Below are 218,382 nucleotides of genomic sequence, written 5' to 3'. Positions count from 1 at the left end.
GAACAATGTGTTATTGATATTTGACCTCGTGCACCGTACAATGGAAGGACAAAAACAACCAACCCAATGTTTGAAAATTCCAGAAGAAACAGACTTATGCTACCGTCAGACGATACAGCATACGACGATCAAGGTTTTGTACACTCATACCAGACGCAAATCAATATGAAATGTGGCAATCCAGATATCAAACGACAGTATTTTCTTGTTAAATATATTTTTCCTTTGTCTAGGAAAGGGTGTATACAGCACAGAGCACGGGAGGATAAATGACAAAGAAATTGGGATGCTAAAACGTTAAGTACAATCACAATTCGCTTCTTTTTAACTTACACAACGTGTATCAAGCAGAACTGGGAGCAACTAATGTTTCCCGTTTGCTCATTCGCTCTTTCAAACAATCGGTACTGACCAACCGGTTGATCAAGAAGATTCAACATCACAAAATTAATTTTGTTATAGATTTCACATCACACGATGCACAAAGAAGATTTGTTTTATATTTTACGGACGCATCACTTTGTTTATTAGACGTACTGTGTGTACGTGTAAGATTATTTTGTTCTGTGTATGGAATCATATTTGATTTTACTGGTGGCGCTGAATGATTTTTTCGCTCAATCCACACTATCGAGCAACGTGTCTATTTGATCGTGCGAGACCGCTTGAAGGATTGTATGTACCGCGCAACGTAGTGTTTACAAAGATGTGATAAATTTATTCTTGAAACAGAGCGATGCAGTAAAGAGCAAATGTAAGGAATAACATAGGAATAACTTCAATTGTCAGATGGCATTTTATATCCGGTCATTGCGCTTTTCATTTGTTTTTTTATTGTAATTTTTTGCCGATACGGATGTTTCTGGAGTTTGTTGCGACGCTTCGTTTGTTTATGTTACGATTTGAGCCATTTAAAACTCAAAGCTTTTTTCACATAAAATAGTATCATGGTTATCATATCTGAAGTCACCCAATATGAAAAGATATCATCTGCTTAGTTCGAATGAATTCCTCCAAGATTTGTTCACACGGGCCTTTTGTAGTAAATTTCGTTACAAACGTGCTGAACACTGCTACTCTCATATAGCATCGCATTTTCTCGATACAGTGTCGCCACAAATTCACAGAAACGTTATATTTGATGATTGAAATCGTAATTCAAATTATGCTCTAATGTCATACCGTGCAAAAGAACAAACACTAGATGACTTAATTTTGTTTTTACTGCTTCCGTTCGTGTTAGCAAGCGACTGGGTTTTTTGGCTATGACTTATCTGTACTGAAATTATTCCTGTGTTTGATTCCTTTCATTTACGCTCTCTCTCTTAAGTTGTTTAAAACAATGTTTCAATGACGAGCAACACGAGAACACGTGTTTGAGAATGCGCCAACTACTGATACTGATAGAAAGCAGAGCCCCCATTACACGAGCCTTCTTTCACGTTTATTTTATTATGTTTTTTTTTATTAGAGAAACGTTTTTTTATACATATTTCGTATCGGTTGAACCAACTGATAAGCAGTTCGGTCGGTATCCTCTTCCATTTGATTTGGTATTTTGTTTCCAAAGCAAAATAGAAAAACAAACAAAAAAAACAGAAGCACACGCGCTAAGAGAGAACTAGGAGGTTATTGCACATCACAACGTGCACATTCACACATGGTGCGTAGATTCGTTTCGCCATTCAAAACCGTACACCTTCCAATTTTCGTTCTATTTTTATTGCTATTTTAATTATTTTATTTCCTAGTGATGTAATATGTTAATTAAGGATCATACTTTTAAAAAAGCAGACGGCGATATGAGTGAAGCACAAAAGCTGTAGAAGCCAAGCAAAAACAATCGATTGTAAGCGAAAGCAACAGCATGCGATAGCATGATAGACAGGCAAGAGTATTTTAATTTCGGAAAGAAGTACATATTATTTTCTTAATGATGCTTTAGTTTTAGGCACTATTTTTATATGTATACATTTTTAAAATCTCTCCTAAGAGAACGATAGGCGCGCGCGCGTACAATTCATTGTATCAGTTTGGAAAATGTTACACATTGAAGAGGTGATGTATAAGAAAACACAAAAATGCGAGAAACAAAGAAGCAAACGTGCTAATGTCTATTGAAGTAAGAAAAGTGCAACATTATCATCCGCACAACACGCATGGTTCTGCAGCGTTTTAGAAGGAATTGTTCCATTTCCTGAGTTTTCATGGATTCATTTTGGTTCGCGCAATGCGTGCTCCTCGTGGTTTATACTGTTTCTTTTTTCCGCTATCTTTCGGTTCGTTTTCCCTAATAGTCCTTTCCGTCCTTTATCCTAACTCCTTTATATTTACCTTTTGTTAAGTTCATTGATGCAACCGAAGCCACACCACACATGTACCACATAGTCAAAGGGCGAAGGCGCGTTGTACAACGAAGCGAAAAAAAGGTCTAGGACAATTCAAAGGGAACTAGAAAATTATAGTTTCGCCTCGAGGGGAGTTTGGTGCAGCGCCAAACCAAACTCGAAGCGAATTTTTCTCTCACTCCCCCTTGAAACAATAACCGAACGAATCCCCCCAATTATTCGCGCAAATCGATATGCGAAACAATGATTCCTTGACTGTATTCCTACACTGTACGGTGCGTGAAAGTAGATAAACAATGGAGCTAAACAAAAAAGCAACAGTATAAGACAGAAGAGCGATAGAACGTGCAAGGCAAACCAAAATGCGAGAACCCCGCTCGATATATCCATGGCAAATCGCAAGAAAGGGAATCAAGAATGAAGAAAAGTCACACAAAAAAAGCTACAGCACATCAACAATCATGCAAAGATGCTGCATTATAGAAGAAGAATGTAACGAATGGTGCGAAAGAGGAGCACATGTGAATGGGGATGATAACGACAGTGATGTAATGATAATACCAGATGGCTACGTTTTAATGGAAAATTAAAAGGAAAAAATAAAAACACACAAAACGCGATTCAACAACACACACACAAACACATGGAAAAAAATGAGGAAAAATCATTACAATGTATATTATGTTATTAAAATAAATGTGCCATTTTTCCATAATAATCGCGTTTTTCGGTTCGTTTTGTTTCGTGGCACACGACAAAGTCAAGCCTATCCAACACACATCCGATGCAACAACCCCCGTGACAGGGGTCAAATTTTGTTCCGGCCAAAGGCACACCAAAGCCGTCGTGTTTTTTTTGTACGCTTTGGTTTATTCAACTACCATGTCAAATTATTAATCAACCTCCACACGGAATGGTTTGGAATTTTGTTCGTTTTTTTCATTTGCAGCCCCTTCAACACACACTCACGAAGCTCGCCTCAATGCTCAATGCTCGGCAGTGACTGGATCTTCCGGTGGGCACGCAACTTATCCTTAAACACCGGCGAACCCGCCTTAATCTCGCGGCCCTGCAACATAACGACGGCCGCCGCCGGGTGCAACTCATTCGACCGGAACGCCATCTCATCACAGAAATTGGCCGACATCGTTTTCGTGAGCAGCGGTGACTTGACTGGCTTCCGAAGGACTCGCGTGCAGGCAGGTTGTCTGCGTGTCGTGACCTGAAACAGCGAGTTTCCCGGGAACTTGTGAGGCAGAACCGCACTGAACGGATCCACAAAACCTGTCCCGCTGCTGCGCTCGCTGACGCTTTCAAAGGACGACTTGGAGTTGGTGTTTTCCGCCGTTTTAGGTTTTTCGCTCGCCCGCCGCTGCTTTTCCAGCTTGATGGTCTGGAAGTTTTTGATGAAATTTCTCGTCGACTGCGATATCATTTTGCCATCCAGCAGCACTACGTGGGTGACGAGAAGCGGAAATTAGGAAGGACCTTCACGGACACGAAGCGTGTGACTTACGAAGCTTGTGACCAGCGGCTGCCGTGACCTTCTCACGATAGTGCACATCCCGTTGGGCAGTGCATCCTTGCAGATCGAGGACACGCAACGAATACAGCGCACTGATGACGTGCGTTATGTCGTCCGTCGACTTGAAGTTGTTCTCGGAAGCGAGCAGAATCTCCAACTTCCAGAGCGGTTCCAGTGCGTCGATGTTGGCGAGCTTAAGCTTTTTCACGTTCAACACCTTCAGGTGGTTCTGAAAGGATAGCAGTCGGATGGATGTTTATTGACGCCCTTTTCCAAGACGAAACGCATCCTTCATACTTACGGCCAGCGCGCATAGACATTCCGGATCAAAGTCAAACCGTACGGCTCCGTCCAGCTGCTGGCGTTCGATGTGAAGCTGCTCGAGCTTTTTTAGATTACCCAGGTTTTCCAGGCGTGTGATTTTGTTGTAACCCAGATAGAGCTGCTTGAGGTTCTTCAGACTGTCGAGGTTCTCGATCTTACGCAAATTATTCCACTGCAGATAGAGGTGCGTCAGGTGCGCAAAAGCACTCAGCTTTTCGATCTTGCTAATTTGGTTGTTGTGTAGGTACAGCACGAGAATGTTCTTCGTCGGGTAGATGGTACTCTAGGGAAGGAAAAAGGTTCACAAGTGAAAATAGACTACTAGCATTGCAGTGCGTAATAGATTTAAGGGAAAACATTAAATGCTGAAAGGTGAACGAGTCTAAAAATAAAGCACCAACATTTCCACCAATTCCGAGCACCAAGGGTGGCCTTTAAAGAAGTGCGGTTAACTCGAAATACCTCAAAAAAGAAAGTTCAAAAGCATGAAACATTGTTTTGACACAGTGCAAAAGTGCTCTTGCTGCAAAGTCGGAGAAAGTTCCCCCGAAGTGCACAAAACTTTTCCTATGCAAGCGGATCGGTGCACCGAAAAGGACCCGCTTTCTTTCTCTCTCTCTCTCTCTCTCTTTCTCCTTCAAAAAAGCTGACCTTTTCAATCGGCTTTGCTGACAGCCGGAACGCGAAACGGACCTTGAGCGAACAACGGAGCTCCCATACATCGGTGTGTTGCCGGTGAAATGCCACCGCTCATTTCCACGCATTTCCACGGTTTGCACGAGGGTCGGTATGGTCGACTGATAACCCCATTTCGCCAATCGATTGAAAATGCGAACCGCACTAAGGATACTCACGATTTTCGTCATATTTTTATCGTTCAGATAGAGATGCGTGAGGTTGGTTTTTGCCTTTTTCGAGAACACCTTGTGCTTCGTCATTTCGTCCGGGAGGCAGGTTTGGATGAGCGCGTACAGAAGATGGCCACTCCGTTGATTGGAGCTCAACGCACTTGCCAAAGGATTCCTCCAGTCGGTATGCAACCTCGCTTTTCACTGAGCCCTAACTGAAGGTGAAACTTAATAGCTGCCGCCGGAGGTTTCCTGGATTCGGCTTCCGGTTCTAGTTCAAGAGAACACCTTCACGAAAACGTCCACGAAACACGGGTTCAGTTTGCAGACGCTACTTCATCGGAAGCGGTTCACCGAAAGACAGACTGATGCCATCCAAGCAAGCCGAAAAGTAAACAATTGTTATCGAAACCCCGCTCGCACGCTAGTAACGGTTGCTACGTCTGGCGATTCGACAGGCTTTGTTTAATTGACGCCCGCGACTCGACCCGGGGCCGGTTCGAAACGGCCGTTGGTGGAATGGGCGGCAGATGGAGGCGCCTGGTGGTTTTTTGTTTGAGCTGCCGTTATGTTTTGATTTTTGGGGTAAACGCATTTTTGGGAAACGTGAAAATGAACCAAACATGTTAAATATGGCTTGCGGTTATTTGCGGTTGATGCTAGAAGTGTTGAATTATTTTATAAATAAAAATAAGATGTATGTGTTTCGTTTTGTTTATAAAATTCTAGGTATTATGCTTAAGGGTAAGTATATCTGCTGATTGAAATGTAGAAATCGTTTCGTTTTTCGACATTATACACTAAGAATACCATCCTTGATCCGATGAAATTATCCTTCCTTTCTTTTCCCTGTTAGTTATTTGGGGCTCCTTTCCTGATTCATATTTTACAATATTTTTTTTTAACTCCATTCAAGCCACTCAGAAATTCTTAGCTCTTCTTAAAATTCTATCATTTTAATTTTCTTCATCTCCCCATTCACCCGTCATCGGCCATGATACGTCCCACCCCGTTCGAAATCTCCTTTGGATGATAAAGTTAATAAGCTTTGATATGCGTTAATTTATGTGATTCATGTGAGATAATGATCAAAAAATCCATTACTAATGAAATTACCACTGCAATCGCAGCACCGATGACGATCAGAAAAAGTAACCTTTTTTTGTCATGCGACCCCTGTAACAAATTTCGACACGAAAAAATAACAGGAGAGCATACCAGTCAGGAGGTAACAATTATCAAAATTGTAAACGCTTAAATCACGAAAAACGCTTCAAACAAATTAAACGCTTTGACTATAAATTTCACTAATAGATGGCGCTGTAAAAATTTACGTGAAATATTTCAAACATGAAAAGTTTCAAGCGGTTTTGGTAAGCGCCATCTGTGAGCGAATAGAAAAGGCACATTTTATTTTTTAGTACAGAAAGCGCCATCTGTTGTTCGGTTTTTACACTAATAATAATTTTCAAGCGTTTCAAATTAATTAAGCGTTTTGAACGGTTTAAGCGTTTTAAATTTTGTTAATTGTTACCTCCTGACTGGTATGTTCTCCTGTTATTTTTTCGTGTCGAAATTTGTAACAGGATCGCATGACAAAAAAAAGTCTACTTTTTCTGGACATCATCGGTACTGTGGTTGCAGGTAAAAATTTCTTTAGTATTGCATTTTTCGCTCTATTAACGATTGGTTTATCCGCTTTGTCACGCGATGGAATATTTGGAACATGGTAAGTAAATTTCACTGCTTAGCACGCTAAATGAGCAGCCAATTTTTTCCGTTTTTCTCTTTGAATACTGTCTTTCTTTGGGTTATACAGATCATGTTTTTTTGCGAATACATGTGTATGCGAAATCGTTTGTAGATCCCTTGTTTGAATAATTCAGGCATGCTCTTATTTTATTGTTGTTTTGTTGTGTGGTCAAGTTTATTCATATTTTGATCCTGAATAAGATGGTACGCAGTGTTACACAGTTTGTTAAGGTGCATTAAATGTATCACATGCGTATGCACATTTCAATTTGCAACGAGAAGAACAACGACGTATTAATAGTTTATTCCGAATTATTAATCACTTGCGATCTTTAGTTTAATTAAGATTTTCCCAGTAGTTAGGCAATGTTTTCTCTTCCATCCCCTTGCTAGACCAGCATTAAAAGTTTTTTTGGTCCTGCATTAATGGAAAGATGCACGAGTCGGTTTGATTTCACAGAGTTTTGACTCTGAATTTAATAAAGTTTAATTTAATACACAGATAAGGCACTCGGTATTTAAAATTTTGTAGTTTCTGTACTTAGTAAAGTCGTGGTTGAATACAAGCAGACACGAAATACCAACGTTTGTTATGAAAGGTAATGGTATTGAATTAAAAGAGAAAACCTGTTGAATTAACTCAAATGCTCATTTTAAATGTTTTATTAATTGATATATCAATTTGAATTATTGTTCAACATCCAACTAAGTGAACGGTGTTTTTTACGGATAAAAAGTTTAAAAAGTGTTCATAAAAGACTTAAATGTTTTACCGCATGTTGCTGAAGCATTCGACTTGAAAATGTGTACACGTTAAGCATTCGTTTGTACTAAAATAAAGAGTGATTAGGTATATTTTTTCGGATTTTGAGCATGTTTTGTTTATTATTTTTATTTGAATTTTGTTGAATTTTAATGCAAAATGTAATTAAATGTTTTCCTCATGCTTCAAGTGAATAATATTCCAATTTATACCTAAAACATTGGAAGCGTTTTCTATATTTCATACATTTGACGTCGGATTCGTTTCAAACTGACGTTTTCGTGTCTTAGCTTGTGATTGTTTCGGTCGGTATTTTGCTCCGTGATTTAGCAACTTTCAATTGTAATATTGTTCATACATCTTTTTACTACTAGTTGTTCTGGCTAACGGTGCAGAAAAAGCAGTATAAGCACACCATTACTTATATTTCAACTTGCGCTGTTCTTTCAGAGTGATAAATCCCATTCGCTAGGCGAGCAACAAGAAGAAGCAGTGCTTTAAACATTTGGAAAACCGCCGTTGTTGTTGGTTTTTGATACGCAAGTATTGCTGTATTAGGCGAATAATTACATCGAATTTGTATACAAGGTAAATGGTTTGAACTCCCTTTCGTTTAATACGTTTGGTTCAACATAAATAGCGGCGGTTTTATTAACTACTCGAAGCTGCTTTGTCACGTAAACATAACCTCAATGGAGCTGGTCGGTTTTCTCTGTTTTCGTAGATGTTTCTAACCCGCTCCGAGTATGACCGTGGTGTAAATACCTTCTCCCCCGAGGGACGCCTGTTCCAGGTCGAGTATGCTATTGAGGCCATCAAATTCGGATCCACTGCCATCGGAATCAGCACTCCAGAGGGTAAGCGACATCCGCTAATACTTCCGCAATAGATGACATTAACAATCGATGGTCCACACACTTCGTTCTAGGTGTTGTAATGGCGGTTGAGAAGCGAATTACCTCATCCCTGATGGAACCGTCTAAGGTGGAAAAGATCGTAGAAGTAGATCGTCACATCGGTTGCGCTACCTCGGGCCTGATGGCTGATTCGCGAACCCTGCTCGACCGGGCCCGGGTTGAATGCCAGAACCACTGGTTTGTGTACAACGAGCGCATGTCGGTGGAATCTTGTGCACAGGCCGTTTCGAATGTAGCTATTCAGTTTGGGGATGGTGATGATACGGACTCGGCAATGAGCCGACCTTTTGGCGTAGCTATTCTATTTGCCGGCATCGAGAACGGAGAGCCACAGCTCTGGCACATGGATCCTTCGGGGACGTACATACGGTTCGATGCGAAAGCGATCGGGTCCGGCAGTGAGGGAGCACAACAGAATTTGCAGGTAAGAGTCTGGGTCTAGGAAGGCGAGAACCGGTGGTTGTTGCACGTACTTTTATTAATGGCTTCATGATTCATCCTTTTCCAGGAGTACTACCTGCCCACGATGACAATTAAGGAGGCGATCAATTTAGCACTTAGTACATTGAAGCAAGTCATGGAAGAAAAGCTCAATTCGATCAATGTGGAAGTCATGACTATGACTCCAAAGAATCTGTTCCGGATGTTTAGCAAGGAAGAGGTGGAAGAATATATCAACAGCATGAGCTAAATAGATACACAAACCTGACCTGAGGCTTTCACGCGTCCATCCATGCATATTTCCACTGGTTAACTGGTATTTGAAAGAAGAACGGGATGCTTCTTGAAGCGCATTTCGACCTAACGGTCGAGGACCGGATCGCTATCACATACTTCATGGTTCATTCGCGCGTGAAATGCATCCGGAGAAGGCAAAGTAAGACTTGTACGCGGCATCAAGGGAGAATAAAATTTGGTTAAGAAGTAAACGAACTCGTTTTAGGAAGTTTTAAATTACATAAACATTCTAGCTCAGTAGTACGAATCGGCTCTCGTATCCAGCTCCGCTCGTAGTCTGGTTTTCACAATTGCGTGGTTCAGAAACTTCCTGAGCATTTTCTGGATAAAAGGTCTAACAATGTTTCGCCAGCTTTCAAATGAATCCATATCGTTTTACTTTCATTTTCATGCCTTGAATAATCGCTGAAGGTTTATTGTATTTCCATAACATTTCCAATAATTACGCTCTGAAAGAAGTGATCCTTCGGCTTCATTTAAAAATCATTTTATGGCTGTCGGAGCACACACACACACTCGCTGTTCGAGCACTTTCAGCTCATTTCGATGCCAAATTAGATTCGATCTTCACAACTTTTGTTTCAACTGCCATGGCACATCTGGGCCGAACGAATTTCGTAAAACGTAGAGCAACCGCGTGGACCGGATTTCTTGCTCAATCGAAGCTCGGAACGGTTTAACAACCGTCACGTGTGATTTCGACTCCATTCGCCAGCATCCAAGCCTTGTCTTAGCGTGAGCCGGACAAGTGTAATTGTGTCTGCGCTCGGCTCGTGGCTGCCGTAGACGTGGACATGGACTAGAAGTGGAGCAAATGTCAACCCGGTCGGATGGAAACGACTGGGAGCATTATGGACATTAGGGGTAGAGCGAAAGATCTGTTGCCCCCGTCGCTGCGCTAATACTCTCGCATGATGCCACGCAAAAATCCACCCCGGTACACTTACGTAAAACGACAAACGGCACCGACGGAATAATGTACCGTGAGAAATTACCGGCAACGATCACTGCCAGCCGTTCGGACGAGTTAGTGAAGCATGGCGAGCATGTACTGCACTTTGCCGCTTCGAAGTTGGGCCTGAAATGAGCCTCGTCGAGTGGCCGTCTCTTATGATGGTTCTGTTGCACCGGAGCGACGTACGATCTGCGCGAAAGGATCGACTTGAAGGGTTACGAGAAGCCACCGAGGGTCGTGAGGACCTACGCTTGCAAGATTTATGCTTTTACGAGGCACAATTTAGCGACAATCGATCAATACATCGACACGCCGGCCAGGGTTAAACGATCGTAAGTGCATAATGCCGGGTGTAAGTAATTTTACGTAATTATGCCAAAGAGCCGGCTTTTAGGCGGCCCATCATTATTGTGGCAATTTGCTAAATAAATCCACCCCGTAAGCAAGGGCACTCGAACGTACATCCGTTTATGAAATCGAGCAGCCACAGATGAAATAAAAAGTCCGCCCGCATGGGGGTGTTTGGGAGAGTTATTTTTTTCTCTCCCCTTGAATACTTGTCGCCCATTAGCGAAGGCATGTTAGTATGCCAATCGCCTAATCGCAGTACCGCGTGTTTGGAGTGTGATTTGCCTTGATGCGCGTATAATTTGTTGCCATAAATATTCGCCCCCGGCTGCACTCCGGCGGGCTGGTGTTGCAAATGATGCCGTCACTCATCCGTGCTCCCGGGCAACCTCTTTGTCGGCTTCCCTGATGGCCAATGGATGCAATGGTGTGGTAACGAATGAAAGCGGGAGAAAGCAACTGACTCACTCACTCTCATACAGGAGCTCAAAAGAAAGTGGCCACCGCGAAGGAACTGAAGAACAATCGAGTGGTGCACGCGATCGGATCGTACGGTGCAAAACCCTTCGAGTTGTGGTGGGGGATTTATATTGTTGCGAATGCATTCGCCTGCCGGAGAAAAACTGCATTTTGCGAGTTACGCCCGAGACAGCCAGTCAATTAGCTGCTACACTCGATCATACACGTCGGAATGACAATAATGGTGATTTATGTCGAGCGGTCGGGCACGTTGGTGTTGATGGTTGTGCGGTGCAGCGATGCATTTGCGTGCGCATTTATGCATTCTCCTGATGCAGATGTGATGTGTCGCCGCAACTGGAAGGGGGGACTGCTATTACGAAATGCAAGCTCCTGCCATCGGGTTCCGCCCGGTGGAAGTGGGGGTTCAATTTAATTATGCAAATAAAAAAAAGCACCATCTCTGATTTATGTCATTACGGTGTAAAGTGTGCATAATTTTGTAAAAACAAACCGACAAAAAATCAAAAGAAAATATCTCTAGAGATCTTTAGCTAGTCTTGCGAGGAGGTGACAAAAAAAAGAATGCTGCTGCAAGACGTAAGACGATGTGTTGTTTGCAGAAGAAAACGCCTGTTCGCTTGGCCGAGGTAGCACCGATTACAACTACTCCGTTTAATTAAGTACCGATGATGTCGTCCATAATTTCTGATTAATCACCACCCATAAAAGGAGCTAATGAGCGGTAGCATAAACCGCGCCGGCACCAACGATCGCGCCAAGGCACTAAGGACGAAGCCAAACAAACATCCTTCTCGGCCTGGGGGAGGCAAATTCGGTCGCTAAGGCGAGCAAATCATAACGGCATTTACGGGGATGGTTAAAAATGTATTAAAAGGTCACCATTTACTAATTATTAATCGTCGCACTTTCGGTGTCACCCGTTCTGTTGCAATAAAGCGTGCATTTGCATACGCCACCGCCCTTCGAAAGGACACGGGGCTTTTATGATCGTGTTTGGGTGTACTAATTTGGAAGCTTTATGGCACCGTCAGCACCGTGTGCGATTCTGGGCAGAATTCGCCTCCGGTGCAGTTTTACGGCGTGTAGTTAATTACATTTATTTGCCGCAATTAATCGACCAGGCTGCCACTTAGGCCTCCATCTTACGAGGCCTGTTTAAATCTAGTTCGAGGTAATATTTCCTTCATGAAGCGCCAACGAAAGCGCACTTACCGAACATCCGCCCGGCGTGTCGCTGAGGCGGCTTTCGATCGATCAAACGCTAGCGCATTGCATCGCAGACACAGTTGCATGGGGCAAAAATGCATTCACCGTTCGGCAGGTGCCCAAGTGGGGCAACGAAAACGGGCGTTGGTGTCCAAACCGAACCGAGCCGGGCGAAGGAAATGGCCTGGTGGTGATTAATTTACGCTTTCCATTTTCCGTTTAGTTTGGTAATTTTCTTCGATTATCCATGGCCACTTCGAGCGGTTCCCTCGCTCTTGCTCGCGGATGGATTAGCTTTCGGGTGCTTGGGTGCCCAAGGAAAGGCATGCATCTACCGTGCGCCATACCGGGGCTATGGTTTATGCTTCGGGTGGATTTATTGGAACGAGCAGATTATCGCACCGGGCGGGCTCCGTGGGTTGTGTTTTCGTGCGCTTTGCTTTCGTCCCATCGGGGAGGGGAGTTTGCTTTTAATTGTTATTATTATGGGCGACCAGGCGAGCGAATGCACCACGGTGGCAAGTGAAGCGCTGCTGAGCGAGATATTTTACGATTTATTGCAATCGTTTCATTCTCCCGCGCTCGCGCGCGCGTTCACTCATCAGCCGGGTAGTCGGGTGTAAATCAGGGGCTTTTGGATAATTATTCGACCGTTCGCTGGTTCGGGAAGAAAAAGGGGTCCCAAGTGAGCTTGGATGGGGATGATTTTTGTTGCTATTCCACCCCCAACGCTTTATGAATAGGACAAAGACCGTATTGAAAACGCCCGAAATGGGTTAGTGGCGGGAATAGCTGATTGTACGGGCACTTGTGGGACCTGCAAAATGCGTGCATTTTTGTTTAAACCACATCAGTCGAGCCTCCAAAGCTTCCCGTAAACGAAACGCGTACGTGTGGATCGTTCGCGAGCCAAAAAACAGATGATCACACGGGCTGCTAGCTACAGTCCTACAGATCTCAACGTTCGGCTTACGCCACCTAATTGTGCTTCGGTGCCATACGGCGTTGGGTTTCGCATTGCGCAAGCAATCACCTCCACTCGTCGTCGTAAGGGTGGAATCGTCCAAATCGCACCCACACGATCAGCCTTCAGGCTTTACGAGCATAATTATTTTAATTAGATTATAAGTCGCTTCGTTGGCGTCGAGCAGCGCGATTGTTCCTTCCGCCAGTGGAGAGCATAACATGAATCAACCGACCCATTCCGGAGCCCCATAAAGAACAAATCCTTGATGAATGTTCGGCGAGCTGGAAGTGGAGTGTTTTCCATTGTGGTTTTTCCTTCTCGTACAAAGGGAAAGTGCTTCCGTGTACCAACCACCTGCACGGAGAGATGTTGGTTCCATCTGCTTCACCAACGCACGGTGGCAAGGTTGGACGTTTGGAGTTCAAAAAAGCACATACCACGGTTTCGGTTAACATTTTTCGGCCAATATCCCATCGCTAGTGTTGGTTGTGGAGGCCACTGTATCGGGATTAACGCGTGGCAAAGGAAAAAGGCCCTGCACGCATGGGACGGACCGTTTAACACTTATTCGCTACAGGGATCATTTGCGTGTAAGGTTTCGTGGGGCACGAACCTTGAAAATGGTGCGCGAAAGAGAATGGTTTCGGTTCGAAAACGGATATTTCGCTGATCGATATGGTGCAAGAAGCAATAATACGCTGGTCGGCCAGTCGCTGTGTGGTTTAATTCTTAAAAGGAGGACGCAGGATTACAAAACCTACCTCTTAAATCGGTCGGAACGAAAACGCTTATGCGTCTGAGCGAAAAGTTCAATTCAACGTCGACATCCAAATAACGGCAGCTCGACTGCAGCTCGGTGATGATGCCGTGATTAAGAGCGGCACGTTTTATTATGCTCGATGCAAACCAACCTTGCACTCAGCGCGGTGATGGCCGCTTTCTATAAATCGTGAACCACCCGTGATCGGTGAGATTAGCGATCAAACGAACGCCTCGCAGTGCCAGTGCCTGAAGCTTGACGAGCTGTCGCCTTTGGTTGGGGGTTTCGTGGAAAATAAATGAAGGTGGATGTGCTTCCATCGGTCGCTTTCCCACCAGCAACTCATCTTTTCGATTTTCCTCGACCATGAGGACGAGAGAGAAAAAAAAAACCCCAAAAAATGCACGCGTTCGTGGTTGAATTAGGCTCGGAAATTTATTCGCTTTCCGTCGCTGCGAGGAGTGTCGGTTTGGAACAAAAACACCGATCACGCCCACGGTGACCTGCGGAGACGTGTCACGCCGGAGGCCACCGACCGAGAAAACCGATTAGAGTGCGAAGGGTTATTCATTATTTTTTCTCCTATTACGATTTGCAGCCTGACCTTCACACGCGTTGGACGCGCATAACCGCCGGTGGTTGGCGCGTCTGCATAGATCGGCGTAACGCCTCAGGCCACCGGGAGCCCATGGTGAGGCGAAAGTTGTGCAATCGGGTGTAAGAGCGTCATTTTTTGGGCTACGCGATGCCATCGCGGCGTAACGGTGCCTTAGCTGCTCCAACTCCGTCCGTAAAAGAGGCCCGTCTTAAAGGCGATTCACCAGCGCCGACGGATTACGCGCCGTACCGTGAAACGGTTCATCCAAAACCAAACCGCAACAGACATGCACGCACGCACGCACGCACGCACACGCTACGATAAGGTCGTTACGCTCGCAATCGAAGGGATCGTGACGAGACGCGAGACTGGCGGGGCAATTTTCGGACATTAAATCCGATCGCAATCAGGTTGTCGAACTGGAGATGCGATCGCAACCCACCGATACGACGTGACGGCGATCGTCTGTCCTAACGATGGTGCGCGAAAAGTACTTAAACGTGGAACGAACGACTTGAGCCGGCATCAAGCGACGAACCCGACGTATGACGGGAGGCCGTTTTACCTCTTTTCTTTTTCTTTTTTTTTTGCACCACGATCGCGATCGTGCCCTGCTTACCCTTCGCTACTGGTCTGGTGGAAAGTAAAAATAGGTTCACATCAATTAAGGCGAACTGGAGCACGGTACCTCCGGGGCCGGCTAACCTACAATCCCACACTCGTCATGCGCACCCGAGCTGCACTTCGAAACGCATTCTTCTCCCTTCTCTCGTGCGTTGTGACTGCATTGTGTGGCAACGGCAAGCGGCACATTTGCGCCCTGCGCGAACAGGAGAGGGATAGATCGCAGATTTGCGCTGCCGCTGAACGTTCGTCCGCATTAGGGCAATGTCCGAGATCTTCAGATCCGACACCGGACCGGGTGAGGGACGACGTAACAACTGGATTTGTTTACACCCCGTTTGCATGGTGCGGTGCTGGTGCTGGGTGCACTTGTGCATCGGCTTGGGAGCCCAACGCGACAATATTGCCAACTGCGGGGTCTGTTGCTTGATGGCGTATCGAGTGGCTCCTTGGCTGCCCGGTAGTGTCCCGGTGTTTTGCGGTATGATTGAATGGCTGGGATCATCGGCTCGGGAAGCCCGTCGATGGGAAAAAAAGCGAAGGGAGAACCGGCATAAGGGGCCGCGAAAACCCGTTCATTACGTCAGCTTCCACTGTGAGGCTGGTGCGGTCCGCAGGAGTTGCGTCGCAATTCGTCATCGGCGAGCCAATCGTTTTGCGAGTGGATCAAGCCGGCGAACATGGGTGATTGCAAGAAGGACATAAAATGTGCTCCCGGATGATAAAATAGGATAGGGATAGGGCTCAACAGGGATTCAGAATAATTCGGTGGAATATGAAAAGGTTTTTCAACATAATTGAATTTAATTTATTTGGTGCAGACAATGTTGCACTTATTACCGAATTAGCTAGACATTCCAGCATTAATTTATCAGTCCCTAATTATATCATGCATTCTTAGCGAGTGGTGATTTAATTTACGTGAAAAATATCACAACACCTTGACTGTTTTTTGCTCATTTTTGAGTCATTTTATTTTCACCATCAAATTGTTTTAATGAATTCGCGAAATGCCGATCGTTTTTCTCCTTCGAAAGGACCACTGTGCGCCTGCAGCCCTTCAGGAAAACCAACGACACCGCATTCAATTTGGCGTGCGATCAGCCCGAACGGCAGTTTCTTTGTCGATGTGTGCCAATGGTACAGGAAGAATGCAAGTGAACGTAATTCGTTGCAACCGCACACGACTCCTTACGCGAAAGTAGCGCGTGAGTGTCAATCCATCTCAGTGAAAGGCCCGCGCGCCAATTAATGAGCTAGAACTGCACACGGCAGCCCAATTTCCCAATTTTTCCACCTTCTCCCTCACCGGGCACACGCTCCCCCATTTGACACGCACACCCTCAAGCTTTCTTTCTTCGATCGGATCGCGAACAGCTGTTACCGAAGATGCATCCGCCATTCCGACAGCTCAGCTAATCTCTCGCTCGCTTTTCACCGGCCTCGTGCCTCGTAGTGTGTTGCAACAGGCAACCGTGGCTTCGACGTTACGCAACACTTTCTCTGTCTGTGGTCTCTCCCTCCCTCGTGCTCCTCGCACACTTCTCGCACCCTAGCACCACATTTGCACTACTTTCCGCTCGCCAACGCCTGGTGCTTTTGCAGCTTCTCTCGGCCACTGGTGCGGCTTGGGTGGGAGCGCACGTGCGAGCACCCGATTTGGGGAGCCACCCCAACAACCACACACATGCAGATACACATTTACACACAATATTGGCACCGATGGGGGGATAATGGGTCGCTCAGAGCCCTATGCTCGCTCAGAGCTCCCTCCCAAGTGCGGTGGATCGATAGATGAATGCATGCTGCGTTTGGGTCAATGCGCACGCCTGGCGTCTGTATGTGTGCACCGATCAGGCATGGCCGCGATGTAATGCGATGCACTCGCGGCACATCGGGGAGGATTTAATTAAAGCATGCCCGCGGCGTTCGGTTGATTGTTGTTTGACCCTACACGTAATTATCCTGTTGGTTTTAGCCAACAGGTTGCGGATTTCGCAAAAATACCGTACGGCCACCGGGCGCGTGCTGGAGTCGGGGGGAAGGCCGATAATATTAGAGCCGGTTTTATAACAATCGAGCGCTGGGGCGCCGGTTGTTACATAAACTTATGACCTAACCTAATAAGAACAATGCGCCTTTGGGTGTGTGGCGGATGCTGTGAAGTCATCAAATGTTGTAGCGAAAATGGTGCGAAATCTTGCAAGGATTTGGATGATAAAAGGTGTTAAATTTAACGGTATATTTGTCTGATAATGCAAAAGATGAACGTGGAACCGACAGGTGACTTCGATGTGGGTTGGTCCAACGGATTGATCTCTTAAATCCTTACCGGATCCAGGCAGGTAGCAGTACAACTGTTATACATCGTAGCTTTCATGTCGTGGTGGATGATAAAATGACCAAAAATGCAAGCAATTTCTTACATCCTCTAAATGCAACATTACCGGCAACACATAATTTGTCACAAATGGGAAAATTGCAACGCTTTTCGCCGTTTTACTTGATGCACCTTCAAGGCAAAAGTGGTCAGCGTAAGAAGAAAAAAACATGCAAAGGCTAGTGCCTCGCACTGTCAACACGTTTGGACGCATAATGCAGCAGTCGTGATCGGTAGGTCTCCGTATTGCCCGGCCTTTACGCTGCCATCGACCCGATTGATTCGTCATCCGCCTCGCAAAAGGTGTATTTTGATGATGGAGAGATGTTCACCTCACCGAAGCGGACCGCGCTGTGTGAGGTTGCCGATTTTTTCGATAATAACATTAGCAATTACGGCGTAAAGGCGCATTGCGCGGAGGTTGAGCTCGCTCAACGCAGGCACGAGAGCCCCGGCTGTGGTGCACCGCCCGATAAGGTTCATTAATCTAATTGCACTTTTAAATGTTATTTTTTCCTTCTCTCTCATTCACACTCTCGCGACCAACCACACTGGCACTGGCGCTCATACACACAGGTTGGTTGGTTTAGGTTCGATCGAAAGCAATGTTTACGATGCGCCGAAATGTTGGCGAATGAAAGCGTGGCTTCGTCAGCTTAGGGAGCGTTTTAAGCAGGGCTTGGCCGCGATCACCAGCGTGCCTCTGACCGTCCGGGGATTGGCCAAGTTGGGCAGCGATCGCCGATACACCGGTGCCTTCTTTCGCCACATTTCTTCGGTGGCACGTTGTAGCAACAAAACAGGAGGTGTAATGCCTGCGAACACGAAAAGCCTAGCGAAATGGACGTCAAATTGAGGCGGGCCAAGAAATTTGGCCCCAGTTGCAAGACCGTTTTTGCACTCACGGGGTTTCGAGTTATTGCTTCTAGAAAAAAGGCGGCTTTTTATCGTTTTTGATCGACGGAATGATGTTGAGTGCGCGAATAATTTGTACCTAAATCGTGCGCGTGAACATAAATGTAATTGGCGGTACGCGTTTTGCAGTATGAGTAAATACATCATATGTAAATTCATTATTGCTAGCAACAAAGGTAGCTAGGAATATATAGTTAATTGTTTTTACCATGTTTTTTAAAACAACTATAAATAATTAGGATTTTATCAAACTTCATTTAATTCATCACAATATTTATAGAACCAGTTCGGTGCATTTTAGTTCCTTTGCAAATTCAATGTGTTAATTTATTAAATACAATTTAAAAAATTAAATTTTTCCTTTATGACAAGCTTCAATTGCATATTCAATAGATCACTGATGCGTTTTTATGTTTTGGACAATCAATTTTTTCAGTTTAGATTCCATCACGTATAATCGCATTGATCGGCTAATTAATTACGATAAGTACACATTTCTCTTTTTTCTCTCATTTTCCGGTTGTGAAATAAATGAACTGTTTTCTTCCCCTGCCAAACCTTCTTAATCCATCCGATCACCGATCATCGCGGTGTGCTCGCATGCTTTCCATGTGTGTGCGCATTTCCCTCGGGCTAGGCTAATCAGTTTGCACCGGAAATTTACAGAGCGGAAATTCGCGCAACGTTGACGCCGCGATTTTGTCGATCGTTTTTTTTCCTTCTTCTTATATTTTAGCGAAAGATCGCCCGAAAGCGACTAGAAATCGATGAAAGTCGTCCGCAAGCAAGCGGCAGGTAACGGGCATAGTGCTTAATGAGATTTATTTCAACCATCCCCGACATCCATCGATCGAGTTAGGGATAGCTACGGATAGGGCTACGATCGCGAGGTTGAGAAAACCGACGGACAGCGTGACGTTGGCCACGTTTGCTCATAAAGCATAGGCACGTATCGAGAGAACATTACGCCCAGCCGATCGCGCTCGATTATGTCACACATGATCTGCCATTTCCCAGGTGGTCACTACTGAGCCGTTCCAGCACACGGCGGAGAGGATCAAGCCCTGAGGGCTTTAGAGCGCCAGCGGGAGTCCTCTAGCGCAACTCTCTAGTAGGTTCGATTCAATGGAAAATTAGCCCGCTAATGCTGTGCCTCTGTCTCTGCGATCGGTCTCATACAGAGCTTTCCCGCTTCCACGACGACGGGTAATCGAATTTCGGGGCACGATACGATTCGGGTCAAGGCTGAAGGCTCGGTGATTTTGGAAACTGGGCAGGAAAAAAGCGGCCAATCGTTCGTTGCGCATGTACGACGTGGTCGAGTTGGGAAATCTTTCCCCACTCTCGTCGTGAAACAAGGGACATGATGTTCATTCGCCGCACTGGAGGAGATCGACATGAACTCACAGGAAACGGGGCTACGGACGGCGTGACAGCGACGATTGGGTCGAAGAGAAATCCACCGGCTTAAGTTCGAGCTGCGGAAAACGGAAACTGTATACGAACAGCGACTGCATGTGCCATTCGCCACGTATGAGTGGCTCAGATCTTTATTTCTCTTCACCGGAATGGCCACTGTCGGATGACCTTGTGCGATGGTAATAGGGGGTTTGTTTGGTCGAATCGCGTCACGCGTGGGGCAGTGTGGGAGGATGTTGTTGGTGAAGATGGTCCATGGGTGGTGGATGTTTCGTTTGGGGGTTGAAAAATATCCGAAAGACGAATGAAAAAGAAACGACGCACCGGATAACGGTGGACAAGGATTCGAACCGTTAGTCCTTGGAGCAATGGAATAGAATAAATGAATTGCATTGGCAAAAAATAATAAAGGCCGCTAATAATAAATCACACATTTGTCATTTAGAAGCAGAAGGTTTTTTGTTATTTTATTAATGCGCAAAAGACTCAGCAGACTCGCTTTCTATTATGAAAGAAATTAATTGATTTTAATTATATTCGAGGCAGTAGGTGTGATTATAAAATTTGTTGTCGTTATGCAACACTATTTGATGTATTTTGCTTACTTCAGTACTCGAAAAACTTCAAAAGATGTCTTTGTTTGCTTTTGTACGTTCAATTGAATTAAATTGGTATTGACACAATTGCTGCTTACTGCTATTATGCTTACTCGCCGCCTCATGATTGAGTTTCACGCCACTGCAATAGTGTTTGGCCCAAAAATGAACTTAAGCTTACACGTCTTAAGTAAGGCCTTGATGAAACCCATTTCCTGTCATCGCGAAACATGATGGTGATGTCGTTAGCGTATGATTGAAATTAGTCGCATGTGTTTCATTTCCATCCGTCGGGTGATTTGCAAATGAAACTCCACCAGATCATTCCGCAAACCGTTCTTACCGCGCGCACGAAATGCTTATCGTGATGGAAAGCGCAGGCATCCTTTCAACCATAAAATGCTTTTACGACGCAATGACGGATTGCCAAAAGCAAAGAATAAAAAACTGCGCCCACCACCCACCGAGCTAGTATGATTTGTGGGATTTCGGAAACGAAATTAGCGCATGGTTGACGTGGACGAGAGCGTTTTTTTTTTCCTTTGCACTAGCTTAGAAGCGGCATTTTCGCGATAAAAATGCGATAACCATATGCGCGATGTTTCCGCCGTTGCTTCGCCGGAGCAATTCTATTGTTCCATCGGTACCGATCTTGTCGCAACCCAGAACCCGGCATGGTCCGTGGCTCTCGATGTTTACCAACGGCTGGGCGTTCTGGACGCACCCAAGCGAGTCCTTGCTGGTCGCTGAGCTTTTTCTTAATCGAAAACGGCACCGAGTCGAGGATCGCGATCGCCGCCGACTCATCAAAAGCGTAAAATTTAGTGCAATAATAATACGAACCTCACCATGGGGTTGTTTAGGGGGAGGGAAGGGATGACGGGGCCCCCTTATACACCCTTACACACCTCTTCCAACTGGTCGACCAGAGGCTCCATTTCGCCGTAGTAAATGCGCCGAAGAGTGCGGCAGTCAAGTAGAAGGCACACATGTACGCGTACACGTATTGCATGTGTAAGAGCGAAAGTTGCGCCTCCATGCGCTGGCCAGAGTGGCGCTTTTCAACCCCCCTTCACAACCTCGTCCCTCCTCCTCCACTTACCACCCCACCCAGCCACCCACCAGATTATTGGTTCAGTGTTCGATGGTGCAAACTTTTCTTCGTTTACGATGGGGTCTCGCTCGCTCTTGGCTCGCTCAGAGTGTGTGTGTGTGTCTTTCTCTTTCGCTCCATCGCAGGATGATGCGCCCGGTCTCGAAGGAGGGGATTTCCAGCGAGTGGCTTTTCCGACCCGGTGGGCCCGATCGCCGTGATCGCCGTTCGGTTGTACCGATCGCGGGACCCGCTGTATATATACCGGTGCGTGCGGGCTTTTCAAATCAGTACCTACTTCGGTCTCGCTTGTTCTATACACTTTTTGCTCAAAATGCGAATGGTATGTGCAGTCGGTTTTGTGGGTGGGCAAGGCATCCAGCCGAACAAGAATAACAAAAAAGGACTAACAGTTCGTCGCAAAGCGGTTTTCGGGGCTCAACAAAAACGAAATCAGTTCAGTGAATCCAACACCCGGCATGGCGGCAGTTCCTTGCAGCTGGATACGAAAAGCATAGACACAGTGTTGACACAGTGGCTGGGAAACGGTTTTCCCGAGCGTACAGAAAAGAACAAAAAAAAATCTGGAATGTTGCTTAAAAAGGATGGAGGCGTCTTCGTGGTGGTGATGATGGAAGCGCCCCAGTTCTGTGCTGAGTCGTACGAGGTGTTTGCTTTTCGTAGCCCGTGTTTGGATCGCTGGGTAGAGTGTTTTGGAGTCGGTTGGGGTTTGTGGAGACTCTCACCATCCCATCCTTCCCAGTGATGAAGTGATTTTGAGCCCGAAAACGCGTGACAGCGAGAAGTTGGAAGCCCAGCACCCGTTCTGAGTGTGTTCTGCCCATTACCCATCTTTACTTGCAGATTATTGTTCCTTGTTGTCTTGCCCTTTTTGTGGCACTAGTCGCATGCGAGGGTACTGCTGCAGAGGACACGAAGGCGGAGGAGACCCAAGTTGAGACGAAGGAATCGCAGAATGTGGAGAAGCGCGGTCTGCACTCTTCCTTTGGCGATTTCGGCCACGACTTCGGTGGACACGATGACCACCATCACCACGAGCACATCAAGACGGTGACGATCGAGAAGAAGGTCCCGGTGCCGTACACCGTCGAGAAGCACGTCCCGTACACGGTCGAGAAGAAGGTGCCGTACGAGGTGAAGGTCCCCATCCCGCAGCCCTACATCGTCGAGAAGAAGGTCCCGGTGCACGTCAAGGAAGTGGTGAAATACCCAGTCCACGTCCCGGCTCCGTACACCGTCGAGAAGAAGGTCCCGTACGAGGTGAAGTACCCAGTCGACAAGCCGTACGAAGTGAAGGTGCACGTGCCCCAGCCCTACACCGTCGAGAAGAAGGTGCCCTATGAGGTGAAGGTGCACGTCCCAGTCCCGTACACGGTCGAGAAGAAGGTCCCGTACGAGGTTAAGTATGAGGTGCCAGTCCCGAAGCCGTACACCGTCATCAAGAAGGTGCCCTATGAGGTGAAGGTCCCAGTTGACAAGCCCTACAAGGTGGAGGTCCCCAAACCGTACCCAGTTGAGGTGCCCAAACCGTACCCGGTCATCGTCGAGAAGAAGGTGCCGTACGAGGTGAAGGTCCCGGTCGACAAGCCTTACAAGGTGGAAGTGCCCAAGCCCTACAAGGTGGAGGTTAAGGTGCCCTACCCAGCTCCGTACACCGTCGAGAAGAAGGTGCCGTACACCGTCGAGAAGCCGATCCCGTACGAGGTGAAGGTCCCGATCGACAAGCCGTACCCAGTGTACAAGGAAGTCAAGGTCCCAGTCGAGAAGGAGGTCCCATACCCCGTGAAGGTCCCAGTCCATGTACCAGTCCATGTTCACAAAGAAGAACACCATGATCATTCGTATGAACACCACGATCTGCACTAAGCGCTCTATCCTCTTCCCTCACCAATCATCCCCCAAATCCCGACCGGGCGTACCGCTGCAGGTTGGAGTCACTTGTTGTTTTTAGTTAGTTGTTGATCGTTCATCACTGCCGTAGAAGAAGACGCGCATGGTTCCTGTCGTGCGGTCGCACTAGCGCGCCCCCGTCATCTCATAGTAGTCCCCCCTGTTTTCGCCTCATAATACCTAAGACCGAGATGTACGAGATGTAGACGTTCATCCGTTTTCATTTTGTCTCCCACCCCCACCGAGCTGGGGGTGGGCTTTATTGTTTTATAATTTTTTTTTTGATAATATGTTTTACGCTTTTATTACGATCGACCAGCGCAGAGTGGGTCCAGCGGCCCCAGGGTACCGCCCGATGATCCCACACGTTTTGGCGATAAATCCCGCGGTGCCGGTGCAGGACCGCTGTCCCTTCGCTCTGGACGCTGCTCCCGTGTCGTTGACTTCCTCTGTATGTCCTCTGTTTACCAAAGTCCCGCCCCGTGATGGGGCTGAATCTGTTTTTCGACTTGCAATGAAGAGAAGAAAACATCGGATTTTTGTTTACCAATGCCACTTTCGGATACGTTTCGCCGTTACAACATACCAAAAAATAGGAGCACACGCAAAAAAAAACATAAGACAGAGCCTGACTCCGTCTGCGGTGGGCTTGCGAATTGAGCTTCATGCCGCAACGCACCGCAGGGAGGATCGCGAAGACCAGACACTGAGAGTGAGAAAGAGATAGACCAGGAGCAAAAGCAAAACAACTCAAGCGAAACCAAGTGTTATCGATCGATGTGATATGTTTGAAATAAAAACAAAATGATGAAAAAAAACATCTCCTCGCATTGTTATTTTAATTAAAGCTGCCTTCTATTGGTGCGAGGCCAACAGCAAAAGCGTGAAGACGAGCCCACAGGTGGAGGCGTAGGTAATTAAATAAATAGCTAATTGAATCAGCTGCATACTCCCGCACCGGTTGCATGCTTTGGCTTTGTAATCGATGCATGCTTCATCAAAAAAGACGGCCCGATGCAATTAAAGTCGAAAAAGCGCTTTCTCGAACATTCCATTCGAGCATTCCCAACGTGTTGCACGTGTTTCTCTGTTGGTTAACTTTTTTCCAAAAACCCACTGCCGAAGGCCAACCCAACACGGAAGGCGATCACTAGCGATCGGTGGCGTGGTAGCATTAACAACAAATCAAACAACCTGCCTTAATTTGCAGCACAATCGGCGGGAAAATGAGCTTTCATAACCGCCGTTCGAGTGAGGAACGTAGAAAAAGAGCACCCACACGCGAATGGTGTAGAGTATTTTGCTTTTATTGGCGGCTAATATGGAAATGATCAAGCTGGCGATCGACAGATGGCCACCGTGTGGCTCTGTTTCGAACCGCGGAACCGTGGTATTATGTAACGCGCCAATAATGGCCCACATGGCGAAACGAGCGTGAAGCGACCACCGACCTAGTGCCGGTGGGCTTCAACCCTCTCCAGAATGGGCGGTGAATGAATCTTGGAATAAAGGCGCTCAATTTCGAACCCACAAGCGCGGAGAAAGGTTCGGTTTATCCGAGTGCACTTGCTGTCTTTGTACGTGTACGCCCGGTACTTTCAACAGGGCATGCAGACACTTCACCACCGGTCGGTTGATGGCATGTTGCAGTGGGATAGTGCCGCGATTGGGATATTGATGATTATAATAATAATAAATGGCACAATGGCGAAGCGGTGGCAAGAGGAAAAAACAAACACATAACCATGGCAACGGTCGGACGAGCGCGCCGTTGTTGCGCCCTGAATACACGGTTGCTAATGGCAACAAAACCAGACGTGCGCGAAAGAAAGCATCGCATGCGCGCGCCTTGGCGAGGGGTGTTGTAACCGCACGCGACCGGTGGAAAAGAAAAGCAAAAAGATCATTACAGCGCACAGTCTGGCTCGAGGCTTGGCCACGGGGTTATGGAGCGAGCTTTCCGGGACCGAAAACGCGAACGCGCTTTTCTTCGTGTCGAGGATGCGATAATGCACGCAAGCGAATTGGTGAAAACAGGGCGAAAGAACAGAGAGAAAGAAAGAGAGATAGTGATGTGGATGTCGTAAATGGGGGATGAGTTCAAAAGACACCCCCACAGTGCGATCGCGTGAGCAATTGAAAAGGGGATGGTGGGTCGAAAGAGGTCCTCCTTCAGGCTGAGGCTTCACCAGCATTTGGAGTGTGGATAGTTACGAATTTTTCACATAACAACGAGTGTCGCCGTAACCGGCTTGAGGCTCTTTCGTTCGGTGTGTTTGTTTATCTTTTTTTTTGTTTTATATCCAGCGAGCTTTTGTTTTCCCTAGGGCAGACGGGAAATACGGCCTGATCGTGTCCGAGTGTGTTTTCCCTTTCGTTAGGAGCGGAGATGAAGCGGAAATCCAAGGAAAATGATTAATTAACCTTATTAAGATCGTTCAGCCATACTTTCATCATCCCATTCGCTGGAATGGCACTTGGCATGTTTATTTGTTTCTGTTTTTTGTCGATTCGATTAGGTTTGATTATTGGCTTAGGGATAATAAAATGTTTTGCCCAGAGTTCGTTAGTGTGTTTTGTAACGTTATTGGATAATTTTAAGTATGTTATGTTTCATCCAGCGAAATGTGTTCGAATTGATTGATGATGGAAATTGTTATTCTTCATATTATTTAGGTACGGTCATAAAGCTTTCCATAAGGTTATTAATCAAATTACAACACTTGATGCAATTGTTGCAAAATATTATAATTGAAGTAGTACTGATATATTAAATACCTTTTAATTATACATGTTGCACATATTATGATTTGATCAACGTCCATAAACGACTAATTTAATGAAAATTCATATTACGATGTCCAACAACCGAAACGGCTACACAATTTTAGGCTCGAACAGTTCCTTTTACGATTTTTTGATTTCCTAACTTGATTGCCGGTGTTTTTCCTTGAATATCTTACGACATCTTACGACATTTATCTGCAAACACGGTTTTATCTGTGGCTCTTACATCTTGTGATGAATTAACGATTTTCCTAATGGATTATAGTGCGCTAATCAAAAAGCAAAATCCACACCTCTCCGAAACAGCCTACTGTGATCTCTCAGCCGTAGCGGCGTCGAGCCCTTCTCGACCCTTCAAATCATCATTCGTCAAATGTCGTGTTTTTTTTCGCTGTTGCAACGCAGCCCGATTTGCTTTAACGGTTTTTCTTTCCCATGCACCAGTCACTCATGCAACATGCACGTTCACCGAACATGGAAAAGGTGGAAACACGATCGTCCGCCCTCTCGTGCGAAATGGAAAGCCCCTTTGGCAGTGACTGACCGTCAGTTCTAACCATTCGTCTGGATGGGTTAAAGGCCCTTCAGAAGCCCAATCCGAGATGCAGGACAAAACGGTAGCGCGTGTTCGCGCCACGGATGGCTGACGTACGGTTGTCACCATTGCGCTCGTGTGCCGCGTGTGCGCAAACTGTTTGTTGCCACATTTCGGTTCCGCCATGCAAGCGTCCCTTGGCGCACACACGCCCTTTGGTCGGTTTATCATAATTTGGAGATCACGAGCGGGACAGTGCCGTTGGTCTGAGGCCGCAGGTACGCAAGATGCCATTAAGCTAAATTATCCCCGAACCGCTTCAGCTCCAGGGGCCTGAGACAAAAAGTCCATCGGACGAAAAAAAAGGACCACTGAAGGCAACGGTGCGATAACAGGAAAAGTTACATCAAAGCGTGTCTCCGTTGGCCCGTGCCGCAACGCCGAGGCAGGTGGTGGTCGTCCTTCCGGCACCGTCTCGGGGCATTTCTTTAGAACCGCCCTTTTGGCTTCTTTGTCTTTTCTTGCCGAAGCGCCGAACCGTTCCGGGACAATTCTCCGGTCCATCCGGGCGTAATGAAGTTGACGGAAACTTTCGTCCTTGTGTGGCTCGTCACACGGGTGGCCGGACGAGTTTTCCCAGCTGAAAAGCTAAGCCCCACGTCACTGGGCGGGATGATGATTCGCTCGTTTTAATTCGCTCATCTCCCTCCGAACCGGTATGGTATGGTTGCGAGTCTCGAAAATCGAAAATCTCATTATAATTGAGCGCAAATCCCATGTCAAGCCGAGTTTTCCACAATCACCCACACCAGCACGCCGGTTCCACAGTCCCGGCACTGATCGGTTTCATTATCAGTCAGCACCATCATTGGCCACCCCCGGACGAAGGCGGAAGACGCCATTTAGTAATTTCCAAACGATGGACCACCACCGCCCGGCGGTTTGCGGAGCGGATACGATTTTCAATTACGCCCGGAAAAGTCAACCATTTTCCAATCCCCTCGAACGGTGTATGGGGTCGGGAGCCGTTGCGGAAAGAACGTTCCGGCCGCAACGAAGAACGGCACGCTTTGGCCACACCATTGCGCGAGTTGGGGACACGAATGGGTGGGAATTTCCCGGTGGAAAGCGTTCGCCAGCGTACCACGGGCCATGGCAGCGGCGGCTTCATTTCCGAAGCATAATAGAATTCAATTATATTTCCAACATTTCCATTCATTTCGGTTGCGTTATCTGACTGGTGGCAGGATTTTCAATTAAACCGTACTGAAGCGTTTTCCACCCATTGCTCGTCCGTGCGCTCAGCGGCTCGGTTGGCTGGCTGTGATCCTGCGAGGAATTATTTCCACCGGCGCTCGCTGCGCATCGGGATGGGAACGCTTTGTGTCGCTTTATGCCCGGCACAGTGAAATGGTTGATCTTCATGGGAGAGCTGCTGCTAGCAGCGTGGTGGAGAATGGGAGGATTATATTGATGGGTGCCGGTAATCGTTTTCGCACACCGATTGCGGTGGTATTACAGTCATTTGGAAGGTGAGTTTTGTGGGGAGCAGTTTTATTTCTCTCGCCACTTGAGGGTGCCATATTTTATGAAACTTTGGTTCCTAAGGGAGTCATAGTAACAGAGTAGTTAGGCGAGTAATGAACAATTGGTTAAACATTTGAAATCACTTGTGATCGATGAGTTTTGGAGAGCAATGTTTAATCTTAAATAAATTAATTGTTTATTGTAGAAAAGTTTTTTAAAGATATTTTATTTTCATAAAAATAACATCGGATGTGTGATGTTTTTTCCAATTTTTATTCAAAGCAATTATATCAGAAATATCAAGTAACAAATTGATTTTCTAGCGGAATTGTTATTATAAGATAAAAAGGGCAGTTTAATGTATATGTCAAATTATGAACCAATGAAAGCAACTAATGACCTAAATTATAACGCTTAATTATAATCATACAACAGGGAAAGATTGGAATGTTTTATTTTATCAAATGTTAGTGTATATGTAGTTCGTTTATTTCAACAATCAATAATGATTTTGGTTTGATTGTTTAAGGATGCTGCCTCCGATCATATAAATCTGTTGAATGTTGAACCACACCTGTTTTCCCGAAAATCTAAGCCAATATCAATGGAAAACGGATCCCTCTTGTCATCGTTTCCTCACCTTGTTGTTAACGATATTGTATTTTCAGTTCCATTCGTAAGCGGTCGCATTTGTTCGCAGTTCGTTGACAACGGGTGAACAACAACCGATGATCGAACAGAGGGCGAACCAGTTCCCAGGCGACTTTCCGGAACCTTTCCGGAGTACCAGAGGTGTCCAGCCCGCCGAGGGGTTACATTCGAAAATCGTCACCTATTTTGCAACGCCACAAATGCTATTACACTGTATTAAACCCGTGTCGTTTGTGTTCCCGGGTCGGAGTCCCCTATCCTGGTTAGCCTACCCGGTAACCCCTGCTGCGCGGATTCAAGTGCCTGCTGGGTCGGTTTACCCAAACAACACCCCGGGAATCGGTGGCAAACGTTCGCGATGACTGCTTGACTGAATTTATTCGTACGGTTTGACTTTACCGTGTTCCCGATCCATGCAGGGGGTCCTATGTTGACACGCACGAGGTATCGCTTTGTGATTGTTTTCCTTTTTTTCCGCAATGAATACTTTCCACCAAATGAGCAACACCGAGAGGGTGCGACAGATCGCAGGGATGAACTGATGTGGATCATCAGATTACATCGCAAGGGTAATCCTCGCGCAGTCAACGCATTGTCCGGTGTTTCCGTGGAGGTTCCGCGTGCCGCGAAAGCGAACAGCCCTTCTGAGGAGGATCCTGGCTGTCAGGCACGCATGATGACGCGATATGACGCGCACCAGCGGGCGGACGCAAATTACATCGCTAATCCGATCCGATCCGTGGCGCGGACTTGGCGGTGTTGATGGGAGTTTTACTGACGCGCCTCGCGAAGCTGTCAACACGCAGGAGGACATCAGTTGACGTGAGAACCTTTCGACGACGGCTTAGCGTGGTTGTAAACAAATCGTCCCGCCGCATATTAGCCATCGCTTATCCATCTCACCGACGGATCGTTTCGGGTGCAGCTTGTGGTGGCAAAATTTATGGCCTGCTCGTGTCCGTTTGCGAACGGTACGACCATAAGTGTAGCTCGAGGTCATTTTTGGTTTGACGATCGCTGCGTGTATATCCTCGAGGACCACGCAACGAAGCCCGAGCAGCCCGTCAGCAGAGTCGTAAATCTTGCTTGATGCGGGTGCACCTTGCCTTGTCCGAATTGGCCGCGAGATGCAATAAAGCAGGTTTTTGGAAACACGCTGCAAAACTATCGCAGCCGATAGCCACGGTTGCGGCTGCCCGTCGCGGATAGGACCGTAAGGAAGTTGGACAAATATTGAACAAACTAGCCAACATCGCTACCACACTTGACCACACCCGGTGAGTCCCTAGTCGTGTTGATTATCCCGGTTGGTAGACTCCATTATCAGCTTCTCGATCTTAGGAAACGGAACAGACACGGCACGAGCCTGATGTCGACCGATCGAGGACCTCGGACAAGGGTCAGTGCGACATAAATTTGGAGTTTATTGAATTGTTCTTAATTTTTTCTCAGAATGGTAAGAGCTACGGTGTGTGTGTGTGTGTATATTCGTCGGCTTCGGCCAAAGGGACTGTTTTATCGGACCGAGAAATCAGTTTTCAACGCCTCCAGTTTGAGCTACGATCTGGGTTCGTTCGTTCATGATTAAGTTCGCTTGTTCTATTTTGGCCGGAGGCTTACTATTGAATCTAAACGAAAAAACGTGCCGTAGTCTTGCTGGTTGTAGCAGGTGAGACGTGTCTATATATATTTTGGAATGCTGTCGCCCTAGTTGTTTGTAGGGAATGTACAACATCTTTTTACCGTTGTAAACCATCGGTTGATTAAATTGTACAGTTTTGTGACATTTTATTGGCGATGTTGAGAGTTTTATTTGCGAATGAAGGAACCAAATATTGCTAAAAGACAATTGAATAGTCTAGATTTATTTATTTTATTTATTCTATTTAGATTAATTTATTTTCATTATTTTTTTATTTTATATTATCTGTATGTCAGTTTCATTTTCTTTAAAACATCGTACATCGTACATTCTGACTGCATGGAAAATCTAAATAAGACGTTTGTAGCTTCCATTTATACAACAAAAATCTATTTTGCACTTATGCCATTTCTCTTAAAATTGCCGAATGCAGTTTTCATTTCACAGCTGGAAAAAGGGCAATCGAATAAATAAGCCAGAACAATGACCCGGTTTTGATTGAGCTCACGCGTTGGTTCCGATGCTGAATCAAGCTGCCACACAATGTTGATCCCATTGTACGGTAACTACTTTTCACTCCATTAACAACTTCATCCACGACCGCAACAAAACCAAAGTATGTCAACAAAACTCCCGACACTCGAGAAGGGGACCGATCCGGACCGAATCCAAACAAAACCTTCGCCGAATCGGACTGTAAAAATGAACGCATATGTTCAGCCAATTATCCTGTAATATATTATCACCGCAATATGATTATTGCACCGCATCGCTCGCAAAAGGGCTTCTCGACGAAACCGGTGACACAGATGGGCGGTAAGGGCTGGGACCCATCTACGGCGGTGTAACAGCGCTCCGGAGATCCTGCCGGGTCCGGAGATCTGGCCCGCACGAACAATGTGCATTGGCGCACCGAGAAGATACACCGCTCATTGTCTGTCTAGCGTACGGGGTTCTGGTTCTACCGAGAACAAACCCCAGGGCCACCGGCAAGCGACCGAGAAAACGGCATTAATAAAGTCATCGTTTAATCCATCGTTTTGTACCGGTACCATTGGTGGTGTCATCCCTTGGGTCCTTTGGTCCAGGACAAAACGCATCGAAGTCCCGGTCGTCGCATCACCTTCACTACCACCAGCTGAATGGATGGATCAGCAATCCGAAGGGCCTCGGGTTTCCCTTTGGATTGTGTGTGCCATTTCCCTTCCTTCACTAGCCCGACAGGACCGATCGGGCCGTATCGGTGCTAGCTGCCATAAATTATCGGAAGTAATTTTTTTTTCTCTCCCGTGGCCTGCGGCGACGAGAACCGGCAGGGAGAATATTAGTCCTTTCACTGAATAATATAAACATTTATATTTAACTGCCCGTGCCGCTGCAGTCCGCGCTTCCAACCCCAAGGTAAGTGGTTGTGGTTTTTCTGTTTGACTTTTGCACATAATTGAAAGCGATCAAGGACCGCACCGGGCATAAGGGAGACGGTCCTCAACCACCGGGGTGCGACCTGCTGCGGTGTTGCTGGCAAACGGCGGAAGTTTATTATTTCCAGATTTGACATAGTGTGAACAGGAAGATTTATCGTTAATTGAGCTACTCCCGGTGTCCTGGGCACGGATGCGTTCGATGTGGCTTTCGCTCGAGAAGGACACAAACCATGATTCGCTCGGTTCCGTTTGCAGTGGTTCGTTTAGCTTTGTCCCTGCGCCCTTCGGTGTTGCCGGTGCGTGAAGCAGGCACCCTACCGGTGAGTTATGGTCGCTAGCAACGCGCAGGAATGTGTGATGGATGGTGCGTTCGTCCCGTTCGGCGTGTAGGTGAGCATTTCCGTCGTTTTTAGGTTTTTTTTTTGCATAAATCCCATCACCCCCAGCTCACACTCGAGGTGTCACGGAAAGGACCACCTCGCCAAGGATGGATGGACCGAATGAATATTGATGACCTCGACCCGCGCAGATTCGTGATGAATTATGCTATCGGAGCGCGATATCGGCGCACCATCAGCCGCACCAGTTTCGGGCGAGAATATCGCGCGGGCCAATTAGCTAACCAGCCGTGGCTGGACGAGGAATGGAAAATATCATATCGCGTCGCGAAACAGAAATCCATCATGTGGATTATGCGCACCCGGTCGCTTATCTCGATTGACGGACGTGGACGTGGACGTGCACTAGAAAAAGAGCCATTTTCCAGCCGACTGAGCGATGTCCGGGAAAAGGTGCCACATCGAACAGCGAGCCGCCGCGGTGGTAATGAAGTGAGAATTGTTGAATATTTTACGTGCCATCTGGAGGCCAGCGGGTAGAGATATCGAAACATCGCCCACAAATCATGCTGGATGTATTAATTTGTATTAAACAGGTGGGTGCAGAAATATGCCGGAATTTGTTTAAGTTCCCGCGAAGCAGGTTGATAAATTGTGCAGCCAAAATTAACGTCAGTTTTATGCAATCTTATAATGCTCAAAGGCTGAAGTGTAGCGCTTCCGTTTCATGTGGCTTCGTATTCGTAGATTCACGCAGTACAAAGCTCCACCATTAGAGACTCGGCAGGCACGCATAATGACGCATTGCATGCAATTATGCCGTGTCTTAATGGCATATGCAAAGCATGCTAAACGCTCCCATTCGAGTGGGCTGATTGTCTCCCTCGTCTTGGCCAACCGGGGCCGAGTGCCATTAAATGTAGTTTATAGGCATTTTATTTGCCCGCCAATTCGCTGGGATTTAAATTCAAGCCACTCGGTGCAAAGGACGATGCGCCAGAGAACAAAAACAAAGAGTAACGAAATGCTTGAAACACACACTCAAATTGCATCAATCAGCCGCTGCACGAGCGATGCAACTCGAGACGTATTTTGCTCCAGGGCGGCCATGGGGCGCTCGCCCAAATCCTAATCCCTGTGCGTGCTCGGTTTGTACTTAATCAAAAAGTAGTTAGTTTGCCAGCCAGCGCCGAATAAAAACCAAAACCCGAAAGCTACCACATTAAAGCCGAGCCGGGGGTCCTAATGAATAAAATTACAGCTCGGCGATGCGGGCGAATGGCGAGTCGTCCGCGCAATTATTTAGTCCCCCGATGCAGTTCTGGCCGCGCTGGAGATGCGTTTGCTTGCAACGCACAGGACCGTGCACGCAGAGGACCGCATAATGCAGCAAAGCATGCTCGCAAACAGCGAAAAAGCGATCTGGCTGTGGATTGTTCATTTATATGCTAATTATCATCCCCCGCAAAGGGCCTTGGGGTGAGAATGGGACCGTGTTGCGGTGTGTTTCGATTTGCTTCCGTAAGTGCCGGTGGAAAAGGACTGGCCAGGACGATGGTAAAAGATGCCACAACCTCCTCCGCATATTCGAGCCCGAGGGTTCGTTTGTTTTTAATGCCATAATATCGCGCCGGTTGCTGAGCTTGGAGAAGCAAATCATCGTTTGTTGGCCGTTCCTGTGGGCACGGGACAGCCAGCCTCCAACAGCCAGGAGCGCGTCTGCATGACAATTACGCCGAAACGGTCCGGTCGTTTAAGATCGGTTGGGTTAGTTTTCGTGTTTCGTGGCTCTGGTCGTTGATTTGCGACGAAGGTCCTTGGAAGGAACGCAATCAACCCCCGGCTTGGACGAGATGCTTTTGCGATTGTCTGGTGCGAGCCGCACGAAGATGGCTAGAGCAACGATTTAAATGTTCTGTGACGGAACCGATCGACGGTGAGCCCCCGGGAGTGGGCGAAAAGAAGCTTGGTTGTTCTAATTTTGAAGAATTTGCCCTGCGGGCGGTTTGCTTTGGCCGAGTCTTTTGGATGATGTTGCACCGAAGAAGTAGCTTTTACGCCGCATTCTCAATCCGGTTTATATTTTTCATCAACACAATAGTCTGCCAATCAAGGGGTTTATTAATGCTGGTACCCATTCTACAGCTCATGGTTTAATGATAAAATGTGCTTGATGAAATTGATTGCGATGAAGTTTGCATATCAGCTGTAATTTAATGCCTTTTGAAAATAATGATGTCAATTCTGGTTAACAAGTCATTCTGCTCAGAAACGGAAAGAAAAAATAGAAGCAATGTGAAGCACTAGAGATTAAATATCTATTTGAATACATTTACTTGTAGTATTTGAAAACATTTACTTGATCCTGTTGGTACTTTGAAATAATATAAACAACTTATATTTTATGCATATTGCATTTTACTTAATTTTTTTTTAAAGAATGATGAATGTGATAACTTTTTTAAATTAGTGGATTCGATTCACGTAGTTTCAGCATTTAATAAAAAAATATTCAAAATATATAATCAATCGCACATTAGGACAAATCAACCGAATTAGAAACATCGTTGAAGTGAATAGCCTACAAGAGCTTGGAAGTGGCCTACATATGTGTAGCGAATTTTCCAAAACCCTTAAACGATTAAATGATACCTTTCTGTTTCTAGAATGAACAAAATTAACCCACAATGTGTTCTGAACTTCGGAACGCAATTACGCCTGAAGCTATACCAAACACACACAAAACTTACCCCCGAGCCGTTGCATGAAAGCTCCATTCAAAGCTTTCGAATGGGCTCCATCGTTTCATCGCCTCCCCATTAACGCAACTCTTTCGCCCCTTCTACGGAAGCAGAGACAACCTTTCAGCTGCCGTGGCATTAACGAGGGATCGCAACGTGTGCCTCAACCGTTGTGATCATTATGGCTCTAAAAGTGACGTTAAGAAATACAGCACATGCCAATGTTTCCGCTTCATGTCGCTTTATGAGGGCAGCATTAGCAGCAGTGACAGCTACGAAAGCCCAACAAACCAAATTGAAAATTGCCAGAAAAAAGCGCCTCATCCCCGCTGGTTAAACAAGCCAGTCGAGGGTGTTCGATTAGCCCGCCAAACTGAAGAAACCCTGGCGTGGTGGCGAGAAGAGTGGCCCAAAGTCATCCATAAAGCATCGGTTTGTGTTCGGAGGATCGTCAGGGAAGCATCGGCCGTCGTCGCTGGTAGGCTCACTTTTGAGTACATTAGGATAATTGCTATGTTGCGGCTTGGCCGTTGATGCGCAGCCGCTCGAATGATCGTTGGGGTGGATTCAAGGAGTGCATCCCTGGATGGAGGTTGCACCCGGCATCTGACTTCCTTCGCACCTCGCACGTTCGCCGTTACTCGACGATCCTTCGGGGCTTGTTTCGTCAATCAATCAGCGGCGGCAGGTTTCCGGATTCGGTCGTTTCTCCTTCAGGTTTCCGAGTGGAAGGTTGTGCTACTTGATCGTTTCCTACCCCTAGGACGGGGTTTTGATAAATTTGGTTCCACACTCGCGACCTCGGGCGAGGAAAAAAAAAACAAATCCATCGTCCTTGGATCGGGCTTTGCGCCGAGACGTTTTTGAAATGCCGGCAATTTGTTGCTATCACCGTGTCGAATTGGAGCAACTTCCGTTCCGTTTGTATTGGGTACGTTGATGAAAACCTCGCATTAGTTATATTTTCATGCTATTTTCAAAGCGGAAATGGATTTATGAACACCCGTTCCAGCATTTTGGGTTTGTTCGAACAGGTGATGGAGCTAATGTGGGTGTATTCTTTTCATAAATATTCACAGTTGCGATTAAACCATGAATGCTTTCTTATGTACATTCGATAAGATGAAACACATGATAACTGTCCTGTTAGAATGTGTATATATCTAGCAAAAAAAGGAAAAATTAAAAAATGCATTAAAATTGGAACATAAATGAATCAATAATAAAGCATGCAGATTAAATACTTGGACATATAATCAAAATTTTACAAAAGATTATTACTGCTTTAATAATTGATAGAACTGATATAAAACCGATGATTCTTGCGATCGTAAAATTTCGTTCAATTTTAACATTGATTTACTTATGTTCATTGGAATGATAGATCGAGCAGTTAAGATAATTCCAATCAAGTATCAACTGCAGATTTTCTTTTTCTCAAAGGATTGTATACACGGAAGCTTCTGTTGAAATAAAGAGGTAACATAGAAATATCTTCATTAAACCATTTTTCGTTCTCGCAATATTTGTAGTAAATAATGAACACGAAATCATTATCCATCTTTATTTATCGTCTAGGGTTTTGTATACACGATACTGATACGGTTTTCTTTCATAAACTTTCATAAGATTTCATTGTTCCTACTAGATGAAGGCAAAGCTTTCTAAATGATAAATTGTTTGCGAAACAACATACAATGATGAACTGGCAAGCATCTTCATTTCAAGGAGCTAATGTTTGCCTAAAGGATTTAAGAGTATTTATCTTGCGAATATCTTTTGAAAAAAATATATATATGTTCTAAAATTCGTTCAATTTGTTCATTTAATTATACCAAGTTTTAGGGGGTAAAATGTTCTAAATTCTTGGTAGAAAGTCTACCTCATAATATTGCTTTAATATCAAAAGAAACATTAAAGCCATTCTATTGATTGGATCGTTCAGAAACAAATTTAATAAACCCATTTCCAAAACCAGCCTCGCAGATCCACTTGTTCAAAGGGCCACGCTAGCCATCTCCCTCTCGCGATCGTACAAAGAACCGCCAGCGTTGAGGGTCGGCATTGGCCATACATTGGTGCGTTAAACTCCGCCCTCGAAGGGATCCTACGAAGAGGTCGACTCGTTTCACTCCCACCAACAGGACGCGAGGGAAAAGCGTCCGGGACCGTTTCATTTCATCGTCCGTTTAATGCGGAGCGCAAGGACAACATAATCGACTGGAACTCTCTACGGGTGAGCGTGTCCTGAACGGAATCCCTCCAACCGTTCAGACCGTTTCAAATGCTACTTCCGTAGCCGGGACGGCCACCCCTGTGGAGTGCGACGGAAGTGACATTTATCGGGCAAACGGACGTACCCATCCGTGTTCAAGGGTTATCGTGCCGCAGCTGGAAGCGTTTCACGGGGGCAAATGTATTTGCTTGCGGCCAGAGGTGGACGATGAAGGAGTGTGACTGAGTGTGAAGGGGGCGAGAGTTGGGGACGAAATGGGTCGTGGGAATGTTTGACCCTTGGCCATGTACAATTACACCAAGCGAAGAGTGTACATGGCGCCATGGATCACGGAATAAAATATGATTAAATTACAGAATATTGGATTTGTGTGCGGAGCGTTTGTTTGAGGTCACGAATGTTCGGTTCGATCCATTTCTCTCCAACTTAATAACAAAAAGAGCCTTTCGATATCGATGTGTGAATCAATATTCGAAAGAAGCCTTTGGGTATCGATGTACGATTTACTTTTCTAAAAATATCAAACTGTAGTTTTAAAAATGTATTAGCCTATGCTGATGCTTTTATTTAAATAATCTATGAAATCTTTGCTTTAGAACAATAAAGCTCTGATTAATATGCGAATGATGACTTTTGCGAAATATGCCAATAAAAGAATACATTAGTTTCGTGGTAGGATTCGAACTCAGTGATTTTTATTCAGTTCAGTTGTATGTTCGTTGTGCATGGTAATATATCTACAGTACCAAGTCTATTTGCTGCTGAATTCTAAGATAAATCAAGAGTAAAAGGTAACGCATGTTACAGGATAATTTTTCATATTTCGTACCTTTTATCTATCTATGGTGTATTGGATGATTTCAGTATTTCAACTTGTCATACAACAATTGAATTTTATTTTAATGAGGGTATATTAAAATGCGACTTTTCAAATATGTTTCATAGGAATATTTCAGATCAATATCGTTTCTTTATAAAAAAAAATTACAATATGTTTCCTTGAAGCCACTCCAAACAATATGCCGAATATTGAAGTAAATAGCAAAAATATGACCGCACGTTTTGCATCCGTCGGATAATTCCTAACGACGCTCGCAGCCATAAAGCTAATTAACGTGGCTCGCCATCGCTGTGTCCCATAAACAATATTTTTCGGCCGAATGATACAACGCTTCCTGCAATTGCCGATCGCCGGTCGCGGTAAAATATACTTTCCTTAGCGCTCTTCGCAGCGACGCAGTCTAACCGCTCGGTCTTTCATTAGTTTAATTGCCGGGCATTGGAAAATAAAAGCTCGCGACAAGCGCGGAAGGAAGTCCCGGACCAGACCCGTCGAACGACGGCTACCATTTTGGGCCATAATTTCTGCTCCAAATAGTCATCCCAACGCGAGCCCGGCCCATCGGACGGTCGGTCGGTCAAGATTTCAATCTTTAATCTAGCGCCCGTTCGACTCCCATTCCCATGGTCAAGAAGTCCGGTCTCTATCGCGGCTTGATGCGTACGCCTCGGGAAAAACATGGCGTCCGGAGAAATGCGCCCTAGGAAGAAAGCCAACCCTCCGACTCGGGGCTGTTGGGTGCGCAAAGGGCCGGAAAACAAAACGGCCAATTTATCGAAACATCATTAAAATACGCACGCACATCGTAAACGCTTCGAGTGCGAGAGTGTGAGCGATTGGGGTGGCACGTGGGTGGGGTGGTGAAAATTGGGTGGTGTTGGGCACACGCAGGAGGTGCTGCATGTGGCCGCGGTTACGTTGCGCTTCCATTTGTTATGCTACGCCTGCCGTCTGCTCTCGATTTGTCTCTCTCTCCAGTGCGGTCGCGCTGGCGTGATCGGAACCGAAACCGGAACTGGTTCACCACGTTCTCTCGCTCGCCATGCCACGGGGGTGGAAAAATGCTACCCTTCACGAGCGATGTTGGTGCCGTCTCGCTCTGGCACCAGCGTGTGTGTGCTCGTTCACGCTAGTGGCCCGCGAGGGTTGCTTTTGTGACGACTTCAAACCCAGCGCTCAATGCGCGTGTTGGCTGGGCACCCTTCGAGAGCCAGCCCCTTGTCGGTGAAAAGGCAGATGTGGTCTCTTTCTCGCCGCTGAGCCTGGCGCGGTACGCAGGACAGAAGCTTTGCGAGGACCCATCGATGGGTCGTGTTGACGGGCCCTGACACTAGTGCCTGGAGTGCTGTTGCGAGCGGGCGCGAATCGAGACGAGATCGTGGCTCAGACCTTGGGACGTGGTTTCTGCAGTGCGTTGCGAGACGTTGCGTGGCGAATGTTGCCGGTTGGTGGTTTCTTATCCGGTTCTAGCAGCTGTTGATGGTGGCCATAGTTGGTGCGCTGGACGGTGTTGTTGGGTTCACGTTGGTTTGGTCGTGATGGGGCAGCAAGTGTTGAACGGCGCGAGTGAGTTGAAGATGCTGCTAGTTGTATAGAGAAGCGAACGGAACGGATTAAAGGATTCTGTGAGGTAGACTGGCGTGATTCTGTGGAGTGAGTTAGTGGCGTGATTTGGAAACCGAAGAGTTTAGAGCTGTAGTGTGTGGAGAAACTCAAGATCTCAAGAGCCTTCATTCGTATGCTGTACATCCCGTTGAATTCGAGCATTAGATTTTTGGAAGGTAAATTACCAATCTTTACCTACATCATTATTAATAGACAGTCTGATTGATTGAGAATGGAATGCATATCTGCATATATTATGTTCATCTGAAGCTATTCTGGAATATCTAAAAAAGTGATAAACTATACTTATTTCCTTGCTGGAAGTAGCAACAAGTCTTAGGAAATTAGGACAGATGCTTATAAGATGTGGAATAATAAATTAAGCTAGCGATCGAATAATATTAGGTAATAAATCCACCATGTGGGAGGTAAATTTTGTTTTTCATATTTTTTTTTTTAAATTTCCTTAATTTTGTGCTAGCTAATCTACTTAAATAGCAATTATTTATTCATTTACGATTATGATCTTGAAAATTTGTTAAGCAATGAACAAGCCAGACAAGACGAAGTATACAAAATGCTTGTGATTTAAATTCTGCTATTGTGTCGTTTTGCTTTTCTACCAGTTGTAATACATGTTAAGGTAACAATTGTTTCTGCAGATACGGTTTCAAATTTGTTTTTTTTTTTGCAGGTGCATTTACCAATAAAATAGCACATATAAGTATAGAACAATGTGTAGCACAATTTTATGCAAAAATGCACAGTGCTAAAGCACAAATAAAAAAAAATGCAACCCATCATAGAGCAAGATACATTTATACGATTTTATCTATTTATACAAACAACAACATCACGCTCCCTTTTATAAAACTACAACGCTTTAAGCCTTGATGACAACGTTTTGGATATTCATTAACTGTATATAAAGAAAAATTTTATGCGAAAATATGCAAGTCTACACTTTGAATTTAGCCATTAGGCCGAGAAGCGATAGATATGCATGTCTTTTGGTCAAGAAAGGATACTAGGGAACAAATAATATGCTGAAACATATTTTACGATTGGCTAATAAGGAGCAAAGGCAACCTAATATCGCACTTTGTAATAAAATAAGGTAAAAACATATTTGAAGGATGATCTGCTCATTGGTTGCTAATATATATGTTATCCTAATTAATTAGGCACCATTTACGCTCCAAATGATGATTTGATAATTATAGTGCAAACAATGCGTGCATTTATGAGCGGTTCGTTGTCGTGTTTTTCTCGGAAAATCGAGCTCAAGCTTGGCAACGTGCAAACCTACAATATCCTGCCCATGTCCCAATTAATGCGCGAAGGCTAATGGTCTGCCCTCTTAACAAGCCTCCGTTACAGAGCGCACCTCCTCGTTTTTGGCGCCTCATTCCACATCCCCAACGCACCACGCGCCCTTTCCGGATAATAAAATCTCGGGTCAAAGGCGCAACCATACACGGATCGTGTCGATTTGAGCACTTTCGACAGTACGTATCGTTATCTCAATCGCCGATCGGACTCGATAATGCCCCATGCGTTGACACTGGGCGTCCACGAGCCACCCCTTGTGGGAGCAAATACATCATCATCACCATCATCAGGCGCAGTTTTCCTCCACACTGGCGTTGGCGAAACTTTCGAACCCACGCACCAGCCCGCCAGCTATTAATACCCGTACGCAGGCAAGAACTTCCCGGCTCGCCGGACGGAGGCGCCTAAAATATTCACCTCCGCGATGAATAAAATATGAAATTATCTTAATTAAAATAATTTTACTGCCGGCACGGGGTTGCCGGATTTTCGGGGGTTGTTTTGCTGTGAATTTGAACCATTCATCGTCTCGAATGTCACACCTACTCAGTTTTCGCGCCCAGCACCAGCATGCCGGCTCGGCGCAATTGAAGCTCGTAAGCGTTGGAAATGAAAAACGAACCGAAAAGAACAACAGCGGGAAAAACGAAGAAAAACAGAATGGAATAACGAGACCCCCAGGTGGCGAGTGAAAATAACACAAAAAGCCATACAAACCATACGATAATATCTTCATAGGTAGCGTGCAAATCGGCCGTTACATTTAAATGTCTTCGCGAGGCGCTCACACTTTGTAAAGGCTCTTCCTGCCTTGTCGTTTAAATGTTGCGATTGGTGAGCAGCAGCGAGTTTTCCCCGATGTGACTTTTTTCCATTAATCGGCCGTGAGAGGGTGCAGGACTTGGGAAAAACCCCCTGATAACGTCGCCACCTTCGCCGTCGTTTGCGTGGAAAGCTCGCCCTGCTCAAGAAGCGTTATCGAATCAGGCAATCGTGATTTTAACACTTTTGTAGCTGCTTGAGTGGAACTGAACATTTAGAGCGCGACACCCGTCGGATTGTGTGTCTGTGTGTGTGTGTGTGTGTGTATGTGTGATCTTCATTTTCTTCCTTAGCTTTGGGTGTTATCCCTTGTTACCGTGCCACGGTGCGACTCAGAGCATTGCGGAGATTTAGCTTTCGGAGTTAAAAGCCCTTCATTATTACGGTGCTTTAGTTCGCGGTCGAAAATTGCTCTTTCGAGCTCGGTTTGAGCAGGAGTGACCACACCAAAATTGGTGAAAAAAAAGACCGTGCCCGCACACACACACGCACACGTAATAATCGGAAAACCGAAACGACGACTGTCGCCGCACTCCTCGAGTCAGTCAAATGCCGCCTCGAGCCAGTGCAATGCGCCAACCAGAAGAAGGACTCGTGCGATGGCTAGCAGAACGAAGCGACCTGGCGGGGTTGTGTAGTCAAAACAAAAAATTTGCATAATTACGTACGTGTAAACTACACTTGTATTATGCTAATCCGGTGGTTTATAACTTTTGCATGCGCCCGACTCTCGGGGCTTTTGGCCGCCGAAACGCGAACGGACTTCGTCATTTCGTGCGCCAAAATCATCAGAACCGCCGCTGGCCAAGCGTCCAGGCATGCAAAACAGCATACCGAATTATGGGCCGGAAAATCGGCCGTCGGTAGGCCCTCGTCCTTGACCGGCTTTATCTGTTTTCTCGCGCGCGCGGTCGCGTTCTTGGGGTCCGAAAATTTGAAGCAGAAGCGCCACAAGGTACGTCTGCACGGTTGCCGTGCGTGTCGAACGGGTGGGGCCACGCACGCACAGGAAGATCGTAAACTATCTAGAAAATTGGGCTCCCGGGTTCGGCGCGCGATTTAGCCCCGAAAAATCCCCACCGAAAAACCGTACCGTTCGCGTTCGGCCAATTAGTTTGCTCATTAGCATCCGGGGGACATTATCTGGTCTTTCGGGTGGTTCGCATCGAACCGGGCCGTGGTGTTACAGTTGGTGACGCTTTCTGGGAGGCGAATCGATCGAGCGTGATCGAGGCTTAGGCTTTCGAGGACCGGTGGGGGTGTGGTTTGGGGAGATATTGGGTGATTTTTGGTCTCGGAAACAAATTGATACGATTGACCGAGTAGCTCGTGAGATCTGGTGGGAAAAGGAACGATGAATAATATTTGGAGAATGTGTGGCTTAGCGGGACGGTGTATGAATTATGTTTGTTATGTTTCGAGATGTTATTTGGGTCAGCAAACAATGACAAAGTGTGAACATTTTGTAACAATAGCTAATAACAAAAGCAAATATATTAAAAAATTCGCATTGCATATTTGGATTTTAATAAAAAGAACTCTCTTTGTCATACAGTGTTTTTGTAAAGCTGAGATCTTTTGAATTAAGAGACCATATTTAAATCAACCGCATACATTAATTCACTTTCTCCACGTATTAAATTCCTACGCAAAATGGGGCAGACCCTTGATTGAGACCTCGCCCTGAGGAAACATACAGGGCACAACGATATTGGAAGTATGCCCTACCGAAAGTAACCGGGAGCTAATGGAAGGTGGACATTCGAACATTCCTGCGTAAATCAAATCGATCATGTACCCAATATTTACGACTTCCTGCTTGTTGGCGCCCCATAATGTCACCGGGACAGGCAATGTACGGCGTGCAAATGAAATACCACGGCTAAACGTTGCTCGTGAGGGCTCCGGGATGTATGAAGCCAACCCGCAGGAAGTTAGCCCGCGCTCAGGAGAAACAGCAAACTTTGAAGAAAGTTCAAAAGTAAAGCAAAACAACAGCCCAAAAAAGCAACCACAAAATAATAATAGGCCTACCAGAGCGATCTTTCGGAAGCCAGCTTCCCGTGGAGCGGTCGGGCTAGAAACGGAAGCTCATTTAGATGAACGCGCCTGATTTCCATTTGCTTCGCCTATCAATTTTCGCCCAACGATCTTCACACGTCCACGCGGGCTCGGGTTTCCACCCTGCAGGAGAGACAAAATCGAGGAAACATACGACCGGTAGCACCTTTCGCCCTGTGTGTTCCGTCCCATCAACCGGGAGGCTAGCTGAGCCCACCAAAGCCACAGGGATCCGCGCGTCCGAGTCCTCCGGCGGCGAATCCGGCCAGCCGATCCGATCCGATACGATCGAAGTGCGGCGGCCGGAACGCTCGCGATGAAAAATGTGCCTATGTAAATTTCCAACAAATAGTTATTATCTATTAATGAGCCGTTGACTGCCGCCGTTCATGGTCCGTGGAGGGTCGCATCGTCAGCATCTTCTTTTGATTGCACAAAGCAGAGCCCTCGGACGCGAGCCTTCGATCACGCAGCCCTTTCTCGTGGATCGTGTTTGTGGTCCGAACGAAACAGCACGAACGGAGGGGCGCCAATAAAATTTAGATAAATTTTTATGCGCCTCCGAATTTATTGATTTGAGGAAACAACATGTCAGTCCGTAAAAGATTATGACTTCACTGGAAATTTATATCAATTAGGGAGCCAGTGACCAGTGGCGTTGGGGAGGCGCAACCGAGTCCCGTCTTATCGGGTAACCGGAATCTGTCTTTCGTCAAATTAACGAAATACTAAAGAATGCGTTTTGGGTTGGCTTTCGGTGCTTCTGGATTGACCTGACCTGGGAGTCGGCTCGGAGTCGGTCGTTCTTCGGCATTGCGTACTTTTTGGCGAGTGGCCACGGCTTGAATCGCCACCTCGCACCCGACTCGGAGAAAGAAGCCTCGGGGAAGGAAAACGTCAATTAGGTCCCCGTCAAATCGGGCCAGGGTAAGCCTGCATAATCAGCGGATGATCGCGCTTCATCGGGGTACTTCTGGACGACGAGCCTGACCAAAGCCCGTGGACGTGTCATATTTTTGCCGGACGACAAGCGGACCGTACCGAAATCGAGCTCGCTCCTGGGCCTGCGAAACAAGTGCCCAGGGATTCAGCAGCCGTTACACTCCACGGGACGAGATATTATCGTAAACTACCGTGTTCGGTAGACCCCTGGGGGCAGAACGCGTCCTCACCGGTGGGTCTCGGACTACTTGGCAGCCGCATCGGTGGTCATTATAAAGTTGGGAGACAAATTTTCTGTCCCATCGCTTCGATTCGCCCCACGACACACTTGGGAAAGGACCGCCGATGGGTGGCTGATGGGCGTTGATCGTGTAAATTGCGCAAAACAAAAAAAAAAAAAAAGAACAAACAAGCGGATTTTGAATGGGTTTCGATGGTGCGTTTAAATTGGTCAGTTTTCATTCAAGAAGCGCACCAGAACGGGTGCTTCTCACCACCCTCTCCAGTGGCCTTCGGAGGGCCGCGAAAGAGGTGGAAAAAGGCACTATGGAGTCGGGTTGGGGACATTCGAACGCAACGACAGGTTGTGATGGTCGGCTCGGGGAATCCGTGCTACGATGATGCGATCGGAACGCGGGATAAACGAGCTAATGAATTGAATGTGATGAAATCAGATAAGCGTGACTGGTCGGCTGATCTCGCGCACTGAAGGAAGTTAAACGAGGCGCACTACCGAGGTCCCTTACCGGTACGGTGAGACACACGGTTGTAATGTGGGGTAGTTTACGTCGGGCCCTCCGAAATGGCGCTCCCGAATGCTGTGTGCACACCCGAAACCAGAGCGTTCTCGAGTGCTGTAAAACAGGATACCATTAAATTATACTGCCGATCGGTGGGTCGGATAAGAGGGGACTTGAGGGTGACCGGGCACGCGGAGAAATCTCGGTGTGGGAATCGGACGCGTAAGGAATCACCGCGAAGGAGCCCCAACTGGGCCGGAGCTCAATGCGAAACGCCAGCAATTAGGGGAGGATATTTATTTTTCAATTCCCAGTGCATTCTCGAGGTGCGTTCCACTGCAAGTTGAACCTTCTTTTGGGCCGTATTTCTTCTATTCTGGTTAGACCGGTCGAACTGCTGGCGTATTTAAAGGAGCATAAAATAATTTCAACGAAAATGGTTCAAAGTCGTTCATTGTTTCAGAATTAAATCCAGGATACCTTGCTCCTGATGTGCAGTTGAATTAGACAATAAGTTTTTGTTTTAAACTGATAGGTTTTCACCATTTTTCTAGAACGGACATGTATCTAATAAACATATATTTGGTTCTAAAATTAAAGGGCAATCTCACTGCAACAAAACGATATTGAGCAACGAAAACGTTTTATAATATTTTTTTTAATTATTCAAATTTAAAAATATAAAATTATTATGAATTTTAAATCAATAGTTTGACGCAACTGGTGAGCGAATAATTGTATATTGCATTAAACTATATTATGTATTCGATAAAACTATTCAACTTCACCTAACTTTAGGTGAAATTAGTCACAAAAAATCATTCACATTAATATAGAACTACCGTGCTATCACTTTTGGTGAAGGTCCGTCCGATTGCATTGTCAGCATTGGCTGTTGGTAATAAACATTCATTTAGTTACCCGTTTATTTCGCAATTTTCATATACGTTCATTTTTCCCAAGGTTCCGTTTATCACGGCCAATCGATCCCTTGTCGTCAGCCCCACACCGATAGCATAAAAAACGCAATCAATCGCTTATCAGCTGTGCTCATCAACCGAGCAAGTTGATATGGCTGTCCGGAAAAAAAACCTTCCCAAAAACAGAACAAAAAAAAAACACAACCCACCAAACGACAACCTGCCACAGCGTGAAGCATTTTCGCAGCCATAAAACAATCAAGCTACAACTCCATTCGGTGGGTTTTACTGTTTTACGATGCACCGGCTCCCGATCCGTGCGAGACGAGCCTCCATGCGAAGCCCATGCGCTAATCTGCAGCCTCGTTCGCGCGTATTATCAACGGCGCAAATGAACGACCGCAAAGAGTGCGTCCCGAGTGCTGGCGATTAATTAAACGCGCTTCTCCCGTGGCGTGGGCGTCCCGACTAACGCATAATGAGCTGCACCGGGCCGCGAAACTGCACTCGAACAAATTGGAGTCCCAACCGCGCGAAAGTAAGGCTCATCCACGCGGACACGACATTCCCATCTGACGCTCACGAGCATTCGGGAGCCTAACCGAGCCTTATCGGGTTGCATCTTGGGCCGTGTTTGGTGCTGGCCAAAGCTTAACGCCACGCGGCAGTCACGTTCAGGTCGAGCCACGGCGCACCACCGGAGTATCGAAACGCAAAACAAGTGTTTATTACAAATCACTCTTTGAATACATTAATATTTATCGAGCCTCGGGGTAGGCTCGCAGGTGCGTCTCGTCAACCAGCGCGATTCGGTGGGAACGCGGTGTTTTTTGCAGTGGACCGCGGCTCCAGCGCCTTATGATGGCCATCCTGCCGGTGGCATCACATTATGAGACCGCTCTGTATCGTGGCCCGGTTTCCCAGCAAAACGAGCGGCAGCTTCGTCGGTGTGGCCTTTCGTGATGTTGCGGCTTAGGGGTGGCTTAGGTCCTTATTTATCGTCGAAAAGACGCGGAATGCACGCTTGGGAGGTGTAACGCATGCACTGGATCGCCACGGTGTTGAAGCCACCAGCGGAGCAGAGCAAAGTCCGGGCCATTAGGGCTCATGTCGCCGGTGAGTCCGCGAGCGCGAGTTTATCGGGTGAAGTCCATCGCGGGTGTCGCGTGAGAAGTGATCCTGTCAATCGGCGACGCACCGAAAGGGTGGCTGTGTGTCGTTGGGCAAGATCGTGGCAATTAGATTGCAACGGTGTAATTGATTAAAACAGCATTGGGAGAGGGAGCCCGAGTAGTGCCCTTTTCGGGCTGACAGCTTAGCTTGAGGCGTGTGTGCGTTTTCGGTGCAAAATACGATAATGTGTATGTAAAGAATCGACCGCAGGGATGTGAAAGGGCCGGTCATTGCGCTAGAACACAAACGATATGTGGCGATTGTGGGTTTTCATCTTCATCTCGTCGACATCAACATAGTGCTTGATATAAATTTTATATGTAAGCGAAGAATATTCCTTGTCATCTAATTTGCGCTATCGTGCTGATCTGTTCTAATCAATTATATGATTTTAAGTACTTCTGTCCTATTAGGATAAGGTACATTTTTGAGGGTAATGTATGATTTAGTTATCATAGATTCATCTGATCAAACAAAAGCAATCATGAAAAAATATCCATGAAATACAGGTATACTTTTCACAGCGTATTAAATATAAAGATTTCTTTATTTTTAATATCAAAATCATAAGAATTAATATATACAACTTGCCCATTATGAGAAGTATCTAGATGAATAGAGAAGTACATGGAAGTACGAAGATAAATTTACTAATTCACAATACTTTCCTGGAATTAGTTTTACCTATAGGCTCTGTTTAATCAGGCTATTAGAAGCCACATAATGTAGAGCGATCCATGCAAGCAGTCAAATGTTAAATCTCACCATGAATCTATTGATTCGTAGAATAAGATTTCAATCTCCCATTGAATTGTCAGCGCGATCGCACGAGGCGTAAAATGGACCAACATTTAATTAAACCAACTCAACACTGGAAAACAATTCAACGACCTCGGTAATAGCGTTTAATTTTTTCGTCCACTCCCCAATGAACCTGCGAGATTAGAAATCTCAGGTGGAAACGCTTTACGCTCCGATGCTTTCCAGCTTTGCCTTGACGCGTCGAATTGACTCCGTAGAAAATGGCTCTGGAATGAGCACCCCAAGCCCGGGCAGATCCTCTCGTTGACGAACCTGCGGCATCGCGTTGTCGGTTTTGCTTTTACTGTCGTGTGTAATAAAGCCCACAGACTAGGCAATCCTTTTTTCATGCTTCCACCGCGGGACACTCTCGGCGCGTCCCATTAGATGTGCTTATAATAATTTAATTTATGTTTTTATTTTAATAACATTAAAGGATAATTAAACCGAATAACAAGCCCCGGGTACATAAACGACGTCCCGGGTATGGGCCGACCGACGATCGAGAGTGGGTTTTGGCTCGTTGCCACGTCCAGGCGGAACATCGATGCTGCCGATCGGAAACGAACCTCGATCTCTTTGTTGTTGGCCTTCTTTGAACACTCGCTGAACATGCTGCGCCATGGGCCAAGTGTTACCATCGTGATTAGTCCGAAAAGTTGTATCTTTTCCTTCGTCGCCCCGACCATCCGTTGGGCTCGCTTTTGGACACCCCGTTTTGTCCTCGCAGTGGCGACTCTCGCGAGCCCGAGGTTCCTTGTTGCCCTTTTTTTTATGCGCCCTCTCCGAACCACGGACAGGAAGAAGTCACCGCCACCACCGCCGTAGTCGACTGAGGCCGGAATCGGAAAACAGATAAACATTTACGATTTCTTACGCATTTATATCATTTTATACTGGAATCTCCATTTTCTGATGCTGTCGCGTCGACATCCTCCCGCGTGTCCCACGAGCCTCGGGGATCCGTCTCCATCAATCCGAGTCCCGAGCCTTCGGTCGGGTGCAGAAGTTTAATTGTTTTTCCGTCTCCTTGTTGGCGTTGTTTGTGGCCAGTTTATTTTCATTCATAAAATTAATGCTTTGTCTCTGTTCTGGGTAGAGCTCCGTGGCCGTGGTAGTCGCGTACGTGTCTGTGTGTGGATGATGCGATCCGTCCGCGGGTGAGTTGTCGTTCTTTTTCGTTTTCCCTTAGCTCGGGTTCTGATGAAGTGACCCTTTTTTTGTCACTCGAGAACCCGCAAGAGCGATGGGAAGCGATGCTAACCGAGTGGTAATTTGTTGATCCGACAAACTGCATCGGGTCCATTATTTAGCGCCGAATGGTGCGCTGGGTAAGCGGCTTTAACGATCGCTAGATGCTGTTCATGGCGAAATCGTTCGCGAAACAGCTGTATCAGCGGGGTAAACGGCGCGATCAATATCGTTTTATGGGCAATCGATCGATTGATTAGGACGATAGCAGGACACGAACGCGATCCCGCATTCCTGGGTCGTTAGTTGCAGCTAGCGCGTGCAGGATAGATGAGGTCACACGATCACTTGTTGCGAATGCTGGATTGCATTCGTTTTGATGAATTCAATTTGGCTCTCTTCGTGAAATATCCATTACGCGAATGGGAAGGTAAAGTTGTAAAGGTAAAGTAGATCCTTTGTTGAGCACTCGTTCATGCAAACCGCAGGTTTAACTAAGAGGCTTGGCCCTCCTAGCAGCCTACCAGTATTTTCCATTTAATTAACGCTTAATTTGGATATGGCCTAGTGTAGCACCATCAAAAGCCCACGGATCCATGAATGACGGATGCGTGAAAGCGGTCACTTCTCACCGGCTGAAAAAGCGATGCGATCGCACGCCGAACTCCAGATAATGAAGGCATCGCTTGGCCAAGAGCTCAACGAGGCAACACAAAGGACACGCAAACTGTGCAAACTGTAAAGAGCGCTCAATAAAACGAGAAATACGCGGAAAAGTTAGGCGTGTTACCGTTAGCAGCGTGTTACTCCCTCGACCAACCGGTGATCCCTCGGTTGGGTGGATTTTATGATTTTCCGTAGAAATCTCCGCGTCTATAAACATTTGGCACTGCTACCAAAGCCGGGGACGTCGAATGCGGGAAGCACATCCACATCCTGACCCGGGAGAAAGGAGCACCCGGGCTCGGAAGGAAATGAAAGGAGAATAATCACCAAATTAAACGGATGCCACTGTTTGGTTGTTAAATTTCGCGAATGAACGACTGGAAACGGTTTTATCGACAGTTTCGGCCCTCCGGCTGAGCGGGCCGTCAACGATGCTTTCTCGCGCTCGCTCGAGTAGCTGAACGAATGCGACAGCTTTTAGTGGGCAAATGATTAGCATACGCGATTTATTGCACGCGGTGTAGTTGGATTCCGCAAATTTCGGCAGCAACGGGTTTTTTGGTGAACGGGATTTTCTTTTCAACTTCAGCAAGCACTTCCGCACGAGGACGTGAGTGCGATCGAGCGGGTTTTTCGGTGGGTGTTTCGAGTGCGGTTTTCTATGATGCGAGGACCTTCCATTGGAATGAGCTGGGTCCGGAAAACGACCGAAGGCTTAATGAAAAATTACATTCCCGCAAGCCAACCGAGCGCGGGAAAACGTGCTTCGACACAAACGCACAGTCGCCGCAACGGCCGTAAAAAAGGTTTACGTTTCAGGCATCGTTTCGGGCGCAGTACCACCGTAATCAAGCTACATGGCTATCCCTTCGAAGGTGTCTACACGCAAAACGGATACGCTAGCATGGCTTAATCAGCGGCAAAGCCGTCCCCGAGGCCACCGATCCGATTGGCAGGCTTTTCCGGAACGGCACACTTTAGGGTCTAAGGTCCATGGGGCCGGCTTTCACCGGCCACGAGATGATAAATATTAATGAAGAGACAAAGTTCAACAACCATATCCTTGCCTTGGGTCGCCGCATCACCGCACCGGCAACGGTAGAGGCCACGGTTTGGCCACGGTTGCGGCCCACGCGACAAACGTGGCTCATAAACCGCGTGACGCAGGACATAAGTTGGGCACGGGATTTGCATAAACCTATCGCCATCCGCGAGGGCAGGTCCTTTGCAAGCGTTTTAGGGGCACTTTCGCTCGTGTGTTTGTTTGTTTGCGTACGTACGCGGTTAATTCCACGCGATTCGGTGTCCCTTGAGAAGCGAGTGGCCGAATCCTGCGGGTATGATTAATTAGGCAAAATCAATCATAAAACCCTGCGAGCTCGCACCGAGATGCTCGCCTGTTTTCACCGCAGCCGCAGCGTAACGATCGCGCCCCATTTTCCGAGGGGTTAGTCAGAGGGTTTTTATTTTCGGGGTCGGTGTATTTGGTTAAGATTTTTATGCCTTTTTCGTATAAACAGTCGGTTTAATTCGCACAGTGCGCCATCGGCCATGGGGCCCCGTGAATGCGTGTCCATAAAAGCTTTCCCCGGCTTTTTCACCACGTTTCCACACACCGTGGCACCGTGAAAGGATGTTGGAGTCCTTTAGGGGTCCTTGCGGCGTTTCGGTTACACGTGGGGTGGTGTTTGTTTTTCTCTCGCTCCCCTCTTTCTAATTAAACACCAACGGAACGCGTGAAAGCGTGCCCAATTTGCGATAACGCGCGAATTTGTTTATATTTTCCGCGAACGGGTCGTCGTCACCGTCGTCGTTACCGGGCCGGGTAGGCTTTTTGGTAGGCGTTGCGGAAAATAGCGATTGTATTAATGAGCTACTAAAATGTGTAAGCCCTTACCGTAGCGAGCGGTTGTCGGTTGGTGCTGAGAAGCATTCCACCGGAGGACCTCCGACGACTGGAACGACTCCGCATGACGGGACGATAAAATTATTCGCCAAATCAAGCCCACCGGTGCCGACGGCTGCGACGGATTGGGCGCCGTGTGACAACGGAGGTAATTATTAGTCTGAAGAAAGTGGACAAAAAAGGCACCTTGAATCGTGAGCGTGAATCCGAGCGAAATGAACTGCTCAACTTTCGATGGCCGATTGTAAGTTTGAAACCTGATTTAATAGGCATCCTTCCACCATGCAATCAACAACAATTCCATCATTTTCCATTTCCCACAGCACTTGTTTTGGGGTTCCCTGCTTCACAGGAACCATCGGCGTTGGTCTATTTCCACTTCACTTAGTCATAGTTCACCCGGTTTTATCGAAACGGATCCTGCAGAGAAACGACAGCAAACTGGAACGGTTTTCCACTTCTCACCGACGGGTGGCGAGAACGATTGCCTTTTTTCCGAGGTCCCCTTTTTCCCAACGACGTTTACGACCGTCCGCCCGTGCATAGGCCTTCGAGTGGGATATTAATACCCGGGCGCCCTCAGGAATGGCATTTGGGGCTTTTGTTTTCATAGTTTTCCACCACCGGGAATCAAGGGCGGGCATTAAAGCGTGCACTTTCGTCGCCTTTCGGTGCGTTATGCTAATTTATGCCTCTTAAAAGGCGTTAATTAATGAAATTACAATATTTTCACAGTATAAATCCGGCCCAGCCGGGTCACCGGTGTCGATGTCGACGTCCGGTTGACGTGCGCTTGAACATTTCTCCCTGCGGGTCTTTTGGGAGCGAGCTCACCGGTTGTTTCTTATCCCTTCGCTTGGGAGGTCCTTAACACGGGTTGTTTTTTGTTGCTGCTGCTTCACCTCAAAACACCCGGGTCGCCAGTGTGGTCGATTGTTGATTCACCTGACTCGAGAAAGCGCCCGTAGTCGGAAGAGCCCACCCGAATGCGCGAGCACATGAAAAAACGAGCGACTTTTGGCCCACCACACCGCAAGGTCCGAGGTCACGACGGTGAAGCTCGTAACGCGTGGGCTTTAGCGCAAATTAAAACAACTCACCCTCATGCTCATGGTGGTTGCAGTCATCGTAAAAAAAAATTAAATCGCATTTTCCCTGCTTCCGTTACAGGTTGGAGCAGCCGCCGAGGAGTTTCATCTCGCAACCAAAGCAGCTCACTGCCAACAGCATCTCGGTCGAGGTACCCCGACGCGGGTCAAACCGACAGGACCTGGCTAAAATATCTGATTTCAAGACGGCAATCAACGCGCCGCCCGGTACCGTCGAAATGCCCCATACTGGTAAGTGGAAACGATCATTAGATTACGGCCATAATTTTCTTAGATTAAGTCCCGATTAAGACCGCGACCGCAACTGGCCGCGACTGGCGCTCGGACGCTCCATATTGCTGCCCCTCAGGGGCTGTAGGCGAGTCGTCATCGTCGGCTGTTCGAGAGCTACCGGATCGAGCAGACCTCAGACCTTCGTCCAAATCTGCTCATGCGACAGCTCGCGATGCAACCGTTTCGGTGCACTTTGCAACGGTACTCAGCGTGGCGCGTGAATGCGCGTGATCGCGGCGTGCTGCGACGATGCGTATCGGTTTGCGGAATGCATTTAGCAGGTATTATTGGAAAATGATCACCTACCACACGCGGCCCCAGTCGAGGTTGGTCGCCGGTTTCGTGATCGAGTCGCGCAGGTTACCTTTTGCGATGGAACACACCGACGACCGGTTGCATTAAAAAGCCATCGCTTTTCGTTCTGGATGAAATTACTGGTCTAATTGAAAAATAATACACTCGCTTCGGCTAAAGCGCGGCGTTTTGCGTACGAGCGGCTGCTGCGGTCGCGTATAAAGTTTGATTATAACGATTGCCGAGAGAAAGAGCATCAAGAATCAATTTAGTGAAAAGCGGGCTTAAGTAGGCATTACGCTCAAGAACAACGAGCATGCGAGCTTCGGACAATGTGTCGGAAGGGATAGCGATCGGACGCGAGGTGTAATGAATTCGGATTTAAAATGATTGTGCCGCATAGCTTTTTTCCGGTTAGTTCTTTTGAAATCGGTGCACGGATAAATGCAATGACGGTGATAGCAGAGCCGCGAGGTGATCTAAACCATGAATTTATCTGTCGATCGATCGTTTGATAACAGCGCGTACTTTGATGTCCTTTTTTGGTTGATTTTAAAAATCAACTGCACATAATATTGTGCTTGCTACAACTTTTCCATAACTCAACTGGTTTTACTAGTGCGTTGCATCTTTCAAATACCTGCAGGATTACCTAATGAGGGAATAAATTTTCCCTACTTCTTTGAAGTTTCTTAGTAAAAAAACAGCTATAATTAAATGCTCATAACTCTTACTCATATCATTCTTTTGCTCCTGCCCGTGAGAGATTTTTCGAACAAAAACCCACGTGTGTCCTTTTTAGCTTTCAAGCAAGCGTGACACCATATTACCAATCAATCATTTTCAATCGCGATATAGCGAGAAAAATCATTCGCAATTATCACCTGCTGCAGAAAAATAAGTCATTATTTATCGGTTGGCAAAATCGCTTAATAAAGCGGTACAAATTAATTCAAAGCATTCTTCTTCCACTGCAAACACGCCGGTACAGCACGGTCCGGTTTTGGGTGGAGAAATGATTTTCCGCCTGCACCTATGCCGTGAATGTGGCCGTCGTAGCGGCTTGAAAAGGTTCGTCCCCGGGTCCATGGATCCTCGAAAGGACACAATGCCATGGTTAACCAACGACGGCGACATGCACTCGGTTCTGGAACGCTTCTCAAAACTGCAACACTTTTGCCGAGCCGCCGCCCAGCCAATATTAATATTCTTCCCATTCGAATGTTGGTCCTGGATGCTGATGGCGTGTTTTTTCTACTCGCTCTCTCTCTCTCTCTCTCTCTTCTGCACGTCCCAAAACGTCTGAAATCACGGAACATCGGCAACATTTTTGCAGCAGTCCCGAAACGTTTCGAAGCAGATGAGCGCAGCATTTGGAGCGATTCATCCGCAGCCGTTTTGTGAACTGCTACTGTGCTGTGCATAAATTTGTGTGGTTTTTTTTTTTTGCAAACACGCTCACAAACGTGTGCAACGACGAGGACGACGAAGCAGGCGATGACGGCGACGGTCTGGGCGCAGAAAAAGCGCACAGAATTCTGCAACCTTTGCAGCGAAACACAGTGAAGCGAAACGGACTCGCCGGAGTGGCGTATCTGTTGGTGATGGGAGATTTTTTCCTCCTTCTCGCAAACGTCCGCGTGTTCGGGCTGGAATTCCTTCCAGTCAATCGGCGCATCGGCCAGTTGGTTGCCGGTCCAGTCGATCGTCAACCGGTAGCGATCCCATCAGCACCGATCGGGACCAAGGTGTAGACGAGTGTGATGTTGTTCTCGCCGATTTTCTCCGCCTTTCGTCACTTCGCGGACCGCGGGCCGTGTCGTGCCGTTGCCGACGCGGAACGGGATAAAATATAAAAATTATATTTACAGATTAGTTAATTTTTTATCTGTCTCATAATACAAGTTGTAATAATTTGAAGAATTTTATGCGCTGAACGAATTCGCCATGGGTTCGGATTCCTCGTGTCGGCAGTGTCGTCGTTTTCGCCGGACCGGTGCGCGTCCGGTATGCCGGTGGTTGGTTAGTGATACGTTTGATACGGGCACGGTTTTGATATGGCCACTATTTTCTCGGACAGTGAGATAGGACGTGTGTGGAGAGTGGGCATATTTTGGTAAAGCAGTTTGAAGCCTTTTTTTCTTCATAGGAAAAGTCTCTTCTTTGGTTTTGAGATCGTTTTGGTTGCATGATTCCATTTGATAAACAATTTTGGATTGGATCAATCCTTGGATTTTGCTTAGATGCTTAGAAGCTTTTTAAGTGTCGGATACTTGAGCATGGAGATATTTAGTGCACGAAAATATTCGCTTGGCTTTCACCAATTTGAATGCAATTATTCCATAATTTTCACAGTCATCGGAGCACATGTTTTGGTCGGAGGCAAACGGAATTCGAATCCACCATGCGTAATCCCAACATTGTCCTCTGGGAACTCACCCGTGTGCACCAAAGCCGGTGACAGACGAGTTGATCGAATCCGCTATCCCCAATCGACGGACAGTGCGTCGCGTGAGAGTGATTTCCCATCACTTTAAATTGGATGCACTTTTTGTGTGTGCGCGCGCGCGCACCGTACGCAATGCACACTGCACGCAACCGGGCGACATTATTCATTCCGATAGAGCTCGCGATATAAATCAAGCGCTGTGCGCGTTGACTGGAAAGGATCGGGTTTTTGCTTTTTCCCATCGCCCATTGCTCTGCGGGTTTTGCGCGACAGTTTTCTTTAGCGCACGACGCAACCGCGCAAGGACATGTCGCAAGGCGCGCAAAAGCGCAAATGATTTGGTATCGTCTCCCGGTGTCGGGTGGGGCGATTGGGTGCGGGATATATGTTTTTTTTTGCTCACTCGGGTGCGTTTTCCGTCGCGTTTTTCGCGTCCCAACAGGCACGGGTGGTCGGTTGAGGCGCGTTTCGGGGGCTTCGGTAACACCGTACGCGCTACGCTACGGCTACGCAGAGGTTTGACAATTAATTGACTCGAGCGCATAGATTTATGCAACCCTTGCTTGCGCGAGAAGCGAGAAAATGACGAATGGTGGAGCATATCCGTGGCAGGAGCACGGTCGGGAACATGGAAGGACACTTTACGGCCCCCGATCGGGTGCTACTGGGCTGAGGAGGTGCAAGAGAAGAAGAAAAAAATGGGCGCTCATCAAATGATATGGTGCCGGTGTGGTTTTGTCAGTTTATGTCCAGCGGTGATTGAAGTGGAATTAATTCATTCTCCAACACCCGGTCGGTCCGGGCCGGAACTGTTCCCGTGTTCCCGTTGGCTCGGATGCCCTTAGCTCTCTCTCAGGGCAACAGATCAGAAAAGCTCGACCTAAAGTAGCCTGAAGGGCGAGTGAACACGCCGAGACACTGAAGCACCCTAGCGGCAGGAATTAATTGGCCCCGGCGCGTACTAACGAACTCCAGAAGTCCCCGGGAGTCGATCGTTAAGTAGACGGTTGCCCTTCGACGCCTACGAGTGCTCGGTTGAATGCCGGCAATGGCGGATCGTCTCGTTTCGTTTCCAAAACGCTTGTACCATGATTTATGCTTCACCCGGACGGTTGGATTGCGTTGTGGTGGAAAAACGCGAACAGCGCCTCTTGCAAGTAGGCTTAGCTTTTTATTCCACCCAGGTCTTTGCTAACTGCGCACTTGTTTTACTGCTTCATTTGCCACATCACCATGGCGACGCGGCGCATGGATCCGATGCATGGAGAAACTTCCTCGGTTTCGGTTCACGGTTCCATCGTCGCCTCCACAGCCCATCGAGCCAAAGGCAAAGCAAAGTGATGTTTTCAGGTGTTTTTACCATTTTATTTTCCTAATTAAGACGAACCGTGTGTGCCATGTCCGGGTCCCCGGCGGATTAATGGCCGGTGGAGCCTTCGCTTCGCTTCGGTTTCGTTTCGGCGGCCCAACGGGATTAGGTTTCCTGGAAGCAGTGCGTCAAACGTTACGCATTCCGAATGGCGATCCGCTGCCGTGCCGAGGGATGTTTGACCTCCACGGTCAAAGGGTTTGCCGAGGGTGGCCAAGGCGTTGTTAGTCGCGAGCGCGGGAGACCCGGCTTAATCACTTCCCGCGAAGCTGTAACTCGTGGCTGGTCGAGAGATGTAATGGGTGCGATCAAATAGGGGCAAGGAAGTAGCTGCATGCCGGCAACTACCGTGCGGATGAGCTAGAGTTTTGGAGATGATGTCCGACCTAAGGTTTTTATGGGCGTCTCCATTTCCGGTGCGAGCTGCGAAGAAGATTAATCTTATTTTGTAGCAGAAGGCGCCCAATTTGTTGGAGGCGATCGATGATGGTATGTGGGGAGATGTAAAGTTGTGTGCTTAATGCTGCATACAGTCTGGATTATTTGTTAAGTGTTTGTTTGATAATTGATATAAACTCAGCAAATGATAATATTGCATTGTAAGATTTTAAATGATGTAAAAGCTTTGGATTTCCATTCTGGACATCTTTTGTTTTAATTTTTGAATGTTTGGGATTATGCGTGTCTCAGTAATGCATAAATTAGATTGAGTATGTTAGGGCAACAAAATAAAACCTTTTACACTTCTTATAAGATCATTGAACATAGCAGATACTTGAATACTCGGAACGTAGAAATACACTCACTGTCTAGTCTAGTCAAACTTTCTTTAATCACCCGCGCTTGCAAACTATTATGCTATTTTGTTAATCAGCTGCGCGCATATTAAAATTAATTCGAATGAATATGATGCATATTTACGCTAGAAGAACTTATTCAGCATATTATCTCTCTGAGTATGATATTTTAGGCACCCTATTTCAGATTGATCATGTGCTTAAATTTAGACTAATCTTAAATAACTGAACCGCGAAGGTGAATTAAATTTGGCTGCGCTTATTAAATGCCACAGATATTTAGCTCGATAACGATGAATTTTATGCCGATGTCAATAACGCCAATTACGTTGGATAGCGTCCGCAACTGGTTTGAAAAGCATATTACGTTTTAACGAGAAGCTGGCGCGTGCAATTCACGTTCGAGCTCGAACCGTTCCGATTTTAATAAAATGGCTCGCTGCAGCAATTTGCCGTAATGAAGCCTCAATAGCTCCTCATCAAACTAAATAAACTTTCTAATGATAACAATTACCGCCGAATTATTGATCGTTTTCATCAAACAAACATCGAAACGTAGCCTGCTGCACTTATCCGAGCGGAAATCCTTGCCGATGGCAGCTTTTGAGCGCATCACAGAGCGTTTGCAACAGTGTCTCCGGACGCATGGAGCCGCGTTGCGATTAGAACCCAACAAGGCAGATGCGATCGAAGGACCTTTCGAGGGAGCCTTTTCGCGCGCGTCTAATGCATGCTTAGAACGAACCAGTCCCATCACACGCCGCAGGCCCAACACCGAACATTTCAGCAGCTCGGGCGTCGGGAGATGCATTTGCCGGGAAATATAATCAAAATAATTGATTGCTGTTTGACGGAAACCGATCGAGAACTTTTGCCGACAGATTGCCACCCTGCGATACGGTTTCCGCGTGCTCCCGCGCGTGTACCAGTGGCTTTTGGCGCAGCTCGCAAGCAAAAAAGGCCCCACCACTGATTAGCGATGCACCGGAATCGGTGACGGTGCATTTAGACGGCCGAAACCGTAGATCCGCCCGTTCGGGTTGCGGGATGCAGAAATTATAGCGTTTGTTTGCGTGTAATCGACGAACGAAAGGCGCAGGATAATCATAGGGTCGTGGAGGAGACGGTCCCTTGGGTAGGTTGGGCTGCCCTCGGGGGTGCCCGCACGTCCTCTCGGCGTCTAATGTCGCCCGGGCGGCTGTGAGCCGGCCAAATAATGACTAAAATTGAAGATTGTGCCATCACGACCGGTATCACGGTGTCTATCGGCGTGAGATTCCTTTGAGTCCCGGGCCGCTAGAATTAGGAACGTGGCTATGCGCTGCTTCAAGGGCCTTTTTGAGGCGCTTTTTTAGTGCACGTCCATGCTCGATGTGGCGGGTATTCGTTCCAGATAACTCCTGCGAGCCGTTTTTCCCGTCCCAGAACGATGGCGCGCCAGCCAAATGACGGTACACCGCTTTAACGATCGTTGATGATTTCGGAACGTTTCGGCTTCTGAATTCTCGCCGACCCTTTTCGGCAGCCCGGCGTATGCAGATCCGCGTGTGAGTATCCTTTAATGGGGACCCTCGATTGGGGCTTCATTTTTAATTGCCCCGCTCGGTGCCGCGGCGTCGCAGGTTGTGCGACTAATTAAACCGCTAAATTCCGCCAATTTGGCGATGGCCGGCCATGGGTTCCGGCGGTTTCAGAGGATCCTCGATAGCAACAGAAAAAAAACAGCTCTGCGCTGGTTTTTCGGCACACAAAAACCGGCAGCCTCGCGAATTCACGACACCCAAAAGCCACCGCCTCCCGGGGACCGGCTTTTCGCAGCCAATCAGAAACGGATCGGGTCGGGCCGCGCCAAGGCGAAAGGGATCGGTCATAAAAATCTCCGTGGCCGGCGTGGTTCGCTTGGGTGCTGTTTGTTTTATTTAATTTCCCGTGCCCTTTTTCGCGGGCGTGCACACATCGCAAGGGGTCGGACATAAATTTATAATGGCAAGCGTAAAAGTTGCCTTCGCCGGTGCTTGCCGAGGTTGGCGGTTGGCGAATTGAACGGGAAAAATGACAAACGGCTCCCAAACGCTCGCCAGCAACCGTATAAACACACGTTCCGAGGATCAGGTTTATGCGCCAAGCCGGTGCCACCGATGAAGACCCCGGTGAAGATGGCGGCTGGGTGCGGGCTTTTTCAGACCGTTTCTCTCTCTCTCTCTCTCTCTCTCTCTCTCACTCTCAAGCTCTCTCTGGGCACCGTGAGGCTGTAATGGTGGTTGGAAGGGATACCGCGTAGTCGTCGGTAGGCTCCATCACAGCCTCGACCGGTCGCCGCCACGTCGGTCAGCTATAAACGGAGAGTTTTATACGAAATGAATGTTAATTTCTTACCATTTCGAACGAACTGCCTAGCCCAGTGGCCGCGGTCTGGCTCCGGACGGTGGCGCTTTACGAGAGCACTCACATCTCGCGGCCATCGCCATTAGCATCGCCATCTGCAGGGTTCCGTTGGGCTCCCGGGTTCCCGGGCTCTCGGGTGACCATAATAATTAACCGGCCCTGGTCCGGTGGCTCATCGTGAGGCCACGTTACGTTAAGCGCTGCGACCGCAAATGGTAGCGCAAATGGTGCTTTTTTGCATTTGCGTAACGCATACGGGGAGGATCTGCCCGTCTGGCTCGGGGGAGAATCGGCATTTCGATGGCTTGTTTTGAAATCGATACCGCGATAATCGCACTTACCGATTGCAGTCTCGCTTGCATTGTGGGTTCTAGCGAGTGCGCGAAATGTCGTAAAGAGTCGCATTAAACGGAAGCACACAGCCTATTAGTGATGGTGCAGGTATTTGCTGCTGGATAGCAAGTGTTTGAGCGAGGGATTTTGTCGTTTATCCGAGGGTAGAAGCTGTACAGGGATCTTAATAAGCGGGACGGTTTGATTATCGTAATAGTGAAGGGATTTAATTTCGATTTAGTGCTGCAGATCGATACGATAACCATGGATCTTTTGCCTTAATCAGAAAGATTATGTTTGAGCTGATTATTTTACTCTAAGGGCGTCATATATCAGTAGTTTACTGTTCATTGCACCAATGCTGACGATTATGACAATACATTTCTTAAGTTTTAATTAAGAATTAGTAGTTTTATTTTCATCAAGTTACAGAAATGCTAAATTACTGAGTTAGAAAGACATTATTATTAGTTAAAAAGTGCATGAGCTTTCCATTCTAATCATTTGAGTATAATTGTCTTATAAACCAATACCAACTCCTTTAAATAGCTCAACATTTAAAGCACATTGGTGCATTTTTTTTCAAGTCAAACAGCTTCCGCCAAATCCAATTGATACATTTTTGAGCTGCTTGTGCCACAAAACCTTCGCCATTAGCGTTCAGTGGTAATTTCGGGACTCGCAAATAGACTCGTTCACGCGCCCAGGCAAGTGCGCGAAAATTTGTCAACCGATCATTTGGATCGTTTGATGTGACATCTAAAACAGCCTGCGAGCACTGCCAAACGTGCAGTTCCTTATCCCGAAAAGTGCATTCCACGCATAGCACACCCGCATTGCATGCGCGCAGTGAGCCCCATTTGGCCGTCGGAAAAACGATCAACTGGCTGGCTTGGTAACGGCCAGCGGGAAATGGAAGCAATCGGCGGAAAAGCACACAACGCTGGACGGCTGGACATCGCAACAGATTGGTCACCGTTCGCCATCGTGCCATCTCGCCGTTCCACCGTCTTCGCATGCCATTCATTCATCGTCGGTGCCACCGTTCCGTCGTTGAACCGGTGGGCTGTTTTTTCGGTATTTAAAATTATTTCCTAAATGAGCATAGCGCTCATCCCGCTTGCACCACTCCGAGCGGCACTGAGGGCATCTGAACCGGGCGAGGGAATTCCCTTTGCAGGACCCGCTCGAAAAACGGCCCCGCGTAATGAAGCCATATCGGGCGGCACACCGGTATGCGGCTTGCCGTTGCGGTTCCCGGCCACACCGGTTCTGAAAACGGGCACGGCCGATATTAAAAAGCATAAACATATTTCCCGGTTTCCACCCCGACCCGGGAAGTGGGGCCAGTGGGACGAGTGGCGTAAGCAAGACATCATAATTATATCCCATCAATCAATTCGCACACCACATATTTCACCTCGTGACGGCATTTTGCTGCGCTTTTCGTAACGGCGTCTGCGATCACGCGCGCTCTCGCAAGGACCCGCTTGGGTGAGCTAAAAATGTGTCATTACACTGATTTCGCGAGTGCTTTGTGGCTCGAACCGATCGATTAGTGATGCGAGCGGCGAGTGATTCGTTTTGGGGGAAAATCTCGACCACGATCGGCATCCTTCGCACGATCGAAGATCACGTTGTGGGTTTGGGGTTTTTCGAGCGCAGCTGGCGATTGATCGTTAAACGCTCAGTTGGAGATCGGTTTGATCGTCTTCGAATGCACGTCATCTCAACGTATGGGTGTGTGTGTGTGTTTGTGGATGTTTTTTGTCCCTGATCCGCGATCTCCTTGCACGTCCTTCGGCAATCGAGTTCGTCCCCAGCTCATTATCGATGCTGTCATCGGTTCCCGCGCGCGTATGAGACGAATGGTTAAATTTTTATCACGCTCCACGATCACGGTGCGATGATACTTGCCACACCCGGGTCCTTGCTGGCTCTTCCACCTCTCTAAAGGTCCTCCACGGGGTTTGATGGACGGACTCGCGGTTGGTCGGTGGGGATATGAGCCGCCGTCGTTGTTTTTATTCGCCCTACTCCGGGGTTGCGTTTTTCGCTTCCTTTTCGCCCTGTCGATATGATTTTATGCTTCCCCGGGGTTGCATCTCGCGACGGTTATGGTTTCTGCCATGTTTAATTCATACGCTCTCGCGTCACTCGCCACACACACACACACGCACACGAGAAGTCGTCGGATTCGGTGGATGCTGTTTGAGCGACGAAATCGAACGCGTCGGTTTGCGCGTTTGCATGTTTAGTTTGCAGCTTTTTGCCTGGTGAGGCGTATGAATAATGCGTTATCCTGTTGGAGGGCTCGTTGAAGTCGTCGAGTCGGATCGATCGCCAGTATGCAGGCGACAATCTTGTCACTCGCAGTGGAGTGTTTTTTCTCCTTTCAGTCATCTTTTCAGGGCGTCTCCTTCCGGAGGCAGCATTAAATGAAACATAAAAAAGTCATCTAGACGTACGCCTTTTTTATGCATATTTGTTTTAACGTCCTTAAACGTTGACTTTTCTACTCACCTGAAGAGTTCATTTGAATGGTTATTTGCATACGAAATGCGAAATGAAACGGCATAGATGCACGCATTGCAACTAATTGCGCCTCGCCTAATCGCTAGAGTCGCGCCGTTGCTGATTGCATGCCGCCAGATCGTTTCAATCGATCGAGATACAGGCAGCTGTAGTTTCTAATGCATAAAACCAAACGCATTCCTTTCGAATGCTGCATTCAAATTCTAATGCCCCCCCCATCCGGTCTATCGCACCATCAGCGCACTTTGCATAAACATGTCTTGAGGGTCCTTTCGGGGGTCCGAATTTGTCGTATCAATATTTGATTTGTGCTGGTTGGTGTGGCGACCACACCGACTAATGCGTTCCAACACATCCGTTCACCGCCCGCGGGTTCTCTGGGGTCGAAATTGACGTCCGTCTGCGCGCTCGGAACATGGCCGGTCGTAATTGTGCGTTTGGTCCTGTGCCTTTCGGCGTATTCGAACCGCACGAAATTATGCCCTTTGTCGTGCCTTTGGCGGGCGCGAACATCGCACATAAGCTCACGCTCCCAGACGATCGAGACGCTTTGGCACAGAAACCTACATCCTGGCTGTCTGGCTACCATTCCAGGGAGCAGAGCGGGCGTTTGCCAGCTGAAGGTCGAATGAGGATCCTCAGAACCGACATCCGAGGCTTCCTGACTGGGCATTCTTGCGCGGTTTGCAGCGCGATTTGGACGAGCGCAATTGCAAGCGTTTGAACATGTAATTACAATGCATTACGAAGTCGCGTGCCCTTCATTTGGCGTTCCCTTGCGAACATCTGGGCGTGGTTCGGTTGCCGAAAAGCGCGAGGAAAAACAAACCATTCAGCGAAAGGATACTCTCAGATGATAAGCTGCATTGGCGCACCTGATGCGTCCGTGAAACACCCGACGGTAAAAAGGCATGAATGGCTCGGTATCAATGAGTCTTATCACACTTGAGGTGGCATTACGGCTGCATGAGTCGTTTCCGTGAGGCTTCTTTTTAATAAGCACAATTTCAACCCCTACGAGCTCTTACATTGTGATGATGATGTGGCTTCTTGAAACCCCCTACTCGCTCGTCTGCACACAAACAGGTGAATAGCCACCCTTCGAGGTTTCGTGGTGTGAAAGCTACGTCCCTACAAGGAAGACTCCAGCTGGCTGCGGCTAATGTGTCAGTGCGCTCGCTCGAAGGACGATCGGCCAACAACGAACTGCGGTCCCAGTCCACATCCTAACCCAATTTCGGTTTGATTGAAGCAAATGCACTTTGATGGGAGGTTAGCAATTTTGTCATTAGCCCCGTGCAGGTGTTTTGCTGCGCTTTGGCGTTTCGGGCGTTTTGCTGTTGTCCGATTGTCGTGTCGGTTCTTAATGGGGCACGAGCTCAGGACATGGGCACGTGGCCGCAGGATGGCTTTAATTGTTGTGCAGTCTATAATTAAGCTGATGCGCGCATTGATGGATCTTACCAGGCAGAAATCGTGGTAGCTAGAGTGTTCTGTGCGGGGTTGGATTTATATTTTGAGTTTACATTACCGACTGCTGGAATGATCTACGAGTGGATGAAACAAATTTCGGGCCACTTCGAGGGTGTTTTGTGTAACAATAATGGCAAACTTTTGATTAAAGCGAAACAAACAAGCTATTTCCCATGTCGCGGGTTTTCTCTTTTTCCCGGTTTCATACGCAAGCGTGTGGTTTGTTTTTTCGAAGGGAAACGCTACCGACGCACCAAAAACCCGCCAAGTGGCATTCCACGCCCGATATCCCGTCACAGTGGTCCACAACTCCGTGAGGCAACGGGACGCCAGACGACATCGGGAAAAATTCCATCGCTCGGACATTTCATAACGCAATCATATTTCTGACGACGGTCGGGCGAAAATTGTTCACCGAAAATGCGTTCACTCACAATGAAGCAAGCACCGAAATAAGTAAAAAAAGGGATAAAAATGCTGCTCTCATTATTGCGGCTTTTGGCGTCGCTCGAATGTGGACCGGCGTGAAATGTCGTGGTGTGAAACTTCCGACACGATTGCCTGCCGTCGGAATCGGCACGATGCGGATTGCGTTGCGGTTTTAATTGGCAAGGTCCAATTTTCCTCACCTGGAGCCAAATAAACGCACCGTCGGTCGACATTCCAGCGGGTGAGTGACGATGGTTTGGTGGAGAAATAGGCCTCTGAGTTGGTCCTTTTACTTACGATTGAGCCCTTCAGGAATTGAGCTATCGATTGACCGATAAGCGAGCCTAGGCGTGCTGCTATCTAGCAGGATTTCCGTTTACTTTTACTCACTATTCCAAACCTCACAATCTCTCATTCTCTCTTCGATAGGTCAAGCAGGAGTCAACCAGCTGGGAGGAGTCTTCGTCAACGGTCGACCTCTGCCGGACATCGTGCGGCGGCGAATTGTCGAGCTGGCACTGATGGGCGTTCGACCGTGCGACATTTCCCGGCAGCTTCTCGTGTCTCACGGTGAGTCCTCGCCACGAAGCCGTACCTAATTAAATCGATAGATTAACCATCCCCACGCTTCGCTTCCATTTCCATTTCCGTCTACACTCGCAGGTTGTGTGTCGAAAATTCTGACCCGCTTCTACGAAACAGGATCGATACGGCCCGGCTCGATCGGTGGCAGCAAAACCAAGGTAAGACCGAGAACTAGGCTAGGGGTCGTCCTGAGACGACAGAGACACCCACGGGCGCATTCGAAGGACCGAGCGAGGGACCTATCGGAAATGCGCCATCTTAATTGTTCCCGCAACGCAGTGTGGGATCGATTTTTGGCCTAACGTGGAGCCGTTATCCTTGCGCCTCCCTCGGTTTGCCGTTAATGAACTGTGAAGCGAACGAAAAAGGACACACGTACCACTTCCGACCGCTTTCCGTCGTGGGGTGGAAGTCGGTACGGACAAAATGGATTCCTTTCCAGCCATCCTTCCGGTTGGCTGGCGGGAAACACTTAAACCGCGGGTCGCGTTCGCAGGACGCTCTCGGAAAGGACTAATTGCGTGTCGTAAACAACACGGCGCTTCGGCGTCGTTGGTGTTGCGGCACTTCGAAACCCAGAAGGAACCCCTTTGCGTGATCCGTTGCAGAGGACGGCTTGAGCTCGTGGCAGGATGTGAGTCCTGTGGTGGGAAAAAGAAGAGGTAAAAAACACACGCCACACCAGTGAATGTGGGACAGCAAAAAAAAAGTTATGGAACCCAAATTGAATGCCCGATCGGATAGGATAGATAGCGCCGGCCGTCGAATGGAGGATAATTATTTATAATGTGAACCGATATGTCACTGTCATGTTGTGTGCTCGCTAGTGCCATGAAGCGTGGGCCATTTTCCATTCGCCGGTTCGATGAAATAGCTGGGCAGGAACTTTAAACCAGGGCTGAAGCGCAATTGCGATAGATCTCTTTTAGTGACCGGGCTACTAGATCATCGCCTACTTCGCGTCATATAGATGCACCGATACGGACACACATGGGGCGATGGTTGTTGCGCGTTAGAGAAAAATGTGTTATGATGGTTATAAAAAGCCCCATTTTGATGGGGTTTGTTTGCATTAAATTTATTGGGTTTTATAATGTACTCAAATATGGCATCCTTGCAATTGGATGAAGCAACAATTACGCTTCATAGGTCCATATTTTAATCCAAATGGCCTACTCCTTTTGATATACGCCTTGTAATGTTGTGTAATAAATTTTGAGGAGTATTTTTAATTATTTCAACGACTATCATTTTCGATCGTATAAATTAGCTCATCACGCGAACGAGACAGGATCATTTTTTTCCATGAACCCCTGGCATAAAAAATACAGCGCAATTATTTTTAACAACTATATAACAAACAGCTCTCGTGCAGCAGGCGTAAAGATTTGTTTGAATAGCAACGATTTCGTTTGTTGTAACAACCCGCTGACAAATGTGGTCCGTTTTCGTGCATACGGGAGCAACCTCGCGCTACCGGAAACATCACCCACTTATCGCACATTATCAACCGTTTTGGTGCCGTGTTTGCTTTGGCAGTATGATACGATTTGGTTCGCTCTATCGCGGGAAATCGACATCATTACCGGCGCCAATGGAGAAGTGATGGTGATGGTTAGAGGGCACCCTACTGAAGTGGAACGGTTTGATTAATGATTGGGGTAATAATGTTGACACGAATCTAAATGTACGAAAATTATTCAGAGTCGCTTAGTGGAAGAATAAACAACGCAATCCAGAACCACTTAGATGCAGTGTGCAGTGCATTATTCTCAACTCTCAGTCTTCCTTTCAAGGATAAAGATGCTTTAGATTTAGATTTTCTTTTCCTCGAGTGCTTAAAGGTCACATGCTCCATTCTCAATCACGAGCGAGTATATTTGGCTTCTCGGTCGTGCGTCAACAGCTGATAAAAAGGCTTGCCTTATCACAAGCTTCGCTCCGGATCAGCGCGTGGGAAAAGCACCACCCGGTCGTTGGGAAAATCCCCCGAACCAAGCACAAACACCCCAAACAGTAATTATAAATCACCGGAAAAGTGATCACTCATTTTTCGGACCTTCGCGCGTAATGAAACGCCAATGACGATGGGTTCCATTTTCGCACGCAAATACCCACGGTGGCGCGTATCAAATCGGTGGCGTCCGTCCTGATGCACTTGCATGCCGTGTGTATTCGAGCCGCAGCTGCCCTTGTCGGCGTGCATTAATTTATGCTAATGCTATGGCCAACGGGCGTTGCCACGTACCTTCGCTGGTGCCACGCCGGTGGTCGATCGATGTCATGTTCACACCATCGTCCTCTAAACCGCCGGTTCTGATGTAAGCGAGGGAAAAAATACGAACAACATCCCCCCGGGGGGCCGGTTTTCTTTTGTCTCTCTCTCTCTCTTACTTTCGGTGGTGATTTCGTTGCGATAAGCGTCACTCATAAAATTCAATTTAAATTTACCAAATCGCTCCACCCGGCTCCGGGACCACACGGTAGCCCTAACCGATGTGGCACAGGCTCCTGAGGCCATCGGATCCGTCCGGTGTGATGATATCGGTTGAGACTGAGCTCGTCGTATGGTTGCTGGTTGTTGCTTACATGTTTCGTTTCTTGTCGTCGGATGCGAGAACGTTTGCGGGGCGTTTTGTCACGGGAGGGTCGATTTTCTCACCAACATCCAGGACCACCCGTAGAAAGGGACAGCCGCAGTGACACGCGGACACTCAGCATCATCGCGGTTTCGCTCTTCTTACATGGTGCGAGCATAACTCCTCCTTTTTTTCCCTCGAGCGCAGCATAAAACCGGTGTCTTTGCTTTTCCCGTGGTTCAGCGTGGTTTCCCGTTTTCAACGGAAAGCTTTCGCCGGTGGCCTTTGGAAGCCGTTTGCTGGAGCTTCATTTCTTGCCGACTCGTGGACTGGTTTCATTCGCTTTATCGTTCAATTCATGGCGAGCAATCGAAGAAAGATTGCATCAAAAAAGCCATAGTCCGATTGCTACGGGTGCGAATTTCCATATGAACGACAATTTTCACAATTTATTTTCCAACGCTAGACGCTCCGTTATGCGCCTCTCTAGTTCGATCTGCACAACGCCACCATTTACTTTTATGAAACACCGATCATTATCACGCTGCCACTGAGATTCACCCGACAGACAGACAGTTTCGACGACAGTGGCCGTGATGTTGCCGATTCCAAAAGCCTTCGACCGCTGAATCGATGCGACTAATGAATTCAGCATTAGAGCTGCTGGACACATTCGTGGCTCGGTGCGAGTTTGGTGCAATCACAGCCTGGACGGCATCGATACAATCGTTAGCCGGCAACCGATTATGGCTGGCCATAACAAATGATATACTATCATCGCGCCGTGCAATATAATGATCACCGCCCTTCGGTGCCATAAACGGCCAATGTTATGCGCGCCCTGCCCGACGGTGAAGGTGTTAATAATCTTGTAAAATATGCATAGACGTGCGCCCTCGTGCGCAGGGAAAATCGACACTCGAACCGAAGCTTCGCGCTCGAAATGGTCATCATAAAACAATTTTCACTGTTTTCCGACAAATCCCGCGGCCACACGCGGGAGGAGCAGAATGTTACAAAATATGCTTGTAAACACCGCCGTGCTGGAAGGTGGAGTGTAATTATTGTGTTTTTACGACGCCACATCGCCAATGACCCCTCGGGGGCAGCCGTTTTCGGTGAGTTTGTCCTGACGGAGCCCTGATCGATGCTGGATCGATCGCACAGGGTGTAGAATGGCTCGCATTGTTGCTGCGGCATTCCCAGACGGCAAAACGGCGGTTCAGCCGTGAGTCGGTGATTGGCACAAGGGCACGAGTGTCGTAAAACAGGACCTCCAGTTGGTGTCGATCCTGGCCAAACGCGGCGTTTCGTTTGGTGAAACAATAAGCGCACAATTAACCATTACGCGTTGCAACTGCACCTCAGAAGGTTGGCTTTAATGTGCGGTTTTTGCGCGCGCTGTTGACCTCATCCAATTAGGTGCTGGCTTTAAAAAATAAAAGGGACAAGGAGCGCCGGCCTGTTCCAGTCGATTTCCCTACCTGGGAAGCAGGGCTATAAAGCGGCTGCGTTGTGTAAATGGAACACCTCGTATCAGGTGTCTGGCCAAGGGGGCAAAACTTATCAGGCTAAACAGGAACTAGAAACCAATCGAGTCGGCTCGGCTGTCGGTTTTATTGATCGCGTATGTAAATTGAAAGGGGCGCTTGGGTTGCGTTCCTTTAAAAATTCACTCGCTATCTTACGCGAGCCCTTGCCAGTAGTATCCTTGCGTTCGGTTGGCCTTCGATCCATAAATACACCGCCGGTAGGTGGGACTGAAAGATTGCTTTCCATTCCACGATATGACCCGCCGGCTCCATGAAATGTGGTTTCGTTACAATCGCGCTTGAATAGATTATCCTTAAGCATTTGATAACGATTAAAAGCTCGGTTCCGGCACTGCGCGTGGAAAACCGAATGGAGTTTGAAGTGGCCCACGAGTGGCCCGGTTACATTTTCCGGCCTCACATTCCTCACAGCACATAAACGGAGCTTGTCTCGATCGATTCCTCGCGGAAAGCGCCCTCGGACCTTTTGGATGCAGAACCGTGGTTGGAGGGCTAATTTTCCCGGCGATTTTCCCCCTTTTTTTCCCCACGCTCACTTTAATGCGTGTTTTTCCCGTTCGGCTTGTTTCAATTTTCCCGACAATAAAGTTCGCTTCGCCGTTTGTCGATCTCGTAAAACGGAGCGATTTATAACGTCCGGTCGGTCCGGCCCGTTGGTTGATGCGTGGCTTTTCATCCGTGTGCCGAAGGATCGTAAAAGAAAACCCTTCGGCCAGTGCGGAACGCCCTGTAAGCCTGTGTGAGGTGAAGTGGCGAGAGAAGAGATTTATAATTGAGCAGCATGATTGATGCCTCCAGCGCACCCAATTACCAGCCACAGAACCCGTGGAGCTGTTCGCGGTCCGGAGGCCCATTTATGAACGCGACAAAGTACGATTTATTGGTGCAATTTCGCGGTCAGTACGATATGGTACGGTTGCGACATGCTTGTGATTTACATAATGGAGTGCAAACCTGGGGGTTTGGGTCCGTTTCGCGTCGGGTATTTTTCGCTTCACTCACCGAGGTGCTGATAAGCCGTTCAGTGGGCGCAAATTTATGATGGCAATATAACAAACGACCATGGAAAAATGGCCCGCTGCAGGGAAGGTCCTTGCTCGGTGGTGCTCGGTGCATGCAAACCACCATTCAACTACAGCACGGTACACATTCTCATGCTTTCTTGTTCACTCTCTTTATCGCTCTCTTTTCCACAGCAAGTGGCCACTCCGACGGTGGTGAAGAAAATTCTGCGCTTCAAGCAGGAAAACCCGGGCATGTTCGCGTGGGAGATCCGCGATCAGTTGCTTTCCCAGCGGATATGCGACCCGAACACGATACCCTCGGTTAGCTCCGTCAATCGGATCCTGCGAAATGGCGGCATGTGGACGGACGACATGACTTCGAATGGTAAGTGGCTGGAAAAAAAAGCCGTTGGTGGTGCAATTTGCACGTGGTACGAAGGTGTGAAGCGGCCAATTTGTCGGCTACAATGTTTGGTACTACAAAGTGGCGTGAAACCGAGTGAGTTGGAATTTGCATCTAGCATTCGCATCATCGAAAAGGTGCTAGCAAGTTCAGAAAGGTTTATGGACAGTCGGAAATGAAGCTCGTGCGAGTTTTACTCCCACGGAAGTGCTAATAGCATTCCGCGAAAGGAATCACCATGTTTAAAGCTGGTCACCAACGAATTTTTTGAGTCCTCCCGTGGCAGGTTCCCATGGGTCTTCAAAGGAAAATCAGCACACCAAAAGTCAGCGATCTTAATCGATTTTGGTAGCGAAATAAATTGGTAACTTATTAGCAAAAGCACACTCTTATCTGCGCTCTTGAAATCACGCATTTCCCGCTGGCTACTGCGATTTATTTTAACCGACAATCTCACCGTCAACGGCCACAGCAAAAGCTACTTTGATTGATCGATGACAAGCCGTCCAACGGGCAACTTTGACAGCTTCAATTTGCGGTGCGCGTCCGTTAATTTACTCATTACGCCCTATCGGTGCACCGCATCTCGGTGAGGCTGTGAACTGCTTTAACAACACCATCACACGACACCACGGACAGCAAAGGATGACAAATTTGTTGACATCAAGCCTCCCATTAGTGGTGATGGGTGCGTGTGTGTGGGCTCGGGTGTGCTCATTAAATTTGCATAATTTCTCACGCGCCACGTGGCAAGAAAGTACTCTTGACATCTTGCGCTTGGGTTCGAACACCGGGCGGCCCCATTAACGCGACCATCATCGTGTCGGAACGATCATCGTGATCAACGCACCGGACCATTTCACTTAGGGTCCCAGCCAAAAAGGTGTCCCTTTGCGCAAACGCGCTCGTGCGCGCACGCCAACCAACTCACCGAGGTGCCCTTCAGGGCGAAAGCGTGCGCCCTTTCAATGTGCGAATTCTCGGCTCTCGGCCTCTGAGCAAACCACGATAATGACCACGTACGTAAGTGCGCAATGTAATCATTCAATGAGCACACTTTTCACTGGCTCTTTCGCCGGTACGTTGGGCGCCAGATGTATGCGCGGATCCTTGCGCAGGATGCAATTTGATAATTACACCGCGATATGACCCGGTAATGGAAGCCCTTTTGATGGACAACTCATCCGTCAGCCAGGAGCACAGTCTTCGATGGCGGCGGCGACGGTGTAGTTGGCTCATCATTTTCGTCCTGTCTCGATTGTAGATTGCGCACTTTATTAGGCCACTTAATCACTACCCAGCCGGTTCGGTTCGGTGCAGCCGGTAGGACTTGCGCGATTCCTTGCGTTTTTTTCCTTCGTTCCCGCCGGGCGCTGCGAACGGACTCCCTTTTTCTTCAGCCTTGTGTGTGAGCCTCCTAATTGAGCCCTTCAGGACGGCTGGCTGGCTGGTTGTTTGGTTTATGTTCGATGAGATGGGAGCCTTTTTGGCCGCCATGGTTCAATCCCTCTCGAAAACAGCTGGTGGGCTGATGAGATGGACGGTTTTTAGGCGCGCGATGGTGCGAAAAGAAGGCGCGGAATCGGAGCGCGCGTTCCTTTCATCATGCTTTTATGCAAATTCCGCCCAAGCGCATTAGCTCAAGGGATGCCGGCGCGATAACCGATCGTTAGGCAAGGTGTGGATTTGTGCACTTTTTCGGCGAAAAAGGCGCAAAGTGCGTTTTTCTAAACACACCCTGCCGTCGCACTGGGATTTGCACGCTTGCATTTGCGATGATATGCATCGGGGCAGCGTGTTTAGAGAGTTAGATGATCCAAATTATACACCCTGTGGAGTGCACCGATCGACGGATGTGCGAAATTAGGTTGACCAGAGTGCAGCTTACAAGAATCGAAGCCTGATGGGATGCGACGTGGCTGGAGTGATCGAATATTGCTGCACCGAGAGGTGGTCAAAAGACATTTGCGAAAAAAAAACCTTAATGACCTTCAAAGTAAAGAGAATGCATGCACCTTTGTTGGGTTTTCGCTTTGCTAAACGTAACATCATTTGTATTTACCCGCATCAAAAGTCTTTGACTTGTAATTCTCTTGGTTATATTATGTATTTGATATCATAAAACATTCTGTAATACTACCCCTTTCAAAGGAGCTTTAATTTCTCTGAAATTTCCCTTTTTTTATTTCCCTGGAATGAAAAGTTTTTCGCTTGAAAATTGCCAATTTATGTTAAAGATTCTTATAGTTCTTCAGTATTTTGGTTATAATCATGAATTTATCTCACAACCATCTCTTTCTCACTCTCTCATTCACAGAGCAAATGCTTCGCGAATCGTCCCATTCGTCCTCGGCCTACATGCAATCAAAAGCGATGGCAGCTCATCCACTCTACAGCCAGACGTTAGAGCAACACCAGGCCCTACTAAACCAGTACCGCTACAGCATGGCCACCGGTGTCTCTCCCGACCACACCTCCAAGCACCCTGCCTCCATACCCCACATGCCCCATGCATCCTACGGCTCACCCCCAGGAGCCCCTGGTCCGTTGGTCCAACGTACGGCAGCCGTCAACATCATCCAACACGAGAGTCTCCCGCCAACCGCCGGATCCACCAAACCTTCGGACCATCCTCATCATCACCTCCCACATCATCCCTCGCACCTACCCACTCAACCACACACTGGAGTGCCCCATCATCACGTCACCAAACCAACACCCTCTGTCAGCCTGCCCGACCTCAGTTCTCCAAAGGGCGCCGACGCTAAAAGTGAGCCTTCGTCCTCCACCCGCTCCACCCCCACCAGCGCCACTCCCGCCTCGATGCCGTACCTCCCAAAGCACTGGATCTGGAACACGTCCTTGTTTTACGCGGCCAATCGCGGTGCCACAGCCCCCAGCAACGGTGATCCTTCAACGACACCGGCGACGGCAGCTGCGGCGGCGGCAGCAGCAGCGGCAGCGGCAGCAGCAGCTGCGGCCTTTCCCCACGGTTACTTCACGTATGGAAACCCCTTCGCTGGGGGTGGCAACCCTTTCGCGGGTCAGCTTGAACCAGGCCGGCGTAGTGACACAACCGCATCGAATGCGTCCTCTTCACCGGTTCAGATCACAGATGTCAACAGTGATGACTCGTCGGACAACCACGATGAGTTGCGGGTAAGTTGCTGGAGCTTCTGGGGGATGAGGAGATTCTAAAAAGTGACCACTGATTGTCCTTTTCTATTCCCGCAGACTGCCATCTCGAAGAAACGCAACCCGTACTCGATCGAGGAGCTGTTGAAGAAACCAGAGAGCAAGAAGCAGAAGATCGACGGTGTAACGATCGCGTGCGTGGCGTCGCAGGATACGCCCAGCAAGGATGCACTGTTGGATGGGAAGTACAGCTATCCCTGCTCACCGTCTGTATCACCGGCGTCGAAGTCGAGTCCTTCACCAGCGCCACCGGCAAGCAGGAAGCCCTCAGCCGAATACCGGTCGTCTTCGTCGCCTCCCTCGGAACCTGAAGAAGACTCTGAGGCCTGTAGCATCGTGTCGGCGGTCGTACGCTCGAAGCTGACCGACACCAACAGTGAAAACAGCATCAATATCGAGATTTGTGATTAACTTCGGCGTTGGATGCGACCGAAATGTAGATAGGAGGATCGCAAGGATCAAGTGTATATAGGCGCAGGACGAATGATACCAGTGCGATTAGTTAGGCGCGGCCGGTAGCAGAGCCGGCGGTAGTCTTACTTGCAGTTGTTTGTAGATTAAGCCTATTTATTAACCAGCGAGTAAGCAGCAGTTGTTTTCTATGTATTAGCAATCTGTAAGATCAAAACCACCCCCTACGAACCGCGCGCATAGATGCGGGAAAAGTAGAACTATTGTAATGTTTAGCGATGCAATAAAGTGACTGTCAGTACTTGAGAAAATGAGACCTAACGGCGTGGTTGATGCGGCGGCTATTTATTGATGACGTACAGCGGGAGATGGTTGTTCATTTGGACACTACTTAATAGATAACGTTCACAAGTGGAAAATAACTAGATTTTCTTTGAAAAACATATTTTAGTTGCTGGGTTTCATTAAAAAGAGGACTTTTTTGTTTAGCAGCGTTTGTGAGCTTATATTATTATCGATAAATTGCAGCATGTGCAGTCTCTTTACCTCATGAAGGAACTCCGTCTGTGGAGAAGTCACGCTTAGCATTACTAACTTGCGTATATTAGATTCCTTTTTGGAAAAGATTTAAATAATATTTTTGGTATGGCACATGGTGGCTGACACGTGGGTGCGAAACATTTGGCGCTAGAACTAATATGGTGTGAACAAGTGCCGTGATTGGCTGAATTGATAATGCTTTGCACTATGAGGGAATCTTCGATATGAAGACACCGATTTTATTCTGTAGTATATTTTCATTTTAATTCGTGGAAAACCATTCCAAACGCTATGTGAAACATTGATTTAGGCCACGTTCATTTAACGTAAATAGTTTCCTTCTTTTATTTGTGTTCAAAATGAAATTTTTGTATGCATTAAATAATAAATTGTTAATTATAATTTCACAAATTATGACCATAAGTCTTCCATAGTGCACATAGAACATCGAGCGATCGAGCGTGAAAGAGACAGCATGCGGATTACCACGCGCCGGAACGAGCGGCGATACGGATTGTTAACGCTAGAGGGAGCAATCAAATTTTGAAGTGCGTGAGAGCGAGATGGGCTATACGCCTGGTAGCAGCCTCCTTAGAGCATGTTCTCCTGTTATAATTCGCCGGTTTGGACCGCAAAAATCCTACTTCAAAAATCTCCCGTTCAGGGGTGGCGCAGCGTGAGCTTTCTTTTCGGACGGATGTTTTCGGTGCGATTTTGCACGTATGTTTTGCAGCATGGATTTCTTTCACGTTATATCTATAGATATATGATACTGTATATTTATGGGACTGTATTTTTATGACATGATTAAATTTATAAAATAAATATAGAATTTACTCATGACGAAAATAAATGATTATGATGTTATATGCATGCTTATGTGTACATATTTGTCTGATTATGTATTTAATTTATGGTTATGTATATGATTTAAATGATGGTGAAAATGATGATTAATGATCACTAAGGTATTCGATGAATGATGGTAACAAACGAGGATGATAGGTAAGCGCCCAGAGTTATGCAACACGCATACAAGATTGCATGCAAGCATTTTACAAGTTCGTTTCTAAAGGGCAAAAAGGATCATTTAGTAGGTTTCTTTCCATAGAACACAGTGAATTGAACAGCAGGGTTTATTATTTTAAAATACGTATAATTTAAAACTGTCAACAAGTAGGGATTCCTCGATACATTTCTCGCCTAAGACCATACTCCATTGGGTTTGCGGAAGGGAAGTAGCTACGAACCGCTTTGCATCGTTTAGTGTCGTCACCACCGACCGGCGTGGAAGATTTTCTTCGAACTTCTGCTCGTATCAGCACATGTCGCTGGCACGATTCAGCAAACGAACGGACGTAGACTTACAATGGCACTAGTTCGTAGTAATACGTGTCTGTCGTTCTTAAGCAATCAATCTGCTGCATTCGATGCACCTTTTGTGAAGCGACGACACTGGCACGATGCATCCGCGGCCGTTTTATTCTCCTGCTTTACGCAACCCTATTACCCTATCAATAGACATTCGACGATTTGCTTTGTTCTTTACAATTAAAACCCTTCCACTTTTCGAGCCTAACCGTTCGGGTTGACTCGTCCGCGAGCTCTGCTAAAATAGAGCCCTTCCTTATCTCTCTATCTCTCACTAGTTCTGTTACTAGTCACCCTAGTACACCTAGTAGGCCCTATATACATAGCATTTTCGTATCCATTCTACATATTGCTCATTACGTTACATATTGCTATGTACAGAGTACGCTACACTACGTTCGTTCTTACCAACAAAAGTACCGAAAAACAACTAATAGTACGCAGCCGAATGTTCCGATGTGCTATTGCTACAGCAAGTACAACAAGACGAGGAGGAAGATTACACATTGATAAGTTGGGCGAATCGGATCGACCCGAATCTGTCCCCGAAACACGTATAACATAAAGTACATTTAAAACAGACGTACGCGATCGATCGCGGAACTCGCCGCACGATCAAACCAGCGCGTCGTCCTTCTCAAAAGCGCGCCCTGTGTTACTTGTTTCATTTTCTTCTTTAAGTAGTAAGTAGTCCTATGCAGGCAAGCATTTGTGGATTGCTTCAGGGAGGTGGAGGTGGTTACTGTTAGCTAATTCCTTACGTCCTTAATGTCTCCCGATAGTCCGACCAATCCATTAGCGAACTTCTACATATTCGTTCACCGACGATTGGCCATCGTATCTGGGAAGTTTGATATTCTTGGCGCCTTTACACGCACGCTCAGCTCAGGTGACTCCTGACGGAACATGCTTTGATTCATTAAAAAACAAACACACGTAGTAAAAGTACAATTTTAAAAATAGTATCACAGGTATTCAAATGAAATAAAATTGTCTCCCGAGCACTGCGCACCTTTTCTCCCCAGTACGTTTCGTGTGTTTGTGTAAAATGGCAGCAACCGGCTCGGTTGGATCCTTTAACATCATCTCCAGATCCTCCGGGTGTGCGGGAATACAATTACTCTCGGTGCCATTTGCTTATCAGCGTCGTTGTACTACGTGCGGGTTGTGTTTACTGTCTATTCGTTTGTAGGGTCGCCCTGTTCGGGCTTAAGTACCTCCCTAGAGTAAGCTATTCCTAGAGTCCTTACGCTGCTACGGGTGAAATGCTTAGCCACCATACTAGCTATATACGATACATATGTATTTGAACATGCGCCCTCGATATTCGCGGCTACTATGTACACTGCGAATGCGCTTCCGCCGCGTAAATGCAACTAAAACTGCTAAAGGCACGTCCGGTCCTGCTTACAAACTAAAACCGCTTGGCGAAACGAGCGGCTCCTTCATCATCATCACACCCATCAGTCGTTAGACGGTCGTTTCGTTGCGATGCAGTGGTATCAGTTCGCGCTGCAGATCGTTGTAGTACTCGTGTTCGGAGGAGGTCGCCTCCGTCTCAGTCGGCGACAGCGGGATACCGATCGTCTGCGTCGGCGGCAAGGACGAAGAGGACGAGGATGGAGCCGTCTGGTTCAGCTGGTGGCCAAGTCCTTCTGGAGCACCACCCTTCAACCCCACACTGCTGCTGGCGTTGCTGAGCGAAGGCGTGTGGTTGATGGAGGCCGGTCCTGTCGACAACCCATTCGACGAGGACGAATGGTGTGACGATTGGGATAGCTGCGGCTGATGGTGGATGTGCTGGTGCAGGTGGTTGTGTGGGTGCAGGTGATGCTGCTGCTGTTGCTGCTGCTGCTGCTGCTGCTGGAGTTGCTGCTGGTATTGGTGGTGTTGCTGCTGAAACACTTGCAGCGGCTGTTGGATGGGCTGGAGTTGGATCTGGGAAGAGCCCTGCACGGCAGGCGACGTGTTGCCGGATGATGGAGGAGTGTGCGAGCCCTGAATGGCGCCAACAATGGCCGGCGTCGAGCCCATCAGGTACTCGGGGTTGTCGACGCTGGCCGGAACACCGATCAGGTCCATGTAGCCCGGTGTAGACTGGGCTTGGCTTTGGCAAGTGGGCATCAGGTAATCGTCCTCGTCGAGGGGCAAGTTCAGCCGGATGCCACCGACACCGACCTCCTTTGCGTTTCCGTCCGTCTCGTCGTCCGCCTTGAGCGGATCCTTGCAGTAGCGTAGTGACTTCGGCACCTCGTCAGACGGATCAACCGCCGATGGTCCTGGCAGCATGATCGACGGGCGCGTTTTCGGTTGTAGGTACTCGTCCGTCTCCGGGATCGTACCGGGCACGTCGACGGTGGAGGCAGCAGCAGCCGCAGCCGCCGCAGCCATTGCTACGGGCGCGAGCGTGCGGATAAGGTCCTTTTCATCCTGGTTCGTGTACGACGGCAATCGCATGAACTTGTCGCCCGGAATCATGAGGTACCGGCCCGGGTCGCGTGCCTTTTCCGCGAACGTTTCCGCCAGCTGCTTGAAAGTGGGCCGAGCGTCCGCGTCCAACACCCAACAGGACAACAGGATGCAGTACACGTCAAGCGAACAAATATCCGGTTGGGGTAACTTGTGACCGATCTCGATCAGCTCGGGCACGTCCTTCGCAGGTACGTTCTCATAAGGCCGTGCACCGTACGTCAGCAACTCCCAGATGGTCACACCAAACGCCCACACATCGCTTTTGCTCGTGAACACCCGGTGTCGGATACATTCGAGCGCGAGCCACTTGATCGGCATTTTGCCACCTGCAGCCCGATACTCATCCGAGTCATAGTCCAGCAGCTTGGCAAGCCCAAAGTCGGTGATCTTAACACAAGAGGGCGTCTGCACGAGGACATTTCGCGCGGCCAAATCTCGATGCACGAGACGTCGCTCCTCGAGATATGCCATCCCACGTGCGATTTGAGTGGACCAGTTTAGCAGCGCCTTCGAGCCGATCTTGTCTTTGTTGTTGCGCACGTAGTCCAGTAGGCAACCGAGCGGCATCAACTGCGTGATCAGCATCATCTGCGAGGTCATGCACACAGCGAGCAATTTCAACAGGTTCGGGTGTTCCACCGACGCCATGATGTACGCTTCCTCGAGGAACTCCTTGCTCGATTCCGAACCGGACATCTCCATCAGCACCTTGATCGCAACCGGGATCTTCACGCTTTCACCCTCCGGCATCCAGACACCCTTGAAGACACGCCCGAACGCGCCCATCCCAAGGACACCACCCCGGCGGATCTCTGCCTCCTTGATGATGCGCAGCTTGGTCAGGTTTGGCCCAACGTTGGATGGACGAAGCGGTTCCGAGTCCTCGCAACCCGCCAACGCCATCGTCATTTTAACCGTATCCTTCTTGTTCTTGTGCCGGCTGAACAGCACGTACAACACGATCGCCACTATGAGCACGAGTCCCAGCACAACAGCGCTAAACATCGCGATCTTCACCTGGATCTGCGCATCGTGTTTCAGTCCGTTCTGAACCGGGTCGGCCGAGCAATATGGTCCGATTTTGCCCGTTTCCTGCGGGAACCGCTTGTACGGGTGTGAGGATGGGCAGTTAGACACGCAAGTGAATGCGGTGGCGTTGTCGTATGGATCGCCCTCGAACAGTTTCAGGTTGCGGCACTCATCGCACTGATCCGCGCCGGTTCCGTGACATCCGCGGCATTCCTGGTGGCATGGGTGGCACACACGCGTCGCCTCATTCGCGTAGAAGTCCTGCGGGCACTCGTCCTCGCACTGTTCGCCCTTTTTGTAGCCGGTGCACTCTTGACAGAACTGCTCGTGGAATCCGTAGCCGGTGCACTTCTTGCATCGCGGGTGGCACTTCCGACAAACCGCCTTTCCGGACAGCTGCTTCAGGGGACCTTCTTCCTGCAGCACGTAGTCGCTGTAGTAACCATCTGTGGAAAAGCGGAAGAGAAAAACCCGTTATAATAAAAACGTCGAGAGGAGAGCGGTGCGTGGTTGTGTCTTACCTGGACACGACTCGTCCTTCATCAAGCAACGCTCGATCGTAGCATCGCTACCGATGATCGCCTTCTCGCAGGATATACAGCCGTCTGGGGCGATGGTATCACGCGGTCCTCGGCATCCAACGCACGTCTTGTGGCAATTGATGCAGGTGCCGTTCATCGGGTGCTTCATGATTGGACACTCGGACACACAGTACCGACCGTCCTTTACGTTCACGCACGAACCACAACTGTCCGCAGTCGATCCGTTACAGAAGTCCTTGCACTCCGGATGGCAATCACCGCACGTATTCGTATCCACCTGGTACAACCTGCAGAAAGTGGTTAAACGAATGTTAGAGCCCGGATCGATAGCACGATTTTTGGCTTTTTACGTCGACTTCTCGACGACGTACCTTGGCAGGCTCTTGCAGCTGTCTAAACATTTTCCCTTGTACTTGACGTTCTTACACTCAAGGCACTGTTCGGGTCCCTTGCCCCAGCAGCCCGCGCTGGAGCACTGCACCGAGCACTGCATTCCTGCCGCATCTGAAGAGAAACGAGAGATAATACCATTAGATACGTCTACTTTACGAGCTCCTGAATGTATTTCGAAGAACAAATGTGACACTTACGACATTCCGAGGCGTTGCGGTTCTTTTGCACCATCACCTCGTGATCGGAGCTCTTCTTGATCGCGCTCCAGTCGATACCCTCCACGAAGCACAGGTCACTGTTTTCCAGGATCACGATCGATCCCGAGTTGACACGCTTCAGCGACTTCAGTTCCAGCGATTTCAGGGATGTCTGTAAATGGAGAGAGCAGAATGGCATTAGTCAACCGTCTCTTCCGGAGCGTTTGGGCGTTGCAGCGACTCTCTACCTTGACGATGTACACCGAGGCGAACAGGTTCTCCTTCAGTTGCCGGCCACCGACCACCTCAAGGCTGCGGAAGTACGACAGCGTGGTGAAGTTCTCGTGGTGCGCTTGGATGTTGATGAAGCCCGTGATCTCCTTGACGGTCGAGAATACCTCGAGCCGGTCCGGGTCGATCTTGATGTAGCGCGGCCCGAACGAAAAGTTTGCGTACACCTGCTGGAAGCCGTCAAACGACTGGTCGAGAATCTCGAGTGACCCCTCGATGATGGTGCAGTCCTTGTAGTTCCCGATATTATCCGAGTGCACTATGCCCTCACCCGGACACGTTTTCGGACACACGCCTTTGCACGGCACGCACTCGCTGTTCTGTGGCATTTTGCCCTTGGGACACTTCCGCACACACGCCCCGTTGTCTTTGAGGAGATGCTCAGGACATTTGCGCACACATGTCGCTCCGTACGCATACTTCCCGTCCGGATTTGGCTCCCAGAAATAGTTCGTTGGATTGTATCTGAAATAGCGGGAAATAGAGATAGAGCAAGTTAGCGACCTGGCAGGTTTGGTCGATGGGCTAGGCATACTTACATCTGCATCGGAGGACACTCTTGCTTGCAGACACCATCATCGTAGAAGTTCTTACACGCTAAGCAGTCTTGCTGGGTTGGGCCGGTACAACCGCCGGCGCAGAACAGATGGCAACATTCGCGGGGTTTCGGACCAAAGCAGCGACCCTGTGAGCACTGAGGTGAACAGTTAAGCTTGCTAAACCGCTGACAATTATGGGCACCTTCACCCCAACATCCGCCCTCGCACGTCGAGTGACACGGTGGACATTCGCGCTCAGGTGACGAGAAGTTGAACGTATAGTGCATGCGGGTTTGCGGCGCTGAAAGGATCTCATCCCACGTGATCGATCGCACGTGGCACAGGTTGTAGTTGTTGAAGAATCCGACGGATCCACCAAGGATATCACGCAACGCCGGCAACTCGAGCGTGTTCATGTGCGAGAACGAAACGAACAGTCCGTACGCTTCTTCCCACTTGTTGAGTTTGAACGTTGTCCGACCACGGATGATCTGCAACCGCGGAAGGATCACCTGCGGCAGATCGATGTGGCTGATCAGCACGTACCCGGTCACTTCACGGATGTGTTGCAGGAAGTTCAGATCGGTGATGTTCTGTATCCAGGTGATCTCTAGGTTGCCGTCAACGTACGTGCAGTTGGTGTAGCGATCGCGCAGGTTTTTGTAGTGATACTCGCGGTTCGCTGGCACCGACATTCGTCCATTAGTTCCGATGCATACTAAAAAAGAGGGAGAACGAAAGAGAGAGAATTTGTTAGCGAAATGAAACACCTCTCGGATAGCTACTTCTAATCAATATTTATGGAACTCCGCACGCGAGGAGCACGTGGCACGCGTCGCCACTGATCGACTGCACTCTGATTCTTATCATCTCTCGCCAGACGCTTGACAGAAAGGTTGCCAGGAGTGGCTTCAATTAGTGCAGAATAGACGCCAACTCCACACGGCTATCTAATCTGCTGCGGCCATGCCATTCGCGTATAGCGCGCTTGCGTTATTAAAAGTTGCGTTTTATTTCGCTCGCATTTATTTTTTTTTGGTCTTCCACAGCTACGTGTGGTCGATGTTTTATTTATCGCTCCAGCCATTGGCCGATGGCGACAAACTGGACGTGTAGTCCAGCGGCTTCCTGCCAGCTGGCGCACTCTTGACGGTGTCATAAGCCACAGCATGTTCCACGTCGCGACGTTCCAGTGGCGTTTGGCCACCCGATGACACCGCTGACACCGTTGGGAAGTGTCCGGAGCGACCTTTGGAGACAGTGGCGGGCCATTTCGGAACGCCACGCACGTTCGTTATATGAATAACTAATGAACCGTCGTGGCGGTGACTTCGCAGACTTAGACACGCCGTTTTTATTGACCGTTTGCTTGTTCGTCTTCTTCGTGTATTGCTGCCCTGCCAAACGAGCCCACGAAAGAACACTCGCGCGCGTAAACTCCACACGTATCCAGCGTCCAAAACGTGTGAGCCAGGATTCCTAACCCGTCCCGGTTTATGGGCTCGTTCGCTCGTTCGCTCGTCCCGTTTGCATTTCGCGGTGAAAAATAGACCGATTCCCAAGCGAACACTTGGGTAAGACCTCCGTGACACTGTTTGCACGTCGCGGGATCGGGTCTCTGCCTTCAACGGTCCCGGTCAAAACCCGCGACGAAAGCGATAAAACGAAGGGCCTCTGTACGTGTGGTGTGCACGAGTGTTCTCCCGGCATTCCTTGAGTGTTCCTTCTTCGCCAACAGGGACCTTTTGGTTGGGTCTGCGAGAATGGGGGCACGGTGGAACATTCATCACAGCGACGTTTACAGCTTTCTGGTCTCCAGGTCGACATTGTCCCCGGTCGCGTGTTCGAGGGTGGAGCAGGGGTTCAACACCATGCGTGTGTGTGTGTCCGCGAGTGTGTGCACATAGTGCCACTCCCCACACGCCGAAGGGAGTTGCACGCGGTGTAGAGTTGTTTAACCAACTGTTAAAAGTCGAGCATGTCGGGCGCGGCTTAACGACAACCGAGTGGTCGAGGTTTTTTTTTCTACTCAACCCGTAGGTCCGAGTGTCCGGACGTGAATGCATATTTATAGCTCCTGCTCTTTGCTGCTGCTCTTGGTTAATCCTCGCGCAAGAGAAGGAGCTGATGCTAGCGCAAGCAACGCACACGCCAGAGAATTCAAACCGCAACAATAAACGCACACGCGACGCACGGCGAAGGAAGAATGGCCACAAATCGAGCTACGCCCGTGGGCGACGAACGAAGAGATGTCGCACAGCCTTTTTTTTCCTACTTCTTTCTTAGCTTAAATTGAAATTAATCCACACACTCGCACCCAGAAACCTGCATGGCCTTTTATGAGCAGTTCTTTTTAAAAGCTTTCCAATAGCAATCTATCTTTTGCGGTCGCGTTCCCGCTCGAAATCGATACAACCGGCCACGAAAGGCCGAGGGATCCGAGACCTCTCGCAGGACACGACAATGGGCTCCGATTACCCGCTAATCCGATTAGCGCTTAATTTATCGTTGGTTAATTTAAAGTGCTTCACTGGGCCCCGTGTGTGAATGTATGCGCGAGAGCGTTTTTCCGCGGTGGCAGGCTCCAACACGCGCGCCCGTCTGCCGTGGCGATCAAATTGATTTAATGCAGTGTGTGCCGTGCCGTCGTTTAGCCATCGTTTTCACGGGTGGGTATCGGTCGTACCGCAACCAAAATCGGCAGGTTGTTCCTAACAAAAAAAAAAAACGCGCCCCATAAACCATCCGGGTGGTGTTGTATTGTGCGCCACAGAACCGTCGGCGGCCTCTCGGCGGTACAAATGTGAGGAAAATTATTATAATAGCCGAAACCACCCGGGCGTGGGGATGAGCGTTATGGAGATGTAACGGCTTTCGGAATCGATTCCTCACTCGATCGAGGCGTGCTGTTGATAAGAAATACGACCCAGTGGCCGGTGTTAATGTGCGGGGTTGAGAAAAGAAAACCACCCTCTAGCATATGCGCACACGCTTTTCTTCGCCGTTGGTGGCCACCGCGGTTGAAAGGAGCGTTTGCTCGCGCTCGAGATTCAGAGCGATTTGTGCGCAATCTCACGGTGTGTTTGTCCCATCTAAAAGCGGCAGTCTCACATCTCACGATCACGATGGGGGTGAGAAAATTCGCATGATCGTCACATACTTTCTCCTGGCGGTGGGTCGAGCTTTCCGTGACTCACACGCGCTGCGAAAACAATGCAAAACGGTTTCCGCACATTGTGCCCACCCCACACAGGGTTGCAGGGTGTGCTGCTGAAGGGATGATCACGATCACGATCAACGGGCGCTATCAACGGCAGAGGAATTTCGTGCCCACTAGCCACCCCAAAAACATCGAACGAACAGTTTTCTCGATGGCGTTCGATCGCCTATCGAATGCGACATCACGCCTTGAGAGAAACCCTACGAAAGGCCCCATTTCCGGGTGGTCCTCCCTTGTGGTGATGGTGGTGGTCGTAAAAACGGTTACATTGGTCGATGTAAGTCGCGTTTGATCGCGAGCGCTCGATCTGGGCGGGATTTCGTCGTTTAACGGCCGTGTTTTCGAGCGCTGATTTTGAATGGAATCTCTTGAATGGAGCTGAATCGATTGAGATTTTATGTACCGCTTACGGAACGGTTCGGTTTAAAATAGAGCCACTTTTGTTTTGTTAGTGTGTGCGTGTGTGTGTGGTTTTTTTTATTTCTTCAACCTCACACGGGACAACAATCAACCCCACACGGGAGTCGTACCTAGTTGAATGCCCACCGGACTACAATAATACAGCGATGATTGCTGTCAATCAAGCCAAAAGGGAGCGCACGCGCGTGGTGAAGAGAAGAGAAGAAAAAAATCGAGGCTGTGTGATTTATATTCGCGCTGGAATGCGACCTGAAATAGGCCGCCAGTGAAGGACTCAGTGGAGCTTGGCTTGGAGATGGGGAGGGCGAAAAAAATAAATAAATACCACCAGCCGTACATACACCTCAATCGACATGCGGCTCTCGGAAGATCAATAATTAACGATACGCCGGCCGTTCGTTCATTGATTATCCAAGCGACAACAAGCGCTAAGGGCCCTCGCGGTGCAATTTATGCGAACCGGGGAGCAAACCCTTTTCGTCGCGGAACGACTCCGTTGCGAGCCGTTCCGTGCGTGTACCCGTTGCAATTATCGTGCATCGGAGCAGCATGACAAAATCGCTGCCATCGCGATCGCTGGTGCCAGTGGCGCGTGCCCAACGATGGGATGTGACTTGTGTCTCTAGGGGGCCCCGGACCGTGCAAGGACTCCCGAGGGCTTGGGCACGCGCGAAAGCTTCACTGGAACCCTTTCACTGAAGCTGTCTCATTCGAAGCTGTCTCTCTCTCTTTCTAATGGCGCCCTAAGCCTTCCCGCTTCAACACACACCACGGAAGCCGGTTCTCGGTGGGTTAATTTTTATAAATTTCTGATAAATTGGATTTCTTGGCCCCGGCCATTTCTGGTCCACATTTGGCCCCGCGGTGCCCGCGATCTGCGCGATGCATTATGATAATGGGAGTCCTCGTGCGCGGTGGCCACAAACCCCTTGCGGTCACGCCATTCCAGCGCACCAGCAGCGGTCCCCCTTTGCGACGTATTTCGAATCTCGCGAGTGATTACATAAATTAATATTAATCACACGTCAACCTAGCGCTCGGTCAACCTGTTCCCGTGTCGAGGGGGCAGCTTTTTCTCCTGTGCGGTTTTCCACCTCTGCTGATAGGGCTGGCCAGCTAGGGCCGGTGATTGTCGTGTCGTCGTTCGATTGACCAGCGCTCTCGCTAGCATCCGTGGATCGGCGTTTTTCCGGATCCGCGCGACCCAAAAGGGGCGAGGACAAGTGAATCAAGCTAAACGAGCGAAACGTCAAATAAAAGCAATTTAGCGTTGTTCATCCGTAACGATCACAATCGGTTCCATTAGATCGACGCCCCGGAGGCGCTCCCGGAGGAGGAGACGGAGGGGAAAGAAAAGGCGGTGGGCATAAAAAAAAGGCAGTAAAACAAAACAAAAAAAGCACACACGTCCGATCACACACGCATGCGTAGTTAAAATCTACGGCGGTTGTAAAATGGTGGTAAAAGCGCCCCTTCTGAAAGTCCGGCTCCCCCACGCATTCCACTGGGTGGTGATGTGTGTGTGCGTGTGTGGGGAAGGGGGGGGGGGGCAGAGGAGAGGTGGGAAATGGGTGGAATTGTGATGCTTTTTGGCTGCCCCCGCATTGGACCCACAAAATGCGAGAAATAGAAAAAGAAAGAAATCGTGGCCCACAACACCCACCCACCCACCCACCCACGGGGCTTGCGATGCCACGCGACCGCGGGCGCGTTTCGTTTGCAGTTCACCCCACCCCCTCCCCCTCACATCCTTCCTTCTTCTCCCTGGAAAGTCCGCTCTAAAAATCAATCCTCAAGGAAACAAACACGCGCGCTTCGAGCGCCTCCGCCCGAATCGAAGAGAGTCAACAAAAAGCGCGTTCGTCCGTCAGCCATGAGATGGGGTGGGTGACGCGCTTTTTAAGGGTTGCGCCTCACGCGCGTTGGTCAGCAAAGCGACCCACCCCTGGGGCGTATGGAAATGGTTAAATATTGCGCAAGCGACCACACCGCACCAACCGAATGCGTGCATCCGTCACAGGTTGGGCGGCTGAGACATTCCGGAAACCCGTGGGTGGACGTCATCGTCATCAGCAGCATCCCTCCTCGAAAGGCGCTGGAGGGTGTGAACGATCACCATCACGTTAATTAGGAATGCCGAGCGTTGGCTAAATGCTTGAAAAAATGCGCCACTTCACGAGCGGTGACTCCACACGCGCGTGGTTGGTTCAATTTAAGGGCAAGGAATCGTTTCCCGCGATTAAGCCGCGATTGTAGGGTGATTGCGCCCTTTCTGAAGGTTTTGGGTGTGGAATTTTTCCATCATCAACCCCGCGCGGCCAACGGTTCTACTTGTTTCGATTCACACTTTCTACGAAACGCTTCGTCCGTTGGCTGACCCAACCAACTGATCGTCGAGAGAGGGCGAAAAAAAAGCTCCAAAGCTTGAACCGTGTGTTACTTTTATGGCTTGTTCGTGGTGTTCCTAACAAGCCATGGCTAACGAATGGGGGGTTTAGAGTGAAGCAAAAAAAAAAAGGCAACGTTACGACGAATAAAAATAAACACAGCTAGATCGTTCAACCGTTCAGGGCAAGATCGAGAAGCAGAAGCTCCAAGACGTGCTCCAACGGCTGGTATCGTACGAGAGCTAGTTCTTGCGCCGTTTTTACGCCACTGAACGAACGCCCTGCCGCGAACAATACCTAATCTCACGCACGCAGGCGAGCCTTTGGGAGAGGTCTCGGTAGCACGCCGAAACGCGCGGTAAAGCATCGCTAAACGGTTTTTGGCCGCGGTCGAGATGGAAAAGAGCGAACCTCTGGGCGAAGGATGGGAAAGAAGCCCGGCACAACCCTCATCGTTAATGTTGCGATCGTCGTTCCCTGAGATGGATTGAGGTGAGAAGAGTGAAGGCGAAGAAGATGAGGACGAAAAAAAAACGCTCATAAAGATGGTTGGCTACATCACGATGGCCAGCACACGCTTCGAATGATGGATGGCGTCGTGTATGATGTTCAAGAGCCGCCAAGGGAATGCCTTGACCGATGAAGCTCGTCGTTCTTTCGGCTTCGAAGGATGGTTGGAATTTTCGTTGCCACCGAGCTGATGCTGCGCGGTTTCAGCGTAAACAACAGCATAAAAGCTACGGCTCACAAGCACACACACACACGCGAACGTATTCGAGCTTTGGCTTCGTGTCACACGGGCTCTTCGCGGGAATGGCGCACTTCCAAATTAATGACCTCCGCCGAGGAATCAGAAGATCGTGGTTTTTGAGGTTTATTGCTCATCGGTCCCGGGTCACGCACACACACACATATCGTGAGATAGGCCGCATCGAATATTCACGAGCTGCCGTGTGTGACATCCACGCGATCGATTGACCCATTGCGCAAAGCTTCCGTTCCATTTTCAACCGAAAAAAGATCGTCTTTTCTCAGCCGATCGAAAAATCGATACTCCCAGCACACGTCACGCGTGATGCCGCGAAAAATCGCGCAATAGCTTCACGATCTTCACGCGCAGCATCTCGCGATCCCTTGGGTGATGTGGTGGTGTTTGCGATCGATCGCCATAGCCCCCAAGATTGGCTGGTGTTGGTGTGGATGACTTTATGGCTCAGTCACGAGCGCGCCCGATAGGAGGGTTTTGCGAGTCGTTAAAATGTTTTACGCTTCCAGCCAGAAGCCAGATCATCTTCTTGATCGCGTCGCCATCGCCGTCGAAAATCCTGGCCCGAAAAACCACCCCCAGTGGTGGGGTGGTAGGTGAGGGAAATGGAGAAGCCTTGGCTAATTAAAAGCGTTTATTTTATGGTCTCCATTCGGCCGTGGCAGGGGTTGATGACTATTTTTCGGAATGCGCCCGTGAGATTTCCACGACGGTGACCAACCGACGGAGATGATGATGAGGCTTAACTGCTTCGTATTCAAAGATTATTAAACAACCTGCTCCGGCCGGTCCTGGCAGGGTCGAAAAATCACCACCAGAAGGAGAGGAAGAAGAAAAAGGGACGTGAAAAAAAAGGAGCCCCCGAAGTCGCGATCCGTTTCGTCCGTTTTTTTTTTTCGTATAAAGATTATACTCCATGGGCCATTAGTCCAAAGTGGTATTAACAGTAATTAATTCTCCTCTCGTGTTTCATCTCACCCAAACCCCCACCATTTTCGACTAATCACCGACCATTCGTGTGTGTGAGTGAGTGTTGCTTGCCTTGTGGCGGTGGAATTTGTTTGACTTGTTGGCAGTTCTTCTTCCGCGCACGGGAAACCTGTTGAGCTGGCTCCGATAAGACGCCGTCGCAATCGACACCTTGCGCGAAGGATAAGGCAGCCGCACCACAAAACAGACCCATCCCATCCGCCGAAACTTCGATCGATTTCTCCGATTTTTCTTGTCGTGTCCCCCATTTGCCTCCCAACGCAAGCCCTCGAAAAAGCGCCCATCCTTCGGCACCAAAATGGCCGTTAACCCGAGGTTCTCGTTCCGCGTTGCTACAGCATGTAAATGCGTGCCATTAATCACGCCTCGTGCGTCTCCTGGCTTCGTGAGATTATGTGACGATTGAGACAAATTAGCGCTCGCTTGGCCGTTTACTCACTCACCTCCAATGTGCCGTACTGCCACGCACCTGCCGGGAAGAATGGCGGGAATTGTTTGCCAAAAAGCACCCCTTTCGAGTGCGAAACACGCGAAACGAAGATATTCAATTATACCAACTACACCCCCACCCAGTCCGGATGGTGGTGGCCAAGAACCGTTACGGAATATGGCAAAGAAATGGCAAATGGGTGGCAAAACGCCAAACATGGTCAAACAAAAGCAAACACAAGCACACAGTGCTAGACGCTAATGTTGGCGTGTTGTTTTGCCCCAAAAAAAACCTCCTTTTCGTTCGAATCCGGGTTCCGGAACCACCCTTTCGGCGCCAGAAAGACTTGAGCCGGTGTAGAGACGGGGAACGTTTCATCTTTCCAAAGCAGAGAACAAAAAAGGGGTGATGCTCTGTCAACGCACCGGTTTTGCCGTATCCACTACGGATCCTTCAGACAGGATAAAATCTGCCAAAAACCCCAAAGGAGAGGGACGAAAAAAAAACGACCATAATATGGCCCCGGTGCGGCATCTCGTCGCGGCTTTGGTTTGCAAATACACGCTCGGCGCCGCCGGTTTTCGACAACTGCGTGTGTTTGTGGGGCTCGAGAGGCGGCAGTTTTTTCACCCCCGTTTTCTTACGCGTCAGCTTTCGAGGCGCAAAACGACCAAGCGCCGGCTGGGGGACCTCGGGGCCACGAAACGCCAATAGAATCGCCGAAACGGGGAGAAATATTGTTTGCGTCACTTTGATTTACGAGCTCTCGCTGGAAGGGTTTTTGCTGGAACAAAAGACCCGAAAAGGCAGAGAACGAGAGCGAAAAAGAGAGAGAGAAAGAGATGTGTGCATTTAAAAATAACAGCACTCAGACCCAGGCCACGAGTGAACGTGCAAATGTGCGGTTTCGGCGTTGACGCGAAAGGCGTGAATTTTAGCAAACGCTTCCCCGCGCGCCAGCAGCCATTCGAAAGACATCAACGCGGCGGCAAGCTAGGAACCCTTCGCTCGAACCAACGCTTGTCACGGGAGACTCGAACCGTTAATGATGGTTTTTCTTTTGAGCCTGCATTCTTTGCCGATATCGCCGATGCGATTATTGACATTCGCTCGGGCACGTCACACGGGGCGTTGCATAAGCGGAGAAACTGACACAATGTAGGTGGTGGGGGATACGAACAGGAAAAAAAGGGAATGCTTTCCATCCCGACCAGCCGACTTTTATGGTTGCCGATTGGTCGGACCATTATGTCCACGTCTGGCGGCTCGCAAGCACGATGCATGCAAGATTTTTGTTCAACACCCCATCAAACATCGATCGTACACGATCGATGGCCGCCAGGCTGCCGGTTCGGCTCGGTTGAGGCGTTACTGTCAAGGAAGATTAATGAACGTGTGCCTCTGGGGAGAAGTGACCACAAGAACGGTGGATCAAAACGCGCGCTTGGCACAGAGAGTGGGAATGAGGATGCTAAATAAATTAACGTGGGGAAAATATTTGTGGCAACGATTAACGTTCCGCTAATACTGATGCCGTTGCTGATGCTGCTGCTGCTGCTGCTGCTGGAGAAGATCAGACTGACATTTTAGGGTAAGTGCGGTAAATGTACCTGAACCAGAAATTGGCACAACATACATGGGCATGAAGCTTTGTGGGATCAAGCAAAGCAATTAGATCGAGAGAATTAAGGCTCTTTTCCAAGCGGGCAGCACAGACACGCCAGAGTCGTTAATGTTTCCTCGTTCCAGATCCAAATCCTCCGGCTCCGGCTACGATGGCAATTAGTGCAGCTAAGCTTCGGCTTCGGTTCGATCGAGAGATTTGCGCTTGAACGTACACCATACGTTGGTTGATACTTTCCAGCTCCAGTTCGAACCAAAATCAATCATGGACCGGAGACCCGAAAGAAGGTCAAATTATAGAGCGAACGCATCACCCGCTGGCAGGAGGCCCGCTAAAAGGAATTCAAGGTGATCGCGCCCGGTTTTAGCTCCTTCGCCTTCGCAATGCGCTCGGTAGCAGCTCGTGGGCTTAGTATCACAGGAATCAACGGGCTTAGAAATAGGCGTTCGAAAGCGAAAAGCTCAGCCCTGGGCATCGTACCGCGCTCACGGTGGTGTTTGGCAGGGAGAACGCAACCGAAACCCTATCATTATCGGTTAGCCCGGGAGAAGCGCTCGGGAAGGGTGTAATTAAATTAAACATATTTTAGGCGGGTTTCCAGCGGGCACCCAGAAGCGGCTGATCGTCGATAGGTCGCCACCGCTTCGGGGTTGAATGTTTTGATTGGACCAAAGCTCTCGAAGATTTACCGACACTCAATAGCCGGATTACCGTCGTGTTTGAGAGAAAGTTCCGTCGCCTGTGTATTTGAGACATCGTTCCTAAAGGTCGTCCGAAGTATTTTGCGGAGATGTTAAAAATAGCTGCGTGTTTCTCGTGTACGTTGAGTCGTGAGCAACAACCGCACAATAAAATGGCTGGGAAACCATTTCGGTCGCAGTTCGGGTCGTGGGTTTTACAAGAAATAAAACAGTTTCAGTGACGCATTACGAGCCGTATTTTGGTCCCTCTGCCAAAGTACTCGCATTCCTCAAGGTAAAGCTCACCCACAACGAACGTCGGAGGACACATTATATGAGTCGTTTTATGGGCTTTGAAAGTACCAAAAAGGAGCTCCGGTCAAGGAACGGTTGACGTTGCGATAACCTTCAGTATTCCAGTGGCTCCTTACGAGCACTCGTCGTAAAGTACCGAAAGGAAGAATGTAAAAAACCTCTGGCACTTCATTCTTCTTTCCACATGGCTGACCAAGACGGACACCGGAAGTGACGTGCGGTCTCGGGCAGATCGACGCATCGAGCACCAAAAGGAGCTAATCAAAATTCGTCTCGACGGCCGTAAACATGCGCCACTTTCTTTCACCGTCTGCTGCTATCGGTCGTCCGGCTGCACTCGATGGTAAGGACACCAACGGCAAAGGACAGCGACCGGGCGGAATTCGGTCGCCGATCGATAACGCCGATTGTCACTGGCGATCGACAGGCCCCGGGATCCAGGAAAACCGGTCGAATGTGTGGTAGTCGAAAAAAAACAAAACAAAACGATCGTACGAAAGCAGAGAAGAAACAACGAAAAAAACGCACGCACGCACTGATCCCAACCCTGTAATGAAGAACAACCGGCAGAAAAGGCGGAAGCGGAAAACGGAACACATCCTTCGCAGCCGATAAGAGGGAAAAGTAAACGCCACTCCCTTTGTGGAGCGCTCCGGTCTTGAAGAAAAAGGGCAACACTGTCAGCGTCGCCACAACTGGTGGCGCAGGCGCATCCGGTCAGCCGCTAATGAGTGCAGGAGAGAAAAAAAAGAGCGGCCCTTTAAGTGCATGTTGCTGCGCACCGCACCTTTAGCTAGCTGACGATCGATGACCGGAAAGATCCGCGCGTGTACGGAAGCCAACGAGCGCGTATCGGTACACTGATTGCAGGTATCAGCACTGCACACGTGCGTCGTCCGCGTGGTTGTGGGCTGGTTTTTTTGTGATATGAATTACCTTCAACGATCGTCAAGAGCTCGCACATGGCCCTTTTCGGAAGCGCCATCAACCGATCGAGGCCAGCATCCGCCAGCTGGCAGCTCGACGCCAGGTGAAACTTAACGCAGGAAGCCTCAAAATTGGGCGCCTGCGAAAGCACCGTTTAAAGCGCAGCAAATCATCGCTTTCGGAAGGGCAAACCAAAGCCTCACAAATGCACCTCCACGCGAGTAATGAAATCGTAATTATTAATGCATATTTGCACGATTGAATCACATTCCGGTCGTCCAACTCAGCTGCACCTTTCAACCGTTCGGTTGCGTCAGCGCAGCGGCTACTTGGCAGTGGAAGCGAAAATAAAAACAAGCCCCAACAAATTGCAACTGTCACGGCGATGCGATGGCGTCGAGAAAAATGGGGGCTAATTATTTGCTTCCATTGCATTTGTGGTGGCTAGCACCTCCAACCCCCAGACCGATGGGCTTATTATTCCCATTCCAAACGGGTCGATTGCGCTGGAATGCAGCAAAACGACGCGTCGATCACATGCGATCGATCGCGGGTGCTATCGGTGCGAGTGAAAATGCAGAATCACCGCCTTCTCGATGTAACACGAGCAGCAACAAGCGTTTCTAACAAACCACGCACGTATCATTAGCTAGTCGGTTGGCTTGTTCCAAAGGGCCTGCTCTAGGGCGTACAATTATCCATCGAGTGAGGTACTGAGTCACTTCCTTTGCACGCACGATTGGTATGGCACACCGTCCTTCGGTGACCTTCCGTGTTTATCATAATCGCCACCGTTGCGAGGTGGCCTTTATAGAGGCAGGTGCATTCCTGTGACAATCGAACGACCGAACAAGCTGTGCAAACCGTATAAGCATCCTAGGAATGTGGTCGAACGCGGTGCGAGATGTATTCCGAGAGCTTCGTTTCGCAGTTGGCGCATTTGCATGATCAATCGCCATGATCGTGCTCTCTCTAAGCATCGCTAACAGGCGAATGTGCTATGAACGTGCCCAGAGCTGGTATCGAGAAGTACAAAGCCGCTCGTTGGCCTGCGAGAAACCACTTAAAAAGGCACGTAACAACGGCCACTTGGTCCGAACCACTTGAGGCACCCAGACGAGTCAGGACGATCGCGAGACGGTGAAGTGTAATCACTAAACTAGAACAAATCTCGCTCCCACTCCTCGAGACCGCTTTCTTTCGAAAGCAGTCGCTCGTTGTCGTCGCTGAAGCCATAAAATAGAAACAATATAAAAACACCGTGAGCCAGCACTCAATCGCTGAGCCATCGTTCAACGTGCACGTGTTGTCGCGTCGGTTTAACGCTTCTTGCGACACTTCTTGTGGCACTCTAGTGGGCGCGCGTACTGTGCCCCGTATGCGTCAATTGCCCACTCGCGCTTTAAAAACTGCACCCTTACGCCACGAGTTCGTTGTCAAGTCCCTCCGGGGGCAGCTTCCTGGAAGGCGTGATCGTTGATCTGGTGGAAGGTTTCGCTCCAAAAAAACACCAAAAAGACGAACAGAAACAAAAAAAAATCCCACCAAAAAATTGCTGGTTTGTGGAGCACCACAAGACCTACGGTGTTTTAGGTCCATGTCAAACAAGCCCTTGTTGTTTCCACGCGATACACAAACACACAGGCACACACTCTTTGCTATTGTTTTGTGGTCGTCGTGCTGCGACTCAGCATGATCCACGTAAAAAAGCAACAAAATGCACCACTCCGTGTGCAACGAAAAAAGGCTTCACGCGAGTCGGCTGGCGAGCGTGAAAAGCGAAATTATACGCTGCCACCCACGAGCCGTTCGATGCGTCGGTTTTTCGTGCAGTTGGCGTTTGCAACCTTCCCCTTTTTTTTTCCTTCTCGGCGGATAATCCACGTCCAGGGCCCACCAGAAACACCGCCCATTAAGCCATCTGTGTTCGTCACGCCACCTAGCGGACGGAATCGCTAATGCTGGATGCGAAGATGATCCTCCGGTCCTTCGGTGAACGTGTGTAAGAAAGTGTGTTTATCCCCAGGTGACGCTTTTCTCCCCCCAAATGCCCAAGGTTTTGCGCTTTCGAACCCATTTGCTCATCGCCTCCGAGCGACCTGGAGTACGATTTCTAATTTCCATAACGCGCCCTCTTTCATCCCTTCCCACTGCCACAGATTCGTTGGCGTTTTTTTGCTGTTCGGCTCTCAGCGTACACCCTCGCACCATCGATGGTAAGCGTGGGAGTTTCCCACCGGCGTGTGGGGGCCACCGTTGTTTTCACGAAGCGCGAGGGCGAAACCCGTCCGGTAGGAGAGGCCGCGGTCTGTGAGTGATAGCGGCCCGGTGGTTTATATATTATGGTAATCGGATAACCGTACAAGGCCCGATAATCACCCGTTTCATTTTCATTTCATCGTACGCGTGTGCCGGGGGGGTTGTTTTTTGCTTTAGTATTTTTTTTTTTTGATGCCAAGATTCGCAAACTCGGTAGCGCCCCGACAAGGGGATGATGGTTGAACGGGGTTGGGGTTGGTCCATGAGAGGTTGGTTTGTGGCCTTCGAACGGTCGGCCCATCGATCGGATGAATTGTGAATCGTTCCGATGGTGGCGGCAAATGGCGAATGAGCATTCTTTGTTTCGAACGAGCGATAAATCTGCTCAATTATTCGTGTGGCCATATTATGAATTCGCGCCAGGTCTCGTGGAGAAGGGACACACACACGAGCGCGCGCGAGCCTGCCCTTCTCGGGGGATGCATCGAGATTGCAACAAAATGTGCAATTTAGCAGCCGGTGGTCTTCATTTGTCATCTCCATCGGCTGCACCTTTCGAAAGACAAAGCCGAGAACGTGGAAGGCACCGGTTCTAAAGCCCTCGGCATCCTACACTCGAGATCGATTCAAGGAGGCTTTTGGCGAATCGAAACGAATCGCCGATATTGTCTAAACAACCGCCAGTGCCAGACGACGGTGTCCTTTGAAAGGCACCGCAGAAGCAGCATTGGAAGCAGAAGCAGAAAAAAAAACAAGACAGGAAAAGCACACGGGCTGGGACGACTAATAAGCTTACCGGATACCATCGCTCGCAGGACACCATCGAATGCCATCCTGCGTTCCCGGATTCACCGCCTGGAACGATGGAAAAGGCAAAAATTCCGCACAATCGCAGGCAGAGGACACTCACGACACAAAAAGGGCCCTCATTAGTGCACCGAAAAGGGTCCGTATCTTTGCGCGCGGTCGGTAAAATGACATCGTCCAAAAATAACCCTCGACCTAAAACGCGCAAACGAGACAGTGCGAACACGTAAAACAAAACCAAAATAAAACAAAAAAGACCCAAATCGAAACAAAAATCCGGCGATTGGTAATATTCCAATAATTTTCTCCCCTTTGAAGAGCGAAGGCCCGAAATGTCACCGCGTGCGTGTGCAAGCACATCCGTTCGCTCCTTCAACGGAACGGTCAAATTTCCTGCCCCGATCGTGCGCCCTAACCGTCCTTTTGGGCTGTAATCGGAGTGGACCAAGCGGATTCCTTCCCTTTTTGGGGGATTGACTTTTTTATTCCCCCCTTCGTCTTCCAATCTCAGGGTCTCTCTTTTTCTCGCATGTTTCTCATTCCCCGGTATCGATCGGAACAAACGGTGTCTCGATCCTTGCGACCTTCCTTGCGCACACGAAAGAGAGAAAAATCAAAACAAGCGCGACAGGATTTAGCCGGCGCAAACCTGAACCGGCGGGTCGCACCGCGATCGGAACTGTCGTCGAAATCGTTCAAACAAAAATGATATTAATTGGAAAAAGATACCAATCCAGTGGAAGCCGATGGGCGAGTCGAGAAGGAAACCGCGAAGGAAACGCACCAAGAGGGCAGCTCGAATTTCTTCGCGAAGCAACCCCAAGAGCCCTCGCGGGAAGGTGGCCAAGGAAACACACACACACACACTGGCCAGAGAGGGGCATACAAAAATATTTCAACGCGTTTCGCTTCCACTCGCTTCTCGTTCGATTGGAATCGAACGGCGCACGGTAACGAAACCGACTTACAACGCGAGTTCACGTCCCGGGAAAGAAATTTAAAACCTTCTCCAGACTTCGCCGCTGGACAGCGGCCATCGGAGCTTACGTGCCGGTGTGTGTGTGTGTGTACGTGTGTGTGTGTTTTCCCCGAGAGGTGAAAAAAAGCCCCACCAACGAGGCACTTTTATTGGGCAGCGGGAATTCAATCGCAAAGCGCTCGAGATCGAAGCGCTGGGGAATCGAAATGGAAATAGATTGGAACGGCCACTCGAAACGGAACAGAATCCGAAACCGATTAACATCATTTAAACATTGCTGAGATAAGTGGCCGGTTCGATCGTCGTGCGTTTTTCTTTCTTTGAACCTGTCTCTCTCTCTCTCTCTCTCTCTCTCTCACCCACTTTTTGCAACCCCCACGACGAAAGGAGCCACTCGAAACCACCTGGAATGTGCGCACATGTGTGCAGCTTTTCAAGAATTCGAGAGACACCAGACTCCTGTGTCGCGAACGTTTAGGAATGCCTGCGCGTTCCAGCAAAACATCCCCCCGAAAAAAACAGAGCTGCACCATTTTCATGCTGCGCACGAGTTTTAGAAATAAATTCTCGCCGATCGTTCTCATTCGAGAAACGTGCCTTTCAGGCCAACGCTAACGTGGCGTTTTGGAGCATCGAGTAACGTTTGCTGCAAGCCCCGTGTCAGATCCATTCGCGAGAGCGCTCGAAAACTCGAACGATAGCTCTAAATGATTCGGTGACTTGCGCGCGCGGAACCAACCGCAAGCGACGAACCCAAACAAAGCTCATCACGCTCCAAAGGTCATTCTCGTGATGGCGGGACTCGGCGTCGTCGTGTCGATGGCCGCTCCATGTGGCCCGTTTCGCACTCGAGCGCCCTTCGAGCGCGTCATATTGCGGCCTATCGTGATTTATCGATCACCGAACGATCATCGTAGGACTGCCTTTTTTCCCTTCTCCCCAAAGGGATATGCGGGATCACGGCCCTGGGGAGTTGAAACCACTCGAAGGAAAAAAAGAATGCCCCCACGCGTCACCACACCCTGCTTCCTTTCGTTTACGGGTCTCGAGGGCTCTCGCGTGCGCTCTAAATTGCTTTCCAAATGAACAAGTAAATAACGATCATCTCTCGCGTCCCGGGTGCCCTGTTCCGACGTCGTTTCATCGGATTGCTAAGCCCTTCGCTAAGGCGATGGAGAGAGACAGAGAGCGAGATAGAGTAGACGAGCAAAAAAAAAGGGAAATATGAAGTCACGTTCCTTGGGGAGCACTCCAAGAAGTGGTCGCATCTAGGAACGTGATCCGTGCCTGGAACGAACGTCTGGCGCCAGCTCGCTCGTTGCCGCGAGTGATAATAAAAGTGTATCATGCTCGATAACCGGGCAACAGATCTGGAAACCCTGCGCGGAACGTGTAATTGGTTCGGTTGTCGTGCAGCGGCGGGAGAAATATTGGAACTGCGCGCAGTTGCAACGGGACCCAGCCTCAGAGTGGCCAAACCCGTTCCTGGCGCCTGAATCCGCACAATTAAACGCTGCATTGATTAAAGTGTCCCGATCACGCCCGGCTGGTATTGGTGCAACACAAGCGGGTCGATTCTCGCCACAGCAATGGCATATTTGACACTGGCGAAAGGGTTTTTCGAGTGCACCACCACCTCGGAGCGCATAAGTGCAGAACCGAGAGGCTTAAGAAACAGGTCAATTAAAACAGAAAATGAATCAACCGGTAATTAGCATGAAAAGCGTTCCCCGGTGGCGAGGGAAAAGGCCTTAAAGTGTCACCTAAACCTGAGCCCGAATCCGCCCCCTAGATAGGGTTCCGAAGGGGGAAAAGAGGACATGGATCCAAGAGAGGGTCCAAGGGTTTGGTTCGTCCGCGAACGGATTAAATATCGTGACACCGCTTGGTCAGCCCAAGCAAATGGGCCGTAAATCTTGAAGACCTCCGAGGACCCCTCGATTCGGCTGGAGAAGATCACGCGAAGGTAAGCGAGAAGATCGACCCGGGCGTGTTTGTACTTCAGCCATTACAACGGGTTTCGGGGTGGAAGAAAAAAAAGCAAAGGAATGAAGAAAAAAAGAAACAACAAGGAACCTTTTTCGATTGCAACGGCGGAGCCTCCGCTCTTGGTTGCCTTGCGGGATTTCGCTTTTGAGGCACCTTCGTCCTGCATTCGAGCTATCGCACGCTGTTATCTGAGGTTGGTCGAGGTTGAATCTCCACGAAGGGCACCTCACAACACCTGCCCCGTCTCTCACCCACAACACGAGGGTCGTGCGAGCACGAACTTTTATCGTGATCCAGGCGATCTTCGAGGTGGCTTCGAACGATCGCGCGCGCGCGCTCGCTCTCTTATGCCATCCCCCACAAGACGGACTGCATTCTCGGGTGGAAATTTGACCCGCGGGAGGAGATTTATAGTACTACTCTAATTTACGACCTCGGACACTCGCCGGAGAAGGTCCCGGAGGTTGGTGTTTCGAGTGGCGTCCGGTGGCCTTCCCGGTGAGACTTTCTTTCCCGAACGCGCCTGGTGCCGTTTGATAGGAGTCTCCTCATCGGAGTGCAGTGCATCACCGCTCTGGGAGGACTTACCTGTGGGGAGAAAAAATGGGAAAATATTTTGATTAGTCACAGTGCGGTGAGCGGGTTGATTATTTGAGAGATCGTTCGCGTTGATGATCTGATAAAAAAGCCATCACACGCGGGCGTGATGGAACTGAAATCTGGTCATCCGATAGGGGGCTGGTTTTTTTCTTTCGGGATCGTAAACAAAACAAATTGGGATCATATTTTTGTACCTTCCCGAGGGGGCTGTCGGTGGGTACGGGATGGAACCTTTCTAGCCACAGTTGGGGCCACTTCTTCGAGGCTGCTTTTCCGCACAGAAACGATTAGGACAACATGGCGCAGTAGAACTCTTGCAAATGGCCAAAAGGGCAGGTTCGTGAGGCTCCACTCTCAACGCCACTGGCCACCGTGACGCCCAGGAGTCATTGCACTCCTCGAACGCGCCTCAAAGCCCCTATCAAGCGCTCCATCTTCCCGAACGGCATTCATCTTGCCAACCACAAAAATTCAAATTAAATCATTTTTCCCTCCCGCGCTCGCGGGCTTGAGTGGCCGCTTAATCAACTCGAAAGTCGCAGAACGGGGAGAAGAGAGCGGAGGATGTATGGGGGTGTGCTCGAACGACTCCTCATTCCTAGCTCTAAAAGCCCCGCAGGTCTCTAAGCGAGTCTCTAGCGAAGCGCGATGGGAGACTGAACCTCCAAAACCGCACGATCGACGATCGGCGTCCGGGACCTGCTGTGCATACTACCTCCTCCACCCATAGGGTCTTTCCACCCTCCACGCACACACACACACCGGTCGATTAATCGAACGAGAATGAGTGTTCTATTCTCGCCCGTCAGTCTTCTCGAAGCTCTTCATCTTCGCCCAGGGGCGTTCGCCTAAACGCTCTCAAAAGGCATAACTATAATGTTGGAAATATTAAAATCATTTCTTGATGATCATTTTTATCCACATTTCTGCAGCATCATCCGCAGCATCCCCAGGCCGGCTGTGGAGGCTGCTCATCATCATCGTCGTCTTCGTCGTCGTCGTCGTCGTCGTCCTCGACGTTCGTTTGCTTTGCAGCATCTCAGCTTGGATCAGGGCTACGTCAAATGCCACATCGTTCCATCCCTTCCGTCGATCGAGCCAGACAAAGGTGACTCGCGGGCACACACACACACACACGATCACGAGCGCGTGATCAACCAATACAACGATCGTGAAGAGCATACCTGAGAGGCGTGCAGGTAGAAGGAACCCCAACCGAGCCAGCGATCTCTTCAGCTGATCTTTCTCGAGAAGATATGCTGGCGTTGGCTATGTTGAGGCCTAACTGTGTGTGTGTGTGTGAGAGTATTTTTTTGTGGGGTTTGAATCTAGCAACCACATAGCAGCACCGCTTTGGCTTTCTTTCCTGCTTCATCGAGGTGGTGTTGCGCACCGTCCAACCGGCGAAGGGGTTTTGCCGCGCGCGAGAAGGGCAGGTTTTTTGTTGTTGCCTTTTTCTTCTCCAGTCCGTCACTTTTACTAAGCGTTTTTCGCTAGAGGCGCACATAAAAGATCTGCCCCGTACCTTTTATCTATCTTCTCTCTTTCTCCATCTGTCCTTCGGCCGGCCGCCTGTGCCTTCTTCTCGATCCCTCCGGTTGCCAGGTTTTCCAAGAACCGAGATTCCAGCTCTCGGTTGTCCGCTTGACCCGCACGTCGAGAGGCCTAGAGACATCCTAGAACGGCTAGGCGATCGGGTGGTTCTTGCGCGTTCCTTTTTCGATCTCCTTTCTTCGACCCTGCCAGAGGGTGTCCCAGGAACGGCGAGCCCGTCCTTGCCACCGTCCCCTTGTACGATCGCTGAAAGTCATTTCGGGCACCACCTCACCAAGGGGCCATTTTCGATGCCATTGGCAGCACGAATCGATCGACCGGGGATTTGGCTGTGAAGGACGCATCGCACGATCACGGTCAGCGGTCGTCACACTGGGCGCTGGATACGCCACGAGTGTGTTTAATTACTGACGCCAGCGAGATCTAGCACTAGGTTGTGAATTTTGCGTCCCCGGTTCGATGGCAACAGGCACGAACCATGCTTCCAGGGACGTGTGAAGAGAGAACGAGAGAGAGAGAGAGAGAGAGAGAGAGAGAGAGAGAGAGAGAGAGAGAGAGAAAGACCACTTGGGGCTCTGGAAAATGGGGAAGTTGATTGCAACACTCGAGAACAGGCGAGTGAAGGGGATGCTGAGTGTGACAGCACTGCACTTAGCATATATCCAGTAAAACCCCAGGTTACAGCCAGATACAACACACATTCACATACACACACACACATACAACCGTCAGCCACGCGCGCACTACTGTTGCTAGTGAAAACCGGTTCGGCTGGCATTCTAATCGGTTGTGGTTCCATCGAAACCGGGGCCACGACTACAACCGTGGGTTTTCTGTTGGGGGAAGGAAAACGACTTTCCTTCACGGCCAACCAACTGCGGCGAGTTCCATTTTAAGGCAGCACGCTAGCGCCACTAGACTCTGGACTTTCCTGTCGTTCACCAGCCAGGGATGACGGGAGGAACTTTAATTAGAAATCACGAGGGTTTACTGCAAGTTCTCTCGTCGATCGCGTGTTGAAGATCGCGCAATCGATCATGTGCTTCCGTATAAGGTTAAACGCGATGCGTGGAGGTGTTTGATCAGCACAACATCAAACAGTAGCCCACGGGCAGCTCGGCAAGGTCGCGATCGCGAATGCATCGAAAGGGCTCGTGCCATTGGAGTTGGTATTGAGCTGGTGTTGGTGTTGCTGCAATAACACAACCAACAGAGGATGCATGCCGGTCAACGGGAAGCATTCGCAACGGGTTCTTTACAGGCTGCATGGGGTCATCACCTCACCGCACGATCGTGAGGTGTACTGCCCTATAATGGATGCACTCAACGTTGAGGGCACGATGCAGTAAATGTGGAGAAGCCCTATCTTGAACGGGAGTGAAGAACACGCGATCGGTCACGATCAGTTCGATGGGGTCAAAAACGCTCTCACACACCTCTGGGGGTGTGCAAGGCAGGAAATTGAGTTCACCCCAGAGTTCGGTGGGGGGTTCCATTTCCGTGTAGGCCCTTTGAGAGGCGCCGAAAGAAAAATAAAAACACACACACAAACACACGTCCGCGTGCGTGCTCTAGATTTTTCCCGCCAACCGGACACGGAAGTGAAAGTGCCGGCAGGGGGAGGGAGGTTTGAGAGTGGGGAGGGGGTGAGTGGGGCGCTGATGTCGCCACAACCGATCGAGGAGGTCCTGCCATCCCGTGATTGAGCGTTACATCACATGCCGAAGCCGATGATTGATCGCGATGAGTAAGCTCGCTCATTAGCTTGTTTTGTCGTTCCGGCGCAGTTCCGCCGCGGCCACCATTCGGAAGTGAACCCAGCGCTAAGATACGAGTCACGTTGGGTGAATTGCGCCACCGCCCTTTTTTAGTGAAGAAGCCTCTAGTATAAGGGAGCCAGAGAGAGAGAGAGCGAAAGAAAGGTTGTTCAGTCGTGACGGAGTCGTTAAGCAACTGCCCATCTTGGGTTCGTTGGGAAGGCACTCGTGCCCTTAATTGGGTGAACTTCGAGTTCGGGTCACTCCCTACGGGTTAAAATCGCAGGCTCGAAAGAAAGTTTGCACAAAAAAAGAGAAAAAAAACCACACAACCACCCCAAACCCCAGCTCCATTAGCCGTCTTTGCGAGCACCTTTCGTTGGTTCGCACCTTCCCGAGTTCGCCGTTTCGTAGCCAGATTAATCGGCATTATGCTTCGATGCGGCGTCTCGCAATCGAACCCGCACACCCCTTCCCCCCACCCCCCACCACCACCATCACATCGGTGGTACTAAAAGCATCTAGATAAAGATTAATAATAATGTGCCTTCGACGAGACGAGGAGGCTGTGCCCCAGTTCGCCGCCAATGTTCGCTCCTGCTGGGATCCGCGGGCTCCCTTTTGGGCTGCTATCGTCGTCGTCGTCGTCGTCGTCATGCTACCCAACCGGTTGCGAGAGGTCCAACCCCAATGCGGATGGAACGGACGATGGCTGAAGGGCTCACGACGTGCCGAGGTTCGCCAACAAAAGCGCCATTGTTACCGGCGAGGCTCAGGCGTCGTCGTTTTCGCGTCCTCTCGTCTCGGGTCTTCATCCCGGGGGATCTCCATTCTGGAGGTTTACTGCGGATGCTGTGAGACTCCTGGTGGCGGTAATGGCGGCCAACACGCACACATACCGATGCTGGAGCCACACAAAGCCTTCTGGGTGTGCGCTCGCGCCCGATCACGCCTGCCCGCCAGCGATGGTCGAGTGTTTTCGCCCCATGTGCCTATTTTTGCTCTCTCTCTATCTCTCGTTCTGAAAGGACCGGGATGCTTTTCCTACGCGAGTGTGTTCCCGAACCGGGGGCCAGTATGTGCAAATCATGTTTAATCATAAAGATTATGTTTATTCTAACAAAGGTAGCCACGGGAAGGTTCGGATCGGGCATGCGCCGAGATGAGGAGTCGGAAAATTATAGGGTCGCGTGAGGGCGCAACCTGGCTGAAAATGGCGAAATGGTCCGCCAGAGGGATTCGTGCGTCTTCGGAGAGAATTTTACGGACCCTTTGGTGGGGTTTCCTTTGTTCGGTAGGCTTCTTCGCGGGCCTGACAATGCAGACGCCACCGATCTTCTGGATCAGTACCGATCTGCGGCGTTATGGAAATCGAGACCGTGGAATATTCAAACGATTCCACGTCCCGAATGTGCGCTTCGAAATTATACACCGTACGGCCCTTGTGGCAGCTGCACCGGTCTCTCGATAATGCACGGTTTATTTTTGAACAAGAATTCTTATCGCAAAAGCCAGTGCCACTGGAGCCCGCTTAAGCTTCATGTTTTCGAACGGAAAGTTGATCGGCTTGGCTGCCATCATTCCAACCCTTTCCGAATCCAACGATGGTGTGCCGAGCAGCGGAATGATCGAAATCAAAGACGACGATTGTTATCGACGAAAAACCGTTTGACGTGAAAGTGTCCGTGAAAGAGGTCACTTATGCGCCTCCATTTGTCCCTTCCAAAAATGCCGATGCACGCCGTGCACGGGGTTACATGTTTAGCTGGCCCTTATGCTATGCCACTGATAAGGGCGCCCCTGGGCTGTATCATCAAAGCGTATCGATTGTTCCCTTGTTGCTTGTCCGCTGGTGGCATCGAGAAGGAACAAACAACCCAAGGGAGTAAAGGGCTCCAACCATGCAAAGGGCTGTGGGTTCCCCCCAAAAGAAAAGGGGTGCTTTACTTACTTTTTCCCTTGACGAACTCGGACTTTTCCTCGTGATGTCGCAGCTGCTTCTGGCGTTCGTTTTGCAGCCGCTGGCGGTGCTGCCGGTACATCTCGTAACCGGCCGAGGCTTGGACGGGCAGAAGGGCCACAAACAGCAGGGCCCCAAGCAGGGCCCACCCGGCCAAACTCGCACACGGGCCCTTCATCGTACCGGCATGCTATAAGCCCACTTCTAGACGGAACGAATCCGCTCGTTTGCTGCTCTTGCTCGACCGGAATCCCGTCACCGAACCCGCTGGAGGCTCATATTGTCGCGATCGTGTGTATGTTGGGTCCGCAAAGGGAAACGAAACGGGACCGCACACACGGTTCGCGGTACTCGACAGAACGGCACGTACTTTTAGGGGGTGGTGGTGGTGTTTTTTTTACGACCCACCGACCCAGACTCCCACTTTTTTTTCGAGAGAGGACGAAAAAACGCCCCAACGATCGGGTTACGCGATGTGACGCAACCACCGCCACGAAGATCACGAACAATTCACACTTGCGCCGGTTACACACGTCGGGTGGCGCCGATTTCTCAACAAAACCACGGACTCAACAAAACACACACGCGCGTACACATGCACACAAACACGGGGACCGATTTGTCACACGATCTCCGTTTCGAGCCGGTGGCGGAAAATCCACCCGTTCAGACCACCCGCCTTGGGGGTTGAGTGTTTCGCTTACAAACTAAAAAAAAAACTAACACTTGCGAGATCGCGAAAAACGCGCCCCCCAAAACAGACGCTCGGGGTTGCTTCTCGTTCGAAAAGGGTTGCGCGACCCAGCTGCTAGCGGGCCTTTGGCTCGTGCTCGCACCGGATTCGGATGTTGAACATCCGGAGGACAGGAAACCACACAAACCACACATAAAACACACACCACCGTGCACTCGAATTTCGGGTGTTTTTTTTTTGTTTTGCTGCTCCTGCTTCCTTATTCCTTTCGATCTCCGTTCGAGCCTTTTTTTGTGCAACCCCCCCGAAACAGAAAAAAGGGCACTACACTCGCGCTTCAACCCAGTGTGCTAAACCGCGAGGATAAACAAAATCGGACAAACAACACCCGCGCAAATGCGATTCCGTTGGAGGAAACACGCAAACAACGCACGGAGGCACTTGCGCTCGCGGACACACTCGAACTCGAAATGAAAAGGAATCCGGCTCGAGTCTGGTCGCAGCATAAGACGGGTGTTTAGGCTCTCGTGGCTCTCTTAAGACGTTACCCACCCCGTTCAGGGGTTGGCGCGCTCGCAGAGCTTTCGAGAGAGAGCAGCCTCTCTGGAGGGTTGTGGATCGCGTCAAGCTTGGAAGGATGTGAGGGAGCAGCAAAAAAAAAAAGCACACCCTTACGGTGATGGCGCCCGATCGTGGCTCGATGAGAGTGAGAGAGAGCGCGCGTGAGAGAGAGAGAGAGAACCACACAGAGAGAAAGAGAGAGCGAGAGCAAGTTGCTATGTCGACGACCATGTTGTTTACCGGTGCGATCGAACATGATGGCGTGCGTAGGGCCAAACCAGAGGGCCAACGTGTGTTGGTGATCGACACGGCGATCGCGGGAATGTGGGTGTTTGTGTGTGTGCGCGTGTCCCGTTGGGCAGCCTTTAAATCCGTCTTGCAAGAGTGAGGTCCGCATCGAAAAGGCCATGCGAGCCAGAGCACGGTGTGTAACTGGATATGGTTTCGTCCAGAAAAAAGGGCCGGTTAAAGCGAAATACCTGAGAGAACCGTGAAGGGCCCGTCGAAGGGATCGACGGAGCGAACTTGCACCCTAGCAGCGATCAAGAAAAGGAACCAGAAAGAATCCTGGCGTTTATGGCGGCCTCATCAACAACAACAACAACGACGACGACGACGACGTCAGGTACTGCAACAAGCCACCCCTAAAACAACCAACCGACAAACAATAAACACCGAGAGACCCTCCTTACTGCCGAGTCAGGTGGCTCCTGAACAGGCGAAAAAAAAACACGGTTGCATCTTTGCGGAAGCATAAACCATGTCGTGGAGCAGCGAAAACATGTCGCCGCTGCCGTCGCCGTGTGGTGTCGAACAAGTGTTCGAGCATTTGGCGAAACGCAAAACAAAAACGCGCGCGCTCGCGTACCAGAGATTGTTTGTTGAGTCCGTGGCACCATTTTCACGGGGTTGCACAAACACACGCACTGCACGCGGTGGTGGCGACAAACAACAACGCCAACAACGTGGCGCAATCGCAACGGAATGGGGCAACTTCCTGGAATCTGGTTGGGTGGTTTTTTTGTTTTTTGGGGTAGGTGAGATTCAACCCCAACTCCAGGACGCAGCATTTTCCACGCTCATTTTGTGCGTTTCAGCGCACCACGGTGGGAGGCTCGTTGGTGGAACGAAAAGCCCTTTAATGCACTACACCCCTTGTGAAGGGACAGAGCGAGAGAGAAAGAGAGTGAGAGAGAGAGAGTGAGCAAGCTCCAGAGAGCCAGAGTGAGTGAGAAAGAAAGAAGCCCCACAAAAGCACGGAAAAGCCTAAGTGAGCGATCGACTCGTTAATAAATGGGAAAAAGAAACGACAATTTCTAATACACCCCCCCGTTCCACCACCACCAGTGACCAGGGCGGAAGGGAAAGATGGAAAGGGGAGGGGGAGAAAAGGCCAAAACGCAAAGTGCGAGCGAAACGGAACGCGTCAACCGTGTCGAGAGACCATTTGCCTGCCACTCGACGACAGCGAACGATCGTACCTTTTGCTTTGGAAGCTGCGCGCGATATGTGATGTGTGTGTGTGTGTGTGTGTGCGTGTGTGTTGGTGAAGCTTCGAGGCTCGAGAGCTTTCGATCTTGGGCTCGAGATTTGCTCTCGCGTGGTCACAAGCTCTCTCTCACACACACACGCACGCACGCACGTTTAGGGGTGGATTATGCCACCGAAGCGGGGAGAAAACAAAAGCCACAAAAAACACGCGGCCAGAGGCTTCACACCACTACAGACACGCACGCTAGCTGCAGGGTGGCTCGGATTACGGTCCAGACCCAGACCCAGACCGGTCCGTGAGAGGGCTCGTACCCAAACAGGATGCTGGGCTTACGTGCGAGACAGAGAGCAAGCGAGAAGACTCTCGCTCTCTCTCTCGCTTTGCCGCTTCGAAAGTCGAGAAAGCTCAAGAACAGGTAAATCCGCGTCCCAGAGCTCATTCCGCGGCCACCAAACGAGCGTATCTCTTCAAATCCGTTCCGTTTAACGCACCCTTCGGTTCTCCACCCTTTGCGGGGTCTCTTGCAACCCCACCGAGCAACCCTTTCGCTGCGGGAAACGGGGTGGCTTTTGGCCCGCCCTGTGCAGCATCTCTCCCGGCAGAAAGGTGAAAGAGACTCCGACTCGAGAGGGTCTCTGCACCGTCACGACCCTGCACAGCTCGGCCCGTTCGGTGGATTGGAATGTCGCCTCACCCCCAGCACCCCCTTTTCTCTCCCCTCACCCACCAGAGGGACAAACAGCGAAAGAGCGAGTGTAAACTGCGCCTTCTCGAGGTTAGACTCCGCACAACGCGGTTGTAGTTTTTCGCCGCGATCATCGCCGATATTTGCGCCTCGTGACGCAGATTGCTTGGCGTTTGCTAATGCTCCCATCGGCATACGTACTGGGAACTGCGTGTGTTTGCGCGCGATCGTAGCGTAGCAGTTCCCTGCTGGACAAACAGAAGGGTTCGGAGAACCGCACACGGTTATCGCAGTCGCTAAACCAAACAACACCACCGATCGCAAACGCACCGGGCCGTGATAGCGAGAGCGTGGACTTATCCCGATACGCAAACGGCCGATACGCGACCGGATACGCGTGCGGTCTGTTGCCGGACCGCTTTCCGATACGTTCTATCGCTCGAAAGGGGACGCAAATATTTGCGCGAGCTGCTATCGATGGGGAAGGGGATGGTTTTCACCGGTCGAAACAGAGCACTGGATGGAAAGTGGTCGGTTTGCTGCTGGAATTGTCGTTGCCTGTGGGAACCAAACTGCCGGTTGACCGTTCTGACGGGCTCGTTGTCTGCAAGTCCAGCCGAAATGACGCCTTTCGGAGCTCAGGCTTGCGCAAAACAGTTCAATATCGATAGCACGCGCGAATCAGTTCAACTACTAAAAAGAACGAATATTGAACTGTGATTCATTTGATCAATATCACGGTAGACCCTTCCGATGATTTGAAATTGCCAAATACAAAAACCGTTTCAACTTTCAGCTGGAAATTGTGGCATCGCTGCAGCAGCTCATAAGTTAAGCAAATAACAACACGTCGTCGGCATAGTATCAGAACGTCTGCTAGACGGTGTATACCTTTGGCAAACGAATTACCAAGAATTGAATCGAAAGGTCCGCGATGTTTGATGTAGAATCAACTTGCGTTCGCTATGAAAATTCACTGGAAATGCAAATTTAAATATGCGGATTAGAAAGGTGCAAACGCTAAAGCTAACAAACGGGTTGTCAATGCGTCGTTTGTGCGCCACAACAGCTCCTCTCTGAAGGAACACTAAAAAAAGGATCTTTCGGACGTATATTATCTGATTTAGAAACCTAAGAAACTATCACAGCAGAACGTGGATTGATTCAACGATCGTTTTTGGGGAAACTAAAAATCAATATCTTCTCCATTTAAGGCACTAAATACCGAATCTCAATATAGCGACCTCCGTCGACTCAACCTACTGCGCATTACCAGCGGGTGCGAGTGGATATTTTGCGCCTCCTCCAACACGCCCCCAACCCCCAAATGGTGGTGGTTGGCAGCGGACTTTATTTGGTAATTAAAATTCCACCAACCAGCTCCGGTGGCTGCGTGCGAATAAAAGCCATTCCTGCCACCTCACGCGGAATGCAAAGTGCGGCACTGCGCGATTCCATCGAGCTTCTTCGAAAGATAAAAAAAAACAAAGGTGATCGTCGAGAAAAGCACCCCAAACTGGCATCCCAAAAGTGCCGAAAGCATACCCATACCGAGGTCCTGAAGCGCGTTGAAACCTTACACCAATTTATTAATTTGACGACGGCAATAAAGTATCGAAATTAATATTTTCACCCTCGGCGGCGGCGCTTGTCTAGTTTTTGGGCAGTGTTTCTGCCGGACCTGCCGGGTGGCTTGGAGGCAATTAGAAGTCGGAAAAAAGGGAACACACACACACACACGCCCAGAGTGTCGGTGCCCGTTCTCGTTTGCCCAGCAACACGTCCCAGGCTCCCTCGATTAAAGGCCTAGCCGCCGCCGGTCGGTGCGCAATAATTCACCCGCGCCACGGTCCCGGTCGGAGATCAAGATAGAATGCATATAATTTGCACGAAGCTGATACGCTTGTTTATGCTGCTTCGCGGGAAGCGAGCCTTTATCGCCGTGTAGAACGTGTTATTTAATCACCTGTCCGTGGCGACGATATTTATTTTTTTTTTTGCCTTTTCCATGCCTTAGCGATGCGGATTGGTTAAGGATCGAGCCTGGCTGGTTGGTGGACGATCCGCGAGCCGAGCAAACCTTTGCGAAGAAGAAGCTTAATATATGCAAAGCGACCCAGCAGCAGTTTTGTTGTGCAAAACGATATTGCCAGCGCACCAATACAGTGGTTGGGTTTTTCTCTCTTTTTCTCTCGTTTGGAGCCCTCACCGAAAGCATAGCGAATGCGATTAAACTCCACAAATCATGATCGAAGGCTGACCAGGAGGTTGGGTGGCTGAGTCCCTCCTGGGGGCCGCGGAGAGGAATTTTAGTGTGGTACCAAAAATGGAATTAATTAGTCGGCCCATTGGGCCCCGCGAGGAAGCTGTATTTTTTTTTTGGAGGGGATAAGTTGCCACGCGATCATAAAACTGGACCGCCACGGAATGTGTGTCAGGTGATTGCGGAGCGCTTTATCAGCTTTTGAGTGATTAGTGTGGCCTAATGCTAATTTATGGAAAGTAGAAATGCTACCCGCCGCCCATCAGCGGGAAAGCTAAACTCTCGCCCGGATGGTTCGTGCCATTTTATGACGATCGACGTCGACGCTGGCAAACGGGCACCGGTGCGAGCAATAATATTTAAATCGAGCATTGTAAATTCCTGACCGCTCGAGGACATTCGCAACATCGATCATATTATTGCAGGGCCAGGTGTACGCTTGGATTCTCGGACTGCTTACGGTTGCGGCAATCGCGTGTTTCAATCCGAGTCGCGAAATGTGACCGCTTCAAATGACCGAAAAAAGGGGGGAAAAAAGAATGTGCTGATTCTGCAGCCCACCTACAAGGAAACGGCGAGATCCGCGCCGTGTTCCCGTTTGTCCACGCTGTCGGAACAAATTAGTCAACGGTTCGGTGACGATAAGCGGCCTCGGGGAGGCCACAATATAAACGCATTCGGAGGCGGTTTTTCAGGTCCTTCTTCTCGCTTTTTTCCCAATCTTTGGGACCTACACATGGGTGATTCAATAAAACCCGCTGCACGAATATCGCGGACTTGAAAATGTGCCGCCCGATATGGCGACTAATTCGATGGAGCCTTTTGAAAGCATGAAAAAGGCTCATATTACACGCCTGTCGAAGGCATCATCAGACCAGTACGAATGTAACCGATTAGAGCCGGTTGGCGGAACGCTATGGGTTCCTGGCCTCCGGAGGGTCTCGGGGTGCCTGGAAGGGTGGCGCTGGGAGTGTAACATTTTAATTTCCACCCCACCTTCCCGACGACGGTCCAGCGAGACTCTCCATCGACTCGATAGGAGACAGTCTCCGTGGCATTCTTCATGCGACAAGCGAGCGGAAAAATAAAACGTTTATATTGTGGTGCCACTAACGGAACGAACCCGATGCCCGACCACTTTCGAGCAGATAGGCTGCCGACGACGACTCCAACGACAGCGGAAAAAAGGCCAGCTTATGATAATGAACGCGGCACCGCTGGTTTCGAGACACGGTCTCACGTTTCAGCGCTTCCCGACGCGCTGGATGCTGGAGGGTGAATATTTTTGCCGACGGATTTTTTTTTTCTGTCTATGTGGTTTTTGAGACGTTTCATTTTTCATTTGTCCTTGCATTTTGTTTTTGTGTTGCGTTTTGCTGATTTTCATTTAAAAGAGCGAACGCCACTCAAGATAAGGACGAGCGCGAGATGCAACGGTCAAGCCGGCGGGAAAAGCCATCGAAGCCGTTCATCTCACCCATGCAACGCTAGTTGACCGAATTTCACGTGTAGAAGCTCACCTGCGAAGGAAAAGAAACCGAGATAGATTGGCGTTAGTGGTTTGGCAAATTGTAGTCGGCTCGCTAACGAGCCATGCGTTAATCTGAAAGTGTAGAAAACTAGCACCCAGGATTTTGGGGTGTGCAATTGAAATGAGTGCAAAATTCTCCTCCAACAAATGGACGCCTCGCCTACGGCCTCGTCAGCTGAACGCACTTGACGGATGATTGTCCGCAAAACGGAACGATGTAACGACTTAATCGGCACTCCAAAATGGGGCGCATTTTAATCTTCGTTTTTTTTTGTGTGTCTTGCTTGAGACAGCAGCTTGCAAGCAGCCTACTCTCTCTCCTGGCAGTACAGATGGCATCGTGCCGAGCTGCCACAGCACAGGTTGCCTCTTCAAACACCGGCTGTGTTGTAGCTGACCCGGCTCTTGGATACGACTTTATTGTTTTTCCCGAGCACTGCAGCATAAAAGAGCCACTCGGGTACGGTGGTTGTGGCCCGCCAACCTGACTCACGGAACAGGTGAATTTTATGAGCCGACAGCCGAGAGTGAACCATAAAAGATGCAAATTTTCCATCCCTTCCAATGGCTGATCGGGAGACACCAATAAATGTTTATCGCTTTACGGCGCGAGAGGTAGCCAGCCCGCTTCGTCAATCCCTGGCGAATTTCGACCGTTTTTAGTTAGACTGCAATTATCCCGACCCCGGGCCAGATTGCAGCCGAGACATCTACTTATCCACTTGGTGTTCTGAAAGGTGTTCGCTACTCTGGCTGGGACAAACAATAACGGCACCGTGTTTGAAACCGATCGCAAGGTTTGAGCCCTTGTTTCTACACACCCAAGCCCGTCCTGTGTCCCGATGGTGGTAGCTTGTAATGCGATCGAGTTATAAAACAAAAAGGAGCAAAAAAAGCCGTTGCTGCGACGCGCCAAAGGGCCCGCCAGTGGCACCATCACCGCCGACGCCACCGCCGGATATTATGAAACTTGTCATATCAGCATTCGGGGCCGCGCGAGGCAAACGATCTGGGTACCGGCGATTTTTTTCTGCACCGGCGCGCATTTTCTTCACCTGCGAATGCGAACGCTGAACTACGACCGCGGGCCGCGGGATTTACAACACGTTTTAATCGGAATCCGATTTATGTTTCGCGATGTTTCGCCCTGCTAGTGGGGGTTTCGTGTGTCTGCTTTGCGTCCTCGCGACCGAACCGAGGGGACTTTTTCTGCGAGCATTGCGCTTCAACCGATGGTGGAGGGTGAAAATTGGCTCACACACGAAAGAAAAAACGAGGAAATACCAACGCCCGAGCAAGACGCGAACCTCCTCGCTTTGGCTGGGGGGCTAACGGAAACATTAAGCACCAGCGCGCCACCGCGAATTAGGGTCGGCGAGGGCGATGTTGTGACATGCTGGCAATTTGCCGGTACGGTTCTTCCACCCTATGGCCTATGGCTCACTTGGTGGGCATTGTAAACGCGTTGCAATTATGTCTGCCCGCGCGTGATCGCACCACAACGGGCCAACGATCCGCGGTGGAACGAGCGTGGTATGATCAATTTCTCTGCCAGTGACAATGGCGACAATATGCCTACTTGGATGTGCGGTATTTAACAACCGGTGCAAAATTGTGTTGGTATCTGGGGCGTTCATTGGTAAGAAAACTCGACATGGTTGGAAAATGGTTTAAAAATTGTGAGTAATAAAACAGAACCGAAGTCAAATGAGCCGTAACGAACATAAAAATTGGGGTTTCAAATAAATCAGAAAATGGTAGCTAGCGTTAAAATCGTCCCCTTGATTGGCGTGTGATAGTAGAGTTTGGAATTTTGTAACAGAACACAGAACAAAAATGAATAGCTGATTACGGGACAAATTACCTTTTACAGCTTTCAACGCTTTTAGAACAATTCCTCACACAAGCGACTCCCATTTGGAACACTACAAATACCCCAGCGAACTGGGCTTTTTACCTCATTAGCTCGATCAGGCGGCTTGATATATGCGCACCAGCTCAAGCCTCTCGAAGCAGTCCCATAAACAACGTTACTTCATTAGGCCCTTCTTCCCGGAGCGGCGTAAAACTCACTCCCGAGAATATTTCCCAGTGTCATAACGTTGATTGCGTTTAATATCGTAGAATCAATCTTGACCTTCTACCAATCGGTCGGGATTCTGATTAAAATGTTGTTCTCTGTGGCTCGTCTTAATTCCATCCCTACGAACCTACGAATGCGAGCCGTCGAGTGAGGGCTTTTACGTTCGAGCTGGTCCAATCCGATCGGTGCGCAACTCATATACATATTCTATCCTGCTATACTCGGTTAAGACAGCTCTCAAGCGCTTGGCACGCAGCAAACCAAACCAGTTTGGCTCCACAGCTCGAACCAGGACTCCCTAACAACTACGAATGCGTACATTTCACCTGCACCCACCAGCTCTCGACCCGGTCCGAGGTCGAACTATTTCGAAAATAAATTAAAAGCATTTAATTATGAAACGAAAACAAAACGATACGCTGCTGTGCTCGAACCAACGGTCGATCGAGAAGCCGTGATCGACACGCCGTAAGCCAGCCCTCCAAAATGGACGCCTAGTACATACACACAAACACACACACAGGCACACGCACTGACCGAGACCGGACCAGTTAATTTATAGTTCATGATTTCTCTATTTTCGAGCTGCCCATCGCCGTTCCCTTTTTGGCCCTCTTGCTCGCCTGACCCGGACCACGCCGTATCGCGATCGAACGATCGCAGCATCCATTAGGCTTGGGCTAGGGTTAGGGAGCCTAGCGGTGTGGTTGAGAAGCAAGATCCTAGCGGTTGGGCGACGCAGGAACGCGAACGCTTCGGGAACAAACAGCGCAACGCCGTTTATAGTTCGGGGCACTGATTGCCGGTCGCTAAATACTTGAGACGAGCGCGCGCGCGCGCCGAAAATGGGTACAAATATTGAACGTGGCTCAATATTTACACGGCTCGATTAATGGCGACACGGTTCGCGCTCTCCCCCTCCTCCCACGAGGGGGTTTTGGGGGCACCACAGTTTTCCGTGCCCTCGGACGGACGAGCTTGGAATGCCGGCGTTATTGATAGGATAATATTGTGTTTTACTTAAACTAGGCACACAAGCGCGCGACTCGGACTCGGTATGCATATCGCATGCCGGCGTGATCGTGGACGAGGGTTACATTGTTTGAAGTTTCGCCGAGCGCGGCTTTGTTGCGCACGGAAAAGGGAACGATTTTTCAAAACCAGAAAAAAATGGAGGTTAAGAAAAAGGCCACCAATGGCCATCACCCGAAACGGCCAAAAAATCTTCCCAACTGCGCATCGATTCGGTGATGATTAATGAGCGCAAGGATGGCGGGCTTTTGGTTCGTCATATCTTTTGGCCCGATGCTCGATCATGCGCCGGGGCAAGACAATAAATGATTGCCGAAAAAACACATCCAGCAAAACAAATGATGCTTTTCTCGTTGTGGTGCTTGCTTTGGGAATTGGTTGTGTTTATTTTTCACCCAGCTCGGGCAGGGCTTGGCAATCTATAGCCCGATTGAGGTCCGTGGGAGTTGTTGGCGCGGTGTTAACTAGCCACGATTACAGTGCCCTGGTGGAATTGGTACCACACCTTGAGTGCGGGCCCTTCGAGCTGGAACATTTCTCCAAGGATTTATCAGTCGACCGATTTGATAAAGTTCCGTTCCGTTCGGCTAACGGCCATCTGGCCACGTTCCCACACCGCACGCGAGGCGCACTCGAGTTCCCAGGGCTCGCGTGTGCGTGCCTGCATGCGTGTGTGTGTGTGTGTTTGTGTGCGAGAGTGTGCGCTACAAATTACCTCCCAATGAACGCCGCTTAACCTTGCGCGCGCCCCCTCTGCCAGAACCGAGCAGCGTTTTCACGCTTTTCATAAATTTAACCCTTGAGCCGTGGAGGGTCGATGCTTCGTTTTTTTTTAACTCTCCCTCGTGATTTAACACCAACTTTCTTTGGATCCGCTTTTGGGTGGGAAGCGTGCTTATCGAGCGATGCGTGATGGTGCTTCTAGGATCGATCAGATCGATCCCTTCCACGTACCCTTCAATCCCTTGGATCGCTCTCTCTCTCTCTCTCTCTCTCTCTCTCTCTCTCTCTCTGTAGCCCTACCACGCCCGGTGGAATGTTCTGCTTGCCTTCTCGATCGCAAACGATCTGTATTCGGCTGGTTCGTTTGGCTGCTGCTGGATCGCTGGACATTTCTAATGCGGCACCGGGTGTTCGAGAGGGATGGAAGGGCACGAAACAACCTTGAAGGGAACAGGGCGATTAATCACCCTGCCCCGTGTGCACCCTGCAGGAGGCAGCAGAAGAACCAAAGCTCGCAGCCTCGAGGGATGGCAACTGCAGCGAATGGTGCCGGTGCTGATGGAACCGTAAAAGAAAAGCACCTCGCGCTGGTCAGTTGCCTGCCACTCGGAGTTGTGATTGACGGGTGTGAGAGAGAGATTTTCTACGGCCGAGTGATGTGGGATTCGCAAAGGGCGAATGGCCCCCGTTGGTAGCGGGTCTTGAGGCCTCAAAACCATCAGGTATCGGGCGAGATTTTGAGCCAACCTTACGGCCCTTGGCGCTTGACGAGCAAACTGCGCAAGCCTTTCCAGCCTTTCTTTGATCACTGCTGTCAAGTGCCAAATAAAGAGTCAGAAAGAGTGAGAAAGAGAGAGAGAGAGACCCCTAGAGAGAGGCGTCAGTGAAGATCCGATCGGTCCATTTAATGCCGCGGTTCAAAGAGACGCAAAGAACCAGGACCAACCTCCAAATCTGCCATCAAGCGGGTCTCTATCAAACACGCATCCTGCGTACAGCGATGTGTGTATGTGTATATGTTTCTGCCTTTGAAAGCATTTATTATTAAGTGGAAACTAAAAGCCACACAATGCGTGCTTATCAAACATCGCGCGACGGCCATTTCGGGAGTTTCTATCGCGATCAATCGCGGTCCTAGCGACGTCAGAACTGAACGTTGGGCGTTGATGGGCCGATGAGAAGGGCACGATGGGCGGGTGCTTTGTTTTCCCCGGTTGGTGGAGCGATGGGGCTGGCGCGTGCTCTTAAGTGGAGGACTCGCCTCGATCGCCTTGACAGGTTGCCGAATCGCCTGCGCCAGCCCCCCGATCGATAATGAAAAGTCGCTGTGTATTTTCGATCCCACTGAAAGGCATGAAAGGCGCGATGCTAATGATGCCTGTCGAGGGCTTCGCGAGCGCACGGATTGATAACATACTCAAGTGGGTCGCTGTGGAAGCCTCTAAGCGGTGGCTCTGAAACGGAACGCGCGCGAAAGCGGTGTTTGCTTGTTCGAAAAATTCCTTTGTCATCCATCTCTGACCTATCGTCGATGCTCGGAAATTGGATTTTTTCCTATCGCTTCGCTCCGTCTTTCTTAATCCTAGATCTTGACGCGTCCAATCGAGTCAACCCTCAATCAAGCAAGCAATCCCGGCATATCCTGGCGCAACGGTTGGGCCTACACGAAGGGACGCTTTTCTCATCCTTAAAAATGGTTGCTTTTTAACGAGGATCTATATTCGATGTTGAATTCTCGAGCTCCAGAATCTTTACGGGAAGGATCATTCCCCTATTTGTTGCTTCCTTTGTCCGTTTCTTTTGTGTTTCGCTTTTGTATGCGACCTGCTGCGCAACGGCACCTGATCCTTTTCATTGTTGTCCCTCGCAAGGACCTCCATTTTCGCTCACTCTCTCGAGAGTTGGGTTTGACTTTGACCTCGAGGATCTATTCCGCAATTCTGGCGTGGCTTAGCGAGCTCTCGGGCTAATCGAGCCGGATTTTCCTGCTGCCATGGGATCACACCGGCTCATCTTTAATGCGCATCTTTGTGCAGCATCATCTCACGCGGTCTAAACGTCGTTTAGTGGATGGGGAAAGCGAAAGAAGCCCAAAATCTCACGCCCAATCAAAAGCGTAATGGCGTCCGAACGATCAAGCGATCCCAAATCGAATCGAAAGGTTTGTTCTTTTCAGCGCACCTCTTTGGGTGGGGAAGGAAAATTTCGGACAGCTCGCACACCAAAGGCAAACGTATCATTTCTCGAGCAAACATTGACCTTCACAAGCGAACCGGCCGGAGAAAAAGGTCGATTGCTGTTCGATTGGTGCGTCACGACTTCAATTCGAGCGGCGCGCGGTCGAACATTCGTCGAATGGAAAAGCTTGACCCCCTTCGAGGTTCGCGCCCTATACCTAGAAAGGCCAAAATGCCGCCTGCGCGAGTCGTTAACACGATAGATCGAGAACCGATGCGGCGCGTTACTATCGGAGCCGCACCATCCAACATATCACCCTCGAGGGAGAGCCGCCAGCAAAACGAACAATGAGAGCCACGAGAGGTGATGGTGCAAAAGCCATTAGCGGGAGATAATTATGAAAAATCATTTATTATCCCGACTCGCGAGCCTCCCTCCCATCGACTTGCCGGGCATTCTCGTGCTCTGGGGAGGAGTTGGAGAGAAAGGACAGTAAAAAAGGCTCCAAACGAACGCGAACCGTCTGTCCCGGGGGGGAGTTCAGCTCGGAACGCCACCTTTAAACTGCCCCCCACTGACGTTGATGAAGTGCGCAAAACGGGCTCGAGAAGTCAGCGAGAAACCCGCTCACGGAACTCGGGAAAAACGCACAGTTCTTGTGCCAGCTGCTGGTGGGACTTCCCCGGAACAGGTTCCATTCCATCCTTGAGCTGGGCGACGTCAGCAAAAGCTTTGATTCTCGTGCGAGAACGCTTCGCCGGCATCGTCGTGTTTGCGAGTCAATATTAACCCCGTCTAAGCGGCGAGCGGTTGCGCCAAAGTCAACAAAATGCCCATCCTTGATCCACCAGCGATCGCCAAGGGGTTTTGAAAGGTCCCGACCGCGGCCTTTGTACGTCCCGGGGATTGGAGCAAATTCTTAAGAGCCAAACCCCAGTGAAGTCGTTGAACTGGTCACGATCTTTCGCCTAGCTCGAACCGGCGCATCTAACGATCGTCACGCGTGCAGCGAAACCGACGGTGGAATATTAGGATAGAAATGCCGACCATGGAACCCTCAGAAATCACCCTCGGTCGGCTTCTTAAGGTCACTTCGAAGGGCGATATTTTACTCCGCATTCCGCAGGGCCGTTGGCGTGAAATTTCCCTATCGCCCGTACGCGATCACCCCAGATCGTGATGATCCTCTTGCTCGTCATGTCGGCAAAATTTCGAGAGCTCAAAAGTCAAACCCGAGAGCGTGCTATCGTGCCGCATCAACATAAGCCGTGGCCTATCTCGGTTCGTGACATAAATCATCATCCGTATGGTGGCTTTCTTAGCGCTAGGATTCCACCTCGTGGGGCACACGATCGAACCACCCACGGTACGCAGGCATCATGGACTCGAAAAAAAAAATGTCGAGCACGAACCAACGAATAAGCCAATGTTTTAGAGTTTACATTTCCGCGAAGGCTCGCTCGCTTTTGGCCCAGCATGGGCTCGAAACCTTCGGCCACTTGCAATACGTTTCCCATTAGGTACGGTTGTCAGAAATTTTAACGCCAACCCCGAGAAAGATGCCGCACTTGAGCCAGCATTCTACCAAAGCCAAGGAACCGATCGTTTGGCTCCGTTTTTCTCCTTGTTCTCGTTCGCTTAGAAGGTGTCATGTGAGGGCAGGATCGTCCACTCCATTGCGCCGGCGATCGTCAATTTATGAGCCAGTGAAAGGGCACCACGCTGTGAACTGACTGGTCAGGGTTCTGGGCAGGCTAATATTCTCACTCGAAGACGCGCAAAAAGGACCTCAAGTGCGGGTGTAAACTTCGTTTTTTTTTGGCAACAATCGTTGGCTTTTTGTTACACTCGTGCCGTTCGTCGGTGGCGTCGCATTCAAGTCACCCGAGTTGGCGGCAACCTCCGTTTTGGTTTCCACTTTGCCATTTCCACCGGCCCAATCTGTCATCCGCCACTGACGCAACCCTTCTCTCACGCACCCCCCCCCCCCCCCCCCCCCACACACACACATTCGCATGCGCACTCGCTAATGCACGGTGAGGCCGGTTCTGGGAGCCGGTCCCGATCAAAGTTCACTCAGCCGTAATCGATTTGATGAGATGCTGAAATCTGATTTATGGCCTAACCTCCCGCTTCGGCCACGGGTGCGATTTGCGTCCGGCGAATGACAGGGGATGGAGATGGAGGAAAGGACGAAGCAGAAGGGCCCCGTTCGTAAAACGGATGGCAGTTTTGTTTTTTAGCCATCGGTCAAGGGAGGCCGGCAAGTCGGTTGTGGTGTTTTAAAAATCATGACTAATCAATATTTATGATGGCTGACAGGTGGAAAAGTCATCGCTCTGGCATCCCATCATCGGCCCCCAAAAAGCCATCCACTGGAGGATTCACCGATGGGAGGATAAACGCGCTGAATCGCTGAACAAAAAGAAGCTAAATGAGCCGCATGCAGATCGTTCAGCGGGTGATAGCGTTTTGTGCGGCCTGGTGAACGGGCGAATAAAAAAACAAAAGCGCCAGGATTCAAGATTTATCCTTGGCTCTAGAGGTGTCCGGACGGGAAGATCAACTTTCACAAAAGGCGCCCTTCTTTCTCTCTCTCTCTCTCGACGTCCCTCAGCAACACGTTCGTTCGCTGGGATGTTAGAAATAAACGCCGAATTGGCGCTTTTTGGCGTACGGAGGCGCAAAAAAAGGACTCCCGGTGTCGGACCTGGAGCCCGGCTTGGTAGCTCGAGGGAGATGGAACGAACCGGACACCGATGGGACCAGGGACACGACCGGGGAGATTATCATCAATCATCCCGTGGACGACGATCCCATAAATTGTGATTAAAGCGCGAAACCCTCAAAAGCCCAACCGGTTGCCTTTCCCGACCGAGATAGTCCCGTGTATGCAGATCGTCCGGCGGCCTTTTTTTTCTGTTTTTCGTGCCACCTCGAGCAGCCGAATGGAATGGCGATCGTGCCCCGATCGAGTGCTTTATGCTCGTGGTAATGCGAGCGTTGCAACATATAATTTCGACTCCCCTGCCCTTCACGCGATGCCTCAGCCAACAAAAGCCCTAGGGGGAACCTGTGCGCGAAATCACGTTTTTCGTTCCGTTCGAGCGTTCTTTTTTAACCCATCCCGTGGTTCGTGGTATTCTCATGATATCGAGAGGTAAAGGGAGAGAGAGAGAGCGAGAGAACTGGCCAGCAGCTGACGTCCACGAAGGGATGCCCATCCCGTGAATGCCTGAATTTTCGATCGCATTTTCTGCAGATTCACCCGGGAAAGGAAGGATCGCGAAAGCTCGCCGAAAGGAAACCACAGCACACCACGATCGCGAGAACATGCAGGCACGCCAATCGGCCCTTGTTCCCTGGATCTCCCTTTTCTCCTTAACCCAACCCAACCCTTACCCCTGTTCACTCCACAGGCGGCAGCATAAACGGAACGGTTTGTTTACCAGTACACGGAAAATTCAGCGTTTAGTGAGCTGCACCAAAAGGGGCTTTTGTTCAGGGCTGGCTTCACGACGAATGGGTGCTGGGCTTATCGGTACGCGAGATGCAAAACCCCACCGATACCATGGGGGTTCGCAGCACGAAAAGAACGCCTTGTACAAATACGGACCCCCCGTGCATGATGCGGCTTAATGAGGTATTGAATGCTAACGATGCCGTGTCGCTGATAAGGGCTCCAATGGATCGCGGGCTTCGAGAAGGTTTGGATTTTTGTTCGAAGCTTGAGATGGGCCGCTTTTTCTTCCAGCATTTTCCATCCATCCAACCGGCTAAAGAAACCCCCAAAAAAACCTCGCTCCTAAGCAGGTTTTGGACCCCCTGTTCTATTCCACACCCGGAGGCTCTCTCGCTCATCTCATCGGGCGCTTGATTTAGCATAATTTATTGAGTAAAATTAGCCCCGCACATCTTCGTGAACCAGCGCCTGGGTGATAACACCAGTGCCATCCATCAGTTGGGGCCTCAAAAACACCCATTCCCGGCAACTCGTCAAAATGCTGGCTCGGGTTGGTGAGGATTTTATGGTTTGCGCGCCTTTGCGTTTGCGTGTCGTGAATTTATTGCCGTCGTTTTAGAACCCGCTCCGAGACGAGTGGTTCCATCTGCCAGTTGGTTGGTTGCGGATGGCCACACGGTCGCCCGAGGGTGAGTTTGATTTATTTTATTTTCATCTCACCTTTTCTGCCGGGACCCGCGGGCCAGGCATGGGACAGCAGCGGCAACTTTCTAGCGGTTCTGAAAGGGGTTGGCTTTATTGCGGGACGGCTTGATGGAGAAGGCTCCAGCTGGATTTTGAGAGGGATGGAAAACCCGTACTTTGAACTGCGGTTGGTTAGCATTTGAAAGGTTCATGCTCAAAATGTGCTTCACATTTCAATTTACGGTCGCAAAAACACCTCCAAACTGCGCGTCCAAGACCCACTTTCTACGCCGTCGACGTCCGAAGGACATTCGCGCGAATGGGGATGCGTGAACTCGCGTACTCGCAGGAGCTTTGGTGCACGAAAGCACAAGCTTTACTGCTGCAAGCTCCACAAGAATCCATAATGTTCACCGGACGCATTTCGGGACACGTCGTCAACATTGTGCGCAAGACAACAAACGCGCAAATCCCTAGAAGCCTCGAGGAAAGACGACAGGCAAACGCAAAATGCTGAAACTAAGCGAAAAAAAACGGTACCGTGACGCAGCTTCGCCATCGCGCCTGAAAGCCTGAACGGGCGTACCGGGAAACGGGTGGCTTTCCCCCCGAAAAACCGGTTTTTCGCGCTAACGGACGCAAGCTCTCTCGCTGGGGTGCGTACGCGAGTTGCGTGGTTCTCGGGAGAGCGATTCCGCGGTTGTGCGACGAGATTGGAGCAAACATGGCCACGCAAGTGTGTAGGGGTAATGTTTTGATGGTTATTACCTTGGCGTTTCGCCCGTGCGATCGCATGTTGACTCATGTACGGCTGCGCGTACGCAATTAGATGCTCTTTCACTTTGCGCCCATTTGGCCGGGGGTTGGATGCTGACCGCCGAGGATTTAAACGAAAATTTATCAACCGAAATCGAAACAGCCGTAGGGAGGTAAATGGCCACAATATGTGGTCGGTGATCTCCGAGGGCACGGAGAACCTTTGCTTTACTTGAAGCAAATGCGATGAAGGGATAAAATGTTGTTGGCCAGACTTCAGATACAGCACGATCGTTTACTTGTAGCAATATGTGCGCTGTTTATAAAGACGATCGCATGATCGCAGACGCTCGAAAATCTTATTCACAAGAGAAAAAAGGTTCTATACGACGTACTTTAGATTGAAGCTACTGTTAACTTTTATTTTTGACGCAACTATATAGTTTTCTTTGCTTTATCAGTATATAAATTAATATATAATTATTATCTTCCATGTGCAACAACTGAGTAGTTGACCCTTTTTCTCCAAGCGTTGTTGCCGTTCATTTAGAAAACGCTTGGAACAATCTCAGCAGCGCCACCAAGCGGCTGTTAGTGCAAGCATGTGCATGAAGAGTTACCGGTAGATGGCGCAGCGAAGCGTTTTACGAGATGCGTTACGCTAAGCGTTTCGAATCCCTATCAAACGCTTTGACACAAGTAACATGGCCTGATGATCGTGAGCTGTAAATCGAAACTTTTTATACATACTCATTCATGTAGAGGAAAATTAGCGAAATAATGGTCATAATCCCGCAACAAACTCAATACTTTTTATACTTGTTTTTACAAATTATCAAACCGCTATGACACACAGCATGAGACAAAAATTGGCTGGAACTGTTGCTAGCCAACACCAACACCAAACTCAAGCTCATCTTCGGAATCGAGCGAGTGAGAACGCAATAATAAGATGCATTGCGCATGAAAAAAGCAACTGAGCGAGTCGATCGGACACATCGTGGGTTACGCGAAGCATAAAAAAGATAAAAGCTGTTTGAGGGTAATTATTACAGCTAAATTTGATCATTTTAACGAGCTCGATAGGACTTCTAGTCGTTAGTCGTTGTTAAAACAAAGTATAGGCATCATGATCGTAGGCTGTAAGTTAAAATACAGCGTGAACAAGTTACAAGTTCACATTATAATAGTCTTTTGATTGTGTAACCAATAAAACACAACCCGGCAATCATATCCATGTCATTGAATGCTAAATTAACACAAATAATAGTGAAGTTAAATTTGGTGAAATAACATCATCATCATGAATTACAACCTTTGATCTGCAGATAAATTTCTAGCTTAAAATTATTTAAATGTATATCCATAAAAATACTAACAGGCTATCACTACTTGAAGAAGGGTTTTTTAGACAAAGCATGAATGATTGACGAATTTGCTGACCGCCACAAAAAACAGCTGAGCTGCGTTCGCAAATAATGTTCCTCATTCGGCCCCAAAACCACGCAGTGTACGCGTTTTTCATTCATCCAACGCGTGTGTGCCTTTTTGCCACCGAGACGTACGATTCATTGAACTTGTGCTCGTGATAAATCAGCACATTTTGGCACATGTTATTCCGATTTCGTGGCCCTCGCTTACCAAAAACCGAAACGTTGCCCAAAAAATTAAAACAGCCCGGAAGTGTGGCAATCGGATTGCCGCCAATAATCGATACTTTTCGTGCCATTGACGATCACCGTTTAAGACAAATAACCTGCGTCAGGAACTGGAAAGGATCTGGGCTCCTGAAAGGCTCTTTGTCACCGGCAACCCATTGTACGCCAGTCAACGGATGCATTTCCTAGTGCAACCCGACACAATCGAAACATTCATCAGCGTGCTGCTGTCCAACGTCCCGTCAGCCGCAGAATGATGATGGATCGTTCATGATGAGCGCGATTAGCTATCCTTGAACGCTCTTCTAGCATTTCCCAAGCGCGATAGCAACTCGATGTCGAAGAATTCGCCACGGTTTGTTTGGAAGATCGTGGAACGACGCGCTTTGGCGCGTCTTGGTTCTCCCATTCGTCAAAAAGGGCATCCAAAGGGTGCCCGAAATGGAACCGGGCCAGTTCGGTTCACACGTCACAATCGACAACCAAGCAGTCAACTGTTGCAGAGACACGGCCACTCGGACTCTTCACCCTTCAAAGTTGCATCGGGTCCCATAACGGCCTGGGAAACGACAGCAAGCTGCACCCAAGCGAACGGGCGGCTGGCGTTACTTAACCTTTTGACAAGCGCTAATTAAAACGGGCCGATCTTCGCAACAGCCTGTCGCGGGCATCACTCGAAACCGCCGGGAGAGAGACCTGCACGAACGTCTTCATGCAGAAAAGGCAGCTCGTCTCCAGCTGGACCATCGGTCTATAGTGCGTCTAATCGCGATCTGGCCACGTTGCGTTATCTAACGCGCCTGTCCGATGACTCACGGGTTTCCAAGAGCCAAATTTCGATGGCAATTCGCTTCCATTTCGTGGGGTCAGAACACCTTCACCGCCTGGGGAGCCCACAACACCACCCACAGGGTGGCAATTTCCGCGAGCTTTCCGAGCCCTAAACGATGCGTACGGCTCGGCTCGTACAACCCGCGCGTTGGCCCTTCATCGGCGTTTTCCTCCCCAAACCCGAGCGCGGCCATTAAAAATTACGTCGACGATTTTCATTTTCAGGCATTTTCTCTTTCGGTTTTTTTCCCTCGCTCGCGGCCAGAAGGAAATAGTCTCGTTCGCTAATGTCTATGATTTAAATCCATCAGCTCGCGTCTTCGGGGAGCGTTCTCGCCCCGAGCCGAGCCTGAGGTGGGGACGAGAACGAGCTCCCTTTTTTCTGGTGATTTTTCTCCGAATTTCCGAACGAAACAAAATCACCCACCCTCTTGTGGGGGTGGAAGGAGGGGGTGTCGGGGCGAGTGGTTCAGTTCACGGGAAACTTGTGGAGGCGCGCTTCTCGAACAAACCGATCGCAGCCTCCACAAAGCCAATCAATGGCGCTCGCCAGAGGTCAAACTGTGGAAACCCACCCCAAGGAGCAGGATGGGGATGAAAGGGCGAGCTGGACTCTTGGAAGGGGAGGCACCGTCCGGCAGCACCACCCACTTCGACCCCATTAATCGAGCATTCAGAGGGCTGGGGTTTTTCGTTCTAGCGAGGCGCGTTAACGAATCTTTCGTTCTGCCGTGCTGCGTGTGTGTGTGTTACGCGGCTGGTTGATTTTGGGAAAGCCTCGCACACAAAGACGCACGGTCTAAATGGACGGGATGCGTTCGCTCCCGACGAGCCCCGAGAAAAGAGGAAGAACGCCAAACGAAATCATAGGGAGAAATAGAATGGTAATTATGGGCCTCCGGCCGGGGTCCAGCACGCGGAGTGGCTCAGCTATTAAGCGTTACAATGTTTTACGAATCGTTCAACCACTCTCACAGCATCCACAGGGTGCACAACATCCGCGTCTCCCGGTAGGGTCGTTGATTGGACACAGGGCCGGAAGACACCAGCCACCAGCCAGAGAGAGAGAGAGAGAGAGAGAGTACCTGCGAAAAAGCAACTCCGACGCCAAGAGACAATCATCAAGGGCAAACGAGGTTTCCGAAAAACCTTCTAAGAGTGGGGGTCCGAAAATGCGATCAATTCACAATTTCGACCGACCGCAATGGATTTGGTCACGCGATTCACCAACACTTAGTAGACGTCGCGCCTACACACGCGGTATGAAAAATGGATGGCCCAGCCCGCATACCGATTCGCGGTTCTCCCCAAAAAAAAAGGAGATGGAAATAAAAAAACCAACCCAACCCCACCCGGAATGGGTCAATTTGGTCTGGGTCTGCGCGCCGAAACTAGGCGTTTCAATTTGTGACGGCTCTATTTTTAATTTACGGGCGCGCAAACCTTCTCCAGCCACGAGCGGGCAAAGGCTCATAAATCCTCATCAGTAACAAGCCGTCTTCTGGTAGCACCCTCCTGAGGCGAGAAGCTGCCAGTCTCAGGGTTCCTTAGTCTCAGAAACCCCATCGGTCATCCATCGGTGGTCGATTCATTGATTTTCCGCCTTTTTGCAATCAAAGCACGCGGTCAGTGGCGAGCCATCGCCACGTTCGACCGTTCCCAGCGTCGTGTACTGTTTTGATTACTTTTAATTGAGGCTACTTGAGCTCGCGGCTGACGGGGCGCGCGTCTGCAGCCATTATTGTCGATGCACGCGCAGGTCAGCGCAGGAATGTGTCCGGTCACCGCGTCTCCGCGTGTGTGCGATTGCAACTGCAACGATGCAGCCGTCGAAACGTCAATTGCCTTTGGGATGTTGTTTGGAAGGCTCTGGGAAGGCTTCAAAACATTGTCCCCAGGGAGCAGGTTTTTGAACTAAAAATTCATCCCCATCGGTTCGCTGAGTTGGAGGTATTGATCGAACCCTTATTTACGAGCTGATAGGGAAAACCGCATCGCACGATGCTCGTGTCAACAAACGGACGATTATTTTGAAAGCTATACGCTGGTAAACACAACGGGCTCGCTCTCAGAAAACGTATGCGTCCAATCAAACTCGCAGCTTGGAAACGATCGTGCGCGCGATCTTCAAAAGGGCCACGCTACCATACCGAACCCTTCATCGGACGGGGGCTATTTATTTTCTTATTCCTGCGCTCACACCACACGCTGCATCTCGCATTACTTCCGATCGAAACGCGTCCCTGCAAAGGGCGCCATTTCGTGAGGAAAAGTGCAACGTCGAGCCGCGTGTAATTGTTTCAATGTTATGATACTCGCTCGAAAGGCAATGAATTTTTGGGACACATAAACACGATCGAGAAGCGAAGGAAAATACTATTCAAACCCCCCTGTCACACATTTTCCAAAACCCATTCGGTCGAGTAAAACGGAGATCCTGGCAGTGGCTTTAAGATTTCCCTCGCTTTGTTTAATAATAAGTTGTCGTAAATCAAATTGCCTTCAATCTGAGCAGTTTATGTGCATGATTAATTTCATGGATTTCCTTTTTTTTTCGCAGCTCCTATGTTTATCACTCTCGAACCTCTCTTTCCAACGGTCGCAAGTTAATCCAATTTCTAGCACCATCTCTCACCAACTCTTGGTTTACCAATCGTCAGAAGCTCTCGCGAATCTAAATGCAAACAACAAATGGCATACATTCGGGTTGCGATTTATGCAACATGCTCGGGTGGCGTCTACGATGGGGATGAAAAATTGCGAATCCTGTAGAAAAAAAAACAGACCAACGTCCAGCGGAAGAAACCCGGCATGCCGAAGTCCGATCGCTCGTTTCCTTTAGGAGTGTTTTTTTTTTCTTCTCTCAAGGCGACAACGAATCCAACTCTCGTTACGGAGCTAAGCTACGGTGGAGCAAACCGACAACATATGGGCACATCTGTGCGGCTTCGCTCTATTGCCGGTTTCAACCCCAAACCCACCCTATGGCCCGCCACGGGTTAAGATCGTATAAACAAATAAATATGAGTGTGTAGCACATTGCACACACTGGGGAGCAAACACGTCAGAAGCGTGAGGCCTCTGAAGCAACAATGTGTTCAATTGTACATCCGCGACGTCCACATCTCGATGGAGACACATTATTTTGCTGAGCATTGGCGGAGCTTTTTTGAGTGGGTGTTTTTTTCTCGCCCCTTATAAGGAGCCTTCTTTTCGGAAGACTCAAATTAACGCCTCACTGAGCTGCGCAACCAGCACCGAAACAGGATACGTAGAATAAGGAAGCATCGAACGCAGATTAAGGATGCGTGAGAAATCCTTCCTCCTTCATGATCATTTTTTTCGTTCGTTTGTTTCCAACCGCGTGATCACAAGAAGGATCTCGTTTCCTTTTTGTGCACCCGTAGCTCGAGAGTATGTCCTGCAGCATCCTCCTGATCGTCCTTTGGTTCATTTTTTTAGCCATTCTCTGTCCTGTTTACTCTTCCATCAACCATCACCACCGTCTCATGGTGCCCTGGAGTGTGTTTTACGATCAAAGGGCCCTTCCTTCCGTGGACCATATGGTGCCAGACCGAAGAAGGTCGAACGGAACGAAACGCACGAGAGGACGCTCTAGTGAGCGAAGAAACTCGATCTACGATCTACGTCCTCCACGGTTGAACACTGGGATCGCAGCATATGCGCGATCCTCACACGGCTTCTGATTCGGATCTGCATGGGAACGGGCTCGAGATAGAGACCTTGTCGTGGTGTGGGTTTTGTCTCGAAGATGTAGGATTCGGCAGGATGTTTTGAACCAACGCCACCATCTAGATGTGATCCCGAGCGAATAAATCCGCTCCCGGGCTTCAACCAGATTGAAAGTCTCCTCAAACGTTGCCCACGTTCACCGACGGAAGCTGACGGTGAAATATTGTGCGGCGATAGTTTCTCGAGCGAGATTGAAATCGAAGTAAAATATACTCCCTATCTTCCATCGGGAGACGTGAGACAGCTAGAAGGATTACATCCATCGGCCACCAACAGCTCAGAGGGTTTTCATCGACCCTGCCAAATGGCTTCCATTCCTAAGCCCGTGTTTCAAACCTTCGCTCGAGCAGCGAAGGTGAACCGCAAAACCCAGGTCCACCTCCCACGGAAAAGGGGTGTTATTCTCGCTCACACAGCCCTCCGTGGGTCGACGGCCAAGCTGCTGCTAATTACAGCTCGGAACGGGCCGAACGAAATAAATCGTTTAGCGAAGCAAACGCGGATCCCCCCGATCACCTTCATCCTAGACTGGTGCTTGAGTCCAAGGGCCCCAAAAGGGAAAACCTCGTGTGGCGTACGCTACCCGTCTTAAGCCTCCGGGAGCCTCGTGGCCAGCATTAATCAGCCGTGGACCGAGGTTTAGAGAGCTCGCTGGAAACGAAATGTACGCCACACGGAGATGAATATCGAAAGATACGAAGCATATCTCGCTCGGTGGCTGCAGATCGAACGACGGCACCCATTTCTGTGTGGAACGGAAACAATCGTCCACACACACACACACTTATGCTCCCATACCTGCAGCTGGAAGTGAGTGAAAGGGAAGGAAGTGGACCTAAAAGGGGCACCAAACAAAAAAGGGGTAAAGAAAGCACCGGGCCCAAACAGCGCGACCGGAAGATCGGAAGTGATCCATTTGTTGAGCACGTCCTCGGTCGTTCTTTCGCTTTCTAGCTCGGTTTGGCTACCGTTTTGGGTTTTTCGAGCGTATTTTTTCCCAACAGCAACAACAACACAAACGCAACGAGATCGGGAAATCGCGATTAAACGGCCCCGCGATCGGTCCGCGCGGTCGAGTGAAAGTATCGGAGAGGAAGATATAAATAATACACATTGCGTTTAAACAATCGGTTATAAGCGAATTGCTCCTGCTGCTGCTGCTGCGATTGAAATAAGTGGCCAGTTTCAGAATAAAATACGTTCTCTCGAGCCGCTGAGAACCTACGCCGGCAAGGGCTTGGATTTCCGATCGTAAATAAAACACACAACGTGTTTCGCGGTTCCTGTTGAATTGAATGGAAATTTAAGGCGCATTTACGCTTCCTTTCGCAAAGTTCCGCCAGATGTCCAACCAAAGGTTTTGGAGACTTACGCGAGATCTGGAGCTACTCATTTCAATTGCTACCGGGCCTGGTGTTTCAGCTCTACGCGGTTTGTTTGAGCACCAAAACAAAACAAGAACAGAGGTGTCCAAACAGCATTTTTCTCGAAACCGAAACCACCCAGCCAGTATTTGTCACCGGCAGTCGAGTGTTGCTTTCCATCTCGAATAGGTGTACTTTCGGTGGCCGTTCACAGCTCGAGGGAAAACAATCGCCACAAAAACCACGAAGCTGAAACCCTCCCCGTTACGATGCTTTTATTTCAGCTCACCGTATACGCTGCTCCAAACCGTGGGCTCCACAGCTCCCTCCGCGAAGCCCACCGAAAGGCTCCATTCAAAAGCCCACCAGCTCCACCCAAACCACCGAGCCTCTCGCGCTGGGCCGGCTTCGGCAATCAACCAAACAGGTTTGCCCGGTTTGGCATTTCATTCATCGTTGCGCTGCTGCTGGTGCATGGAAAAGCCCGCTGCTGTGCCAACAACTTGTTGCATTTTAATTCGACTAATTTTTATGAATGAAGCCACTGCGGTCAGCGCCGCTGGTCGTTGCGAGCGTTTTTGGCTCAGGTGTCCACCGGTCGAGAGACCGCCCGAAGGCTAACCGGTCGCGCCAACCCCGGGGTGAAGCCACGAAACTTTTTCTTTTCTTGCTCTCTCAACCACCCAGCCACATCCGCTTGGGTCGGTTGGATTGCGAGCATTCGAGGCTTGAGAGACAGAGTGCTGGATGCTGGAGCCATCGTTTTGGGGTGTTGTTCGCGAACCTCGGGGATGAAACGTGTTGTTGAGGGGAAAAAAAACAACACGCGATCCTCAGCTTGTCGATCGCGAAGCATGCACAAACATCATTTAACGGTTGGGCGGCTCTCGAAGCTAAGAGAGTTAAATCCAAAAGGGAGCCAACTGTGGTTTGGGTGGCTTCGAACACGTTAAACAGCCATAATCACCGTCAGCATAATCATTGAGCTGGGGTTGCACGCGAATGTCTCCCGAATTTGACAGCCCAATGTCTACCGAATTTGAGCCTTATTACGTATGGTAATCGTGGTTTCAGCCGAAGCCCATTAAGCGCAGAAGCTTAAGTCGAATTCACTCTTCTGAGGATTGTTCTTGCTGCATTTTGGGGGCAATTTTCACAAACATCTCCAATCGCCCAATGAAGCTGGGCTGCACGAAACTGCTCTTCGAAGGGCACCATAATTAGATTTATTCGATTTTGCTCAAAACACACGCGGAATCTCCACGCTAATGCCGCCATCGTGCCGTTCGATTTGAGATCGTTCGAATGCGTTTCCTGAACCTTCCCCAGAGGTGCTGCGAGAAGCGCTGTCAGCTCAGCGTATTATTTAAGCAACAAATTATACATCCGGCAATTATCTTCCCTTCGAACAGCTTATCAACTGCCTCGCGCGTTAAAGTTCTCAACATTGCCATGCGACGGTACGACCTTCGATGGATGATCGATGTTTACGGTCGCGATCGCTAATCATCACCCTTCACTCTGTGCCTCATCTAATCGCGTAATGAATCGCATACCGAGCGCGTCGTCTGCCCAGAACAGGTCCGACTATTGTGAGACTGGCTGGCTCTGTCTCAGCCCTGGCGTACCGTCGGTGCAAGTACAGTTAAATTAGATCTTCGAGCGTCCTTCGACGGGTGTTTTAGCGACGCATGGTGCAACTGATGCACCTGTACGGCAGGAAGCGTTGTGGAGTGTTGTCGTGCTGAGAGATGATAATCGCGACCGGTGGATTTTTTTTTCTATCCCCCCAATGGGACGTTTGTCAATCGGCTGCCACACGAGACCAGCACCAGAGAAGGCTAAAACGTGTGGTAAGATGGCATTATGCAACGTGAAAACCCCCCGGACGGGCCTTAGGTGTTTTTGCGAGTGACGATCTTGGCGCATATGCAACGACTTCGCGATCCAGCGATCCGCTAGTTCCCGCAGCGCGATGATTAATGGACAATTAGGCAATCGATTCGATCTGATCTTGCCTCCAGCCACATGCAATACGGGCAGGCTCGAATACTGGGGCACCAGCTCGACCGATCGGATGCGTCTCAAGTGTGGGAAAATGTGGTGCAGTTTGCATGTACGAGCCAGCGCGCTAATTTACGATCATTTACCGATCGGCTTGTACGACACCGTTGTTGAATCTCATCGATCGAGAGTGCTTTTTAACTATAGGTGTATTTTTTACCATGAAAACGAGCGAGCTGCTGTGTTTGTTGAGATCTAATGCCGATTTTTTTCCCTCATTTACACCCATAAAGTATTTGTTGCAGGAGGACATTTTAGTGCACTTTGTTGGGAAAACATTGTTTGCCACTTTTCATAATCGCCCATCGCCCGCCGCGAACGAACGCGCCGCCATCGACTGATCTCGCTTAAGCACCCCATTAGACGGGCGGATCACTTTGCTTGTGGGGCTGAATTTTCACATCCAATAATTCGGTTGTTTGATTTTCGGACCATGAGAGCGTGAAAGAGAAAGAGAGAGAGAGAGATAAAACCGCCTCAAATCGATATCCCACTGTTCCATCGCTCGAGCGCAACGAAAGACATATCCATCGTTGGCTCATTTTCTCACCAATAAATAGCCACCGGCTGCCAAGTGAAACGAGTCGACGCCTCTCCGCGGCCTGGGAAATGAGTGATCGGCCTACTGAGGGAGTGAAGGGGGTTGTGGCAGCAAGGGTGAGTGAAAAACTACTAAACAAAACAAACCCATTGCCGTCAGCGGCCGTCGTCGTTTCTCAATCGTTTCCTCCCGCGGGACCGATTAGCGAACGCAAACGAGAGATGCCTCCCGTCGAAAAACGGAGAAGGGACGCGCGACTCGAGATTGTGGTGCAGGTGTATTTAAACAAACATAAATATTTATGAGCGCGTCGGGTGCCGGGGGTGGAGCCTTCGAGCGCGGGCGTTGTTGCTCATCTCGATCATCTTTTCAAAAGCGCCATTTGTGGGTGGTTGAGGGTGAGAAAAACAAAAACGAACCACCTCCTAGCGGCTCCCGGGTTGGGTCGTGAGGGAAAATGGAAGCTACCCTTTCACAAACCGCTGGAACACCAAGGCGAGATTGGGTGGCCAGGAAATGCGTTTTGAAACCGCACACTGGATATGATTTCCGAAAATATGACGGCTCGCCACAAATCACGTGTCATTGGAGTAGGGGTGAAAAATGGCGCCTCGGAAAAGCTGATGGTGCGAGTGTGAACAAGCGCCTTGTTTACACAAAACGGCCACGATCGAGGGTGAGAGATCGACCAAAGACGATCGAACGGATCGCATTGTTTATTCCAAAAATGGACCACTCTCTCACCACCGGAAGCATGCTCTCAACGTGTCCCTTAATCCGTTGCGCCCTTCTCGCGCGTTTGAGCAGCGATAAAAATGCCGATCCTCAAATCTTCACGCACCACAACCGGAACACATCGGAAACGGGACGTCTTTTCTCTATTATTCGCCCTTCCACATCCCAACCGGCAAACGCGCACAGACTTTAATTAATCCGGTGCGGCGGCTCCGTTAACTAGCCGCGAAGAGCGCGGAGAAATAATAAAGTAAAAATTACAACAGCAGCAGCGAATAAAAAAACACCAAGAATCCCAAAAAGATCTCTCGCCGGCTGACGGAGGTGGATCGTCGGCGGCTTTATTCCAAACATTTCAATTAGTATTTAAATGGGCCGTCGAAAATAAGTTTGCGCTCGTACGCCGGCATCTTCATCATCTCGCTGCCGCCTGAAAAAAAAGGGTCGTTGATCGCATAAATAGGCAACCGGGCCCAACTGGCGTGGTAGGGAATGTGAATGTGAAGCAAAAAAAAATATTCCCCAAACACCATCACGACCGGAAGACAGGAACCGGACTTGAAAGCTGGCCGCTCGCTCGAGCACGTATGTTCTTCCGGCCACGCAGCAGAATGAAGGGCCACAGATCATACCACGGTCTGAGATCATGGTCCGAAAGGTCGCCCGGGGATTAGTGCCCGTGTGCAATGCGGCTTAGGCGGCTTGCGAGTGATGCTTTTTAAAGGAGCGCAAAGGAGCGGAAACGCCGACGGAGTGTTCCATCATGATTTAAGGCGTCGATGATGGACGTCTTTCGCAAAGGGACATCCCTTAATGCTCGCGCGCGTTTATGTCACCGAGGTGCTTTTCTTCGCACCGGTTTGCAGTTCATTGACCGGCACCCGATACCGGTTGCATCAGAGAATGGCATAATTGAATTGATGTCGCCACCGATTACGCCGCACCCTGAGGAAGAAAGCTGCGTTCGACCCTATAGGACGGCGTGTCAGAACGGACGCGACATAATTACAAGGTGAGACGATGACTCGTTCGAGCGGTTCGTGCAGCATCCTGACAACTGGGACGACGATCGATGACTGGAAGCATCCTTCTGGGTCTCCCTCGGGAATAACGGAAGCGCTTCCATAATGACAGCTTTCGTACGACTAATGCACGTGTCGTAGACTAATTCAACTCTGTTGAACGGGCTGCGAATGGAAAGCCTCGGCCCTTTTGGTGTGGGTTTGAAATAATCACAAGTTTTGTTTAATCGTCCCATCTTTGATCTCACATCATGAAAGCGCCCGTCGGGCAGCTGTCAGATTGGGCGACCACGATTATTATTACTGTTTTCTCCACCCCAGGAGGGCGGCCCGGAGTCCTAAACAGTCCACAGTCGAAGTAGTGCATTCCAAGACCACGATCAAACCCCGGTGGGAAGTCGTCTGGGGCGAGTGAGATTGATTTACGTTGGAAATCAAACGCAGCTAAAGAACGCAGATAGAAGGGTTTGTTATGGCTGTTGAAATCCAATCTTCAGCCCAAGGCTCCACGATCGTTTGATCGCTCATTCCCGTGCTTCGGTCGTTTTTCACATACCAGACTGAAAATGGAGGTCCATTAGAGGCACGTTAAAAAAGACCCGAATGATTTATTTAGTATGCACTTTTCAACGCGATTAGAGGCGATCAGATCAGCATTTATTTTATTTTCCCCCACGCTTTCGCTGTGTTGCTGCTTTTAAAAATAATCTACGAATGCTCGTTGATCGAACCATCAAAATGAGATGTTGACATTAAGGTTGAAAATATACAACGTCTCGATAGTGCACAAAGTGAAAAAGCTTGACAAAACGCGAGATCTCACAATTCCTATTCCATGAGGCAAAACCACCCGCAAGGCCCTGGAACCGTTTTATTCTTCAGATTCATGTCGCCAAGGGTGCGATTAGCAGTTGTTTTACAGCGTTGCAGTTTTACGACGCTCTTTGCATCCGTAATTTGGTACATATTTTGAGTGAATACACCGTCCGTACCTCTTGCAACGTGCAACCGGACCCGTCCCGGCTGACCCACCCTACACCATTGTTGTGCCCCTTTTTTTCCAGCACAGGTGTTGACTGTTTACATTCGAACCGTTTTCCGAGACACAAAGAGACGCTTCGTCACGTACACGAATGCAGAGAGGGCACGCGAGGCGCGCGGGCCAACGCATTTTCCGACCGAAGACAATAACATTGGCGTGAAATTAAACGACCACACGGTCGATACAGCTGGCCGCAAGAGGTCGCCACTGCCACCGGTTGTTGGTTGGGGTTTTCGATCGCTAGTGCCAGGCCTCCGAAACGCCACAGACAAAACCTTCGACCACTTCCCACAACGCCGCGAGGTGTATTTTTTTGTTGTTGTTCGCCACGACCAGGCCACGGCCACGCAACACTGATTTTGGACCAACGGGTCCCCCATTCACTCGTAGGGCCCTTTCGCGCCCACGAGGGTGGTGGCTGTGCCAGTTTTTTCGGTGGTTCAGTCGGATTTTCTTAATTGCTCCACGCGTCAACCAGGCGAGCCCAATCTACGCGCGAGCTTGTTAGAAGTCACATCCGTCGTCGCAGATGATCGCCATAGAGTCCGTGGTTTGTGCTCTATTTCGAGACCCCCTTCAGCGCTCGACGATTTAATTCAACGCCCGGACACCGGAATGTACCCATTAGCATCAGGCGCATGCTTATATTTAAATCTTAACATAAATCCCTCGAAAAACAGTCACCCCATCAACAGATACCGGTGGGTGGTTGGGGTGTTTAGAGAAAAAATCTGTCTGCTTCCGGTAAACTAGACCAAACGTCCGGATGAGTGGACAAAGAAAAGCCAGCCTCGAGTCTCTGCTGAGAGCATAAAGAATAGCTTCATCGCCACACTCAAACTTTCGCGTTTTTGAACCACAAAATGGTGGAGGGAATTTGCCCAAAAAAGGGGTTTCTCAGCTGCGCGTTAAAAAGCGAAGAAAAAATAGCATAAAAATTATTCCCGCTTCCAACCCAGTGGGCATGATCTGACGATCTGACGCTTATTTACATTTTTATGACTCTATATGAAAACTTCGCACGCTTCACAACGTGAACGGCTCCCATGGTGGCTGAAACGAGGGCTGCCTCGATCGCGAATATTCCACCGGCACACATCACTCATGCGAGAAAGAGAGAGTGTGTGTGCGTGAAAGAAAGTTTCCCGGGCTCGAGCTCGATGGTTTAGGAAAAACAAAAATGGCACTAAAAGGGCAAAAGGCTTAGGTGAGCGAGAATCCCGTCGGGAAATGTCTCGTTTGCGCTTACGGTAATAAGCCCCTACACACAATGGAAGCCAGCGTGCGTTTGGGGCGACTTCCGCAGCGGGAAGAAAGAAACCTCTCACCTCGCCGCGTCTTATACGCCTCACTTTCGCGGGGGTTGATTCGTTTGTCCCGAAATCGACAACAAACCCCCAACCCTTAGGCGAGGCGATGGCGGTCATTTGCTTCACGCGATGCGGTGTTGCTCGCAAACGGGGCCTTCTATTAGCCGGTCGGGAGACTCACCTGCGGAGAAAAAAAAGGAGAGATAAAACGGGGAGATATCGTTAGCATATGAAAGTAATGAGCGAAAATTTGAAATAAATTAATTAAAATTATTAACCCTCGGGGCGCGGGTCGGCCGACTTCGAGAGGGTGCCGAATTAATGGTTCGTTCTTTTTTTTTTATCTTTCATACCCGGCCAACCATTAACCACAGCGTAGCGCAAAAACCTAGGTACGGCAATTTGAACTTCGGTGCGTCAGACACTCCCGAAACGGTTCGACCAAATCCATGGCTTGGAACCAGGCGTTGGTCCCTTCGGAAGGGAAAAGAAAGGTGCATCTCGTGGCACCCGCACTGGAAGGTGAGTGACCAAATCGTCCCTCGAATATGGTGTCGTGCGTCGTCCCGGAGCTCCTTAAAAGGACACCAAGTGCGGTAGAAAGCGCGCGAGATCCGATCGACCATCGATGGTCCGGTCGCCAAAGCGAAGAGGGCACAAAATGGCGAACCTAGAGAGCCCGTGGCGCTGCCAGGAAAGTGCGCGGACAGTAAAATGTTGTGACATGAAAATCAGCATACGACAAATATGGGCATAATGAAAGGAACTTGTCAGCTTACTGCCGCAGCTCGCAAGACGGATCAGTGCTGGCTGCTTCGAGCGATCGCACGAACGGTGACTCCAAAAGGGAACTGTGAACCATTTGCGAACACCAACGCGAAGCCGACGCAAAGTAACGACCCATGGGAGAGAGTCATCGATCGACTGTTTCCTCGGAGACGAACCCTCCTTAAAAACATCAAGCTTCGCGAATTAATTGTTGCAAAATTGGGCTTTTTGTGGTAGTTGAAGTCGGCGTTCTTGACAGTATTCTTAAAGACCTGCCGCTCACGAAGAAAAACTTGATCAATCGGCCCAAAGTGCCCCCCGTTGCAAACGGTCGTTTAAACCGCGCACCGCTCGGCAGCTCTTCCCATAATTATCAACTTCCTGCTAGAGGCTTTCAAATTCCACCGCATCAATTATTCCACCGGGCCGGGCCTTCCCGCTCCAAACGGTGGTGAAAATAAATTGTAACAAATTAAAAAGAAAGTAAACACGAGCGAAACATTTCATGCCCACCGAAGGCAGGTGGTGTAAAAGGCAAAAGCCACAACGCGCGCTCCCATCATTATCCCGTCGTGGAGGCTCTCAAATATTTGTCAACCTTAACCATCTGCCCGGTGGTGGTTTTTGAAAAGGCGCACACACGCAGGTTCGAATTCCTCGAAAAGGGGTAACACGGATCCGACCCGAAAGAATTCCACGCCCCAGCTCTTTCGGGTTGCTTGGGTAGGGCCAAAGTAAAAAAAAAGGGCCCAACCGTCGACCGTTGACAGTGGTTGGGCTTTTGGGAGGCATTTCGTGCACCACGTCAGCGCTTTCCGTCCACCGACCGGTAAGGAACGGCCGGAAATCATATTTTCCTAATGGATCGGAGAAGCTTTAATTGCCGGTCATGCGGACAGGGCGGACACAAACCCACCGGCGAGATGCTCCAATTACGCACCGCAGCTCGGACCTCCCAGGCTGCCTAGCGCAGCGATTTCCGAGCTGCGAAAACGATATTCAAATTTATGGGCTTTCCGTTCGGGCCGTGGCCTAATGTGTCGGTGTTTTCCATCGCACGGTTTCGCTTTGCCGTGCCCGAAAATGGTGGCCATCATATGCCACGATGGGCGGATGACGGAAGAACAAAAAAAAAAGAGAGCACCGTGCATAAATCATAATGCACCCGAACTAACGAGCCTGATCGTGGGGTCAAACGGGCGACTGGCGCGATGTTGAGGAAAAACTTTTGACATCTGTTTCCTTTCCGCGTGTGGAGCAAAAGAGCTCAATGAGCCCTCGGACCGGCAACCCGGAGAGAAGTAGAAAAACAAAGCAAGCCCTCAAACTATTCATAATCACAGGGACCGTGGAAGGAAACGCACACGATCACGCCGCGACACGCACACACGGCTTGATGTGGCGTCGCGGAAACACAACCGTCGAAATGAAATTGTAAATTAATTCATTTAGCTCCTTGCGCTGGCACATGATCTTGCGTTCCGTTACGATTCCAGCGCCTGGCCGATTTTCTTGCGCCGCGTCTCAACGTTCGCCTCAATTAAGGCGCTGATAAAGCGGCCAAAAACCCCTTCTTCCTGCGAGCCACCGGCCCGGTACGGTAGGAATTAATTCTGCGCCCCCCCCCAGGCCCGGCGTGTGTGTGTGTGTGTGTGTGCGTGTGAGTGTGTTTTCCAGAACCGGGTTCGCATTTTCCCAAAGCACCAACGGTCGCGAGAAGGGGGAATCCTATAATTTTGAGTTTAATATCGGACCGAAACGATCGGTCATCGTGTGACCGCACTGAACCGTACCAGCCCCCGACCGGGCTCGGGGAAGCGGAACGAACCACCGGTGGTGGTGGTGGTGGTGTGCGAGAAAAGCCCACAAAGACGGAGCCGCAAGGTTTCGCAAGGCTCCAAACAGCCCCGAGGCGTGCAAGTGCTGCAAAGTGCATCGAGAACAGGGCACCGTAAGGAAACCGACGGATAAAACGCAACGTGCAGAGGGTTGAAACAAAAAAAGAGATCTTCCCCTCGAAGGAAACAGGATCGGTCTTCCAGAAAAGGAACACTAGCCGCTCGAGCAAACGGGCAAAAAAAACGGGGTGGAATCCAGGCGGCGGGTGCGCTACCAAAATGGGCCTCGCAGCAAGTTGATTGCCTGGGTTCGCACGAAGTTTGATTGGCCGCTCGTTGGCAGCTTCGAGGATGGTGCGTTTCTGTGCAGAAAAGGGCTCTGAGTGCGTGTTGCTTCCGACCCGATTCTTGGGCCCGTGGAAATGCGTGGAGGGTGGAGAAAATTCACCAACAAAGAGGGCGAACTAAACGGCACGAATCGAGGCACGAGAAATGGCGAATCCACCAAATCCCTGATGACGACAATCACCTCAAAGATCACGTCCCGTAAACGAGGCCCACAAAGGAAAAGCGCCACAACTACGGTGCGATTCCGAAATCAATTCGTGGCGGCGTTTTAATCGGTGACAGTCGAGTGATCGCTAATGGACTGATCGATTCCAACCAAGTCATCGAACCGGACGTGTGCTCTAAGAGGGTGAAGCTCGCTTCAGAACAACCCCATTTCGAATGGAGCGGGGTGTTAATCTTCGCGCACGCACACGCATACAATAAATGCGCGAGCCCGAGCGGCATCAAAACGAGCCCATTTGTATGCCGAAACAAAAGTCCCCGTTTAGATCGGACCAGCGATACACCCACCACATCTTGGCGGGCGACGATTCGGACGCCATTTACATTTTTTCCACCGATACGGCGTGCAAACTGGCCGCCAAATCTCACGAGAGCTCGTTTTTGAGCCACCTTCCGATGTGCGGGGAGCGGTGCCATTTGATGGTCGAAGTCAAGCCCGTTCTCGACCATTTTTTTTGGTTGCCTTTTCACTCGCATGCACCGAAGCGCATCTGAACGTGCGTCTCAAAAGTCAACACCCACCTCAAGCGCATCCCGGAACACACTCGGAACTGCGGCATGGGAAAATCATAATGCGCGCGCGTTTTCCCGTCCACCCTGACGGGATGCATTTTTATGTTCAACCGCCTTTCTTTTCAACCGCATCGTGAGCGCGAATGCATCAACAAACCCTATGGCCCTTTTGCGTGCCATGTGTCGCGATCGCAACAAGGTGCAGCAGAAACGCGATGGGATAGTTTCTCCTCGGGCGCAAAACATGCACACACACACACAGACTCTCACACACCAAAATAGATCGCGGTGTTCGCAGGATCCGGGAGCGGGCCAGAGCCACGGGTAAAAAGCGGCCCAGAGGGTCCGGGTCGCGTTTCCTTTTACGGCAGAATGGCGACGGCCGTCGTTAAGCGTTCTGGTTGATTTCCTCGCCAGTTGAACCCGGTTTTTCTCGCGTCCCGAGCGCTACCGGTTTTCCGCTGGCGTACGTGCGCACATCGCGGCATTCCGGAACTGTACGCCCGTTCGACGGTGCGGCAGTTTGTTGGACGTGAACTGTGGGAAAAATAGCACCGAGCTGAACCAACTGAACGCAGCTAAAGATTCAATTAATCGCACCATCCGTTTTTAGTGCGCTCGGTAATGCAAATAGAATCGAATTCTAATTTAGAAAACAACCCCAAGCGGCTATTTATCCGCTCGTTAGGTGTTTAATTTGAAATTCTCGATTCGAGCAGCAGCCTTCGATTCGAAACGCAGCCTGATCGATGACCTGCAAAATGATCGGAGGAAAAAAACAAGCAGCCTTTCCGAAGGTTAGTGTGTCAACAAAGTGAACGCTTTTGGGGGATGAAATTAACGATCACATATCCCTTGCCCTGAAGCCACGCACATCCTCCCTGCGTTTGGCACAAATTCGACGACAGGAACAACGGCATGACAGAGTGAGAGAGAAAACCACAGCTCGCGAACTCATAATTACCACGCTACTCATCATCGTCATCGGGCTAATTATGCTGATTGGCGCGAATCTGGCTGCATGCAGCTAATGATACATTGCAGATTATACAGTGGCACCTCGGTCCGTCATCGGACCCGTTCTCCAGCATCCCTCTATCTCTCTCTTTCTCTCTTTCTCTTGTTCGCTCACTGGAAGAGGCTACCTTCACGGTACCTTCGCGACAAGTGCGCTGCCTGCGATCGAGCGCCCTCAGGCGAAGATCCTCTCGCCACGGCGTTGGGAATGGTTCGACGTAATAACCACATGTGGGTTGGCCCTCGGAGACTTCACGAGGCCGAGGAATAGGCGAAACGAGCGCGAAGGGAAGAAAACGATAAAAAAAAGGAAACCCACAGTCGACAGCGCATTTTTCCACCGCGATCGCGATGAGCCATCGAAGAAGAAATAGTAGCCCCAAGACAAGATGGTCGCCGTAGATAGATCGCGCGAACCTTGCGCCCACGGTAGTTACGACTAAGTACGGCTCCGGGCCGACTTGGAGCTTTTTGTTCCCCCTATCCACTGCGTTAGACTTCGATCGATGTCTCGAATGTGTTCGATCGGTCGATCGCGAACGCGCGCTCGTAGAACAAACCCCACAAAACGGAGGTGCTTCTTTCGGAGGCTCACACTTGAGGCCTTAATGCCTACGGACGAGAGGTTCGCTCGAAAAGGTCGATCCAGTCGATGGCGAAGCGAGTGAAGGGTGCCTGGGGGTGCCTGGGGGTGCCTCGCGATCGAGCGCTCCAAAGCCGGTCCGGTTTCCTGTTATTTACTGCAGAAGGCAAAGATCGATCGATCGACGCGAGAAGCGAAACCGCAGGAACCGCGCGTACACGCGCGCGCCTGTAAAAGGTTGGATCCGGACGAAAATCACGGAACCCTCGGTAGAGGGATGCGGCCGGATGAGTTTCGTAATACGGGTGTGTGTGTGTGTGTGGCTCGTGAACGTGAAAGGAACGTGAAGGAGGACGAACACGCTGTTGCGGTGTTGTGAAACATGCGCGAGGTGAAGCGTACGCTGATTCTACAATGTTCGAGTTTTGCATAATCGGTGTCATCTGCCAGCGTAAGGGCGCTCCGTTCACAAGAACACCCTCCAACGTTCTGGAGCGGCAGATGCTGTAAGAAAAACGATTGCTTTTACTATTAACAACCGCGGGAGCGTCGAGACGAGGCGTTCTCAAAAACGAAGCAACAAACACAAAAAAAAGCTCATCAAACACCGTCCAATTTTAGCTTCGCGCAGTAAAACCGGGCGTGTGCGTGTTTTGAACACGCCGCCGTGATGCCCTTCCCAAAAATCGCTTAAATCGAACGGAATGAGTCATAAGAAGCCACACCATGCTGCTGCTGCTGCTGCGCTGGAAGCCCGTCGAGAATGAAAGAAGCTTTTAATTGAACCTGGATGTAGCCCCCGGTTGATGAGCTCAAACCCAGCGCTTTTGTCGAGACGAGCCCCGAGGGCACGGATCACACACACGCACACACAACGCGTGTAACAGGAAAAACCAACTAATCTGCGCGCGTCTTTCGTCCGCGTCGTCCCTCTGAGCCGCATGAATGATGGGTTTGATTTTTGTGAATGAAAACTACCCCGTCATTCGTGATGCGGTGATCGTGGCGTTGGTTTTCAGGAATGAAGTAACAAAAACTCCGAAACCAGCGATCCGTGCGGCACGATGTAACAGGGTGTGTTTCTATCAGCAAGCCCATCCTTTAGAGGATGAAGGAATCAAATCTCTATCCTTTCGAGGAAAAAAAAACACGCGTTAAATAATTAAAAACCTCGTAACGAAGTGGCTGCAACGGGTTGCGTTCCTCCGAACACGGGCGCGTAAGTGAACTTTAACACTTTGTTGACCCCCGGCGGGAATTGAATGCGTTTTTTCCCCCAACAATAAGTGCTGACGAGAGAGAGAGAGAGAGAGAGAGAGAGAGAGAGTGAAAAGACGAGCAGTTGGTGTTCTCGTCGACGAATGAACCATGAACGTTTCAATTAGTGGCATGTTTAGCATGTGTTATAAAACGTACTTCACATAGCTGCGTTTACAAATCGTTAGAACATTCCTTCAATTTGAAGCGCCTACATGACTCCACGTGGCGATCGAGCGGCTAATGATTGGCTTTCAGTAAGCGAATGACTCGCGTCAAATATCGTGCTGACATCGAGAGCTGTTCGTCACCTCGTCCGTCGCGTTTATCGCAATAAATACATTTAATCCACTCAGATATCGTTCGAACCAAACGCCTCTATTGCACACACTCTGAGCGCAGCAAGATATAATTGTTGTCAGTTAAAAGCAAACAGTACAAACATCTCTCAAACGTGACAAAACATACACGTCCGTGCAGACGGTCATCGTCGGATTCCTTCTAACCATAAAATGCTCCCGATAAAGCAGGGACTTGATACTTCCAGCCACTTGTAACTGACGGCTGTCCAAGAACGAAGCTGAGAAGAAAGTTGCCAACAGCGCTCCCGAGAACGGAGCTGTTGGACCAAATCAATTAAATCAATTGACGACGATTAAGTTGCCGAAGATGCATTCCACCACGGCTACCAGGGCGAGCTGGTTTCAAGTGTGTAGCGCAGAATTGTGCCGCCACTTCTGGTTCTGGAGTTCGTGAGTCGAGCGTTTGACCGATACGTGCCATTAACTCGTGCAGTCTTGAAGCATCTCCGGTGAATTATTGCCTGAAAATGAATGGTCCGAAAAGATGATAACCATTCCAGCCAGACAGTGCAGATTTCGAGTGATATTAAACGCTCGTCTTCTGCCGTCAGCTCTCTAGTGCCCATGATCGTGTCCAGCCACACACAAGCGCTATCACCACCCCCTCAAGTGGTGTGTGTGTGTGTTTTTAAAAAAATAAAGCATTAAAAATGATTTATGCTTCGCGTACTCACCCTTAGCCTGTTCCCATGGCAGCACGCTATCACTACCCCGATCGGGATCGCTTGTCGCAAATAGAACGAACACGGCCGCAATACTTCTCATACCACGATCGCATGTAGCTTCCGAGAAGTGGAAAAATAATTTTGACTCACTGCCAGCGCACGGGCAGCAACACAAATCACGGTCTCGGTACGGGCCGGGCCGTGAGCTCCCGGGCATGAGATCATTTCCATGCCAGCTAAAAACACATGGACCAAAAAGCGGCCTGTGAAAGTAATGCACGGCTCGAATCGGGTGAAACCAACGCACCACAGGCGAGAGGTGGCAGGCAAGAGAGCACGAAGAAAAAAAACCTCAAACATCTGAAAGCACTTGAATATGAGCCGGCATCATTTTTCTCTTCTTTAGTTTCCCATTCGCCACCCTAGGTCTGCTAGGGTCAGAAGAAAACCCATCGCATGCACCCATCGGGGGCGACAATGTTTTTCGATTTACGCACATAAAAAAACCGGACCCTCTCGAGCTGGGATGCATCTCGTGTGTCAGACATTTTTCATTCCCCCCGGTTCCCAGTGAACGGTGGTTCCGACCAATTCGACCCCGCTACGCATACTTGACGCCTTGGCCTCCTCCACACAAGGGGTCAATCATGCATTAAGTAAACCGTGTACCGCCTCCAACAGGCCGGACGATCGATCGCGCTTTCATCGACGATCGCTTAATGGACGACCAAACGGTGGTGCGATCGCTGCCGTGATCCGTAAATGGACGCTGGAAAAACAACCTCCAAAAGCGCGCTCCACGCAAACCGCTGCAAATGGCGATTTAATTGGTCATTTTTTACCATTCCACCGCCCATCGGTTGTCATCGGTCGCGACACCGAATGGGAAACAAATGGGAAACAAACAGCAATTGAAAGGATAAATGCATCGGATGGTGCACTTGCGCAAAACGCTCCACGGGACGGGCCATCGAAAAAACAAAACCGATCGCAGCCAGTTCCGAAATTCACTCGCAATCCGGACCCGGTTTGGAATTCGATCGGCGCCTTTCTGAACCGGTCGCGAACAATTAAAGATGCTGTGGGAATGCGAGCGAATTTCCACCGGGCGACGTAAGATCGCGACGCAATGGAGCGCAAAATTGAACCACACTCATAAACACAGGCTCGCCATTTTGCTTTTGCTGCTTCGCACAACTCCGCAGCAACGGCCTTATCGCTGCGCGGTCCTTATCCCGGGATTCTCACGGATGCGATGCAGCCAGCGATGCACTGTCAAGGCTGCAATTATCGCGACCACTTGATGATGGAAAGTTTTCACATCATTACACTATGCGCCGAGCGTTCGAGCGAACCGTCGCTCGGGTGCGTCAATCGACGTCGGTCGCGCACAAGGGATGGCTCTTTTTTTTTTTTGATCTGTAGGACCTTTTTGCTGTGACATTTCCTTCGCATCCATCCGACAACGTTCCCTTGAGAACCGTATCTTATGGTGGGCTCGGCGAGAACATCGAGAAGTGGCCCCCGGTTTTGTGATTTATTTATTTCTTCATAAAAGAAAACCCTTGAGAACGTTTTTCGTCGAAAAACGACAACGAAAGGAGCAAAAAAAGGAAGATGGTTCGCATTCGAACGCAAGATAACAACGGCGAGAGAACGATGGCGACAACAACAAAAAACACACACACGCACACGCACGACACGGGAAAAAAGGGTGGAATTATGATGAGGCACTGTTTTTATTGTTGGAAAATTAGAATAACAAACAAGCGCACTCTTGCGTCGACCCTTGAGATTGAGGTTGAATGACAACCGACTGCCCGAAAGGTCGCTTTTGGCCGGAAGGACACGTCCCCTTTATCGTGTGGCGGATGCTGCCCTCTTCGATCGAGCGCGCGCGAGGATGTCGCAGCTTAATTATTTTCCCATTCATCAGCGATCGGAAGCTACCGCGCAGGATGCGCCAAGTGTTATTTAGCGCAACCGTCGGAAGTTGCCTCTTCGGAGGTTGTTTTTTTTTATCCACGCCCCTACATCCTCGAGGCGGTTTTCCACGGGTCTTTTTTTTCGTGTAGCCGTGCCACTCATTCTCATCATCAGCGCGGTTGCTGGGCGCTCGAGTCCTTGGGCGTTTACATTATGAACCTACTCGCTCGGGGTGCCGTTGACTGATCCTGTTTCACCGGAAGGAAGTCAGGAATCGAGCCCTCTAGCGCTCGATGAGGAGTGCCGTCGAGTTGGAGAGGAAACAACACCACTTTCAGGCCGATGTAAATGAGCAGCCAAACGGAAGCTCATCGGAAGTTGTACTTTTTTCTGTTCTTTCGCAAAACAGCACCCTCTGGCAGGGCGCTAGGAGTGATTTGTCGTCATTAGTCGTTCCCGTCGAATGCCATAGCACCTCGTTTGAGTGTGCTTGAATTCTGCAACTACGGGCGATGGATGTGCAGTACGCTTGCAGCACTACGTGCATCATATAATGACACCTCAAAGCCGTTTCCCAGAACCTATAGCACCGACCGGACGCTGTGGTCTGCTAATTATCACATATCTTACGAATGCTCTTGCCGGCATCCGGTCGGTGAGGAGAATTCCTTCCAGCATCGCGGCACAATGAGGCCATCGGGTACTTCGGGCGAGTGTGAGAATTGACCGGAAATAAAACTCGATCGGCACACACTCGGGCGACAATTATTGTCATGATAACTGTTTGCTGTCCTCCTTAAGCCAACCCGCGAGCAGGACTCGGCCATCCACTGCGGACTTCTGATCCTGAGGCTTTTGTCGTTCTTCTTTCTGCTTGTTTTAATTTCTTTAGGCACCAGTAGCGCCACAAACGAGCTCTCCCGATCGGTTGGGAACACATTCAATAAAATCAAACGGGATTGCAAAAGGGTTTTTTTTCTTTCTTGAAATAAATTCTACTCCCTTCTAAAGCGCTGCTGCGTGTAGAATTAATTCACAGCAAAAAGAATGCGATCGGCCTGGTTTGTGCTGAATGAAAACCGGCCCATTTTCCACTCGCCGCCATTCGAAGTCCTGCTCGCGATCGAACCCGCCGAAATAACGCGCGAGACGATCGCGCGATCACAGCGTGATCTGATTTTTACGGCTTCTCTCTCGTCCAAGCAGGGGGTTTTGCTTTTTGTTGAGCTTTTTGCTTCCCCTTCATTCGACTCGTTCGCCGCGCGTTCAGCAACGGCCATTGACGACCGCGCGAGTTGATTAGCCCAGCGACACCGGAAGCTGAAACGATTTAACGGTATCGCCGGTGCTTCGCGCCGGAATGCTGGACCATCGACGGCACGCACAGCGGACGCTTCGGGGTTTTTCTTCAGCGTTAATCAGCGGCCTAGAAGCCATCATCCGACGATCAAAGCTGGCAAATAAAAGCCAACCACTCGCGCCCGATGAAGTTATAAAAGTTTCAAATAAAATCCCCTTCCACGGGATGGGCGCGCATTAAAGGCGAAGGTCATGCGGCGAGGGCTACGCTTTCACCAACGAGAGCCCAATTTTCCGAATTCCCCGGAACCCGTCCTGGGGTCGGACAGCCACCGCTCATTAAGCTTTATGATGGCCATCTCGCGAGAGGCGGATGCTTTTCGCCTGATTATCAAGCGGGAGGCTCGAAGTAGGAGCCGGTGTTACAAATTCTCCCATCAACCTAACCGACCCAGAGATGCCATTCTCGTTTGGTGCTCGAAACGTCCAAAGTCTCCAGCGACTGTCACCGAATGCAAAATGGCACATGCATTCTCGATGCGCGCGCGAAAAACGAAGGCCAACTCAGCCGCCGGGTGAATGGATGGTAAAGATTTATGATCAGTTGCCGCTCCCGCCACATGTGTGTAGCCTCGTAATGAATTCCGAAATGGAATGAGGAGAAGAGAAAAAAACGACGAGCGACCTGTTGCTCGTCTTGGGAACGTGACGATGATGCAACGAGCGTTAGGTGTCACTTTGGAGCAGAAAACACTCGACGGCGGTCTTGGTACCGAACCATACGAAAGCTCGAATGGCACATTTTTCTTCATTGATGGTTCAGGATCTCTCCAGCTGGGAGGTTTCTCTCAGAGAAAGAGTGGCTGCCAGAAGAAACCTCCAGAGGATCGCAATGCGTCGGCAAACCAATACCAATGCCACACCCAAGCATTACAGTGTAGGCCCTAAACATGGCACAACAAAGAAAGGCAACACTGTGGTGCGAAGTAATCGCCTTTGACGAGCAAGAGCCTTTGACAAGTGTTTTGTGCTTTTAGCAACGCTTCACGGCTCGGCAATATAAATTTATTTTTATTTTCTGATACACAAAGATGTAGAAAAACGAAGGTGAATATTCATCATCAGTTGGTGGAGGTTTTTCTTTTGTGTTTTTAAGTACAATCCTCTCCCAATGGATCCTTATCGAATGGCTATCCGATTGAACAGCATAAATTGCTTTATTCCCTTGGACACATTGAAGAACATATTTTTTCCTAAACGACATGAAACAAAATATAATAACATTTTCCTTTCAAAGCAGCATACGAACAAGCGCGCAACACTTTTCCACCACACCGTTCGTGATTAATAAATGTAATAAACCCATCCCCATCCCCACTAGCCGTGCACATTGAATGCTAAGCTGCTGCGTGGGAGTTGTGATTACAAAATTTATTATTCACCATCGGATTGCGCCGGTCCGGATCGCTACGGGCGGATCGTTTGGCGGCGTCAGCTCACCATTACCGGCCTGGGTTTGGGCTTCGCGGGACACTCGCGGGCTCTGTGACAAGGAGGCAAGAAGCACGCGCGTCTCAAGTCGCGGGTTTCGAGTTTCGAACCGCCGAGAGACCAACACCAAGCCAACAGTCGACGACAAAACAACCACGACGACGACGACTAAGGCAATTTAAAATTCACACTATAAAACGACACTAAGCCGGTCTTGGTGCGTTGAGTCGAATTCCGTCAAAACGTGAGCCAGGGATAGGCTCGGTCTGCGATAGCGAGTCGCGTTTCCATGTCCCGCTGGCTCTTAGATGGTGGATTAGTCCGACCCGGGTCAGATCATGCGTGCGTAAGCGCGAAAGAGACCGAGAAGAGACAAACTCGCCCTGAATTATAAGAAAATAAACGCCAAGGAAAAGCGGTGTGTCACCGGTGGGGCTTTAGGCTACGGCAGGACCACGCAACCACGCAACAAAGAAACTCGTCCCCCCGTGCGCGTAATGCGTTTTGTTTCGGCGTGTAAAATGAGATTTTCCCGAGAAACTGTCGCACCCGCATTCCGTCGTTCTGCACGTGCTTTAAACGGCCGCGCTGGAGACGAACCGGGCGAGCTTAACGTACAAACGCGTCTTGCTGCGAGGATTACAATGTGGGCTTTCGTGGCTCGCCAGCTAAATCCCGTTCAACCTCCGTCTAACGTGTGGTTATAAGCCTCCAAAACCAACCGATTTTTCCGACCCGACTCGGACGATTTCGGAGGGAAAAGATAATTCCAACCGATCGTGTTTCTGCGGCGAACTACGGATTACTTTTTGCTGCTTTACCTTCATTTCTAATCAGTCAAAGTTGGTGTCTCAAATGAATGGTAAATAACAAACATGCGACTGGGCTGGTCGGTCGATATCGGTAGTCTCTCTTGCCGCACGATAAGAGCATTTTATCGAATGTTCATGCACCCAGCTGCCGCAATAGTGCAATCAGTGTAATCTTAATAGTACCCACGGACTCGATTGCGGTCGATCTCAACGTTCTTCTTCCCGCTCGTGTACGATAAGTGACGGTTACCAAGCCGACCGCGGTGGACGATATCAGTAGGTTTGTTGTTTTTTTCTTCCCCTTCACATTTGTTAACCACTTCACGAGTTATCTCGACACACAAAAAAAGTAAACACGTTGAGCCTCTTTCTATGATGATTCTAGGCCGGTGTTTTATCGCGCTTCCACGAGATAAACGCTCGAGTGTGTGTCGCAATGCACTGACTTTCGTTGGGGTCACTATGACGAGAGGCTCAGCGTTATCTCCGGCGGGAAAGGTGGATATTTTGTTTCCTCGAAGAACCCTAGACAAACTGCGGGCCTAACCTGTGTCGGAGAGCATGAACCCCTTAAAAAAACATAACATATACCGCCCATAAGAGAGGATGGTTCAAGCTTCGAGTGGGTTGAATAATGATGACCAGTGCTAGGCAATATTAATATTCAGCACATTTCTCGAAACCAACCCGAAATCTAATTGATGCAAAACGAGTTCGCCTCATTCTCGACGCTGGCAATAAATCACGAACGCGAGGCGCATCTCAACGGCACCCTAAACCGGCAAAGTTGAGGAGCGTTTCAAAAAGAGAAGCTATTAAAAAATACACTCCCAATCTCTCCCCCCAAACACAGTGTCCCCGTAATGTAACCAGTTGGGCGTGGATTTGACTGCCACATGGCCGCGTACATGATAGCCCTACAATTCGTGTCTCGAAACCGTTGGTTCCGGATGAGTTCGCACCCGTGCCGCCCCGGAGAGAGAAAGGTGTTTGTTTCCATTTTCACCACACACGGGCCTCCCCTATTGGGGCGCCACCAACGCCAAACACTGTATGGCGATCGTATTTTTCCCCCCGAAAAAAAAAACGCTAAATAAAGCAGGTCAATGAGAGAAAAACTTATTCGTTTATTACCTTCAAACAGACACCCAGCTGGTGGAGCGAAACCACGTTGCACGCCAATCTCGACGGGATTTGGAGAGTTCTGGCATTTTGTAACCGCTTCGTTTAATTGCCTACCGCAACGTAGAGCCGACCCTAGCTCTTGTGCGAGTGGGAGAACTGGTGTTGGCAGTGATTTGTATGCGTTCGGTGACAATTAATGGCACCACGGTTCAACCACGGAGCCCTAGACCCCGGTGCCCGCTCGATTGGTTCAGGTTCAGGCGAGAGGTTCGTCGCCTTAGTCAAGGCAAGTTCTTTGTTTCTACAGCCTACGGTACAAGGCGTGTTGGTCGCAACCCCGAGTAGAATCGTGCGTGGTCGACGGAACGGGTTCTAGCTCCCGGTTTTGGGCTTCCTCATCGACCCAAGTGCACTCCCGCGGTCATAGACGATGCAACAAATGCACTCCAGCAGTGCAAACTGCACACCACGTGTTGGAAAGAAACCGAAGTTCGTGGTTCAACGAGAACGCGAATCAAGCACACGAAAAGGGGATCTTTCCCAGTGAACTAGCGAGAGTGAGACACAGAGAAAGAGAGAGAAACATACGCCCTATACCTGCCTGGGTATGGGCTCCATCTCGTGGACAGGGTAATATTTCAGCGTTAAATCATGACCCCATGAATGGTGTGCTAACTTCAGCAAAACATAAACAATCCGTTGGCATACAAGTACGCATACAGACACAGAGAGAGAGAGAGAGAGAAACCGTGTTGTGTGCCGTGACAATGTTATGCTGATGCTGACGGACTGCAGCCAACGTCGCGAATGTTTATTTGTCAGCCCAAAGTCCCAAGCGTATGTGCCCTCTCAAGGCTTGTGGAGACAAAATGAAATCCCACTGGTCGTCTGGTGGCATGCTTTGGATGGGAATGTGGTGCACCATTTCGTTTTTGTTTAGGGTAACTTCTTTATTCACCTCGCGCACGTTGGTTTCACAGTTTCGACTGTGATCCGATTATCCGCCGTTTTTAATCACGTCCAGAAGCTGTGGAACCAGCGAGCTAAAAAAGCATATGCGTAAAAAATGCACATACTAAATGCCATCGTCTTGGTATGCGCTTTTGAGGGCTTTGTTTATGTATTCTCCATGCTCCCCCAGATCGGGCTTCGGTGCATACTGACAATATTTTGTTATTTTTCCATGCAAGATGATCACAAAAAAAACAGCAAATAAAAACTTGACAAGCGATGACTGAACAACCGCTGGCTGAAGCCTCCATTTTAATTCGCGACGTTTCGAGGCTTCATTTGCACGAACGAGCCGCCTCGCCTGAGTAGATGAGTAGGCTGGCTGGTTGATCGCTAATTTGTTTGCTTTGAAAAGATGGATACCGCTCGAGGAAGGGGATTTACCACTCGTAAGGTAATTGAGCAATGAATGTCCCTCGCGTCGCAGAACGCAGCTAATTCCCTTCTTACCATCGAGTGTCATCGGGTGCTTGTGTAATGCCGTGAGTCAATCCACGCCCCAACAATCCGTAGTTCGAAAGGCTCGAAGAAGGCACACACAGAAAAAAAAACGTATGTTTGCAAAACTTGACCGCGGTTGGAAAATCGCACGCTCTCTTCCGGGTGAAGAGCACTGTGCAAACGCAGCCCGCTGGAACGATCGTACGTTTTGTTCGGCAAACAGAAACACACACACACACACAGACTCCCAGAAGGCTTAAAAATACGGCCCAAAAAATTGCTAATAGACACCTTGCCGGTCGAGGAACGCCACCAGCTGCTGCCCTCGGCCAGAGCGGTGTTGCTGATCGACAGGAAAGCTGATACTTTGTGCGGATCTCCGGGTCGGAGGCAACAATGCCCGAAAGACACCAGCACAACCCACCACACCATCCGATGAGGTGATGCGTGCAAGGGAAGTGCACCAGTTTCCAGGTTTGCATTTGCAGCTTTTGCAGCTCATCACCACCACCGGTGCGCAGTGCATATGTCGGAGGTCGAGGAAGAAGCGAAAAGGGCTCTTCTGCCGGGTTGCTACCTTGCCCAAGAAAGCATCATGAATGAGCGATGGAATGATCCACGGCTGACAGTGAACACGATCGAGTGGAGCGAGCGAGAGGGCGATAGGGAAAAGGCAGCATAAAACCAGCATAAACGAAGGATGGAGGAAATGATGGCCAAGATACCGAGAAGAAAGCCCAAAGGCAGAATGAAGAGCAAACTGCTGGCGAGATCGAGAAGAAGAAACAAAACCCCCACATACACACACACGCACGCACACGATCACACGCACACAAAGTGAGAGAAAGATCACACCGCTCGATCGCGCAGGTACGTGGTGGTGTGGTGAGGGCCCCAAACGAGCATAGAAAACATGCTGGCAGTGTAGAAACAATACGAAAAGAGCACTCACAAAACAAACCGAAACCCGGGCGACCGTATCTCAAGCCGTCCGCGGTGGCTCGAGGCGCGTTTATGTACGCGCAGCATAGAACGAGCGCGTGAGCGAGCAAGCAACATACATAATGATGCGCTTCTCGGTGTGGTGCATCGCTATGCTAAGGGCCAAAAAGCGGGCGCGCCGACCCTGGGAGAAGGTGAACTTTACCTGTCCACCGAAGAAGACCCCTTCGAGGGAGCAACAACAACGAGAGGAGGGAGAAAAAAAAGGGCCCACACAACCTTCGACAGTGCGTTTTGTTTTGTGTGCACCATTTTTATTTCACTTCAATGCCCACTCCCGGGCTTCCATGCTTCCCGGATTCCGATGCGCATCGGTACAGCATGTGGTTTTTTTTTTGTGCTCTCCCGCTTTCTTCCCTTTTTGGGTCCGTCAGGCAGGATATCCCGTCCGCGCCATTGGGAGATGTGATGCGTTTCGGTTCCTTTGCATGCGCCCGGGCGAGGTTCGAAATCGGATTCCAGAGCTCGGTGCGAAGGCGATGATTTGCGCCCAATTGCAACGATGCATGCACTCATTGCACGCTGCTGCACTCGTTACATAATTGCACCCGATCTCACTGGGGGCTGGAAATCCGACTCGGACAAGGCTTACACCGCGCGATCCGATCCTGGGACTCGCTTGCAAGCTGGGATGGATTACGGACGGTCGTAACCTGCGTTAGGGATGATCTTTTTCCACCGAAAATGTACCAGCTTGAAGCTCGCATTCGTTCCGCAATGCCACACGGGAAAGCGAGGCTCAATTATCCCATTTTCCCGTCACACGAACCTCGGCGGAGATGAATCTCATCACGCCTGAACCGGCTGTTTGTATCGGAGATCGAGTACATCGATGCCGGACGCGTTAGGTCAGCGTGCAGTTGGAAGGCCGCTTGGAAAGGTTCCAGCCACCCTTCATGGGCCAACCCTGAGCTGTTATCTTATCGGGGGTTGGGTCTCGGGTTCGAGGGAAACACCCAGAGGACGGCCTCGAGTGGTGTGCTGCTTCTAGAACAGACCTCTGTTGGGGACTTTCGAGCGACCGGAGAGACAGAGACTTTGAACGCTGGACGAGGCAAAGCAAAACATCGTCACGCTTCAGGAAATGGCCTCTAGTTTTCTGCTTCCAAAGTTTGAGAAATGCGCTACAAAACGCTGCACATTTCGAGAACCGTGTTCGATCGCTCAAATTAGAGATATTTTCAGGTCCGTTTCGATGGCGCCCTGAGCGTAGTTCACTCGATTGTGACGCGAAAACGGCCCAAAAGATGGCACGTTCTCTAGCGCCTTTGCGGGCGCTTAATTGCCACGCAAGCACGCCCGCGAATGTGGCCGAAAAATAGCGCACGTTTTGTTACAAAATAAAGTGTAAAAAAAAAAATGAGCGAAACATCATATCCGACTGCGCTCGTTTGGTGCCGTTTCGCGAAGGGGTATAAATAATTTATGACGCAATAAGATTTACTTGATCGAGCTGCCGCCGCGTTTGCGATCGCGCTCACGCTGGAGCCGGAACGGATTCGCGTAGGCGTCCCATTTACCTTGGCCGAAACCGCACGGCGGCATGAGTTGAGGTTTTTCTGAGGGCTGATTCGGAATTCGAACCAACGAAAAAAGTGGTAACGTTGAGGGAGAGTGGATTTTTCCCCCGCTGCTGATGAAGATTTTAAGGTCCTTTCTGATGTTTAACCTTTTGAAAAGCCAACCGGACCCGTTTCAAAACCATCTCGTGTGGTAAAAGTCGAACCATTATTGTTAAATTTTATTTCCCAAACCCAACCAGCTTCCAGATCCCGCACCAAAAACGTACCTCTCATTTCGTTGATCTCGTGTTTGTGCGTGTAATCGCGCATGTAACAGCTGCCGGTGGAAATCAGCAGGCACAACATTAGCACCGCCGTCCCAATCACCACCCTCCTGGAGGAAGCCATCTTTAGCCTGCCCGGTGGTTTGACTTGTCACTTTTGGCTTCTTCTTTTTTTTCTTCACCCACTTGCACTTGTCACTCGCAACAGGTTGCTCTGGGACGAGCTCGGTCTTAATCTCGCTGCAACGCCACTTGTTCACTCGCACGCACGCACGCCTCTCGCCCTTTATGCTTTATGCTGCGTTCTTGCTTATGCTTCGGTGCTCCATAGCCGGGGCTTACCCGGTCGGTGGTGGATTGCTGGGTTGGTTTAAGGGACCCTTGTTATCCGCTCGAAGCAACCAAGGTGCAATAAATCGAGCCCGTTGGGAATTTGGTACGGCTTTTTACGCGGGTAGCGAAAAAGTCAAACGATCGTCGCTTAACGTCACAGCAAAATCACACCCGGAAGTACTGGTTTAGTGCACACTGTAGGCCAATCCACACAGAACATGGTATAACGGTTTCTCTTCGAACGAAAGCGAACGTAGAATGCGGCATTCCCGTGAGGAAGAAGGTTCATCTCACAAACTTCTTCTGCGCCAGAACGTTGCCCTTGTTGAGTCGTTCGCACGGTTTATCTGCTTACCTACGCCCCCACTGACAACAACGAAACACACAACGCAATAGCTGCTTTTTTCTACTACCCGTAACGCGAGAAAAGACACACTTGTTCACACAGTACGCAATTCACTTGGCGCGGTGGTTTAATATAAGCTGAAAGCGCACTTTGGCTGGAATTCACTCCCGAAACACTTTCGATTGGGCTGGCCCGCAGCGTAATCCACCCTGCACTGTTATCATCATTAAAGCCCGAGTGCAAGCCCGATTTTTCCGGCACACTGCCAGCGTTGAAGCACGCAGCCTTTTTCCCCTTTCTGTTTTCTCAACCAGCCAGCCGTGGCGATCCGTCAGAGCACGATCAAGCCGACCCGCGTGGCCTGGTCGGAGGGTTCGTTGCGGCCCAGGAACACCGCCGCACGGTGGAAAGGCATCCTTCACGCACAGGGCACAGGTGAGTGATTGTTGGAACGGCGTATATTCCGAAAATTACAGCCCTACAGTGGGTCGCTTGCCCTGCGTTGGGGCGCGTTCTCTATCGTTGCACACACAAAAGCAAACACACAAACATACACGAGTTCCCGCTTGGCGCTCCGGAATGGGGCAAAAGAGGCTCCACGTTGTTTTAAGGTGCCTTTTTTTGTCGAACACCATTAAAGTACACTACGCCGAAACACTTTACTGTCGCGCAAACTCAAGGTTCCGGAAGAGAGACGCGGTTTTTCCCGATGATCACTGGCTCGGTCGCAGATCGCGTTCCTTGCGCAGAGGCGGACTGGTTGTGAGTGTTGTTCCCACGGAGCGAGAAACGCGAACCGTTCGCTTCGACGATGTAACTGTGTTTGAGCCAAGCAGCATGAAAACAAGCCCGCGCACTATGCAGTGGCTTGGAACACGCTACGGACATAAATCAGTAGGGAGAGTCACTGAAGATCATTTGATCATTATGTACCGTATAAGTTGGAAAATTGGATTATTGCACTTTTTTGCATCAAAATAATACTTTTCATTTAAAAATCATGGCTGCAGGAAATTTCTGCTTTATAATGTGCAATCTACAGAAATATAATTTATTTTTATGACCGATTTAAGTAGGCAATGTACTGGGATCATAGAACGCTCAAAGAATGAAAAATATTTTAAATTTATGAAACAGTGAAGCATTCTAGATTTTTAAATACCTTACACTATCTACTTATTCGTTTGAATAGTGCATTGGTGTTGTTTTTCTATGTATCGCCGCTTCTGGATTATTCAAAACTATAGTTCTAAATTGAACTCTTTAAGCTAGTATAATAGACTCTTGAAGCAAGGTATGAAGCAGCCCTGGCAATGGAGCATAAATAAGATTGTGTAGGTTAATGATAGTGGAACATGTTATAGACAAAAATTTACAAAATTTAATATTTCTATCCTAAATTTATTTAGCTTAAATGGGGATTATTTTGAATGACTGATCTAACTCTTTAGTGAATTATTTTCCCTCAAAGATTTGTAAAAATAAATATTATGACAGTGAATAAATGTAGCAAATCGAAAAACCCATTCAATAAAATTTTTTAATATGAAAAATTAAATTAAATTTAGGTCATATTTCAAATACGAATAAAATTAAGAGTTTTCACAGAAACATGTGCATTCAAACCATTGATATTATTACATTTCACAACGATTGTAACAATTTAGTTTAGAATGAAACGTGCTTGTGTTGCACATGGTTTTATTTTTGAACTTATCAAAATTAGAATCATTACATATTGATTTCTGTTTTAAACCCCTTAAAAATTTGCTATTTAAAATACAAAGTATTTTATGTGACATAAAATAACAAAAAGAAAAAAACAATATATTTTAAATAAACTTTTAGAATTTTAATACTCACCCGCATTCTGATGCAATTTCGAACGGAATAAAACTCATTTTTTCATTTAAATTTATTTGTTCTTTTGCCATACAAGAACTTCTAGATTTATTCATTCTTGCTTTTGTTTTCGTTCATTAGTGTATTCATTTGGTTTGCATTATTGTGACTGTTTTGCAGGGCTGGCATGCATTTTTTTACTATTCGCGTTGCTCATTTGCTTTTCTTCTGCCTTATTTTTAAATTTCTTCCCTCACTTCCTTTCACTTTCCCTATCTTTTCCACTGTTTTCCTTCAAATGGTTTCATATAATGTACTTCACTCCATTCCAATGTATGATTTCTATATACCGCTTCTGCTTCATTGTAACCGGTTCATGTGGCATTGTGTGTCGTTAAGATATCCTTTGTCTAATAGTTGTTTCTACTGCGGGCAACATGGCGTTGAGTTTAGTTTGATGAATTGTAAGCAATTGCACCTTTGGGTTTGATTTTGTCAGCCAAAGTCTTCGCTCCCTCCTCCATAAGCCAGCCAGTGCATAGCAGCTAAGTGTAGTTAGCGTTAGATTTTGGATATAATTTGTCCTGGGTCTCTGCCATACCAGACACCTCCGATATGACCGGTTTCACACTGATTCCATTTGTCAGTTTGCTGCATCATTTCCACTGCATCGGCTAGACGTCGTATGGATTCACCAACTAAACGATAATACACTTTCAAACAAAAATCAACGCATCTAGAACAGCTGATGCAAGTCGCTCTCAGAAACCCTTTTCCCTGCGCCGAGGTGTTTGAATTTGTTAAGCTAAACTGTGCTGGCTTGATCATGTGTTCGAGGACAACATATAACGCTACTCAAAAGCAAAACTGCATGCACCACGTGGGTACCATCGTGGCGAGAAGAACCACACACTCGACCGCACCAGCCGAGCTCAGATACTCGCAAATGCATCCGTGTTGCAAGAAAACTGCAAGAAACTGTCTCAAAAAATCTATCACCAGTCCCGCTCGTAAGACTCTATCATTTTTTTTTCTTCCAATTTCAATAATCAATGATTAGGCACTCAAGTGTTAAATGAATCTCTATGTTGTTCCGGCTCTATGTTCCCGTTTAGTTGATGCCATCGTGATCTGCTGCGACTAGTCGGCATGTTTGCCTCGTTTCCTGTTACTCGTGGTGTTTGTTCTACATTTTTTTTTGCAATCGCTCTTCGTTCAAAACTTCGCCATTCAATAACTACTTTGCTTCCGGATTTCTTCCCTCAAGCCAGCTTCCTGTTCACACCCGGTGGCGAACATCGTTGCGATTTCGCCACCCACCGGTAGCTTTCGGCCATTCGCCATCTAAAATTATTACGCACCTACACGTGGGTTTTCAATTTTGGGTTCGCTAGAATTGTTTCCGCTCTTATCACAATGATTCTTCCCATGCGCAGGACTTCTAGTAGATCCTTCCAGCTGCACTACCTGGCAAAAGCGTAGTGCCCAAAACGTGGTGTGGTTTAGTAAGAAATGTATATATTTTTTATGCCTACCTTTCGGTGGTACTCCGCAACGTAAACGTTCTAAAGCTAAATCCATCGTAAAACACTAAAACGTTGACGTACCGACGTCGACCGTATGAAACGGAACCAAATCATTCGAAGCACTCTGATTCGCTAGTGTACCAATGAGGAGCATAGCTAACTAATGCGGCTGTTGCATTGGGTTTGCGATTATGTTATCTGCTTTGATTTTCGCGTCCGTTTCGTCCGGTTCTCACTATATCCGTGTTATCGACAGTTTTAAGACGCGAAGCCCCACGTACGGTTTCGGACTACTGGGCTAGGCTAGAAATCAATTCTGCTGTTCGCATTGCCTCGGCCACGCGTAGGCCTTATACTGTTCTGTTTGTTGCGGGATTTCGATCCACATCCCACAATGCGTTGGAATGTAATGTAGTCCGGACTAGTAACGGAATCTATCAGTTTTTAATACACTCGTTAGGGAGAAGAAAAGAGCCTAGTGTTTATGGGCAAGCTAGTACATGAAAAGTATCTACAGAGAGTAAGTGTTTATAAGTCTACGCTTTAGTTTTTACGCATCCCCTCGTTTTGGTCGCTGCAAATGGTGGTAACATTGAAAAACGTTGCACAAAAAATGACTTATAACTAAACCTAAACCTATTCCAACGATATTTACTCAATAAAATTGTACAATCATTGTAATTCGTTAGGTAACAAATAATCGAAACAGCTTATTCAAAATTTAAGTTATCTTATCTAATACATTAAAATTTTATCCAAAATAGAAAATAAATAAATTTAATCGAACTGAATATCATTGAACGTATTTTCCATGTTTACCATCATTTCAGAGCTTCTCGTTTCCACACACCACTTGTGACGGCATTTCCAGCTTTTCGGTATGATTAATAATAACTTACAGCATTTAGATTCACTGTCAACATCTCTACAGAATTAGATTTGCCCTTATGCATCGCTAGTTGTATTCGTCATCTAGAGTAACTGTTCTGATTTTTGTTTTGTTATATACTTGCACTACACCTGCAATGAGTTCAACGGATGGTGAAAAGCTACGATACAAATCAAACGATCGGGGCTTTCTGGTTCTATTACATTCCTCGGTGTAATAACAAGTAATGATTCCGTTGGAATCGGCGTTGCATTTGCGCGCTGCTAGTCAAGGATTCGACATCGATATCCTGAACACACTACAGATTTGGAATGATTGTTAAATGAGAATACATGAACGTTACGCACTGTCGACGCTGTCAACTGATCGGAATTAATTCGAAAATGTAAAGTGAAGATCTAAAATAAGTAGGCCGTGACCAGGCTGACCACAGTCGCAGCTGTCAACATATTTATAGTTAAATGCTTTAACGGAATTTTAGTGCCTTAGTGAGTTATGCTACTACTGGCCAACGATAACGATTCTATCAATATCCTTAACACCTTCCCTACTGCCACTACAACCGAAAATTTTTTCTTTGAAAGGAATCGGAAAATTTCCCCATGTTATCATATAACACCTATAGTCTGATTTGTATGCGTTTTTTGTTTGTTTTTTGTTTGCTTGTTTCGCTTTAGCTTTCATGCCTACCTAACTAACAATCAACATGCCCGCACAACGTCCTATTTAGCAACAGATTTGTCCCGGGCGGTGTGTCGCGTTTGCATTATATGACCAGATTGCTCGTTGCTCGACGTCTCGTTGCGTTTTAATTCCAGTGAAGCGCGAAGAAAGTGATAAGTAAACTATGGCAGTTTTCTTTTTGTTAATGACGTTATTTTTGTTTTCAACACAGACCGTATTAAGACATTAAAAGTTGGATCGATTTGGGTTTCAAACACTCATCACGATGAGACTTATATGTGACGGTTAGCCGGGGTGAGAGTAATTTATAGAAGAGTAACGTGAACGTCTTACGAAAAACCGCTTCGCCGCGATTTGGTACAACACACTGCACGGTAACTGATATAAATCATTCCACTGCAAACGTTCAAGCTGCGTACGAGCCTCATCCGGCCGGGCAATACCGGTCATGTCCTAATGCCACTCTGCTCCATTTTATCCTGCCTGACACGTGACTCTCCACGGCCACGTGTTTGCTGCCCAGCTTGCGACTGACAGCGGATATCTAGGGTACGTTATTGAATTCTCGCTTTGTTTTGTTTTATAAGGTTTTGCTTAAGTCCGTTTTAACGATATGCATCTCACGTCACAGCAACTGCCACATCTTGCTCTCTGATTTCGTAAGTCCGATCGCTTTTTCAAAGCCTCGCGCCCTTCGCTTACTTTACACCTGCTTTCTTGCTACCTTGGTGATCTTACTTGCCTGTATCTTATGTGCTCTCTCAACACCCCTGGTTCGGTAGCTTTCTTGCGCTTGGCGCAGTCCCACACCCAGTTACACTCCCAGTTGGCCTTCGACTAGATTATGATAGTATTTTTTTTTTCTACAAAATGTACATCTTCTGCTTCTGTACGCGGGCGGCACTGAGTGCGCGGTGATGTTGCGCAATCTCTAAAACACTTGCTGCCTAAACTTAGCGCAATGTAACGAAAGCACTCAATGAGCTTCGGTCGGAACCTGATATCCTTGCTGGAACGTGACGTCTTGCCTGCGATCCTTGCTGATCGCGAGACACGGACCTGCTTGTTGCGTGTACCGTATTTATTGCTATTGCTTATGATTTTTTTTGTGGTCCTTTCGTTGAGGACCGAAGCTAGTAAAAGCGTTTGATAAGTCGGTTCACGTATCGCATTTATTCGCCGCCTATCCTGGTTCGACTTGCGGGCCCACTGAGAAGTAACTGAGACCGATCCACTTAAAACTGCATCGAAAATATCGCATCCAACATAACCTTCTCGATCCGGTACCGCCGGTTCGTCCAAATCTCCTGTTCCTGTTCCTGTTGCTCACTCCAGGGCACGTTCAGGACCTCGTCCCCGCACCGGCCATTCCGGCCCGATATGTCTCGCCGTTTCTAGCACGCCACGTTCTCGGGCAGCGGATTCTCGGTTATCCTGATCGCGCCATTCTTCGCCCGCAACGCGGCACTGCTCTCGTAGACGGCGGTCGAGCTGGCACTTCCGCCGATGCAGGCGCTTCCGGTGCTCGAGATGTTGGCCGTTGCTGTGATGCCCGCGATGCCACCGATGCCGGTGTTGTTGCCGTTGCTGCTGCCCGAGGACTCTGAGCTACCGCCACCGCCACCGCCGCCACCGCTGCCCGCCAGCAGCACGTTGCCGTTCAGCTTGTCGAACTCTTGATTGTGGTTGGGACACGACACCGGTTCATTGTTGTTATCGTTGTTGTTCGGGTGGTGAAGATGGTGAAGGTGGTGGTTGTTGTTGTTGTTGTTGTTGTGGAGGTGGCGGTTGATTGCAGTGGTAGCGGTTGCAGCAGCAGTAGCAGCAGCAGCAGCAGCAGCAGTAGTAGCAGTGGTAGTATGGTATTTAGCATGCGGTGAAAATGTCGGTGCTGCCTCAACACCATTAGTACGATTAATAGCTGTAGCTGATAAAAGCGAGGTGCGTGTCTTTGATGGGATGATGTTTCGCAAATGAGCTAGTCGTTATAAGAGGTTGGTTTTTATATTTTCTCTGTTTTTGGTAGAAAATATACACTGATTACATTTAATTAATATGATTCCGCGCAAAGATTCAATGTTTGTTTCTGGTGAGGAGGGATGGGTTTCTGCTAGGTATTTTTTCTTCCTTCTATAAGGCTGTTAGTTTATGCTTGAGGAACGCGTTTCTATGTCCTGCACAAATCAGCGAATAAGGATCTACTGGATAGCCAATCTTGTTTGGGCCCTTTCGTGCTGTGCTATTCGGACAGCTATGTAAAGCTTACGCTCGTGTGCACGTTAATAGCTTTGCCTCACAACCGTGCGCAGAGTAAAACGAGAAACAAAAGCTATAGGACTTTAAATCATACCGTTGTAAAAGGCGCAAATCATAAACCAAGTACAAACAAAACACGTGTACGTATCAGCGGCACATTCCTTCCATGTAACAGAAAACAAAAACCAATGAGGGAGAAAAGTTTCTCAAAAGTTTCGACAAACTAGAGCACAAACTAAAACACTATAAGGCGCAGTGTGGCACTGTGTACAGTTACATGTAAGTACTAAAAGAAAAATGAACAATGACGATGTAGTACGATGGTGAAGATGTTTATGCGTGGAAATGAATGATGCAGCTCAATCTGATGATTTTGTAACGTAACGATTTGAGGTTGTACGTACTGATAGCAACAATTTGATTACAAACACTTTATAACCGTTCTATGTATGTACAACGTTTGCGTTCTCTTTGAGGGAATGTTCATGCTGTACTACCGGCGCAGGTTAAAGAACGACCCGCCGATTCATTCACAATGCACACAACATAGATGCTTCAACTACGTACAAAATTGTTCGATCTATTCCAGCACGATTTATACGCGATACTGACTTTCTAAGAGTTGCCTTATCGAATGCACCACTTAGTAACACAAATCTCACAAGGAACATCAACGTTGGAAAAGATTCGTCTCGGATGAAGATGCCATAAATGGGTTTTACTGGTCGATTTGCTAGTAGGTGGATAGTGTGTTCTCCCGATTAAAAGCTTTATCGTACGAATGGTCTGCGTTTACTGAGCGAACGTGTCGTGCAAGAGATTTCTTTCTTTCAAAGCGTTACGTGTGTCAAATAAATGCAAGCAACCGAGGGAGTATTTTTGTTCAATAATTTATTCCATATCGTTTACAATGTACAATAATTTTAATGCAACAAAACACAAAATGATAACCATAAAAACAAAGATACACATTACTGCAAAACATTCCTGGGAAATCATACAAATCATAACGACAGCGCGCGATCAACATGATAGAAACAAATTGCGATTTGCGAAAACGTAAGATTTAATGGAAACTCAACTGCTGCATGTTGCGATGCGAGCGGACGAGCAGAGAAAGTGTGCAGAACAGTAGATTGCACGCTGGCTTCTGAGCCAGCTTTGGGTGCGCGGTAGCGTGAACGAAAACGGAACCAAAGTTGGATAAGCGAACGCGTTCGGCTGCGCACAAGCATTTTAAAGCACGGGACCAAGTTTACAGACCGGCCGGTGCCTTTGCTTTAGTGGGTGACGGAAGTTTCTTCGAAACTGTGGAGAGAAATTACGAATTCCACGAAAGATTTAGCATGAGGCTGTCTCTGGAAGGTTGACTGATTTTGGCGAACGCTAGTGCACCAGATCGTGATGCATTGGATTTGATTGCACTCGAATGGTGGATGAGGTTCAAGCATTGGTCTACGATGCTCGCTCTTAAGCAGGACTACGCTACATTGTAAAACAAAAATGTACCAGCGACTACTAACTATTCCTTGCTTTGTGCAAACGGAATTACGGAAAGGCACTATCTGCGTGATAAATGGAAGCTCCACATCTCATCTCGCGAGAATAGCGAATTGGAAACCTTCTTGCAGTGTTGTAACGAGATCACGAACATATGGTATCTGACGAGTTCGTCTGTTGCGTTGTGAAACAAAAACAATCTTGTGCGGCAAGTGATTGAATGGGTAAACAAATGGAAATTGATATTTCATGTAAAACATTACTAACTATTGCTCTTTTGGCGAGCGGAAAACATTCAAATGGATGCGATCTTCTAAATCGGTATCCTATGATTCGTTTAGCAGTTTACCGATACTTACAATTCTAAACTAAACTGTTGTCTTAAACTAACTATTGAGCCTTAAATCTAAAATGCCAAGCGATGGCACAGGAAACGAGCAGTTCTGATGCGTGCACAAAGAGTGAAATATTTCACTCATCGTGTAAATTTTCACATGAACTTTCTTTACTAGCTTGTTGCTCATTGATTAGTTAAACAATCTTAGGCCAATCTTTGGTTCGTAAAATTTGGCCGATCTATGTATAACAAACATTCATAAAACCAAAATATGTAACCTCACCAAATGTGCGCTATGAACGGTATTACTATTCTACAGTAAATGTACTAATTGTTCTAACGATAGCCAATACCATATGCTCTCAATTCTCTTCTTAGGCCTTGGTGCTATTTAACCAATTATAATGTGCCTTCAGGGCTTATACGAACAACATTTTTAAATCAGTTTTTTCTGAATTTGTGAGATAAAACGTCGGAAACGATCTCACCACCAGGCATCTTTACAGAAAGGATACCAATCACGATTTACCAATGCATGGAGCTACTCATAAAGGAAGCAAGAAGTTCGATCGAGGAAGACCAATTTGCAAACGGGATCGCGTTGTTCTACTGAGATAAGCTTTCAATCGTACTCGAGCGTGATAGTTTGCCTAATTTGTGCAAAGCTGCAAAAGCTAAAAATAAACAAATCAGATGGATTGATGAGAAAATAAATATATGAAATACGAAAAATACGAGAGAATGCGAAGTGATATTGTGATAAGTATGATGGTTCAATGTGCTTATGAAACTAACTTTTTCTTATTTGTTACGATATGATAATTTGTATTATGATAAAACTAAAATATTCTGATTTGATGCTTTATATATCAAAATAATAGCTGCTACGAGGATTCGTTGTGAGGGCTTAAATGAAACTGCGCTACGATATGTGATAAATGTGTTACAACTTAGTTTAAGATATTACATTAAAACTTTAAAGAATATGATAACTCTTACGACTCAAGATATATGTAAGGAAACAAAATAGAGCTTGCCAATTTTGCTGCGGTCATTTTTATCATACGATACGATATGTGATGAACGACAAAAAAATACTTGCAAAAGTGCAATAAACACACATACACGATTCTACCTACAAACACACCTACATCCTAGCCCACTCATTCGATTTTGATCCAACACATATGGTACATATATCCTATACAAATTTCGATGAGATGTTTTATGTGCAATCCAATGGTTCTTTGTTTCGAAAGAAAAATTAATCGAGTAGGTTTTGAAATAAATTTTAACATATCTAAGAACACAAAACATCAACGTACGATAGAGTGAATTTCGTAGAATCGCTAGTTGAAATAATGTAGCATAAAAGCTCTCATAACAAAAGAATAAATAAGAAGCCAACGATCAAAGTCGATTGTGAAACGATTCATTTTCGATTATTAGATCGAAAAACAAACAACACTATCAAACGACACAGAAAATCTGGTCTAACATAAAAGCATAGTACAAAACCAAATCTAAATGAAAAGCTATAGGCATAGGTGTATTCAGTATCAACTCTAAGCTTGTCTGGTTTTGGTTATTATCAAAGCTCAAACAAACTTTTTCTTTTTGACTTTATTGCATTTTCAATTTATAAATTCTATAAATATTAATCCATATTAACACAGCTTTGCGGCTCCGTCTTGTCGTTCTTGATTACTGTTATTGAGAAGCGAGTTCGTATAACAACAGTTCAATTCAAAACCTACCGATAAACCTGTTCCAGTCAAAAACCAAGAGAAACGTAACGATATCTAATAATACCGGGATTTGCGCTAGTGTCGCTGCGTGGCGCAACGGGAAACGATCGTATAAAATGGAAATGATGTTGCTACTACTCAGTAAGCGTACTGATTGCAGCAAGCTTAAGTCTTTTAACTCTGCCAATTCAAGCTTTGCTCTATCGATTGATCTATGTTAGCGTCTGTACGTAGGCTGGCTAATTTACTATGGTTGAGATCGACACATTTACTCGACAGTAAAGTTCGTTTTTTTCGTTTCATTTTTTCGACTAGCACGGACAGGTGGTACAAATATTGAACATATACAGCGATCATATTAATTTATAATGAAACCAATGCTATCGACTGTTGAATGGTTGCTTTCATTTCGATGTACGATTTGTCGCGAATGATTGGGATACGTGTGACACGGCGTGGCGTGTTAGGTCGGATGACAAATCGTTTCGTAAGTTGTGGAAGGAGCTATGAGTCATGAATCGCATGGTATTGTGTGAAATAAATGTGTCCTGTGTCGTATGTAGTATGTGATCCTCTGTGAAATTACGCGCGCATTCCACTGATCTCTGCATAGATGAACATGGATTTTATTTTATTGTATTGCTTTCAGAGCCATAATGAGCGCTCGCAGTGGCGATGGACAATATATTGTTTAGCTCGACATCGACTCTACAAGATCAGCGTAACATTTATGGCAGTGGTAACGATGCGGCGAAATGCGGAACGATACGAGTACTATTGAGCAAAATGTTATGTGAATGTGGTATGGTGTTTCGATTGATAGCTAATTTCGCTGTTAATTGCTTAGCAAAGCTAGTTAGACTGCGCCTCTGCTCAATTTTAAAGCCGTTTTTATGCGTCTCCTCCCTGTTCCTGTTCTAGCCCTGCACGCGATGGCACAGCATGTGCGCATTGTCATTGGTGTACTGTTGGTGTGCTTGTGTTGGAACGTGTATGTGTGGTTTTATTTCATTTAATTTCTAAAGTGTGTAAATTCTTGAGCCAATCAATTCAAATACTGCAACACTGCGGATACTAAACCCGAACCGTCGTGTTTAATGGGTGGGATTTTATCGTTATAAATTTTGAACAAATCGATTCCTGTAGAAAACTGCTTCTTTGAAAGATAAGATTACAAGATTTCCTATCGCGGTTTGTTTAGTTGTTTCTAGTTGAAATGTGTGTACTATGCGCGCATCTTCTTACAACTCTATTACGGGTGTGTTAATCGGAAAATTTAACACTTACCATAGCCTTCACCCTGGAGGAACAGTCGGAATGCCTCTGCCAGCTTGCCCGGTTGTTCCTCGAGAACCAAACCGCAATCAGATATCTAAAATTAAACAACATTCTTAATCAAAACGATACTAACACATTAAATCGATAATAAAATTAGTTAAAGAACGTCTCTAAGTAGACTAGGTAAGTCTATCATTTTATGCATCATTTTAAAATTATCACGAAAACTATGCTGCAACAAGATATCATCTAACAAACTCAATCCCGAAAAAAGCTTTCAAAAGCTCTTTCAAATTTCCAAGCTTTCAAACCAAAGTGCACAATGAAATCTTGAAAATGGACACGAACATCCTTCCCCGAATGACCCAGATCTCAATGTAATTAAAATAGTAATCAAAAAGGCATTTTACATGCTCCACTTTGCCGATGCATTGTCTGTACAAGGGTATTTCGCTCTTACTTCTTTCTATCGCATCATTTCTTGTGTTATGCAAGCGATATAATAATGCAATTTTAAATCTTTTTCAACAGTACAAAAATTGGATAGCTACCATGTGGCTTATTATCATGCGAACTCGTGTCTTAAAATAAATATCACCAGAAGCGAACGCGCAATTTTTCAGCGGACCGATTACATAATTGTATTACCGCCGATCGATAGTGCTAAAGTGAGAGGAGGAAAGACAGATACGCGAAACGCAACTTCGACGCATTAGTTACATTATCGACCAAAAACCACACCCATCAATACACCTCCACACGTGGCGCCCCACTGGGCCTGGCCTGGAGTTCCGGGAATAACGTCGATTTAGTTCCGATGTCACACGGACGGACAGGGACGAAACATGTGAAAGAAGAAGGTCGGAGCTGTCGATTAAAATGAAATTACCTTCATCCAATTAGTCTTCTCCGGGATTAGTCTGCCGTTGAACGTTACTGTATCATCGATGTGGGGCGATAATGCGCCAGTAATATTTAACACGGGCATCTTCAACGACGGGGCAGCTGGCGATGGGCAAAATGAGGATAAAAAGAGGTAAAACATTACAGTCAGTTTCGGTAAAATATCATCCCTTGCGGTGACGCTCTGTAGCTATCCGGTAAAACGACCCACTGCCGCTTAATATACACTCTAATTTTATTTGTCCGACGATGCACATAGCCCACTTCGAATTAACAGACTGTTTCGAATACTCACAAGTTTGTGGCGAACCCGACGGTGTTCGGGCAATGTTCAAATCCGTACGCTTGATGTAGGCATCAATCAGCATGGCCAGGTTAACCGGGTTTATCGAACGCTCAAAATTGCTCTTATAAAGCTGTGTGAGTGCGAAAATAGAAACAATTGTTCGGTTAAAACCCTGATATGTAGCTTCCCACTGTTCGAATCACTCACCTGAACTAAATCCAGATTGCGCTCCTCTGGATTCCGACCGAAATGATGCCACATCAAATAATCCAGCACACCCTGGGTCATGCCCTTGGTGCGAAGATTACGCGTGTTCAGCAGCTGGTAACCCCACTCGATCCAACCGGCTGCTGTAGAACTGCAGTTGATAAGGCAAAGCGCTCCAACCTGCTCGTACGGGAGTAACAAAAAAGCGTTATGGACATCTTGAAAAACAAACGAAAGAACTGATCCGCTGACTGTGCGGACAATCGTCGCCCGAGACAGGCAGACTCGCTCCACATAATGCTGTGGCCGTTATCAGCCACGCGTCAACCATGCATGCAAGCACGTTCCATCCCAGCGAGCCCCTTTTCTTGCACGTACCTTATCCGGATTGGCCAAGGCAAACCGGGCCAGGATGTTCGCGCCAGCGCCCACGCCGAATCCGATGATGGATTTCAAGTTGAAGTGTGTCATCACAAATTGCAGCTGCGATCCGAGCTCGTCGAACGTAGGATAGACGTAACTGTGAGCGAAAGTGCATACGGATGCGATGGTTAGATAAACGAGCTGGTTCTATAAGGCAACCAAAAGGACACTCACTCTTCCGGGAACGTTGGGGCTCCTTCCTCCTGTCCAGGAGCATTCACGTGGTACACACAGAAGTTGTCCAGCAGCGAGCGCATCGTAGGGAAGTTGAAAAACCCGGCGAAGCTCGATGCATCTAAAACATAAGGTGGCAAAGCGTTATCTCTTGCTTGCAGTTCTTGCCATTTGCGATTCATTGCGCATCTGCATGCGGTTCGCTGCTACTCACAGTTCAATCCCAGATCGTGGTACGTCACGATGGCTGGCTTCGTTGTATCGCCCTGCACCGCGACCAGGATGTCGCCCTTGTCCGTCGGAACGCGCCGTAGATCGCATGAACCAACTATCGAACCGCGTTGGTTGGGATACTGTAGCTGAACCGAGCGCAGCTCAATGTCGTCCATCGGGTCCACCGGCATCGCTCTGTGTCGGAGTAAAGAGGATCAAAGCGGACGGAGTCAGTCTCAACCGGTACGCCGCTGGTTCGATGCAGAGTCACGAAATCGAGGGCGAACCTCATGTGCATTGATTTCATTGACGTAATATCATCGCAGCTTTAATACCGCCTGTTATTCATTTGCGCATTATATTTCAAGATATATATACACATGGGAGAAGTGTTTCATATATCGAGTTGTTCTCCGAATGCGCTTCAGAACATGTTTTGAATACTAATATTATCAATATCTAATAGTTCAACTTTGATGTTAAAAATGATCCCAAAATAGTTTAATTCATAATTCATCGCTTTTTGGATATTAAATTATCTAAGCATTGATAAACTTTCAAATATTTCTAATCACATTTCTAAACGTTACATGAAAGTTCAATAATTATTTCAATCAATATCATATTTTAGGTACATCAAACTCTATGAAAAAGCATTTGACTCATAACTAAGAAGTCCCAGAACTATCATCTGAATTAAGCAAACAAAATGCACTACACCAATAAACGAAATATAATACGTTGAAAACAAGCTTCAACAGTTTTGCAGCATTTATTTACCCTCTAACCTTTCGCACGAATGCGATCGGACAGTTTTCCTACAACTTTAGCGACAGAATAAAAAAGCATACTGCCCCTTCCATTATCCCTGAAGCGCACGCATACAGAACCGTCGCGTGAAAACTTTTCCACGCCAAATGACGCGTACAGCTTCAGACAGACGTTTAATTTTCGTGTTTTGCCGAGTTTTTTTTCCCTTTTCCGAAAACGCTTGCCGTGATGCCCGTATTTTCCGTTCTAGCGTCGAAATTTAATTTGGCAATTTAATTTTCCACCGAACGGTTGTATGCGCGAGCAGCAACGCCGCGAGGATTTCGGTGCGGAAGCGAAATTTACGTAACCGGGTACGTCGTCCTTTCGGGTGACAGCCCGAAACGAAGCACCACGGAAATCCACTCCAGAAAGCTGGAAAATCGTTCTCCATCATTCATAGCATTGCGATGAAGCACGAGCCGCTCCATCAAAAAGCCTATTTTTCCTCAGCGCTAAGGAATATTGCAGCAAAAAAGGACGAATTCGTGAAATAGCCGTCGCCTATTTCATGTTCCTCTTCTCTTTTTTTTTACTAACATACAAATCCCGACACGGCACGATAATGCCCTTCACAAATGTAGCGTTCGATGTAGCGGTCGACTAAATGGCGATAGAGAGGATCGTGATTCACAAGGCCTACGTTTTCCACGAGCCTACAGATCGCGTGAGCCGGGCAGGTGGGAAAAATCGAACTTATCGCCGACAGACTGTCGCGGCCAACCGGCCAGCCATCCGGTCTGAACGATGGCCTGACCGGTGGTAACTATAGCAGCCAGCATGTGAACACAAAATTCAACAATGCCCCTGCAGGCTGAGGGAAAAATTCTCAAAAAAAAAAACGCCATCGCTAAATGCGCACGCTTTCGTCCTATTTCTACTTCGCACGGCTTCCGAGCCATGCTACTAGTGGTAGTGGTAAAAGTAAAGCCTCATTTCCTGCGGCCATCTGAAGCATACAAGCCGGCATCCTTTTTTGAGCGCTTTGAAAGCGTTTTCGTGCGGGCAAACACAACTACGCAATCCTCTCCACAGCGGCCGAAAGCTTTTCGTTTTGCCATCAATTGCGCCCTAGTGGGGGAATACGCCACCCGAGAGCTGGTGCTGGAATCCTCGGGAGAAACGAATAGATTAAAAGAATTTTCGGCGGTCTGTCACTGTTACGACAAGTCGTCCCATGGAAGCGTTTCAAAGGAAACAATTTATCGTTGAGCCTTTTCAGCGTGATGTGATAAGGGAACCGCCATCTACCGGGTCCCTTTTTTTGGACGAATTCCGGTAACGTTCAGCAATGTGTGGAGCAAGTGTTGGCAGCAACAATAAAATGCTTCAAAGCGAGTAGTTGAATTCAACCTAACAAACCGTATCATGTCACTGAGTTTAGTATCACAAGAGACGGATGCTTCCTTCGGATGCTATAATCGCTGAAACCGCAATCTCTTATAGCTTAGCTGGTTTGGCGAAAAAAACAGAAAGGAAGAAATACCTGTTTTAATCCACCGTGACTTCCGAATAATAAAGGTTACGTTTTTCCCTAGCCTTGCAATACCCTTCTGAAAAGTTCCATTCAAGAATAGATTAGCAGCTTTTGATGGGTTTCGTTTCTGGCAGCCGGGCAGATCTTACGGCCGTATACCCACGACCGTCGCAGGAATTGATCTGGATTTGATGGATTAATTAATTCGCTACCCATGAAAGGGCGATTATGTCTATCCCTGTCCCAGCATGAGATGTTGACATACCGCCAAACACACACCGGAGAGCTTTTACGAGTTTGCCAAAGCGTCGTTGTGGGGGACGCAAATTTGTAAAAAAAAAAGAAAACTCCCTGACGAAGGGTCGGGCTTCGAACCACTGCCAAGCAAGAGGATAATTGCATCCCATGACGCAGGCTGGCGACCCGCATATGCTTTCCGTTTTGTTCCAAATTTAGCCCGCTGACTGATGTCACTGATTAAACTTGTTCGAATTCGTTTCGTGCTTGCCGACAGGATGTTCTGTCGTCGGCAGCATGCCCGCAATCGCCGGTTGACTTGAGACATCGATAAAACTCGCCGAAAACACGCTCTAAAAATGTGTCTCCATTACACACAGCCAGACCCCGCCAGCGGCGGATATTCGATTAATTTATTTTGAGCAAAAGGATTGGGTATCAACACACATCGAATCGACAATCAAGCGATGCCGAAAAGTTTATCGGTCTCGAAAGTTTTGCAAAACATTACCAAAGCACGCCCGGGCGCACATTTTGCACTTCCATTCTTCGCTTCATTATGGAAATTGCGAATCATTCAATAGATACAAGACTTTTCGCATTTTGCCCCTCCTTCGTTTCAATCAAGAATCACTCACCGACCGAGCTGCGGTTCTTTTCGTTGAGCGAAGAACAAGAATTTACATTCCCAACTCCCGCCCATGTCAAGGGTTCTTCAACGCAAGTATCCCAAAGGAAAGGCTAATGAACACCGCCATGCAACTTTTTCGATCTCAGGTTACCAGAAACATGGTCCATGGTCCATGGGTCAGGATGGTTCTGATGATTCATCCAACAGTAGAATTTGCACGATGCCAAGAGCTGTACCCACTGTTTGGTAATAATCCTAAAAGCTTGTTTACTCGTACCTTCATACCGGTCGAGATGCGGATCGAGCAAGATTCGTGGGTTCGGCCTTTCCAACCCGGTACCGGTGATTGTACGGGTTCGCTTCTTCAATGACGCTGCCTTGACACGGTGAAGACGCATTTCCGAGAGTACGGTAGCGTAAACATACTGCCAAGTCAACACATGCGCGCTTTTTTGCCCCCAAAACCGGGCAAATGGAAATTGCTTATCATCTCTCGAAACGGCCTTCGGCACAGTTTCGCCGTCGGTGCGACTTCTCGCTCTGCTCGTTCACATTGGCTCACGAGCTAAGGGCGTTTTGTTCCTTCCAACGGCAACCGTACACTTCGATGGCAACTGCGAACAGCCACCCAACACCCACTGACTGCTCTTGAGGCATGATACATCCCGTTTGCCAGTTTTTTTTTTCGGACGGAGAAGTAGCGACTCCATCATACTGCGCAGCGTGCGACTTCGAGTGCTAATTTGCGAATCATGTGCTAAATGAAAAGACGACTCGATTTGCAGCACATCCTGAAGCCTCGCTGTCTTGAGATGCCTCTTCCATGAACCTTTTCACTCTCGAATCGATTTGTTCAAGCAAACTAATGGACACACGAGTGCGTTAGATGGAGCAGATTTCAGGAAGTTTGGCGGATTCTACTATAGACTAGCGGGCTACTGTAACATGAAAGCACAACACTACTAAAGGTAATACAAAGTAACCTATTCTAAGCCAGTTCTATCAATAAAACGACCTTGTTATGCTACCACGTCCCGTTACATTGCTTTACAGGAGAGTAAAAAGCATATGTTGCTGGAGGGTTTTCTAAAACCTCGTATATATTGTCCGCATATTGTTGCTACTGAACATGTGTTTTATCATGCATATTTTTTTGTCGCCATTTGAGCGTGTTTTCTCACACGATGCAAGCAAAGAATCACATTGTCGTGGAATAAATCTCCACGTTTTATGGAAGCTCCACGGTACTCATGCTAGCAGGCGAAGTGAAAGTAGTGACATTTCCATAAGATGCTAGCACGAGAAGAAAACAAAATCCCATCACACAATAGTATTTGTTTGCAGCTTTTCATTTTCCGACCAACAATACGCTCCTCAAGGTTCTGCACGTCGTTGGTCCTTGAAGCGTCAAGCTCCGTTGCACCGTCCCATCTATAAAGCGGCCCTTTTGAACCAGCACTACAGCTGGTTGGGTCGCTTTCATATGAATTATGTCTCGCTTCCTTTCGTTCGTATCCAAAGAAGCGGCTGTGTGTTTCCCCCAATACCAATCTCGTCGCACCAGCAGCGGCAACTAGTTAATGCATTTTGCCACCGAACGGGCGGCGGAGAGAAGATTGTGTGTTGATGCACTTCTGACACAAGAGCGCTTTGTTCGCTTCCGTATCGATCCGCTTTCCCGAGCCGTTGCCAAGCAGGTCCTTCTTTCTTTGGCTGCAAGACGGCAATGCGGGAGCTTTCCAGGCGAAAGGGCAGATTGCAAGGGGTCTGTTATGAAAATTGTTGCATAATTGAAGTGCTCCCACACTCCGACCTCGGAAGGTAAATGTGTCCTGAGTCCTGTCCATTATCGACACATTTCGCCAGCAGCATGCGCATCAACCCACGCGCCACTGGCCGCACTAATGCAGCCGATGAAGCCGATGATGGGGAAAGCAAATGTAATAATAGCAAAAGTTAGCGGCCGGGCGTGGGGCCTTTTTTAATTGCCTCCAGAGTCTGGATAAGAAAAAGGCGTGCTTCCGGGAAGAGTGCGTCCACGTGGAAGTGCGCCCACTCAGTTTTAAGCTCGGTTCGCGTGGAAATCCTAGCAAATGCTTTCAAAGAAGTGCTTGAATTTGCCCTCCAATCCCATTACATTTTAATGCGATTTGCTGTTTCAATCGAAAGGTGCGGAGCTTTTTTTTTTGCTTACAGCAGCATCACCGTTTATTCGTCATTTAGCACCCTGACCAACAACTACTTTACAGAGCGTTTATACCCTGGGAAATTTTCTTAGTTGCGTACGCTGAACGCTATAGCTTCTGGAGTGCGAAAAAAAGAAGGTTTTATACAAATCATGATGCAGTGAACTGTTACAACAGACGATCCACAATCGCTGCAAATCGTCGTTGCTTTCTGTACATCTTATTTATTGCGTTTGTTGCTGTTGCGTGAATTGCTGTTGGAGGAATAATAGGCGCTCATTCGGCGATACATTTAATATCATAATTATCTTAAACATACGTGTATATAATCGGGTGTATTTATATAGGTATGCATGACACAAAATGAGAGCACTACGCGCGTTGCGATACGAGCTGGAGGAAAAGAGCGCATGATAAGAGCCGTTCGTTGTGTATTGAGTAGTTTATGGGTTGCTTGTTTGTTTGTTTGTTTGTACATTTGATTCGTGTAACGATGTCGTGTTATTAAAAGGGTAAAAAAACGGTTAAACCAAAAGTAACTCGTTGGACTTTCCGTACGAATAGAATAAAAAACAAAACAAACTGATAAATAAAACAAAACCCAAAAAACATACACAACCAAAGCGGTCCTTTGGGAGCGCACCGCTCGCGCATTCCAGTTTCGTCCGCGGGTCCGAAACGAGCCTTTAGCCCGGAGCATTGCGTTAGTAGTAAAAACGGAACTCAAACCGAACTGAACTTAACCGAAAGAAAATCATAACAAAATGCATCAATCTTACCCAAGCAGGCGCGCTTCCTCGGCAGTGTGTGCTGGTGCGGATGGCATTCTGGCGTTCGTTGATTTGCCGGTTTTGTCGCGGTCTCTGAAATTAGTACTAAATCACATGCAGGCGCCGAAAACATACGTAGTAGAACGAAAACGAAACAAACGAAACAAAATCCGGAACGGGGAGCGGGAGTTGCAAACGAAAATGGAAAGAAAAATTGAAAGCAGCGTAAAGAAGTTAAGAGGAAAGTTAGATAAGAGCACGCATAACAGGAACGGTTCAAGTGTTATTTATAAGAAGGAATTAAAGAGAGAAGTAGATCGAGAAAAAAAGGGGGAAAATAGTACACCAATTGCGGTGTTTAGCGAACGGTCTCTTGAGATTGAGATTCGTTCTGAAACGTGCACGAAGAAGAAAAAAAGAGGGATACTCAAACTTAAAACGAGGGATAACACAAGTTACTGAAGTAGAATTTATGTGTTTTTTTCTGTTCTGCTGTAGTCGATTCCAGTATGCTTATACGATTGTTTAGTGGTGGTATGATGTTTTTCACGAATACTGCGCGGCTGAGCATTGACTGAGCTTTGGCTTGACGGGCATTGATTATTGATTGCATCGAATGGCACGTACGCGGACAATGATGATGATGAATGATGACGATGATGTGAGGTAGCGATGCTAAAGGAGGGCATGAAGCTTATGACGGCGATACTCTCAATCGAATGCGTCCAAAAATGGTGGAACGGCAGCAAAGCAAGCACACACGGAAGGAAGCGTGGCACGAAGCGTAGCGATATTCAAATTACCTTCAACTTTTCCTCGACGTTCCTGTCAAGATATTGCCTCGCACCCCGTTTTCCTTGTGAGCGGCAGGTTGAATTTATTTCGTCAATACAAACTTTGCAATATTCGAGCCGCCAAACGAGTGGGACGACGACGACGACGTCGACAATTTTGATCCTCCCAGCCCAAAAGCCTACACCCAGGTCTACGTTCTACGGGGCGAAAGCAATTTTGATTAAATCAAACGAATAACGCGGCGCTCGAAGTGTATTTCGATCGGATCGAATTTCGCCTTATCAAATCACACCATATCAAACGACATTATTGTGCACTGCGAATTCACCCGACTCATTGCTCCGGTGATGAGTTGACAAGACAACCAAGCTCTCGGTGCCATCGCTCGATGGTCTAATCGTGATGCTCGACGTGGCGTACAAGGCGTCATCTTTTCCGCCAGGCCTGCCCATTATGATTGAGAAGAAGAATCTCCAGGAATTCATAACAAATTCAAACGATTTGCCATCCAAGCGGAAACAATTCAATAACAAAAATTCAACCGGGAGTCGGCGGAAAGTAACAAAAATGTAAAAGCACGTCGCGTGCCTGTGAAGAAGAATCCATGTTTTCTATGGCAACGGTCGAGTTCTTCCGATAGCCGGAGCTGGAAGCACACCCAGAAAATGTGCCCATCGTAGCGAAAGCGGAAATGTTGAATTTTACAGCATCGTGCACAACACCGAGCTACTTTAAAACACTGTTTCCAAAGGCCCCTACAAAGCTAGCGCGTGAAAAATCATAAAACACGGTTGCAAGCGGTTTGATTCAGTGCAAGCTTCCAATGCAAACAAATGCAAAACACACATGTTATACAGAAGCAATTCGCAAAGCTTGTAGCTAGCGCAAAAGCTCCTACATAATTACGCAATTAACAACCGGGTGTCGTTTTTCATGGTGTTCGGATATGCTGGTTGCTCGAACCAGGCGCATGTCGGGCTGAAAGCAGCACTAAAGGTAAGCAGATTAAGCCAAGCCGATGAGCAGAATGAATCACACACCCCTCCCGAACACGTGTGACAATGTTTGCTCGGGTTTGAAAGTACTAAAACGAACGAAAAAGAAAACGGAAACCACCGAAACCGTTGGCAGCGCGTTTTCGAAAATGTGGCAGATTGCCCAAGCAGTCATAATACCCACATCATGGCTGACCCGGTGTTGCCCCAAACCCAACATACTCGTCAAACAACGGACAATTTCGGCCACCCGGCGAAACAACTCACAAACCAAACTCACATAAAGATAAGCCCTCGCTAGTGGTTGCCACATAAAACTGGCCGGTACCGGGAAGAGCTGGCGAGGCAAACGAAACTCTGGGACGCCGTAATGACTGCGGCGATTGATAACACATCTAGCTATCGAACGACGATGCAGGTCTTCTTGCCAAAGCATTTCGCCACTGGCGAGCACCATTATCAGCGTTACCCGATCGGCTTTCGCAAGTCTCACCTCGACGCTGTACTGAGCAACAAAATGAAAAATCACTTGAACTACGCGGCGCACTGCGATTATAAATCCTGGTCCGGGTTGTCTTCTGACAAAAGCACTCTCGCCATTCTGCAAGCGCAATCGACCGTAGCGTGATCGTGGTGTATTTACAAAAAAGGACGAATCTTTTAACGCTTTATTGGCGGCGTGTCACGACTCAGTGACGACAATCGGCGATCAGAAGCGGCCAAAACCAGTACGCCTCGCATCGTGCCGGAAATTGGTTCCACCGACGTGAAGGAAAGGGCGTTCCGTTCCGGGCAAGAAAAGAAATTACACATCCATTTCGGGCAAATCTATCGCACTGTTTCCTCCCGTGTGGTGTCGGGGATGATACGCGTAGGACGTGCTACGGCGTTGGTTCGCACCGAACGTGCCCAATATAGAGCAACAACTTCTGGAGCAGCGAGCGGAGGAAAAAAAAGTATCCTCAATCTTCCAACCGTTACTCTCGCAGGGAAGGTTCCATTCGATTAGTCTTTGGAGGTTGCTTAGAGCAGAAGTTGGGCTGGTGGAATGGGGGGTTTTCCCCCGACCGGAAGCAACTTTGCCGGACGAATTCCCATTGCCGGTGGGAAAAGAAGTTTCCCAGCATGATCGAAATAATTCAACCGCCAAAAAACTATCAGTAGGAGCGAATCAGTCCGTGCGAGTGAGGCAACGCAAGGCAAACCAATCGCATCTATTGACGTATGAATAATTCACTCTCTAGTCCTAACGGACTACCGGTGCCCATACGATTCTATTTTTAGCAGGGGCTTTAATCTCGTAAATTCGCAAGGGAAGTAGGAGATAAACGTATATCTTGAGCAATAAGAACTAGAAATTTAAGATTCACCGGGTGAGGGTTTCAATGGACAGCGCAAGTCATAAAAGTATGCTCTTCGCAATTAAAAAAACGACATTTCTGGAAAGTATTAATGATAGGAATTTAAAACTTGCACACTAAACTACTCCTAACAATTCCGGTACAACGTTATACCTTCTCCGAGCAGCGTAGTACATCATAACTTTTAGCGAAATATTCCTCCATGTACCATCTTTTCAACGCTTTTCTTGTCCCTAGTTGGGGGTGGTGGCATGAAACTTTAGAAACTGCCCTACCCTATACATCACCACGGTGCTACCGTGCGCGATCGAAATCGAGGAAATAGTTAGTCTCCATTCCTGTACAATCCGCACATTTTCCACCGCCCCCAAGGGATCGCTTCCTTCGGGGGCATTCTTTAGCATAATGGCGCACACAAAAAGGTGAACTAAAAATGGCACCAGCATACGACAGTCCCTAGAAGCGTCGCCCCTGGCAACGGGCTATAATAACGCCAATTGGTGCTTTCTTCGCTCCCGACCAGTTGCTCGGCAACCTCGGTGCGACCTACTTTCGTCCACAAAAGCTCCAACCCCATCACCGGGGTGGTTGGTTGGGCAAAGAAAAGTGATACACTGCCAGAAGGTACCGATCCACCCACCACCCAGTCGGTCATTATCCTTGTGGGTGCTTCCGGGTTGCAGTTTGTGCAATGAAATCCGTTACTCGATTCGTGCCGGCATTCGGTTGGCCGCATTCGTGGGGCGGGGGGGGGGTTGTATCGCCGACGGAGGGGGGATGATTCGAAAGGAGGGTTTGGGTTTTGGAGTAGGGTGGCGATCGAAAGCAGAATGAACCCTTTGCGGAACGATGACCCTTTTTTTGTCCCTCCCGGTGGAGCAGGGAGGAAACAAAGGAGCAAAAACGGAAGCTCGCAGCATCATAAAAATAAACGTCACACACACACACAGACGCACATACACAAACATACAGTGAATCAGCGATCAACAGCGCGGAACAAGAACGAAACACGGAAGAGGGGTTGGGTTGGTTTTCAAAGAAAGCTACAAGGAGCAGGACACCAGGATGGCTTGGCACAGCTTTCAGAGGCAGCCCGGGTAGGGTATCCTTGCGGGGTTTGGCGAGCGACGGCGAAGTGCGGCAGCTAGTGGCGGCGAGTGGCTTACCTGGCACTAACAATGAAGGGCTGGGCTCCGGCCACATTGCGCTCCAGCAGCGCGTGCTTGTCCTGGGCCCCGATGGCCGTCCCGATGACGCGCTTCACCGTTTCCATGACCGACTTCGAACCGGACTGCGGCTCGGTGGTCGAGTTGTAGATCGAGTTTGGGCCGCCACCGAGCGAAACGTAACCCCCGTCGGATTGGGGCATCTTGGCTGCAGAGGGTTTGGTGCGTTGGTGTGCCGAAGGAGGGGGTTAGAGTATTGAATTTTGAATTGTTGTTTTCCAATTTAGCCCGTACGTGGTTTTCGCAGCGAGTGGCGTGTGGAGGGCGAAAGTTTTTCGGTGTTTTCCAGTTGTGTATGTGTGTGAGAGTGGGGGTAGGTTTTGTCGTTTTGTCGTCGATCGAAGCGAACGCAATTGCAAATGTAGCGCGCATCGCATCGCGGAAGCCAAAGAAGGTAGGTTGGAAAAATGCACACAAATTAAATCAAACAATAATCAAAACGCATATAAAACCCCGCGCACACAACACAACACACCAACCAACGCGAGGGAGACAAAAAAAACGTAGGAAAACCGAAGGAAAAAGAAAAACGTACGGCCGCGGAAAAAACGGGTTGCAAGGCGCGAGTTTCGGCGGTCAGTTTTATCGCACGTGCAAGTTGTTGTTGTCGATTTACGTGGGTTGCGTTATTTTCCCGCGCCAAACAACGCGACACGCCAGAAACGCAAGTGATAAGAAAAAAGAGAAAAAAGAGAGAAAGAGAGAAAAAAATACGAAAAAAAAAACGAATAAGATAAAATCATGTCGCAAAACGCAAACGCAAACTAAACCAAATGGCTAACTAAGGGAGGTGTGTTACGATGGAAAACAAAACCCGCCACCCAGGGGAAAACTGCATTACCAACACCAGGATACGAACAGGGAAGCCGGGAGATAAGGGAACGCTTTAATGTTACACCAAACGACCAGAATCCAGCCACGGAGAGATACATCAAGAAAGCATTAGCAGTACCATCATACCTCGAAAGCCCCAAAACACCGAAACAAATAAAAAACACACAAACGCAATAGAAAAAAAACACGATCAAATAAACGAAAAACGCAAGCGATACACAATAAATGGTGAAACGTTTGTCTGTGTGATGAGTAATCGTGACAGTAGTGGGTGGTGATATAGTGGGGTTGATTAATGTACAATGTCGGCATTTTCCCGTCGTTCGTCGTTCGCGAGGACGAGATGTTCGCACACACCGGTGATCATGGTGGTGGTGGGCTTTAACACCGATCACTCTTCGAGCGATGGAGGATACTTTTGATTACCCTTCCCGTGAGGGTAATAATACACCCTCTATACACCCCCTACTATGCTATCCCTGCCGTTGGATCACTTGAAGCGCATGAAAGATGGAAAATGAGTAGCACAAGCAGTAAAATGGCACAATTTGCGTTGACATTTCCTTCTCATGTCTCTAATGGCGAATGATCACGCAACGTTCTACTGTTCTACTGTGTTTAACTAACCCCCCACTCGTTCGGGGGGGTGGATTGGAGGCAAGTGTGTGGGGTGGTGATGTTTGTCCACCTATTTTTTGCTACATTTACCCACACACCGACCTTATTCGATTATCTTCGGTCCTTCGCTCAAAACGGCAAACGACACGCAGCGGTTAAGCGCAGGAGCTTCTTCAGTAGAGAGTGCCGTTTATAAGCGTGGGTGCAAGTGCGCAAAAAGCTACCGAAACAACGGATAACCCACCCACGAGGTGCAACGTGTATGTATGTATGTGTTTGTGTGCGGTGCATCGCTGCAGTGGGGGGCAGCAACGGCGACAATGACAAAAAAAAACCCACCCCGATAACGGGGCGTTGGTGTTGGTGTATCATTGCGAGTGACGGTCGGGGATTACGCGACAAAGCCAAGCGTCCATCGTGCGCGATAGCACTTTTCCTTCCCTATCATTATTATCTCTCTGCCTTGCGGCGTATATGGGCCACCTACCTCCCTAGCCCCGATTGCGTCAAGCCATACTACTGCTGCTGCTGCTGCCGCCTCATTCCTGAGGTACAGCGCAAAAAACCCAAACACACATGCATACATTACGTACGGCCGGAGAGGTTGCGGCCTGGGGCTCGTCTTATTGCGCAGAAACAATAATTCAGCGGGAATTGAATTTATGGCTTCCCCAGTGCGACGGATGGAACCGCGGGTTTTTTTTTCAGTTGCTCCGCTTCTTTCGCGGCCGCTAAATCCGAGCCCAAGAACAGGAAACGCGCTCCAGACTATTTACTGTAATTGAGCCGCACTCCAGGGCCTATCATAAGCCTTTGTGAAGATGATTTCACAAAGTTAATTTAAACGCGCGCGAGATGAGAGAGAGAGCAAGAGAGCGATTCCAGACGCAGAGATGAAAGATGAACAACCCTCTCGTGGGGGTTGCTCCATCGACGGCAATCATACAGCAATATAAATCATATCAATTTCTTAATTGCATGCAATGGCCCTCCTGTGCTCAATGCAAGAAGGCTTACATGGTGTCATGAAGTATAAAAACACAGCGAATGCGATCGAGAGATTATTTTCACGAGCACCACAAAGCGACGTTGGTGAGGCTCGCATGTTGGCGTTAAACAAATAAAAACGAGAATTAATTAAACCGACCTGAAGCCTCAACGGTGGTGAGTGAGCTTTCGGTTGTTTGGTTGATGGTACGACAGGAAAGCGGCCGTTTGCGTGCCGAAAAGCCGGCCAAAAATATATGCAACACACCATCGTCTCCGGTTATTGATCAAATGGATCAATCTTTTTACGGTTTCAATTGTACACGCCGCCGATTTTATGATGCATCAATCAGCAAACAAAAAAAAAGAACGCTGTACAAACACGAACGGCGAAAAAATATTGTTTCAGCTCAAACATTTACCGATGGGAGCAGAAAACGAAGTTCAAAGGAGGATCATCGAAAGACAAATTGCCTTCCCATTTGGCACGCAGTTCAACCAGCCAGCGAAACGCAAGAGCAATTTCGCAACGCTCGTTCCACGTTCACGCAACAGTTGTGGAACTCGAGCGATCGCATGCTGTAACCGAGTCGGTTGCTGACTAACGAAAATTTTGGGCTCATTTTGTCGTCAACTGGCGCGAGCGCTGACGCATGAACTAATATCGATCGATTGGAGTCACCCGTTCAAAATCGTTGACTCATCAGCAGACGCCGGCAAATGGGTGGAATTGATTAGCGCCACCAGAGGTGCGAAATTGATCATTCATCATTCACTTCATCTTGGCAACGGTGGCACTGATTCCATCGACCACCGAAAAGGAGGCAGAGTTGCGTTTCAGCAGGCGAATTTGCTGGGCTTTTTTCTGCCATTTCCATCCAGCAAATGCCGAACATTGAACAAGGTCTTATAGACACGTACGTGCGTGCGTGTGCGCGAGGATAATTCAATCTCAGCATCGCACCGATCGATCGAAGGAGAAGCAATTTCGATTGATAATTTTATTACCAAACATGAAAGCCACCCAACCCAAGACCGGTTCCAGACAAAGAGAGACTTGTGCTGCTTCTTCAACATCTCCTCTGTCGGGAAGAACGATCTTTTCGCAGCTTCCCTATTGACCGACGTTGTCCTCGAGTAAATTTTGCTCTTTGTGATTGTTGTTGTTGTGACACGTCATTCAGGAGAGCGCAAAAAAAAAGAAGAACCACTGAATCACGAAGCACAAGATGCGTTGTGTCCGCCATATTATCTTATGCTGATTCGATTTTGATGTCCTTCCACCACAGAATGAGCGCTTGTTTCGCTGTTTATCCCTTTGCACCGGCCCTTGATTGTAACTCACCGGGGAATCGCGGTCACATTAGTATGACAAAAAAAAAGATGTGCTTTATGGGTCGGAAACAACGGCAAAACGCAACGATCCCAAAACCGTGGCATCAAGAGCGACGTTGTCGTAAACTAAAGCCCCACGACAAACGGGACCAGCTCTTACACCGACAACGCCCTCCAGGAGTAGACAACGACGCTTTGCAACACAAAAAGCTGCCCACTGAAGCGACCCATAATCTGCTTGATTATACACAACCGGGGGTCGTGAGCTTTGGTCGTAGTTTTGTTACTTTACTTTGTGGGTTTGTGGGTTTTGTGCGAGCGAAAAACGCCCGATCGCAATAAACATTTCCCGCAAGTCGCCGTCACGCCTTTCGTGATCCTCGCGAGAGATCATTGCCACCTAATGCGCCGCAAGTTTACGGTGCCACAATTCGGCCTTCGTCGACCGAATGGGCCGCAATAAGTAAGTCTTTTCGGAAAAAAGCCAACCCAACCGCAACCACCACCAGGATTATACACTACGGCTGCGAGAACAGCAAAGTTGTCTCATCATTTACAGCTCGGACAGCGGGAAATTTATTCATTAAAACTTATGAATCATTCCGGGTGACCCCGTAACAACCGACAAAAAAACACACACAGAACGGTGCCAACTAACCCGGCCATGGGTCGGTGACAGTTGTTGTGCTCGCTGCAGTCTCGAGGATTACTTCTGAGAAGTGGTTTCGCTGCCACGAGCTGCCCAAGTGCAGCAGTTGCCGTTGGTTGCTAATGGAGTACCTTCCCCGTGTGGGTTGCTGTGATTCTCTCGAATGCAGCGAAGATGCGAAGTGCGCACTGCATCCGTTCCCGGGATCAGATTGAATTAATAAGCCGTTCGTGGACGTGGGGTTGAAAAATGGTCCAACGGACTCGCTTGCGACGAGCACAGAAGGAAACCACCGTTGGAGAGACGTGCCCGTTACGCAATGCTTGCATTAGCTTGATGTGTCTTCGAGGTTCGGAACCTGGTGCTGGGAAAATGAACCAACCACTGCAGCAACCGCGCCATTCACAACATCATTTTTCAGCCAACTGGCGGTGTGTCACGGAGCGGTATGAATAAAGATGGCCCTCATTCGAAACTCTTGCAGCTGGGTTCGTCTTCCTTTAGCAGGAACCGCATCCTTGCCAGTTCGAGCGAAGTTGTTAGCGAAGCTTTCCGAGCAGGAACTTTGCATTGATTTCACCCCCCACCCACCGAGGGTGCATTCGTTCTCGTTAGCATCGCCATCAACCTTCTCGGTCCAGTGTCAAACGTGCGCTGTCTGATGCGAAGTGTTACACATCAAAGTGGCAGTCGTGTTTACCGGTTTCCTAACCCAAAGACAGATGGGGTGAAGGGTGCCCAATGGTGAGGGGGTTGGGGGGGGGGGGAACAGACCGCAACTACTGCAACGGAACTACGGCCAGTCAGGTCGCCGAGGGAGTCGCCCAAGGATAACCGGTGGTTGGGCTGCGACGTCGTTCGTGCGCGCTTGTTTGCGTCGACTTTGCAGAGGCTTGATTGCACGAAAATTGATACAACCACCATCACCATCACCACCGACAGCAACGCGAGCAAGGTGAAGGTGCGGCGCCTGAACTGCGCCTGAGGAGTAGTTCGCGCGTGCCTTTGCGTGTCAAACGAGCGCTCTAGCCGTGACTACTAGAGCTCGAGTTGATTAGTGCTATCGAATTTCCTTTCCCTCATGAAATGACATCCAATATGACAACAAAATGAAGATAACTTTGGGGAGCTTTCTGTGTGTACCTCGCGGTGTACATTGCCGGTGGTATTGAGAGACTAAAGAGGGCCTTTGGAACGTTTGAATTAAAATTGTTTGCATCCCAATTGGATCTATCGTCGCACCCATGTTCTGTTTAGCTGCTTGGTTGGGTTTTCGTTGGAATGGAGATGTTTTGCAATGATTGAACCCCCTAAAGGACGATTTCTGACACATCCTTGACCAACTCATCGAGCTTCAACCACACAACACCCCATTTATCTCCCACAACCGACCAGAGTCCCACCGGAAGCGACCGGCATTGTCTTTCGTGACGTGCCGTTGACATGAGCCTCTCCATTAATCGGTGTTTGAACGGTCATCTCCCCAATGCCCCGAACTGGCTGTCAAAAGCAGTCATCACATCGGACGTAGACAACCCCTAATGACGACGACACGCGGACCCGGGACGTATACACACACACACGCGGAGTGCCATTTCCCACAACAACGGAGTGCCAGAATGGAACCCAACCATCAGCAGTCCCATATGTGGCGCGGTCGTCCACAAGTCTCGAGTGGGTTTTTAATTTTTAATCCTCCAAAACAGCGCACTGGGGCATATTTTCGATCCAATTTTGCGGGCCCGCACGTCGTTTTAGGGGTTTTGTGGTGGTTGTCCGCTGTTGAAAACTGTCGCAGCATTCAATGTGATCCTGCTGAAAGGACACCCAACTTTCGCCATTGTTTCAAGGAAACAAACGGGCGAGATTCTGGCTCAGGGAAAACTACACACACTCAGGCACGCAAGCACGTGGGCATATCGTTTCTGCACTCGGAATGAGACTTGGTGAAACTCTTGCGTAAGAGACCGGCTCGAAAAGCCTTCGCTGGGGCTCAATTTTCGGTGGCAACTTTTCGCGAACTCATCGCCACCAGTAGAGGGAATGGCTCAGGGATGGCCCTAGAGGGGTGCAAATCATTTCGTCCCAACCACCAGAGGGTTTTGCATGCTCGCAGCCCACCGAAAGCCGGCATCATTACGAGGGCTTCCCTTGTTGCGATCGATCGTTTCCGCTTGGTTTCTTGGTCACGCGACAAGTCCCTGTGCGCCTCTAAGCCGCTTAGCAACGCGGATGCGAAACGAAACGACGGATTCCGGAGCAAAACTTTCAGTGTCAACGGTGACCTTTTGGGTGTCGCAACTTCAAACGAAGATGTGCTTGCGTTTGGTTGCGGAAAATTCTACCAATCCCCAGCTGCGAGCCATCCATGGTGTCCATGGAGTGAAATAAATTCATCGTTCATAATTTATACGTTTTGCTCTGCTTCTAATGGCATTTGCTCCATGCATTGGGGTGTATTTTTTTCTTACTTGTTTAACAAACGGCACCCTCCCGCTTGTACCAACAGCATTTGGTCATTTATTCATACCGACCATTTACCATCAGACCGCACGTACACCCCGGGATCGATCAACCAGTGGGTTGCGCCGTTCGGTCGATTTTCTCACACAAAATCGACGAATCGATCACACACGCAACTCCCAGGGCCTGCCTGCTGCGATATTGCCCTCGATCAATAATTTACATTAACGTGCGCCATCATCCTAATCCACTACCACCGCACACGACCCACACAAGCACGCACACACGCGCGTGCTTTCCACACTGACCTATTTGGGGTTGCGGTGCAGCGATGCAAACGGTTGCAGTAAAGTGTGCAAGCTGACCATTCGGCGTACGTTAATGTGCGTCAACGCCGTGGCTCTGACCAAGCGTCACGTGGCGTATTAGGTGGGGGTGAGTTTATTACTCGTTCGCTTGGCATGCTCTAACGTTCTTTGCTGCTCTGGTGCTCTAACATTTATCAGTACGCCAGCGGCTGGAAAAACGTGTGCCACAAACGGAAACCCGTCATTAAAAAGTTAATAGCTCTGGCTGACTTTTTGCCTTCGATTTTACGATGGTTTAGAAAAGATGATTTAGAAGGGTGCTTTAGAGTTTGGCTATTTTCTCTCACTCGCCAGCAAAACACCGCCCGTACCGGCCGTTTCCGCGTGCCATAGTGACACCTTTGCGCGTTTTACGAGCCACCTCTTATTGGCGTGTTTTTTCATTGAACCATGCTTTACCGAACTCCAGCAAAACCGGTTCCAAAACCCACCTAGTCCACGCGCTCGAAATAGGAGCCATTTTTAAGACCCCCATCGTGCAGTTCTCGCGACGCAACCATCACCGGGCGGAAATGTCCGTCGATGCTACATCCGATGCCAAAACACGCATCTTTCGCGATGAATACTAATGCCGCGCACACGACCAAAAAGGACACCCCGATTGATCACGGGCGTGCGCCACAAACCGCGCTGTGTTTCTTCGGTTTATCGGTCTTTTTTCCGCCAAAAAAAAGCTTGGTGACTTTTGCGGGTTGTTCGCCGGTGGACTTTCGGCACACGCCTTCGCGGAACGGAATATTCGTGTTCAAACTCCAAAAAAAGGTAAACCGACATAGAGAAGCACCAAATCCGCAGCAGCAGCAACAGCAAACGGGCAACCTTCTTCGGTAGAAGGCTATCGGCGTTCGACGGACCTGAAGGTGAAGGTCGATCCGGACCCTGCCTGGCTGCGTTGGATGGATTTTATTTCGACCATCGAGCGGCAGTCACACTTGGATCCCATTTTTCTGCGGCCAACGCTTACGTAACCCAACGGTTTGAACGCCCCACACCGGTTCCAACCTGACGGGGCTGGGATGGGGATTATGTTCGATGATGTTGACTCGCAGGAGGACCACTTTCTTTCTACCTTCAAGGGCGCTAAATCTGTGCGAGGGAGAGTGAGCAACGAACGATTACCGAAAGGACGAAAGCATGCCTAATTAACCATCCACAATGCCAACGGTCAATTAATAACAATGCGCACGCAATGCCATTATTCCGGCTTGTTGAAACACGGAAAGAATAATGTGCCCTGGAGAGCAAGAGGGCGGTCGAAAAATTCGGGAAAACTCACCACAAGGTCAATCACAAAGCGCCACAGCACCGAGGGTAGCGCCCTCCGTGGATAAATGGATTCGTTTGAAGCATCTTCTGCACACACACCTTTCAATGGCTCAATCGGATGGTTAAACTGCGGCAACATAATTCCCACGGCCGCCATTTGGACGCACGCCGTGGCTCATTAAATGCGAGGTTGCTTCATCCAGCGGTCCTATTCACCGCTAATCTCCCATTTACAGCAAATAATCACAGCCAAAGTGTGTTCTGGCACTCACAAAGGATGGTGATGCCAGCAGCATTAGCTCAACGATCGAGATTATTCGTTTGATGCTTAATCTTGAACACCACACTTTGATGGACTGAATAAGAACGCTCGTTTTCTTGGAAGAAGGTTTAGTATGGCAGCTAATATTTAGGTTCATTTTCGGTTTTAACAAAATTAATTTCCATGATCTATGAACTCATGGCAATATTTCCTCAGCAATAAGGATGTTTTTTTGTTTCGCATGTCCTACATCGGTTGTGGAATTATTTCACGGTTCATACCCTCTTTTTTTCGCTTCGGTGAACCTTGAGCAAATAAACCAAGAACCCAAACTGATTGCCGTACAACTGATTTGACGGATTAGAGTTACGCAAGATAGAAGCGAGAATAAAAAAAAAAACAAACAAACAAATCAGCCTGGCAGAACAGAAAAAGACCGTTCGTTAGACATGCAATCGTTAGTTTAAACTATTTGCATGCCATACCCGGCCAGGCTAGCATTCCTTTCCGAGCGTCATCTGGTGTAATCGATAAAACAATCAAATCAAAAATCCCACAAACGCTCCCAAAACGGCGATGTGAGCAAACACACAGGAAAATTGGATATTTTAACGCTCATCCAACACAGTGGGCGCGCGAAGCATTTGCACGTGGAGGAAACAAAAAAAAAATGCACAAAAACGCATGCAACTGGCAAACGGAAATACTTCATGCATCCGTGCATCCGCGTAAGGGAGCGAATCCGGCACAGATTGTGCACTAGAACTCCCCCACCCGGACAGTCCGGAGGCACATTTCGAGGCACCGATAAGAGGGCTTAAATTGGAGTGTAAATATTAACACAACGCCGCGAGGGAAACGGTCCCTTGTTGCCGCTAGAGAGAGAGAAGAATTACGTCATACCGGACCGTCGCCGTCGGACCGAATCGATGTTGCATTTGGGGGAGGTTTTAAAATGAAGACCGCTCCAGACCGATGGAGGAAGCAGGTTCTTGAATCACCCACCCCGGACCATGGTTATTTGTCGGTGCGGTGCGGTGGTTATGTAAGCAAAAAGGACTCGAACAGCACCCTGGAATGCTAACGGCCTCGACAGAAGGAATTTCCTCCGTTTGCGGGTGGAGGTGACATTCAAATGAGCGCACCCACGGCGTCCGCGATGGCCGGTTACGTTGGGTCATAGCACCGACCACATGCCCGGTAGCAGAGCACATCATCGTTTAGCAGGTAGGTGAGAAGACGAGACGGCTTTTGGCCAGGACACGCTCACTGTCGCAGGTCTCCCCTCACCGTGAAACGGAGTGTCAAAAGTGGAAAGAGACAAAAACCGAGGCTCAACCAAACATGGCCACAGTCGCGTAATAGTCGCGATTGGGGGCTTTCCACTATGGCTTTTCCACGGGAGAAAACTCTTCGGCCACCGGGTGGAAAACCGAACCTGCATCGCTTCCGGAAAGCCCGTTCACGGCGCGAGGGGGTTGCGTTTTCCCTTTGTGGTAGTGTGCACTAGCCGTTCTCTCTTGGTGCGTTTTTCTCGCTCTCTCTCTCTCGCTCTCTTTTTTTGTTTGACGCAAAAAGGACGACCTGGAGCGGGCCCAATTTCTCAGGCTGCTGCTCGGAAAAGCAGCCAACTGACAGCGAAACCCACCGTTGAGCGTACGGTGCATGAGTGTGAGTGTTTGCACCGACTTTTCCTTCTTTTTCCCCCACCATTGTGCAGGCGATCCGGATCCGGATCGAGGCAAACTGGGACGATTCGCTTATGTAACCTTTTCTGCAGTCACGGAAAAACAAACGTTTTCGCCAACGCAACCGGAAATGGCATCGACGGGTTGTGATTTTGTTGTCGGAAAGGAAAATCGATCTCGGGAAAATCGACCGCTTGCTGATGGGCTTCTCGGGTCAGCCCATCCGTGGGCCACCATCCCCGACACATCGACCCACACACACACACGCACACAAACACACGCACCCCGAGCTGGAAAGGCGCCCCAAATGGGCGCAAGAAGAAACACCCCACGGTTCTAGACACCATTTGACGCGGTTTCGGTAGCAATAATTAAAACGTTCGGGAATCATAATTACCTTGCGCCTTTGCGGGTTGCTCACGACGGGAAAAACAAGCGACTAGATGCCAAAAACCAAGCAAGGACACGGCCGTGTGACTCCGCTTCGAGTGCCAGCAGACGTGGAGGGGGAGAGTTGGGAACTTTTCACTTAGCGCCGAGGCGTCTCTGGGGCCACACTGAACGAAAAACTGCCCGGACACGCAGGACCACGCGCAAAGGATTTGCTGGCTTTCCGGGAAAAGGCCTCAAAAGTGGGGTCTTCAGCAGGGCAGCCGAGAAAAAAACCGTTTGGAACCGTTGTGTAACGCTTTCTACCCGTTTCCGTGCTCGAGACTGGCGAAAGGATACTGACGTTCAGGCGAACACACACGGGACAGACATGGGGGAAAAACAGCGCTACTCAGTTTTTCCACCGCCCAGCAACGGCTCTCTCTCTCTCTCGTTCGGTTCTACGAGCGAACGATTTTTCTCTCAATTCGCTCGACTGTGGTTTCTCTCCGAAAAGGATACACACATCTGACAGTTGCTAAAACCATCGAGAAAGGTAAAAAAACCTCCTCGTGCTGTTCGCCACCTGTCACCTGGCCGTCCCGTATCATCCCGCCAATGGCCGTCTCACGTCGTAGGGAAATCGGGAAAGCCGGAGGGCAGTAAAACACCCTTTGGAAAGGAAGAACGTGGAAAACCCCACCACGTTGCAGAACGAGAGAAGGTTGGTGCATTCCTGTTCACCAGCACCAACCCCACAGTAGGTGCACTTTCAAAACAGGACCTCGCGTTATGACACAGATCCGGCACCAGGACGAAGTTCTACACAATGCAAACACCCTACTAGACTACTACGGACAGGCTACTAAGCTTCTACGCAAGAAAAAAAAACACACAAACATCAAACACGTACACAGAAAGCACGGAAACACGATCGCTTACACAAGAACTTAGATAAGGACAGGCCGCATGATGCATGGGAAAGAATCGGTGATTTATGCTGCCATCGCCGTTTCCCATGGAGACGCGACGGTGGTGAAAATTACGAAACACGCTGGAATGTGTGATGAGCGAGGAAAATCAATAATCAATGCCTACTGCAAGGTTCTAGATTACGGTACGGTACGGTCTACCCGTTTCCGCGGCGCCCTTCGAAGCGCGCTTCGCAAAACGAACTGGACTAAGGACTACCAGCGAGAACGCCACGGGTGCGTACGGCTCGTGTTAATAGACAGTTTCCACCACCTTTTGCTAAGATCGGCTAGGATCTACTGGTCGAATGCTAGTACCTAGCGAACTAATCACTATTGCAAATCGGGTTAAAACAGACAAAAGGGGGGGAAATCAAAGGGAATGTGAGCACGGGGAACCGATCGGGACACAGTCTTACATACCTTGTAACTTGCTTTACTGGCGTGGAAGGAATCGAATCGGAAGTGCCACTCCGTGTCTCACAAACGCGACCGATCAAAACAACCTTTAGCGAGACCGGAACGAGACGACCCACCAGGTGACGTTAGATCACTCGCGTAATAAAAAAATCCAACGCAAAACCTGCAGCGCACGCCTCTGCTACTGCTGGGAGAAGGGTCACCGAAAAAATTACACAACTCGCGTTGGGGCCACACGGGATGGGGCCCTTTGTTGCTCTGGGCGAAACACTCCGGAATCTTGGCTGCCCTCAGTTGCAGCTGCGATTTTATGTTGTTTACACGCGAACTGCACAAAACACACGGGGAAATCTAGATTAGAACTCTCGAAAACGATCAACCTCACTGGTGCACGGTCGCGATAGAACGCACTAATACACTTGGCGAAGTGCAGCGCAAGTACGCACGTCTCTCGAACGCTAGAGCAACAGTAAAGTGCCCAGAACAAGGTGGCAGCGGGATCTCGCACAATATTTTCTCTACGCAAAACTTTACGCTATAAATGGAGCTCGCGCAAGCACCTCCGTGCGGAGCGACGTTTCGGAACAGGGCAGGGTTGGTTAACGTATTCAGTCATCGTTCTGTGCGCTTGTCAGACTGGTTTCGAAATGGTGCCAAAATAGCAAGCTTTCTTTTGGTCAAACATGCCATTTTGTGTTCCGAAAATCTCGTTAAAATGTCGAGTAAAATGGATTTTCTATGCCAAGATCATTTGAAATTTAGTTGTTGCTATTTAAAGGCTGAATAACAAAGCTTCTTATATACAATAAAAACTAAGGTAAATGAGGAACCAGCCCTGTGGATCGTTTGTTTTGACACAAGCGTTTCGATACAGCCATGTGCGCAACAACATCGCAACAATGTCAAATTTGAAATATATTCTAATAAATTTAATTAACTCTTTCCAACTAGTTTTGTTTTAGAATTAATTTAAATGTTGTAAATATTTCTAATTTTTCATAATAAATTTTTGTTGATTCAACTGTGTCTGCTAATTTTAATACAGTGTTGAAAAATAAGTGACACTAAGCTTGATAATCTCAGTTTTACCAATGTTACGGTTATGGAAAAGCATACAAAAGTTATATTACTTTTGAATAGAATATGATATCACTTAGACTATTTGTTGTAGGCTTTAAAACTGTATTCAAAACATATTTTATACGGAAATACTCAAATGTTCATACGTTTTCATTTAGACAATACCGCGCTATGGAAATCTAGGATGTAAATTAAGTTTAAAATAATCATTTTTTTTTTGCGGAATATTAAGGCACAGATTTTAGGAGAACAGTGTTGATGATATTGAATAGTGTTAAAATAATGTTGAACTGAATAATGAAAAATAGAAGAGTTTATTTTGATTCGTCTATCTTTAATATTTTTTTTTATTTATGCGGAAAATACAAACCTAAATTTTCCATCTATTGTGTAATTAAAAGCAAGTATTTAAAAAATTAAACATTTTCTCTTGATAGAGAATATCTTAGATCATTTGATTTCTATATTTTATTGCTGATACTATTGAATAAAATTTATATCCCACTGCATCACTGTTTCCGTAGCATGAAACGAACTTTAATGCTTAATATAAATTGCATGCAAAAGGTACTTGTGCGCAAGACATTTGCGTGCTAATATGCCCGACTATCATTTTTAGTACTGCTACTAACCGCTATACGTTCATTGGCGCTTGTCGAGTTGGTTAGTTTTTTCAACATAGTTATTTTGAACATAGCAGCATAGGTACAAGTTTTTAAACATAGCAGCATGGTTTAATGTGCTGTTGAAAAACCAGTAAAACAATATTCATGTCCTGTTAACGGTCAACTTTCATACAATTGTTTCTGAAGCTCAGATAGCATTCAAAAAAAAATTGTTTCGTCTTTGAATTTGGGTTCAAAATTAATAATGCTACCTTTCGCTTGGAACGGGTTGTTTTTAAGCCCGTGTGTGTGTTTTTTTTTATCTTAGCGTAAAATATGTAGTCCAACAGCTTTCAGGCGCCCATCGTAACCAGTTTTGAACGTTGACGTCAAAGCACGAAACCAAGCTTTGTTATTCACAGGAATACATTTGATCTTTTCGCTTATCGTCACCCATCGAAATGCTCTCATTTTGTGGTCATGCATAATGCTTAACTATTAATTTCGACCAATTTACTTACGGTGGCTTCTCCATGTGTGCCATTTCTACCGCGGCCATTTTCCAGCCAGGCAGCGCCGTGACCTCCGGTGGCTCGTCTTTCGTCGATGCTAATGATGCCTGAATCACGCCGCCTTGGGGATGGTTTCGGACGGTTGACCGACTGGAGCAATAGTGCACTTCACTTCACAATTCCACTGTTTGCACTGCACGTCTCGGCCCGTTCGTGAGCTCCGCTTGTTGCACCGCTGATAAAAAGAAACACAACAAAATTTCACATTAACCTTCGAGCACCGTGCACATTTTGCCTTAGGAAACGAACAACGAAAACCGCGAACACTCGAGACTGTGAGGTTTGGATACGCCTCAAACACGGACTTGCACTACATTCACGCAAACGAGCGCACTGTCGGGTGATTTTTTGCTGCTCAAACATCACTCACTCGTCGGCTAGGACGCACTATCGAGGAACATTGCATTGCTACCTCGATTTACTATCGCTGGCTTCTATTTTATTTTTCTTTCTCTCTTTCATACCTCATCTGCACCTCGAGTAGTTAGCCCAACATTGACACTAGCAGGGGAGAAGCAAAGACATGCATCATTACCATTACCTCATCTTGCGAGGCTCACTCCCTCCCAACCTCCTTTTCACCGCCCGCTCATTAGTGATAAAAACTAATCATAGGTTGCACGTGTGCCACCAGCAACAGGGTGCCTTTCTTTTGCAGCGAATGGTGTTTCTTTTTGCTCGAAGTCACGGCATGTTGATTTCACGCACCACCAGGTTCGTTGCGAACGAAGGACGTGATAGGTTGGAGCTCGATCGCGACACCTGACGGATGATGGACGGTGGTGATGTCCAACGAGGACCTACCATCGTGATCGTGACGAACGCGTGAGGAAAACCTGTTTTTCGGGAGACTGCAGCCTCGCACTGGCGAATAGGATGGATTGAGGGTCGTTTTTTTGTGGGATAGACTTGGCCGATCTACGACCTCCAAGGCCCTTCTGCAGACTACGAGCCTGGAATGGGTGCGTGTGTGTGCGTGGCCCTCCGATCATGCCGGTCGGTTCCTCAGTTAGGGCTTCGATCATGCTGGTGCACTTAAAAATTAATCGTAGAGCTGCTCTACGGGCTCTCATGTTATGTAATTCTTGTTTTTTGGTGCGTTTTTTCCCTCGTGGTGGAAGAAAAGAGCTCCCAGCGTGTCCTGTGACTGATCGATCGAAAGTTGTTCCCCTTCGATTGCTCGTTTCTAGGAGCAGGGAGACCCGACTCATGTGACGTAGCTATTTTTCCCCCGTAAGATAGAAGATGGTTTTAGCTGCTAATCTGTCGAGTATAAGCTGTCTCATCAACGAAGCCAGCACTCGAACATGTCACTTGATGGGATAGATCTTTATGGCGTCGTTTTTAGCCTGTCGGTAAGTGTTGCCGGCAGCTTTACACCCGAGGTGTTGCCTTTCGGGAATCCCTTAGACGAATCAACCGGTTTTCAAGGCACGTTCAATAAAAATTCCCCCGACTCAGCTTACCGCAGCCACAAAGGAAGAATTGATGCGGTCGAATGCATGCGTTTTTTTTTGCGCATACCTGAACCTGATCGTTGCGCTTTCCGCAAAGGAAGATTAGACTTAGTGAGCGATAATGGCACTTGACGATCAAACGCCGATATTGAAACATTGTCCGGGTGGTCAGAGGATGATCTCGAGGGCAGGGATTCAAGAAGGATTTCGTTTGTTTTGGTGTAACTTGAACGGCTCAGGTATTAAGATACACTTGAATCATTTTTTAAAATTGATAATTGGTTATGATACTGTGCAATCATGTGAGACGCGAACATGCGGGAAATAAATTGAACTTGACGATATGATCGCTACTGCAAGTGCAAATAAAAATGTTTTCCGGTATTATGCACATGAATATGCAACAAACAAACACAGGGCTGTCAAACAATCAATCTATTAAACCTTTTGACTGGTGTGTTTCAATTTTTCAATCTTTAAAAAACCCACAACATTACCATGAGTATATTTTATTGGATTTAAACTGTATGTACATTTTTTTCACTGAATTGTTTCTCACTCATTTAATTTCAAACTTAGTTTTTTTTACAGTAGTTAGCAAACCCTGACATAAACGTTCCCCAACTCAACTGGAGCGATCGTTGTACCACAATGAATCTAAATTAAATCATATTCGTATTGCTCGTTCCTAACCTTATCTCTACTCCACTTTCAGTGTTCTACCTAAAGTAGTAAACATTCATTTATTCATCAACCAACTTGAAGAGCTCGGTTCCATGAAAAAAAAAACAAACACAACCCGTTTCACTGAAGCTACTCATCTCGACGTAATATCAAAAGCTGTTTTTTGTCCTTGCTGCCCCTCGAGCGTGGCGTGATGACCGACTATTTACCTAATGCAATTGATGGGTTTCTCTAAAAAAAAGAACCACTGTCAAACACGAAAAATGGCCTGCTGCCATGAGTGCGTGTGCGTGTCCCCGTCGGGGGCTATTTGTTTTCAGCCGTTTCGTCGGTCATCAGAAATATATGCAACAATGCCCAATTCGCTGTACGATCAGCTCAGAATCGGGAATGATGATGAACCGCAAGCCTTGACAACTGATCTACGCCTTGGCAACAGATCATATCGCTGGATTCTCGGCAGATGAGCCGGATCTTATCTGTCAGCTCGCTCGCACACGCCGGACGTGCCGATGCAAGCTAACGGCGCACGATTTGATGGATTTTCCCCTGGAGGATGCGCTAACTTTCGTGAATATTCAAACTGGGTTTGTAAATAGGCATCGAACGCGCACTTGCCGATCGCAAAACCACCTCGCGGACAATCTCGCTTATTCGATCGCATTCTCTAGCGGCTGGAATGAGCCGTTTCCGTTCGAGTGCAGCTGGAATTGGTCGAGAATTGGATACGAAACGAGAGGTGCATTGTGTTTGCGTCGATCATTGGTGAAGTCGATCGATCGATGTTGGGGTCATGGTAGATGCCTGTCCAGAGATCGCAGCATCACCATCCCCATGGTCACACATCAGCGAACAACCCGTACACACAGTGGACAGTGACCTATTTGAACAATGGCTTTCAATTGCCCCCTCACGTTGTTCCTCGCTTTTTGTTTGCCCTGAGCGCACTGATCGTACAACAGCAAAAAAAAAAAAACAAATTGCCCCACACTGAGCCCCAAAATCCGCCCGCCTACTAACACTAAATCACCATCGAAAACAACACAGGCAAATCGGTTGTGGCAGCGCGAAACACGAATTCCAAATTCCTCGCAACGTGCTTTACGAAAAAAAAGATGTCAAACACGCGAGAAGGAGGTGAAACCCTCACGGCACGCACTTCGCAACGTTTTAGCAGTTTGGGTCATCTATCGCAGGTGGTTGAGGCGTGTTTGGGCAGGACGATGAGTGAACGAGAGCGAAACGTGGAAGGATGGCGTTTGGTTGCTCCTTTAGATCGACGATCGGGGTGAGCAGGTGAACCGATCGCGGGGAACGGAATGTCATAAATTCGAAGCGAAAAGTAAGCCGCAAAGAAAATGAAATAGCACCACAGTAAAATATTCGTCGCGCCAGGCGATTAGTGAGGGGAACAAACGGTCAACGTACCACGCAAGACACACGGAAAACAAACAAAAAAGCTTTCGTCACAGATCACTCGCGAAAATACACGCAGAAAAAAAAACACACGAAAATCCTCAACTGGAGCCAAACGAATCGAAAAACTGAACCGCCTTGCGATCGCGCGCGAGATCAAATCCAGGCAAGTTTGCTCGAAAAACGATTTACGAGAAGTCGTCCCTCCCCCGATCAGCCGCACTATGCGCTTCAGTGAAATAAAGGCCAAATTTCTATGCTTTTTTGGGATTGCTGGTAGTTCGCTCGATTTTATCAACTGATTGCTTGGATGAAGAGTTTCAAGTATGTCTTTGAATAAACAGAATGTAAAATTTTGTCCAGCCAACGGATTTATGCTGACTATCATTGCTGTTATGCACAGCCAGTGTTATGCACAGTAACGAATAGGCGCAAAAAAGGAGAATATTGTTCAATACTATTAGTTCAATTATTTATTTGATTAAAGTATACATTTTAGATTGCATGTAATACTACTGATACTGTAATATTTTAGAAAGAGATTGTTAATTTACGTAATATCAAATAAGTAATCAATTAAGTATTTAATCAAAATTAGTTTTACAATTCATCCTTCCCATAGTGCACCGATGATAAGGGAACTCTATGACGTCGAACGACAAACAGAAAGAAAATATCCTCGATTGTGTTTTACGTAGCGTGCGATATTGAAAATATTTATTTATCACACTCTTTTTTTCTTTACAAGGGCCTAACTAAACAGTGATAGAGATGATGCCCAAATGTTTTTTAAAACAATATATAAGAGTATAATCAATATGTGTGTGAGATGGGATGCAGTTACCAAATATTCAGGGCCATTCAATAATTAACGTGCGTTAATTTGATTATCAATTTTCTAGTCGACGATTTACGACGGAAAATATCGTTTCTAGATAAACAACTTGGCGCACGGCAGGGCTTGAATGAGTAAACATGAACGATGGGTGTTAATTGCTCACGAAACTACCAAAATTCGCTATTTGATAATTAAGGTGATAGTGTTGCTCTTTGAAAATCCGTTGAAAAACAATTCAGCCGCTTGCAGCTACCAACCGAAAAAGAAACTTTTTCTTGATAATAGTCAACGGACTGATGAATACATATTCAATTTTCTGGTTAAACGATGGTTTCTGTAATTTATTTAGGTTCCTAAAGTTTCGCGATATAACATTATAATTGATTTTAATTATTGTCTTTTAATATTGTTTCAAAAAGGCAACCATACTTGCGTGTTAAAGGTTGCCTGGTGAGTTCTGTCGTAGAAGTCACTTGACATACTTGTTGCATACGTTTGGGCGTATATGTTGTATTCGCTGCCCCCAAAAGAGAGAACATCGATGTGGAGCAGCATTCATCTCGCTTCCTTTATGTTGGGGTGGGGTACCTTGAGGGATGTTTCTATTATGTTGAACCGAATTGGGGTGCTCGAATTGTAAGTTAAACCTAGCACGTGTTCTTGAAGATTAAGCATGTTTTAATATAAGAATTCTTTGTACTGAAATCGGATTAACAATTTTTTTACAAACGTTGCTCAGCATTGATAAGTTTTGAGCTGACTGTAGGTACTGAATAAAAAACATAACATACAAATCTTAGACAGAAGATTCCCTTACATCACCATCTGTTTCAAAACAGCACTCATACTTTGAATCAACATGTTTACTGCAAAGCTATGTTGCACACTGGTATTAGTTCTCTTTTTATGAGACTAAAGCATAGTGGAATAATGGGAATGTGGTAAAATTTTGAAGTTCAACAAAATTTAGTAAAATTTAGTAAATTATCTGTACGACGATCTATTTGTAAATATATCAGAATAAAATAAAAATTGTAACATAATAAACAGAAACATGATAAAGTTTTCTAATTTTATGCTGCATATAAAGAGAATAATATAAACAAACGTTGGACTTATTATGGTTACAGAATGTTCTACGTATGTGGATTTTTTTTACAGATTAAGATTATCGATTAAGGAGTTTGAAAATCGTCTGACTTTCAATTCAATCCTTAAAAGTTCAATAGTCAAGTCGAAGCATGGCATTGATAGTCAAAAAAAATACACAATTAATCATAACATCATAATATTTCAAACGTATACTATTCTAACCATCACTACCGCCCATGGTGGCGGGTTAGTACACACCGCTATTGTAATTTTGCTAGAAGTTACGCGCACCAGTGCGGAGATTCGAGTCTTGTTCAAGTCGCCACGGAACGCACTAGAATTCAGTCGTACTATAAGCCGTAGTGATAAACATCAGCAGCTCCAGCAAAGGTAAGAACATGTGTTCTATTTTTCCTACGTGTTCGTTTTGCGTCAAACAACAACGCACCGTCGACAGCCGGCATAAAACGACGGACACGTTGCGATCAGTGATTGGCTCGTGGCTCCCTATTTTTTTTTGACCTCAACTCACGATCACGCAGTACAGTCGAATGTTCTAATTACACGATCAAAGACGCTGCTCCACGTGATGGCGATGGTAGCGAATTCCCTTTTTCAAAGCTCTCCATGAGATGGGCTCGATTCTTTCTTCCAACGTGGCGCAATTGTTGCACTGGGGAGCCGCGAAGCCGCTATGTAACGTCATCGTCGTATCAGCGTGGTTTTGCGTGCGTGCGAGCGAACGAGATGACGCCTGGTGGGGAGCACATTCGAAGGGTGGCTAACAGAGCGAGAAAGCGCGAAAGAGAGCGAGAAAACACGTGAGCAGCCAAGCGAGAGAGCAACACAGCGTGAACGAGAAAGCACAAGAGTCACCGTGCGCCCGAGCGAGACGGTCGGTCGATGCAGCATAAGCATATGTAACGAAGCATAAACCGGACTGGGCCTGGGACGTCGGGTTTAAGTCGCGAAGAAAGTTTACTGCCCGGGAGCAAATCTGGACTACTTTCAATCTGCTCGCCGTCGACGGTTGGCGCATTTCTTCGTGTCGGTGTCGGTGTCGGTGTCTCTTCAGCTAAAAAAGCAGATAAAGCGGTCCCTCGGGGTCTCGCGCTGTGGCGTCTCACGTAGTGCAGTCTTCCTCGGTCCCGACGGATCGCACGCGGTTGCAGTTGACTCTGAACCATCAGCTAACGCACTTCTAGCGCAAAACACAAAACTGCACAGGGCTTCCAAGGTGGCTTTCCCAAAGGTTAGTAGCGTTGTGGCGCAGTTTGTGAGCAAGCATATGTCGACGTCACGATCGTCCCGGATCCCGGTGGCGCGAATCCGGTTTCGAATCTGAAAACCGGACACGCGGTTTGCAGACAACACACCCCAAACGGGCACCCGTCCTATTCCCGGTGGATAAAGTGAATGTTTCGAGGTGGTGAGATGGTGCTGCAGGTGTTCAAAGGCTACTCGCGTGAAGTGTGCACCTTTAGGGAAGTGCCTTTCAAATACCCGTTACTCGGGGTGACGATCGTTTGAGGCGCCGTCGATCTAAAGCCGTCTATGGGCATGGGTGATCGTGGCATAGGTGATCGTGAGAAGGGCACCAAAAGCCCTCGACTAGTCAACATTCTAAAGGGAAAATAGACGTCGCGTTTCGAAACGAAGAAAAAAAAGCTCCAACAATTCCCGCGTGGCATTTTATTGCGCAAAAAAACCGGTGCAGATTATGCTACTTTTTGAAGCTTCGAACACGTATGCTACGGTCACGGTAGGCAAGTGCAAGGTCAGGCTCGGTCAGGTTCGGTCGGTTTATCGCTTGATTAATTTGCTTCAGTTTTGTTGCACCTTGGCCGCTGTACACGGGTGATGCAGTTTGCTGCAGTTCGCTTGCCGGTTGCAATAGCCGTTACGTAAACCCTTATCGTGCAGGCGAGAGTTCACGGAAAATGACGACGCGAAGGTTAAAATGATAGCGATTGTGAAGCGGTCACAAACCCTGGCGGTGGTGGCAGATTAGTTTGAATGTAAAATCGATGTGCTGTACTTCTCGAGTACTTCTCGAGCTTACACGCAGTTACCATGGGCGTGTTTTATTTGGGATTGGGATGGTCAATAATCAAATATTTGAATGAGGAATTGATAATTTTTGCAATCATCTTTTTGAGCTGTAGCTCAAAGGCATAGCGTTTTTATTTTAAGCTGCTACAATGTTACCATCCACATGGTAGGCTTTACCCAATGCTTCGTGTAAAACGATTCAACCCCATTGTTTTAGTAAACATCTGTGGTCTAAAACCACCCAGCAGGTTTATAAGCCCGTCCCTGTGGCGAGAAACAATGTGTGAACCGTGTAATTTGCGAATTTCCACCATGCGCCCATCGCTAATCGAGATAATATTGTCCATTCTGTCCTTTCCCATAACTTTGCAGATGCTTTCCAAACTCGTCATCCTCTCGTGCTTGGTGGCGGTGGCCATCGCCGAGTCAAAGCTGAAAGTGGACGTCGTCAGCGTGCCGGAGGGCTGTACGACCAAATCCAAGAGCGGCGACATGCTGACGATGCACTACACCGGAAAGCTGACCGATGGAACGAAATTCGATTCAAGGTAGGTGGTGCCAGTGCGTCGATCGGGAAATACGGTGAAAATTACGCTTCGCTATCGGTCCTAATTATATCCCGCTCATCGACATAGCCTGGAGGGGCCTTTAGAAATGGGTGAGCTCTTTTTCGAGCAGAATTCGTTGGCTTATCGGTGACGGTTGCAACGAGGCAAATGGTGTAACTCTTCCAGACCAAAAGGAGACCTACTGACACGAACAATGCGTGCGACTGATAATCCTTTCGGGCCTATTTTTCGCCCACGGATGGTACGTTTCCGTCAGTTGGTTTTATTTTCCCACCCATTTTCCGCGTCGTCTGAGCCTGCTGGCTGAGATGGTGATGGGAGGACCTCGTCCAATCGGCCAGCAAAGACCAGCCAGGTTGATGCGGGTTGAGGGCAATTTATTTGCCCCTCTTTTGCAATAAATTACAAAACTCTCAATAAAGCTTTTCATCGCGCGCGCACTGCTGAATGGAAAACCGCATTGCGTACGCCCAAATGTGAACGGAGGGTTGTTTTCCCGGAGCATGCATCGATTGGTGGTGCAAGTGCAGGTGCAGGTTTACGCGTACGATGAGCTGCTGCTGAAAGTGATGGTGAATCTGTTCGTGCGTTGGCGATTCCCTTTCACTAAAGGGTCCTTGCCATTGGGAGGGTAACATCATTGGTTGGGTGTGATGGTTATCTTTCTCCATTTTGATTTATTGCAAATATGAGATTGAGCAGTGAGATTGTTCGCCCATGTGATTAAGACATTTTTAAACAGCTTGTTTGGGGTGATATTTTAAACAAAGCAGATTTTTAAAGACTTTTTTCCAATCCTCTTATAGAGTAAGAACATTGTGATGTAGTGCTAGTAATTATAATTGCATATTTTGTATTACCTGCACATTAGACTAATCAGCTATTTATCACAATTAATCGACAATGCACATTTTTTGTATTTTTAATCAGCTGAATTGGTCAGAACAAAAAGTCTTTCCTCCAGAGTGAACAATGTAATTGTCAACGATTTGCATTTTTACGCTAATGCACGCGCCATACAGAACGCACCACCGTCATTAACCGAGACACACAGCGACCTTTCGGTGTCGAGCATGAGCGATTTGACCTCATCATTTATGAATGAGCAACACCGAGAAGCCCACACCGGCAACTGGTATGGTTCCTGCGTAAAGAGCCCCGTTCCGTCCGTAAAACGATTTATGGCGCCCCTCGCGAGAGTTCGGACAAAGTTTGGGTCGCCCTTTTACCTACGTGGCCCTGCATCAGCAACCGGGCGGCAGATTTATGTGGGAAGACACATTTCCTTGAGTGACTGATCTGTCCACCATTCACCTCCAGCGCTGGCCCTTCGCTCAAACGGTTCAGGTAGAATAGAACACGGGGAAAAAAGCCCCAACACCGAGCTTACCTCGAGGGAAACGGAAAACCATATCCGGTTCTATCCGGATGGTTCCGGTGGCCGAAGATGTGCAGGTCGGCATTGTCTCGGCGAAGTACGACACGATTGAGTGGATGTGATGAAAAAGTGAAACCGATCGACCCCTTTTGTGGGCGTAAGGTTCGGCTGCAAATGACAAGCGCCGGTTGTTCAATGCGCTGGAAAATCTGCATGCCACAATTTAATTACCCCATGAGTAGAAGCGTCCCATGAAATGAGGCTGACACACAGTGGTGGTGTAAGGAAACGGATCCGGATTTAAATCGATATTTAGTAGCAACCGCTCGTGGTCGCGTCGTTACGGGTGGAAAATGTGTTTCTTTAAACGGTGACTGAGCTTCGAGCAGCGTAAATTTGCGCTTCATGTCACTAATAGCGGGTTTTCAGCACTTAAAATGCGTCGTGTGCATTGGCCTAGCTCTGGTGCTCCTAACGGATGGCGCTCGCACAAAACTTTCTCATCATTTAATTCCCATCAATCCAAGTGAACCATGCCTTGGCTGGTTGAAAATTGATACAAAGTAGGCGCGGCTCATAAACGGGGCTCATGATTTTTTCTTTCACCGTTGAGTTCGAGCGAAAGAGCATCAAATTGAAACATTGTGACGCTTGGCGTGCATAAAAGGCGCCTTCGTAGGCTGGCTGTTTTCTTTCACCGCGAGAATGTTGGCTCAACGGTGCGAAACACTAATTTGCTGATTATTAGGGTCATCATACCGGATTTCGGGCTTCACAACGGTGCTTTGTGAGCCTCCTGTACGATCCTCTGATTAGACGTTGCCAATTCGGTCGTCGTTAGATCGAAACCGCGTGCGTTCGCTTCGTTGAGTCGCGCACAGATCGCGTTCGCTTTTTCCGGCGGGAGGCTTTTTTTTGCATACCCGCATGCATAATACAGCTGCTCGCGTCTCCATTGAATGCATAACGATTTTAAGCGATCTTAACGACACCGGCTTCACTAACGATCGGTGGAAGACGAAACCGAGCGTCACGTAGCGAAAGGCACAGCGGCCAAAGGAAAGTCATCGCCGTCTCGGTGCAGCGTTTCAATTATTCAAACTATCTGGCGGATAATTGAAGAGTCGCCACGCATCCCCAAACATACACACACTCAGGGAGTGATCGGTGAAGGTTTATCGCTTTATTTTTCGTGTCGCGTTGCGTAAGCCCTAAGCCCTGAGTCTGGCGCTGCTAAACATCGATCCAGCGAAGGCTGAAGCGGTGATTCCACGAGGTTAGGTGTCGCATTGCACGGACGTTATCGGACCCTACCAGCCCTCAGTGTAATCTCGCCATAACAAAACCCACCAGCGATTACCGTGCGCACACACAACCCTCAGGCTCAGGAATTAGGGGTGAAAAAAAAACGCTCTCCGGGCGGGTTTTCTCGCGCCATTTGAACCAACGTTTGGCGTGCAGCGCTTTCGGGGGCTAACTTTCACTTCCTGTGTGCCTTGCGGGAAAGGAAGCTGACGGGCGAAATCGCGACGAAGTCACCCTGTGGGTTATGTGACGATGCTAGCAGAAGCGCATCGAGCCTCCAGAAGCACCCAAACTAGCCCTCTCGAGAGGGTGAATGCTTCGGCGGGCGCATTCCTGTGAGCATTTAAAAAAAAAGCACCAGCGAAAGAAAGTGTATTTTCGTGCGGATTTTTTCCCTCAACAAATCCACCCCATCTATTCCAACTCCTTTTCGCGAGGACTTTTGCGGTGTGCGGAGACGAACCATTTCTGGGATCGCGGCTCGATCGTGCCAAGGGAAAGGCATCCCCGGTCACGGCTTCGAGGGCACTGAAATAGAAAGCCATAATCACGCGGGCTTTCGGACTCCAGGAAGAAGCGCCAGCGGTGAAGGAAGTGAAATGCATGTTTTATTTCTCGCCTCGCACGTGGGAATTCGCCAAATGTCTAACAATGCACCAGCCCGCAGCTCAAATAAAAGGAAAAAAAAGCGTACACATTCTTGCAAACGCGAGCATTTACGTTGTGCGATCCTCGGGTTGGGAGGGTTATTTTGTTACACTATTTTTTTTGCTACACCCCTTTTTTTGCCTGCCACGGGTCGATTGTTGCCCACCCGGTTGTTACAACTTGCCGGAACCACCGGAGCCCGTGGGCGTGCGTGGTGAGGAAATAAGGGAAATAAGAAAGAAATGTTTTGTTTAATTGTTTGCATCTTTTCTTGCAAACGCAAGCATAACAAGCACGTTGGATTTACATCACTGATATGCTTGGCTGCATGGTTATTCGTTGCGTTGCTGGCGATCCGCGAGAGGTGAAATAAATAGATGGAAAAAAAAACATTGCAACCGCGTTAAATGATAAAATACGCGAGTGTTTGATCGATCATTAGCTCGTTGGCAGGTACGGTGGGTTTCGGAGCAATAAACGATCGCGTGTTTTTTATGCGATTGTTTTAGGGAAGTGGAAAATACGGAGCACACTGTAAAGTGTGAAAAAGTATCATCATTAGCAGGTGGTTGAGTTATTAATTACGAAATCTACATCATTACGATAAAGATCGGCACAAATGCACTATGGACACTGGCATGAATATGCCTAAAGATGGATAGTTGAATTCACCATCATTAAAATACGATACTTTCTTTGGAAGGCCAATGTCCTCGAAGGAATGGTTTTTTTTTCAGCGAGCATATTTTAAACACTGCTATAAGCTGCTATTTCCCAAAGTGCATTAGATGCACTTGAACCACTTAATCGTCTTTGCACACCTTAGACTTAATGTAGCTCAGTAAAAAACAGCACAAAGGGTTAATTTCACCACCCTGCAAACGCCACTAGTCGGTGAGATTTATTGTAGGAAAAACACTCCTCAGCAGCATCCGTTTCGGAAACACCAGGCTCAACCACGTGTCCTTGCCCGCTCTCGATGGTCAATTTGAAAATTAATCCGACTTATTCGAGAGCGACACGGAAGAGTGTCGTTTCGTTGTCCTCGACCCTGCGCCCGTTATCCCGCGGTGGAATAGCGACCGAGTCGTAAAGGAAGAAAAGGACACGGGCACGGGATCGCGTCGTCCTGCACGGCCCCCCCATAGTACCGGAGGCGGTATTTTACTGGCACTTTAATGTCGCCCGCTGTAACGTGTTTATTATTCATGCTGGCCGAGCCTGGCGCTGCTGCACAATCCTCTAGTGGGCCGGGGAGATGATGGCGTTTCGCGGGAGGAGACAGCAAAGAAAAAAAACGATGGGACTAAAAGAAAACCATCCCGCCTACCGGGACGACAGCCTTGCGAGGGAAAACTAAACACCGAAAAAAAACCAGCCCGACCGCATGTGAGCCTGCTTGTAAGGATGGAGAACACGACAAAAAAGAAACAAAAATGCTCCTCACAAACCGCGAGCAAGTGGCGCATCCCGTCTGGTTAAAGCAGCGCGAAAACATTGCTAAAGAGCCCGGAAAATGGGTACGTAATACGCTTCGAGCCCTCCGAGTGGGCCGACCGGGTGTTTCCACGATTTTTCCACGGCCACAAACGCTCGTCCTCGTTCTTCGGGACGGTGTGCTTTTATCGTCCTCGGGGACGAATGGTCTCGCATCAGGATATCAAGTTTTGTCATATTGCAACCGCTCCTTGGCGGCGATTGCGTAGCGTAGCGTAAGATAAGTGAAGCAACCGAGCTACAAACCAAACCAGGAGGAAGAAAAAAGGAGCAAAAAAAAAAAAACATACATACGCACACAATCAACCCGGCCCGAAAGATGAACTTCAATCTCATCAATTATGGAGCGGATCGCGCAGGTTGAGATTCCGGTTGCGATGCCTACGATCGCAATGGTTTCGTTGGGGCGCTTCGGGAAGACCAAATTAAGGACTCCTTCTTTATGCCCAACCCACTTCGGGGTGACTCCCAGAAGTCGCATCGGTGGGAATGGGTTTGATTGTTGAAGGGGCCACAACAACATGAGTGATTGCTGATGTAATGCCCGGAAAATCACGGGCCGTCATTGATGGGCGGAAGGGCTCGGCTTCGTTACCGCGTTACGCACATGCAAAGTAGCGCTGGGAATTCCGTACTCGTGAGGGTGTATTCAATCAATCCGGCCGATGAGGATAAGATGTGCTCGAAAAAGAAGGCTCCCAAAAGAACCGCTTTCATGAGTCGCTTCGGGAGTTGAAAGGCAAAAAAAAGGATATTCCACCTGCCACAAGCGTTCAAGTAACGCAATTAAACGTACGGATACTTCCTTATACACCCAGCGGTGGCCAAGGCTTGGTCTTTTCAGGGACTGCCTCAAGTTTTACGCCCGTTATCGTACGCCCGCGGCTTGGGGCCACCGCAAGTAGCGCGGCAAATTGAAACATAATCGGGTCATTCTGGTCGAGTGAAGGATCCGCTTTCCACGGGCGCTTCCCGGTGACAGGGAAAACTTGTTAATAAATCTCACAAGACGCGGTCGTGGCGTGCTCGTGGTGCAGTCTCCGTCCAGACTGGGTGGCCACACGATGAGCCGACGAGACAAGGCAGCCATCGTGTGCCGGTGTCCCGGTAAGATAATGACATTCTATCGAGCTAATTTCCGGAAAAATTCTACAACCCCCCGAGGGCCGACGGAGCAGATGTCTGTGGCGTGCCGCCAAAGGGGAACCTGCACCAGGAACCTGGCGTAGTCTTTCACCGGGAGCGTCGTCTTTATGGCGATCATAAAAAACCCACCCCCTTCAGGTTGGTGTGGAAAGTTTTCATTTTTTCTCTCTCGTTTTCCCAACGATAAGACGGGCTCGTGTGCATCGGGAATTGCATCCCTTACCGGCCAGGAAAACCACCTTGGGCTGAGAAACGATGACTGCAAAAGTGTCACAGCATCCAGGATACTAAGCAGGACGTTTTTTGACGTTTGAGCCATCAACGAGGGTGTGTTATTATTTCACTGTCTCCCTCCCAAGGGGTGAAAAGTGATAAATTAAGCGTTCTGATGGTCTACGGGGCCCAACCTTCAGGACGTCGCCGTAACATCATTATAAAATTTTCAACAGCATCCTCTCGGCATGCGAGCAAGATTGAGCGGCATTTCGGGATGCCTACCGGGGGGTTGAGATTCACGCTCGATGGAAAATGTTTTATGAGTGGGAAATTTGTTTCCCATTTGATCTCCGCTTGTGCCGTTTTGCCGCCACTCGGCGGCACGTTGTGTGTGAAAACCTCGACCTCGAGTTTACTGAGGGTGCTTGCTACAAAATCCCCTTTAATCGGGACACTCAAGGATGCTCGTATGCCTGTACCTTTGGTCCTGTGAAGCTGGAGGGTTGGTGCTCTCGATTGGACGGGGCTTGAGCTGGCCAAACAGGGGCGTTGTTTGGCGTGGGCTTTACCGTTTAGCAGTACAGCAACTCCAACACCCTCGGTATTGTAGTTTGAAATTATTTTCAGGTGAGCAAAAAAAAAACAAACGCTCCAACATACTAACCTTAACCGGAAAGTGCCCAAAATTCGGGATGCTGCTCTGTGCAAGGATGCTCGAAAGGAGGCACAACACCAAACACAATTGGATAAATCAGATATTCATGCAAAAAATCTAATATGTATGATACACTTGTCTCATTTTCATAAGAGGAGTATGCAAAACCGTGAGGCCGCTGCTGCACTCCGGCAAAGGATTACCGGTGTGGAATGGCGCAACCCCCACGAAAAAGCGCGAGCAAATGTGCGAATTTCGGTAAAGCGTGGTGGATTTTTTCTCTTTTTTTTTTTGCACAACCCCATCTCCGTGAAAACTCGCTGTACAGCTATGCCAATTTAAACGGAGGTTTTCGATGGTTTTTCGGAACGGTTTCCATCGTGCCTCTGGGGGGATTTGCGGTAATGTCATTCTGCATTTAGATGCGCAAATTGTGTGCCCCACGGTTTTCGCGACCCGGAAGGGGTTGTCTTTAAGCAGCTCGACCTTAAATTTGCACCCTCACGCGCTTGTTCGCTTGTCGGTGGCAGCAATGCTGGCGGCTTTCGCGCGAGTTTAATCAACCTTAAAACCCCACCCCACGTGATCGATTGCGCGGTCAGCAATGGCATTCCGAGCATGTAGCCGAGATAACTCCAAACGGTTTTGATGAAGTGGAACACCACGGGAGCCCCATGTGCGATTTCGCTACAGTGTGTATTTCGTTTTTTTTTTGCCCACTGCCTTCTCCTGCTCTATTCGATGAATAATTTATCCGCGACAGTCGAAGCGAGCCGAAAGGGTTCAAATGAGGCAACCAAAAGCTAGCCGGGTGAAATCGTGGCTCGTAAAAATGAAGTAAGCGCCCCGAGTTGAAGGTCTCCCGGACGATCAGGACGAGCGTCAGCTAGACAACGAAGTCTGGGCGGAGAATGTAAGAAAATGTTTTTGCCACACATGGGGACGCCCTGTTTCCAAGAGCATTTAGAGCGAGCAGGGAGCGAGAAAACGGACTCGCCCTACCGAATATGTAATGAATTTTTAAAAAGCCCATGTATCTCACCGACATCCGCTGACGTATCGACGCCTGGGCGACGCAGCTCGGTCGCGTGATGCGGTGTCATAGTGACGCGCGGTTCCACCGAAGGACGAACAAACTGGCATCCCCAAACGCAACTCTCCCAGCTGGCACCAGGGGCAAAAGTTTTCGTGCGACACTTTCACCCGACCCTGTTGGGTCGATGCGGTGGCGGGTCCTGTTGAAGGCGATAAAAGTTTTAGCGCCACAGCGATTTGATCGATCGAACAGACGGCGGATCGTTGTCGGAGCAAGTTTTTTGTGCACTTGATTGTCGCGATAGAAAGCGATCGTGAGGTGGTGAGTGTGGGCCGGGAAAAGCGTTCATCCGGTTCGGAGTGAAGGGCGAAACTAGTTCAAATGGGGAGATTTAAACGCATGTGCAAACATTGCATCCAAAGCTCACGATTAATTGGGTTTTAATGAAAAAGGGTATAAGCACGAACGTTAGGCTTGCTAGTCGAAAATGTAATGTCCTTTGCTGGCTTTATTTAAAGGATTCCAATACTACCATGCGCCCGTTACCGTTGTGTATGGCTAGTTACAGCCATCCACGGAAGCATCCAACGCCAGCGCAAGAAAGAATCCCTTAAAAATATACAGCCGAATCATAAACGTAAATAACGCTGCCCGACCCCTGGAGCACAAACCTGCCCCATGGAATCGCGTTTCTCGGCCAAACGAGCCTGCCTTCGCCTGAATCCTTAAACGTCAGCCCTCAGCCAGTCTTAAACTAGCGCAAACGGCATGCTGTGTGCAGGGCAAACATATTTTCGCAGCCAGCTTTTATGTCGTCGCAACCGTCGTCCTGTCGGGGGTGGTGTGCCCCGGGCCAGGACGATTGTCGATTGCATCGTAAAATAAAGCCTTCTCGCGTTCTCACGAGCAGCCGCGAATGTTGCGGATGGTTTCCGGGATCTCTTTAAGCACAAATTTTGCAACATCCGGTTCACCGGTGGATTATTTCGCGCGTTCGCCGTGGCGTTGAAATGGCACTCACCGGGATGATTCTGGTAAATTGCGAAATGCGTGTGTGTGTATGTGTTTCAAGGATTCGCCCAAAACCATGACTGCATAAATTCGCGCGGCTGGATTTCGCGTAAGTGCGATTTGTGCTTTTTTATTGTTATGGTTATTGATGTATTTACGAGACGCGGGTTGCTGGTGTTTTGTGTATGTAAATATTTCCACCCTGCGATTTGTTTTGCTATTGTATCAAGTAGATACTCCAGCGAGGCAATTCAATTGATAATGATAAGCCCTGCTGACAAGACAATGGAGCTCTGAAAGGCGTATTTACAGCTTTGGCGCCCCGACATCAGTGCAATCGTGAAGGAAGGACAATTGTGACAAAAATTCCTCGCGGTTTGCCTTGTAATGACGCTCGATCATACTCTGACAAGCGAAAGCAAACGTTTAAAGAGGCTGCGATCTAAATCTAATCGGTTGAAAGGAATGCAAATTGAATGAAAAATCATTACGCTCTATTTAGTACCGGTTTTTAGCTGGTCATCTAAGGGATTGTTTGATTCCTGCAAACAAAAGCGTGAAGTGGGGCAATTGAAATCAAATTGTGTATTATTACGTCTCCAGGATGACGCCATCGCCAGCGAAGAAAGTCTTTCCGCGACTTGATGAGTCAAATCGGGATAGTTTACATCAGACTCGAACAAATGCCCGCACTACGCCGTAGTCTACAAAAATGTACTTCTCATCAGCGAAGGCGGCTTATTTGCAACTTTCTCCTGATGTTCGTTGGGGTTTTTTTATTGCACCACAACCAAATCTGGGACGATTTAAGATCGTACCGGAACCACCAAGACGCCATCGAAGCCCACTCACGCTCGACGCTACGTCATGGCATTGTGGTGTGTAGTTTTTTTCCCTTTTGCACTTTCAACCCACCAAAACTGGACTGGCCATACTCAAAACGAGTGCGAAATTTCTCCACATTTTCGATGGCCATCATTTGTCTTACCCTCCGGCAGGTTGACGTATTATTCAAACCGACTCAGCCGGATGCCTGACAAGCCGTGAGGAGGCTTAATTTTGTGGATGATTTTTAATTGCCCCAAAACACGAACGTGACACGGACGAAGACGAACCATCGAGTCAGCTTTATACTTGGAAGTCTTCCATTCCCTAAACCTTAGTTCGGTAAGGGAATTCCGCCAAGAAATCTGTCGTCCTCAGCGGCGACTTCCCATGGGGACTGGTGCCGTTTCCCAGGATCGCAAGCTGGATAAATCCTGTTGCTCCCCGGTACACGAGCATCCGACACCCTCAAACCACGTGTCCTGGGCCACGTCGGGAAGATTCGAGCGAAAAATGATCCCCTTAATTCCGGTGCGGTTGTGGCCGGAGTCCTTTTATTCGTGCCGCGTGCTACCGTTTACATACGATCAGTTCTGTAGGTAATCGTCTGTACTGGCGAAAGACATTGTCGCCCTCGGAAGACGGCGCCACGCTCGCTCGGTGACACATTTCCTGAGATAATAATGCAGACAGCACCGGTTGAGCCGAGGGACCAAACCAGCGGTTTGTTTATGAATGTCATTTTTCATGTTTTTCCAAGCGCAACGTTCATTCCGCTCGTTCGGGGAGCGCTTGTCAGCTTGGGAAAGCGGCATAAAACTGAACTTAGAGCAATCTTCTCTTGTTTTTTTTGGAGGTGAGTGTGCTTCGCTCAACGACACCTAGCGGCATTGAATAATGTAAAATAATGTGCCACACTCAACATAGCAGGCAGGATTAGGAAAAGCTCCCCAAATTCGCCACGAAATGCATTTGCATGGCCTACTCGTGGAGTTGGTTTCAAAACGCCACTCGAAACGTTGTGCATTTCGTTGCCAAACTCATCGTAGTGGCTTGGGGTCATTTCGCGCACTCTTATGCTTATGGTCCTTACGAGCAATAAACCTTTTAAAGCTCCCTTTCCCATCGCTGGCTGGATGGAATCGTCTTCAAACTGCGAATGGACACGCGCGCGGTTCCTCGTTGCAGCCCTTTTCGCGATGGAGTGGATGGAATGTGGCGTATATATTTGTGGCAGTATTCGCAAGAATCACACCACCAACGGACGCGATCGTTCAACCTAAAACCGGTTCCCTTGCGACCGACATGACTCCACTTGCGTAACCGATCACCGGGTTACACACCATCGCACCTCCTAAACCCGCGCAATTCGCGAACGCATCGCCACCGAGTGCGACATTTCGCGTTCTCGCAAAACATAACGGACCATCGTGGCATTTTTTTTCTTTTGCTGCTGCACTCGGAACTCCAGTGCGCTTGGCGGAAGAACTACGAGCTTTTCGTGGCATGCGAAAAAAGCTCACGCACTACTCGGTTCATCCTCCATTGCATGCCTCCATTGATGCGCCATTTTGCGCCGTTCGATAGAAACGTTTGACTTTGGCGAGTGGAAAACGGGGGAAAGGAAAACCGGTACGGTACGAGCTTTTTTTTCCTTCGATTAACATCCAAAACCCGCAAAACGGCAGTGTCCCACTTGTGCCCCAGTTCTTCGGCCGCCCCGTAGTACCGTTAGGAAGATCTCTTTTCTCGCCACCCTGTGGGGAGGTGGGAAAAAAGAGCGGGTTGCCGTTGTCGGCGGGAGAAACGCAGAGAAAACACGAAATGTGGCACCGGCGAAAAGTCGTGCCCTTATGCCATGCTCGGTGCTCATAAATAATGCTAAGCACTAATTCCTGACACACAACACGGGTGCGCCAGAGACACGTGTGTGTGCAGGGGCTGCAGTTGGTATCGTTTAGCGAATGCAGCACCCTAATGGTAGGGGTACGGTGCGTTGATAAGGGATGTACAAATATGGATCAGAAACCGTGAACAGCTAATTGACGGCGTCACAGGTCCCCAGTCGTCGTCTGGGTGGATTGATGAGTCATTGGGTGACATTTTTGTGAAAGTTGTTTGGGTCTCGGTGAGATCGGGAACGAGAAATGCACTTAGAAAAATAGCCCAGCAGAAGCATGGTGTACATGTTGGGCTACAAAATTGTTCCCGTTACCTTGTGTTTTGTGAAAAAATAGCTCACAAAACGTTGACTTATTTATTCGCAGTTTCAAGAGAGGGTTTTTGTGTTCACGTTTACAATTGATACGTTGCAAAAAGATTTTGTTTCCTTTCGAAAAAAAATTGATTGTTTTGTTTACCATTTGTAAATCATTTTCGATTTTGTCTAATGTTTTTTTATACTCAACAATCACTCATCATCGATTGTAGTTTTTGATTGGAAAACTTCGTTTCTCTAGAAGGGTTACGTTTATTTTTTTTAAGAAGAGTTACGTTTTATGTCATTGGAAATCAATTTAGTTAATTACAACCCTTAACGTTTGTTTATTTTTAATCTCATCCTAAAAGTAAACAGTTTGATTCATTACCACCACGTATTTATCCTTTCTCTGTTGCTGTTCTATTGAGCGTACTCATGGACGAAATAGAGTTCCTACTTTGTGCCGGTTCAGTTTGCAAAATCGATATTCCAGTAGTTTTAAAAAAATCTTGCTTCTCCCTGCGAACACCTCAAAGTCAGCTGTTCTGCAGGACGGAAGCAAATGCGAACCAGCTTTGAACATCTCATTCGGCAGCCAGCACCAGGCAAAAGGCTCATGATTTTTTGATTTTATTACCCAACATTTTGGTGAATAATTCCACGCTCCCGTCGGCATCGCCCAGCTGGACTGCCATCGTCCAAGACAGTCCAACGGCCACGGTCGTCTCCTTCGAAACCGACGCAGCCGCATCTGCAGTCGTCGGTGTGCGGAAGGGTTTAAAAAATTAAGATATTCACCACCTACCGAAGGGAGCGCGCACATCCGGACATCCGCATCGGCCCGGTCTTAAAGCCCCCTTCGAGCTTCGAAGGATAATTCTCTCACACAAGTTATTTGTTTTCACTCCTGTCAAACATTTGCCACCGGCGTGAAGAAC

The 218,382-nt window shown here is 48.5% G+C and overlaps 7 protein-coding genes across 11 annotated transcripts in view; 4 read left to right on the top strand and 3 right to left on the bottom strand.

The window, feature by feature from the left end:
- Nucleotides 1–3,284: 3,284 nt before the first annotated feature.
- LOC128726709 (protein phosphatase 1 regulatory subunit 42-like) lies at nt 3,285–5,135 on the bottom strand. Its single transcript, XM_053820531.1, has 4 exons — nt 5,052–5,135; nt 4,175–4,480; nt 3,865–4,102; nt 3,285–3,800 (listed from the first exon to the last, which is right to left on the bottom strand). The coding sequence occupies exons 1-4, from the start codon at nt 5,133–5,135 to the stop codon at nt 3,328–3,330; spliced, it is 1,101 nt and encodes a 366-aa protein (XP_053676506.1). The 3' UTR covers nt 3,285–3,327.
- Nucleotides 5,136–7,963: 2,828 nt separating this feature from the next.
- LOC128722926 (proteasome subunit alpha type-5) lies at nt 7,964–9,395 on the top strand. Its single transcript, XM_053816619.1, has 4 exons — nt 7,964–8,148; nt 8,285–8,417; nt 8,489–8,901; nt 8,986–9,395. The coding sequence occupies exons 2-4, from the start codon at nt 8,285–8,287 to the stop codon at nt 9,166–9,168; spliced, it is 729 nt and encodes a 242-aa protein (XP_053672594.1). The 5' UTR covers nt 7,964–8,148; the 3' UTR covers nt 9,169–9,395.
- A 12,476-nt stretch (nt 9,396–21,871) lies between these two features.
- On the top strand, nt 21,872–24,090 carry LOC128727469 (skin secretory protein xP2-like). The gene is made up of 2 exons (XM_053821385.1): nt 21,872–21,902; nt 22,424–24,090. The coding sequence occupies exons 1-2, from the start codon at nt 21,894–21,896 to the stop codon at nt 23,444–23,446; spliced, it is 1,032 nt and encodes a 343-aa protein (XP_053677360.1). The 5' UTR covers nt 21,872–21,893; the 3' UTR covers nt 23,447–24,090.
- Nucleotides 24,091–52,566: 28,476 nt separating this feature from the next.
- On the top strand, nt 52,567–75,527 carry LOC128723924 (paired box pox-neuro protein). The gene is made up of 7 exons (XM_053817689.1): nt 52,567–52,595; nt 53,522–53,691; nt 66,227–66,367; nt 66,461–66,540; nt 71,711–71,903; nt 74,239–75,080; nt 75,156–75,527. Exons 1-7 carry the CDS (start codon nt 52,567–52,569, stop codon nt 75,525–75,527), a joined length of 1,827 nt encoding a protein of 608 aa, XP_053673664.1.
- A 3,358-nt stretch (nt 75,528–78,885) lies between these two features.
- LOC128727725 (epidermal growth factor receptor) lies at nt 78,886–157,965 on the bottom strand. Its single transcript, XM_053821662.1, has 7 exons — nt 157,503–157,965; nt 82,902–83,619; nt 82,320–82,827; nt 82,072–82,243; nt 81,853–81,985; nt 81,461–81,768; nt 78,886–81,385 (listed from the first exon to the last, which is right to left on the bottom strand). Exons 1-7 carry the CDS (start codon nt 157,621–157,623, stop codon nt 78,909–78,911), a joined length of 4,437 nt encoding a protein of 1,478 aa, XP_053677637.1. The 5' UTR covers nt 157,624–157,965; the 3' UTR covers nt 78,886–78,908.
- Nucleotides 157,966–164,513: 6,548 nt separating this feature from the next.
- Nucleotides 164,514–195,492, bottom strand: LOC128726223 (protein NDRG3). 4 transcript variants are annotated; one of them, XM_053820017.1, is made up of 11 exons: nt 195,166–195,492; nt 182,873–183,080; nt 178,565–178,660; nt 172,446–172,639; nt 172,232–172,352; nt 172,013–172,154; nt 171,635–171,814; nt 171,437–171,557; nt 171,128–171,243; nt 170,248–170,332; nt 164,514–165,010 (listed from the first exon to the last, which is right to left on the bottom strand). In XM_053820017.1, the coding sequence occupies exons 2-11, from the start codon at nt 183,073–183,075 to the stop codon at nt 164,514–164,516; spliced, it is 1,755 nt and encodes a 584-aa protein (XP_053675992.1). In that variant the 5' UTR covers nt 183,076–183,080; nt 195,166–195,492. The 4 variants fall into 4 exon arrangements, with proteins under 4 accessions (XP_053675992.1, XP_053675993.1, XP_053675994.1 ...); XM_053820018.1 differs by lacking the exon at nt 164,514–165,010 and adding an exon at nt 166,263–167,886; XM_053820019.1 differs by lacking the exon at nt 164,514–165,010 and adding an exon at nt 166,263–166,683.
- A 7,744-nt stretch (nt 195,493–203,236) lies between these two features.
- Nucleotides 203,237–218,382, top strand: part of LOC128727158 (FK506-binding protein 2) — a 17,701-nt gene continuing 2,555 nt past the window's right edge. Inside the window, exons 1-2 of one of the 2 annotated variants that reach the window (XM_053821036.1) lie at nt 203,237–203,296; nt 205,331–205,506. In XM_053821036.1, coding sequence (XP_053677011.1) covers nt 205,331–205,506 — 176 coding nt within the window. In that variant the 5' untranslated portion in view covers nt 203,237–203,296. Of the gene's footprint in view, nt 203,297–203,962; nt 204,159–205,330; nt 205,507–218,382 lie in introns of those variants that run through there. The other variant, XM_053821035.1, reaches the window with a different exon arrangement.

Source organism: Anopheles nili, chromosome 3 (assembly GCF_943737925.1).
Source record: "Anopheles nili chromosome 3, idAnoNiliSN_F5_01, whole genome shotgun sequence".
Classification (NCBI taxonomy): Eukaryota; Metazoa; Arthropoda; class Insecta; order Diptera; family Culicidae; genus Anopheles; species Anopheles nili.
The sequence above is the reverse complement of the archived record's forward strand: the minus strand, read 5'-3'. Positions and strand labels throughout refer to the sequence as shown.

Bases quoted from the DNA above. Each gene is read 5' to 3' on its own strand.
- LOC128726709 (XM_053820531.1), bottom strand. From the start codon at position 5,135: ATGACGAAGCACAAGGTGTTCTCGAAAAAGGCAAAAACCAACCTCACG. The intron at 4,103-4,174 runs GTAAGTATGAAG...CTATCCTTTCAG, and splicing joins AATGTCTATGCGCGCTGGCC to AACCACCTGAAGGTGTTGAA. The intron at 3,801-3,864 runs GTAAGTCACACG...TCACCCACGTAG, and splicing joins AGCCGCTGGTCACAAGCTTC to TGCTGCTGGATGGCAAAATG.
- LOC128722926 (XM_053816619.1), top strand. From the start codon at position 8,285: ATGTTTCTAACCCGCTCCGAGTATGACCGTGGTGTAAATACCTTCTCC. The intron at 8,418-8,488 runs GTAAGCGACATC...ACTTCGTTCTAG, and splicing joins CGGAATCAGCACTCCAGAGG to GTGTTGTAATGGCGGTTGAG. The intron at 8,902-8,985 runs GTAAGAGTCTGG...ATCCTTTTCCAG, and splicing joins GAGCACAACAGAATTTGCAG to GAGTACTACCTGCCCACGAT.
- LOC128723924 (XM_053817689.1), top strand. From the start codon at position 52,567: ATGAACTGCTCAACTTTCGATGGCCGATT. The intron at 53,692-66,226 runs GTAAGTGGAAAC...TCTCTTCGATAG, and splicing joins CGTCGAAATGCCCCATACTG to GTCAAGCAGGAGTCAACCAG. The intron at 66,541-71,710 runs GTAAGACCGAGA...TCTTTTCCACAG, and splicing joins TCGGTGGCAGCAAAACCAAG to CAAGTGGCCACTCCGACGGT.
- LOC128727725 (XM_053821662.1), bottom strand. From the start codon at position 157,623: ATGGCTTCCTCCAGGAGGGTGGTGATTGGGACGGCGGTGCTAATGTTG. The intron at 83,620-157,502 runs GTACGTTTTTGG...CCTCTTTTTTAG, and splicing joins CGAGATCAACGAAATGAGAG to TATGCATCGGAACTAATGGA. The intron at 81,986-82,071 runs GTAAGTGTCACA...GTTTCTCTTCAG, and splicing joins CCGCAACGCCTCGGAATGTC to ATGCGGCAGGAATGCAGTGC.
- LOC128726223 (XM_053820017.1), bottom strand. From the start codon at position 183,075: ATGCCCCAATCCGACGGGGGTTACGTTTCGCTCGGTGGCGGCCCAAAC. The intron at 171,244-171,436 runs GTGAGTATTCGA...GCCCATCGCCAG, and splicing joins GTCGGGTTCGCCACAAACTT to CTGCCCCGTCGTTGAAGATG. The intron at 165,011-170,247 runs GTAAGTGTTAAA...GTGTTGAGGCAG, and splicing joins CCTCCAGGGTGAAGGCTATG to CACCGACATTTTCACCGCAT.